This window comes from Lissotriton helveticus, chromosome 5_1 (genome assembly GCF_964261635.1).
Source record: "Lissotriton helveticus chromosome 5_1, aLisHel1.1, whole genome shotgun sequence".
Taxonomy (NCBI): domain Eukaryota; kingdom Metazoa; phylum Chordata; class Amphibia; order Caudata; family Salamandridae; genus Lissotriton; species Lissotriton helveticus.
In genome coordinates, this window is record NC_136065.1 from 10,856,358 (window position 1) to 11,144,715 (window position 288,358).

At 46.2% G+C, this 288,358-nt stretch overlaps 1 protein-coding gene across 1 annotated transcript; it reads right to left on the reverse strand.

Annotated features, from left to right (window-relative positions):
- Positions 1-25,557: 25,557 nt before the first annotated feature.
- LOC144752894 (RLA class I histocompatibility antigen, alpha chain 11/11-like) lies at positions 25,558-187,264 on the reverse strand. The gene is made up of 6 exons (XM_078640719.1): positions 187,186-187,264; positions 149,549-149,818; positions 117,767-117,811; positions 117,397-117,609; positions 80,317-80,586; positions 25,558-25,861 (listed from the first exon to the last, which is right to left on the reverse strand). Exons 2-6 carry the CDS (start codon positions 149,694-149,696, stop codon positions 25,635-25,637), a joined length of 903 nt encoding a protein of 300 aa, XP_078496845.1. The 5' UTR covers positions 149,697-149,818; positions 187,186-187,264; the 3' UTR covers positions 25,558-25,634.
- Between the last annotated feature and the right edge of the window lie 101,094 nt (positions 187,265-288,358).

The following is a 288,358-nucleotide window of genomic DNA, read 5'->3' on the forward strand; positions in this document are numbered from 1 at the left end:
CAATTGACAGATAACATAATAAATAAAAAAAGTTAAATAATGAACAATTTGTACATTTAAAATAACTTAAATAACTTCCTATCCTATACCACCACAAACTCATGAAAACACACCTAAAATATATCTAAAAAATATAATAATTATAATTTTTACATAATTAATTATCAATTAGTCAAGTCAAGTCAAAAAGGCTTTATTTCGATAAAAGTTATCATAAACGCTTCACAGTAAAAATACATAAGTTCATTTGATTTAAGAATAGGAAGAAAAAATACAACAATCTAATTACAGTCAGCTTTAAAAAATATTGATTTTCATATAAAAGAAGCATATCATAGGTGATAAATTAAAAGGGAATTAAAAAGTTGCTTTAAGCCTTTTACTTCTAATACACCAGGCCCATGATAAAAATTTAGAGAGAGTACAAACATACAGCGGGCGAGAGTCTGACATTAATATGCCTAGTGCCTCCACATGGTGCCTGGTCCCCAACAGGCGGCACAGATGCTTAAGCCATTTTTTCCTTGGTAGGGCATACTCCCGGCACTCAAACATAAAGTGCGCCACTGACTCTTGTCTAGATATGCACATTGGGCAGAACTCTGTAGTTTGTGCTGGCGGTTTCCACCGGGATGTGAAAGCATATAGAGGAAGAGTTCCAGTTCTAAATTTAAAATAAAGGGCCCTATCAAATGGCTTCTCAATAATGTCTAAGTAGAGTTCCCGAATTGGTAGGTCCTTGAATTTCAGAAAATCCTCCGTGAGTCTACCCAATGTGCAGTTGGTACTCTGTTGGGTCAATTAAACAATTAATAATAATTAACTAATGATTAAATAATTGTATTTAATTAACTTCCCACCCTGTATACATATAACACATAAACACACATCCAATATATAAATGAAAAAATATCTTATTTATATAATTTACTGATTAAATTGTCAATTAAACAATTAATGACAATTAAATAATAATAAATTAATTATATTTAATTAATTTCTCACCCTTTACCCCAGCAAACATAAAAACCCGCACCTCATATATAACGTAAAAAATATCTTAATTACACAATTTACATATCTAATGATCAAATAAATAATAATTAATAAGTAACATTAATTATTTTATTATAAGTAATTTCCTTCACACACTTCACCCCTACAAAAACAACAACCCACACCAAAAACCTAAATAAAAATGACATAAAGTACTCAATTTTCATAATTAATTAACAGAAAGACCTTCGAGCTGATGGCTATCCGTCCACCTGCCCTGTTTAGATGCATACGCGATACACAGAAGACTGCCACGGCGGCGCTCTTCTGTGCTGGTGAACCGCCAGCTGTAGTCGTCCTGGCAGCGGGGTCCTGCCTAGAAGATCTGGATGTTCCTGTTAGGCTGGCATTGTCATTCCTGAGGAGTAATGACAGGGTGTGACCATGGAAGTGGGGAGACAGTTAAGTGACATTTTATTTTAAACATACAACACATATATGTTGTGTATGTGTGCATATGTGTGTGTGGGTTGTGTGTAGTGAGTCTGCATTGCACCCCACCAAAATACACACCATGCAATATATACCCGCACACACCACAAACACCTACCTTCAGGTCGATCAAAATGGGGTGCCGGTCCGTCGCAGTCAAGGTGCAGCAGTAAGGGGGAACCTCAGTGAAGCAGAAGAGGACAAAAGTGCAGCCTGTACCCCAAAAAAGGTGAGTTTCCCCCTCTTTTTTACCCATTCTGCTGATCCGGAGTAGGGGGGATTCCAGTCAGAATTCCCTTCGAAACAGGCCACATCCAGATCTGGAGGGTGGAAATTCTGGCTGATCTCCTACTGCCACCTCCTGCAGCCCATTCTGCATAGGCACGGGGAGCGAGATCCTGGCAGAGTTGGCAGGATTGTGGCAGTCTTTTCTTCCATTGCCAGCCCAACATCTATAATTGGGCAGGAGGACAGCCAGGTTGATGGGCAGGAAGACCACCAAAACGCGGTGGAGGGACCAGTCCTGCCACAATCTAATTCAGGCCCTAAGTTGCTTTTGTCCAAAGTACTAAAGTAGTCATAGACTCTCCACTAAAACATGTGGAAACCAGGTTGACCACACAGGTAAAGAAGCTTAATAATTTTTAACAGGCGTTGTACACGGGAAACATCACTTACAACGCAACTTTTACCATGCAATGCTTTTACATCGCAACTTTTACAATGCAAACCATTACAACGCATTGCGCTGGGGGGCGCTCTAGGATAGGGAATAGATTTAATTTACTATCCAACACCTTCCCTACTATCCACGGGGACTGGAGTTGGAATAGTAGATTAAATAATTCACTATCCAGCTCCCCAAAGCACTATGCGTTGTAAAGGCATGCGTTGTAAAACTTGCGATGTAAAAGCATGCGTGGTAAAAGCATGTGTTGTAATGTCATACATCCGTTGTACACACACACTCAGGCAAGCACATTTCCCTGGCCTAAGAAGGGAACATTTTATACTAACAAATGAGAGGCAGTGTTAGAACTATGGGCCATTTTCGAGGAGGGCCAGCGCAAACCAATACCGTTAACTAATAAACTGTCAGCACCTCCTCCACCATATATGCAGGTATGGAGGTTCTCACACTAGCCCCCCCTGCATTAGGATATTCAAATCCAACCATAATAGAAGCTGATGATCTCCCGGCCGACCGAAGGGCAGTTAGGCCCTAGCACAAAAGAACAAAAAGGCAGTGAGCCCCCACACGCTTCCATTGCAACCCAAGTTCCTTAAAAAAAGTCCCTAAAAGTTCAACCCCCCATCTATCATGTGAAAACATAAGGGCAGATTTACAAGCCCCTTGTGACACTTTTGCACCGCTGTTGTGTCACTTTTTGTGACGCAGTGGCGGCATAAACAATGCGTCACGTTGCACCACATTATACCGGCGTTAGGTATAATGTATGCAGGATGGGCGCTCCCATGCAAAAGAGCCTCGTAGAAGTGACGCAGTGAAATCTACAAGATTTCACTGCGCCACTTCTAGGGCGCCACTGCGTCAAAGCATTACGTCGGCTTGAAGCAGGCGTAAGGAGAGACGCAGTGTATTGAGTATAGGCCTCCCCCAAGCACTGCTGGAGTTGTGTCATGCTTGCGACACAACTCCAGCAATGCGTGACTTTTGCGCTGACAGATGCGTAAACATTTCTGACGCATCTGTCAATCCTTGCGACATAATGCGCCGTATTTTAAATACGGTGCATCCATGGTGGTGCAAGGGTTTATTTGCCCAGCGCAAGGAAACTGACGCATCTCTGCTATAATGCAGAGATGCGTCAGTTTCTTGTAAATAATCCCCATAGGACCTCAGCAGCAAGAAGAACACATACTCCCACTGGTTCGACCGAACATACACAAGTGACAGGAAGGTTTGTGGCAGTCCTAGATAGTGATACAGCAAGTGGGGAGAGAAAGAGAGCTCAAGTCCCTAGGGAACTAATGATGAGGGTGAGGCTAAGGGATTTGCCCAGGTAACTGAGGAGACAACAGAAAGCGAGTACGAAGGTTAAGCAAGGCCAAAAAGAACAACGCATTGCTCAGAGTGAAGGAGGCATACCAGACAGGCTGAGGAAGAGAGACGTGAGCTGAGGCTAGAAAGAGAGAGCAAGCCTCATTGCTCTCACCAGGCAGCATATGTGCTGGAAAGCAAGTATAGAACCCTTGTTAAACAGGATGCTACCAATCCCTATGCTCAAGGCCACCCCACAAACACACTTTTTTGGGACTAATCTAAGCATCCAGTTAGGGTTAGGGGGGCCCAATGGCTTATAAAAATAATTGATCCAGCTAGACAACTAATAGCCCCCCCTCCCACCCCCCCCCAATTAAGTAAAAAAGACTTGTAAAAAGATGTAATAGGTCCGGGTAACCAAATAGCTTTCCTTACTGCCCAAAACCACTAAAACATGCCCAACAGGGGTCACGCTCCGGTATCTAATTAGATTGTGACTAGTGGAGTATGAAGGTCTCACCCATAGGGTAGGGAAATAGAGGAACACCAAAAATCATTACTCAATAGGCATATGTGTTCTATATTAAAAACCAACAAAGTTTCTTTCAAAACTAGGTAACGATGCAGGGCACCACCGAGACAGGTTGCCAACTTTCACTATGCAAGGAAAAAGAAAAATGACAGTTTTTGCCTTTACATCAATGACAGGAGGAGTGAAACATGGCCTGATCAACACCCAAGTGGGTGCACCGTTCTTCTGTGTAGCCAAGACCTTCCATGACAATAACTACCATGAACTTAATCCTACGAACACTTTTCAATCAGCCAAAGGAACACAACAACAAGAGGGCCACTGACAACTCCGAGGGGGATTCATGCCAAGATCTTCAATGCCAATACCCAAGATATGTTTGATTACTTTGTTATGTAAGATCTGTCTGCTATGGTTAATACACACTTAGGGGCTCATTAGGAAAGTCCGCCCGCCACCCTAACGGAGAACGGGACCGCCTGCCATAAGGGCGGGGGTCCCGTAGCGGGAATTAGGATGTGCCCGCCACAGTGGCGGGCACATCCTACATGTTTTGCATTGTGGCGGGCGTTGCTCTCTGCACCGCCCACCACAGTGCAAAACATAAGAGAACGCATTTGCATATGCAAAGCGGAAGGCACCACGCGGTGCCTGCCGCTTTGCATATGCAAATATGGGGGGTACCATAGGTACCCCCCCTGTCCTCCCCCTAAGCTGGCGTCACCCACAGCAAACACCGCCTGCCTTTCCGTGGCGGTATTGCCGCCGCGGAATGGCCCCTTCATGTGGACATTGTAATATGGCTGGCGGTGTCCATAGGACAACGCCGCCATATTATTCTATTACCGCCACGGTCGCAAGGCGACCGCGGCGGTAATGCGGCGGACGGTCTTTCCATCCGCCGCTGTCCCCACCGCCATCCTAATCTGGCGGGGGGAAATGCAGGCATGGATGTCGGGCGGAGGCAATCCGCCCGACATCCTAATAGGCCCCAAGATTACTTATGAGGAGCTGTCGAGCAAAGGGAGTCTACTCAAAGGTTACCCCATTGCTTGCGTAGGGATCTCTCACCCTTCCTACATCACCTACATTTACACAAACCAGAAAACCAACACCCCACATGCACCACACAGCGCCCGTTTGCACAACGCATGGTATCAGCACATGACCGCAGTGGCCTCCCAAACTTCAGCCAGGTCATGTTTCGTCTGTTCACTGATCCCACATGCAGTAGGTGTGTACTGGCCTTACTTTTCTTCTCATTCATCTCTATCTATGGAGGATAAATTCCAAGATCCAACCTAACCGGATAGAACCACATAGAGTAGTAGTCAACTTAACCAGATATGAAACCACACCAACAACTTTATGTAATCTGATATCCAAACCGAGCTAGGTCGGATGGGCAGAAATGGTCAAATAGCGGAGGATACCACATAGCCCAAGACTGCCTGGAAAAAAGGTTTTTGGAGGAAGCAAGGCCCCCCACACAGTGTACGAATACCTCTGATCCTCCTTCCATCTGCAAACCAGGAGCTACCCTTAATATAACTGGGGTATTTTTCTATAACAACAAGTGGTCTCCTGACCTAGAATTCCAATGTAGGGCCATCCAGATCGAGGGAATGAAGAGGAATGTGTTGCATGAGGGAGGGTCAAATGAAAGCATGACTTTCCCATGCCAGGAAATCTGGGATATCAAGGTGAGTGGGTACACTTGGATAGAAGGGAAGGGACAACCCCTGATAATGTGAAAACTAACCATGTACTCTGAATGTTTTAGAGGAAAAGGAATGCTTCTGATGGGCACAAACACTGACTGCGCATGATTATGCACATCCAGAATATGAAATGGGGCACCTCCACACCATTAGATTTCTACTGGCAGTACAGTGAGTTTGCCTACTCTCAGCTCATTCCCGGATGCGGACTCTGTTCCTTGGTCATCATACACACTCTGACCCTGATCATTCTTGGAGAAGAACTACCAGACTTGTACTGACACCCATCAAGGTAGAAGACTACCTTACTGCACCAAACTTGTGAGACTGTTTTGGCTGGGCTCAGTACCAAGATATTCCAGAAGTGTTCATACTGTTTACCGATGCACAAGTATCAGCAGGAGAGTCAATACCTTTCTTAACCCTGCAGACAAAAGCCAATGCCCGCTGGTTACAAATCACTAGGAGGGAAATGCTCAAAATGATGAACAGTAATGAGCTTGGCCTCAATTCGATCAAGAATGAACTTCAAGCAATCCACCTCATGGTGATGCAACACTGGTATGTGTTGGACTTAATGACCGCAATGGAGGGAGATGTGTGTGCCAAGATCCATGCAGCCTGCTGCAGATTCATCCCAGGGAATGGCATGAACAATAAAACACTGTCACTTGCCATCGAAGCATTGCATAATGTACAAAGAGACATGCATGAGGAGGGAGGTGAGCTTTAGCAGAAGTTGTTTTTGAGTTGGTTCTCCTGGCCCCCCCAATGGATCACCGGGTTGTACATATCATTGTTGCTAGTTATCATTGTGTTCTTTTTGTTATGTGGGATTGTGCAAATGGGGATTACCTGTATTAAAACGCAGAACATGAAGAATACAAGTAAACAGAAGAATAAATGTCGTCAAGAGTGAGATATAAAGAAGCAGTCCCCCAAGAAAGTGACAATCCAAATAAGAATTATGGGGGATAGCTGAAGAATCAACTAGAGGGGGAATGTCAATATGGAATCAAATGTATCTGTTGAAATGACCGCAAATTTAACGGTTGACGAAAATGATATCACGTCTCAAATAACAGATTCGCCCTTGTTGAACTCCACATCAACCCAAACATGCAAATATGTAGTCAGATCGGCCCTGAGACCAAGGTCCGGCATTTTTGGTTGATACGTCACAGGTGGGAGGGTGCATAGCTTAAAGGCAAACACATGGGCAGGAAACATGTGATTGATCCCACATGTAGGTGCAGCAACATTGCAAACATGCCCCTCTGTTTAATTAAATAAACTTTATTTTTTGGCAAACCTCTTGTCTCTTGTTTTTTAAGATAATTTGTGAAATTTGTGTTCAATCAACAGGCTGTAATTAGCAGATAAGGGATGCCTGCCTCAGTCAAGGAAGGGGTGCATCAAGCAGATAATTGACTTTTATCCCACTACAGGGAGGGGTGTAACAAGCATTTAATGCAACTCTGTCCCACTCCAGGAAGGGGTGGAGCAAGTAGATAATGCTGTCTGTCCCACTCTTGGTATGGGGGTGAAAAGCAGATAATGCACCTCTGTCCCACTCCAGGGAGGAGTGTACCAAGCAGATAATTCACTGCTGTCCCACTTCCAGAAGGTGTGTTATAAGCCGATAAATCTCCTCTGCCCCATTCCAGGAGGGATTTAATAAACAGATAATGCACCTCTGTCCCACTTAATGAGGGGTCTATTAAACAGATAATGCTCCTCGGCCCAACTCCAGGAAAGGGTGCAACAAGTAGATAATACACCTCTGTCCCTTTCAGGAGGGGTGTAACAAGCAGATAACGCACCTCTGTCCCACTCTAGGAAGCGGTGTAACAAGCTGATAACACTTCACTGTCATGTTCCAGGAAGGAGTGGAACAACCAAATAATGCTCCTCTGTCCCTTTCCAGAAGGGGTGTAATAAATATCATTCAATCAATCAATCTACTTGTAAAGCGCGCTACTTACCCGTGAGGGTCTCAAGGCGCTGAGGGGGGGGGGGGGGGGAGGGGGGAGGGGGGTTGAGGTGCTGCTACTGCTCAAAGAGCCAGGTCTTGAGGAGTCTTATGAAGGCGAGTAGGTCTTGGGTCTGCCGTATTTGGGTGGGGAGGGTGCTCCAGGTCTTGGCGGCGAGGAAGGAGAAGGATCTGCCGCCGGAGGTCGCTCGTTGGATGCGAGGAACAGCGGCGAGGGCGAGGTTGGCAGAGTGGAGTTGGCGGGCGGGGGTGTAGAAGTTGAGTCTGCTGTTCAGGTAGGCTGGTCCCGTGTTGTGGAGTGTTTGTGTGCGTGGGTGAGAAGTCTGAATGTGATGCTCCTCTGTCCCACCCCATGAGCGGGTGTAAAAAGCAGGTGATGCACCTCTGTCCTACTCCAGGAAAGGATGTAGAAAGCAGATAATGCACCTCTGTACCACTCATGGAAGTGATGTAATAAGTATATAATGCATCTCTTTCCCACTCTATGAATGGGTGTAATAAACAGATAATGCTCCTCTGCTCCACTCCCAGAAGGGGTGTAACAGGCAGATAATGCAGCTCTGTCCCACTCTAGGAAGGGGTGCAACAAGCAGATAATGCACCTCTGTCCCTCTCTAGGAAGGGGTGCAACAAGCAGATAACACACCTGTCCTTCTCCGGGAAGGGGTGCAACAAGCAGATAATCCATCTCTATCCCACTCCAGGGAGGTGTCAACAAGCAGATAACACACCTCTGTCCCACTCCAGGAAGGGGTGTAATGAGTTGATAATGCACCTCTGTCCTGCTCCAGCAAGGGGTGTAAAAACAGAAAATGCTCCTCTTTCCCACTCCAGGGAGGGCTGTAACAAGATCATAATGCATCTCAGTCCCACTACAAGAGAGGGTGTAAGCCGATAATGCAGATCCTGTCCCAATCCAGGATTGAGTGTTATTAGTAGATAATGTACTTCAGTTTCACTCTCGGAGGTGGTGTAACAAGCAGATAAGGCAGATATTCAGCAAACCACAAGCCTTGCTCCTCCCCTCCCGTGCACACAAGGGAGGCTACGCTTGCGAACTTTCAAAGCACCTAGAACCAGAAGTTGTAAGTGGAAAAGTTGGCAGAATATAATGTTTGAAAATCTTAAATAATTGTTCCAAGAAAGTATATATGAGTTCTTTTTGGTTGCATAAAAATGTGAGGTTGAGTGGGCAGAAGGGCAAATGGAAGCATTACGGGCAGGTGTAACATCATTCTGTGTGTTTGTTTTATACCTTGTGTTAGACCTATCAGCCTTAGGGCGGACTTCCCCCAAGCTGTTTGCCTACTTTCCTCCAATTTGTGGCTGAAATTTGATTCTGTTGATCTTAGGACCCTGTGCACTTTACCATTGCTAAAGTGCTGGTGCTCACTCCCCTAAACATGGTTTGGCTGGCATTTAAATGAAATGCTACTATTGGGCCTTAAAACATGTCTCAGGTCTGCCATTGCAGCCTGAATGCAGTTTGAAACTGCCATGTTGACTTGGCATTTAACTCATTTGCCAAGCCTTAACCTTCCTTTTTATAACATATAAGTCACCCCTAAGGTAGGGCCATTGTAGCCCATAGGGCAGAGTGCTGTGTAATTAAAAGGTTGGACATGTACTTTGGAGTTTTTCACAGAGTTTATTTTTTACAAGCTCCACTTTTAAACGTTGACATTTTCCTTCCCACAGCCCTTTGCGCCTGCAGCTTGTCTTGCATCACATGACTGGGGGTAGCTGACATTTGAACTTTGAAATTCCTCCCAGACAGTCACACAATAGAGGGATAGGGTGTACCTGAACGGGACATCTGCTGGCAGGACGTGGAAGGCGGGGCTGAACACAGCGTCACTTACACCTGAATAGCCTGTGTTCTGCCTTCACACAAAGGGCCTAACAATACTGTATTGCCACTGCAACCAGCTTGGAGCCAAGGCAGGAAGTTAGGAAATTCCATGCACTTCAAATAACCTTTCCAGAAGCTTCTCTCACCTTCCAGGAGAATGGCATAAGTATATAAAAATAGGACCTTCACCCAACCTTTTCAGTACAGTTCTGGACCTGTGGATACTCTGCCAGGAAGAAGGAATGCTAGGCTGGTACAATGACTGCCCTGCTGTGCTACCCTGCTGCCCTCTTGCCTGGAGATGAAGAATTAGACTTGCAACTTAATCTTGAACACAGCACACCAGAGTGACTGAAAGGGCTAATATGCTGGCTTCCTGATCTGAGGCTCAGGGACATAAAAGACTCCCCAACAGGTCTTGGACCTGCCTTCAGCAAGTTCCTGGACTCCAAGGGGATCCTCTGAGGTCCTGGATCCTTGATGTGACTCTCAAGCTCTTGAAATCAAGTTTTTATGGTTCTTCGTGACTGCGAGTAGACCTGGTTGCACCGGAACCACACCACTTGCACCGAAAATCAGCACGAGCCTCTGCCAGCCTGCCACTTCATGCAGCAGCATCGACAGCTCGTTGGGGACCGCCAGTGCAAAGCACTAGCCAGCCCGTCTGTGAGCCCTGGCTTGCTCCTCGCACCACACCAACCACTGCCTGCAATGCTCTTCTTTCTCCTCACAACCCTCTCCAACACGAACAGGACTCTTGGCATAAAACCTGAGAAGGTAGAACTTCAGCTGGACTAATATGGTACTGTATCGGACCCGTGTTCCATTGCGGTCAGTCTTAACTTTGACCCGGTGTTGCATGACTCAGTTGTCCTCACTTGGCACTTTGAACTTTTAGGTGCTCTTTAGAATCCTAAATTAAAAAAATCATAACACTGGTTCTACTGATTGGCTTTTTGTTGTTTTGATGTCAAAAAATGTATTAAAATAACTATATAACTAAATTGGTTTGGGATTTTTCATGTGTTGTGTTTTCTCTTTATTGCTATTTCTTTGCTGCATAAATACTTCACACATTGCCTCTATGTTAAGTCTGACTACTTTTTATGCCAAGCTGACCAGGGTTAAGCACAGGTTAATTTAGTGAATTCTTGTGGTCCACCCTGCAAGGGATGTGGCTGTTGCTTGACCAAGGATCAAACCCCAGGCAACCAACAGCCCAACTTCTCACACCTCATATATAAACCAAATAAAAATCTACTGAGATCTAAAAATGCATAATTCAATCCAAAAGGCTGCAGTGTTTAATGACTCCTCACTCAGTAAGGCTTTCATCGTATCCCCGGTAGAATAGCTGTGTGGTTACACACACACAAACAACACACACAAAGAGAAGTATTGCTTAAATTGATTTATTTCATGTGCACAAAGTACACTAAAACACTGTGGAGGAAGATTGAAGATCAGTTCGAAAAAAACACAAATCCACATATATGTTTACATCTTCTGCAGCTTTTGTACATCTGAACAATAATTCTTCAAAATAGCCCTTACAAAAAAGATCACAATATTGACACAAATGTATCTCTAGCTTTCCATGAGTAAGGTGAAGATATCCATGAAGCTGGGGATAAACTTTGGCATTAAATGTGCATCGATTGTCCCTTGAGGACCCATAGGAGAAATCGTTTTCGTAGAAAGAGTATTAACATTTTCAGCAGATACTCAAGAGACTATATAGGCGTGAGATGCAGTTACTATTGTGTGAGTCTATGGGGCTCAGTGGAGGTTGAAGGGGGCAAGCTCTTCCAGACGCCTTGAAGAGCAAGGTGGCTGGCAGGCACCTGTCTGGCAGCAGTATTAACTCCCAAAGGGGTGAACAACATTAGCTTTTGAAGGGTAACTTGAAATCTTTACCACCGGAACCACCAACCGCAACCTTCAAATAGAAAACAATCCAGCAGTGTGTGACAACCATGGTAGCACTGTGTGAGGAGCTGCTTGGGCAGGAAACGGGGACAGTGTGTGAGCATAGGGGGCAGAGTGTGAGCAGAGGGGGAAGTGTAAGAGCACAAGGGGTAGTGTTTGAGTAGAGGGGGCAGTGTGATATCACTTTTTTGATGTTCCGGTGGCACAATGTGCCACTGGCCTAGTTATAAGGCCACGTAGAGCCATGTTACATGGCTTTTCATAGCCTTATAAATATGTGCCCCTTTCAAGCCTGAGCCAAAACACATAGAAAGAGGAAAAAGCCTTTTGTGATTGTTTTTTGTGCAGGAAGGTTTCCCTACGGCAATAACTCCATAAATGATGCCCCATGTGTATGAGCAAAGGGGTCAGTGTGTGAGGAGAAATGGCAGGGGGTAGATCAATCAGTGTATGAGAAAATGTTTTTTAATTGGCTAATATAACTGTTTACAACTTTTTAGGTTGAGCTGAGTCAGCGGGCATGCACTGCTCTGCGAGACTTGCTGTACTAGAGAATGGAAGAGAAGTCCTGCCCATATTTTTCATTAGCTTGTGTCTTTGTCCTTTGTAAATGCTGGTTTCTCATTCTGTAACCAACTTGTGAGTCCCCCCTTAGTACAGCCATGTCTTCATTTGTAACCTCCCATGGCTACTGGCCCCTTTACTTCAGTTCTTACACGGTACATCTTTTGAAGTCTCTAAGCACTATTTTCTTTAAAAAAATGTTACTACTGCAGGCACAACATGGTTTCCTGCAACATTCAGTGCTTTCATTTAACAAGCAGTCGCTTCTTTAATATATGCACAGGTGCTGGGCATGATCACGGCGCCCGCTTAATTTAATATACTAGGCCGCCACTCATGATGTTGTTGCACGGTGCCCATTTTAACATTATTTTATCATTTTAATTTTAATATATGCCCGGGTACCGCGCATAATCACGGCGCTCGATTAATTTAATATGCATGGGTGCTGCGCATGATGTTGTTACACGGCGCCCACAATAACGTGTCCTATTGCAGATATTTGAACTGCATTAAAAAAAACAGAGGTCTTTTTATGAAAAGGCAACACCGTGGCACAAAACAACAAACAGATAAAATGCAGACTACTTGTTCTGATTTCTGGGCACCTCTCCATAGACAGTGTAAACATTAGCCAGTGTGAGTTATGTTATTTGCCGCCTTGAACACTCTGCGGAATGGTGAGGGGGCTGTTTACCCGCCTCAATGCATGATTGGTTGTCATGAATGGTGTTCCCAGGGCTAACTCAATGGGCTATTGGTTGAGGAGTGCACCACTGCTCTTGTGCATATGTGAGCGCGTGTTTCCCAAAACATTGGCTAGCACCCTCCCAAGAGGTAATAAAAGCAGGGAAGGTGTGCATCTTTCCTGTGAGTGCCAGAGGCAGGCAAAAGCCCTCTCAGAGACACTTGGTCCAGGTGTGGCCTTCTTACCTCTTGTTTACCACTGGCTGGTGAAATCCAGTTAACGAGCTTCCACAGCACGGCACGGTGCCCATCAAACATTCCATTCAGCGGCCATTGACTAGTTTAATGTTTTCTAAAGGATCATCTGAACTATTTTCTTCATACTCCTAGTATGCAGCCACACTGCCACACTTTTCTTTTATTTTGATCTGATATTGTTTGAATTTGTGCAGTTAGTGATGTCAGAAAACAGTTCCACCGAGGGTTTCTAAGGGGCATATTACCAACGATTAGCGATATTTATCGCTAACGATGCTTAGCAACACATTTTTTAACGCTAAGCATCGCCGGAAATTATCGCAGAGATAACTTGCTATTAGCAAGGTTTATCTCAAAAGTGATAAAAATACTCGCGCTAACTGCCAAATGAGAGATTATCGCTGGAAAACCAATGATAATCTCTCGAAGTTTGGTGTTAGCTTGATGATAGGGGCTCACAAACTTGGCCATGATATCCACCTTCCATAGGATATCATGGCTAAGTCAGGAAAATACCAGGTGTAAAAAAAGCAGTGCTAACCGCGGTTAGCGCTGCTTTTTTTTATCACTAACAGGGTTAGCGAAATCCTTGATAATAGGAGAAATGTCGCTTAACAACATTTCTCCTATTATTTTTCTCTGGAACGCCCCCTTTGCATCTCATTAGAGATGCAAGGGCAAGCGTAGAGTAAAAGGGTGCTAACATGCAAATTTGCGTGTTAGCACCTTGTTGCTGATAGGGAGATAATTTTATCTCCGCTTTCTTGGCTTTTAAAGCCAAAAAAGCGGAGATAAATCCCTTGATAATATGCCCCTCAGTGCCTTCTCACTGTGCATGTATTTGCATGGAGAGGATGTCTTAAAAGCTCTTAGAAATTAGCCTTATTGTCCAGCTGAGTGTTATGATCCAGCGCTCAAACCTCGACACCGTCCTATCCACTCCGAAATGACAGCGTTCTATTTACAGGCCAAAAACCCTTCATTCCATATGCAGCACACAATGTCCACCTGGGTACAACATTTTGATGGCGCTCTGTTTTACACTTTATACGTCTTGGGGGTGCTGCACATATGTTGTTTAGAAACTGGGTTATGCACGAGCTATTCCCTACACGTGCCACGTGAAAAACAGTGCATTACTATGTGGACCATTTGTGTACGTAGGGGCATATTATCAACAACTAGCGATATTTATCGCCAAAGAAGCCTAGCAATTTTTTTTTTATTGCCAAGCATCGCCGGATTTTATCGCAGAGATAACGTGCTATTAGCAACGTTTATCTCCAATGCGATAAAATATCCGGCGATAGCGGCGAAATGCGTGAATATCACTGGAAAACCAGCGATATTCACGCATCATCGCCAATAGGGTTTTAACCTGAATATCCACCTCCCATTGGATATACAGGTTAGGAACTGGTCTGAGCAGGCATTAGTTTTCAGCGATATTCGCGCATAGCGCAAAATATTTTAGCACTACGCCTGCCTTGCTTATAAGCTATAGCGACGTTAGCGACTGCTTTCAGTCGCTAACTGGTTGGGTACGCCCACTTTGCATGTCATTAGCGATAAATATCGCTGACATGCAAAACAGGCCCCAAATCGCTCTCTATCACCTAAAAGCTGTTGCTAACTGATGTTAGCGACAGCTTGATAATAGGGCGATGAAATTACCGCCGCCTAGCGGCTGGAAACGGCCGCAAAAGCGGAGATAATTTCATTTAGTCTGCCTTGATAATATGCCCCATAGTTTACTCCCGTACTCGTAATCTAGTTCAAAAACCGACTGGGACAGTTTTTTCCAGGGATCCAGTTGTAGGATCCCATCATGAGTTTCCCGTTTCTCTTGGCTGGAATGAACGACCCAAGCAGTCTTTTCCCATGAGACTACAATCTATTTTATCCAGAATGGAGAATAACACACAGAAGCTGGACTACCGGATCCAATTACACGTTTTCTTCCTTTCAGAGGATGTAACGAGCATAACTCTACATACATTTATCACATGCTTGGAGCAGGTAATAGATGTTGCTGTGATGTGACTATTTCTGTTGCCAGGGTCGGATTGGTAGGGCAGGCAATTGGGCAATGCCCGAGGGGCCGGCGTCCAGTTCCAGCTGTGGGCTGCTTTTTTGCACAGACTTGTGGCCGATTTGGGTAGTAACCGCTCTGCCACCCCACAAATACCTCTCTGGACAATTTTTGATGGGACTCTTAGACTGAGCCCATTAGGATTCATTTTTCAACAACTCTTGTTTGCACTTTGATAAATTAGCTGGGCTCTCCTAAGGGTAGCAGTGGGCCCGAAGTGTTTGCAGCCAGGTAAGCAGCTGACTAAGTCATGTTCCCCATGGCAGTATATCATTAATGGAGATCATATTTAGTGCAGTAGAGGCTGCACTTCCCGGTTAAGTGAACTGGTCCACTAACCCTGTGAGGTGCTGTAGGGCTTTGAGTGCTGCTCTTTATGCCACCCCTCTGGCTGCATGTGCCACACCACTGGCTCCATGTGATGCTCTTTTGTCGAAGGTCCCAATTTTATATATTAAAACAAAGCTTTGGACTGTATCATTTCCAGCTGAAAGGCAATATTTCTCTCTATGTGAGGCGTGTTCCTCAGTTTGGTGCTCACTTTCCCTCCATGTTAAAGAACAGTAGATGTTTCAGCACCCAGGCTAATGTGCTGCAGAGCTAAATACATATAAGGTCCCAAAGGCACGACCAATTGCATTGCAAATGCTTGTTTAAGTAATCTGCCAATTTTAATATGGATTATTATACTGATTACTGCCCAACTTGCAATTCCTTCATATTTCTAATAAACATTGCATCATTTAACCCCAGCTCCACCAATAATGTAGGGACTTAGGCTGCCAAGTTCATAGCTACAGAGTCTCTGTCTCAAACCTTGCAAGTGACTCTCCTGCTCACAGCAGTGGAAACTGCAGAAATAAAAAGACAAAATATGCAATAGTGGAGAATGTACGCAATAAACTGGATGCAGCACAGATTACTGTGAGTAAAACACTAACTCTGGGTAAAAACAAACACTTCGAGAGGCATCTTGACACACAGCTATGCACAGTACAAACAGGGTCGAAGGGCCCGATTCACAGAATGAACTTAAGACTAAATCCTAAATTTACTACTATTTGGTTTTCACAGAATGCACTTAATATTTTCGGGATTCACAGAGTGAACTTACTACTTTCGGGATTCACAGAATAAACTTACTACTTTCGGTATTCACAGAATAGATTCAAGACTACTAACTCTAAGTCCGAACTCGGGCCGGAAATTCCGGCCCGGAGGCGGAGCTTCCGGCTTGGGGGAGGAGCTTGCGGACCGGAGGCGGAGCTTGTGGCTTGGAGGCAGAGCTTCCGGCTCAGAGGTGGGGATTTTAGCCATGGCTGAAATCTCCACCTCTGGGCTGCAAGCTCCGCCCCCAAGCCGGAAGCTCCGCCTACGGGCCGGAATTTCCAGCCCGAGTTCGGACTTAGAGTTAGTAGTCTTAAATCTATTCTGTGAATACCGAAAGTAGTAAGTTTATTCTGTGAATCCCGAAAGTAGTAAGTTCACTCTGTGAATCCCGAAAGTAGTAAGTGCATTCTGTGAATACCAAATTGTAGTAAGTTTAGGATTTAGTCTTAAGTTCATTCTGTGAATCGGGCCCGAAGTGTGCACAGAAAATAGGCCAGGCACCCACATAAAAGAGGTTTGTTAATGAAGCTAAAAAAGTGGTCTTTATGAGGCTGGGTTGACTAAATTAAACATTAAGAAAAGGACAATTATGTGCCGTAAATATATTGCGGAACATTTTTTTAACAGTATTACTTCATTATTTTTTCGTTTTTTACATGTTTATTCTGTCTGGGTAAAGTTTTCACCTTCTTAGTACCAGCTTAACAATCAAATAGTGAAATAAGCACCTGAAAGATGACCAGTTAACATTTGTGGAGGTCTTCCACTGCGCACGAACACACCAGCATGTGTTTGGTAACTTTACATCCGTTCGAGGTAGAAACCATTTTTGGGGTTCAAATCTGCAGATTAGGCAGCAGATGACAGATTATGTGGCTAATGCAGCGAATCCATATTTATGCGGAAAAGCCGCTGCAGCAGAATCGAATAATTCCAGTGTCCCTGCATATAGGTCAGGACGACCAACAGCCTCTCGGACAAGAGTGAATAAAGGACAGTGCCTGAGAGGGCACTTGAGGGGGTACAAAGGGTTGGGGCAGAGGGGCACTGTCTGATGAGGGCACTTGAGGGGGTATAAAGGGTGTGGCTCAGTGGCCCATAGACTAAAGAGGGCACTCGAGGGGGTAGAAAGGGTTGAGTCTGACTAACACTGCCTTGAGAGGGCACTCGAGGGGGTTTGAAGGGTCTTGCTCAGAGGTCCACTGAATGAGAGGGCACCGGGGTGAGGGGGGGGGGTGAGAGGGGTAAAATAACAAACCAAAGAACGTAGCAACCTAATATAGTTTCAACAATCCCCAGACGACACCCCTCCCAGCCCAAGAACAGTGGGTGATTATATTTTGCGGGTGACAACTTAATCTTCTGTACTTCTTTAATTCAAATGTGGACTACACACAACACAGATCACTCCAACAAATGCTTTAACATCAAGAGGTATCTCACCATTATTATTCCCTGAGATTTACTGGGCACCTCTGCAGCAGATACCTTACCCCACAAAGCATATTTTAAAATTTAAACTTTACAACCAATTAAGCAGAACAGATCTACTACCATTATTTTCCTTGCTGCTAATTTCTTTATGGCAGGGTTTAAAACAAGCATTTGCAATGCAATAGGTCTCGCAATTGCGGGAGTTTGAGCTATTAGTATCGTAAATGGTAATACATTTTATTTACGTTTTAAAACCCAAAACATAAATAAAAAGCAATGTCATTTACAATGCCAACAGCTCAAATTCGCGTGAATGCGTAAAAGAGGAAACTTCGCCACACGGACGTGGAGTCATTTGTAGAAGATCATACAATGCGAGCAAGCGGGTAACCCATGATTAAACTATAATTCTCACTGCTTAATAGTAATATTTCATAAAGTGCTTGCACTCCGAACCCCTGACATACTTGTAACAGATGTTACTATAATCCTACTTGGTGCTACTCATTGAGTAAGATAGGGTAGTCCCAGCATGGGTTTGAAGTGTGTTTCATCCACAGACGCGTGGGCAGCAAGCGCATAAACCTGCAGAGCAGCATCCCCTTCTAACATTTCGACCGCATCAGAGAGGCACTGAAACCTCCGGTGGCCGAAGTCGTCAGGTCATAACAGTTACAAAACAACTATTGTGTTTGATTTAATAGACTATAATGTTTCCCTATAATATCCTGGGGATTGTACAGGGTTTAAATGACACCTGTCTTGCCTCTTAGGGCCAGATGTATGACCATTCCATTTTGTGAGTCACAATTTGCACATTTTTGCAACTCGCAATGTGCTACTCGCGAAATGAAATGTTGCAAACAACCTGCCTCATTAATATTCATGAGGCAGGTCACAATTTGCAACTCCATTGGGAAGGACCAGAACTCACAGGGATGGTGGCCTACTGAGGTCAGCAGATCATAATGTCTGTGTCTGCTTTGTAAATAAAGCTTTTTTTTGTTTTAAATGCAACCTGTTTTCCTTAATGGAAAATGGAAGCATTTAAAAAAGAAAAATGAAACGTTTCAGTTTCATTTTTTAAGAGTAGGCAGTGTTCCGTGGGACCACAGTCTGCTCTTAAAAAATATTTTCGCTGCCAATCACAAATGAGAAGGAGTCCCCTGGGCACCCCTTCCTGTTTGCGAGTGACTTACTGCCTCCTTGAAGTAGGAGGCAAACTGCAATTGCTTTGCAACCGCAATTGTGGTCACAAAATAACTGTACATAGAGGTGCCACTCGCTATTAGGAAGGGACGCCCTTGGCACACCCTTTCCTAGTAGCGAGTCGAAACCCTAGTTTGCGAGTCGGTAATAGGTTACAGAGTCGCAAAATAAGGTTTGTACATTGCGTAGAGCTAATTTGAGGTCGAAAAGGGCTGATTTCCTGTTTGCGACTTCTAAAAATGGTTGAACATCTGGCCTTTAATTCACTAATGGGTTATGCTTAAAAACTATCTCTTGCAAGTATTTCGCAGTGCTGTGATGTGAAGTATTAATGTCAAGGCTTCCACAAGTCGGAGAAATGCACTTTTTAGAATTTTTGACTTTGTCATATTTTACATGATGTTTGTTATATGATTTATATAGCAAGAATTCTCAGGGCTCACCTCCTGCACAGGTCCTAAAAGCCAAGTCACACTCACGGCTCAACTCTCCCTGTTAATTTGTTTCGCCCCCCCTAAGAAAGCATTAACCTTTAATGGCAGCGGTAGGTGGCCATATACTGGCGGAACTGCACAGCATGGAACTTGAAAATCGGTGGTCATCACTTTGTCCCTAATTCTTGGAGGGGAGAATAGAGTGTGTGTCATGCATTAACATTTCATTGTTGGCAGTTTTACCCACCACAGTGTGGGGCTGTATTGGTTGCACTAGCACAATCCGGTGACTGTCAAAAATAAAAAAGCCGATTGCCTGTCACACAAGCTATATTCTCCCTTTTCAAGAATTAAGGACAAAGCATTAACCTTTGATGTTTGAGATGGTTACCATTCTAGTAGCTCAATTGCACAGAGTGAACACGGAAAATTGGGGATAAATCCTGACTTCTCTGCGCAACCAATGTGTGATCCATCGCTAGTGCATGGAATACAAAGCATGCACCTTTATTAGTGGCCAGCCATCTTCCTGTAAACTTCAATGATTCCTTTGATAAATTCCATCTTCTGCTTAACAGCGTCCAGTGAGGGTGAATCTGTAGCCATTCCACATGCACCCTTCTCCGCGTTGTATCTCTGTGTGAGATTATGAACATTCGCTATAATCTCTATCGCTTCTTTCGATACAGAGATATTCGCAGTCATTCATTGAGTACAAAAGACTTCACTCTGTTTAAACATAGCATTTTTCTATCATTCATTCAATACAGAAAGAATAGCTGACAACAATAGCAGCAAGTTACAATCATTCAATTCTGTAACCCAATAAAGATATGTTGCAGTCATTAGCTCAATGTAGTGAGATTCACTCATAATGATGATAGCATGCAGGTGCAGGTCCGGGGGAGAGACGGGGACAGTGGAAGGATCATGGTATCTCAGGATGCAATTGGTGCAGTTGCACCGGGGCCTAGAAGCTTGGGGGGCCACCAAACTCTGAATGTTGCTGCATTTTACAATTCAGACAGCGACTAGAGGGCCCATAGGAAGGGTTTCCTTCCGTGCACCAAGGCTAATAGGAATTGGAGTCACAAATTATAGGGGTTTCCATGGAAATGCCTTTGTACCACCCCTGGTTTGCCACCTTAAGGCAAAGTAAAGCATAGCACTACTCTTGTGTTACTGTGGGGTTACTTTTCCAGTGCAAAACATGTTGCACTTCAAAGTAAATCCCAAAATCAACACTTGGCGACGGTTTTTATCAGATTTATGAGGCAAAACTGATGCAAAGTGTTGGCAAATTTGGCCCCCTCTACTTTAGCACTTCTCTGGATAGAGCAGCATAATTTTTAATACATTACCCTTATTCTGAAGTAAATGTTGTACATGTAATACAGAGTCAGTTGCTTTCTCTATTAGGAAGTGGGGTTTGAAGTGGAGCCAGACTGATAACACTCAAGATGCTTGTTAAACAAAAGCCCTGCATAGGCAGGGCTTTCCCGCAAGATTATACTGCATATTACTATCCTTTCCCTTTAGATGGATAACCTGGGTAACATATAGAGGTAGTGATTTGATATAGCGGGTAATCTCTTATTGGTATTGATTTCATCCAGGTTGAACTTGTAAGTGGTTGCCCGACTACGGCTAGTGCAAGCCTGCCCCTGCAGTGAGCCACTGCTTTGATACAAGTGAGGCCATCTGCCTCTGTTCAGGTCAGGTTTTTTTTTATTCACTTTATTTTGATTGGATAGTACAGTTTGAGCAGGAGTTCGTAGCAAAGATCGCACACTTCCAAGGGGGGGTGGGCGAGGGGGGGGAAGAAACACGAATATAAATTCAAAGAGACATGGCAAAAAGAATTTATATTCATTTTGAAATCTAGAAATGAGCCAGGCAGTGCATTTTGTGAAATTTGTGCGTCAGCTTTCAGCATTACCGATGGTAAATGATACATCAAAGCATGTCAACACCAAAACACCAAAATAGTGAACCGTCACATCTCAGACTAGAAAAATGACAGATAGGGTTGGAGGCCAGGCAGGGGAGGATATTAATGAAAAGGTGATGAACGCTGAAGTTTTATTTATTGGCTTCCTAATAGAACATAACATACCCCTGCAGTCTCTGATCAGGCCGGTTCACTTTTCAAATTAATGTTACCTTATTCAAAAGTAGCTCCAAAATTCTCTTGTGGAAGGACAAAAGCCAGTCACATAGTTAATGGAGCTACTGCCCCAAACAGTATTGATGAGGTAAAATGGGCTCTAGAGAAGAAAACGTGGTTTGGCCTAGATACTGATGGAAGTAATGATGGAAATTATAAATATCTTCCTATTTTAGTGCACCAAGAAGATCCAAATATGGGGACATAGTTATGTTATTGCTTCATATGCCTTCTATTGTTGCAGATGTCCAGATTTTGTTTGCACATCCAACCAAGATATGAAAGAAAAACATCTTAGTTGGAACAACTGTGCAACATATTCCTCTGATAACACTAATTGCATGAAAGGTAAGCACAACAGTCTACTCAGTAAAATCAAGTGTGATCAAAAGGATGAGAAACAAAAAAGTGTATAATGTTGGTTGTCCTTGTCATTTGAGTGCACAAAAAGCATCCAAAGCACTGCCTGTCAAAGTTTATGATATGATCCTAGACATATATTACCACTTTGAAAAAAGTATGAGGTGCCAAGGTGTGCTCATAGAGTATATGAATTTTACTGAGACAGAAGTCAGGAAAGTGATTAAACATGTCTGTACTAGGTGGCTAAGCTTGGGAAAGTCTGCAGAGAGAACGCTAAAACAATGGGACTCACTACTGTCTTACTTTCTATCAAACTTTGATGAGGATTCTGAAGGCAATAAGAACAAGCATTTACAAGGCAACGGTTTCGCCTTTGCAAAAGTTAGAGCTATTGGCATTGTAAATGACAACATTTTTATTTATGTGTTGGTTTTCAAAACAGATAAATAAATGGCATTGTCATTTACAATGCCAATAGCTTAATCTCTTGCAAATGCCACACACACGCACCCATAGAGTCCCCCCACACAGAGCCCCCCACACGCACACATAGCCTCCCCCCACACACACCCACACAGAGCCCCCACACACACAACCACACAGAGCCCCCCGACACACCCACACAGAGCCCCCCCCACACACCCACACACACCCACACAGAGCCTCCCCCACACACACACCCACACAGAGCCCCCCCCACACACACCCACACAGAGCCCCCCACACACTGCGAGCCCCCCCCACACACCCACACATCCGCTATCCGAAAGTGGCCAGGGTGGGCAGGTTAAGCACAGCGGCCCAGTCATGGAGGTAAAGAGGGTGAACGCCAAACACCCCAGAGGGCTTTACAAGACCTGCGACGACCCCCGGATCACGACGCTGCACCTCTGATGACGTGCTCCCGGGATCCTGTCCAATGGCAGAGCGAGCCAGAAACTTTACGCCACCAGCATTTGGCGTTATGGTTCCCATCGTGTGGGGCCCTATCGCCGCCCCGACTGACTGCGGCTGCCCCCTTGGTTTTGTGATTTGGTCCTGCCATTGTTTGGTTACACTTTCATAAGTACTCCTGTTTGCCATCGCCCTAGTGTCTGTTCCACCCGAGTCCCTATAACTGCCCCGCCAATCAGACCCACGCCACTCCCCCATTTCCACAATCACCTACCATATCCGTTCCACCAAAGCATTCGTAAATGGTCTAGTTTTTTTAAAGTAGGGGAGTAGTTGCCGTGTGGCCCGGGCACCAGAAGTGAGACTCCTGCTTACGCCCTTGACTAATATGGCTTTATCTTGCACAAATTCATGTATTTCACTGAGCTCTGGTTTGGCTTCCATACTAGGGATCAGTCAGAGTGGCTAATTAAAAAGGAAGCATTCTGTAGCGCCTGGAAGCACCTAGCCGAGATTCAGTGTACAACACTGTTTCTTTGCCACGTCTAACTTACGCCACTCACGTCCGTCCCCTGATGTACCCACCATCTCCCCATCATGCCTCTCCTTTTGCCCCTCTTTCTGCCCTTCGACCTCGTCCCTGCTTCCCCCGCACCTGGCCCTTATTCCATGAAAAGCTCACCTGGAGCACGTGAGCATCCGCAGCGCTACTTCCTCCGCCTACTACAGACGCTGCACTCTCTGCGGGTCCCCTCAGCACCCCGGCGCCCTCAAAGAAAGCAATAACAAAGAAAGGACATGCCCATGCCAGCCTTCCGTGCCATTCTCCCAGCCCCTCTGCCTTCGGCTGCTGCTCTCCACCAAGCAACCCTGGAAACGCATTAACGCCAGGCCCCCCTCGGCGGAGAGGGCCCGACCGTCTCCGCAAGGATGAAACTAACTGTAAGCTCCCGCAGGGCTGGAGGTCTCGCTCAGCAGCTGAGGGTAACCCTCGGCCGACCGAGCCTTTCCCGCCCCCGGAGCAGTCTAATCGCCCACCTTCATTCATCCTCACTTTTTCAAGTTCTCACCCTCCTCGGCGAGGGGCCGCTGGAATCCAATCAGAGGCATTTGAAAGTTATTCATGCAAACAGCACGAGCATCCCAAATCTTACCTATACAGTGAGGAGCTAAACAGGCATTTTTGTGGGGCCAGCACATTGGTGGGATGACAAATTGTCTGCAATCCTAGCCAACGCTTTAAAAACAAGCATTAAGCACGGGCACACGGACAGCGGTGGGGGGGGCGGGAACGGGCAAACGGACAGCGGGAAGGGGGCGGGTTAACTGCACACGGACAGCGGGAGGGGGGACGGGAATGGGCAAACGGACAGCGGGAGAGGGGGCGGGAACTGGCACAAGAAGGCTCGAAAAATAAAACAGCACTCACCTGGACATCTTCCGGCGGCAAATGATCAAAACATGGCGTCCAAAAAAATAATAATAAACACGCCCACCGCCGCATGATGTAGGCAAAAGGGAAAAATTCTACAGAACGCCCCCGAATCGCCTCGCAGAATGACGGACGCCTCTCTCTTCCAATGGCTATGGAAGACAGAGGCGGAACTAAGGCCACACTGTTTCTAACATAAGATTTCGCCTGCGCGAAAGGCTGCGCAGTGCGCAGCTTTCGAGGCGAAACCTAAAAAGGGAAAAACTGGTGATCGAGAGCTACGACTTGAAAAGCTTTTCAAAAACCCAATGACATAACTTTATTTCATATTTTTCTCCGGCTGTGCTTCCAACTTTTGATTATTTCATTACATTACTTCAAAGTGAGTCCCCAATGATAAATGTTCTCCACTCTTCAACAATGCATCTTTTCCAAAATTTGATGGCCAACTTGATAAAACCTCAAGTTATGGCTTCAGATTCAGATTTGCTACAAATTGACATTGAAAATCCAGACAATCACTTGCCACTAAATGAAATTTACTTTGGCCTCATGACCAAACAGAAGGCTAGGAAAGACGATCTTCTGGGTACAGTAGCATACAAGAAATATCTGAATGAAGCAAAGTATTTTCACATAATTGCTGTAAAATATATGATTAAGTCAATGCCTGCATTAAAGGATGACATCCTCATGACTCTCACCTTCTTGAACCCTGACACCAGACTGCAAGCTACATTGGAAAAAATTGAAATTCTAGTCTCTCGATTTCCAGATGCGGTTTAAGTGGAAGAGTTAGAAAGTCTTCATCAACAATTTCGTCAATATCAGTGCGTGGCAGACAACAATGTGCTGAAATGTGAAAGAATTGATGAGGTTTGGGAAAGTCTATCCAAATTAAACAATTGTGTTACTAAGCTGCCTTTATTTCCAAGCGTTGCATAACTGGCAAAGTTTCTTTTACTTTTGCCGCATAGCAATGCCTATCGTGAAGGACAATTTAGAAAAATCTGCTCGGATTCAAGGCACAACCTAGGCAAGGACATCAAAGGGGGTCATGCATTGAACTCTATTTGGCAGCCACCAAAACCTCTCTTCCAGGCAGCAAAAAAAGCCACATACACAGGCCTGGCTAGTAGGTCTTAGAACTCTATCAAAATTGTTTCTGTCTGAGGAAGGGTAATTATGTAAGATGTTGTCCAGGGCCATATGATACACAGATGAATATCACTCTGCTCAGTGCTCTAAGAGTTTGTAACACTTAGGGGCAGATGTATCATCACCCTCATTTGCGATTACGATGACTTGTCATGCATTTATGTAATTCATATATATGACTCTCTTCCTGGAAGTGAGAATGCTAGATTCTAATTACAGGTGTATGTATGACCTATTTCCATGAAGGAGAAGTTATTTATTGAAGATGGTAAAAAAACAACTTTCCCAGTTACTCCTGCGACCCGTTTCGTGTTATGTATTAATCGGGTCATTGCTCCCACTCATATTTCTCCCTTTTATAAAAGTTGACATTTTGGCGTGTATGATGTTCGTAGAGCAGCTTCTCTGCTGTGTGTCCTCAGAGGTGAAAAATTTCTTTAAAGATTTCCTGAAGAATACCGCCACCAACAGTAGCACCACCGCCGTCATCGTCAGTAACCCCGCCAGCAGCCCAACCTGCCTGCTCCTTCCAGGTGGATCTGAAACAGAAACACAAAATATATATCATTGTGTGTGATGTAGTAACCAGGGCTCGAGTCGGGGTACCACATCGGTGGATGGCGTCCCCCCACTTATTTTACCGGGAGCTCGATAACTGATGGTCACTTCTGGTTGTGACGTCAGCGTCCCCCCACTTCTTTTTTAAGGACTTGTGCCCTGGTAGTAACGGTCTCACGTCTAAATGATGAAATATGCTGCTTTATTCAGAACAACCTCGAATCACACTAGACTTCTCCCGGGGCAGCGACAAACAGGGCTGGGGGCAGGGATTAAATGAATTAAAGCTGGGGCGTGGCTAGCGCCCGAGGAAGATGGTGGCACTCCTGTGACTCGCCTGAGGTGACGGGGTTCTCAAATGGATTTTCCAGAACCACCTGAGTCCTGAAGGTCAGCAAACTGCATAAATGAAAGTCAGAATGTAAGCACCTCCAGATAGGAGCAATTCCATCTATTCTCCAGCATGATTTTGACCTTTTAACAAGCATTCTGCTCAAAGCTGAGGTATTTGAATCAGCTGCATAATTGCTGCCTGAATGCTGAGGCAGCCGGTTCTTACAGTCAACAATTAATTATATCAGCTGACGGAGTTTAAAGCTATATTCTGCAATGATTTATTGCCTCACTTCGACATGCAATGCCCCCTCTCTGAACCCTATAATTTCCTGACTGAATATAATGTGAACTGTTACTTCAATTCAGACTGAAGGCTGAGGAGATTATTTTCACTGCGCTCTGTTTCTCTTCAAAAGTGAATCTTTCATTTACTGACTTTCAATTACTGATTATTGATGTTTGACACTAGAAGTTATCCAGGAAAGTGAATTTTGACTCTATTTCCATACATTTGTCTCCTTTATTAATGCCCTTTAAATAGGCATTTCAGTAACCTAATTTCTATATTGCCAGTTTGTGTATATGGAACCTTCTGTATTTTTCAGTGGATTTTCTCAGAGCCTTCAATGCCATATGAGTGCACCACTAAGGTATTTATTTAAAATGGTTCTTCTGGCTATGGTATTAATTTAGCATGTTGTATGGCTTGCTCTGATCTGGACACTCTTCTGTAATGAATTGTGGTGACTTCCATTCCATACACTTTCTTCCTTTTAATCATACAGGGCCCGATGTAGGTCGGTCGGTAACGGCCGAAAATCGGTATTTTGGGCTGTTACTGACCGGTATTTGAGCTTTGGTATGTAGGGACACATATTTTACAGATTGGTAAATTTACCGATTCTGTAAAATACCGAATCGATATTTTTACCTATTCGATAAATTTGATATGTAGGTGGGACTCTTCTGAGTCCCACAACCCTTACCGAATCTGTATTTTACCATCAAATATATTTGATGGTAAAATACTGATTCCGGTGTGCATGCACATGTGTGCATGCACACCTGTGCCATATGACAGGCAGACCTGCCCTTAGGGCAGGTATGCCTGCCACATGCCCCCCGAACCTTTTGTGGGGGTGCTAGAGGGTGTCAAAGTGACACCCCCTGCACCCTTGTCAAAATCGGTATTTACCGATTTGGTAAATACCGACCGGTAATGCCCCATTCATTCCTATGGGCTTCACCGAATTATACAGATATTTACCGATTCGGTAAATGGAACATCTGGATGTTCCTACATACCCCCCCTTCTTATTTACCGATTCTTAATTACCGAATTGGTAAAATTCGGTAATTAAAAATCGGTAAATAAGTTCTACCTAGATCTGGCCCACAGTCACCACTTTTATATCTTTCTTCATGCTTATTGGTAAATGTGTGTTTTGAAAAGTTACTTACACTAAATGTATTGGTCGCATTTATTACTCATTACTATATTTTCATAATGTTATGCTATATTTCTACAGGATCTTTTTTGCTATTATATTAATATTGTTACGCTTACAGTGATAAGGCAGTTTACCCCAATGTTTTTGCTCTTAATACAGAATTTCTTCTTCTACGCATTGCTATTCTATGTCTTTGGACTGTTTTTCTCAATTCATCTCAGCTTACGCTATAACTGTTTATCCATGGAGGATTCAGTTGCTTCATCGCACAAAGGTGCATTGCCTTCACAGTCTCTACTGTTTCCAAAGCCTCTACAAAAAGATTGAAAAAAGATCCTCCCTCTCCACCTAAACAGACTGCTTCTGTCACAATGGATCTAATACTAGAGGAGATTAGAGCTCTACGTCCGTTTATGGAAGAGACCAAATCCACGCTTCATATGCTCTCTGACAAATGGTTAGCAATGGATCAACGAGTCAAAACGCTAGAGCAGAACTTTGGCTTTTTATCTTCATCTACTTCTAAAGTAGAATCTCTTAGTTCACAGGTCTCCATACTTCACAAACAAGTTGAGCAGTTGGAAAACAGAAATAGACAGAATAACCTTCGAATTTATGGTCTTCCTGAAGGGACAGAAGGTTCAGATCTGCCCACCTTCTTTAAATCATTTCTTCCAACGCTCCTTAAGCTACCTGAGGGCACCATGTTCTATATACAGAGAGCTCACAGATTAGGTCCACCGATGCATCTAACATCTTCTTAGTCGCCACACAAACCGAGACGAGTGATCTTTTACTTTTTGGAATATGCTGACCTCTTCAAGATTTTATCAGCAGTTAGGGCAATGAATCGTATAACTTGGTCAGGAAATTCTCAGTTCTTTTCCCAGGATTACTCCAAATCGACGGCTGATCGACGCGAAGAATTTTTAGCACTGCGGCCGCAATTACGCTCATTAGGTGCAAGATATGGTCTTTTTTACCCTTGCTTGTTTAAAGTGACATTCAATAATAAAACTACCACCTATGAGGATCCAATTAAGTTGAAGAGCTTCCTGTACTCTCTCCACTCTGATACAATGGAGACTACTTCATCATTTAGTTCCAGCTAGATTACGTTCAGACTCTGTTTCTGGTTACAGTATTCTCATGTTTATCTTCTGGTTTTTGATCCATTTGTTGTTTCTTAAAATGTATGCAGCAGTTAACTTACGTTGTTATTGTTTGCAATATATCTAATCAATTTTTCTTCCCCCACAGGTTTTGGGTGTGTGTCTTCTCCTACCTATGTTCAAGTATGTTTGTTATGCCCTTCCCTCCGCCTCCCCTTGTGGGTCCTGGACACGTCATTGTTCCGTGTGGCCTTCCATCCCTCCACCCTTCGTATGTCTTGGATTGTATGTAAGTTTTCTTTCTTCATTCTTCATTATTCTATTGATGCTCTCTTTCTTCTTTCTCTTTTCTTTCTCTTTTTGCATATTTTCTTCTCTTTTTGGTCTTCCTCATTTCCTTTTTATACCCTGCAATCTTCTTTTCTCTTACAGAGGTTGCATTTTCGCTTTGATTCCTTTCTTTCTTGCTTCTCCTTTCTAGTTCAGTTCTCTTACTTTTTGTGCATTTGGTTTGATATTGCTTGTATTTTTATTGATTTCACATGTCATTCTTATTGGAATTTTTTGTACTTCTACAACCTTAATTTATGCCTTTAAAACTTATTTCTAGGAATGTCAGAGGTTTACATTCACCTATTAAGCGTCAGAAGGGTACTGACACATTTGACTAAACTGGGAGCAGATGTTGCTTGCTTACAAGAATCTCATTTGTCTAACGATGAGTCTGCGAAACTCAAAAGGGCATGGGTAGTTTTTCTCCAGGTGATGGCAAACGTAATGGAGTTATCATTCTTTTCCGCAAGTCCCTTTCCATTAAGATCCTATCTCACTGTACTGATCAGGCGGGCAGGTGGGTTTTTGGTAAATTCCTAATTGATAATGTCCCGGTCTCCTTATTGAATATATATGCACCCACAATTGGTGACCCTTCTTTTTGGACTTCATTAGCTCAGCAAATTACACAATGTTATGATGACAATTTTATCCTTGCTGGTGATTGTAATAAAATCCTGGACCCTTTTTTGGATAGAAATTCTCCAGCTCCTTTCACACCTCATAAATCTCACAAATCATTCATACATACCATTAAACAACACAAACTCATAGATGGTTGGAGACTCTGCAACCCTACCCTACGAGAATACTCCTTTTACTCACCTGTACATCATACTCAATCCCGCTTAGATTACATCTTTGTCTCTCACAATATTTCTCAGTCATTGATAAAGGTGGATATTGGTTCTATATTGATCTCTGATCATGCCCCTGTAATCATACACCTTGATATTTTACACAAGTCCAATCTACCTCGCAAATTGCGTTTCAATAATGCCCTTCTACTGGACCCAATATTCACATCATCTTTTACTTCTTTTTTTCATATGAATATTTCGTCATTAATCAAACAGACGGTATGTCCTTTCAGGTAATGTGGGATGCTTTTCAAAGCTTCAGCTAGGGACTTTATTATTCGTTTTGTCTCGAACAAATGTAAGAAAGCTCAGCAGGTCACAAATGCTTTATTAGCCAAGAATCAAAAAATTGGAATACTCCTATTACTCTTCCAAATCTAAAGATTGCCTATCCGAGCTCCTAAAGATTACATTTCAATTTAATAAAGACACCACTAACAATGCTTCAAATTATCTACTTAAATCTAGTGCAAAATTTTACGGTGGCCAAAATAAAGCTGGAAAATTGTTAGCTAATTATTTAAAAGTTAAACAAAACAAACTTTTGGTACTGACAACTCATTAAAGTTCAAGGATGTTGAGATCTTAAATTAATTCCTTCAATTTTATAAAACACTATACACATCTGAAACCCTTTCGTCTTATCACTCTACATCCCAGTTCTTATCCAAAATTCATTATCCACCTGAAGCACGTCCAGATCTTTCCTGTTTAGAATTGGATATTACACAAAAGGAACTTCACGCTGCCCTAAAAATCCTCAAAATGGATAAAGCTCCTGGTCCAGACGGTCTCACTGTAGAATTCTTTTCTCACTTTGCCTCCTTATTGATCCCCAAATTGCATACCCTTATACTTTCTTTTTTGCAGTCTGGTGCACCTGCTGGTTCTTTTTCTGACGCTAATATTTGCCTTATCCCTAACGATGGTAAAGATCCCCAATATTGTACGAATTATCAACCCATATCCCTAGTTAACATTGATTAAAAAAAAAATTCAAAAGCTCTAGCATTGCGATTAGTATCTCTCATGCCTGATTTGCTGGGCGCTGAGAAATCTGGTTTTGTTTAAGGAAGGCTTCTTACAGACAACAAACACCTATTCTTTGATATTTTATCCAAAGCCTCACACATGTCTCATCCTCTAGTAGCCATCGCTTTGGATGCTGAAAAAGCGTTTGATAGAGTTGAATGGCCATACCTTTTTCCTACACTTCAGTGGTTTGGATTCGGTTAAAAAATGTTGGCTCTCATTTCTATCCTATATTCCAATCCTAAAGCAGCTGTCACAGCGAATGGTGGTGTTTCCTCTTACTTCGATCTTGCTAGAGGTGTTAGACAGGGATGTCCCCTCTCTCCCTTTCTTTTTAATATTTCCCTGGAGCCTTTCCTACTCCGGATTTGTCAAAAAGATAAGATCCATGGTTTTACTTTTAATGATTCCAATATTAAAATGGCGGCTTATGCTGACGATGTGCTTTTATTTTTGTCGCAGCCCCAAACTTCTCTTCCTGCCTTTTTAGAAGAGGTACAATCCTTTGCGTTTGTCTCTGGCTATAAACTGAATAAAGACAAGTGTGAAATTCTGTCCTTGACAAAATATACTTTTAGCGCTGATTTTGCTATTTCAGGCTTTTCATGGAGTCCTCAATTTATCAAATATCTAGGTCTGCATTTTACTTCAACCGTATCGGGGACAGTATCGCGTTGCATGGATAATTGTGTACAACGATTATCTTCTTTAACGTCAAAGTGGCTCACTTTACTTATCCTGGTGGGGTTGTTTGGATACCATAAAAATGATGCTCTCTCCCATAGTCTTATGTACAATTTCAAATATTCCATTGTCTATCCCTCTCAGGCATTTTAGGAAAATTAACTCTATCTTATCCACTTTTTTATGGGGACATAAGAAGTCCCGCATGTCTATTCGTAAATTAATTTGTCCAAAATCGGAAGGTGGGACGAACTTCCCAGATTTCTCTCTTTATCTTAAATCTTTCATGCTAACTCAATTGTCACGATGGCTCTCTGACCCTTCTGCACCTTGCCCTCTCTGGACTGAATTAGAACGGTCTTTCATTTCTCCTTTCAGGAATACCTACCTTTTACAAGCAAACCACAATCCGTTTCTATTCCTATACTTAAACTTACTTCTAAACGTATCCCATCTATACCTTCGTCATCTTTTTTTCATTCTCCTATATGGCAGAATTTACACATCCTAATTAACAATAAACCTTTCTATTGGAAAATCTGGAGGCACCGTGGACTGATTTGGGTCAATCAATTATATAATCGAGATTTAATTCTGTCCTTTGCACAAGCGCGTGTTGTTTTTGATTTCCATTCATCTTTTTGCTCTAAATACTCCATCCTAACACAAGCTATCCAATCTGCTTCCCTGATGTTTGGACCACCTCCTTTAAACAGCTCTATCGATTCTACTCACACTGTTAAACTGCATTCTCTGGTGCTTGCTCATTCTAAAGCTTCTACCATTTACAGTTTTTTACATACCTCATTCACACCAAGAGACAAAACTCAGACAGAATTATTATGGGAAAAGGACTTTGACACCTCCTGGAATGTTGACATCTGGGATAAAATTTGGCTTAAACTTAGGAAATCCTCCAGGGCTGCAAACACGATGCAAACGCTCTCCTTTATCTATAATAGACTTCTATTCTCCCCTCTTACCCTCCACTTATTCCATTCTGATGTTTCACATGAATGTTGGTCCTGCTTGGCCCAACATGCTGATGTACTCCATTTACTCTTTAATTGTAAATTTGTTCGCCCTTTTTTGGAATAGGCGTGGACTCAACTAAACTTGATTTTTCAGTCCACTCATCCCTTTTCTACATTGCATATTTTTTTAGGTAGCTTATCTTCCATCTGCGAACATTCTGATTTTAACGTCAAAATAATAGACCTCCTAATAGCAGTAGCCTTCCTGTAAATAACGAGAAACTGGAAGGATTTCACTAAGCTTTAATATCAAGCATGGTGGTATGCGGTCTGTTATAATCATAGGCTAGACACTACATTTGTATATCCATCACATTTGGCATCCAAGCGTTCTGATTTATGGGCTCCAGTCATTTTATTCATTGACGCTAGTGCTAAATGCTCTACCACCCCTAGACCTCTGCAGCAAGAAGTTACTAAACCTCCATGACTTCCTTTGTGTTAATTTATATTTATATTTATACCTTCATTTGTACAATATAGCTTATGTTATCATTATTTTTTTACTGTATTTGCATTTATTTGTTATGTTCATATTCTGTTTATTTTCTAAATCCACTTGATACATTGTATATGAACCTACTGCCTTCATTGTTTTTTATATTCTGCACATTGTTGTAATTCTTTTGTCTAATAAACTTCTTCTGAACTTAAAATGAATTTAAGCCACAAAAACAACCTATATAGAAACAGATTTCACTCAGACATTACAGTGATGCATGTTCTTTCTCGCCACTAGTTACACGTGAAAGAGCACCCCTGTTAACAGGTGTGCATTTGCACTGCTTGAGACTACAAGTGTCTCGTCATGCACCATACAAGCCATGTGCTTACAGGCCGAAGACACAAGTGTCTTTCAGATAATTCCATCCACACCAAGGGAGTAGTCAGTATTAGAGCTCTGGGATTTGCTAAGGGTTTTCTTTTACGGTTCCCGGATAAAATTGTTACAAATACAATCCACGCAGGAAGTCAGCTGGTACTAGCATGTTCTGGAATGAAATACCAACACAAATGTTCTATAGCTCCTACACTTTGTACTTTCTATTACGTGGTGCTTCAGCAGATATTATTCTATAGGTCTGCGCTCCGGTCAAATTAGGGAACTCACTCGGTCTCTGATTTTCTGCAAGGACTTGTGCCCACACGGGGATTCGTCACTTAAATGTGAGGCTTCGGAATCAGGACCATGAAGTGACAGCTCAGTTAGCTGAAGCGGCAGCTGCTGTGTTTTTCATACAAAGATTACAATTATCCACCCCTGGACCCAGGAGCTGCATCCACACAAGGGCCCTAGAGCCCTGACGTCATTGGTGTATGTCAGGGCCAGTCAGGTTTTATTATTAACTTCTGCAATGACTAGAGCTTTAGTCACCTGCTGTGTGATGGGACATTCAGGCACATGCATCATTGTTGGCTTTTGCAATTCCTTAATTGCGATTTTTAAGGAATCGCAATTAAGGAATCGCAAAACCCTATGCATGTAGAAATCGCTTAAAAATAGCGATTTCTAAACATTCCTTAATTGCGACTTGCAAATTGCGAGTTGTAATTAAGGAATACCTCCCCATTCATTCCTATGGGCCTACAGGCCCAAAGAAATGAATGGGAAGACATTCTCAATTTGCGAATCTCAATTAGAGAATCTCAAATTGAGAATGCAATTTCAAGGGTGCCAGGGTGTCAAAAGAACACCCTGTTGCACCCCTGAAATTGATCCATGCACATATGTTGCACAGACACATGCCCTAAGGGCAAGTGTGTGCGCAACATGAAACTTTGAAAAATGCACAAAATTGCATTTATCAAAGTTTTTGCAAATTACCATGAAGTTTAACTTCACGGTAATTTGCTCCCCCCAAATAGCGAAATCGCTGATTTTTTTAGTTTCATGCATTGCATTTAAGGAATCGCAAAATGCGATTCCTTAAAGGCAATCCCAATTTGGGAACTCGCAATTAATTGCGAATTCTCAAATTGCGAGGGCCTTGTCCCTTGATGCATCGCAAAAGCTAATTTTGAGATCACAAACGGCTGATTTTTGCGAATCTCACCATTTGCGATCGCAAAAGGCTTTGATGCAGGTGCCTGAATGTGCCTATATTAGCATTGAAAATGAAAAACATAGCGTGCACTGCAGTAAATAATCACACAAAAACTGGTTTGTTGGACAACAGTTGGCTGCAGGTTTATATCATACAAGAAGGAAGGGCAGGTAGCGGTGAATGACCTATTCTGCCCTGCCCGCCTGATGAGCCAAACTGCACCTTGGCCAAACCAATAGGTGCTACCATCTACCTGGGATATTATGCCCCATTGATTACTGTGGACCCCCAGTCCATGACCTTACTCAAGCCTGTTTAGGGACTAAGCGTAATAAGGCAAGCCCCCGGTTGCTCAAGCTTACAACCACCTGAAGGACTAGGCTTACAACCGCCTGAAGGACTAGCGGGGCGCCGACGTTTTCATCTAGGGTCCTGCCTAAAAGACTCCTGGGGTTTGGCGTGGGGCACCCCTGTTGTGCTCCTGAAGAGGGTACTCCTATGTACCAATCAGCCTCTGGTACGCCCTGTAACTCTGCCAAAGCCCTGGATGTGGCTGCCGTCATATATGGGGGCCCCCACCATGGCAGGCTCTATAACCTCCTGCAACCTGCAGATACCAGTCCTTCTAACCGGATCAATTCCATATCTACCTCTGGCATGTGTGCCCCGTCACTATCGGAGTACTATGTGACATTTGCACTAATGGGGCCACGCCTAATTTTTTACCAAGCCATTCTTTTATTTGATTGAGTTGAACCAAGCCCTCCTGTTTGGTGGCATGCACATGGCTTAACTTACCCTGTTGTAGGAATGCTCGATGGCCCGCCTGGAAGTTGAGAACTACTGTTTTCGTCTTTAACTACAGTTCCGTGTGATGTCCCTATGGTGCCCTCTGTGCCAATTGAGCCTTCTCATTAGGGGTTGGCTGTGTCCTGTATTTATCCCTCACTGCCCAGTCACCGAATTCAGGGATTGCTGGTCGCCTACAAGGCCATGAGTATATTTGTTAATATGATAGTATTTGTGGCCAACACAGTACACTTATCTTTACCTGCTTTCCTCCATTTGTATGGGAGCACAGCACCAGCAGAAACTGGACTCCTGGAGATGATAATTACTTGCCATGGCTAGGGGAGAGTAGAGTGTTTTGCCAGATGGATTAGTTACTTACCTGTAATCCTAGTTCTCTTCCAGGGGTATCCTCATCAAAGTCATAAGCATTAGAATATTCCCGCCCATGCGCGGGACCCCGGAAACAATATATTATATGTGCCCCACATATATATAGACATATATATATAAATATATATATATATAAAAATAAGCAATTGCAGCCAAATAACAATAGAGCTGGAATATGCCGTGAAGAATTTCCACCATACAGTGTATTTTGCATTAGAAACATGAGAAACAACACCAATGCTTGTTTAGAAACTGTTTTAATGCTTAGAAAACAGTAGAAATTCTCATAACACACTGTAAGCATATACAGCTCCCAGGCTGCATTGCAAATCCCCAGTCTAAAAAGACTGAAAAGCTAACCTGTAGCTGAATGCACTAAAACTGACGCCGTGCCTTTAAGGCACCTCTGCCCCTAGCTTCCCATCATGCCTCAGGGGTTACAGTTAGGTCAGTTGTTCTTTTCGGAGACTGAAAACCAAACCATGGTAATAACAGGTTAAAAAACATCTCCTATGTAATAAACAAAGTCCTTTGCCCGGGGAGGCGGGAGGGTTGCTTATGACTTTGATGAGGATACCCCGGAAGAGAACTAGGATTACAGGTAAGTAACTAATTCTTCTCTTCCAGGGGATCCTCATCAATAGTCATAAGCATTAGAATAGAGTAGCGAGCCTCACCTCATCCCTGCGGGCAAAGGAATCAACAGATAACATTCATATCCGTAGGCCCAAAAATAGGCCTTATTCTACCCAAATAGGTTTCTCAAGGAGGCTTGCCCTACTTGAGAATCCGCTCTGGAATCAGACTCTAGGCAATAATGCCTTGTAAAGGTATGGACTGATTTCCATGTCGCAGCCTTGCATATTTCTGACATAGGAATGTCATGCAAAAAAGCTATTGTGGCTGCTTTCCCTCTAGTGGAATGAGCTTTGGGTGATTGCAACAAAGGTTTGCCAGCCAGCTGGTATGCTAGTTTGATACAAGAGACAATCCATCTGGAGATGGATCTTTTGGCTGCTGCAAACCCGGTCCTCATAGCACCATAATTGACAAAGAGTTGGTCTGTCTTTCTGGTGTCCTTCGTTCTTTCTAGGTAAAACTTTAGCACCCGTTTAAGATCTAACGAGTGCAACGACCTCTCAGCTGGGGTCGATGGGTTAGGAAAGAACGAAGGAAGGGTAATCGTTTGATTTATATGAAAATCCGATACCACCTTTGGAAGAAAAGAAGGGTGAGCCCTCATTACTACTCTGTTGTGGTGAAACACAGTGTAAGGTTCCTTGGTGCAGAGTGCTTGTATCTCGCTAACCCTGCGCGCAGAGGTTATTGCCACCAAGAAAGCCGCCTTCCAAGTGAGATGCTGCAAGGAGGCCTTGTGTATAGGCTCAAACGGTGTAGACATCAGTCTGGAGAGAACCAGGTTCAACTCCCAGGGAGGAGAATGATTTCTCACAGGGGGATAGACCTTCTTTAATCCCTGAAGGAAATCTTTCACCACTGGGACTTGAAAAAACGATGTTTGTGTAGGTGATTTTCTGTACGCTACTATGGCGGATAGATGAACCCTAATAGAAGCGTATTTCAACCCTGATGTCGCTAAGTATAGGAGGTATGGAAGAACTACCTCTTCTTGTCCTTTGGTGGGGTCAAAGCCATGGTCCTTACACCAAATGAAAAATCTTTTCCACTTGAACGCATAAGACGCCCTTGTGGAAGGTCTCTTTGCCTCTCTTAAAATATTCATACATTCCGGAGGCAGATTTAAGTGTCCATATTGCAAGACCTCAGGAGCCATGCAGTCAGGTTCAGCGACGGGAGGTTGGGATGCAGGATCCTCCCGTTCATCTTGCTCAGCAGGTCTGGCCTGCACGGCAGACGTCTGTGTGGACACAGCGATGTAACAGGTCTGGATACCACCATTGTCGCGGCCAATCCGGAGCAATTAGGATCATGTCCATGCTCGATCTGATGAGCTTGGCCACCACCTTCGGAATCAGTGCCAAATAGGGGAAAAGCATAAGCGAACATTCCTGTCCACTCCAGCAGGAGAGCGTTCCCTTGAGTCCCTGGCCGGTGGAACCTGGACGCGAAGGCGTGGCATTTGGCGTTTTCGTCGTCCGCGAATAAGTCTATGTCTGGACGACCCCAGCAATGGAAGAGTACTTCGACTACTTCGTCGTTTAGCACCCAGTCTGGCTGATCTTCGAAGTGCCTGCTGAGTGCGTCCGCTTTTGTGTTTAGCTCGCCTGGAAGGTGTACTGCCACCACCGACAGTCCCCGAGCCAGAAGCCAGTGCCAGATTGTCTGGGCCTCCAGAGACAGAGGGCGAGATCGAGTTCCTCCCTGCTTGTTCAGATAGAACATAGTTGTAGTGTTGTCCGTCTGAACCAGGATTTTGTCCGTTGTTATTGCTGGAAAGAACGCTTTGAGCGCCAGATGAACTGCTCGTAGCTCCAGCATGTTGATGTGGTATGTCTGAAGGTTGGTCGACCAGCGACCTTGAATCTGAAGATGACCCATGTGAGCACCCCAGCCTTCTAGAGATGCGTCCGTTACCACAGACAGCGAAGGAAGAGGTTGCTGAAAAGGGACTCCCTGCAGGACATTCCGAGGGCGAGTCCACCACTGTATTGAGGTCAGTGCTGCTTGAGACAGGATGATTCGATCCTCCCAATCTCCAGTCGCTTGGTCCCACTGATCCTCCACAAACTCTTGAAGAGGCCGCATCCTCAACCTGGCGTTCGGTATTAGGAAGATGCAGGACGCCATGGAGCCCAATAGAGACGCTACTTCTCGCACCTTTGGACGAGGAAACTGAAGTAACTTTTTGCATTTTTGCCCCATGGAAGACAGTCTCTCCTGCGAAGGAAATGCTCTTCCTAACTTTGTGTCTAGAACTGCTCCCAGATAGTGGATAGTTTGCGTGGGCTGCAGGACCGATTTTTCTGTGTTCACATGAAGGCCGAGCCTGTGTAGTTGTTGGAGACACAGGTGACAGTCTTTGGTGGCTTGACGAGGGGACGGACTCTTCAGGAGCCAGTCGTCTAGATATGGGTACACAAAGAGACCTTTTTTGTGTAGACACGCCGCTACCACTGCCATGCACTTGGTGAAGACCCTTGGTGCGGATTTGAGTCCGAAAGGAAGCACTTTGAACTGGTAATGCTTGGTCCCTACCAGGAACCTCAAGTACTTTCGATGACCTGGTGTAATAGGAATGTGGAAGTACGCGTCTTGTAAATCCACCGAACACATCCAATCTCCGATTTGTAGATGAGGACATATTTGGTGGAGTGCCAACATGCGAAACTTCTCTTTGACAACCACTTTGTTGAGGAGTCGAAGATCCAAAATCGGTCTGAATTTGCCTTTTTGATCTTTTTTGGGGACAAGGAAATATCTTGAGTACACTCCATTCCCCCTTTGGGATAGGGGTACCTCTTCGATTGCGTTTTTCTTTAAGAGGACGCTCACTTCCCTTTTGAGGAGCTCTAGATGGTACGAGCGAGACTTTTTTGGAGGAATTGGTTGTGGTTTCTTCCGGAAACGTAGCGCATATCCATTGCGCAGTATATTCAGCACCCACCGATCTTTTGTGATGCTGACCCACTCTGCCAGGTGTTGTGCAGCACTTCCTCCCACTGGAGTGGGTAACGGCGCCAGAGGAAGCCACTGCTCAGGCCTTGCCTCCTCTAGGCGTGGTAGAGGACTGATTATGTCCGCCTCTGCCTCTGCTCGACCTTCCTCCTCTGTATTGCGGCTTTCCTTGTGGCTTGTTTTGAGACCATTGAGGGGTTTGAACCCTCTGTTGGCCTCCCCGGTTCTTGTTGGTCTTGAAGCGTCGTTTGAACGGCCCTTTCTGTTTTTCCAGACCAACTGCCTTCACTGTGTCTAACTCAGTCTTCATACGGGTCATTTCCTGATCGGCATGCTCCCCGAAGAGTGAAGATCCGGAAAAAGGTAGATTGAGGATGCGCTGCTGGGCATCTGGTTTGAGTCCAGTTAAACGTAGCCAAGAGGATCTCCTCGCACATATCCCATGTGAGTAGGCATGTCCTGCTAGAAGGGCGTTATCTGCTGATAAACTAATCAGTTGGTTTGCCACCAAACAGCCCTCCGTCACTGTCTCCTCAAAGTCCTTCTGGTCCTCCTTGGGATATTTCCCTTTGAATCGTTCCATGGAGTCCCATAGGGCTCTATCGTACCTTCCCAGAAGGGCTGATGCACTAGAGACTTTCAGGGATGAAGCTGCTGAGCTGCATACCTTGCGTCCCCAAGAATCTTGCGTCTTGCTGTCTTTGTCAGGAGGAACTGACGAAGAAGGAGCGACTGTGTGATTCTTCTTAGCTGAGGCTACTATAACTGAGTCCGCCGCAGGCTCTCCTTTAACAAAGATAGGATCTGAGTCGGCCGGCCTATATTTCTTCTGGATACGTGCCGGTACTGCTCTGATCGTTGCTGGCGTGAGGAAAACCTCTTTGATTGGGTCCATTATCCATGGAACCAATGGGAGCAAAGGCCATGTATATGATTTGTGATGAAGGGTCTCAAAAATCACAGTAGTGGACACCTCTGGAATAGCCATCTCTATATTCAGTTTGTGAGCACCCCTTTGCAAGACGTCCAGATACGTGTTGACGTCGTCAAGCGGGGAAGCTCTTGAGCGAGGGCTGTCTGCAAGCGTTGGAGAGTAATCCCCTTTAGAAGATCTAGATGAAGCTGGAGAGGAGGATGATGGAGTTCTTCTTCTCCTGTGGTGAGAATGCTCCTTCCTCACTGGTGATCTCCTAGGTCGATCCTTCCTTCGAGGAGAACGTGATTCCCTCTGATGCACTGGAGATCTCGATCTCTCAGTCCGTACCTCCTTTCTCGGTGTTCGAGATCTGGGTTGTTCCCTCCTTGGTGATCGGGAGACCCTGGGGGTATGCGACCTGTCCGCTCTTCTCTCTCGTGAGCGTGATCGGTGAATGGTAGGACTCTGTCCATCTGCCTCTTCTACCAGCTGCTGAAGAGGGGACCTGTGGACTGGACTCAAGTATCTTTGTAGTCTCTCTGTTGCCCCAGAATCCTTCCAATTACTCAACGGACCATACCATCTTGGCGAGAGTCTTGCCTGTGTGATGTACCGCCGCTGGGGACTCTTTTGCACAGGACTCCTACTCCTAGAAGAGGACCTCGATGAACCCGAGGCACTTAAGGAGGAATGGAGCGAAGCAGATTGTGTCACTAGGACTGTCGAAGGCACTGAAGGAGATCTCCGTCTCACCGGTGTTGGAGGACGTCTCAAAAGCCTTTCCCTCGACGTCGAACGCCTCTGCGGCGTCGACGGAGTGATAACCTTCGACGTTGAATGCTTTAACGTTGACCTGTGGTCCCTCGACGTCGATCGGCGATGATGCGCCGACGACTGAGTCTTCTCCCTTGACGTCGAACGGCGTCGTCCTGCCTTCGACGGAGGTCTCGAGGTCGAACGGCGTTGCCCTGCCGTCGACGGAGGTCTCGACGTCGAACGGCGTTGCCCTGCCGTCGACGGAGGTCTCGACGTCGACCGACCTTGGTCTGTCGGCGACGGAGATGCCAATCGACGTTGTCCTGTCATAGACGATGCCCTCGACGTTGACCTGACATGCGACGTCGAGCGCCGACGCGCCGTCGATGACAATCCCTTCCTCGACGGCGAGCGTCCGAGGGGGCTCTTACTCCTCGACGCCGAGAGCCTCCGTGGAGACGTCGGCGGAGGTGTCACACTCTTAGGAGCCTGTCGACGTTGAGACGACGGCGGGTGTGATCTGTGCCTCGACGCCGATCGCCGCCTGGTTGACGACGGCGGAGGTGATTCAAATCTTGACGTCGATCTTCTCGTCGACGGCGATCTCGTGGCTTCTCTCGGCGCCGATCGTCGCCTTGTTGACGACGGCGGAGCTTTCTTCGTCGTCGGTGAACTTCTCGACGACGACTCCCTCATTGACGCCGGTCCCGACGTCGACGGAGCTTTTTCTCTCGCAATGTCCATCAGATGCCGTTTTTTCAGCGCCGAGCCCGGTGCTGAGGTTGATGGACGCTCTGACTTGCCTTTGGAGGGAGTTCTGGGTCTCTTTGAACTCTTCCTCTCTTTAGATCTTCCTCTCATGGATCTCTGGGCCAGACCAAAGAGCCTGTTCCTCTCTCTGTCTCTAAGAGTCCTGTCAGACAGATTTTTACAATGTGAACAGTCTTTAGGATCATGATCCTCTGGCAAACATAAAATACAGACCTCATGAGAGTCTGTTTTTGCCTTCTTGTGGCCACAAGAAGGGCAATCATCAAATAATGAGGGCATCCTGACAGGAAAACCTCACAAAAAATCGACTGCTAAGCAGCTATTTACTTGACCCTGTTGTTAAAAGTCAAAGTAAATCAAAAAATTGTTCTACAGAAGATTTTCTGACTGAAAAAGGCAGAAAAGTGTGGAGCTGTGTATCCAGGGTCCTTCCTGAAGGAGCCGGAAAGAACAACTGACCTAACTGTAACCCCTGAGGCATGATGGGAAGCTAGGGGCAGAGGTGCCTTAAAGGCACGGCGTCAGTTTTAGTACATTCAGCTACAGGTTAGCTTTTCAGTCTTTTTAGACTGGGGATTTGCAATGCAGTCTGGGAGCTGTATATGCTTACAGTGTGTTATGAGAATTTCTACTGTTTTCTAAGCATTAAAACAGTTTCTAAACAAGCATTGGTGTTGTTTCTCATGTTTCTAATGCAAAATACACTGTATGGTGGAAATTCTTCACGGCATATTCCAGCTCTATTGTTATTTGGCTGCAATTGCTTATTTTTATATATATATATATTTATATATATATATGTCTATATATATATGTGGGGCACATATAATATATTGTTTCCGGGGTCCCGCGCATGGGCGGGAATATTCTAATGCTTATGACTTTGATGAGGATCCCCTGGAAGAGAATATACCATTACATCGCTCTTACTGGGGCAAAAGGCCTAGCACTCCCCAAACCCCCCCAGTGTTGGGGCTGTATCCTGCCCTTTCATGGATACCCAGTACGCCTTTGCCGCCTAACCCAAGGCAACGGTGGACGTGAAACAGGGATGTGAGCGGAGGTTCGAATAGATGCACCTCCAGCGCTCTACTTCATTTCATGTTCTCATTTGGTCGGGCAAACAATTGGTCTGGATGAAGTCTTTTAGTTTGTGACATCATTCTTGCTCAAGTGTGTACACAATTTCTTACACTACCCTCTGATGAGCCTGTCTGCTCGCCCACACTACCACAAAACAGAATGAGGTGTATTCCACTTTACCTCTGCTATACCTCTGGGGACTCGCTGAACTCTGCGCCCGCTAATCTCTTTTTGGTATGGCATATACAGAGCCAGCTTCCTACACTGCCCTGAAACAAACCCTAGTCTGACTATGGTCTTTTGATGATGTGTTGCTGTGCTGATGTACCAACAGTTTACAAAAAAATGGGTTAGCCCAATCGTGGTCAGGGACCTGGGTACAATTTAATATAAAAAACAATGGTCCATGACCTATATTTGGAAAGAGATAAATCAACTCCCTTTTAAGTATATTCATAAACTATTTCCAGAGTTATTAGAATTAAATGTGAGAGCTCTTTGGTACTCAATACATCACTTGTAAAGAAAGAAACGATATGTGCAACTCCCTGTAATTGAAATCACCATATATTTTATTTCAAAATGGTGAGACCGTTATTCAAACACGTCATGTCATTTAGGGATAGGTTGCTCCAAGGGGTAGAGAGATTGCAAAAAAGGAGAAAGGTGCTCAAGTGAAACGTGGTAGAAAAGGGAACTCAAAGCAGGTGACATAGGAGAGAGCAATTTATACAATTTATATGCAAAAGGACCGGTTGTAATTCACCGTCCTACAAAAGCCTGGCCAAGATCAATTCATATGCAGTTTTTTCAAAAGTTTCGATATACATAGAATGTATTGTTCATATAGCACATGGGGGTAGAGGGTCCAGGCCCTTAGCTGAGTGGGGTGTTCGTCTGTGGCGGCGAGTAGGGCGGTCTCGGTGCTGTGGTTGCTGGGGAATCAGGACTGTTCCTTATCGTGCACAGCTGGTTCATTAAGGTAGCGTACATTAAAAAGGAATCTGGCGGTATTTTGTATTCATCTACTAATGTGTCAAACGAGATAAGTAATGAGTCAGTAAACATATTCCCCCAGGTTGTATGTCCTGCGTTAACCCACTCTGCAATTTCTGGTCTGTGACCGTGCCCAGTGTAGCCTGGGGCAGCCCATAGTGGTAATGCCGTAGCGTATGGAAGTGGTTGCTGTTTCGTATGCACATAACAGTGCAGGCAATGCTTGGCTATAGTCATTAGTAAGTTACCTGGCCTTTTTTGTATCAGTCTTTGTACCTTGGAGCCATTCTAAAATGGTGTTTGAGGGGGCCATAGCCGTCTAGTGCCCAAATTCGAATGTTTTGGCCTGCAATCCATCGCATTGGCCATTGCAAATGTGCCGCTGCGTTATAGTATTCATAATTTGGAGCTCCAAGACCTCCCTTGGATAGTGGTGCATGTAATTTTGTCAGGGAGACCCTCTTCCTGCCATTACCCCATATTAGCGCTGTCAGTAGTGACTTTAAGTCCCAAAACTATCTTGGGGGTATTTGCACAGGAAGGGCTCCAAAAAAGTATAGCAGTCTGGGTAATAGGACCATCTTGGATATGGCAATGCGGCCCATAGGTGATAGTGGTAGGCCTGTCAAGAACTGTAGAGAAGATCTGGCGCAAGTCAATGCTTTGCCCTGGTTTCGGTCCATTCGGTTTGAGGGTGAGTCGCAGACTTGGACACCGAGATATTTAAACGTGTTCCAAGGCAGCAGGGTGGCTGGAAGTGCATTCCGCTGATCTAGGTTCAAATGTGCAAATGGGATTAGGAGAGACTTGTCCCAGTTAACCTTTAGACCTGAGATTTTTCCAAATCGCTCCAATAAAGGCATCAGTTGTGGTAGATTTGCTGTGTCGTTTAGCAGATATATTAATGCATCGGCTGCATATATTGATACTATGTGCCATATAATATGCACTTTTAGAACCCTTATATGGGCATATTTACAAAGCATACACACCAGGGGTTCCACTGCTAAAGTAAATATAATCAGTGATAAGGGACAACCCTTGCGTGATCCCTGTTCTATATTGATCGGTGCTGAGATTTCTTTACCCGTACGGACTCTTGCGAGTTGTATAGCAGGGATACACATTTCTGGAAGAGTGGTCCGCTTCCATATCATGGCAGTACTGTTTGTAAATATTGAAACCCCAGTGTATCAAATGCTTTCTCTATGTCCAACGATGCCACCCATCCCTGCCTCTCATGCGTCTTTGCCTACCCCATTATCATAAACAAACTACGCAAGTTTAGGAACGTTCTCCTGTTTGAATCCATTTTGGTCTTTATGTATTAGTAGTTGCATTCGGTCAATTAGTCTATTTGATAGTACTTGCCTAGTGTCTTGTAATCGGTGTTCAGTAAGGACAATGATCGTTATGAACCAAGGAGTAATGGGTCCCTACCTGGTTTAGGGAGTACTACCAGTACCGCCTTTCGTAGGGAGGTGGTAGGATGCCTTTGCATATACATCTATATATATATACAATGTAAATGTGGGGCTGTGTTTGATAGGTTGTACAAAATTCTGGAGGCCATCCATCTGCTTCTGGTGTTTCCCTTTTGCCAGCTGTTGTATGGCATTTTCTATTTCATTTAGTGAAATGTGGGATACAAGATCTTTGTATTTTGCTTGCAGTATTTGTGGGAGTTTAATGTCCTCTATGAATGACTGTATGTCTGCAGTGTCCACATTTTCTGGGGTGCTATACAGTGTTGCATAGTAAGAGTGAAAGGCTGCATTTATTTAATTCTGTGTATTAACTATGTTACCTGTTACATCTCGAGTAGCTAGAATTGGTATTCTTGGCTTATCAGATCGTAGCAACCATGCCAAAACCCTGCCTGCTTATTCACCTTCTGCATGTTGTTTAGCCGCATATTCCCTATAATCAATCGCTCCTACACGGTCCAATGGATTTTTATGGGCTTCAGCTAATGGTCCTGTCTGTGAGGCCATGTCAAGAGTCCCTTGTTCTAGGCATCTTCTTTCAGTTTCTAACCTGGTTAGTACCTGCTCTAGGACCATTTTAGTCCCGTAGGCAGTTTTGATTGTGTTTCTCTGTAATTCTACCTTGAATGCCTCCCATTCAATCTTTTGATATGATGGCACAAAATGGCTCGTCTTTGAGTGCCGCCATAAGTAGTCGCAATGTAGGTATCATAGGCACAGTTCTACCCAAGTCAGCCATAAATGCATTAGATTATGGTCACATAGTGTCCGACCAAGATATTCCGCCCTGGAGACCTTGATGAGAGCATCATGGGAGCCATATATTAAGTCTATTCTAGTGTGCAGGTCATGTAGACTTTAGCAGTGAGAATATTCCCTGACCTCTGGGTGCAACCCTCCCCAGGTGTCACGTATCTTTAAGTCCATGGACCAAGCTTGTAGACTATGGGACTAAGCGATAGAAAGTGAGCCAATTGGTGGAGAGCGGGAAAGGTCCATGTCCAAATTCTGAGTGCCATTAAAGTCTCTGCCCCAGAATACAGGGGCTAGTGTATCATGCAATAATGTAGGAGAAAAAGAATGTTAAAAGGAAGTCTGGTTTGGATTTGGTGCATAAATCAACACAAGAGTTAGTGGTTGACTGTCTAATCTCCCTTCCATTACCACATATTCGCCCTCCTAGTTGGTGAGGGTGTGTTTGATCTCTAACGGAGTTCCTGGTGCCACCCATATCAGCATGCCCCTTGCATAACTAGAGTAGGTAGTACCGATCAGTGTCCCCTTCCAGCGTTTAACTATTGGCTCAAGTGTTTGTGTGGTGAGATGCGTTTTATGTAATAATGCTAAATTGACTTGCCGCCTTCTACGGTATTGATATACTCGATACCGTTTAGTGTAACCCGCCAAACCCTGTACATTCCATGTTAATCTTGCTGTTGTTGGGGCCGGAGTATGCATCTGTGAGTGCATATCGGAGTCATAGTGTATATTCTTATCACACATACAGTATCCCCCTCCACCCAGGCTTCAAAACCTATTACATATACTCTATCTACATTCTTATGAATAAAAAATGTGTATCCATCTCAAGGTGAAAAAGTGAAAAAAGGAGAGCAATAATATAGCCGGTACGACAACGGGCGGCTGGCCATTTGCACTGAAATGCATAATAACACAGATCTGTTTATCAAGAAACAATGGTCTATACAGAAATTCTTAGAAGGGAGGTGGGGCTGCTAAGCGGCCAACTCAGGACATTCAATTACAAACTGCCTCTCACTGCTTGTTCTAAAGGAGGAGATGTCCCATTATGTTCATGTTATTAGCATGATGGCTTCACCCTGCCTTCTGTGTTTACTACAAACCTCATATCATGTCGTTAGCTGTTTGCGGTGTGACTGTTGGGCTATCGCCTATCGTTGTAGCTATATTGGTGGCTGAAAGATGTGGTTATTAATCTGGTTGAGTCTCGAGTTCTGAGACAGAAGCTGCAGGGGAGGATAGGTTAAACAGGCAACTGGTAATGTCTGTGTCTTGGGGCCTATTAATATAGCACTGCCCGGTGTGGGCCTTTTAATTTATGGATCACTTGCAGTGAGGATTCCGATGCCTGGGAGATGTATGGGGGAGGGGTAAAGAGGGAGAGGGTCCAGGCAGACAAGGGGGAATCTCCCCCTGCTGCGGTAACTTCCAACCCTCTGTGGTTCACCCATGCTGTTTGCTCACAACTTCCCTGTGTCCAGTCAAAGGTTTGTTCCCCTTATTGGTGTTCACCCATTTCTGGCTGCTCTTATCTTTTTGGCGGTCCGCTGTGCTCTTGGGTCCCATATGCTTTGTGGCTGCATTGTGTGGGCAGCTCTGGTTCTGCAGCATCGTTGCAGTCGCTGTGGGGCATATTATCTACGGCCAGCGATAAACAACGCATAGCGCAATGGCGATAATTAACACAGCGATAGCGATGTTTTCCATAGAACATTGCTGGTTTTCCAGCGATGTTCCATGGAAGATGGCGATAACCTTGCTGATACAACCATGTGGTCGTATCAGCATAATCCACCTCCAATATAAAGTATAGGTAAGTCAGCATTTTTGCAGATGTTAGTTTTTGGCGAAAACCGCGGTTTTCGCCAAAAACTAACATCTGCAAAAATGCCTGGGCCTCCTTGTAAATATCACGATGTGCACATCAGCGTTATTTACAAGGTTGTTCTGTCCAGTGACGCCCCATTTGCATCTCATTAGAGATGCAAAGGGAGGCGTCGGGTAAAAGGGTGCTAACATGCACTAAAGCATGTTATCACCCTCTTGTAAACAGGGCAATAGTTTTATCTCTGCTTTTTTGGATTTAACGCCAAAAAAGCAGAGATAAGGCCCTTGTTAATATGCCCCTGTGTACGTCAGAGGGGAAGATAGGGTGGAGTGCCACGACAGTACGCCCCTACTGCTAGTGGAAATGACGAGAAATCTCACCATATGCTTTCCTAGGCCATGTGCATTGCAGAGCTGAACCTAGTGTAATGACATGGAACTGTCCGGACCTGTGAGCTCTTGAAATTGAAGCTCTTCTGCTTTGCATTAACGTTTTGCAAAAGCTGAAGTGGCAACAAATGGCGAGATCTCGGGCTGAATGGTCAAGCATCCTATCCGGCTCATGGCTTGACATTAGCAAGGCTTCCCCCTCAGCGTCTGGGAGCTGACACTCTGTACTAACCCTAGGCAAAGTACTACGCTATGCTCGCGTAGTTTGCGAAGTTTGCTCTACTTCACACTACATAAATTGCACGTAGCACAGTGCAAACACGCATAGCGTAGCGGTAATTTTTTGCTTGCTTGCGGTCCTCAATGTCAAGTTGGCGACCGCGAGCGAGCAAAATGACATCACGGCAAGACTTTTTCCTTGTTCGCGATCAGCAACACCACGTTGCCGATCGCGAGCGTGGAAATAAACCTCCGGAGAGATACTCAATGCAGGGAGGTCAGGTTTCTCATTGTGAGTGGTCGCGTATGCTCGCGACCGCTAGCGATAAGAAACTACCAGTCCGCGTTGAGAAAGCTGCTGATCAAATAGAAATCTACTCGAGCGGTAGAAAATGACTGCTTGCACTGGCAAGATGCGGTTTGCACTGATTGCACAGTGCGGACAAGCATCCGGCACTGTGCAATCAGTGCGAACAGCATTTTGCACAGTGCACTACACAGTTCGCATAGCTCGCGTAGTGCGAAGTGCACTTTGCGTAGCTACGCTTAGCTCTACTATGCGAACTACGCCCAGGGTTACTCTGTACTTCCCCTGAACACCCGGCCGTGGAATGTCTCGAAAGAGTAACCTTTGGAAGCATTGGAGATTTTTTATTGTTTAGCATATTTTATTTCATTTATTTATTTCGGGGGGATTGTAAGACCTGCCAGAGATCACTGTGCACCATCGACGCCGGGACTCGGCCTTGGTTACCCGGTCTCAGAGCAGGCTGCTGTCCATCCTCTGCCCTGGAAGGAGGTGCTTGGTGCCAAGTCAGACATCGGTAATTATAGAACTCACTGCCTACATATTCCTTGGAATGTACTGTTATGCATTGCATGAATCTGGGTCATGTTAGCACCGGTAGGTGTAAGTATCAATGTAATCATTTTACTTTTGCATAGTGCGGTGAACTGCTTTTAATTGACATCACATCAGAGTGGTCAACAGACCTATCCTACCCTAGCCACATTCAGAGAGAAATCAGCCTAACCACATTGTCTTACTCCATTGCTGTAACTTTGTGGCTGGCACGTGATGTTAATTAACCAAATTTACCTCGCTTGACCACTGCAACATAAACACTTGTTTTGGCCTGAATTTTGATGACAAACCAAAGCTTCTAACTACAGGACCCAATCTCGTCACAGGAACCTTATTATTTAATGTGTCTAGGATAAAAGAGTTACGATCCGTTGCTGGGACTCAAACATGGACAGTCATTCTAAATGTCAGATTGGCCCGTGGGCCACCTATACCTCCTGCGATATCAGGGATCATGGTGCTTTTCTCTCCATTACATTCATCAAGGACATTGACATACATTTTTTGGTTTTGTTAGAACAGGTGATCTGTCCAGCATCACAGGGTGTTTAGTCAAAGCTGAGACTGGAACCTGGCTCCCAGTAAGCAGCTGTGACCTTTAACGGACTGGCATCCAATTAAACCATTCCCCCCCTGGAGTAGCAGTTTTTGCCCATTCAGAATGCGCCCGCACCACATATTCATATACACTAGCTCCCATATGGGTTACCAGGATAGAAAATAGAACAATAAGGAAACTGTTATAACTGTGCGGTAGCAAGCCAATAATGCATCTTGTTTACCAGTTATGTACCCCCATGTTACTCTGTTATTTGCATAGCAGACACTGCGCCCCTCTATTGCGAGAACAGTTTTTGCCGGTTACAACCATTTCCACTAAACCGTTTAGAAAAGTATGGCTGTTGCGTAGTCTTGCATTATCATTGGCTCTGCGGCGCTATTGCCTTAGGAAGACTGCCTTTCCTTGTTAAATGCTCATCGGAACAACCCTGGACCCCTGGACCCTGCTCGACAGGTATAGGGGTACTCACGCAACCTATTTTCAGGTGCAGCCTGTACTCATGTTTTAAAGGGCAGCTTGCACATCTTAGAATATAAATTATTTTGCTTATGTATTATCATATGTAAGTTAACGTTCGCTGCACCATTTTCTATTCAGGTGCCATTTTGAATCATGATCAAGACCAATCTTTTGCTATTTTTGAGAAAAGGCCTTTGCTGAGTTGTGTTTCTTCAAGGTTGAGTGTTGCTTCACTAATGAATGCACTGTTCTTATTAGCGCATACCTTTCTCTCTAGATAGAGGCCTTGAATAGCAGATAATGTGTGCACGATCTCAAAATCGAAATGTACTCTTTGTACTTCATGGTTTTTCTGCATCTGCTTGGAAAATTCCATTGTGGGCATATGTAGTATATGGTAAGATGTTTTAATATGTTTTGTCTTGTATTCATTTAATGTGGTTATCAGTGTTCCTTTAATCTAAGCCTGAACAAACTCTTTTGGTTGTTGAGGATTGTTCTGTGTTTAATGAGTCAAAAACCTCCACTGGGAGAGTTATCAAGAAACCTTCTTGTTTCAAAGACTTTGTATGTGAATAATTTAAAAACATATATATATATTTTTCTTCTCATTTCTTAAGGGGGAGGATGTGTAGTATTTGGCAAGATGTTTAACGTGTTTCCATGACTTTATTATTATTTTTTCTCTCATTTCATAAGGGGGAGAATGTGTAGTACATGGTAAGATGTTTTAATATATTTTCTCTTGTATTCATTTAATGTAGTTATCAGTATTCCTTTAGAATGCAGAAGGTAGAACTCTTCATGTTGAGTTCTATATTCTACCTATAAATGTGCTGGTATAGAATGTTAAAGGTAGATGTTACGTTCTCCTGGAAAGTTATGCTGAAGTCTGAGGGTTGGCAATAAAGATAAGGATGTATCTTAAAGTTTCCAGAGTGATTAATTGCATAGAAATCATGACTGAAATTTGGTGACAAATTGGGATCGTTTTGCTGCCAACCCCTGACCCATGGTATTTTTGGAAGTTTTCTCCTGCTCTTCGTAACGAAGACTGCTATGACAGGATATATCCTGTTTCTACTTCTAGCGTTCAAGTTAGTGCTTTCATCGTCATCATCGGATTCTCTACTAAATCGGGTAAAACATTTTTTTGTTTTTTATCCCTACAATCGCTACATATGCCGTAGCTCAGCTGCAGTTACCATTACTTCTCGCATCTTTTAAAAGCTGCCTCGCATGCACCTTCATTTTTCGCTTCTCCCAGCGTTCCGGCATATTCATTCTCCCTTCTTATGATTAACTAGAATACGCGCCAGGTATCCTGGACCTTTTATGCAGGTCACACTGCTTGACCTTTATGTGCCACCATTCTTGTTTGCATCAAAATCTACTCTTGCCTTTCATGTTACTTAGCAACGCTACGAGTGAAATCGTGTCAGTTTCTTCACAATAAGCGTGTCTTTTGTGCACTACATTTTCGACGGTTTCAAGTATTTCATCGACGGAGTCAAGTATTTCATCTTCCTGTGACTACTAAGTTCTGGTTAGTTATATTTAAATATTTGTTTTAATATTTGTGCACGTGAATTTATTAACATGGAAGGGAGTTCAGCAAGTAATACTTCTATTGCAAATGTTATTAACAATTTAAAGGTTGGCATTCATTTAAACACACCTAAAGAATTTCTAACCAATCCTGTTGCCCCAGTTGTCAAATGGACTGAATGGAAGGAATATTTCCTTAATTATATTGCTGTTGAAAGATAATAGTGGTACATTGTCTTCTGATAGGAAAAAAAAACATTCTTATGCATTGTCTGGGTCCTGAAGGTTTAAGAGTTTATAACCAGATGCAGAAACCAGAAAGAGCTGGTGACAGTGACGTTTTTAAATGTGCAATTTTAGACTTGGATAATTATTTTTCTCCTATCGTTTGCGTAGCCATCTCTAGATGCAAATTTTACAAAAGAAAACAACAACAGAATGAGTCCATTGAAGATTATACTTCTAACTTAAAAACTCTTGCATTCCCTGGTAAATTTGGAATACTTTATGACGACATGATAAGAGATCAATTAGTTATTTGGCCAAAAAAACTAAAGCATACAAGACAAACTATGGATTGAAGGAGACTCATGCCTTAAAGATATTGTTACTTTAATTAAAAAGGCTGAACTATCAGAAAGAAGTGCTAAGGCAATCTCAGTCAGTGCAGAGTCTTTTAGTCTGTCAGTTTAATTTCATCAAAGCCTAAAGGAAAGTCTAATTTTACTACTCCTGAAGAAAAACGTACTACGAACCACAAGTTTACTCCAAGACCTGAAGTAAATACTACTAATTTTGCATGTTATAGATGTGTTAATACTAAGCACAATGCTAGTTCAGACAAATGTTATGCCAGGTCTACAAAATGTTTGAATTCTAGTATTGTTGGCCATTTAGCAAAAGTTTGTAGACGAAAGAAAAATATTAAGAAGTCTAACCAAGTTGCGTCTCTTACAGAGAATTCAGATTTTTCTGAAAGCGATTCAGAGGATTCTGAAAGATCTCAATCCTCATCCATTTCCAATATGAAAAAGGTTCTCCTCAATATAACTGATACTGATAAAAGCAAACCTTTATGTATCATCAATTTTGGAGGTATTCCATTACAGGTTGCAGTCGATTCTGGATCTCCTTTCACTATCATTGCTCGCTCAATTTGGGACGAGAACTTTGTGAGTGTTTTAGGTCCACATTTAGAACCTACGGACATCAATCCTGAAAGTTTTACAGGTGAAAAGATAAATGTTGGATTTTTGGGTCTTAAATTTCCAATTTAAAGGGAGAACTGCATTATGTAAATTTTATGTTGCAATGGATGGTCCTTTAGCTTACGGGTGGAAGGACCAGAGGGCATTAAGTATCATTTTAGATCCAAATAATCCAGAACAGGTGTTAGTATCTTGTGATAGTGAAGAAACAAAAAAATGGGTTCTTGATGAATTTAAAGAAGTGTTTAATGGAAAAATTGGTAAACTAAAAGGTTTTACTCATCTTATTAGAGTCAAGTCTAATGCGACTCCAAAAATCCCAAAAGTTCTCAACATCCCGTTAATTGCAAGAGAGGAAGTCAAACTTGAGTTAAAGAAATTAGAAGATGCAGGTATTATTGAGCCAATCAAAGCTTCTGAGTGGATTTCTCCATTGGTCGTTGCCAGACGAGCCAATGGAAAAATTTGTTTGTGGGTTGATCTCAGAAGTCTTAATGAGAACATCATTGTGGATAAATTTCCTCTTCCGAGGCTTTCAATAACTAGAGGTTTCAAGTGGTTTTCCACTATTGATCTATCCGTGGCTTATCACCAAATTGTTTTACACCCATCATGCAGAAATGTTACCTCTTTTTGTACCCCTTTTGGTTGCTATCAATTTCGCAGAATGCCTTTTGGTTTGGCTTCTGCAGCTGCAGTTTTTCAGAGGCTTATGTCTCAGTTATTTGGTGACATGCCAGGGGTTACTTTTTTTCAGGATGACATTCTTGTTATGGGATATGATAAACCTGAGCATGATAACAGGGTAAGAAAAGTTTTGCATGTTTTAATGTCTAAAGGTTTGACTGGAGAAATTTCAAAATCCAAAATTGCTTATTTACTGTTTACTTATTTAGGTCACGAAGTAAGTCACTGTGGTATCAAACCCAAATTGAAACTCATCAGTGCTATTGTTGATGCTCCTTCCCCTAAGTCCAAGGATGATCTGCGATCATTTTTGGGTTTTGCGGGATTTTACTCTAAGTTTGTTGAAAACTTTTCAGAAAAAAACCCATCCCATGAGGATCCTATTAAAAAATAAAGTCAGTTTTGATTGGTCCGATGAATGTCAACAAGTTTTCAAACTATAAAAATGCTATCAGTAAGGCCCCCAATTTACAAAGTTTTGATCCATCTGCGGTCACGTTTGTTACTACTGACGCAAACTCGAAAGGATTGGGTGCGTTGCTCACCCAGATTGATGGGAACCATACAGATGTTATCATTGCTTTTGCGTCCAGGTCATTATCTCCCTCAGAAGAAAAGTATTCAGTAATTGAAAGAGAGACTTTAGCCTGTGTTTGGGACATGGAGCATTGTAGACATTTTTTGTGGGGCAAACGTTTTGTTTTAAGATCAGACCATAACATTTTAACTAAACTTCGTACCACAGAAGGTTTATACAAAGCCACTTCTAGGATCGCTAGATTTTCTATGCGACTTCAAGATTTTTCGTTCTCTGTCAAATATGTTCCAGGAGTTAAGAACAGCAGATTTTTTAAGCAGAATGGCTTTACCCTTGACTGAGATAGATTGTAATTCATGGAACGAGTTTTCTGTTGCCAGTGTGTCTTATGTTGATGTGTTACAAGGAAGAATTGAACGTTCAGAATGGATTAATGCTGAAACTGAGGGTGCTATCCTCCTTGAAGTCAAGTCTAAGGTTATTATTGGTTGGTCTGGTGCTGAAAAAAAGAATCTTACAGATGAATTCAGAGGATTTTGGGAAGTGAGAAATAAATTAAGTATTGATGGCCAATTTTTGTTGAGAGGGGATAAAGTTGTTCCTCCCACTACATTAAGATAGAAAATAATTTGTTTATGTCATTATGATCATTCTGGTATAACACGCACCAAACTAAGACTTAAAGCCTTGTATTGGTGGCCAGGTGCAGATATTGCCGTAGAGCGATTTGTTAGAGAATGTGTCAGTTGTGAGGTTGCAGATAAATCTCATTAAACTCTTAACCTACCTTCTTTTCCTTTGCATTGTCCAAATGCTCCTTGGCAAGAGGTTTCTTTGGATTTCATGGGACCCATTTCTTGGCAAGATGGTTCTATCAAGTGCATTATTGTTCTTTTTGATATATGTTCTAAATGGTTTGAACTGAATATTGTGGATAGTGTGAGCTCCTTGAATGTTATCAAATTTTTAGATGCTGTGTTCCTTAGAGAAGGTTTTCCCGCATCCATCCTCACAGACAATGGGGTTCAGTTTAAATCTAATGAAATGGTACAGTTTTTACGTTCTTCTGTTATTGAGCAAAAATTCTCTGCACTTTATACAATCTCTGGGAATAGTGTTGTAGAAAGAATTAATAGAACTATTAAAGGGATTATCAACTTTCTAATAAATCTAATTTAGTTTTGGAAAATGAATTGATAAAAATGATTTGGTCTTACAGGGTGACCAATCATTCTTCTATTAATTGCAGTCCTTTTTCTATTATGAGAGGCAGGATTCAATTTTCAAAGGATAATCCCAGTTGGATGAATAGCAACAAATGTGTTCATTGTGATTGGGATATTTTTAAACATCACATTAGATTGTCTCAATGCAAGAATAAGACCTATTTTGATTAAAAAAACATGGTCGCAAACAAACCAATCTTTCCATTGGTCAATGGGTTCGTATTAAACTAGCAAAGAAAACTCCCAAAGGAATTGGCAGGTTTAGTGAACCTCATCAAGTTGTTAAAGTGAACAATAATACTGTTGTGCTTGATAATGGTGAAGTGTGGCATATGAGTCGTGTAGCCCTCACTAATAATGCCTTTCTGAATTCATGTGTCACTCCTCAAAAACATTTTTGGTGGTTGTTGGATTGTGATTTATGTTTTAGTTCCAATGATCCTTCTTCTTCAAGTTCTCAAATTGTAGTTCATGACAATGTTCAACCAAGTTCCGTTGAAGGAACTTCATCTGGTTCTCAAGTTATTGCACATGATAACTCCTTTCAATCTATGCCTGAACAAACTCCTTTGGCTGTTGAGGATTGTTCTGTGTTTAATGAGTCAAAAACCTCCAGTGGGAGAGTTATTAACCCCTTCGATGCTTGTGACGGAACCATTCCGTCATGCCTCACGGTTGAGCTGTGCGGATGACGGAATGGTTCCGTCACGACCACACCCAGTTATGGAATGTCCAGCACCGGGGGGAAATCGGCGCTGCACGCAAGGTGTTAAGAAACCTTCTTGTTTCAATTACTTTGTATGTGAATAATTTAAAAACATATATATTTTTTTTTCTTCCCATTTCTTAAGGGGGAGGATGTGTAGTATTTGGTAAGATGTTAACGTGTTTCCATGACTTTATTATTATTTTTTCTCTCATTTCATAAGGGGGAGAATGTGTAGTATATGGTAAGATGTTTTAATATATTTTCTCTTGTATTCATTTAATGTGGTTATCAGTATTCCTTTAGAATACAGAAGATAGAACTCTTCATGTTGAGTTCTATCTACCTATAAATGTGCTGGTATAGAATGTTAAAGGTAGATGTTACGTTCTCCTGGAGAGTTATGCTGAAGTCTGTGAGTTGGCAATAAAGATAAGGATTTATCTTAAAGCTTCCAGAGTGATTAAATGCATTTAAATCACTACAGCATGCCTTCACTGGTTCTGAAATGTACATAATGTATATTTATGCTTGCTGATGTCAGTCTCTCTGCAGCACTCCTAGCAACTGGGCAGACGGGCTCCGCTCTGAGTGTACTTTGAATACACAGTTATTGGTTTGTATTCACTACTTTCTGGCCAATTATTCATTTAGTATGGAAGGCTGAGTGGTGGTCATTAGTGAACCGGGTGACTCTAAATGGGTAACTCCCTTCAGTTGGTGCCCGAACGAGTCTATCATCTGGTCAGACTGACGGATCAAGGATCCATGCAAAAGAGTTTCTGGTACTTGCAGCGGTCCCTTCTGTCACGCAGGACAGTGCCTCGCCCAGTGGTCCTCCTGACTGGAGTCCTGAATGGCGAAACGCTTGGATCTGTTTGGTCTGAAGAGTCGGCAGTGGAGAATTGGTTCGTTTGTGCTACTCATATCAGGTGAATTTGTTTTGCTTCTTTGTGGATATGGTATCATTGTGGTTTGGGTTTGGTGCAGTCTGAGGACTGTTTTAGATAAAAGCATTGCTTTGCCAGGCAAAAGTAACAAATTTGATTCCTTTAGAAAATGGCTGGGATTAGTAAGGTTTTGCTTTTCTGTTCTTGTTGTTGTTCTGCAGATGCTTGATTGGAAGAAGAACAGCCGGCGTCTCCAGAAGGCACTCCTAATTTTGATATGTATGTGAAGCATGGTCTTGGCCTTATAATGTTTAGTACATTATGGCTGTTGCAAAGTCATCCAGTGCCCTGGGCACCCCCAACTTTTTGCTGACTGATGCTGGTGGTAACTGACTCTGGGTTCTGCCTAACCAGGCCCAGGGCCAGTGCTATGCTGAAAGAAACACATTAGAATAAAGTTAAAACACCTACACACACTAGGATACACAATGGTATGGTGGGATCCCCTGTGATTGGCATGACCTACACTATAAGCCCCTAGCATATCATAGGAACTACATAGAAGTCCCTGGTACCCTGGGTCATGGCAGTTTAATGGCCATGACCCATGGTCAGATATTTATAAGGTACACCCTTATTAAATGAGTTTTTATATGCCTGGGTAAAGTGAAATTTCACATTTCACTCCACACATTGTGATAAAGTGCTGCTCAAATTCTTTGTTGCTAGAAGACATTTCTGCAGATTCAGAACCCCTAAAGTCTCTCCTAGTTGCACATGGAGTGGGGTTCCTGTAGATATAAGGCAAGTACTTATAAAATATGTTTTTGTAAGTCCTGGTGCTGGAAAAATGCCCAAGTCATTTTTTCATTGCAAATCCCCAGTTACATAGGTTAACATGGTAGGAAGTTATTGATTAATAACTCTTGACAGGAGAGGGATAGGAATTTATAAATGCAATTCAAAGACTTCCCAGAATGGTATTAACAAATCCAACAAAATCATATTGTTGAATTTCTCCTAAAGTGTACATAGAAGAAGTTATAAGACCTTCATGTTTGTAAACCCAAATCCAGCCTTCCAGTGGTCTGCCCTGATTGGTCAGAGTTCAGTGCATTAGCCAGGCTGCCTTGAAGAGGTGATAAAGAGCACCTCGGATTAACCAGCTCTGCTGGGAGGGCAGTGTGCTGTTCCATAGGAATGCCAGGCCAGGGGGAGTAGTCGTAAACCATGGTCTTCAAAGGCAGAGGGATGGCCACAGTGTCAGTTTCCACTTTACTCTTCTGATCCCCACCAGACCTAGGATTAGGGAAGGTATGTGCAGATGGTAGGGGGAGAGACTATGGAAATAAGCCATCCTAGGGTGTGTGTTTAGCCAGCTCTTACCTCCTTGCTGGAAAATCAGCCATTATGGATCAGGAATATTTGGTGCACTCTGGGACAAAATAATGGCACACTCTACAGGATGTGGTCATAACTTTGAGGAGGTACCCTGCTCCCATTGGTCAGAAGTGACCTCCTACTTGACCCAGAGACCTTGGAAGAATAAGTATCTGAGAGGGGCAGAGCCCTCCTGATCTGCTGCTTGAAACTTACTGAAGCAAGAACTGCCCTGCTGAGAAGTTTTGCTGTGCAAAGATTTCTAAGGCCTGTCCTACGAAAACTGCACCATCTGAAACTACAGCCCTGTGGGCTATTTTGCTGAAAATGAACTAAAGAGTGGACTCCCTGAAAGCTACAGGTTAAAATATCTCAACTGGAACATCACCAACTAAATCTACACCTTGGAGAACCATCAGTGGATTTGCAAGGGTTTTGTACTAGTGGATTGTGGGAACTGACGTCCTCAACTTTCAAGGACCATCTTGGCGCTTCCAGAACCTTGGAGTATGTTTGACACACTTTGGGCCCCATGAGGAACTTCAGGAAGAAGTTCAAGAAGTTTGGAGAACTTTGGAGCAGTTTTGAAAAAAAGCTCCATAGAGGGACCGAATCAACCTGGTCAGCCAGGCCGCCTGCCTTCAACCGTGAGCCGGCCAAGCCATCCAGGTTCGTCCCGCTAAAAGCTCCATGGGTCCAACTTCCAGAGATTGACCGAGACAAGAGAAAATCTGAAGCCGGCGAACCCTCACCGGATCTGGCTACATGAGGAGCATCGAGCGATCCCGAGAGAAAAAGTGCCAGAAAAGTTTCTAAGTCTGCTCGAAGAAAAGGTGACCAGGTGCAACCGTGAGAGCCAAGCCGCCTGTGTTCCATTGTGTGTCGGCGGCTGTACTGCTGTAGCAATCTTGAAATATTTTCTAAGTCCGCTCCAGGGAAAATGACCGGGACCTAGTCACAAGTCAAGCCGGTGAACCCTCACCGGATCCAGACTGGCTGGGAGCATTGAGGACCCTCGGAAGAAAAGCTCCAGAAAAGTTTTTAAATGTGAAGGTAGAAACTGAGACTGGGACCTGCCGGGAGCTGTAGCCGCTCAGGGCCCCATCGCGCCCTGCTTGAAACTTTGACTTTGCCCCGGTCTATCACGAGCAGGTATCACAATATGGTGCTTTAATCTTCTAAGTGCTATATTTTATAAAATCTTTGAAAATTCATATCTCTGGTTTCCTACATTGGATTTTTGTCGTTTTGGTGTCCTTCTAAAGATAAATATATGTCCTATTGTTATAAATTGGTGTTGGATTTTTATTATGTGTCGTGCCTTAATTATTTACTGAATTGGTGTTTTTAAATGCTCTACATACCTGTCTTTGAAGTTAAGCCTGTCTCCTCACAGCCACGTTACCAAGGGTTGAGCATAGGAATCATTTTCTAAGATCTATGCTGAGTCCTACCATGTATTAGTGGCCTTATTGCCAGTGGCAGACCTACATTTGCCCCTACCAATAACCCACTTTCCAACAATGGCACAACAATACGAGGGGCAATTCAGAGTTACAGTGGCCATTGATAGGCACTTTTGATGAATAAAAGATAGTTTTTTTACAGAAACAGTTGTTTAAAAGACGAAGTAGGCAGTCAATATTTGAATCCCTCAGGACAAAGCAGAAAGCAGCTAAATAGAGATGACTGAAGATGAAAAAGGATGCACGAAGGGGGAGAATGCAGACATTGACTCAGAAAGCTGTAGCATATGATAAAGAAAAATAGGAGACAGGAGTTGAATGTGCAGAAAGGAGATTTGGGTTGCAAATTGACAGGTCTTATTTGGCCAAAAAGAAAATTATACTTTTGTGGAAGAATTGCTAGATACTCGAACTGCGTATGCCCCACAGAGGATATATCCTGCTGTTCCCTCACAGTCCCCACAGCCTGTTACATCTATTCCAACTGCTCCTGTATGTACAGTTGGTGCTTCGATAGCTTAGGCTATGGCACCCCCTGCTTCTTCTTTGTCTTCGCCATCTTTGGCAATTGTAATTATTAGCACACCTGCTGTTTCAACTCCTGTATCCTCCTCTGCTCTCTCCCCTCCGGTAGAAGCGCCAGCGACGATTGTATCTGTTACTTTTGCCACTTCTCCTTCCATGATTTTTCATCCCCTGATATCTTTAAGTAGTGAAACACCAGTTCATGGATTTGAGGATGGAGACTGGGCGAAATTTAGGGAGCGCATGGGCGATTTGAGGTGGGATATTAAGAAAAACAAGTAATAGCTAATCAGGCTGTGCAGTGGGCTCGTAATGTTATTTATAGTGTGGAGGATGTTTATGTTATGAGAGATTTTGAGCCTTTTATACAGCAGCATGCCCTCAAGCATATGTCCTCTACATTGATTGGTCTTTGGCGGAAACACTTTGGAACGGATGCACCTCAAATCGTATTTGATATTAGAGATTGTGTGTATGTTAGTGATTTGTAGCCAGGTCAGGTTTTTGGCACGCTTACGACTCTAGTGGCTTACATGGCAAGGTTGTATGAGAATAGTCCCAAGTCGGTATCTCAGATTCCGATGCAGGAAGTTCATCCTATATGTCACCCAGAAAAACCGGAGGTTACGGATCAGCTTGGTAATGTTACCAGACTAGGTGTAGCGGCCCGTTTTCAGGAACAATGGGTTTATACTCTGTGGAAGAGGAGTGAGGTTTTATCCCTTAAAGCTCATTTGCCTGATCCTAAAAAAAATCCTACTGCCTATTATAAAGAATTGACTGAAGCTGACTCTTCTACTGTAATGACCCTCGCTGGCATTGAACTGTTCTTTGGTCTACTTGTTCCGGTTTATATTTGGAGACACGTTCATACTCAAGACCATGTAGCGGGGCTGGCTGGTAAATGGGATGTGATTAAAGGATGGGATCAGGAAAGAAAGCTAGGTGATAAGCCCCAAGCTGAGATACTTGCTTTGCCAAGCCGCATTATTACATATATGCATTCCTTTATTCCGCCAAAGAAGGTAAGCTGGGATAAGTTGGTGGCTTGTTGACGGAAGAAAGATGAAAGGGTGTCTGATTTCTTTATTCGATTTGAAGATACGTTTTTGGATTATAGTGGACAGGATATGTCTATTGAGGGAGGAGTTTGGTTGTTTGTTGATAGATTTGTTTCTAACTTACTTCCTGAAATTGCAACTCGTTTGAAGGCGTCTAAGAGTACCTGGACCACCTCTTCCCCTTCTGTTATTTTGAATATGGCTCAATACTCTGAACATCGTGATCAGGAGGAGAAAGAAAAGACAGAAAAAAAGTATAAGATTTAAAGACGAAGGTGGCGCTGCAGCAAGCATTTAGGGGAAATGGTAGAGGATGTGGTGGTCCCACCAGACAGCTTCCAAGCACTAGCAGGCAGCCGACCAAGACACCCGTGGGGCTGAATCAGTGTGCATATTGTAAGGAGGAGGGCCATTGGCATAGCGAGTGTCCAGTTCTTTTGCAGAAGGTTGCGATCCCTAGAGAGAGAGGTCCTCCGGGCCGAGGACAAGGGACCAATAGGGCTAAAGCTGATACAGTCTCACAGGGTCGTTCTGATAACAATTACTTTGATGACCCTTGTGATGGACAGTGGTATCATGACGATTATGATACAGATGAGGTCACAGGGATGTCTTACAGCTAGGATAGCCAGGGGAAGAGTGATAGACCACGTCTGATACTTGTTGATCAGTTTGGTCCTTATTTCACCGCAGATTTGCATGGCTCGACAAAGGAACTTTTTTGTGGATACTGGTGCAACAAAGAGTACTGTTTCTCGATCTTTGGTCCCTGGGGCGTCTCTTTCTGGCCATATTAATATTATGGTAGGTTTTTCAAGTGTACCGGTTGTAAGCCTCATTTCACGCCTGTTGCACTGACTGTTGGTCCTTTCACTGTGGATTCCCCATTTTGGTTGATGTTCAATTGTAGTGAAAATGTGATTGGTTTGGATTTATTAAAGAAACTGTATGCTACTATTTATTGTTCCCCGGCAGGTATTTACATGACGATGGGTCCAAGCGTAGGTACTAAACAGTGCCTGTCACTCCTTCCTGCTGAATTTGCTGATATACCATCCACTTTATGGACAACGGGTGATACAGATGTGAGGCTGCTGCATATACCACTGGTTTTAATTCAGGTTAAAGATAATACTATTCTGCATTGTATTCCTCAGTATAAAATACCCCAGGCGCGCGAACGGGCCCTTTGACAAATCATTCAGGATTTGATATGCAAAGGAATAGTTGAAGAGATGTCTGCCATTATTTGTAATTGTCCCATTCTTCCTATTCTTAAACAGACATTCTCAGGTTCCTCTGATGATCATGAGGATGTTTACCGTTTTGTGATTGATTTGCGTGAAGTCAATAGAATTGTGGGTCCCCAGTTTCCAATGGTTCCTGATATCACTACACTTCTGACAATGATTCCTCTACTACTAAATTATTTTCTATTATTAATTGAAAAATGCATTCTTTAGTATTCCTATCCATCCCGATAGTAGATATCTTTTTGGGTTCACCCTAGCTGGTAGGAGCTTTAGGTTCTGTCAAGCTCCTCAGGGCTATACAGAGAGTCCAAGTATTTATAGCCAGGCATTGAAATGTCAGTGGGATTCCTTGTCGCTTCCCACAGGTAATGTATTGGTGCAGTATGTTGATGACTTACTTATCGCTTCTGACACAGAACAAGGTTATAAAGAGTACGGTTCAACTACTGTTACATTTAGCTTAGCATGCACACAAAGCTTCTCTTTCTAAATTTCAATATTGCAGGAGGTCACCTATTTAGGTCAACTACTGTTGAAGGAGGGTAGAAGGTTGACCCCTGAGCGCATCAGCACCATGTGTAAAATGGCCGTATTGGCTAGCGGTATTCACTGACCGCAATGCCAAGCTGGAAGAAGAGAACATCCTCCTATCTGGGGGAACAGAAGGGAATGCACCCTTTGAAGATGAGGCTTGGACCAACAAGCTCTCAGGGGGGGGGGGTTGTTGCGTCAGGAACGCTGAGTAGGGCGGTGGCAGCAGGTGATTGTCCTATCCACAGGAGCCCCTGCTCTGGGCTTGGACCAAGTGCCCAGAACGACATCAGTAAGGGTCTCATTGAACGGCAAAAGGGGTTCAGATGTGGAAGCTGCAGGCTGAAGCACCTTTGTCAGGAGGGTAGTCCTGACCTCCACTGAAGGGTGCTCGAGTCCAGGGACCTGGGCTGGCCTTCTACCCACCCCAGCGTGGGAAGCTCCCTCCTCCTAAACAACAGGAGTGGGAGAAATCAAGCCAGTGACAGGGGAAGTGTCCAGACCACCGGCATCACACAAGTTTATCCACCAGTCCGGTTCTTCAAGCAGGTTGGTTAAGGGGTCCAGCGGCCCCTCCCATCCCTGTTCACAACCTTCTTCCTCAAAATGAATGCCAGGAATGAGCACAGGAACAAAAGTTTCTTCTGGCATTATGCGCACTTCAGAGACAAGGATGAGGTCAGTGCCAAGCGGGGGCACAGTCAGGAGCGTTGTCGTCAGAATCGATGTTGAGGAAGTTTGAGGGAGATTGACCGGCATTGATCCGGTACCTGTAACGGATCCTCAGGGGCCCTCCAGAGTGAGTGCCGAGGTTGCTGGCGTCAAAGGCCTATGACCCCCAACCGACTCCATGGGTCCCTAAGGCGCACCAGCAGAGCTGGGCTGCCTAAAAATGAGTTACAAGGACTCATAAAAATTTTGTACTTGGGCAGTAAATGCTCCAGCTCCCAGAAAAGCAGGGAGGCATTGAGTCATCTCAGAGGGAGGCTATGGAGATGGAGCTTTTGAGTGATGACACTTGGAACTCCGCATCACGTAGGCCCACAGACAGAGTGAAGTCTAAGTACGTATGTGCTTCTTTGACTTCTTATCTTTTCCTGAATTACCCGAGGATCTCTCTGATGACTTTAAGTGTGACGAGGAATGTGGTCTTTGTGACCGTCCTCAAGACCTTCGTCTTGAATGAGAATGGGAGAGACGTGGAGCCGAGCGCCGGGCCTCCAATAGCTTTTAGGACCATTCCAGGAAAGCCTTCAGGTTCATGGTCTTGCACTCTGAGAACAACTTAGGGTCATGGTCACACTTAAGGCGCATGAGGTGCAGATCCGTCACGGACATCGCCCAATGACAGGAGCTGCAGGGCTTGAAGCCGATCCGATGTTGGGACATCCTTGACGCACCAGAAGGACCCAGAAAAATGGGCGACGAAAAGACTAGCGAAAAAAAAGCTAAAGGGTAGCTCTCTCTGTGCTTAGGCTGGCGTGGAAAAAGAAAGAACTGACATCAGCAAACCTGGGCGTCATCTATATAGGTCCCGCAATGTCATCCCAGCACCCACGACGTCCACGATGGGCCCAGAGCTGGCCGACGCCACCTAATGGGGTGCAGGGGTACTGCTGAAAAAAAATCTCCGGATCTAGACTGACGCCTGGGGGAAATTCAAAAGGTAAGGAATCTACAAGTAATAGTCTCTTTCAGATAAACAATGCACCAATGAGTGATATGAGTGATTGTGAGTGTTGAGATGATTCATGTGGTGGCAGACAGTGAGGTTGGATGACGGTGTTCAACTATAATTTGGAAGCCTCATTATGCTTGTGATGGTTTACAATTCTGGTGCTGAATCACGAAAAGTACTCCTTGAACGCGTGGACAAAATCCACGTCTTATCAAAGATAAACCCTAATAAGGTACCAATGGGTAGTCCCTATGTAAAGTAACCCATTAGGGAGTGGGAAAGGAAAAATTCCTTTTGTTTTAGTTACCCTCACACACCCTAGTGGTGTCATGCTTCATCATTGGGTCACCCTGATGCCTAAAAGTACAATTTTGGTGACCAAATGGTGCTAATTTTGTTCCTGAAAGTGTTTTTTCCTTCCCGTTTGACACTTAGTAAGATTTGTTTACCGGGTTCTCACTGTTTTGTTTTCTGGTTCACACTCCTGAAAGACCCGATCAGTCCGTTTAGCAAACAAACACAAATCCACACAAAAAATGACTCAATGTTTCTCTTGTTTTTCATTCACAGCATTGTACTACAGGTCAATCTCTCTCATTTGGATAGGGAGTCGGACCTGAGTTTGACATATTGGTTACTCGGAGTCAAGATGGTCAGGGCGGTACTATCTCAACAAATGCCAGAAGAAGGAAGTTAACAACTTCAGGGAAACAAACATGTTGATGATGACTCTAAGAGGCCTACTCACCTCTGTGGAATGGTGAGAGGTGTGTTTATTTGGAAAATGCAATGCTGCTAAGTGTGTGTGCTGGCTGGCTCAAAGTTGAAACTTTGCGGGTGGGTGGGAGGGCCTGTTGTAGGTAACTGGCTTCAGACATGTGATGATGTCACATCATCACATTATGCATGTGCTAGGCTAAATAACAGTTGCGAGTTTGGTCAGCCCGGTGTATGCCGCTGCTTGTCTGTGATTGTTGATTGTTGTAATTGCTCTCACTTAACTGATCGCACGTGAGCCATCAAAAATATTTCAGCGGATTATGCTTTTGCTCTGAGTCTTTTTGTTAGACTCCTCATGAATCTTACCTTCTGTTCTTCTCCTTGACTCTACAGTATTTTTTCTGTTTTACAATCTTCAGGCATTCTCATGCTCATGCATACCTTACCAGACCACTTCAGCCAGATACCCAAGATTGCCAGACAATCCAAGAAGAATGTAGATGAACTGCCCAATTTGGAAATGCAGTAAAATTTTCCTTTTAAGAATAATTTTTTTAGAAATGTGTGGGTTCACTTCTCTCCTCCATAATTTGTATTTACTATTTTTCAATCCTAGGTGACAGAACATTTAGATATATTTAACAACCTGGGTCTCTGCGGCTGACGGACTGTTTGCAATGCATTTATTTAATTTAACTGTGTAATACTCGGTCCTTCATTTCCTTCCATAACAGATTGATGATGGTGTGCTGCTCATCCCCCAGATGAATATTGTCTTTGTGTAGTGTTTGTCTTTATCACACCTTTCCCTAAATCCCCTTTCCCATCCATTCATCAAACTCATAGCCCGCTTCCCACGAGCTGTGTGATTGTTTATTGAGATGTGACTTAAACGACACCACTGATCACACACTTGGTGGGGAGTATGTGGTGACAACAACACCAACTTAGTACAGGATCTTCCTTTACCCAAGCAATTGCCCACACTGGCCCCATTTACCCATGCACGAATAAAAAGTGATCCATATTTAAGATATAGAAGAACACCATTCATCAGCATCATCATTAAGGCATTGTGTTGCATAAAAGCTCAATCTTGTCCACCCCAGACTTTGAGTCCACTTAATGACTCGAGGATTTTATATCTTTAGTTTTAATTAAAATACTAGCTCACCCTTCCTCAGAAGAAGTTACTATTGCTATTTATTGTTATATTACCACCAGTAGGTATTATTTTTTGTGCAGTAGTATGGTTTTTTGTAACCTTTTGATATAATAACCCACTAACTCTGTTTTTATTTCAATTTATTTGCCTGCGATGAATATTCCTTCTGATTAATCCTACAGTTGGAGTTCACCCATTTGAGAGTGGGACATTGCTTATGATTCCTTCCGTGTTAGTGCTCTTCCCTCCTACTACTACCACTACTACCACCACCATAGGATGGCACCTTGCGAAACCCTGAAATAAGAAAACAGAGAGGTATTCATCTATTCCTGTAAGGGAACTATGGATCATTGTTGTGAGCAATAGAGGCAATGCGACCCCCCGGCCCCCCAAGTGATCAATATAGTTGCAGACTGCAGAGACTGAAGGGTAATAGAACAAGTGTATTGTATAACTCATTGTAATACACTCTTTAAGCAGATTTTGAAAACAGGGTGCACAAAAAGGCAATAGTGCAAAAAAAAGAAAAAACACCCAAAAAGATTTGAGGCATAAATAAATTAAAATAAATATTTATTTCCCTTAACAATATAGTAAATCCCACCCCTTCGACCCACAACTGGCCCACCCCTCTCCCCAGACACATCTCCCGTCCCGAATCAATGTCCAAAATGTCCAGCAAAAAAGTTCTAATGACATTCCTGATTCAAACTCCCATTATTCCCACCCTCTCCACACACAACACGTTCCACCCACAAAATCAAATATTTAAAAAACGAAAATAGTACTATATATTGGCAAGAATGTTTTTTGAGGTACCCTTCTATGTGTGCCTGCTTGTCTTTAATGTGAGCCAGCTTCAGTAGGACGCGGCGCTCAAAAGTGCGGTTTGTAAGCAAGTGGGCAGCAGTGGTGGTGCTGTGAATGGCTGCCTGCGGCCTGTGTGCCAGCATTGTTGCTGGGAAGCATGATGAGCTAGTGGCTGGCTTGGCCCTCGGCAGCTGCCTCCTCCTCCTCCTGGAGCACCGGCCACTGATATTCGGCCAATATGGCCCCTAGCTCCTGCTGCCGCAGACGGGCTGATACATCCTGCCTGGAAGGATGCAGCAGGAGTAGCTATATCAAGAAAGAAAAAAGACAAATTGTAAACAATGCTGTGTGCAAAGTACTTTTTATAGTGGCACAGTAGCAGTACATTGCTGGTCCCCTAGGGCCATTCGATTTTGATATGATTAGAGTCACAGCTATTACCCACGCATGGCAAATGCACTAACTGTCTGAAAGGAGTTATAGCATAATAAACAGCACACCACTTAAAAATAACGCATATACCCTTGCACCCACCCAGGTAGCCATCCTCTTAACCATACACCCTTTTGTGTATCCTTCACCCAGCCATGCATCCTTTCACCCACCCATACATCCTTTCACCGACTCATGCATCCTTTTACCCACACATCCTTTCACTCATATTACATTTCACTCATCCTTTCTCCTTCTATCTTTTTCCGTCTTTTCCATCAACCCATTATTGTTAGCATTCATTATGAACTTTTGTCTGCTGAGTTGCAGATAGAAGATGCCATTACCTACTCAACCCTCATTATACCTGCTAAACCCAGGGTGTTCACGAGTCAACGCCTTTGCAATGAGTATATTGCTAATTGTCAATAAGCAAGCAATATGACTTACCACCACCCATTCCTGCTGCCACTGGGACTACCCCTTTAGACCGCTGCCATGAGGGCTGTGCTGGTGATTTCACTGCCAACCCCAGCCCTGATGATCTGTGTGTCTGGAAAAAACATTACCGGAGTACGAGGACGGTGCAACAGGTACAAGGCAGGCTCTGACCAGAAAAGCTGGTCAACCCCTTACCGCTTCACTCCTGGAAGCATTGGCTGCAAAATCTAAGCGCATATATGAGAAGGGAATCCCCTCTTTCACACTTAGAGAAACACCTTAGTGAGTGTAACACATAGCCTGGATTACACTCCTTTTTAACCTGCACTACACTCTATTTTAAAAAGGTCCTGAGGAAAGCCAGATTTAGTTTAAGGCACTGGCTGAAACATGTCGACCAACTGATGGATGTAGGAGGTAGTAACTCGCCTCCCTTAAACATCCCCAAAGCCTTATTTTAACCGCTGACGGGGGCCCAGGTATTAAAATTTAATTTACCCACGGGTACTGGGACCCTCGCCAAGCCGTTTTAACTCAAACTTCATTTTACACCTCACACTGCACTCTCAGTAAAATACCAGCTCCGCTGTAATCAGGCATCGCAGCACACTCGGGACACATTAGGTGTCACTGGGTGGGCCCGATGATGAAGCATGCCACCAACCAGGTTGGTGGGTGAGGGCTTCATGAACTCACCAACGAGGTGCCCATGACAAATCTAATCAGAGTCCTAACAATATTGGTCATATTTAAGCTAGTCTCTTTTGATAACACATGGAAAAAACATTACACATTTTATATGACAGATACCATTCACCTTAATATTTTTGTTAAATGAAATACAACTACAATACATCACTACAGTGCAGTTGCAGTATCTTCTATCAAAATATCACGATGGGCAATGCTTGAAAAGCCAGGTAGTCAAACCAACCAGAAACGTTTTGCAAGTTAGGGGCACAGCTGTGATGAATCTGGATTATTGAGCGCAATGAAGGGGGGAAAAAATTGGTCAATGAAGGACATATGATCTTGGTTGGCAAATGTAATGGGGCTGTCCTAATATTACCAGCCATGCTGCATGGCATCACCTTCTGGTATACTATCATAATAATACATACACAACATTGGGGGGTCCACCATGATCATGGTCACGCTCTCATTTTACTGTTTCATCATCGGAAAGAAAAAGAAAGCCTTCTTAACAAACATACGTAGAATACCTTACTTGGGCATGCAATATTCACGGGAGAGTACCCGACCTAAAATGGGTTCTCTGAGTCTTACAGTACCACCTGTCCACAAGATATAAAAGGGGAGAGAGAAAACTTACAAAGCAGAAGAAAGGAAGCTACAGACAGACGGGTACAAACAGTTTGAAGTCAAGTACAGAATCTTAAAATATAGAAAATAAAAAGATTATGCATCGATAAGTAGAAATTACCAAACATTAGACAGAACAAAGTGAAGTTGGAAGAAATTAGAAGTCAAACACTGTAAAAAAAAGAAAAAGAAAAATTATTGTAAATGTGGAGTGGTAAAAGTTATATTATCAGGAGGACTTACTGTGACCAGCAGATCCATTGGATGCGGCAATTGTTGAGGCATCCCCTGCTTTCATATTCCTCTCTTGCCCCAGGATTCTGATATAACAAATAAACAAGATAAAATAAAAAAGATTAGTGGTACAGTTAATAATCTCCCCATAAATATTTTGACTAGCAAAGGCAAATGCAGTAACATTGTCCTTTCAGAAAATCAGATCACCTATAGTAGTACTATCAAGTTGATCCATTCCTAATTTCCTAGAGCTATCCCAATTCCAAATTACCTGACCTACATTTCGCAACTACTAATAAATTGCAATGAAGGATCTTTACTTCTCACCTCAATCTCAATCTCAACCCCCTTTGATAGGCCAGCTCAGTCTGCATTTCTTTCAATGAATAGATGCAGGCATACACTCACTGGGAGATTGCTTGGGACTGTATGAGCTACAAAAATAAAGGCAAAGAGCAGTGAGAGAACACTAACTCACTAAAGACTATTAAATACCACTATCTTAGCGACAGGATGGACAAGTCTCTGCATTACTACTTAAATAATCAGCCCAAGCAAGCGCCAAAGAGAATTGTTAGGTAGAGCCATCCACCTGGCTAGATGGTGATCACATATTATTTGCAAAGTAAGCCTAACTTAGCTCTGAGTATTTGCAGCATGCTATTTGGAAAAAAATAGCATAAAAAGAACACAACAAATAAATATTCACCAAGCCCAACAACCTTCATGCCCAGCAGCTCCTATTCCCTGTCAAGGATGTCGACCTACCGATGTGTTAGCTAATGTTGGGTGTGCCATACCCCAGAGCTACAGCGCTCACACTGGCATACATTCACCCACTGCTGCCGGTCCTCTCGGAGGCCATAGCCACTGGTAGGGTGGTGGGTATGTGGTGTTGCACATAAAAAACTACTGCAGCCACCTAAACGTCAGAAATATTTATGTGGGGCTGCATCTCTTTGCTGAGCCACCAACCGCAAAGTAGGCGGTAGGTGCTATGAGAGGTTCAGGGAGACTCAGCCCTGCCACTCACCTGCTCTGCCATGGCGCTGGGTGGGGGGAAGATGAGGAAAAGGGAGGAAAAAAATGAGGAAGTACAACGAAAAATGAAAAAGTACAAAAGTCACAAAACAATAAAAAAACATAAAATACACAAAGACACACACTAATACAATACAAATGAGGGGTAGATAAGTTTGATAGGGGGATGATTAAAGAGATTCAAGAAAGATTGAAAAGCAGGACCAGCACCATAAACAAAGCGAAAACAAGATGGCCGTGCCCATGCAAACCGTGTTGCTTTTTCATGTGTACGATGTAAAACGTCAAGCAAACGGGTGCAGCGACCTGCTCTGCCCACTCACAGTACTCCATATAGCAAAGAGGAGGTTTTATTGCAATTTGCAGAGTTCCGTGTAGCACAACTCTGCAGACTTCACCCAGGTGTAACCAGATGTCGGGCCGGAAGATGGAAAACAGTCTCTTTAGTTCCAAACTGAGTCCTCTCAAATTGAAGAGGTGGTGTAAAAGTGTCACAGCACAAAGCCAAATCCTTTCCTGCCCTGCCTCTTCCTGGTGCTGACAGACGCAGGATGGGCCTGCCTTTGCCCCACCTCCCCTGAAATCCCTCAAAGTAGACGAGTATCCTGATGCCTAGAATGATATGGGTGAAGTCCTCTAAAGCAAGGGAGATCTGTTGATGCCAGGCACCCCTTCCTCCGGCTTTTTATATTTTATTCTTTATTTATAAAAATGTAAAACTCTCACAGCCAACATGTGTTTCTCTGCTTCTGCTGCTACCTCAGGGCCGATAGATTCCAGACTATTTACATTCACCAATTCAGTGTGAATTTCTCTTCTGAATCTTGTCTTTCTCATATGCTTGTTTCTTGTGTCTTTGTAGATTAGATCATTGTGCATATCTATGTGTCAGTCTTAATATGACCACTTCGCTTCCAACATATCTCTCTCATCAGTCCTTCAAACCCATGATACAGGCATTACCAGATCCTACTGTTCCTCTTACTTTCCCATCTCAATATCACCTAGCTTTGCCTATGCTGGTGTGCCTTGCATATCTAGTAGTGCTACTATAGCACTTCTAGTGTAATGTTCTTATTTTCAGCTTATGTTTCTTCGGATTAGTATAGATAAACTGATCATTAAAAAAGATTCTAGTGTGTGCAATGCATTGTGTTGCTTATTTTGCAGTTTGTTTTAAAAGACAATGGTCCCAAACATTAGCAACAAAATAACAATCAAAATAAATATAGAGCAAAATTGAGATCTATATTTTAAACTGTCCAGCCGGACACACTTTAATAGTATAAATATTTGTTTTCAACAAAAGGAGGAGATAACAATACCCAAGCGGGACACAGCCTGTGTCCTACTATCACATATAACATACAAATGAGGCAAACAAAAGAAACAGGGCAGTCTGTAAGTGCTTTTAAAGTTAAACAGACAATGAAAAACTACACTTTGCGTGATCTATTCAATGTAATGTCAAAAGATCATCAAGTGTAAAGTGTCGACGACGTTTCGATCCCTGGTGGTGTGGGATCATCATCAGGACATGTAATTTTATGCCTTAGTGCCCAAAATTTTAAACAAGGACGTCTGTTTGATTAAAATATCCATGTATGGACCGATAAAAATGTAGGATTGATTTTCCCCCATTTTCAAGGAAGATTTGTTATAAAGTACATCATCTATGTTGTATAAGTATAAAGTCTGAAAGGAGTAAAAAGGGAAAATGAAAAGTTGATTTTTATTATAACATTGCATTCGAGCATGGGAAATATATGCAGTGATGTTTTTGCTATTATAAAGTTATGCCTTGGTAAAATGTCTAGGTTTAATTTTTAATTTTATAAATTGTAATAGTAATTAAAATTTTATTTTTTATGCAGATGAATTGCACCACCTATTGCAGTGATGTGGTTTACAAATTAGTTCTTCTGGTGTTGTTGCATTAGATTACATTGTGATGGTGCCCCGGACTACAATTGAAAACAAACATACACACATTTACAGTCCCATACAGCCACTCATACACCCACGCACAGACCTATACACACACTCACTTCTCACATACCCACACAGACATCAATGAAGTTATTTGTAATGTCATGAGAGATGTCACTGACCATGTCATGAGTAACGTAATATCTGAGGTCATAATCAGTGCATCTCAGGGTTGCAAGTTATAGCTAGCATAGGTAACTATAACTGCTGAATTTCTTGGTTTTATGTGTGTAAAATCTGAGCTTGGGTTACACACAACAACACCATAGATATTCAGCAGTTCTAGTTAGCTCAAGTAACTATAACTCATGCCCTCGCCATGCACTGCCAAAGCCCCACATATTACATCACTCATAACATTAATGACATCTTTGTAATAATAAGGGAAATTTATAGAGCGCCTGGTTACGCGCAACGGCGTGTCCCCGCGCTGTAGCGAGTGGAATTAACAGAGTCACAACCGCCGAAGTCGGCCCGGCTTACTGCGTGTAGAGGTAAGTTTTTAACTTCTTCCTGAAGCCCAGTTCAGAGGGCTCCAGGCGAAGTTCCAGTGGTAGGGCATTCCAGCTTTTCGCGGCCAGATATCTAAAGGACCTACCCCCCATGCGTGCCTTTTTTATCCTGGGGACCTTCAATAGCCCTATACAAGAGGAACGCAGAACGTGCACAGGCGCGTACCGGGTGACCAGGCCCTGGAGCGGAGCCGGTGCCTTACCGCACAAAATGCGGTGGCACGTACAGAGAGCCTTAAACTCAACCCTGCTCCTTACTGGGAGCCAGTGAAGGGCCTGGAGGGCTGCCTTTGACGCCGATCTTTTAGGAAGCTTCAAGACCAAGCGGGCCGCTGCATTTTGCAGCACCTAGAGGCGGTTGATGACCCTTCCAGTGGCCCCCAGATAAAGCAAATTGCCATAATCCAGGCGCGATGTGACGAGGGCATGCACCAGCGTCCTTCGTGCTGCCGTTGGAAGTAGATCAAGAACTTTCCGCAGGCTTTTCAGGACGCCGAAGCATACCCCCACCACACGGCCTATCTGAGGTCCAAAAGACAGATCGGCGTCAAACCACACCCCAAGATTTTTCGCTTGCTGACAGGGTGTGGGAGCATCCCCCAGACAGGGTGGCCACCATGCCGATGACCAAACAAACGGGCCCCCTCCCCACCACGAGCACCTCAGTCTTGCTGCCGTTTAACTTTAGGCAATTGGCGGACATCCAGGTAGCCAGCTCCTGCATGCAGGCCCTGAATCTGTCCGCCGCAAGACTGGGCGCGCGCGATAGGGAGATGACCAGCTTCGTGTCATCGGCATAGGACACTATGTGCAGGCCGTGGCTTTCGACAATAGACGCCACCGGGGAGACATACAGATTAAATAAGGTTGAGCTCAGGGACGAGCCCTGAGGCACGCCCTGGCCCAAACCAATCTCCCTTGAGTAGCAGTCTCCCTGACGAACCTGAAAGCCTCTCCCTGTCAAAAAAGACTGGATCCATTCGAGCGCAGCCCCTGATATCCCTCCATCATTCAGACACTGTAGCAAGGTGGTATGAGCTACAGTGTCGAATGCTGCACTTAGGTCCAAAAGGATGAGAGCCATAGTCTGGCCCTCATCCACCCCCTGGCGTATGGTCTCCACCGCCATCAATAGCGCCGATTCAGTAGAGTGGCGGGGACAGAAACCAAACTGGGTCTCGTGCTGGAGGGTGGCCTCTTCCACGAAATCCATCAGTTGGGTATTAACCGTTTTCTCCGCCACCTTAGCCATGTAGGGTAAGAGGGAAATTGGCCGGAGGTTCTCCAGTTTTTCGAAGCTGATGTAAGGCTTCTTTTGGAGAGGAAGCACCACCGCCTGTTTCCAGTCTCTGGGCACAGTCTTGGTCCTGAAGGAGACGTCCAAAAGATGTCTAATGTAAGGCTCCAGAGCCGGCAGGCTGCCGACTAGCCGTTTTGGCGTTGTGAGATCCCGAGGGGAGCCTGACTTTACTGACCCACAGATTTGCATGAGAATCTCCGGGGATGGGGTTACAAAACTGGTCAGCATGTATTGGTCCCCCCTTTCCCTAGGAGATTCTACAAACTCAGACCCTGTTGTAGGATTGCTAGGGAAGGCAGAGTATATTTTTGCTACTTTTTCGGCGAAGAAGTCCGCAATCCGATTGCAAGACTCCACTGAGCATTCATCTGACACAGTGGAAGACTTCCCACCCGAAAGAGTTTTGTATATTAAAAACAATTCTTTCATAGAATTCTCCGCCTCCCTGATCCTGTTGGCATAATATGCCGCCTTGGCCTTCCTAATTAACCCATGATATGCACGCCTCCCTGTTAAATATTCCTCCTTGGCTTGCGTGGCAAATGCCACCCGCCACTGCCTTTCGGCGCGCTTAAGTACGGCTTTAGCCACCCGAAGCTCGTCACTATACCACGGGCCGTTTTTTGAGTTTGGCGACCCAATTTTGCCAGGGAGAGTGGGGCAGTACAGTCTAGCGCCTCGGTAATGCGCTTGCATAGATTAGTATTAGCTGTTTCCACATCATCCCCCCCCTGGACTCCCCCCTTTAATAAGTGCCGCACTGAACTTAGCTTGGGAGAAAGTGGCCCATCTCCGCCTCGGGTGGCTCAAAGGAACTGGCTCCCGGTAATCTAACCCCTGGGATCCGTATAGTAAAAGGTACCAGATGATGGTCCGACCAGGGAATAGGGATAGGAGTCAGAGCATCTATTTCCCCCCAGTTGGCAAATATGGGGTCCAGTAAGTGGCCTCGCTGGTGGGTGGGATCTTTTACTTTCTGATCCAACTGAAGGGCACGTAATTCTTGGCAGAGATCCATGGCGGCTTTATCCGTGGGGTCGTCCAAATGCATGTTAAGATCCCCTAGCACCAGGAACTTATCCCTGCGCAGCGCAGCCTCTATAGTGCCTTCTACCAGGCTGTCCCCAAACCTGGCAAGAGGGCCAGGAGGTCTATAAATCAGGAGGCCCTTCATGGTATAGCCATCATTCACCTTAATGGTAAAAATACCCGCCTCGCTATCCATAATGGCGTTGTACTTTAAGTGGCAGCGTAAGCGTTGCTTGGCTACGATAGCTATCCCCCCCTCCTCTGCTGGTAGGTCTATCCTGCCTGATCATAGTGTAGCCTTCCGGTAACGCCTCCATAACAACCGCGGCCGAACAATCATCAAGCCAAGTTTCCGTGAGAAACACGAGATCCCACTGCTTCTCAATGAGCAAGTCGTACACATCCAGCTTATGTTTCCGCAAGGAGCGTACATTCAGCAAGACGCAGGCCAGGTCGGGGTGCTCGCTCTCGGCCTTCATTTCCAAGTTGTAGGCAAAATGACAGTGCTCACATCCCGCATTCTCCGCCACCCTCATACTGTGCAGGCAGGAGCTTGAGATGGCGTTACGGAGGGACAGCAGCTGCAACCTACTCCAATGTAAGTGCCTTCCCATTGGGGCAGGGGTAATGGCCCTGGCCCGCGCTCGACCGCGGACGGGCGCCGACGGGCTTGACTTAGGCGCGACTTCGGCGCACCTCCGTCGCGCCCGCTGCGCTCGCCCGCTGCGCTGTCGAAACGACATCTGCCTTTTATCCCCCCCAGCGTCCTAACAACTAGAGCGCTGCCCGCCCTCCTATGCACACCGGAAGTGGCTGGCTCGGACCTTCCACGCCCTCTGCTCAAACGATGCTAATCACCGGCGTCAGAACGAGGCGGGAAGGAGGGACGAGCCCAGCCCTTCTGCGTGCCGTGATTGCAACTGCCCTCAGGTAGGAGACCTCGGCCGTGCAAAATGCCCTCAATACAAGTTATTAAAATTAAAGTGCAAAGAATAGCAGCACATGGAGGGAGCCTAATCGCTCTCCTCCCAATGCCCCACACTTATTTAAAATGAGCTCAATCAGCTTAAAATACCATCACCTGTGAATCACAGAATGCGCCCGTGCTCACGCCGTAAAAGCAGTAGGGACACTGCCACTGTCCACTCACCACCAATAAATATATTGATGAGAAAACATTGCCTGGGGTGGGTGCAAGTTATTGTTCTGTTAAGGTCCAAGTTATAGTTACTTAAGATAAGGGTAGTCGTAACTGCGGAATTTCTATGCTTTTGTGTGTGTAAAATATGAAGCTAACTATAATGTCTCTGTAATCTTTGGTTTTATTCATTGCAAAACAATACACAAACAATCGATTTAAGTAAGTCTAAATGGCCGGGGAGAAAACACCAACTCTCCTCTTTGCCGACGACACCCTCCTGCTATCCAAAACCCCCAAAGGCCTGCAAATACTCCTTGACCGTTTCAATGTGTTCTGCAAAGTGCGTGGGCTAACGATAAACACTACAAAAACGAAGTTAATGGTAATGACCATAAAAAGGAATCAAAGGAAGATCCATCTCTCTTTGAATGGGTCACCTTTGGAGGTAGTGGATGAATTTGATTACCTCGGGGTCAGAATTGGTAACAAAATGAATTGGGAATCCCATCAGTGCAAAATGGTTTTAAATCTCAAAAGAGTATCCGGTGCTATTCTAAAGAACCAACGCCTTTCAGTGAGTAGACCAATAGCCCCTGCACTGGCAGTCTATGAGGGAAAGGCGTTAGCATCATCGGTCTATGGATCAGAACTATGGGGTACTGAGAATACTAAAGCACTGGTGGTGGCCGAGAATAAGTTCATGAGAGACTTAGTCTTGCTTCCTGTCTCAACCCCTTTAAAACTCTTATTTGCCGATTTGGGTAAGAGATCCATTTGTGACATTGTCCAGCTCCGACCACTACTATACTGGGTGCGCCTTAGGAGGACCCCGGAACTAGCAAATTATGCCTTAGTGTTAGACGAACTAATCAACCTGAATGTCTCGAACAAAATAAAGTGGTTAAACGATCTAAAGAAGCTTGTGGTAAATTTGGGTTTACGTGACGCCTGGGCTTCTCAATCTCCCCCACCTAAACAAACAGTTAAAAAAACTTTACTGGGATTGGATAGAGGCCAAAGTTCTGCTAAATCCAAATTGGGGTCCACTAACAGAGAATTTCTTTTCTCACAAGCTTACTATAAAGCTAGAACCGTTTCTGGATTTTATTCAGGTTCCCCGTGACAGAACTCTATTCCTGAAACTTAGATATGGCACTCTCCCTCTCAAAAATGTTATGGTAGGGTTGAAAGGGAGGAGGGATGAGGATAGGAAATGCCCGGGTTGTCCCTGCCCGGAAGAATCCCTAGGCCACTTCCTTTTTGCATGTAAAGCCTATAAACAGGCTAGAAATAAATGGTTGAAGCCAGTCTTTAGGAATCTTGGAGTTAGGGATTACAAAACAGCCCTACGAATTATTGTCTCCAATACTACTTGCATGGTTACTGTCTGTGGGGTCGCCAAGTTTTTAGCAAGTGCCTGGATTATTCGGCTAAGGTTGATGTCCCATTTGACTACAGTTCATATTTTCACATGATTTTTAAATGTGTTATTCCTCCATTATTTTTTTAATCTTTTGCCAAGATGTAGTGTTTTTAAAGAGTGCATTTTTTGTAATATATGTGTATGTATTTTATGTTTGTACTTTTATGATACATGTATCGAATAAAGTATAAAGTAAGTAAGTCTACATTTACATAAACGTACTTTGGACATATTTAAGACATAATAAGAATATTCTTAACATTCCCATTGAATACAGGTGAGTTTTACTTGCAGAACTTAAAGACTACCACACTCAGGTCTTTAATCACTTAGGGGCATAGTTGCAAGAGTTTATCACTACAGGAACAGCACTTTTCTATGGTGATAACAGCTTTGCCTTATTTACAAGGCGTTGTTAAGCCACTTAATTTGGCTTAGCGCCGCCTTGTAAATAAGGCTCCCTTTCACGCTACACTTAGTATGAAAGAGACAGGCAATGGGTGTTGCATTGGACGTTCCACCGAAACACCCATTCATTTTTAAAATACCCTCTATTTTGAAGGGTGGTGTAAATATGGGGCAGCGCCAAACTATGACCAAAAATAGCCTGGTCTTGAGGCAAAATGAGGAGAAATTATTAATTTCTCCTCGTTTTTGCTGTTTCTAAGTGTGCTGCAATTTGCAGCTCACATAGGCACAGCACATCGCCATGAATGATTATTTATGTGAACATAAACAATCAAAATTATGATCTGCAACTTCTATTTGTGCTGCACAATGCAGCGGACATATGTGTTACAATCACTATTAGTGATTGTTTATGTGCGGGAAGGGAAACCTTCTTGCACATAAACAATCATTTTCTCAATCCCTGTGTTGGTGCTAGGCAACTGAATTTAGCCCCAGTGCTAGGGAAAACGCAGGGGTGCACCGTGTCATTGTAAATATCGTGCATCCCTGCATTTTCAGAATGGCAGAGTACGGGGTTAGCAATTTTGGCTTAACGCCATGTTCCGCCATTCTATTGTAAATATTTCCCCTACTTCCAAAAATCTATTTTGAATATAGCTCCTTTGCACTTTAAGTAGGCCAGGGGCCAGTATTAGCAGGTGTTTATGAGATACATATGCAGCTAGATTTTTGTTTCACTCACTTACACCTTCTACATCTGGAAAATGTACCCCCCATCATTTTCAAATTTCACCAGCTGCCACTGCGGCCAACTACTTATTTACTCAATCCATGTAATATCACATACTTTTCTTCAAAATTGTATATAGTTGGGGAAAAAATAACTATAACGCACATCCCAATCACTAACCATAAGCCACTATCACTACCCAATGCAAGCTCATGTGACCCTCAACCTCAGATTTACATTTCACCTACGGTTCTGAGAGTGGCCTGTACTTACCATATGTGACAGTCAAAGTCTCCGGCATGCTGCTGTGATTCACGTGGTATTCATAAGTCTTCACATCATCTCCTTCCTGAACTTCCACCTTTGTCCTGACCTGGTAGGTTCCATCTGGGTTTGGCAGGAGCTCATTTGACTCCAATGGTATCTTTACACCACCATGGTCCCACTTCACCTCAATTTCTTTGGGATAGAATCCATATGTGATACCGATCAGGAAGGTGCGATCATTGGCCTTTGTTTGATAAAGCTTTGTTCCAGGGGTAACTGAAAGAAAACACAATAACTACAATTATAAAACAATTCCAAAAACTGTAAAGTGAATTAAAGCCATACCCAGCAATCAACTTAGTATCAACTCCAAAACCCCAGGTATTATATTTACAACAAGTGCTCATCTTTGTACCCCACTCCATTTCTCTCTAGGGGGCATATTAGCAAGAACCTTGGTAAAATTATTGCCATTTTAGCGGCAGGAAACTGCCGCTAACACGGTGATAATGGGCTTGCTAATATGCGTTATAGAATTCCAATAGAAGCCCAGGTTAGATGTGCAGGACATCTAACCTGGGCTTCTATTGGAATTCTATAACGCACATAAGCAAGCCCATTATCGCCGTTTTAGCGGCAGTTTCTTGCCACTAAAACAGCGATAATTTCAACGAGGTTCTTGCTAATATACCCCTATGTGTTTTGTCTCCTCTTCCTGTCTTAGTTGGGCTCGCGCTGGGACACTCTTTGAGCATCTGTGCGCATTATAAAACCTCATAACAAAGCAAAACATAACATCTTACAACTTCATTTATTTTTTTTGCTTAATGCTCTAACTTCATTTTACTTACTCTGAAACCTCATGGAGTTGGATATACATCCAGTTCTAGAACCCACTCTTTGTAATCATTCATCAGGGTAGTATGTTCTGTCCTTAAAGGTTTGAGTGGTGAAGGCAGGAAAGAGAATCTGAGGTGTCATGGGCTCCTTATGTCAACAAATCTTACTGCATTTCTGTAGACTTGACTATTCCTCATAACTCTTGACTGACATTTTATATTCCATGAAGCAAAATCCGGTGAAAAACAGCAACATTTATACCTGGCAAACATGAAGATGACCACTGGTTTATTACTCATGGCAACCAGCAGAAACCAAGGAATATTGAATGAAAAAGATTAAACACAAAGGGCCCCATTAGGATGGCGGGCAGATTGCCCCGCCAGGCCGGCGGTAGTCACAGCCGGTCCGGTGGGGGCAATCCGCCCGCCATCCTCTCAGCAAAGACCCCGCGCCATATTACAATGGCTGGGGGGTCCGCGGCAGACGGAAAGACCGTACGCCGCTTTTCCGCCTGGTCGACAGGGCGGAAAAGGGTTTAATATGTTGGTGGTGTCTGTTAGACACAGCCAGCCATATTAGGATGTGTGCTGGGACATGCCTTTTCGTGGTGGCAGGAAAGGCTTGCGGAGTCTGCCTGCGGGGGCCCTTTGCGGGCCCCCAGGGACTCCGGTGGTGGGGGGTGCACATGGGGGGTACCTATGGTACCCCCATTCAGTTCCATGCACAACATGCCTTCCTGGCATTGTGGCGGGCGGTGCTGAGTGCACGGCCCACCGCAATGTCAGGAATGCAGGATGCGCCCACCAGTGTGGCGAGCGGATCCTAATCTCTGTAGCGGGACCCCCGCACCCATGGCGGGTGGTCCCATTCCACGGGAGGATGGCAGGCAAACATCCTTGTGGACCCCAAAGTGTTCTTTTTCACTGCTTTGATATGGTGCACCATTGCAGTCGAGATGAGCCAGATTCTATCCACAAGCTACTTCCATGACAAGCTGTAAATGAATTTGTTTGAGCAACACATTGTTAGATGGTGACCACCTGGATAGCCACCTATTCCAGAAGAGTTCCTAGTCTGTCAGAACTTCAGGGTCACAGGTTGCCAGAATGGACTTACCCAGAGAGGTGAAGTTTAAGAAATTCTTAAGAGCTGGTACTAATTAGCATTACTGATTAGATCAAAGAAGTGACATTATATCACCTATCAGCCAATGACATCACACAAAGGGAGTAACCTTAAAAGCAGTGGATTTTTTTCTCCAATTTGTTTTCGCCTTACAGATTCTGCTAGTAAATCTTGTCACGAAATAAAGGGGCATCTGAGGAGACTGAATAGCAAATCCCCAAAGACACATTCCTTTTCGAGCATATTAAGTTACCCTGTCTGCCTATGGTCCTCATTCAGGATGTCATATCCTTCACAGAATTCATGAAAGTGTCAATTCATCTAAGCAATGACTTTGCTAACACCTAAGGTGGCACAAGCCCCCACCTCTACTGGCACCCAAAGTAGACCTGCTCTGCAGCCTGCCCAGCCTCTGGGAGCAGCACGTCACCATTCCAGGAACCATACTGGGCAGTCGATATCTCACCGCTGAGCCGAGCTGTGTGCAGGGCGAGCGGCACAGACGATTATGGCTGAGGTGAAAACTGGACTTCAGCAACGCCAACTCTGGCTCGTCGCTCACGTTCAGCTGCTGAGAGAACCCGCGCCACACGTCCTCAGCTACATGGCCAATGCCCACGCTGAGTCCTGGTAATCGGCCATGCAGGTGCTCTCGCGAGTTAAGGTGGAGGTTCATGTAGGTAGGACCTCCACATGGCCAGAGTCTCTCTGTGCAGACTATCAACAGTATCAGTTCCCTGGCAGCAGACTCACTGACCGTGTGCTGAGTGGTGTGTTACAGGTGACATTCTGTCAATCTGTGCAGCTTCTGAAGAGAGTTTTTACTAATGAATGTTCACTCTGATTGGTTGTAAAGCCATCATAGCCACAGAGTAGTGAGCACTTCCACCAGCCAGCATCCAATGAGATTGCAGCTGAAAAAGTGGTTTCAAAGTGTATGAGAATTGACTGCCTGCATGTAAATTGAGTCTCAGGTCAAAGTTTTATGCAAGATGCATGATACTTGGTGTAATGCAGTGAAAGGGGCTGTGCAGTGTAAGAAGAGAGCTGTAGAGCCCAGGCATAGGTTCAGAGCAGGAGAGACTGACTGCTCTGCGTGGTACCCACACCGGAAGTAGGCGCATGTTCAATTACACAGCAGCTTGTGAGAAACCTGCTGAACAGGTAATTGAAGCAAAATCTCCAAAAAATTGTCTTTCTAACTGCCTGAGCAACAGATCCGCACCTTCCTCTCATGCAGGCCCTTCGGGAAGGAACTCTGCCACAGTATAAGAAGCACATGCCCTGCTGAAAACTGCATTCATGTCCTGGCTAAAAAAACATGTGAGATGCCCCAGTCCTCCCTTCACAACTCTGTTTCCCAGCAGTTCATCAAGGGATGTACTTAGCTCCTGTGTCTGACACTCTTTCTTGCTCACCTGCCTTACAGTAATCCTCTCTTCATCTACAGCCAACTAGAACTGTTCGATTGTAATCCTGCCACAGAGGACTAGCCTGCAGTCTTCAATTCCTTCTGGTCTGCAGTGCCTTGAAGCAGCTAATCTGCCTCCTAAGCAATGCACCTCACCTTGAGACTCCTCTTTCCTTCCGTACTCTGGACCTTTAGAGTCAAGTTTTAGGGAAGAAAGAAAACCACAACACAGCTTATCCCCTGAATGACTGCAAGACCATCTGGACTGCACCTTAAAACATTTCTGGCTGGTGCTATTTTATTGTCTTTGGTGGTAAGTAAAGGCAGTGCTTGCTGTAAACACATTTTACTACAGTAATACGAACGCAGATCTGGATACTAATGTTCAAGAAGAATGTTATTGTACATATGTTGTGGTAGAGTGGCTGTTATTGTGTTGGTTTTTTTGTGACTGCTTTCTTGACTTTTGCCCCGCTATGTTTTGTGTTGTTTGTTTGCTTTCACTATGGTTTTGCATTATATCCAGTTGTTTACTCTAGATTTCTCAACCAATCCTGCTACATTTCAAACCAAAACCAGGCCAGCCTTCAAGGTTCCAGCGGCAAGCAACCAGTTACTTCTTACTGAGATGGTAAAATTGTACTACTCCAGCTCTTGAACTATTTAACGCACTATTCAGCCCAAAACAGAAACTGTGTTTTACATTGACACTTGTGATGCGCACCTTATATGATGCTGCTCCAGGTGTGTATGCATCATAAACCTCAAGCCCAAACTAAGCATTGGCAATGCCTGGAGATCTGACTTTAAAGTGATAATACAAGCACAAGTATATACAAACTTGTGCATGCTTGTGTTTACATACATTATAAAGCACGCCCAGGGGAGACTCTGGTGTCGTGTAGTTCCTACCAGTGGGTAGTACCTGCGCATTGTTTGACAACATAAACTAAGGGCTTGGTGTCAAGACTGATCCCAGACTGCCCCACAGGATGTGTTGGCCTATAGACCAGCTAGCTCACAGTGCCACTGTAAGCCCCCCCTTACCTAACAGGGAGCGAATGGTTTCTTGCAAACGCTGAGCATGACAACCCTGATCCCTCATGGATCATTAAAACTGTACCGAACCTTTTTCTTGGTCACTCATGCTCACTTATTCTCAAAGAAATAAACAGAGAATACACAATGGTACATTTCCAATAATATTTATTAAACCAATGTAATTCTTGCATAAAATATTGTGCTGCAATGATTAGGAGACAAAAGCAGATAAACATGATTAGAAGCACCAGAAGCGTAAATAGTAGGTAGAGTTCTGCAATGGTGATAAAACAATGTATAAATGCAGGCATATACACAAGGTGGTAATCTGGCATACTCCTACGATGCAAACCCTATTCTAAGTGTACTTAGAGTGTATGTAGGTGGGAAGCCAAAAATCACTCCGAGGGACGACCCAACCCCATTACCTGATGGGAAGGAGTGAAGGACCCCGTCTTGGTCACGAGCTTGACACCCCTCACAAGATGTCAGGCAGCTGCGTGGTGATCTGTCAGCATGCACGAACCCTGGGTGTCAGCAGAAGTGCTTCCAACTACTATTGGGAAGCTCATCTTTTATAATCAAAAGCAGCCTTGTGATTCACCCATAGATTAGTGATGTTGTGGATATATAGATAGTGCAGTCGCCCTTTGGATGAAGACATTTGTACACAGGGAAGGAACAAGACCTTGTACATGATATTCATGGTGTTGTGATAATGTTGCATGAAACTAGATGTAAAATAAGTTTAGTTTCAGGGAAACTAATCCAACATTGACATGTGTGCAAATGTATGCAAAAGGTCACAGCTTGGAGGATGTTGTTCGTGAGGACAATGTAAGAAATAAGCTGCTTCGCTACATGGGCCTAACTCAGGAATATAACACCTCATCCTAAGGGTTGATAACAAATAGGTATCTTAAAGCCAGCAGACCATTTAAAAAGCATGAATAACTACCCTTTAAAAGCATCTAAAATATATAAAAGCAATAAAATATGTAAACGTGTTATAAGTTATATATATTATTTGAGATCCCAAGCACTCTGAAAGTCAATGTGCCTAGAAAAAATAAGCTGTTTTGGTATGTCTTGTTGAAAAATGAGACAAAATAGTTCCCACACGGAAAAAGGCCGATTGTTTGTGTTCCGAGTTGTAGATGCAACGTTGTTGCACAAATCTGCATACGGTCCCAGAGGTGCACCTCATAGCAGGTTCATGGAGCAAAGGTGATTCCATCCAGTTCCCACAGCAGCCACTGAGGGAGGCATTCTGTCCCACAAGTTGTACGCAGACCCATTGTTGACATCACCAGGCGCCGAAGCATAGAGGGCGTTGCCGTAGTCCAGTCTGTTGCTGACGAGGGACTGTGTGACCTTCCTTTTGGTCTCGGAGGGGATCCATCTGTAGATCTTGCGCAGCATGTGGAGGGTGTTGAAGCAGGAGGAGATGGTGTTGCCTTGCTGGGTCATTGAGTGCGATGATTCCAGGATGAACCCTAGGTTGCGTGCGTGGTCGGTGGGTGTAGGAGAGGAACCCAGGGCCGCTGGCGACCAAGAGTTGTCCCAGGCAGAGGGAGTGGATCCGAGGATGAGGACCTCTGTCTTGTCTGAGTACAGTTTCAGGCAGCTGGCCTGCATCCAGCTGGTGACGGCCTTCATTCCTTCGTGGTGGTTGGTTTTGGCGATGGTGGGGTTTTTGGTGAGTGAGAGGATCAGTTGAGTGTCGTCGGCGTAGGAGACATTGTTGAGGTTGTGCAAGTGGACGATGTTGGCGAGCGGTGCCATGTAGACGTTGAAGAGGGTAGGGCTGAGGGATGATCCTTAGGGCACGCCACAGATGATCTTGGTGGCTTCGGAGAGGATAGGGGGAGGCGGGCCCTCTGGGTTCTGTCGGTGAGGAAGGAGGTGATTCAGTCTAGGGCTTTGTTGCGTATTCCTGCGTCATGTAGGCGTGTGCGTAGGATGTGGTGGCAGACGTGTCGAAGGCAGCCGAGAGGTCCAGGAGGATGAGGGCCGCGGTTTTGTAGTTGTCCAGTAGGGTCTTGATGTCTTCTGTGGCAGCGATGAGGGCGGTTTCGGTGCTGTGATTGCTGCGGAATCCGGATTAAGATAGAATACCGAGTGCAGGTTGAGCTGTGTTCTTAAATCACAGAGATGTAGCGGCAATATCTTCTGAGCTTGTTACTTTGAACTATTTAATTTCCTTCATTTTGCGGCGAACTGCTAATTTGTTTTTAAGCGCAGTGAACACACTGTTTTAAATTACTTACCTGAATAGCGTGACAGCACCTTGGCGCCCTTCATTCTCTCCGGTCCACTGCCAGTCATTAGCGGACTGTTTGTTGTGGAGTGAGACTCCGGGGAACAGCATACATTCAAGGTGAATTTCTTCCGGGTAGGGCCATTTACAGCCGACATCTTGGCTAGGTCAGCGGTCTAGCGTCTCCCCTACCAACCAGGCCGGGCACTATAAGAGCAGGAAATGTCACGAGCGCGCAAATGATTACGATAGAATACTGAGTGCAGGTTGAGCTGTGTTTTTAACTCACAGAGATTTAGCGGTAACATATTCGGAGGTTGTTACTTTGAACTATTTGATTTCCTTCACTTTGCGGCGAACTGCTAATTTGTTTTTAAGTGCAGTGAACACACTGTTTTAAATTACTTACCTGAATAGCGTGACAGCACCTTGGCACCCTGCAGTCTCTCCGGTCCACCGCCAGTCATTAGCGGACTGTTTGTTGTGGAAAGAGACTCCGGGGAACAGCATACATTCAGGGTGACTCACTTTCGGGTAGGGCCATTTACAGCCGCCATCTTAGCTAGGTCAGCGGTCTAGCGTCTCCGCTACCAACCAGGCCGGGAATTATAAGGGCAGGAAATGGCGCGAGCGTGCAGTGGACGCGTGCAACAGGCGCGCCAAAGGCAAGCCCGTCTGCAACAGTCCGCGCCTCGACTGGGTCAAGGGCCTGTCCCCCTGGCCTTCCAAAAGCAACATCAGGCAAAAAGGTAACATGCTACACAAGCTCTCAGCTTATGGATTTGAACAACACCATTAACAATCATCACTGTCCCCTTTTCTGCTTGGATGCATTATTCAACAAAACATTCTCCAGCTGCCCCAATTGTGCGTTCAAGCTAGCTCCAACTACTTCGTCCCTTCTCTCCAGTGCTCATCCTCCTCATTTTAAACCCAAACTCATTTATTTCGCTCTTATAAATGCTCGCTCCCTTCCCAAACATAAATTTGAAATACATGAACTATTAACTAATCACAATTTAGATCTTTTATTCTTAACTGAAACGTGGGGTGATTCTTCTTCTGGTCCTGACTTCTGCGCTGCCACTCCCCGAAGGATGTTGCGAACTTAGACAGGATAGACTTCTAAAGAAGAGGGGTGGCTTGGCGATTATTTATCAAGATAAATATGTAATCAAAATTGATACAATTAACTCACCGGTCTGTGAAGCACTGACCTTCTCTATCTTGCTCTCAAATGCCCAATCATTTAGAGGAACCCTACTCTACCGTCCACCAGGCTCTCGAGCGGACTTTCTCACAGCGTTAGATAGCCTAATAGAACCAAGGGCAGGAGTTCCGGACTATACCATCTTGGGAGATTTTAATTTTCATCTAGAATCCTTAAATGATAAGGAATCTTCTTCCCTTATAAAGGACCTACTATCAGTAGGCTTACATCAGTTAGTCACAACACCCACTCATATGGCTGGTCACACACTGGATGGAATTTTTACCAACAATAGTAACATATCTATCCTCTGTTACACCCCTGATCTGTACAGACCACTCTGTAATAATCTGCACTATTCAGATCAGAAAACCCAACTGTAGGTACACCTGCTCTCGCACCCCTTAACAGCTCCGGGCATGGAGGAACATCGATGTCCATCTTTTGCAAACAACTCTCTCCTCCACCCAATACAATTCTACAGCAGATCCCGAAATAGCGTCCAATAATTATTCCGCCTGGTTACATAATGCCTTCAGCACTTTAATACCATCTAAGAATTTCTCCACTAATCAAAGTGTCCCTTCCGCCACCTAGTTCTGAGAGGGACTAAGACTCGAGAAACAACGTTGCAGAAACATAATGAGACATTGGCGCAAACACTATGATAACAATGCCAAAGCATTATATAAGGACGCAATGACTAAAAACATCTCACCGTTGCAGAAAAAAAGTAAATATTATCTTACACAAATAGAGTCGGCCCAAAACTCCACCAAGCAGCTATTCCAGGTGGTAACCAAACTTTCTAGTCCACCGACGAGCACAACGACAGATGTCTCGCCGGTCCTTTGTAATTCTCTTGCTAATTTATTTGAAGACAAGGTCAGTCAAATTTACTCAAATGTTTCAATCCAGGTTAATTCAGACCAGCCCATTAAAAATACTTTAATTAATGCCCCTGTCACGGTGTTCGCAGAATTCAGGCAGGTTTCATTCGAGCAGGTAAGAGAGCTTATCCTCTCCATCAAATCAGGATCCCCCCTCGACCCTTGTCCTCCTTCTATTCTGAAACTTATTCCGGATCCCATAGCCCCTATCCTCACCAATATTTGTAACTCAATGTTTTACACTGGCTCTTACCCTTCAGTCTGGAAAAGAGCCATCATCAAACCCTTACTAAAAAAATCTAACCTTGATCCCGCAGAACCGAAAAACTACAGACCCATAGCATGCCTCCCTTTCCATCAAAGATCTTCGAAAAAATAATGAATACCCAATTAGCTCAATTCATCGAACATAACAATCTTCTCGATGACACTCACTTTGGGTTTAGGAAGGGTCATGGGACTGAGATGGCCCTCATGAAGGCATCTGACGAGATCAGGATGATCCTAGATCAAGGTGGTGCAGCAGACCTGATTCTATTGGATCTGTCTGCGGCTTTTGACACGGTCGATCACTTCATTCTGATCGACTGTGTCTCTGCCATTAGCATTGAGCAAAAGGCCAGAGCTCTATTAACTTCATTTCTCGCCAATCGTACTCAGTCAGTTAAACTTGGCGAATTTTACTCTCCGGTATTTTTCCTTCCCTGTGGGGTGCCCCAAGGATCCTCCCTAAGTCCGACCTTATTTAATATCTACGTGTCGGACTTCGCTAGAATCATCAAAGCTCGCGGAATGAGGCTAACCTCATACGCCGATGACACCCAACTGGTGCTGGCAGTCCATAATGACGGAGTGGAAGTGGCGGCCAGTTTTCAGGAGGGAATGTTAGCCATTAGCTCCTGGATGGCACTTAACTGCCTGAAGTTGAACTCCGATAAAACGGAGGTAATGACTTTTGGTAGTTTATCCCCTGGTTGGTCCCCTACTTGGTGGGCAACCGATTTGGGACCCCCGCCTCAACCTGTCACTAAGGTCAGGAATCTTGGAGTAATGTTCGATGACAAGCTCTCGTTTATCCACCATGCGCACTCGGTTGTTTCCTTATCCTTCTTCACCCTCAAAATGATTAGGAAACTCCTTCCTTTCCTCCCTCCTAGTGCAGGAAAACCCTCATGTGCACATTGGTTATGTCGAAGATCGATTATTGTAACACCCTCCTCCTAAATGCCCAGGAGTAAGTCTTAAATAAACTGCAACTTGTTCAGAACTCAGCTGCCAGAATACTGTCTGGCAAGCCTAAGTTTAAATCTATTTACCCAGTCATACGCCAACTTCACTGGCTGCCAATCAGAAGTCGTACTAAATTCAAAGCACCTTGTATCGCATATAAAGTGATTAACAACTCCGGACCTGAGTTCCTAAAAAAAGCACTATGCCCGTTTACTCCCAACAAGCCCTTGCGTTCCTCTTCTGCTTGCTTCCTAACTATTCCTCATTCAAAGAAATCATCATGGGGAGATAGGCGCTTTACAGTTGCTACGAAAAGACTATGGAACACCCTCCCTTTTCACATCAAGGTCAGTCCCTCCCTCCTGACATTTAGGAAGCCAGTAAAAACTTGGCTCTTCAACCAGTAATCACTCATTCCAACTGTCTGTTCTATCATTTCTCAGCACCAAGACACCTCTGGGTATTTGTGTGCTATACAAATTGCATAAATAAATAAATTGGGATGGGTCCAAGATGTTGTTTCCTCGAGGAAGTGGGTCAGTTGCCTGTTGACGATCTTTTCGATGACTTTCGCAGGGAACGGCAGAAGGGAGATGGGCCGGACGTGATTGAGGTATTTTGTGTCCGTTGTGAGTCTCTTGAGTAAGGCATTGATCTCGGCGTGCTTCCAACTCTCCGGGAAGGTGGCGGTCTCGAAGGAGCTGTTGATGATCTTCCAAAGTTGGGGTGCGATGATGCAGTTTGCTTTGTTGAAGATGTGGTGAGGGCAGGGGTCGGATGGTGACCCGAAGAGGATGGTGTTTATGGTCTTGATGGTGTCATCATCATTGATGTGGGTCCATGAGAGCAGGTTGTTGGTGAGGCTGGGGGTCGGTGAGTCTGCAGTGTAGGCGGCTGAATCTAGGGTCTGGGTGTTGAAGCTGTCATTGAGGTTACGTAGTTTTAGCCTCGCTTTGCTACAGTCGCCATTTTGCGTTTAGTCGCCATTTTATGTTGCCTCACCCAGGCAGCATGGCTAACGCAGGAAAATGGTCTTTTTGCCACTTTCAGCTGCTCGGTGTTTTTCTTGTCGAAGAGCAACCTTTGTCCTTGTATGCAATGCTGATGTCAGGGTCCAGCCGAGTTCGCAAAGCTATGTCTAGACTGATTAATCCATGACTTACTCCACTGTTTGGGTCCCACCATTCTTCTCTACCTTATCTTATTTAACTGGCCTTCACTATTCTCTCCGTGTGTTCTCTTGTTACATAGTTCTTCTTTTGAAGCATTCTACCCATGTTTTACCACCTGCAAACTGGATTATGGGCACCAGTGTTGATTAACCTGATGGGAGGGGAGCACATGGGGTCTGAAAGGAGGGTGTGTTTTAGACATCAGATACTTGTTTTCGAACTATTCCTATTTGTCAGTTTTGTGTACATTGGGGGTTGTCATTGTAAACTTGTGTTGTATAATAGCCTGTGCGCCACAGATTGAAGTGGCAGTCTCTTGAGAACCTACCTGTGTGGTACTTCTTAGATAACTGTGCTTAGCTGCAGCTAATAAAACTACTTTTCTACGCCTAACAGAGTGTCCAGTGTCTCTGTTGGTCGAGGCAGGTGAACCCGGGGATCTTAGGCATGCCCTGCGCCGCTCGACCCATAAGGTCAGGTTCTCCAATTGGCGGCCCAACGTGTGAGCGACTTCAGTGGTAGTAGTTTTGCCCGAGAGTCGTGAGGAGCTTCGCAGGAAAATTCCGGAGGATTTCGCGAACCACGTGAGCGACCCCTGCATGTCGAAGTGGACCGAAGGTCTTTTGAAGCGTGGCTACTCCTTCCCGACGGCTGCTGACGACTGCTGCCCTGACTGTCGCCCTGCCTTGGCCCTTTGGTGATGATTGGTATCGCGAGACGATAGGCGGACATCTGTTGGCGTGAGAAAAGCATTTAGTTAAGTATTTGTGGGTAGCGCCCACTCTCTTTGTTTTGTATTTTTGTTATTCGATTAGCGCGCTAACCGAAGCCAAGGGGTAAGTTTGTGCTGTGACTTTATTGTCTAAAAGATCCCTTGACATTTTGCAAGGACAAAATGCCCGGATTTAGTAAGTTTAAGAAATTCTGTTGTTGTGCTTGTTTTACGGACTCCCGGCTGGAGGATTCTTGTCCAATTCCTCCAGTTGGAACTCCTAATTACGAGCTTTACTCAAAGCACGGTGTGGGTCCCATAGTTTTTAATGAAATATGGACCCGTTACACTAAAAAAGACGGTGTTTTGCAATGGCCACAAAATGGGTCTTTTGAGACAGCTATTTTAGATAATTTGGAAGCGATTTTATTCAAGAGAAAAGCCCGGCCGGCAATGTTTGACTCTTTTCGCCTGTGGCACAAGGAAGCCAAACAGAAAGAAATTAAGCAAATGAAGAAAGATAAGAAAGAGCAGAGTATGTCGATTCTACAGGCTGCCCAACAATTTAAAAATGACGAAGCTGATCAGGTGATTGAGGTGTCAGAAAGACAACATCGTATGGCAGTAGACAGATGCTATCCTGTATTACCTACCGTAAATAAGAGTAAAAATCCTGATGACGATTCTTTCATGTCCCATTTGTTGACATTACCTCCGCCTTATGTGGTAGGAGCTAATGCACCACCATTACAGCCCGCTGCCAATCTGGCCGCTGTAATTCCTGCACAATTGCCTGCCCCCGTTATTCCGCCTCAACGCCCTTTGCCAACAATACCTGTACCACAATCTCCTGTGCCTCAGCCTTCTCCATCTGTTGTTTCTTTTGCTACAGATTCTTCTTCTGTTTTGCAGAATACATTGTCTCCTGTCCTAGTCTCAGATTCCCCTACAGCTCGACGGCGTTTAGTTGATACTGTCTCAGGTCTTTTGTCGCCTTTGCTTGGACCTCTTTTCTTCTCTCCTGCCTCGTCTAGGAGGCAATCTCGTAGTCAGTTTACAGATTTTGAAGAACAAACTAAATTAGATTCCCTTGCTTATAATTGGATCACGAGTCGTGTACAGTATGGTATACGTGATATATTAGATTCTTTTCTTCAATGGAACGCGCCCACACAGAGATACGTATTTGATGTTATGTGTAATACTTTGATTAAAGCATGGGGAGACGTAGATTTAGATTCGCCTCCTCAGGATTTATTTGAAATACAGGATCAATTTGATAAGGGACTCATTGTGGGTCCTGCTGTAGAGTGTGCTGTTCAGAAACTTGTTGCTTTCCGATCTACCCTTTTCTCTCAAAATTCTCTTAAGCCTGATCCCGCGGTTCGTCGTAAGACGGCGCAATATCCTATGCGAGAAGTTCCTCCGATATGGAGAGATGAGGTTCCTCAAGCAGGTAATGTTCCCGGTGTTCCTGCTCGTTTTCAGCGTATATGGGTACATGACCCGTGGAAAAGGTCAGAAGTATTGGCACTTAAACAGTCTTTACCGGACCCTCGTAAGAATCCTGCTGGATATTATAAGGAGCTGTCTCAGACTGTTGATGCATGTATTATGAATTTGGCCGATATTGACTTGCTTATGGGGAATGTAGTCCCACAAGCAATATGGGCTAAGATTCGCAGGCAGGATCATGCGGTAGCTTTAGGTGGTGATTGGGCTGCCATTACAGCTGCGGACGCAGGTCAAGTAGGTGGGGCCAAACCAGATGCTCTGATTACAGAATTACCTGGAAAAATAATAGATTTGATGAAAACTTTAATGCCTGCGATGCGCGTTAACTGGGATAAGTTAGCGGCGTGTAAGCAAAAGACGGATGAAAGTATCTCCGACTTCTTTACTCGTTTCGAGGAGACTTTCATCGACCACAGTGGGCAAGATATGAGTACTGAAGGTGGACAGTGATTATTCGTAGACAAGTTTGTTTTTAATTTACTTCCAGAATTATCGAATAAACTAAAACAATCGGAGAGTTCGCGGGCTGTCTCTTCCACTGCCCAGATATTGGCTACTGCTCAATATTATGAGAATAGGGATAAGGAAGATAAGGAGAAAGTGGAGAAAAAGACAAAAGACTTAAAAACAAAGGTTCTTTTGCAACAGGCTTATCCCCCTCGTTCTGCTCAACCCTCATTTTCACAGCCCCCACAGTTTCAGAGGTTGTTGCAGAAGCCAGTTCCCTCAGTTCCACGAGCTCCATTGGGCCCCAACCAGTGTGCTTATTGTAAGGAAGATGGTCATTTTAAGAATACTTGTCCGATTTTATTACAACGGTATGGTGGATCATTGGCACCACGGGGTCGTGGTGACTCTCGATCCATATCCAGAGGTAGAGGTCGTGGTGCGCTCGCTCAGGAACGACGTCCCTCCCCTTCTCAAGCTTCTACGAATTATTTCGATCAGCAGAATTCTCAATCTGCACAATACTACAATGATGACTATTGTTACGATAATGAGGACGTTGCTTTCCATACTAGCTAGGACAGCCATAGGCAAAGTAAGGGAGTCATATCAGTTCCAGTAGATCAGGAAGGACCTTATGTTAATGTTATGGCATTAGGTGTTACAGAACCATTTCTCTTGGATACTGGTGCTATGAGAAGTTCTATAATGCATTCTAAACTCCCTGGGGCACCTTTGTCTGGCTTAACAAATGTTTCTGTAGGATTCTCTGGCGCCCCAGTTTCAAATCCTGTTTCTTGTCCTTTGCCCATTTCTATTGGTCCCTATGATTTGGAAGCTCCACTCCTTTTAAAGACAGGCTGCGGAGAGAATTTATTGGGTTTAGACCTTTTGAAACGTTTATATGCTACGCTGTATTGTTCACCCTCTGGTGTACACCTTACTTTGGGTGATAAGCGGACTTCTCCAATGTATGTATCTAAGGAACAGCTACCACCCGAGTTGCGTTCCCTTCCTGCTACACTTTGGGCTGCGGGTCCAAATGATGTTGGTTTGTTACAAATTCCATCATATGTCATTACTGTTAAAGACAACGTTAAGATGCCACGTGTTCCACAATATAAAATATCCAGTGATGGTGAGAGAGCCTTGTTGGCCATTGTTCATGATTTGGTTCAAAAGGGTGTGGTTGAAGAGACTAGAGGAAACGTCTGCAATAGTCCTGTTTTGCCTATTCTTAAACGTACCGATCCCTCTCGGCCACCTGTTTACCGTTTTGTAATTGATCTTCGAGAGGTCAACAAAATTGTTGTTCCTCAATTCCCTGTTGTGCCAGATATTACGACTTTGCTTACTATGATTCCTGCTTCAGCAGTCTGGTTCTCATTGATCGATCTTAAGAATGCTTTCTTTAGCATTCCTATTGCTGAAGAAAGTATGGATCTTTTCGGCTTCTCTCTCGGGGGTCGAAGCTTCTGGTTTAAGCGCGCACCTCAAGGCTATTGTGAGAGTCCTTCAATATACAGTCAAGCTTTGAAGTCACAACTTGATACATTTTCTTTGCCCTTAGTTGCCACTCTTATCCAATATGTGGATGATTTGTTGATTGCTGCTGACTCTGAGAATGTTTGTAAAGCAGCGACTGTATCGCTCTTACAGCATCTGTCTGATTTACATCATAAAGTATTGTCTTCCAAGTTACAATATTGCCGACAAGAAGTTACCTATTTAGGTCATCTCTTGTCGAAGGAGGGAAGGTGATTGACTCCAGAACTTATTCATGCAATTGCACGAATGCCTGTACCGTCGACACAAAGAGAAGTGCGTGCTTTCTTAGGCATTACTTCCTACTGTAGACAGTGGATTCCAAATTTTTCCCTTCTTGCCAAACCTCTGGTGGCACTTACACTTAAAGATACGCCTCAGCCTTTGCCTTGGACCGATGAATGCCAAAAGAGTTTTATAGACTTACGTACTGCCTTGTGTTCCGCTCCTGTGTTGGGTACTCCAGATTACAGTAAACCTTTCACACTGTATGTGCATGAAAGGGAAGGTTGCGCATTATCAGTCTTGACGCAACGATTTGGCGACAAACAAAGGCCCTGTGCCTATTTTTCTGCAACATTAGATCCAGTAGCGAAGGCATTACCTAGTTGCCTTAGAGCAACAGCAGCAGCGGCAATTTCTATTCGTCAATCCGTTGGACTAGTGTTAGATCATACTCTTAATGTTATGGTGCCACATGCAGTAGACACTCTTCTTAACAGGACGAAAACTCAGCATTTAACGAGTGCTCGCTTGTCTGGATATGAGTTGACACTTCTAGCTAGTCACATACACATAAGAAGATGTAATGTTCTGAATCCAGCAACATTGTTGCCTGCTTTGGATGTTAACAATGTACAAGATCAGCATGATTGTTTTCTTCGCACTGAGGAAGAAACGAAGGGTCGAATAGACCTCAAGGATACACCACTTGTGGATCCGGATGGGATCCTATGGGTAGATGGGTCATGTTTCAAGCTCCCTAATGGCGAAACAACAGCTGCTTATGCAGTCACGACATTGTATACAGTGGTAGAAACTGCACGCATTCTACATAACTCAGCGCAAGCTGCAGAATTGATTGCGTTGACAAGAGCATGTGTGTTGGCGAAAGGGAAAAGAGTGACTGTCTATACTGACAGTCAATATGCATTTGGCGTTGCCCATAGTTTTGGTCGTTTGTGGAGGGAAAGAGGATTCTTTACCTCCCACGGCACTAAGATACAGCATGGTCAGTTGGTATCTGACCTTCTTGAATCACTTGCCCTGCCTACTCAAATAGCGATTGTGAAGTGCAGTGCGCACAAGAAGATTACTGATGACGTGGGTCGAGGAAATGCATTTGCAGATGAGATAGCGAAGGAAACAGCGAGGAATGTTGAAAGTCGCATGTATGTTGCAGGGCCTGCTAGATGGGTTGCAGAAGCTGGTATGTGTGAAGACACAGTGGAAAGTGTGAAAGCAATTCAGAAGGAGGCCACTAAGAAAGAATTGAGTACGTGGAGAGAAAGTACGGGAATGTTGGATAGTACGGGATGTTGGACGGAATTGTCAGAGCATCAATGATGGTTGTTACCTGATGCGTATGTACTGCCTGTAGTTACTATGGCTCATGGACCAGCCCATATTAATGCACGCGGTATATGTAAACTTTTAGCTCCAGTATGGCAAAATTATGGTATTCCAAAATGTGCAGAAAATGTGGTGAAACATTGCATTGTTTGTTTGATGCACAACCCAGGAAAAGGAACTCCAACTCCAGCAGGTCACTTTGCACCCCCTACGTACCCATTTGAGGTACTGCAGATAGATTACATCCATATGGAACGTTTCAATAACCTCAAGTATGTCCTGGTGGTGGTTTGTGCCTTTTCCAGATGGATAGAGGCCTACCCCCTAAAGGACAACACTGCTTTGTCCACTGCTAAAATACTTTTGAAAGAATTCTTCCTGAGGTTTGGTTTGCTGCGCATTGTCTGGAGTGACAATGGAAGTGAATTTGTAGGTCACATTATGCAAAAGGTGTGTGTAGGTCTAGGTATTAGACAAAAATTCCATGCGGCAAACCATTCTCAGTCAGCGGGTCTGGTAGAGTGTTACAATGGCACCCTCAAACTTAAGCTAGCAAAGATACAGGCCAGCACGGGCCTTTCTTGGCCTGATGCTTTGCCTTTAGCACTCCTTTCCACTAGAACAACTGTTCATTCTCGTTTGGGGCTTAGCCCATACGAGATTGTGTTCGGACGCCCAGCTAATGTCTGGGGAGTCCCCAGACCCAAGAAGTACTCAGATATTCCCTACCCACTGTTGATTGACTATTTGCATGATCTCACCACTAAATTGCATGTTATTCGTCAACAGGTTCAAAACGCTTTACCAGAGGCCTCTTCCGATCCCGGACACACCATCCAGCCTGGGGACTGGGTGTGTCTGAAAAAGTTCCAGAGAAAAAAGAATTTGGAACCTCGCTGGGGGCCTCCAAGACAAGTCCTGCTTACAACTCGCACAGCTGTCAAGGTCCTGGGGAAGAGACATTGGATCCACGGTGTGCACTGCAAAAGGGTACCATTGCCTTTGCCGTATGACCAGTGGGTCCGAGAAGGTATTGGTGATAGCGAGTGTGAGAAGGTACCCAAGTTTGTTCCGTTCAGCAGTGCACACCTGGATTGGACTAGTTCAGAGAAAGAGGACGATGATGTTCTACAGGAAGCTGTACCCGTTCATCTAAGACTCAATACAACAGATCCCGAACACTTGTTCCAGGACCAGACAACACTCGGAAAGAGACAATATAATTTGAGGAAAAGATCCCCTAAAGACAATTAATTTTGACTTCCTTTTTAAATTCCGTTAATAAAGAAAAGTTTTTCCTTCCCTTATCCATCAAGTTGCAGGGTCGCGGTAGGAGTCTTGAGCTGTGACCTGAATAGTGACTAGGTCAACAGGACTTGCAGTGTCATAGGACGGCTAACAATCACAGCCAAGTGATTCAGGAAGATTATCGTGAGCAACGCCTTTAGAGTAATGGATAGTACAGGGAAAGAAAGTGATATTAAAATGTTGAAGAGAGCTCATTACAAGAAATTATTATTTGGTCGTTGTGGCGTAGCACTATGTGTTTTAGTAGGTTTGAGTAGTTTATTAGCATGCATAGGATGGCTTATTCATGTCCTGCAGTTAGTACCTGTTCCTGTTTCTGCCCCTCTAATTCCATCCACTACTGTTTCACCACACAAATTTTACTCACTCCCAGATCATGAGCAAATGAGAAGAATGGAATATCTTAACAATTCGTTTATTTAACTGTTACACCAGCATCAGTTGATAGTAAATGTTACTGATTGTTGGGTATGTGGTCTCATACCACATAATACGCAAAGAGGAATGCCGTATCTAGTCCTCCCCTTTTTCATATGAAGGTTCTGCTTGGGCCTATCTGGCTATGTTTTCTAATGCATACCAGAATTTACTTAGATATCCTTCTGGTGGATCCTGTAATGGTGGAGTGGATTTCAGTCACAGTTCTTTGATAAAGGGCATTGTAACTATGGCAAAGATTACTGACATCATCAAGATTCCTAAAGACGAAAAGAGAGCATATGATGGGTGGAATATAACTCGCTATACTCTTAGCCTCACTGACAAGCTTAAGCAACGAAGTTCTGCACCGATTTGGGTCCTACCCCAAAGAGGTTGTTTGTGCTTGCAAATAAATGGTCAGAACGCCAAAACTAAGCAAGAGAGGAGCAACTGTTCCCACACTTATGTCTATACTCCTTCTACACCCGCACCACTAGTGGCATCACAAGGTACATATTTCATCTGTCACGATAAAGCTTATACATGGCTTCCCACACACTTTTCGGGAACATGTTATATAGCTTTTCTCCTCCCTCCTACATACACTGCTCCTGCTGATTATCATAAGAAGAGAGTTACTAGAGGAGTAATAGATTCGGAAGATACAGCAGGGCAAGAAGGAGGGCATTTTCTGAAAGGATTCCTTCCCTTTTGGGGTCCGATGGCCAATAGTAAAAATATCAGACAGTTGGTTCGTGTGGTTGATGCCACAATTAATGTAACTTCTGGAGCATTGAAAAATTTGACTGCTGAGCTTCAGGCGGATCGACTTATGACTTTACAGAACAGAATGGTTTTAGACATAGTGCTTGCAGATAAAGGAGGAGTTTGCAAATTGATTGGGTCTAGTTGTTACATTTACATTCCTGACAACGCCCCTACAGTATACCAAGCTATCTCTAAGCTACATGTCATCTCTGAATCTATTCACCAAGATACTGGAGATTGGTCTGTGATGGGATGGTTTTGGGGACTACTGTCCACTTGGGGATGGAAAGTGCTAACTTTCCTTGGAATGATTCTAGCACTCGTCTTTTCTTGTTGTCTTTGTCTACAGTGTGGTCCAGCTATTTGTGGACTTTGTGCCACGATCTGTGTCTCCAAACCAGTAGCACAACAGACAGAACACAGTAAGATGATGGTGCAACAACATCTTAGTGACCTCATGACAATTGATATCGACTCAGATTGACATGGGTTCCTTCGTGCTTTGCCTGAGTATGGCAAAAGGAGGGTCTGAGGTTATGTAGTTTTAGCCTCGCTTTGCTACAGTCGCCATTTTGCGTTTAGTCGCCATTTTATGTTGCCTCACCCAGGCAGCACGGCTAACGCAGGAAAATGGTCTTTCTGCCACTTTCAGCTGCTCAGTGTTTTTCTTGTCGAAGAGCAACCTTTGTCCTTGTATGCAATACTGATGTCAGGGTCCGGCCGAGTTCGCAAAGCCATGTCTAGACTGATTAATCCATGACTTACTCCACTGTTTGGGTCCCACCATTCTTCTCTACCGTATCTTATTTAACTGGCCTTCACTATTCTCTCTGTGTGTTCTCTTGTTACATAGTTCTTCTTTTGAAGCATTCTACCCATGTTTTACCACCTGCAAACTGGATTACGGGCACCAGTGTTGATTAACCTGATGGGAGGGGAGCACATGGGGTCTGAAAGGAGGGTGTGTTTTAGACATCTGATACTTGTTTTCGAACTATTCCTATTTGTCAGTTTTTTGTACATTGGGAGTTGTCATTGTAAACTTGTGTTGTATAATAGACTATGCGCCACAGATTGAAGTGGCAGTCTCTTGAGAACCTACCTGTGTGGTACTTCTTAGATAACTGTGCTTAGCTGCAGCTAATAAAACTACTTTTCTACGCCTAACAGAGTGTCCAGTGTCTCTGTCGGTCGAGGCAGGTGAACCCGGGGATCTTAGGCATGCCCTGCGCCGCTCGACCCATAAGGTCGGGTTCTCCAATAGGCGGCTGAATCTAGGGTCTGGGTGTTGAAGCTGTCGTGGATGTCTGCGATCTTGCAGTGAAAGAAGGTGGCTAGGGAGTCTTATAGGTCTTATGACAGCGGGATGTCGTCAGAGCTTGAGCTGGGGTTGGAGTGCTCCTTCACGATGTTGAAGAGCTCTTTGCTGTTGTGTGCATTGTTTTCGATGCGTTCCTTGAAAAAGGTTTGTTTGGTGGCTCGGATGAGTTGGTGGTGCTTGCGGCTGGCGTTCTTTAGGGCTGCGTGGTTGTCCGGTGTCTTTTCGTGGCCTACTTTTACTCAAGGCTTTGGCAAGCCGCTTGGATTCCTGGAGGTCGGTGGTGAACCAGCTGGCCTTTCTGTTGGTGCGTCTGTTTGAGGGTTTTTTGATCAGAGCGATAGTGTTGGCGCAGTCGTCGATCCATTGCCTGAAGTTGCTGATGGCTGTGTCGGTGTCAGTGGTGTTGTTGGTTGTTCTCGGATGAGGGTGGTGATGAGCTGGTCTTCCGTGACCTTGTTCCAGCTGCAGTAGGGGATCCGAAGCGAGTGGTGGTGCGCGGTGCCTTTCTTAAAGATGAAGTGGACGCAGCAGTGATCAGTCCAGTGGAGTTCTGTGGTGTGGCTGAAGGTGACATGGTTGCTGGCTGAGAGGATGGGGTCAAGCGTGTGTCCGGTGGTGTGGGTGGGGGTCGTGACGAGCTGTTTGAGTCTGAGGTTGGCGAGGTTATCGAGCAGAGCGAAGGAGTTGCTGTCGTCGGCGATCTCGAGGTGGAATTTCAGGTCTCCGAGGAGGATGTAGTATGTGGACGCAAGAGCGTGCGTTCTGATATCGGAGATGGCGTCAATGAACTGTGGCCGGGGCCCGGGGGGTTTGTAAATGAGTGTTCCTCTGAGGGTGGTATTGGGGTCGGTGTGGATCTGGAAGTGCAGGTGTTCGGTGGTGCTGGAGGTGTCTGTCGTGCAGGTCGAGACTCGGAGGGTATTCCTGAAGCTGATGGTTATTCCTCCTCCTGGTCTGTTGGTGCAGTCCCTTCTGGTGATCTTGTATCTATCTGGGATGCTATGGCAATGTCGGGGGCCAAGGAGAGTTTCATCCAGGTCTCTGTTAGGAAGGTGATGTCTGAGGAGGCTGAGTCGAGTAGGTCCCAGAGTTCGACGACGTGCTTGTGGACGGAGCGGGTGTGGAGTAGTATGCATCTGAGGTGGTTGCATTCTGCTCTGATGGGTGGGGTAGGGCATGCGGGTGCTCAGCGGCTGGTGAAGCTGCAGCTACGGGAGGTGAATGGTCCGTGGGTGAGTATCGGGTTGGCCTGGAAACAGTTTGGTGATTGGCCGGTGTTGAGTCAGGGGAGGAAGCTGGTGTTGTAGTGTCGTCAGGTGTTGTGGCTCTCATGAGGGCCAGGGGGTCTGATGCTGGGCGCGGTCCAGGTGCGGACAGGCGCAGATGGGATTGCCTTAGGCATGCCTTCGGCGCACCAGTGGCGCAACCGCACAGCGGTCACCATTTAAGGATGGGAGGGGCGTGCGCTGGGAGGTGGGATCGGGGAGGGTTGCGGGGGTAAAATGAGATTACGCGGTGGCAGGGTTATGGGCAAAACAAGTCAGGAGACAGGAATGTCTAAAATTAAGAGAGCTAAAATGCAGGACCCAGCAGGGAGAGGTCTCGAACCCTGCCTGTGTGGGACCGCAGGGCAGAGCGCAGACGAGCAGAGCTGCGGGGGAACAGCTGATTACTGACCGGGGTCAGGGGTCTAGCTCCTCACACAATCTCTTAGCAGCTTCTTGTTGAGAAATCTTCCATACCTCAATATATATTCCATACAAAAAAGTGCTTTTGACGTGTGTTCCGGGTACCTAATAAGAATCCCTGTGATCCTTGTCATCAGAAAGTAGGGACAATGTTGTTCCACCAGGGAGAGCATTGAGGTCTTTAGCCATTCAAAATATACTTCCCAACACTGTATGACGTTACCACCCTGAGTGTTCTGGTTGTATATAGCGATAATCTGGCATATTAATTCTTAAACCCATCGTTTTTGCCCAGGAATCTAGACTGACATCCGTTTGTGTCCGCGGGCCAAACCAACCACCCTTTTCAATTGAGCTCTGATGAATAGAAAGAACCATTACGTATCATGGCATCTAATATATCCTCACTAAACTGTGTAAATTGCTGCCAGTTCTCGAAAAATGAGAATGTGGGAATAGGCAGTGTGTTCAAATTATTTGTTTTTGCTATACCCAGACATAAAGTTTGTTACACTGTCTTGTTCAGCAAACTCATATGATGTGGTATGAGGCATGCTTTAAATAACACCTCAGTTCAGTAAACCGGCCAATCTTTTGTCCCCCAGATAGATTTTGTGTCTATTGTGTCTTTCCAAAAGTCCAAACCCTGTACAGATAGTTTGGAATTAAAAGAAGCATATCAGCTTGGTGTTCCTTAGCTTATTTTTCTTTGCAGGTGTTGGTGCAAACCTATAATAATACGAGGCTGGGTCAGATGTTTCAAAACCTGAAAGGTAGGCAAACTTCTGTGCAAATGTTTTTGAACTACCTTTCAGCGGTATTGGGTAGTGTTCCCATTATGTGTAATTATGAACAGCATGTGGGATACTGGCTTTATGTAAAAAATGGTGACCTTAATGTTGGTAACAGAACTTGTCTCAAAAATTACTAGTGGCATCATACAATTTATCATTAGAAAAAGCAGCTGATTGCTCTAAATCTGAAAGCAAATTATGCACAATTTCAATGTCCCAATCACCCGAGAAAGTACTAGAGGTGATGATGTCATTTAAAGACATTTTAAACAAATATGGAATTTTCAAAACTGCAGTAGGACCATAAACATCATATAATACCCTGTCCTGACAATTCCTTCAGGAACTGGAACTGCTGACATGTTCACCAGGGATAAGTCTCTTAGTTCACAATATGATGATGCATGTGGCTTCAGGACCAAGTTCACAAGTGGTACTGAAGAGTGCTCTAGGAGAAAGTGTCTATTCAGAAGTAGGAAAAAGACAGTTACCATATCAATCCAAAGTATCAGGAAAAGTAATCCAATTGTAATCCATAGATATATCCCGGGAACAAAAAAGGAAGTTTTTTCAGCTAAAGATAAAAAGCAAAAGCTTGAAAGGGAGGGGCGGTGTCGGCAGCTCAGGTTCACTTGGCTCTGGTGAGAAGTCATCGTAATGCACGAAGTAGCCAGATGCCTTCCGGCTTATTCTTGGCAGCTCAGCACGTTATGTGGAACTGGTGGATGGCTCAATTTGTGGCATGTTGACATAGATGTCATCAATTTTTCTAATCGAAATTTCTGTACTTGTGGACTGTACAGTTGTGGATGTGTCAACTGCAAGAAGCATCATTTCATTGCTGTTCGTGGATTCTCTTTGGAGAGTCGAGTCTTCAGTTGTTATTAAAGCTTCCATATGAACCTACTGTACAGTAGCCAGAGGAGTGCGGCAGCTACAGAGGAGCCCACATGGTCTACTGTTGAGAATCGGCCGTATAGTGTGGTTTAATCAGATCAATGGAGACAAACCTTTTGCCTCGACAGCTGGCAAGGGGCGGGAGAAGGACAGTTCTCATTCCTTCGACTGCTAGGCCAGGTAGAGGCACTCTGTAAGATTATTCCTTGTCCACAAGCTTCTCTCAGACCAGATGCCCACCCTTTGGGACCCAGGCAGGTCTTGCCGTTACCATTTTCACTTCCCCAGTGGTGGCGCGTTTCACGTGGACGTTACCTTATAAAGCTTTACATTCTTTAAGGTCCTGTAAAAAATCTAAACGATCATTGACATCAAATGGAGTTTCAGCTGCCACTGTGCTGACACTATCGAGGTTTGATACCCACATTCGCCCCCAAACAGGAACTCATAAGGTGTCTGACCCCCCCAGGGATTTTCTTGCCATGTTGTTGAGTGCCTTCTGGACCCCATAAAGGTGATTGACCCAACTGCCACCCTAGCCTAATACCCTTGCTGTTAAGGATTGCTTTAAGTCATGTTTTTTTCTCTCAACTACCATTTCCCTCAGGATGATGGGGGAGGAGTACCCAAAGGCCACACCCAAACTTACCATGGCTTCTCTGTAAGCCTGAGTGCTAAACACGAGGCCCTGGTTGGAATTTAGTGTGCCAATTGCATATGTCACAATGAAGACTTGCAAATCCTTTTTAATAGTTTGTGTGTCAGCTGAATGCTGGGGCCAAACTCATAGGAATCTAGTGAATGATTCTACTGCCAACAAGATGTACTTGTAAGCCCCGTCTGATTGTAAGTGCCCGCAGTGACCCAGATAGACACACGCAAGACACACGCAAGTGGTTTGTCTGAGATCAGTAAAGGTGTTTGAGGTGGACGTGTCACTGTGGAGCCCTTCATCTGCTGGCAGGTGTCACATTTAAGGACAAAGTCCTTGGTCTGTTTAGTAAGACCTGGTGACCAATGGGGCAGCTTTAATAATGAAACTGTAGTAATGATCCCTGCATGTGCTGAACCCAGACCCTTGTGTGCAGCTAGTATTAATCCAAATCTGCAATCAATGTTTTGTATTACTCTATACCCCACTTCTGGAATTTGAGCATACGCAATGTTTTGTGCATCTAACGTGGAGTACTTGAGTAGAAAGCCTTTTGGCAAGACTGAGCTGTTGCATTGACAGCTATGATGGTTGCTCCGTCTAATCTTACGCTAGAGCAAGTGATTGCAGCAATGGCAGCAGTGCATACTGTTTCCTTGGCGGCTTCATCCTCCATTGAATTCCCTTCAATGTGAACACCAACACGCTGATGACTCAATGTATGAATACCATGAGCCCTTGGCAGGCTTTTTTTCAGCTTTGCCACTTGTTCACAAAGCAGCTTTTACTTTACTGTGCAACCTTTGGGATTCCTAAATTCATTCTGGTCCCAATAATGATCATTTTTGTTGTAGAACTGGACACAATAGAATTATTCACACTCTGTAAGTGTGGGGAATTCACAATCCCTATTCTGTAGTGCCAGTATCAGAGCTTTTAGCACCACCAGCTGTGCCATATAGTCTCTTAGGGACTGAGTCAGTGTTTTATCATTAAGGAACTTTCCATCCCGCTTGCGCCCATACACAATTTGCATGCCGTAGAATATTGCTTTTTTGTTCCTACGGCCTACTGAGTAGATCCATCTGTATAAATGATACATTCATGTTGATCTTCAGGCATTATTTCATTCTGTAGAGTATTCTTGTTTGTACTTCAAAAATTCATGTGTTTTATAATGTAGGATCAAATTTGCAATCAACATCTGTTGCAGTAAGATAGTTAGCCCATTGAATCCACTGTGGATGCAATGCTTTGGCATTTGGGATGCTTGCTTTTGTAAAACCCTTTAAGGTCTCTACTGAGGTCACAACATTTGTGTTTCCACTGAGCCAGTGTTCTCTCCCTTACTACAGAAGTTTGTACTGTCGTAAGTATTTTCTCAGTTGGTGCAAAACCCATTTACGCATTTGTGTACAAATGTGATTTGTAATCAATAGGTACTGTATCATCTTCATTGAAAGTAATGTAGTTGTACCCGGTTGGTCCAGTGACAACACGGATCACCAGGTTAGTTGTGTTGACACGTGTGTGTAAAGGTTTGGAAGCTATAATGTCAGCTTGAAATGAACATAGGATATCAGTGCCCATTGATGTACTGAAAAATCATGTCTGATTAAATCGTAGAAAGGTTTTATCCTTTTAGCTCTTGTCCTCACTTGACAACTCATATCCTAAAAATAGGTCACTGAAGTGGGAGATTTTTGATTTTTAAAATGAAACTCGTATCCTTGCTGGGCGAAACCAAGGATTATATAGAACAATGCCTCTTCATAAAGATTTTGAAGTAACTCTGTTTCTCTGGCTGCAAACAACCCCTGGCTGTTCTTATACCCCTGGGGTAGTCAACAAAATTGACATTACGAGGCTAGCGCTGAGAATAGTGTCAGAAATCTGCTTCCAAGTGCTATATTTTGGCAAAAAAAATCCATTCAAGGTATCTAGTGTTGTTTTGTATTTTTCTGCACCATGTTATTCATTAGTGCGGCACTGAGTGCATTCTGTACAGCAAATGTGTGTGTTGATGCATTTAAACGTGTATAATCTAATAGTAGACAATATGAATTATTGGGTTTCGTTATAGGAAACAGGGGATTATTCATGGGTGAGATGCAATTCTTTATCACTCCTTGGTATTCAAGTTGATCTAAGATCTCCCTGACTTGTTTCATTGACTCATGTTTAATCGGGTATTGTCTCTGGGGTTGAGGGATTGATTTTAATGGGATTTTGTGACGGGGTGACTCATCATCCCACCCAACATGATTGTGGTAGAGTACGGGAGCAAGTGCCAATGCCAACTCTTGCACGTATGTATTTTTAACTGATTCTGGTACAAGATCGGAGAAAGCAGGTAAAATAACTTCTCCTTTTTGGCCAAAGGAATGTTGTAACCATAGGTCAGGTTCTCCCAAAAGAGACCCTTTACTTTCCTGGGTATGTCCCCCTCTATTTGAAGCGTTATTTTGCATAAATGATGTGGAACACTTGATATGCTCAGTCAGCAATACTACCCCCAGAAAGTCAATCAGGTTCTGGCAAGCTATGGTGACTTCTGCCGCGCTGTCCAGCATCGTCACTGCATATTCCCCATTCAAAAGCAGAGTCCTCAGTAACCTGGACATGTCTATTCCCGGCTACCTGCTTTTTAAATTGAGGTTTGGAAGTCTTTTGTTTGTCTTCCTGTTTAATGATGTGTGTTTGATGTTTCTAAGAGAGTTTAACGCTGTCACAATCTGGTCATTAGACAAGGATTTTGTTTGGAAGATGCAACTCTTCTCAGATGCGTCAGGTGCAAATGGCTTTGGTTAATTTTGGGAAGGGAAGTGGTGTGCAGAGAGATGGCAAGCACATTGTATTTCTGGTAAGAAGAGCATTGCATTCTTGGAATTTTTTCCACTGATAGTTGCTTTAGTTGTTTTGGGAACAAAGTTAGTAAATAGAACAGTTTTGTTTCACATAGATAATAAAACAGTAGTAGATTTAGTAAATGGTCAAAGAGCTAAGCATAAACAGTTACTGAAGTTGTTACAAAGATTCATGTTGGGCTGCTTAGTGTTGAACATAGTTTTCAAAGTCAGACATATCTCAGGAGTGGTCAGTAACATCGCAGAAGCCCTATCTCGTTTTCAGTGGCAGAGATTCTGTGGTTTGGTGCCCAGAGCGGATCTGTGGAAGACTCAGGTGCCCAATGAGGTATGGGATCAAGCCAACTAAAAGCTCACCTACTTATTGAGAACTCATTGGCAAAAAGTACCAAATTAGCATATAGAAGAACATGGATAGAATTCTTAGATTCAGGTGCTGCCTCTAGAATTCCCAGCAAAGAAGGGTTAAAGCAACGTAGAAAAGACATAATTAGGTTCATTATGAATAACATAGATAAGAACATTTTGTCTACAACAATAGCATGGAAATTGGCAGGAGTATCTTTCTATGGTAAATTATTTTGGGGCTATGAACCATCAGCCGGGGAAATGGGCAAGAGGATTCTTCAATGATGGGCAAAAATAAAAAAGAGAGGGCAATTCAAGCGAGAGACAATTTCTCTGAAGCTATTATATAACATAATGAAATGTTTGCAAAAGATCTGTTTCTCTAATTTTGAATACCATCTATTTAAACTATGTATGATCTGTATTTTTTTTGTTGCGTTTCGGATCTCTGAATTGTTAGGCACCACACACAATAATGCCTTATAAGTTAGAAATGTTGCAATTGTTAAAAATGCGGTATTTTTTTTGAACATTCAATAAACAGATCAAGTAGGGAAGGATTCAAAAGTAATTTAGCAAGGCTTTGAATGATTATTATGCCCCAAAAAAGCTTGGTTAGATTTTCAGAAAGTGGGAGGTGCTACTTCACAATGTGTTTTCATACATCAAGACGGATCTCACCTCAAAGCTTCACAATTGTTGATTATATTGAGAAAATCACTCAACAGTTTAGGTAAAAATCCTTTCAATTTTGGTGCCTACTCCTTTCACATAGAGGCACCTTCTGAAGCGGCCAGGTTGGGTTTTTTCATGAAGGATATAAAGAAACTTGGACGTCATCGGACTGTTGCTTGCATTATATTAGAGACTAGCAGCCCGTCCCGACGTTGTCCAGGTATGAATTGCTGCCGGCCAGTAGTATATTGTTTTGTAGGATTTCGTTTTGGTAGCATTTCTTATCTGTGACAGGCCTGTGAAACGCTCCGATTCACAGTGCACTGCTGATGCACTTAAGAGTGCGCGTTCAGTAGTATGTGAACTCGAGTTTCCCTACTCTATTTTCCTTGCAATATTATATAGCGCGAACTCGACAACATGGCATGAGCACAATTTACATTACAGAAGAACACATTCATTTGTGGTAGGCACGGGGAGACACAGCGATTTGCCTGGAATCACAGGATATTGAGCTGATGCTGAGATTCGAACGTAGCTCCCCAGCTCTAAAGTTCGCAATTCTAGAACTTGTGGCGGGAGGTGTGTCTAAAAGTGTATGTCGGTGTTGGCCATCAATGGGAGAGACCTGTGCATTTTTCAAATCGGTGGTGAAAAAATATGAGGTATTTTAAGGGTTCAGATATAGTTTTGAGTTATGGCGGTACAGGGGTAGTTTTAGGGTTTAGGGATAGGTATGGGTTTTGGGGTACAGGGGTATTTTTAGGGTTCAGGGCTAGGTTTGGGTTTTGGGGTATAGGACTATTTTTAGGGTTCAGGGCTAGGTTTGGGTTTTGGGGTATAGGACTATTTTTAGGGTTCAGGGCTAGGTTTGGGTTTTGGGGTATAGGACTATATTTAGGGTTCAGGGCTAGGTTTGGGTTTTGGTGTACAGGGGTATTTTTAGGGTTCAGGGCTAGGTTTGGGTTTTGGGGTACAGCGGTATTTTAGGGTTCAGGGGTAGGTTTGGGTTTTGGGGTACAGGGTTATTTTTATGGTTCAGGGCTAGGTTTGGGTTTTGGGGTACAGGGGTATTTTTAGGGTTCAGAGGTAGGTTTGGGTTTTGGGGTACAGGGGTATTTTAAGGGTTCAGGGCTAGGTTTGGGTTTTGGGGTACAGGGGTATTTTAGGGTTCAGGGGTAGGTTTGGGTTTTGGGGTACAGGGGTATTTTTAGGGTTCAGGGCTAGGTTTGGGTTTTGGGGTACAGGGGTATTTTTAGGGTTCAGGGGTAGGTTTGGGTTTTGAGGTACAGGGGTATTTATAGGGTTCAGGGCTATGTTTGGGTTTTGGGGTACAGGGGTATTTTTAGGGTTAAGGGATAGGTTTGAGTTTTGGGGTACAGGGTATAGTTATAGAGTTAAGATGGATTAGTGTTTAAGGGTGTTGGGGTATTTTAAGGAGTAAGGGTGGGTTATGATTAGGGGGTGCAGGGGTACTTAAAGGGAGCAGGGTGGACACCCGGCGCTTGAATTGTCAGAACCTGGGTAGAAAAAACAATGAAATATTGGGCACAACTCTTGCTTTTTTTCCGTAATCCCGCCCACGCTCACGCCCCCAGCACACGCCCACAGCACATGATATGAGACATGGCATGAAGGGCGGAACGTACCACACGCCCCCAGTGTTTGTCACGCCACCAGCACATGCCCACAGCACAACGCGGACACGCCCACAAGGGACTACTTTGCTGGCACGGTTCTTTTACCTTTTAAGTGTATATGGTGGGCATCTGCATAGCCTATGTCCTTCTGCTGCAACTGCCCTTTCCAACGCTGTATTGGGTGTTGTGATTGGCGCTGTGGTTCCTGAGATTGCCCACCTCAAAAGTTTGGGCTCTCTCTTTATTATATTAGTATGGATTTAAGTTCTGAATCGGTGGTGAAAAAAGTATGAGGTATTTTAAGGGTTCAGATATAGTTTTGGGTTATGGCGGTAGAGGGGTAGTTTTAGGGTTTAGGGATAGGTAAGGGTTTTGGGGTACAGGGGTATTTTTAGGGTTCAGGGCTAGGTTTGGGTTTTGGGGTATAGGACTATTTTTAGGGTTCAGGGCTAGGTTTGGGTTTTGGGGTATATGACTATTTTTAGGGTTCAGGGCTAGGTTTGGGTTTTGGTGTACAGGGGTATTTTTAGGGTTCAGGGCTAGGTTTGGGTTTTGGGGTACAGCGGTATTTTAGGGTTCAGGGGTAGGTTTGGGTTTTGGGGTACAGGGTTATTTTTATGGTTCAGGGCTAGGTTTGGGTTTTGAGGTACAGGGGTATTTTTAGGGTTCAGGGGTAGGTTTGGGTTTTGGGGTACAGGGGTATTTTAAGGGTTCAGGGCTAGGTTTGGGTTTTGGGGTACAGGGGTATTTTAGGGTTCGGGGTAGGTTTGGGTTTTGGGGTACAGGGGTATTTTTAGGGTTCAGGGCTAGGTTTGGGTTTTGGGGTACAGGGGTATTTTTAGGGTTCAGGGGTAGGTTTGGGTTTTGAGGTACAGGGGTATTTATAGGGTTCAGGGCTAGGTTTGGGTTTTGGGGTACAGGGGTATTTTTAGGGTTGAGGGATAGATTTGGGTTTTGGGGTACAGGGTATAGTTATAGAGTTAAGATGGGTTAGTGTTTAAGGGTGTTGGGGTATTTTAAGGAGTAAGGGTGGGTTATGATTAGGGGGTGCAGGGGTATTTAAAGGGAGCAGGGTGGACACCCGGCGCTTGAATTGTCAGAACCTGGGAAGAAAAAACAATGAAATATTGGGCACAACTCTCACTTTTTTTCCGTAATCCCGCCCACTCTCACGACCCCAGCACACGCCCACAGCACATGATATGAGACATGGCATGAAGGGCGGAACGTACCACACGCCCCCAGTGTTTGTCACGCCACCAGCACATGCCCACAGCACAACGCAGACACGCCCACAAGGGACTACTTTGCTGGCACGGTTCTTTTACCTTTTAAGTGTATATGGTGGGCATCTGCATAGCCTATGTCCTTCTGCTGCAACTGCCCTTTCCAACGCTGTATTGGATGTTGTGATTGGTGCTGTGGTTCCTGAGATTACCCGCCTCAAAGGTTTGGGCTCTCTCTTTATTATATAAGTATGGATTTAAGTTCTGAAGTGATTGAACAAACATATTAATAGTTTTTTCTTTGCAGGTTTGGTGGCGGGTTTATCATTATCACAAAATCAAGTTTGGATAGTTGGACATTCATTCGTTAAGCAGAGAAAAGACATTTCGGCAAAAATTTGGCATTTAATTCAGATGAGGTTTCAGTCGATTGGTGGGGAAAAAGAGGTATGAAGTGGGGTCAGCTAATGTCGTTGATGAGTGAATTGTCTTGCAAAGCTAAACCAGATGTTCTATTGATTCACCTAGAGGAAAATTACATAGTGCAGCTCTCAGGTTTGGGTTTACTTACAGAAATGAAGGCTGATTTGGAAATATTATAAAAAAAATGTGAACGAAGCCAAAATAGTTTTAACAGCTTTGATGCCGCGTAGAGTCTGGAGGGGTGCAGAGACATTCACCACAGTGGAAAGAGCATGCAGAAAAGTGAACAGAGATTTGCATCGTTTTTGTTCAATCAATGGATTTTATTGGTTGACGCATGGTGAAATCCCAAAAGAGGACTACCAATTCTTTCGGCACGATAGGGTGCATTTGTCATTCATTGGCAGTCAGATTTATATTTTGAATATCAAAGAAATTATGTCAAAAATCCTGAAACTGAAAGCATGGTTTTGATGGATCACTAACATAATATCGCGGGACATAATATCGACTATCAAAAATATCGGCGACAAAATATCGACAGACAGAATATCGACTTTGTATATACCAACAGGTAAGTACAAAAATATCGAATAAAAAATATTGTTTACAAAAATATAGTTTATAAAAATATCGACTTTATTAAAAACAATGTTAAATTAAATTAATATTAAAAATTAATTACTAAAATATACTTAAAAATACTTAAATTACTTTATAATAATTAAATAATTAATGAAAGTTATAAAAAAATTTTTTACAATTATATTTGTTAAAACATATATATATAGTAACAGAATATAATTAAATAATATCCAATACTATTACCGTAGGATAGCGGAAGTGTACAAATTACTATTCCTACTCCAGAGAGTGCAACAGTAGGGAAAGTGTTGGATAGCGTAGGGGTAAAAATTACTATTCCCACTCCAGTGGGTGCAACAGTAGGGAAAGCGTTGGATAGCGTAGGGGTAAAAATTACTATTCCCACTCCAAAGAGTGCAACAGTAGGGAAAGCATTGGATAGCGTAACGGTAAAAATTACTATTCCCACTCCAGAGAGTGCAACAGTACGGAAAGCATTGGATAGCCTAGGGGTAAAAATTACTATTCCCACTCCAGTGAGTGCAACAGTAGAGAAAGCGTTGGATAGCGTAGGGGTAAAAATTACTATTCCCACTTCAGTGGGTGCAACAGTAGGGAAAGCGTTGGATAGCGTAGGGGTAAAAATTACTATTCCAACTCCAAAGAGTGCAATAGTAGGGAAAGAATTGGATAGCGTAAGGGTAAAAATCACTATTCCCACTCCAAAGAGTGCAACAGTAGGGAAAGCGTTGGATAGCGTAGGGGTTAAAATTACTATTCCCACTCCAGTGAGTGCAACAGTAGGGAAAGCGTTGGATAGCGTAGGGGTAAAAATTACTATTCCCACTCCAGTGGGTGCAACAGTAGGGAAAGCGTTGGATAGCGTAGGGGTAAACATTACTATTCCCACTCCAGTGAGTGCAACAGTAGGGAAAGCGTTGGATAGCGTAGGGGTAAAAATTACTATTCCCACTCCAGTGGGTGCAACAGTAGGGAAAGCGTTGGATAGCGTAGGGGTAAAAATTATTATTCCCACTCCAAAGAGTGTAACAGTAGGGAAAGCGTTGGATAGCGTAGAGGTAAAAATTACTATTCCCACTCCAGTGGGTGCAACAGTAGGGAAAGCGTTGGATAGCGTAGGGGTAAAAATTACTATTCCCACTCCGGAGAGTGCAACAGTAGGGAAAGTAAATACTTCTTATATTATTTAAAAACAGTATAAATTAATATCTATAAAAAATTAATTAAAAGAAATTACCAATTTAATATAAAATAATAATTAATCAATTAAAATTACAAATTACAATGCATTTTTACTATTAGTTACCTATTCAAATTAATTACAAATTAAAAATTATTTAAGTTACAATTAAACATTAATTAACAATTAATTCAAATTAAAAACAATTAAATAAATTGAATTATTTAATTAATTATGAATAAATTAGTTCCCACCCTATTCCCCTATAAACTCACAACCCGCTACAGAAAATAAATTAGTAAAATTAACATAATTAGCAATTAATCAATTAAAATAAATTAATTGGCAATTAAAATTTTATTAATTACCAATAAAAAATTAATTAACAATTAATTCTGAAAAATACCAATAAATATTTTTACATATTTAATTAATTATAAATAACTTACTTCCCTCCCAATTCCCCTATAAACCCACAACCCGCTACAGAAAATAAATTAGTAAAATTAACATAATTAGCAATTAATCAATTAATTAAAATAATTGCCAATTAAAATGTAATTAATTACCAAATATAAATTAACAATTAATTAAAAAGGAATACCAATAAATAAATTTACATATTTAATTAATTATAATTAAATTACTTCCCACCCTATTCCTCTAAAAACCCACAACCCGCTACTGAATTAAATTACGCAAAAATTAAAAAAACAAAATTCATTATTTAAAATTAATTATAACATAAATACACACTTTTCACACATATAATAACATAACAAATACTATAAAAAATTCGATATTATTAAAAATTCGATAATTTTAATAACCTATATTATATACTACGATATTTTAACTTTATATATTTTTAACATTCGATATTACATTACATACCTTCAAAACGATATTTTTGATGTCTATATTCTGTCCATTCGATATTTTGTCCAGCCTATATATTGTACTCGATATTATGTCCATTCGATATTTTGTAGTCAATATTATGTCTGTTTACCGGTTTTGATAATGAACTGTTTAAGCGACAGCTGTAGGCATAGGTATAGTCAAACAGTTTAGCGTTATCCATTCTCCTTTATGTATTCTTTTTTCACCCCCCCTTTTTTCCATACCCCCTTTTTTCCACCCCTTCTCTGCCATTTTCTCCTCACTCTTCCACACCCCTCCCCCTCTTTTTTGCTCGCTTAGATATAGCCAAGTCATTTAACAAGAGTTTTTCATTATGCAAGTTTTGGGGTTTGGGGGTTTTGATACCTACATGGTTTAATACATGTTGCTAAATAGATAGATATACATTAAAAAATTATGTTTGCCTGTTTGGCGACAGTGTGGGTGTTTTTGCCGTTGGAAGTATAAAGTCATGAAAGAATTAAAGAAAATTTCACCTGTTTGACGACAGTGGTTATATCGATTTAATGATGGGTGACAATGCAATAAAAACATGGGGGGACAGGAAAAACTCCTGAGTCAAGATTTTTCCTGGTGGCAGAGTTGGATGAGATCAAGACAGGCGAGAAGGGTTAGGGGCATTAGGAATAGCTGCGGACAGAGGGAAACAGGGAAGTGAGGTTGGAGGCAAGAGGTAGGAAGAGATGTAGATAGAGGTTTGGGAGGAGGATTAGGCAGAACAAAGATTGGGGAAGTTGGTTGTTGGAAATTGTTACGGGTGGTGGGGTGATAGTTTGGATTATGTATTAGTGAGGCCAGAATTTTGTACATGAAAATGTTTTGATGAAACTGCTTACCTGTCCAATAAAGTGGCCTTTTACCCCACTTTTGGCCGAGGATGTGCTTATTGCCCGATGAGGGCTCCTGGGGGTGCCATTCGCAGATTGACCACCCCCCGGGTAGCTTCGGGCAAGTAGTGCAGTCCAGGACAGAGGGCAGTCCTGATTGGCTGGTAGGTAGTGCGAGCAGTTACTGTGCAAAATAACCGTCGCGCACAATTCAGCGGAGTGTGGTGAGGTAGGGCTTTATTTTTATTCCGCCAGCCCACACTTTGAAATAGTATTTAGTTATTCAGGTTATTTTAAATAGACACTCACAAGTTTGGTGGTTGTTGCTTGGACAGGTGGCAGAGTTGGATGAGACAAAAACAGGCAGGAAGGGTTGGGGGCATTAGGAATAGCTGCAGACAGAGGGAAACATGGGAGTGAGGTTGGAGGCAAGTGGTGGGCAGGATATGTAGATAGGGGTTTGGGAGGAGGGTTAGGTAGAAAAAGATTGGGGAAGTTGGTTGTGAGAAATTGTTACAGGTGAGGGGTGATAGTTTGGATTATGTATTAGTGAGGCCTGAATTTTTTACATGAAAATGTTTTGATGAAACTGCTTACCTGCCCATTAAAGCAGTCCTTTACTCCACTTTTGGCCGAGGATGTGCTTATTGCCTGATTGGCTACCGGGCACCTCTCCTTTCATGCTGGGCTCTCTAGGGTCTTACCAGCGCCTTTAATGGGTCAGCGCTCTGCTCCATTAGCTTGTGAGCACCTCACTTGCTTCTCATTCACAGCTGGCACTTCAGATGCGGGGTGGGCTCCCGATCTTCTCCCGCACTTGGGATCCATGCACCCGACTTGCCACTCCCTTGATCCACGGAGAACTGCCACAACTCCGCTGCACCTCCTTCACCCTGCGGATTCACCTCGCACATGCCGGGTCCTCAAGCACATCGCCTGATCTACGAAAGCCTCATGGGGGTCGCGACAGGGAGAACCTTGGTGAGCACGTCCCTCCTTATCTCCTGGGACACCACGCTTGGTGCTGGCACAGGCTTGCAGCGGTACATCGCTGCAAGGTTGTGCTCAGGTGGGCCCTAACTTCCTCGCCTACTTCTTACAGCTTGTTGGTGGGGAAGCCATGACATAGGGTACACTTCCACCCTATGACATCGTTCAAGTCTGCTGCACGTGCGGGTACAACCCTCTCATCACCAATGTTACGGGTTGGGCCCTTGTCCCCGATGCAGTAATAAGTAAAATGCAGACAGTGTCAGGGTATCAAGAACTGGCCAAGGGCACGTGCATCCGTCCCCTTTTATTAGCAGGGTCACATGTCCTGTGACACCTGTGATGGATGGGTGTTTGGATGTGATAATGTAAGCCAGCCCATGGGGAGTGGGTGGTATAAACCAACAATTAGGAACACTAGAACACTGACCAGCCGGTCACTACTCTTTCCATGCACAGCTCCTGCCTCCGTTGCTCTGTCTGTACACAGCTCCTGCCTCCGCTGCTGTGTCTATGGACAGCTCCTGCCTTTGCTGCCCTATCCGTGCACAGCTCTTACCTCTCCTCTGCAGACTTTCCTCTCCATACTTCAGAAGGTTTTTCAGATGCTCGGAGCAGTCGATCTCCTCGAAGTCCCCTGGTTCCTGGGTGCCATTGGCTCGGACGGTGTTTGCAGGGTAGTTGGACCCATCATAGGCATATCGTTCAAGCGAGCTGGCAGGTCCGTCCTCATGCAGCTCACAGCCCAGGATCGCCTGAAACACGTGCACACCTGAGGAGGGGGCGGAGCAAAGTGAAAGTAAAAGAGGGGCCTTTGTGCATGTTCATCTGACAGGTTCGTCATCCCTATGTGTGGTCTTCACTCCCATCATTTCTCCTCCCAGGCATTTCGCACGAGCACTCACCACCCCAAGCAACCTGTCAATCACCTCCTGTACTGTCTGCAATCAAAGGTTTTTCTTCATCTCTTTCACCTGAAAGGGAAGGGACACACTGCTTAGCGTCAAGGGTCAAGGGTTTACCACCTAGACAGATACCCTGCCCTGAATGTAGTAGCACATATCACATGATTCTCCGAATGCCTTAGTAATGTTGTGCTTAATGTAGGTATGATTGGTCATTATGTATGTTGTTTGTATACGAAAAACAATAAACAGAGTTTAAAAAAAAGGGGGTTATCATCTAGCTTTTGTCTTCATCTGATATCATGTTTTGTCCTAATACTGGAGAAGTGTGGCTCAATGGTTAGAGCGGCAGACCCTGATGCAGAGGTCTAGCCCAGGACCAGGGTTCAATTCCCCGCCTCGGCGGGTCTTGAGCTCAACAAAAAAAAAAAAATTCCACGGACCTGATAATTCTCGCCTCGGTGCCTATTCCAATCATGGAGTCCCACTCTGCAACTCTGGGCAATAGCTTGCTTAATCTCCACAACGGCCCCCACAACGCTAAGGATGCCTGGCCTCCACCTTGGGGGTGCCCAGGAGTGGACACCTCACAGGGAAAGCCAGGATGGGTTCCTGAGCGGTATTCGTACAAGCGCCTTGAGACCCTTGCGGGTGAGTAGTGCGCTATACAAGTATCAATTTACATTTACATTACATTTACATACTCGCTTCATAAACACACCCCACAAGGTGGCTCCAGGTATAAGGGGGGTGGGGGCTATGAATCGATATGAACTAAACCCCTTTTGGCACCTTCTTGAATCATCCTTGTAAGCACCAGTGCTGGAGAAATGAAAGCACCCACCTGGTCCCTGGATGAGCCTCTGGGGACTCAGAGGCTTCTGATGGTGGGGTCTCCGATGCCCCCCCAACCTCCCATTCTTGCTCTGGTGGACACAGACGGGTACTGCAGGCATGGGATTGAGGCGCACATAGAGTACAAACACAGGCACACATCACTTTGGTCTGCCAGTACTCCAGGATGTGCCCATAACATACCAACTGGTAGAGCTGCATGGTGGGACACTGTACCTGTGTGGACTGGGCCTGGGGTCCGCGGGTGAGCAGCAGCATAGGCCTCCGGTGCCAGGGTGTGTGGCATGGATGCTGGGCATTACCTAATGGGGCAAATAACCTGGCAGGTCCCTGGGTAGAGCTGCCCCTAACCCAAGCGAGTGACAAGGGTGACCAATTGGTGGTGTGCAAATTCAGGATAGTGAGAGTAAAGGATAAAAATTCCAGACAAAATTCAGAAAAAAGGTCCAAATTCAGGAGAAAAATTTGTGAGAAATTGTATATTTTACAGACGCATCAAAGGAGGTAGCTTGTGGATCCATTGTTCATGATTAGTTTCTACAGTCAGTAGAGTTTAAATTGGGATGTTAACCCCATTCCTCTGTATGGAGGGAAATGAGAAGAAACCCTGTAGTTTTCATATGAAATGAACAACTCGGTGAAGAGACTTGTCAGCTTTTTCTAATAGAGTCAATTGTCAGCTTTTTCTAATAGAGTAAAAAAACCTGGGGGACAAACAGCCCCCCCATTTTTCCCCATGTACGACTCAGACCGATCTCCCTTCATCAGAAAGGTGATTACATCTGGCCGGTATGAGAAAGTTTGCCTTGCTGGATTTTGACTTGCAGGTGGGTGTACTGTGCTAATGCGTTTAGGGCTGCTTTTCTTAGTAGATGCTGCAGACTACTAATTTTATTCTCTGGCCTACCAGAAGCCAGTCGAGTTATTTCACGGCCTAAGAGACGAGAGACCATTTCTTTTTGGTAAGACGGTCTGGCAACTTGCTTCTGTAATCTCCGTTTGGCAGTACCACATCTTGAAACTAAAATGTTGCTTGCAATAGTAGATAGAGTCTTAACACCAAGATGCTAACCAATTCAAGGTGATAAGGCAGTTGGACCAAAAGGAGTAGCGTTCATAGCAGCGGACCACTGCAATGATTTGATGGCCAAAACAATGCACCAAGATTCTTTACTGAATTAATGCTCTAACATCCCCCCTCCCTCCCTCCCCCCTCCCGCCCAGACAACACTAGAATCCTTCAGAGCCCCTGTAACATTAACAGCTTACCGTGAAGCGCGTCCATGCCTTAGGCAAGCTGAACAACGGAGGTGCGCACTCCCTGCCTCTGGTGCAGATGGCGGCAAAACCAGAAGTCAGGCAGCCTTTGTTGGGACGCGGGTGGGGCCTGCCAAAGAAACAGGAATGAACCGTTGGAGAGGACGTCCAGAACCCCTCAGGCTCCATGCTGAACTCCCGGCCCCATCAGAGGGACCGGGCGAGGAGCGAGGCAGACTGCATAGCACCAGAGGCAAGACGGGGCTCCCGAGTGTTGAGGAGAGCCACGCGGCGTGCCGAGGAGATGGCCAGGGAACCTGCATACAGAGGAGAGATGCCGGAGTCCTGAACCAGCTGGTGAGTGAGGGTTTGGTTGAGTGCATTGCCGGTGCACATTCTCTTAGCGGACCCGCAAGAGAGCGGCCGCTCCATCATGGGGGCAATTTCGTCTACTTGCTGAGCCATGTCTGTAATGCGCACGCTGAAGGACATGCCATGAGCGTGCACATCGGCTGTCTGCAAGAGACGCTGTGAGCATGCACATGGCCTGTCCGGGCGCCATGAGATGTGCATGCGTATGGTGCGAGCAGGCATTGTGATAACGCTGTGAGCCAAACCGTATGCGTGCACATCTCCTGTCTTGCCATGCGCGTGCACATGTCCTGTCCCCCTTCCAAACTAAAATCGACAACAATAGATCTTGCTAGCGACGGCGATTCACGCTGCGTCACTAGGCGAGACCTAAAAAAACTAGTTAAAAGTCAATACAAACTAGTTGATGTTTGCAATACATTGATAAAATAAGCAGTTATTTAGCAGCGTCCGACCTTTCCTTGTCAGCTATATTTCTTCTCCACTTGTTAAACATTTTTTACAAAGCGGCAGTTAAGCTGCGTGTCCTCGGTGCAAAACAAACCAGCAAAGCCTGCCTCCGTGTGCGGATACTTCTCTGATTAAAAAGTGGTTTAAAAGCTGTTTCCTTTCCTGTGTTAGTTCTTTGCATGTACAGAGAAACTGCAGCATATCTTCTTGCGATATTCAGCATAGGCGACAGGTGACATCAGATTGGTTTTTCAGCCAGGGTGGAAAGTACTTTATGCATGGCAGTAGGTCTAATCTGTATTTTAAAAACTGAATTTTTGTATATTTGGCAAAGCCCAAAGCTAGATAGTTTTGTGTAGCCAAGGAGGAATAGGAGCTCAAGATCATCCAGCCCTGTGACCTTCTTGTTAGGGCTGCCTTGTCTTCAATCCAGGATTGATTCTTTACTATTTTCTTTGTTCCTTTTTTAAGGAGGCACTGACTTGCAGAAGTTAACCAAAGTTCGGTGAGACCTAAAGTGGGCAGACTAGTTGCCAAGCATTTTGCCGCTGGTGATGCTTCTTTCTGTTGTAACTCTGACCACAAATGCCAATTTAGGGTGCCTGGTTTGGATTTCCTTACTTTGTCCCAGAAGACTATCACACCTTTTCTTGCGATGGTCTGTTTTTGAACACCAAGCCTGAGCCTGATTTGTGCTGGGGAGACTCGTGTTAGTAAACCAAAAATTATTCTATACACCTTTGCAAGCACAACATCCAAGAGCTTCGAGTCCCTTACCCTCTGTGCCTCGCTCCCATACGTTATTGTAGGTAAAAGTTGAGCCCGTATAACTTTAACAAGTGAGGGGCTGGTAAGTTTGGAGTTGCGGTTTCTCATTAAGACAGCTAGGCCTATACCCTTCCTTTTGATTGTGTCCCGTTGGGGTACAAAATGCCCACCTTTGTCGATAATCACCCCCAGGTATTTATACTCTGTAGCTGAGTCTATGCGAGACTTGTCCCAGAACCATACAGGTGTTTTCTTAAGGTTATTTTTAATTGTCATGGTTTTGATTTTTTCCAAGTTAATACTTAAATTGTTTGCCTCGGAGTACACAAACGTAATAGCAAGAAGACGCTGTAGGCCCACCTTCATTTGGCTGATCAAAACTAATTAGTCAGCGTAAAGTAAGCATGGTAGTGCTAGGTTCCCAATCTTTGGAGAGTGTGAATTACTGGCATTTAATATCGGAATCAGATCTGCAAGAAACAGGTTCAATAACGTCAGGGACAATACGCAGCCTTGCTTGAGGCCTTTTGTTGTTGGGATTTTTCTCGATAAAGTTGACCCGTCACCCAACTTTACTTGAACCCAGGTCTGAGTGTGCAGATTAATGACCAGATTCAACAAAGCCTTGGGTATGCCCCAGCCTGGCAGTTTCGACCAGAGTCCATGGTGGTTTACATGATCGAAAGCCACCCGGTACTCGATAAAGCACAGGTATAATGGCATTTTTGTAATCTCGGCCTTATTGAATAACAGAGCCATAGTTGTTATGTTTGTTATGGTCCCAACCGATTTGGAGAAGCCAGTTTGATTTAGGGGGATGATCAAGTTGTGTTCCTGCCAAAGTTGGAGTTCGTCCAACTAGGTGGCGGCAAATTATTTTGCCTTATTGTCCAAGAGGGCAACTAACCGATGGCTCTTAGGCTGAGTCTTGTCACCTGATTTAAAAATTGGCAAGATTATCGAAGTCTGCCAGGACTAAGGGAGTAGGCCTGTCAGTCTAATTTCCATAAACAGAGGGCTAAGTGCTTTCGCCCAATATTTTGTATCTTGTTTGTAAAGCACAGGAGGAATTCCATTGGGTCCCGGTGCTCCTTCTTGCCTTCCCTTCTTCAAGTAACTATTGACTGTTTTAATATAATCATTTGAGGGTGTGACTCCCGGTAAATCTCCTTCATACCATCCCTCTGATATTTCACTTCCCTCACTGGTTAGGTGTTTCAAAGTGGTAGGCCTCAGAGTTGTGTCCATGCTAGTTTCTGTGTGCATTAAGGTTTTTCTTGATGAAAGTGATTTCCAAAGTAAGTAGCCCAATCTTTCTCGGATATATTTGAAGACAGGCCCTCATGCATTGGATGGGTGAATCTTTTTATTGTCTCCCAGAATCTCGCACTGTTTTTCCTCTTGGAATCCGCATGTAATCTTGCCCATAGGGTATCCTCATTGTCACACTTGGCCTCCCAAATTGCTTGCTTCAGCTGTGTTTTCTGCTGTCGCAATACAGCTAGTTTTGAGATGTTGGTTGGAGACCGGCGCACCTGCCGCAAGGAGTGATTAATAATATTTTTGAGGGATTTTATCTTGCTCTTTTGCTGTATGGTAAGGTTAGTGTGGCCTCTATAGCCCTGCTGCGATTTAGATTTAATTGGGGTAGAAAAAGATGTTGCCAAGGCATTTGTATAATTTATCCATTTTTCTATTTCATTGTCTCCATCCCATGATTCAAATAGAAGTTTTGTGGCTTTCTGGATGTTGTCTTGCATCACGTGCATACATTTTATTTTCCTATAATTGATTGTGGTAATTATGCCTGGTTGGCCCTTCCATTTCATTAGTCTTGGCATATTTGTGGGAAGTATAAACTCCTAGGGCCAATGATCACTATCAGCTTTGTCGCCATACAAAATGAGAAAATTTAATTGAAGGGGGTTAGAGGCACAAAGGTAAAGTCCAGCGTTGAGTTTTTGGTTGATGAGTGATAGGTGAATACAGGGGGCATGTCACCCATACTTCTGCTGTTCGCTGCTGGCTCTGAGGGTGAGTGTTAGAAATGGGGTAGCCAATTCTTCGGGGGTAGCATGGTGCGGAGCGCGCAGGCCAAACTCCTGAGGACATGTGTGAATCATCCACGCAGTACACACAGACGACACCCAAGGCACACCACAAAAAGAGACACAACACCAGTTTTGGTGAGAAAAAATAACTTTTGTATTGTCTCAAATCTGCAACAGAAATCACAGTAGTCACAATGCTGCACCAACTGGCGCCAGGGCAATATATACAAGGTGGATTATGTACAGGGCAAAGGAAAAGGAAGAAAGGGGTAAGTCCCTTAGTTCCAGGGCTGTAATGAAAACATAAGGCATTATCATTTGGCATAGAACATCAGTAGACATAAATACTAAGACCTGAGGCATAAAAGGTATTGAGGCCCAGGAACATTAGGCCTAACCTAGAACATCGTAGTAGGTCACGCACTAACACGAGCCACCTCCTGCATTTGCATGAAATAAACACAACAGCGTAAACCCCGGGGGCATCGCACGGGAAGCCTAACGGCTTAGAACTCACTTGGCATGGGGCATCAACCTCCGTGTAGAAGCATTAAGCACTATCATCAGGCCTAACATGTGAGCATAACTTCAGGTCACTATCGGCAGCCCTACTTAGGCACCGGTTCTCTAAAGGTAACAGTGCTTATATCCCTGGACAATGTCAGCAACATTTCGTAGCACACAGACATCCAAAGGGGTTTGATCAGGTAAGTGCAACACTGCATCTATTCAGTGGGGAGGTGGCAAAAACACATCAACGTTCCCGGGGCAAGGATTTGACATTCCCCCCATCAGCAAGGCATCATTACCAGTACACAGGCACAATACCGCAATAACCAGGGCGGTTCGGGAGCCTAGTACATAAGGCCCCTAATTAGTCCTACCACCACTCTAGGCCTCCGAGGCCCACCGGGCCACCACAGGACTAAATGGGGCCCACGGGGCCCAACTGCAGTCACCTGGAGGGGAGGGGCGGTCGTGGGGCTGCCTCTCTGATTCTTCGAGGCTCCTGGGCAGCCCCCGCTGTCCAGGTAGCCTCTCGCCCTTCCCGAGGGGGTTACCTTCTCTGGTGGTCTCGTGAGGCCTTCACCCTGCAGGCCTGATCTAGGCAGTGTCGGGGGGCCCTCCCTCTCCTAGGAGCCCCCTCACTGATATTCGTCGACGGACCCGGGCCCCTCGATGTCCTTCCCGGCCCATGGACCAATCCGAGTACAGCGGGGCAGAGGCGCGCCCATAGCCGCCAATCGCAGCGCGGCACGCGGGGGCATGGCAACCTCCACCAATGGCTGCACGGCAGCAAGGGGGGCGCGGACGATGACGCGTCTGGCGCCCCCGTCACATGACGGTGACCGCTCTAGCGTCACAGGCCCAGCCCGGGCCTTCCTAATACCGCAGCAGGTCCGACGTCCACACAGTCCTCTTCTCTAGTGTTTGGGGCAGCAGCGGTGATTGAATCCTTCCTAGCGGACTATCCTCACGTGGCACCAGGGCCGCAGCGGTGATTTCAAAGCCCCAAGGCGCAAGTCCCCTCAGCGCCCGACACCAGCCGAGGCAGGAGGCGCAGGCAGCGCCATAGGCTCCACGGCGCCCGGGCTGCGGCGGTGATGAGCAGGTAATTTTCTTTTCACGGGGCAATAAGGGGTAGGCTCCCGTTTCCTTTCTGCTTCTTCTGGCGACCCCTAGGCGGCGGCTGTGATCTTGGGCAGCAGTGATGTGCGGGGTGGGCTCCCGTTCACTTCAGTAGGCACCACGTTGCGGCACACACATGGGGTAGACTCCCCCTTCTTCTGGGTACAGCATTTCCGCAGGGCAGCAGCGTCTTCACGGCACAGCGCTTCCAGCACACATTGCCTCCAGTAGCAGCGGTACTGGGCAAAAGCGCTTTACCAGCACAGTGCATGGAAGGCACAGTTCTGAGTGCAGGTGGGCACAGTTCTTTTAACACAGCGCTGTAGAATCATGCAGTATAGCACTTAGCAGGCAGCCATTCTTCCCAGTCCTGGCGGGCAGCACTTACAGGCTACACAGTGCTCTAGTAGCACAGTGCCGGGGGGGGGGCAGTTCCCTCAATACAGCGCCGTAGGCCTCAGCTCCTCACCTCTGGCACTTGACATACAGCGCCGCACTCCCCAAGCGTTAGACAGCCGTCAAGCTTGGGATAGGAGATAGCCCTATTCTCTCCAGGCGCTTTTAATTGTAATGTTCACATGGCGCAAGGTCCCACCAGCCTCAGGGACCTAGGATGGCGTTCCTTCCTCAGGGGCCAAGTAGCAGAGAAGCAGGCACTACTGGGCAAGGTCAGCAGTCTGTGGGTACTCATCAAGACAAGGCGGTAGGCCTTAACCATCCTCCACTGTAGCATGGCACTCCTCCTGTACAGCAGCCTCTACTCCTGCAGTGGGGCTTCCACTAGCCCTGTGGACAGCAGAGGGGTTTTAGTTGGGTGCAGGGTCCAGCGCACAGGCCCAAGTGGTGGTTTCCCCTGGCAGCAGGTCCCCTCACGTTCATGTCCCTGCTCTGACTGAGCACATGGTGGCACAGCCCCCTTATTTATATGCCCCTCACCCCACCTACCAGTCAGTGCCAGAAGCTTCTAGAATCCTCCGGGGAACTGGTTCAAACTGGCTCAGGGGGAGGAGTAGAGCACCCTGGGTGCCAGGCTTTCCCTCCAAATGCTGGGATGGTTGTGTACCAAACAACTAGACCGCTAACCCACTGCAGTCAGGTGGCACAACACACAGCCATGGCATTCATTTTAAATGCAGCATGCTACCAGGGTACATTTCTACTATGGGGGTTAATAAGTGCACACACCATTGCATTATATTACACTTGACATCACACTCCACACATGGCCTGCACATTTCTTCACCATGGGGGAGACGTTCTAAAACAGGGGGGTGAAAAGCAAAAGATTTTGGGAAAAGGGCCAAGACCAACAGTGAGATGTTCAGGATCCTCGATAAGGCGCTGGCTGATTATTGAGGGTGCTGCTGATGAATTAGTGCCCTGTGGCGGGATATTCCGAAGCTGGTTATGCATAGAATCTTCCTCCGCTTTCGATGGGCCAAGTAGATGTAAATTAAAGTCCCCTGTCAGTATCATATCTGGTGTGTTGACCTCAATCAATCAATCAATCAATCAATCAATCAATCAATCAAATCATTTGTAAAGTGCACTACTCACCCCTGAGGGTCTCAAGGCACAGGGGTGGGAGATGCTGCTACTGCCTGAAAAGCCAATCATGCATAACTCTACGAAGATGGTCAGTTGTTTTGCATTGTTAGATTTCCTGTTAGGATGTATGTACATATTCATTATTACTGTATCCTTGTGCCCATTCCCTGGTGGCCCCTTTGTGGTGGAGATTTTTATGGCAATGGATTCTGATGTTGTTAAGCCAACTGTATGAACTGAGTTTGCACAGGTGTTGTTTACATAGATCACCGGGCCTCCCGGCAGATGACCAAATCCTGCCCTTTTGAGGGCCGGTGCATAGAAACCTAGATATCATTGTAGATGTGGAGGATCTGTCATTCGTGTCTCCTGAAAAGCAATGATGTGAAATGACTTTTGATAGTTCATGAAGGCATGATCTGACAGCTTGCTGTTTAGCCCATTGATGTTCCATGAGCATATCCGTAGTAAGTTTATTTCACCTCCTGACAAATTTTACCTGCTGTTCTGTCAGTTGTTTCTTACTTGATTGGTAACTGCCCTCGTGGTCCATTCTGAACCTTCATGACAGAAACCTTGATGTGAATATTTTGGGCGATAAATACCTATATCCTCTCGCTAGGGGTGGGCGGGATTTGCGTAGTCACGCTACGCAAAACTCCAGAAAACAGTAAAAAATATCCACGAGCACGCAAAAGTTCCGCCTCTTTGCAATGTTTTTTTCCTGTTCGCGAAAGCTGTTTGCGTGCTCGGGGGGAAATATCTTGCGAACACGCATTTGAAAGAGTGAACAAGCTTAAAATTCTACAAAGCAGCGGATCGTGGAATTTTTGGTAATTCCGCGTTCTCCGTGGAATGCAAAATTACCCAAATTTAGCAAATTCCGCTAGATGAACGGAATTTACTGCCCAGGCCTAATCCAGACCACACCTAATGGTGAACTTTGCTGCATCCCTCCCATCTTTCACTACTTGGGAGAGGATGGCTCAGGCAACCATCAGGACCAGTGGCAGCACGTGCACAGCCATTACCCATAGGGTAAGGAAGTAATGGCTCAAACCGCATGGGGCATTCATAGACCGCAATGCTAGGCTGGCAGAAGAATACGTCTTCTCCCTAAGTGTGTCCAGCTTCTTGGAATCCCTGTCCGGGACAGAGGTAGAGAATACACCATGAGAAAACGAGGCTTGGACTTCCAAGCTCTCAGGAGTGGGGTGTTGGCTGAGGAAACTAGATTCACCAGGGGCAGGCTGATGGTTGAGGGCAATTGTCCTGTTCTCACAGGCCCCTGTGCTACACTTGTACCAAGTTCCTGGAAGGACATCAGTCAGTACTTCATTAAAGGGCAATAGGCGATCTGATGAAAAAGCCCCAGGCTGCAGCATTTCGGTCAAGAGGGTAGTTTTACCTGCCACCGAGGGAAGTTCAAGATCAATGGCCTTCGTTGCCCTCTTCACCACCATTGCTTAAGATGCTCCCTCCTCCATAGCCACAGTAGGTGGAGGGAGTAAACTAGTATCTGAATCTGGTCCACTGGCCCCTGCTAGTTCCTTATACCAGTCCAAATTCTCAGCAGGGGTGTACAACTGGTGTTCTAATGAGTCCAGTAACCCCTCCCGATTTCCCCCATACCTGTCTGCTCCTCAACAGTCTCAGACACTGACCTAGGGCCACAGGGCCCGGTCAGCACTGGTATCAACATCGACTGATGTTGTTCCAACTTTGAGTCGGCGGGGATGAGAATAGGGCTGGTGCTGCTGATGGACTTTGATGGCGCCAGGACCATCAACGTCAGGACTGGCACTGGAGAAGGTCACATTGCCACGGCACCAATCTCGATCTGAGATCAGATCAATGTGACCCCACCGGAACTGAGGCTGGAGCCGCAGGCGCAGAACCTGATGAGGCATTCTCTGACCCTGCGGGGGCCAAAGGTGCTCAAGAGGGGCAGGCTCATTCATATACTCAGCGTATACTCTTGTAAAACTCCATTTTCTGAATGGTGTCACTCCGGCTCCCTTAACCTGGGGAGGCCTGGAGTCAAACCTTGCAACAGCTCCGCAGAACCATGTCTGGAAGGTTGATGTTTCCAACAGGTCCTGTCAGCCGACACACAAGGTGAAGTCAAAGTCTGTATAGACTTCTTCTTCTTCTCCTGCCTCTTCCACGAGTGTCCCGAGGACCTCTAGTGCAATGAAGAGGACTTGGGGCTCCTGGAGCGGTCTCGCAACTTTCTTTTCCTCAATGGGGACGAGACCTCCAATGAGTCGCATCAGATGGTATTGACTGCCAGGCCGCAATCAGCTTTAGGGACCGCTCCATCAAGCTTTCAGCACTATCACCCGGCAGTCATAATCACTACTTTGAGTCGTAGTAATGTTTGAGACACCATAAGTACACAAGATGCGGGTCGGTAACCGACATGGCATGGCCACAGCCTGGATCCTCCCTTCATGGAGGACATTCCCCCAACACACAAGAAAAAGTATTCAACAAAATGCCCAAAAAAGTCTGTGACAAATAGACAGGAGGGTAGCTCTTCTCTAGATCAGTGCTAACTGGCGCAGAAAAGAAGACTTGACATCCACACACCTGGGTGGCGCCTATAGAGGTGACTGGGACGTTACATCCGGTGCCAACGCCACTGCGCGGAACCCTATGGAGCCACCCGAAGGCACACAGGAGTACTGCTCATGAAAACGTTTCCTGGGAAATTCAAAGGTAAGGAATCTGCAGCTCGAAGTCTGTATCAGATACCTTTTATGTGTGTCACCATGAAAAACACCAACAAATTGAGGATCGTTGGATAGTAATGGAAAATAAAATGGTTGAAATGGAACAACACATCAGCTCTCTCCAGGATATGACTAGTAAGATTCCATTCCTTGAACAAGACATTCTAAAACTTAAACTTAATACAAAAGATCTTGAAAACAGGAATTATCGCAACAAAAGGCATCTCCATGGTCTACCGGAGGCTCTTGAAGGTCCTGATCTGCTAGAATTCCTGAAGAAGTTTCTCCCTGTGCTTTTTGGAATCCCTACTGCTCCTCCTATCAACATTGAGAGAGCACATTGTCTAGGTCATCTTCAACCTCATTCTTCTAAACTTAGAATATAAAATTTCTTGAATTTTCAGGCGTCCTGAAATCAGCCAAGGAAAAATATCATCTTGTTTGGTCTGGCTACAATCTTTTTATTTCTCAATACATTTCCACTGTGACAAATGCAAGATGAAAGGAAGTCCTTGCTTTAAGACCTCAAATGCGACAGCGGAATGTGGGATATGGTATCCTACACCACTACATTTATAAAATCCCCCGTGAAGGCACCACAAGATCTTTTGTTGATCCAGTTAAGTTTAAGACGTTTCCTGAAACTATTTCACCTCATACAAATGACACTTTTGTTTGGAAGCCTTTGAAAGCTTTTTGCTTGTGCTTAATCTCATTCTATTCTCAAATTTCTTGAATACATGGCTTTTTCTTTATATCTACATTCTTTTTTTTCTCTCTGCTGTTACCCATGATATGGTGTGAACACATTCCATTTCACTATTACATTTGTTTCCTTTCAAGATAGGAAGTCAATAGGGTGGGTGGTGAATTCCACTCCGCTTGCGGAATTTGCTAAATTTTGGCAATCCCGCGATCCGTGCGGAACGCATAATTGCCGAAAATTCCGCGATCCGCAGCGTTGCGGAATTCGTGAGCATGGTGAGTAGAGGTATTGCACAAAACGGTGGAATCTAAGTCATGAATGAACAGTAAAATCATCACGAATGCCATTGAACTTGACCAGGTAGAAATACTAGCTTGAAATAAAACAGTGAGAGGTTTAAGTCAATATATGTGTATAACAATGTGCAGGGCACATAGACTGTCATGCAGTACCTTGTCACCTGTCTGTGTAACTGCAGCCTGTGCAGTCCACAAAGGCATTGAGCAACCCTTATTGAGACATCACTGTAGGAACCTGTGGCCATTAAGCAGGTGGAGCTGAACAGCCGCAGAACAGAGTCAATTACAGGTGTGCTGTGAGAGCACATATTTCAGGCTTCGCAGGCTGTCGCCGTCGGCCCAGCCCTTCATCGTCCTGACAACCGGATAGCCAATTGAACCTGCACGCAGGCAGTACACATACTAAGCATGGCAGCTGCGGCACGCTGAGGTAACGTGGGACACGTCCTTACTCCCCACACGCAGGGTAACATAAGACAGATCAAAGGTAAGTCTGTTTGCTGAAACATATTTCTAGAAAGTATCAGAAAACAAGCTGCAAAGCGGTTATCGGAGCTTTCCTGTGCAGTAATGCTGTACGGTAAGAGAGTTTTCACAAAGTTGCAGCTCGTTTCCCTTCCTTTACCCACTATTATGGACAGCTCACACAAGGGACCCCGACGCCTTTTGGGCATGTGGCAAAGTTATAGATACACATGGTCACTCGAGACAACTCTTCTGCCCTTTACACAGCTGTAGTGTAGGAAAGGCACTATACATTTACCCAACGAGGTAGCACTTACTGATTAGCCAGTAGTACTCCAGTTGAGTAGAGGTATTGCACAAAACAGTGGCATCTTCTGGGATAAATATGCTGGGCAGGATTCATTCTGGCACAATGCTCCTGTCACAAAAATTAAACCTCAACAGTCAGGAAGCACTTACAGATATAAATAAAGCAGGTACACGAGTTAAAGCTCAAATTCGGTAACGCATTAATCAGCCCCAAAAAATCGTGCGCTCGGTCGAGGCTGAGCAGGTGTGCTTTCTTTCCATATCTACCATCAAATATTAGCCGTGATGCTTGATGGAGGTCTTTGCATCCATGACTTTCTCAAGCGCAATCCCCATGTCGTACCTGTGACCAGGAGGTTCTTTCTCCGCATCTACTGATCAGATTGTGCTTCCTCTGACCCTTTATAAACAAGAGGCATGTGAACTTGCAAATAAGACTCGCCCCACACACACTGGCGGTATGCAACGTCTTCCCGCCCTTTCCCCATTATGATGGATAGCTTACTCAAAGGACCCCTGTGCCTTTCTGGCGCGGTGGCAAAGTTACAGCTGTAGTCTAATGGGTGGAACAAGCAATTCCGCAAGCCTGCGAAATTCTGCGTGCTCGCGGTGATTTTTAGCCGTTTCACTGAGCTTTGAGTAGTCGCACTACGCAAATTCCGTCCACTCCTAGTTTTGACATGATTTTGTTGTTTCAGATTACAGTACATACAGATGTATGAATTTCATCACAAATGTTATTTCTTTTTTGGTATTGATATTTGACTCTTTAAGGAAAACCATTTGTAACAAAAGAACTGTATAATACAACTATGCAATAACTAACAAATAGATAAAGACATTTTGCATTAAAGTGAAGTTTAATCCGTGCAATAAAAACACTTCAAGCAGAGTCATGATCTGTATCAGACAAATGGTTCAACCGCCTCTTATAGAATGTTGACTCAACACCAGCTCTCCATTCGCCGTGTCACGAGCTGCTGTGGAATCAGAATATTAAAAACTACACGTGTGAACCGCCATCAATGGAGAAGAAGAGTATGTGCTTAGAAAGGAACTTAAAATGACGAAGTAGTAAAGAGTTCATCCATATACGTGGAAACCTTAATTCAATTTCCATATGTACATCTGCGTCATATGCATACATTCATCTAACATGACACACCAGAGATACTGACCCCCCCCCTTAGTCATTCTAAAGGTGTGTGTACCTGGGTTTGGAAATAAGTACATGTGCCAGAGTATACAAAATAAAACCACCTATGGCACCAGTTACTATTTACAACACCCAAGACACGAATCTTCGGGAAAGAGAAAGAACCAATGTCCTAATTTGCTACAAAACATGAGAGTGAGAGAGTTTATGAGTTAATAAATACCACACACATACAATTGATCACAATAGCATGCCCATAAACAAATAAAAACAAAGACAAGCTCAGACTTAATAAAACCCATATAAAAACAAATTAATCATAGCATCAGATTGGAAGCCAATATTTAAGCCTCGCTAAATTCAGGGCATCATTTGATGAACTGTGCACAGCACTTACGTTTTTATGACCCTCCTATTCTGCTACCTCCATACACTGTACCTACATATTGAAAAACCTAAAACATAGCAATGTAAGTGCCATACTATGAAGTGCAGAGTGCAAAAAGGTGCAAGCGAGGACGTGAACAGAATAAAATCAGTATCACTTTAGCTGCAATATGCTGCACAATTAACCAAGCAGTGTAAAAAACTACTTTTAAGACTCAGCAAGTTTGAGATGTCACATGATGATAAATATACTTTTAATATTTTGATGGATCTCCTATGGAATGGATGTCCCCTGCCCCCGCAACTGGTTTTAAAATCTGAAACATGGCCATAAGTATATCATAGTATAAAGAGGGGTGTGCCTCTTAACCCATTGCAGTGACGCGAACACTTACATCATAGAAACGTGTTCTCGCTTTTCATAATGATTGCTCTTCTACGTGATATGACCGCATTTGCAGAGGTGGTATAACTACTATATTGCTGACTTTCAACTCTCAGTGACACGCCAACACGCACACTGATGTTAATTAAGAACGCTAATCTTTGTCAGCATCAAGAGAGCAGCCCCACAACGAAGTTCTGTGGATGAAAAGGAGTATTTGGACCTTGGGACGCTAATAAGCCGAAAACATGCAGAATAACAGAAAATAGTGTGGGACAGCCAATAGAAACAAGGGAAAAGTAAGTGGCAAGCACAAGAACCAATTCAAAGTAAGGGAGGATGTAGGAGGGATGTAAGCCGCTTTTAAGATTTAAATAAAACACCATAGATTTTACAAGCACACTGCTGTACAAGCGAAACCTAAAAAAGAAATTTAAAAAAAGGGGGCCACTGTTCCTGAGAGATAAAGATACAAGAAAGACGTCTAGGTTCTGGATACAACATTAGGGGCAGTCAACAAGACTGTTTCATGTTACCCTCACACAACCCTAGTTGCTCCACGTCGAGCCGGAGCTGCAATGCTCTACAGATCCCCTGAAGGGTCACTTTAGCTGAGATCCTTTGATTTTATCGCCGTTTGATGAGTGGGAGGGTGTCCGAGTGGGGTAGTGTATGATGCGTGCGACAGAGAGTTAAAACTGACTAGGGAATGTCAGATCAACCTTTAATATATAGATTCCCCTGCCAGGTTGAAAAACCAAGGAAATGTTGGTGCTACTTAAAGGGTTATAATGTGCCCAGGTAGCACACTGTAACTTTAGTGAAGCAAAACACTTTAAGTCGCTACCAGTCAAACAGCAAAGGTACCAGTGTCGGCCATCAGTGCTTTGGCCAGCTGATCCTAGGGACCTAAAAGTACACAAGCCCGTTGATGGTGTCCTCATACAGTAAACGGCTAAAGTAAGCAAGCAGGAAGGGTGTGTGGCCAACCGTCATGGCCAAGAGGATGTGATCTTGCTCGGCTCCTGCATCGGAGTCCTGCACAAGCATTTCTGCCGGCGTCCAGATCCGTGTGGATGATGAGAACGAAGAGAATCTGGATGCCCAACAGCCGGTGATCACTTTTAGGGGCCTGAGGCGATTGGGGGACACACCTAATACAGCACAACTAGCCTGGGCCCAGGGCACAGCCGCGCAATCATCATGGCGGCCGGGCACCTCTGTGGCTAGTGCCTCCCCTGTCTGAGAACTTGTGCTGGGCTGCTGATGGGTGGTACCTGTGTCGGCCTCTCCCCTGGCCCCGCGACCTCAACCGTGCACTGGAGCGCAGTAGAGAGATGAAGGGGTCGGCATAGAGACGGCATCCCGACTCGGAGATAATGGCAGACTCGTCAAAGGCATGCGCCCAATGCTGAGGGCCCCCTGAGGTGTAGAGTGCTCCAGGTGCCTAGAAATTGCAGCAGAGGGTGAGGCTGGGCTCCGGTGACGGTGTCGACGGCAGGAGTACCCTGAGAGCAGTGCATCCTTCTTCTGAACTGGTGAGAGTGGCCACCCCCCCAATCACACTAGTGCCTGGGAACAGATTCATGGTGGCTGTCTCTCCCCAGCGAGCACCAGCTACCCTCTGCCTGGAGATTCAATGAGCAATCAGGAAGGATCGGGAAAGAAAGAACCAACACCCAAGAGACATCTTGGCCAAGTTTGCCTCCTTCAAAACCAAGGAACTGGTACTCCATAAAGCCAGAGAACAAGACACGATCAACTACTAAGGAGCTTCCTGTGTGCTCTTTCAGGATTTCGCACAGGCCACCATGATGAGACGCCAACAGTTTCGCCTTGTTACCTCCGCCCTCCGAGAACGTCAAGTCAAATACAGGTGGACTTATCCCTTTGGTATTGCCTTCTCACTACCCAACAAACAGCACAACTTCTCTGAGGTGGAGGGGGCGGTAGCCTTACTGGGGTTGGGCCGCACATCGCTGCACAAAAATCCCACTGTGCGAGGAAGCTGGGGGGCGGCAGACAGACCGAGGTGCCCCCGGAACTTGGCAGAAAGCCACAGGATCTAACAAGAAGACGTCATGATTAGACTGTGCAAACGCTGATCTCACTCCTCTATCTGCCCTGGAGGGCAGCTCTGCTTTCAACAAACTATAATCTTCTGAGCTCCTCTTTGAATGCCCCGACGCCCTCTGGGCTAGGATCTGATAGGCGCTGGGGGATCAACCCCCCACTCTGTGACTTTCGGGGCCTACTAGGATGCGAACACCTGGTTACACAGTCGAGGATGGGCGACACTAAAGACTTGTTCTAATTCGAGCACCCCTGGAGAAACGATCAGCCATGGAACTCTTGCGGGAATCTGGGTGCGGGATTGGTCCTGCCCTGATACCGATCCAACAATTCAGTCCTTAGGGACTGCGTTGAGCACCATGCTTTTCATGTTTTTTGTTGTTGTTCTTTTGTTCATATTTGTTATACCCAGGGATGGTGGAGTGGCGGGGTGGGGGTGTTGGGGATGTGAGTGGATAGGGGTCTCTGACTACCACTTGGCTGGCTCTGGGGGTGGCTACGGGGGTTAAACTATTTTCATGGAATGTCAGGGGCTTGAACTCCCCTAACAAATGGCAGTGTCTCTGGAAGTACTTGGGGGACCCGGCACCGCAGGTAGTGACGATTCAAGAATCCCATCTCAAGAAGGAAAAAGAACTCAGGCTATAACATAAACATTTCCCACTGATATTCCAGGCCAGTAGTCCTAAACAACAAAATGGCGTGTCCCTTCTGTTTTATTCCTCTGCACATTTCATCCACGAGGCCACGCAGAAAGATAGGGAGGGCAGATTTCTCATGGTCAAGGGGTCATTAATGGGTAGGACCTGCACACGAGTGTGGTTCCTTGAATTCTGAACCTGTGTTTTAAATATCATGATTCTGTTATGAATTTGGTAACAGCAGACCATAAACAGTGAGTTCAGCAAGTGCAAGTGTTTTCGTCATGTTACACCAATGGATTCACTGTGTATTTGAAGGTTTTGTTCTGAACCCTCGGGTTCCATCTTGTGCATAGCAGCCATTTTGTGGATTGCCCTTACAGTAGGCCCTCACTGGGGCAGAACAAGTATTTAAGGACATAACCTTAGCATGGGTTTGTGCTGACTCCTGCATGACCTGGCGAAAGCTGACCCTGTTGCTTGAGGCTAACCTTGCCAAGCCAGTTCCTGCCCTTTAGCTGATCAAGATTATAGATCAGGGCACAGGACATTGTAAAGATTTACTACACACAAACGTGCCTATCTTACTTCCATCTGTTCCTGTTTCTGCCTCCACGAACTATTTATGACATGGGCTGTGATCTTACTGTTTTGTGTATATCCGGCCTTGTCAGCTATAGAATGTACGCATTATGTGGACATTGTTTATGGCCTGGACTTATCTTGAAAGTGGGTTTGTCATCATACAGTGCTTTGTTTGCACGTCCTGGGAGTGACCAACAATAATGTACTTCAAAGGTAAAATGTGTGCCTAGGGCATAATAAATGGCATAAAAGGTCTGTGCTGAGACCATTCAGCAGGCTGCCTCATTCAGTTGCTTTAGGGGTGACTGGGCGACGTAGCCTCACAATTAATTATAATAAAGATGTCTTTTCATATTTCAAATTCTCTGTTGATTTCTTTGCTGCTTTTGAATGGACTACTTATTGGTAAGACCCCTGAGAAGGAGTTTGAGGATTTCTAGTACATCAGATGGCGCGACCAACGATGGGCCTCATCAAGAAGTGACTATCTGGAGGAGTAATCTTGTCAGAAATCTACTGGGGCAGGCAATACAGAAATCTACTAAAAGAGGTACTCTGTGCACAGAGGTTCTGGGGGATTCTTTGTCTCTGCGGCCCAGTATATTTTTGATTTTTCTGACTTAAACTCTCACTCCTGACTGAGGAACCTTTTTGGCGTAAGTGTTTTTTTTTTAAAAAAAGAGACTGTTAGTGCAGTTAGAACTTGGCAGTTAGAATTTGGACAACTATTTGTTTGGTATAGCTTTGATTAGTTTGTATAGGTTTGTATATGCGAATTGCAATTTGTGTAGGCAGGTAATGAAGAGACTTTTCTCCATCTGCTTTAGTTGACGTATAAGTGGGTCGCTCCCAGTCCTTAGTTCTTAGTTCTTTGGTCCTTAGTTTATTTGAACATTGCAATATTCAAAAACCGAGGGTCTCGTACATTTGCGAGTGTATTGATAGAGGTAGCCCCTTGAAGTTTGAAGCTTGGTTAGTGAGCGCAGATGCCTAATCATAGCAAATTTGGTATTTGGTTTTGTTTAAGTTGCAACAGGGATTCCCGATTGGAGGGTTCATGTCCGATACCTCTGGTTGGAACTCCAACTTATGAGCTCTATTTAGCTAAAGCGCGCTGTATTGTGTGTCCTGAGTGTTTGACCTCCTTTCTGTTTGTGTATGGAGTGGGCCCAATGTGTGTTTGTTGGTTTTCTTGATGTTTTCAGTTTGTTAAGTAAAATGCTGGTTGGTTAATGTTGAGTAGAAACTTGAGTAAAAGATACAGAAATTAAACATGTAATGTGCTAAGATGGGTATGTGTTGCTCTTTAGTTTGTAGAATGAGCAATTGTGCACATATACAAAACTGCCGTTACACACTTAAAGGGTAAAATTAGGAAAAACATTCAATAGATATAAATAAGGCCCCCAAAAAAAATACGAAATTGTCTATTTTTACAAAAATAAATACATTTACAGCATTTTCCTTAGATGCACTGTATTAGATGTTCATAGGCAAACATTTCAGCTGCAGTATATTTGATAGGAATGTTCATTCAGCCAGCACTTTTCCAGTTAAACACGGGTGGAATTTTGCATAACCGTCCTTTTAAATAAATGTGGCGCAAAAATGTGACGCAGGAATGTGACGCGTTTAGGTTTGTGAGTTAATGCATCTAAATGACAGACAAGGGATGCAGCGGGCTCTTATATGTAGAACAATCACAAAAAGGAATTATTGGTTTTATTAGAAGAAAAAATTATTAATTATGAAAAATAATTATTAAAAATAAGTGCTACAAAAATCGTTTTTTAATATTTATAAAGCTTAACACTCATACTATGACCTCCTAGCATTAAACTTTGATTTAAGTTATGTTGCATCACTAAAATGACAAGCATTCGTGTGTATAATTTCCCCTTGGCATAGGTGCAAGCAAGCTCATTTTTATAAAGTATAAGTTATTATTTTCAAATGCCTGACTCAAGGGTTATGTAATAGACATTCTAGTAATACATATTATGCAAGAAAATTGTAGGATATTCATTTTTTAATGCCCAAAATATGAAAGTCGATTTTGAGCAAAAGCACTGTTTAAACTGCATTTTGCTTTCATTTAGAGTACTTTTTAAAGTGTCTCAGCTTCAGTAAATGCATACATTTAGGTTTTGATATATATTTGCAGGTTGTGCCTTCTTATGATTCAGTGGGTTAATGTGCCAGTACAAAGGCTTGTTTTTATATCAGGGTTGAAGGTTCTAGCTTCAGCTAGGCCTACGGAAAAGTTTGTTCATTTAAGGACTGATGAAGTGTGTACCATAGGATTGCAACAAGCATTTACTCTAAAAAAAACTGGTATGTGTGTTATTAGGTTTCGTGAATTATTCACAGTAAATGTAGTTTAATAATCTGGGAATAGAGATAATTTTAGCGTCTAAAAAAGAGAAATTATTTTTCAAAATAGAGATAATTATTACAGGTTAGGAGAAATTAGTTAGGCCTTCTGGCTTTGACAGCTTCAGTGTGGCAGAAGCTGAGGGCAGAGAGAATTGCAGAGGCTGGCTCGAGCAACGCTGCTGAGATGTTATATTTTAGTTTCCCTGTAAACAATGGAGAAGACTGTCATGTTGACATTTGTGACATTTTAATTAGGACTTTGCCTCCGAGAAATGCAGAATGACCTTTCTGAACGAGCCTCTAAAGGTGGGGTTTCTGGTTTCTCCGTGAGAACATCAATAAAATGAAAGAACTTAATTTAATAGGGAAAATAAAAAGGGGTTTCTTTGAAAGTCCCAAACATCATGTTAAATGCTCTGCAGAACTGATACATTTGTGTCTCCACGCTAAGAAAAATAATGTTTGCTAGTTGCGTTTATTTGACAGAAAACGAAGTGTTGCATTAAGTCTTAGATAGAAAATAAGATGCAGCCCTTTTCCAAAATTTTGAAGGCTACAGGCTACAGGCCTAAGTGAAAATGATTTGCTAATTAGGAATTATTTTTCACAGTGGAAATTATAGGTGCCAAATTAATATGGAGTGTCAGTGTAACCATTTCTTTTAGAACGGTAAAAATAAGGTGGCTTGATGTTGCGAGGTGTGGTGTGTATTTTTCTGCTTCTGCCTACAGATCATTCATGGATTGTTCTAAGGCTGACAAGACACGTGAGTTTGGTTAGTTGAAAGGAGATGTGTTTTTGTGTAATTTCTTTGGAAAGAAATGTTCATGTTTTCGTTTGTGTATTAAGCCCTATCGTGAAATATTTTAGCTGGTCCTGTATGTTAGAAGAGAGACAGCAAAGTTATATTTGACAGCAGACTCCCACTGCCTGATGCTCTACTGTCAAAAGGAGGTAAGGCTTTTAGACCTGACAAATTTAGACAGGCCCAAATATTGGGTTTTGGGCTGCAGGTTTACAGTGCATAAAGTACATGTGCCATGGTGCTGTGTGTCACCGCTTATTCACATATGCTATTGTTTTGTCTGTGCTTTTTTTGTGCTTGATATACAGCAAGTATATCTGATGGCTTGACATGTGCATTTTTTTTGTGTGTATGTTTTGTTTTATGTTGTTACTATTACACGTTCCCCTGTGTTGTGAAAGGACCCGTATGACGATACGTATCATTGCACAACAGTTGGATGGATTTGGTATAATGATAAATTTCACAGATATGGTTTTCATACTGTGAGGAAGACAGGCAGCACTTTTACCAGTGCATGCCTAAATTTGGCTATAATGATATTGAAGAAAACTAAAAAGATATACAGGATCAAAGTGTGTCACCTGCTGTTAGTCACTTACTGCCCCTTCCCTTAAAGGAACAGGCAGCCCTACATTTATGTATCCTTGATTGGACCTAAGGATGGAATTATAGATCTGTGACTCAAGGTGGCCTAATTTCTATATTGCATTGCTTAATCATGTTCTGTTTCCCAAATAACATATGGCTTTGTCCCTTGAAAGGAAACCAGGTTTCATTTTTTTTTTCTCCCTGAAGAGAGAACAGGAACATTAGTTAAGATTACCGTATATGGTGTAGTTGCCAGCGGTAGAGTTAAAATTTGTGTAACTTTGGTCTTTTGTGTATCCCCTGTACTCTTGGTGCTGTGTCACATGCCTGAGGCACCCAAGCAAACTCTTGTTCTTCCTATAGATTTTTCTTTTGTTGCTTCTCCCCTGACCGATGTCGCATCATGCTTAGTTATTGGGGATTTTAGTTGTGTCCTAGTTCCATTTCCCTTTTCCATATTCCTTTCACCAGTCAGCCCATTTATTATTATGGGCGTATTGTTTATGTTCACACTTCTAGACTGCAGTGATGTATCAGGGACCCCCCCATGTTATGTATAATTCCCTTTTGTATGACCAGACTGGTTTTCAAGAATTTTCCTCAGGCCTACTTCAATGTTTTTTTCAGACTGACTGTCGGGGTAGTGATAGACTGGTTAACTGACCCAATATTATAGTAAGACAAGTTTTCCATCTCGATAGGAGATATCTTAAGTTTACCTTTTGAACATGACGAATTTTCAATGTCTATTTTAATTTTTCAGTTCTCTTCTGTTCCTGCTGCTTTAATTTTTGGTGGGATCAGATGTGTTCTAATCATGCAAATACCAGGACTCTCTAGTTCTTGTCTTTTTGTCTGCACATTTGATCATTAGCCTTTGTATTGCATAGTGCACTTGATGCACATTTTTTAAAGGGACTTTTCTTCAGTTCCTTGATAATCTGTATTATGTCATTTCTCTATTTGAGATGTTCTAGATAAGGAATTTAGGAACACCTAGGCTTAATCATTAAGGAAAATATGTATTTACCCCATTAGACAATGCCACTGTGTGAGGACATCCATTTAGATTCCCATGGCGTATTGCCACTCCCTTGCAGATTGCAGGCCACCTGCTTGCAGTCCCCTTGTTAAAACCCATGAACTGTTTTTTGTGCTTGATTTGAAGGAAACTAACATTTCCTATATCACTAGGTTACATTTCCTATGTCACTAGGTTACATTTCCTATATCACTAGGTTCTGCCGGATCTTCCAGAGTCAAAGGAAGAGTGATACCCTGCAGACCTGTGATCGAGACTAAGCCCACTCCCCATCAGTGACCGCTACAGATGAATGACAGACTTCTTGGCTCTACAATTCCTGCAACCAGAAAGTCACGAGGCTGGACAGCGATCATCAGCGTGCCGTCAATGGTACCTCCCAAGCAAGGCATTTGCTTCATCGGAAGGCATTGCAGAAAAAAAAAAGGAGTTGGTTCCTTGTTTGCCACAGAATGAGAGCTTCTGTTTGTTTGAGCTTTCTACCTGTTATGTGCTGGAAACCTCTGACAGTGTACAGTCCCTTGAGCCCTTGGCCCGAGTTTTGGCCACACACACACCTCTTTTCCCTTTGCTCCGACGGAAAGGCACTATATTCTGGTGCCCATGAGAGAGCAGCTTGAGCGTCCTCTGACACTAAATAGTGAGTGTTGGAGTCTGAAAGTGCTGCTGATCTTGAGAGGTTGTTTCTCAGTAGTGCTTGGATCAGCACGAGATGTTTTGTGCCCATGATCGATGAAGAGCACATCATTTGTAGTGTCTGCCACAAAGAAGAGACACTGGTGCATTGTTTTGAGACATTGAGACTTTCGAGTGAGCTGTGGGTGTTTGCCAGGAGGGCACTCCAACTAAGCAGTACTTTTTCTCATGAAAAGGCCTGAATCGAGAGGCCCAACTCGGAAGAAGACAATGGAAGCGGATTTGATGGACAATAGAAGCCTTCCAAAGAGGCTTATAACGAACTTTGGGCACAGTTGCAGATATAGACTGAGTGATTGCCTATGTAAGGGCAAAAGGATGGTCTGTGGTTCCTTGAATTCTGAACCTGTGTTTTAAATATCATGATTCTGTTATGAATTTGGTAACAGCAGACCGTAAACAGTGAGTTCAGCAAGTGCAAGTGTTTTCGTCATATTACACCAATGGATTCACTGTGTATTTGAAGGTTTTGTTCTGAACCCTCGGGTTCCATCTTGTGCATAGCAGCCATTTTGTGGATTGCCCTTACAGTAGGCCCTCACTGGGGCAGAACAAGTATTTAAGGACATAACCTTAGCATGGGTTTGTGCTGACTCCTGCATGACCTGGTGAAAGCTGACCCTGTTGCATGAGGCTAACCTTGCCAAGCCAGTTCCTGCCCTTTAGCTGATCAAGATTATAGATCAGAGCACAGGACATTGTAAAGATTTACTACACACAAACGTGCCTATCTTACTTCCATCTGTTCCTGTTCCTGACTCCACGAGCTATTTATGACATGGGCTGTGATCTTACTGTTTTGGGTTTATCCGGACTTGTCAGCTAGAGAATGTACGCATTATGTGGACATTGTTTATGGCCTGGACTTATCTTGAAAGTGGGTTTGTCATCATACAGTGCTTTGTGTGCACGTCCTGGGAGTGACCAACAATAATGTACTTCAAAGAGAAAATGTGTGCCTAGGGCATAATAAATGGTATAAAAGGTCTGTGCTGAGACCATTCAGCAGGCTGCCTCATTCAGTTGCTTTAGGGGTGACTGGGCGACGTAGCCTCACAATTAATTGTAATAAAGATGTATTTTCATATTTCAGATTCTCTGTTGATTTCTTTGCTGCTTTTGAATGGACTACTTATTGGTAAGACCCCTGAGAAGGAGTTTGAGGATTTCTAGTACATCACGAGCCTCAATATACGCCCCCAATGCAGGACAGGTGGACTTTGTTTCCCACTTTTTAGATTCCCTAGCAGGGTTTGTGGCTGGGGACATAATCGTCATGAGGTGTCTACCTGCGGGTCCCTATTCTGGGACCCGCAGGTAGACACCACACACTCACATAGGGCAGGAGGAGGGGTGTTCCCTAACTCACTCAAGCAATCAATCCACCAATTGGGTCTAATTGACATATAGAAGTCCCTCAATCCTACCATGAGGGATTTCTCTTTCTTTTCCCACACTCACAGATCATTTTAAAGAATCAACCATATTTTTCTCAGCCAGTTGCTTGTGCACTCGGTCACAACTTCCATTTTCCTCCCTATGGCTATTTCAGATCATGCATCTCTGACCTGTCCGCTAAACAGGCCGGCCCCTAGATCCAAACTATCCAGATGATACTTCCCGGAGGCACTATGTAGGGATAGATTCCACCAAGATGATCTCCGCAAAGCAATAAGGGACTTCTTCCTTCTCAATGGTCCTGGGGATATGTCCCTGATGAACAATTGGGATGCCTTTAAGGAGCATATCAGGGGTCACTGCATCTCCCTAGCCCCCTCCCTCAGATGGCTTCAGACTAAGGAGAGGATAGATTTAGAGCAGGAGTTGTTGGAGGCGGAAAGGACTAACAAGGACACCCTTTCTGCTGCTTCTCTCTGAAAGGTCACGGCCCTTAGGGAGAAACTCAACGTTATCTACAATAACAGAGCAGAGAAGACTATCCTGAGGCTTCAAGCCGGAGGGTACGAGGGGAAGGTCAAGGTGGTCACACACCTGGCAAAGCAGCTGTGGGTCAAACAAGAAAAGGCATTTGTGAAACAGATCATTGACGATAATGGCACAATCCATGATAGTGAGGAAGGGAAAGCTGGGGCCTTTTGTGAATTTTATCACACACTATATCAGGCGGCATCACTCAGGGAGCCTGATCAAATACAGTACCTAGACACGCTTGACCTCCCCCAGGCCCCAGCATCCACCAACGATACTTTGGGAGGGGCAATCACTATGGATGAGGTGCAGGCTGCTATAGACTCCCTAAACGCCATAAAGCACTAGGCTTCGACGGCTTCACGATGCACTTTTATCGCACTTTTGCAGCCGATTTGACCCCTCACCTCACTGAGTTGTTCAATGCTATCGCATCTCATCAGGCGGTGTCACCGACCATGGGGGATGCCCTGATCTCCAGCATCCCTAAACTAGGAAAAGATCCACAAAAATGATCATCATAACATCCTACAGTCCTCCTTAATTCAGTTACAAAACTCTACTCCAAAATACTGGTCACTAGGCTCGAGAACATCTTCCCTGATCTCATAGTTCCGGATCAGTCGGGGTTCATTAAAGGGCGCCAGACACATGACAACCTCCGAATAATATTTCACCTTACAGACAAAGCCCAAAAGAAATACCTCCTGGCAGCTTTATTATCACTCAATGCAGAGAAGGACTTTGACTGGGTTGATTGGGCTTACCTGAGTCTCTGCGTCAATTCGGGTTCTGTGAGGCTTTCATAGGGATAATCCATGCTAATTTTAGTGCCCCTAGTACTAGGGTCCTGGTCAATGGGGTGGCCTCTGATTTTTTTTAACTTAGCTAGAGGGACGAGACAAGGCTGTCCTCTGTCCCCAATGCTTTTTGCCCTTAGCATAGAACCTTTTGCGGTGAGGGTGCAGACAAATCAGATCAGTCAGATCAGATTCGGGACCGATGATCACAAAAGAGCCCTATTTGCGGAAGATATCCTGCTGCGGCTCACCAACCCAGCTACCTTCCTCTCTGAAATTGGCCAGGAACTGGAGCACTTCGAAATTGTGTCCGAGTTCAAGGTCAATCCCTCTAAATCTTTCATTCTAAATCTTACCCTGCTGCCAGAGACTCAGAGGCTACTAACAGAAGTGTCTCCCTTCCAGTGGGCATGCAGACATCAAATACTTAGGCGTCCAAAACAACCCCAAGCTCAGTGACCTATGTAAGGCCAACTTTCCTCCCCTGCTTAGGCAACTTGCAACGGCCTTTAAAAAATGGAGTGCGGCCTATATCACCTGGATTGGCAGGATAAATACGACCAAGATTAATGTATCAGCCAGTCTCCTTTATCACTTCCAGGGGCTCCCCATCCCACCTGATAAAGGTCTTTTTACTGAATTAAAAACCATCCTTCTCAAGTTCACCTGGCAGGGTCAACGTACTCGGCTCTCCTACCACCTTTTGACGAGGCCGCGCACTAAAGGGGGTCTTGCCCTTCCGGACTTTTTAACTTTCTACAGGGCTGCACAACTACGAGTACTGAGTGAGTGGTCCCGTAGAGAATCAGAGAAGTTATGGACAGGTGACGTGGAGAACGATATGGGATTTCCCCTGGAGACAGAAATCAGACAGGTCCGCCTACGCCTACCTCAGTGTTCCTACTTCCCCAACACTCCAAGGGTGTGATATGGTGACCAAAACGCTACCCCTGATCACGTTCCCGCCCCCTTATAACTCCATCCACTTTAGTGCGGTCTTTCCTCCGGCTCTCCACCAAGGGCCTTTCGACCTCTGGAAAGAAGGCGGCTGCATCAAGATATCGGACCTTTTCAATGGGGACAAAATATGCACATTCACTGACTGCATGTCCCAATACCACCTACTGCGCACTGAGCACCATCATTATACGCAGCTGGTGCACTGGGTACAACAACCCCAGTACCGCCAAGCGGCCACAAGGATACTACTCCCTCCAGAAAAATTTCTTAGGTCTGGCACAATGGGGAGGAGGTGTATCTCCTTTCTTTCCACCCTTCTACTTACCCTATCTCCACACCGCACACAACATCACAGAATGTTCTGGGAGGGCATGTTGCAAGAGCCACCCTCGGACGAACAAAGGAACTCCCTGTACAAAGATATAGCGAAGTTTAACAAGTCTATGTATGTAAGGGAAGCCCACCATAAAACATTATACGATTGGTATCTCCACCCACACAAATTGCACTCCATCTTCCCTGACATTTCTGACCGGTGCTGGCAAGGGTGTGGCCTCCTGGGGGATTTCAAACACATCTGATTGGACTGCCCGGTCATATAGACCTATTGGAATGAGGGTGCATATTATCAAGGGTGGCGATAATTCTATCGCCCTATTAGCAAGCTGTCGCTAACAGCAGTTAGTGACAGCTTGTAGGCGATAGCGAGTGGTTTGGGGCCCGCTTTGCATGTCAGCGATATTTATCGCTAATGACATGCAAAGTGGGCGTACCCAACCTGTTAGCGACTGAAAGAAGTCGCTAACCTCGCTATCGCCTATTACCAACACAGGCGTAGCGTTGGAAATATTTGCGCTAAGCGCGAATATCTCCAAAAACTAACGCCTGCTCAGACCAGTGATAATGCATGAATATTGCTGTATTCTCAGCGATATTCACAGATTTTGCCGCTATCGCCTGGAATTTTATCGCTTTTGAGATAAAAGCTGCTAATAGCACGTTATCTCAGCGATAAAATCCGGTGATGCGCGGTGATAAAAAAATTGCAGCTACGTCTACATAGCGATTAATATCGCTATTTGTTGATAATATGCCCCGAGATTCTCTCCCAAATTAAGCTCATACTAGGGTATCCATTGGCGATTCTATAGAGCATGTCCTACTAGGAGTCCGCAATCCCCTACTTAAGTACCAGACCCACGGAGATAGATCTATGATGTGTTTATGCCTGAGTGCAGCGAAGATGGCCTTAGCCGCAGCCTGGAAGAAGCCTGAGGCTCTCTCGCTCACTCAGTGGCATGCCCGCCTGTGGCACGCACTGGCGCTAGAACGCCTTTCCGAGATAGCTGACGATTCTCGCAAGGGCTTCGAATATATATTTGGAGCCCCCTAGTCAGTTACCTCTCCGAAGGTCTCCCAATGTTTGCCTGCAGACCGAGATTAAGAGCCTTACATGTCTTTTTGATTAGGTCACGACCCATCTTCTCTCTAGGTTGAGATCGCAGGTGTGTTGCCCTGTTAATGGTTTCCCCTGAGGGGGCCACGGGGGGTTCCTGCTAGGGTCTGGCTCCCCCTTTATTTGCTTCTCCTCCCCCCTATCAGATCCTGCCATTGCCTCATGAACCTCCCTGGGTAAAGTTGTTGGTAGTTCTTTTTTCGTTCTTGGTTTCTTTTCTTTGTTATTTTGCGGAATACAGACATTACTTACCCATTTGGGTTTCAATTGTTCATCTACCAATGCGCTCAACATGCTTGAAGCGCCACAGAGGGTTTGCGCTTATACTGTATGGTAGATGGTGGGGTCACCCACCACACTAGTGCAGGCCCTCACCTTTGAGTTCAGATTCAGGAGCTGTTCACTGTGTAATGTGAAACCGTGTGTGTACTCTAGCTAACTAAGGGGCATATCATCAAGGTGCCACAATAAGTTTATCGCCGCTTTTGCATCTGTTTTCGGCCGAAAAGCAGTGATAATTTTATCGCATGATCAGCAAGGTCACGCTATCGCGTGAATCCTTGCCTCAGCACCTGTTTTCCCAACGTCCAGCATCTCACCACTAATGAGATGCATAGTGGGCTTTCCGCAGTGAAATAACCGTTGAAATGTCACTAACACGAGCGACTCCTATCAGCAAGTATGGTGCAAACCTGTGTAGCGCCAATAATAATATCACTAAGCCCGCTTATCGCAGCTTTGTTTACGCCTGCTTCAGAAGTGACTTACCCATGTCTTCCAATGGGAGGTGGATTGTAGGGATGAGTCTGCCCTTCACTATCAACAAGGTTCTCATTTTCACCTTCATGTTATTGCTGGGTTTCCAGCTGTAAGCGCACACTTACACCGCTGTATTACCTATCGCATTGGAGATAGGCATTGCTGATAGCACGCTATCTCCGCGATAGGATCCAGCGATAGCTGGCGTTAAGTTGTAACGCTCTAAGAGCGGTCAGCGATGTTTATCGCTTCTTGTTGATGATATGCCCCTATGGACTTGGAATAGCACCTGTAAAGTAAGTAGGCTTGAACGCACTAAGGTCTTTAGTTTTCATGCAATGTTTGTGATCTGTAAAATTCCATTCAATAAACAGATTTTGACATAAAGTAAACAAGCAGGGGAGAAAAAAAATCACTGATCTAATAATCTCTACACAAAAAAATATACTTCACAAAATAAATTCCTGTATTCATGATTCGGATGTGGCATACTCCTCCATCCATAATGAATTAATTAACTCTTCATTTAAAGGGACTAATATCTAGCAAGTAACCTAAAGAGGACTATGTCATGTGTATATTATCAGTCACCCAAACGTTGCCTCTGGTACCACGATCAAAAGTCTGAACACTGTAAGTATTAGCATTTCTGTCCCCTGTGATGTACAATCTAATTACAAATACTCAGCACAAGAGGAGAGAACAAACAGGACGCCTCATTAGTTGCTGCTCAAAAATGCAGTATCTGCCTAGAGTCTAAAGGCAGAGCCTAAAGTGTGTTAAATTATCCAGTAAACATTCAATGTAGGTCTACTAAATTACACTGTGTCAAGATTATATTGTTTCAATCACAATATGCTCAGGGCCACTGGAATTATGCATCAAGGGAGCACAAAATGTATGCGGCAGGGTTTACTAAATTATGCAGCAAGAGAAGCCAAATTATGTGGCATATTGCATCACCTTTATTGATGGTAGTACTGCATTATTTTGTAATTATTTCACCTGGTAATACTGTCTGAGCAAATATATCACCTCAGTAGTACCAGTTTTACAACAAATCACAGAAATAAGCAACTGAAAGGAGACCGTTTCACTTTTCCGAAGGGCCTTCCACTGCGCGCAACCACATGGCACATGTTTAGTAACTTTAGATCCGTTTGAGCTTCCATCAGTTTGATGTTAAAATCTGCAGATAATGCAGCAGATGGTGCCCTCTGGAATCAATGGACACTTTCTCCAGTCAGGGAAATTGAACGCTCCGATGCATACCCTGTGCATATGTGCACCGCATTTGAACATTTAAGAACTCTTGGAACCTTCTATATGTCATGCCAGGGGCAGCCCATGTGAACACCTAAACGTCTGAGGCCCTTGGGAGTCCTGGCCCGCAGAGGAGAGTCACATTGGAGGAGATGGAACCTGGGGACCAGACAGCTGCCGAAAATCACACAGCTGGCTGTGGGTGCTGCTGCAAGCTGTGCATTTTGCTTGAATGATGAACAGACCATGAGTATATTTATTGGAGGTGTAATGAAATATTAAAAATGTGAAGGAAATTATTTAAAAAAAATGCATTCCTATTTCTCTTCGGCTGGTTCTGCCTCCTTTTGCAGCATTCACTGCCCTTGTGGCGCTTGTCTCCCCCTCAACCCTCTCACACCCCGCAGTCGCTGACATCCATCTCCTCTCATTGCTCACCCCCTTCCTCAGTGACTCACCCGAGGTCTGATTATTCTGCTCCATCAGCTCCCTCAGCTTGTCACTCAGCGTGTCCTTCACTACTTGAAAGATGTATGTATTGTCTTTCCAGAACTGAGGATCCTTGTCTGTGATGTTCTCCATCCAGGGGGCCCGGGGCCCCGCCATGCCGCTCTCGCTGGTGTAAGCAATGATGGGGACGTCATCCACAAACCCCACTACGGAAAACTGGGGGGCTCCAGGGAGGGGCTTCGACAGGAGGGAGAACAGATACCGGAGAGAGTGCAAGCCTGGGGGAGGGGAGGGAAAGAGAATTAGAATTAGAAAGTGGATATTGCCTTCCATGAAGGCCCCCACACATCCCTCTTAAGTGTTTCACAAATTCCCTCACACCACACTCGTTGCACTGATCTTGCACACACCCTTCTGTGTGTAACACTACTCCTAGCACATACCTCTCTAACCATGTGTAACACTAACCCTCGCACAAACCCCTCTAACCACATGTAATACTAATTCCCACACACAACCCTCTAACCACATGTAACATCAATTCCCACACACAACTCTCTAACCACATGTAACACCAATTCCCACACACAACCCTCTAACCACATGTAACACTACTCCCTGCACAAACCCCTCTAACCACATGTAACACTAATTCCCACACACAACCCTCTAACCACAAGTAACACCAATTCCCACACACAACCCTCTAACCACATGTAACACCAATTCCCACACACAACAATCTAACCACATGTAACACTACTCCCTGCACAAACCCCTCTAACCACATGTAACACTAATTCCCACACACAACTCTCTAACCACATGTAACACCAATTCCCACACATAACTCTCTAACCACATGTAACACCAATTCCCACACACAACCCTCTAACCACATGTAACATCAATTCCCACACACAACTCTCTAACCACATGTAACACCAATTCCCACACACAACCCTCTAACCACATGTAACACTACTCCCTGCACAAACCCCTCTAACCACATGTAACACTAATTCCCACAAACAAACCTCTAACCACAAGTAACACAAATTCCCACACACAACCCTCTAACCACATGTAACACCAATTCCCACACACAACAATCTAACCACATGTAACACTACTCCCTGCACAAACCCCTCTAACCACATGTAACACTAATTCCCACACACAACTCTCTAACCACATGTAACATCAATTCCCACACACAACTCTCTAACCACATGTAACACCAATTCCCACACATAACTCTCTAACCACATGTAACACCAATTCCCACACACAACCCTCTAACCACATGTAACACTAATTCCCACACACAACCCTCTAACCACAAGTAACACTAATTCCCACACACACCCCTCTAACCACATGTAACACTAATTCCCACACACACCCCTCTAACCACATGTAGCACTACTCCCTGCACAAACCCCTCTAACCACATGTAACACCAATTCCCCACGCACCCCTCGAACCACATGTAATACTAATTCCCGCACACCCCTCTAACCACATGTAACACTAATTCCCACACACAACCCTCTAACCACATGTAACACTAATCCCCACACACACTCCTCTAACCACATGTAACACTAATTCCCACACACAACCCTCTAACCTCATGTAACACTAAGCCCTGCACACACTACTCTAACCATGTGTAACAATAATCCCCACATAAACCCCTCTAATCGGGTGTAACTCTAATCCCCTCACCAAACCCCCTATAACCACATGTAACACTAATTCCCGCACACGCCCCTCTAACCACATGTAACACTAATTTCCACACACAAATCTCTAACCACATGTAACACTAATCCCCACACACACCCCTCTAACTGTGTGTAAAACTAATCCCCACACACACTCCTCTAACCATATGTAACACTAATTCCAGCATACTCCACTCTAACCATGTGTAACACTAATCCCTGCACACACTAATCTAACCATATATAACACTAATCCCTGCACACACCCCTCTAACCACATGTAACACTAATCCCCGTACACACCACTCTAGCTGTGTGCAACAGTAATCCCTGCACACACCCCTCTGTGTGTAACAATAATCCCCACACAAACCCCTAACCGTGTGCAACACTAATCCCCACACACACCTCTCTAATTGTGTGTAACACTAATCCACGCGCACTCCCATCTAGCTACTTGTAACTAATCCCCACACACACCCCTCTAACCGCGTGTAACTAATCGCCCCACACACCCCTCTAACCATGTGTAACACTAATCGCCCTACACACACCCCTCTAACCGCGTGTAACTAATTCCCACACACACCCCTCTAACCGTGTGTAACACTAACCCACGCACAAACCCCTCTAACCACATGTAACACTAATTCCCAAACACACCCCTCTAATCACATATAACACTAATTCCCACACACAAGCCTCTAACCCTAATCACATGTAACACCAATTCCCACACACTACCCTCAAACCGCGTGTAACTAATCCCCACAAGCACCCCTCTAAAGTGTGAAATACTAATCCCCGCACACACCCCTCTAACCATGTGTAACACTAATCCCCCCACACACACTTCTCTAACCGTGTGTAACTAATTCCCGCACACAACCCTCTAACCGTGTGTAACACTAATCCCCCCACACACCCCTCTAACAGCGTGTAACTAATTCCCACACACAACCCTCTAACCACATGTAAAACTAATCCCCACACACAACCCTCTAATTGTGTGTAACACTAATCCCTGCTCAAACCCCTCTAACCGTGTGTAACATGAATCCCCACACACAACGCTCGAACTATGTGTAGCACTGATCCCCACACATGCTCATCTAACCATGTGTAACTCTAATCCCTGCAAACTCCCCTCTAACTGCTTGTAACTAATCCCCACAAACACCCCTCTAACCGCGTGTAACTAATCCCCACACACACCCCTCTAACTGGGTGTAACACTAATCCCCGCACAAACCCCTCTAACCACATGTAACACTAATTCCCGCACACACCCCTCTAACCACATGTAACACTAATTCCCACACATAACCCTCTAATAATAATAATAATAATAAAACCATTTCTAAAGCGCCTGGTTACACTCAGCACAGTGTGTCCCCGCGCTATGATTGCTGTCAACCCCCTAAATAGCTGTTAACACAAGGCTAAGAGACATTGCAAATTCTAGCTGAATATAATTAAGTATGTGGAAAAAGGTAGGTTTTAAGTTTAAGGCGGAATCTCACTTCTGATGGTTCCATACGGAGTTCAATGGGAAGCTCATTCCAGTATTTACCCGCCAGGTACCTGAATGAGCGGCCACCCATTCTAGCCTTACGGATGCGAGGTACCCTGAACAGTATAGTTCCCAATGATCTCAAATTACGTCTGGGACAATGACTGGTCAGAAGCTTTTGCAAATACGCTGGGCCTTTCCATTGGGCAATGCGATGCGTGATGCACAACACTTTGAACCTAATGCGTTCCCTGATGGGGAGCCAATGGAGCATTAACAGGGCCTGTTTCCCTGATGCTCTGCGAGGCAGGTTCAGCACCAGCACCAGCATCATTTTAAACACACTGCAGCCGATGAAGCCCTTTCTTACTTAGGCCTATGAGCAGGGAATTGCCATAGTCAAGATGGGGCGTGACTAAAGCGTGAATTAGAGTTTTCCTGGCACTGATAGGCAGGAGATCTAACACTTTGCGTAATGTTTTAAGGATACCATAGCATCTTCCTGTCACCTTGCCAACATGTTGTTTAAAGGATAGACTAGAGTCCAATAGGACACCTAAGTTCTTCACAGTCTCCGAAGGAGAGGGTGTCGGACCTAGTTCAGACGGCCACCACACAGGCGAACAAATGGATGGGGTTTTTCCGATTACCAACAGCTCAGTCTTGTCACCATTTAGGCGCAGACATTTCTCGTTCATCCAGCTTGCTACCGCCGTGAGGCAGGTGGAAAAATTGATTGCAGCTTCATTCTGTCCCTGGGTAAGTGTGATCATTAGTTGAGTATCATCGGCATATGTGACGATGTCTACTCCAAATGATTCCACAATATGAGCTAGGGGTTCCATATAGAGGTTAAATAATGTCAGGCTCAAGCTGGAGCGCTGTGGGACCCCATGCCTCAACCCCCGGGGGGAGGATTTGAATGGGGGACAATGCACTTGAAAGCTTCTATTCTCGAGAAAAGATCTTATCCATTCGAGGGCCGATCCTTCCACTCCCATTTCTGAGAGGCGAGACAGCAGCGTGGTGTGCGATACGGTGTCAAATGCCGCACTTAGATCTAATAATACTAATGCTGCTGTCTGCCCCTCATCCGCTATTTGTCTCAAAAGTTCCGTGGAGAAAAGGACAGCTAATTCAGTGGAATGACTAGCTCTAAACCACGACTGAGTGGGGTGTAAGAGGTGCCCCTCTTCAAGATATTCCATAAGCTGCGCATTAACTATTTTCTCCACCACTTTCATACAAAGTGGGAGAAGAGACCACATGTAACACTAATCCCCACACACCCCTCTAACCGTGTGTAACACTAATCCCCACACACACTACTCTAACCGTATGTAACACTAATTTCCACACACACCACTCTAACCATGTGTAACACTAATCGCTGCAGACACTACGCTAACCATGTGTAACACTAATCCCTGCACACACCCCTCTAACCACATGTAACACTAATCCCCGCACACTCCCCTCTAACAGCTTGTAACTAATCCCCACACCCACCCCTATAACCGCGTGTAACTAATCCCCACACACACCCCTCTAATGTGTGTAACACTAAACCCCGCACACACCCCTCTAACCACATGTAACACTAATTCCCACACATAACCCTCTAATAATAATAATAATAATAAAACCATTTCTAAAGCGCCTGGTTACACTCAGCACAGTGTGTCCCCGCGCTATGATTGCTGTCAACCCCCTAAATAGCTGTTAACACAAGGCTAAGAGACATTGCAAATTCTAGCTGAATATAATTAAGTATGTGGAAAAAGGTAGGTTTTAAGTTTAAGGCGGAATCTCACTTCTGATGGTTCCATACGGAGTTCAATGGGAAGCTCATTCCAGTATTTACCCGCCAGGTACCTGAATGAGCGGCCACCCATTCTAGCCTTACAGATGCGAGGTACCCTGAACAGTATAGTTCCCAATGATCTCAAATTACGTCTGGGACAATGACTGGTCAGAAGCTTTTGCAAATACGCTGGGCCTTTCCATTGGGCAATGCGATGCGTGATGCACAACACTTTGAACCTAATGCGTTCCCTGATGGGGAGCCAATGGAGCATTAACAGGGCCTGTTTCCCTGATGCTCTGCGAGGCAGGTTCAGCACCAGCACCAGCAGCATTTTGAACACACTGCAGCCGATGAAGCCCTTTCTTACTTAGGCCTATGAGCAGGGAATTGCCATAGTCAAGATGGGGCGTGACTAAAGCGTGAATTAGAGTTTTCCTGGCACTGATAGGCAGGAGATCTAACACTTTGCGTAATGTTTTAAGGATACCATAGCATCTTCCTGTCACCTTGCCAACATGTTGTTTAAAGGATAGACTAGAGTCCAATAGGACACCTAAGTTCTTCACAGTCTCCGAAGGAGAGGGTGTCGGACCTAGTTCAGACGGCCACCACACAAGCGAACAAATGGATGGGGTTTTTCTGATTACCAACAGCTCAGTCTTGTCACCATTTAGGCGCAGACATTTCTCGTTCATCCAGCTTGCTACCGCCGTGAGGCAGGTGGAAAAATTGATTGCAGCTTCATTCTGTCCCTGGGTAAGTGTGATCATTAGTTGAGTATCATCGGCATATGTGACAATGTCTACTCCAAATGATTCCACAATATGAGCTAGGGGTTCCATATAGAGGTTAAATAATGTCAGGCTCAAGCTGGAGCGCTGTGGGACCCCATGCCTCAACCCCCGGGGGGAGGATTTGAATGGGGGACAATGCACTTGAAAGCTTCTATTCTCGAGAAAAGATCTTATCCATTCGAGGGCCGATCCTTCCACTCCCATTTCTGAGAGGCGAGACAGCAGCGTGGTGTGCGATACGGTGTCAAATGCCGCACTTAATAATACTAATGCTGCTGTCTGCCCCTCATCCGCTATTTGTCTCAAAAGTTCCGTGGAGAAAAGGACAGCTAATTCAGTGGAATGACTAGCTCTAAACCACGACTGAGTGGGGTGTAAGAGGTGCCCCTCTTCAAGATATTCCATAAACTGCGCATTAACTATTTTCTCCACCACTTTCATACAAAGTGGGAGAAGAGACCACATGTAACACTAATCCCCACACACCCCTCTAACCGTGTGTAACACTAATCCCCACACACACTACTCTAACCGTATGTAACACTAATTTCCACACACACCACTCTAACCATGTGTAACACTAATCCCTGCAGACACTACGCTAACCATGTGTAACACTAATCCCTGCACACACCCCTCTAACCACATGTAACACTAATCCCCGCACACTCCCCTCTAACAGCTTGTAACTAATCCCCACACCCACCCCTCTAACCGCGTGTAACTAATCCCCACACACACCCCTCTAATGTGTGTAACACTAAACCCCGCACACACCCCTCTAACCATGTGTAACACTAATCCCCCCATGCATACCCCTCTAACCACGTGTAACTAATCCCCACACACACCCCTCTAACCGTGTGTAACACTAATCCCTGCACACACCCCTCTAACCGTGTGTAACACTAATCCCTTCACACACCCCTCTAACCCTGTGTAACTAATCCCTGCACACACCCCTCTAACTGTGTGAAAAACTAATCCCAGCACACACCCCTCTAACCATGTGTAACACTAATTCCTGCACACACCCCTCTACCCGTGTGTAACTAATCCCCACACACACCCCTCTAACCATGTGTAACACTAATCCCCGCACACACCCTTCTAACCATGTGTAACACTAATCCCCCCACGCACACCCCTCTAACCACGTGTAACTTATCCCTGCACACACCCCTCTAACGCTGTGTAACAATAATCCCTGAACACACCCCTCTTACCATGTGTAACACTAATCCCCACACACACCCCTCTAACCGTGTGTAACACTAATCCCTGCACACACCCCTCTAACCATGTGTAACACTAATCCCCCCACGCACACCCCTCAAACCGTGTGCAACTAATACCTGCACACACCCCTCTAACCGTGTGTAATTCTAATCCACACACACCCCTCTAATCGTGTGTAACCCTAATCCACACCCACACCCCTCAAATCATGTGTAACACTAATCCCCCTGGAGTTCTGGACTTTTTGGTTCCGTCCAGAGGTGTCAGGGATAACACCCGAAGACCCCGGAGTTCCACCTGTCTCGGTGCACAAACAAACAGAAACACGGGCTTCTCGATGGTGGCGTCAAAGACCAAAGGTTTATTACTGCAGGGACACAGAAGTCACAGAAACTACACATGGGCAGTATCTAGGAGCCTGTTCGATTTGTACAAAGAGGGTTGCTCCTTATATACTAAATATTGGGCTTCAGGCAAATTCTTTACATGTTACCACAGTTCTAAACATTCGTGTCTTAAACAATAAATATTTGGCGTTGCACAGGAATCGTCAACAGTATCTGATGTCAAAACATTACGAATGAGGGGTTCCCACTATTCCATCATAATCCCATGTCAATTTCTCATACAAGACCCGGACCGCCTCATCGTAAATTTCGTTACCTCCCCCTAACAAAGGCCCAGAAGGAAAGGAGCAGAGCCAGGTGCAGAAGATAGAAAGACAGGATAAGAAATGTTTGTGGGTCGTAAATGGGCACGGTTACCAGCTTCGGCCGCCTAATCATGATCAGGCCAACGAACACAAGAACCAGTATAGCAGGACTGGCCTCAGGCTGGGGAGGCAGCTCTTGCCGAGTCATGCTGCCACAGCGTTGCTGGCCTAAGGTGCACGTGTCACTAGCAAGGTGAATCGCCGGTTAAGGCCTACGTGTCCTTAAATAAAAAGAGGTCATTGCGTGTCCATTGACTATGTGAGGGCAAGGAATACAAAATGGCTTCCGTGTTCTAAGATGGATGCCATGGGTAAATCACAAATGTGTTGGTAACAGGAGTGCTCTTGCTCGTAGCATAGCGAAAACACCAGGATATACTAAATGGATCATTTGCGGTTCACTGATACCAAAATTATGTATTTACGACAATGATTAAAACACGGGTAAAATCGTCACGGAACCTCAGACCCTCCTTTTGCCCTTACATAGGCAATTACTCAGTCTATGTCTGAGTCTAATTCTATGCTCATTAGGTCAGCAACATGTTGTTGCGTCATCATCCTGTCTCGTGCCTTTTCTCCTAATGTAGGTGGTTTTCTGAAACAGGTTGCAGCACAGAGACTACACAGAGCGGGACCACATTGGATAATGAGGCAGCACGAGAACAGAAATACTAGGATGACACCAATGACCATCAGAACCTTCCATCCCCACGCTGATATCAGAGTCCAAAACCACTCCATGAAGGACCGTTTCCCTTGTCTACGTGTATAGAGTCGGAAATCTTGTGTAGCTTAGAGATTGCTTCATAGACAGTTGGAGCATTATTTGGAATAAATACACAGCAGCTTGATTGGATCATTCTACATACCCCACCTCGATCTGCAAGTATCACGTCTAGAACCATTCGGTTCTGTAACGTCATGAGACGATCCGCCTGAAGCTCAGCTGTTAAGTTACTAAGGGCACCTGCAGTTTCTGTAATAGTAGATTCAACTACCCGTGTTAGTTGACGAAGATTTCTACTATTGGCCATAGGCCCCCAAAACGGAAGGAAACCTTTGAAAAAGTCTCCAGCTTCCTGACCAGCTGTGTCTTCCTTGCTAAAAACACCTCTTGCTAATCTGGTCTTGTGATAGTCTGGAGAGGCAGTGTATGTCGGAGGCAACAATCGGGCAATATAACATGAACCTGAAAAGTCAGCAGGCAGCCATGTATATGCTCTGTCCTGACAAATGAAGTAGGTACCCCTAGCAGTCAGAAAGGCAGGGGAGGAGTTAGACGGAAATACGTAAGTCTCAACGCACTCACTCCTCCCTAGCTGAGCTCTCGGATTTCTCCCATTTCCTTGCAAACAGACTTGACCTCGGTGAGGCACGACCCAGACTGGAGTGGAGCTTTTGCGTTTACTTTCTCCCAAACTAAGACGATACTCTGTAGAATTCCAACTCAAATACACCCGTAATTCGTCTTTAGGGTAAGATGGGGAATTATTGACGTCTTTAATCATGTCAATGATTCCCTGAACTAAAGCTTTATTGGCAGAATTGTATTTAGTGGATCGTGGTGGACGCGGAGGATAGGTTTCAAGGGCATATGAAAAAATGGTCTGAAAGGCCTGAAATGATCCATTATAGCTGAAAGGCAAGACTAGATAGGGAATGCCTTTATCCATAGTGTGGGGTATCAGGCCACACACCCAGCAGTCTGTTGTGTTAACTACCAGTTGGTGTTGATGCAAGAGCTGTACGAATGTATTGTTAATAAATTCTGAGCGTCGAGCTTGTTCGTGTTCAGGGAATGAGTGAAAAGAATGCATAGAAGAAACAGTTGAAGTAGTAGGATCAAGGGGAGGTACTGTAGTTACTGGCATGAAGATCAAATGTACGCCAAAGATGATTCCACCCACCAACGTTATCAAAACAATTAAAAATGTAACTGCACATTGCATTAGAAAGCATTTGCTGTGAAGTTTTCTGTACAGTCTATTTCTGCGAACATAAATTACATTCTCTCGTTGCAGCTCAGGAAGCTCCATCTTCTACGACCGTTCGCGACCACTGATGATGTGTACGTAGATGAAAATGCCTCTATCAGCCCTGGGAGTTCCCAGAACTAACAGAAAGATCGACCTTGTGTCTGACCCCCGCAGATTCAACTAGGTACACAGCCACGACCCTACGGCTACCCAGACGGCAAGGCAATTTTAAAACAAAAAGAAACAATACAAAGTATTAGCAAACTTCCTGGCCGGAGGCAATGTATCAAAAATTAAACATATAAAATGGGCAGTTTCCTGCTTTATTTGTCCATATTGCGAGAACGTAAGTTGTATCTCAGTTTTGCAGGAGCTGTCTGATCTGAAAACAGTGTATTTTCAGCCGACGTTGCAATGTTCACGTTTTCAGATGGCAAATGTTCTTTTGGTGCAGATGACAAATGTTCAGGGTTCAAAAGAGCAGTTTCAGGAGGAGAGTCAGAATTTGGTGAATCAGTGATTAGTTTTGCATCGCTGAAAGGTATGAACCTGGGGACTTGTTCCGTTTCAGAGGTACCGATTCCTTTCTTTACCCAGTTATCGTAAGGAAGTGGCAGAGGCACACGTTTGACATGTGTCGTATGGATCCAGTTTTTCCTTCCGGCCACACGAATAGCAGTTCTCGTTGCTAGCAGGACTTGGAAAGGGCCAATGAATCTGGGCTGAAGATTTTTTGTTCTTGCAAAATTTCTGATGACCACCTGATCACCCGGTTTCAGCTGATGGCCTGGACTCTCCGGTGGCTTTGGCAATGCATCGAAAACCTGTTGGTGAATAAGACACAATTTAGCAGTCAAGTCGAAAAGGTAATCAATTAACATTGGGTATTCCAGCTGCTTAAATTCTTTCGGTCTAGGTACCCCCCAAACATTTGCAGGACGGCCAAAAACTATTTCATAAGGACTAAGCCCTACTCTAGAATGTACAGTTGCTCTTGTTGATAGCAAAGCCAAAGGCAATGCGTCTGGCCAGGACAAACCCGTGGACGCTTGTATCTTAGCAAGTTTCAGCTTAAGGGTGCCATTGTAACCCTCGACTAAACCCGCGGACTGGGGATGATTCGCACTATGAAACTTCTGTCTAATCCCTAGGCCGACACACACACTCTGCATAACTTTCCCTACGAACTCACTTCCGTTGTCTGACCATACAATCCGTGGCATTCCGTATCTGGGGAAGTATTCTTTAAGAAGAATTTTGGCAGTGGATAAGGCAGTATTGTCCTTCAGTGGGTATGCTTCGATCCATCTGGAGAAAGCACAAACTACCACTAGGACGTATTTCAGATTATTGCAACGATCCATGTGAATGAAGTCTAGCTGGATCACTTCAAAGGGGCAGGAAGGAGGAGCGAAGTGACCTGCAGGTGTGGGGATTCCCTTGCCAGGATTATGCATCAAGCATACCATACAATTTCTCACCACTCTCTCTGCACACTTACTAATCCCATCATTCTTCCAGACTGGAGCCAACATCTTACAAATCCCTTTTGAACTGATGTGCGCTGTTCCATGTGCCATCGTTACTACTGCAAGCACATACGCATCAGGCAACATCCAACGCTGTTGTTCCGACAAATCAATCCAACACCCACTCGAGTCCAATTTACCCGTGCTCTCTTTCCATGCAAGCTTTTCCTCCTCAGTCGCCTCTTTCTGAATTTCTTTCACGCTTTTCACTGTGTCTTCACACATTCCAGACTCAGAAATCCATCTTGCAGACGTTGCAACATACATTCTACTCACCATATTTCTAGCTGTCTGTTTTGCAGTTTCATCGGCAAAAGCATTCCCACGACCAACATCATCCGTGATTGCTTTATGAGCACTGCATTTCACAATCGCAACTTCAGTCGGTAAGGTTAGAGATTCCAACAAGTCATTAACTAGCTGACCATGTTGAATCTTAGTCCCATGGGACGTAATGAAACCTCTTTCTTTCCACAAGCGGCCAAAACTATGGGCCACGCCGAACGCGTACTGACTATCTGTGAACACATTCACTCTCTTTCCCTTAGCTAAAACGCACGCTCTTGTTAGCGCGATCAATTCTGCAGCCTGGGCAGAATTCTGACTCACTCTTGCAGTCTCCACAATCGTACTCAAAGTTGTTACTGCATAAGCAGCAGTCACATCACCATTCTCCAATTTGAAGCAAGACCCGTCAACATACAACGTGCCATCTGGATCTGATAACGGAGTGTCTTTTAGATCGATTCGTCCTTTTGTTTCTTCCTCAGTTTTGAAATAACAGTCGTGTGGTTCGGAATCACTCGACTCTTGGCTAGTCGGCAACAATGTTGCTGGATTCAATACATTGCATCTCTTGATCTGAATATGACTAGCTAATAGTGTCAGTTCATAACCTGATAATCTAGCACTGGTAAGGTGCTGCGTCTTGGTTCGGTTCATGAGTGTATCCACAGCATGAGGAACCATAACCACTAGCATGTTGTTCATTACTAAACCAGCAGATTGTCGAATGGAAGCTGCAGCTGCGGCTGTAGCTCTCAAGCAACTAGGCAACGCTCTGGCTACCGGATCTAACGTTGATGAGAAATACGCACAAGGGCGTTGTTTATCACCAAATTTCTGCGTCAAAACACTCAATGCACAACCTTCTCTCTCGTGGACATAGAGCGTGAATGGCTTACTGTAGTCGGGTGTACCCAATACAGGTGCTGAACATAGTGCATTTCGCAATTCAGAAAAACTCTGCTGACATTCAGCAGACCATGGCACCGGACTCGGAACACCTTTCCCAGTCAAGGCTACCAATGGTTTTGCTAGAAGAGAAAAATTCGGGATCCATTGCCTACAATATGAGGTAATACCTAAAAAGGCACGTACTTCTCTCTGCGTGCTAGGAACATTCATCTGTGTAATTGCTTTTATTCTCTCTGGGGTCAACTTCCTTCCCTCCTTTGACAAGAGATGACCTAGGTAGGTCACTTCTTGGTAGCAGTATTGCATTTTTGAAGGTGACACCTTGTGATTCAAATTTGACAAGTGATGCAATAAAGAAATCGTAGCTGTTTTGCAAGTTTCCTTGTCATCGGCAGCCACTAGAAGATCATCGACATACTGTACTAAAGCAGAGCCACGAGGAAGTACAAAGGAATCTAACTGGCTTTTTAATGCTTGACTGTAAATGGATGGGCTTTCACAATAACCTTGTGGAGCGCGTTTAAATCTGAAGCTTCGTCCTCCTAGAGAGAAACCGAAGATATCTCTGCTTTCCTCGGCTATCGGAATGCTGAAAAAGGCATTTTTCAAGTCGACAACTGAAAACCATGCTGCTGTAGCAGGAATCAACGTTAACAATGCAGTAATGTCTGGAACCACAGGAAACTGTGGGATCACAATTTTATTAACCTCTCTAAGATCAATTACGAACCTATATACTGGAGGCTTTGTTGGGTCAGTTCGTTTCAAAATAGGCAGTACAGGACTATTACAGACATTTCCTCTAGTCTCTTCTACAACATCTTTCTTGATCAGGTCTTGTACTATCAGTAGGAGCGCACGCTCACCTTCACTAGAGATTCTATATTGCGGAATTCGTGGAAGTTTGACATTTGCTTTCAAAGTTACTACATAGGGTGGAATTTCCAAGAGACCTACATCATTAGGACCAGTCGCCCAAAGAGTATCAGGGAGTGAACGCAGCTCTGGTGGGAGCGCATCCATCGACAAGTACATCGGGGAGATTATTCTTTTACCCAACGTAAGCTGTACTCCTGCTGGAGAACAGTACAATGTCGCGTACAGGCGTTTTAACAAGTCTAAACCAAGCAGATTCTCGTTACAACCTGTCGTCAAAATCAAGGGTGCTTTCAATTGACGGGGTCCAACAGAAATAGACAAAGGACCAGAAACAGGGTTATGAACAGGGGCGCCCGAAAAACCTACTGAAACGTTTGTTGAGCCAGACAAAGGTGCGCCAGGGAGTTTCGCATGTATGATAGAACTTTTTGCTGCACCAGTATCCAACAGAAACGGTTCGACTATACCTGATGTTGCTACCGCGACATAAGGCCCACTCTGATCTACTGGTACTGATACTACTCCCTCTCTTTGTCCATGGCTGTCCTAGTATTCACTTTGCTGAACTTCCTCACTAGTTTCATAATAGTCTTCAACATGATACTGTGGAGACCTATTCTGTTGGGCAGATTGACCATTTCGCTGGTCGAAATAATTAGAGGGGCGATCACTTGTCTGTGGAGGCATAGCACCTCGTCCTCGACCTCTAGAGTTTTGCATAGAACTACCACGACCTCTCTGAGCTGCCGCAGTATTATTTTGCGTTCGAACTGGACACTCACTTTTGTAATGACCTTCCATTTTGCAATAAGCACATTGATTCCATTGGTATTGTGGCCTTTGAAAATTATAATCCGTTCTTTGATAAGATCCTTGCTGCATGTTAGTCTGATTCGTGCGAGGCGGATATGCTTGCTGTAAAAGGACTTTAGTTTTTAAATCTTTCGTCTTTTTATCTGATTTTTCCTTCTCTTCTTTATCCCTATTTTCATAGTACTGAGCAGTCGCAAGTATTTGCGCAGTCGTAGAGACAGCCCACGCACTTTCAGAATTCTTTAATTTACTACTAAGTTCTGGCAACAGATTGTGCACGAATTTATCAACGAATAATCTCTGGCCTCCTTCTGTGCTCATATCCTGACCACTATGATCCACAAAAGTCTCTTCGAATCTTGTGAAAAAGTCGGAGACGCTTTCGTCTTTCTTTTGTTTGCACGCGGACAATTTGTCCCAGTTAACGCGCAATGCTGGCATCAAGGTTTTCATTAAATCGATTATTCTACCAGGCAAATTAGCAATTAAAGGTTCAGGTTTGGAACCACCTATTTGTTGACCATCCGCTGCAATTATAGCTGCCCAATCACCACCTAGGGCAACTGGATGATTTTCTTTACGAATTTTAGCCCAAATTGGTTGCGGTACTACATTACCAAATAGCAGATCTATGTCAGCAAGATTCAATACACAAGCGTCAACTGTTTGAGCCAACTCTTTGTAGTATCCTGCAGGATTTTTACGCGGATCTGGCAAGGCCTGTTTTACTGCTAATACTTCAGCTCGCTTCCATGGAATATGTATCCATACTCTCTGGAATTGGGCCGGAGCGGCTGCAATACCAAGGTTTGCATTAGCTTGCACAGCTTCACGCCAAATTGGTGGAACCTCTCTCATTGGATATTGACGATTTTGTTTCGTACTACGTTTCCCTAACTCTCTTGGTGAACGAAGGGATGGGTCATTCCTATAACTTAAAATCAGTTCTATCGCTTCTTTTATATTTTGATCAACTATCATACCTGTAGCAAACTCTTTCTGAACATTAATTAATTCTCCTAGATTTGATTCAGGGTCATCCTCTTCCAATTCCTCACGTAGAAGGAAACACATTTCATCGAACACATATCGTTGTGTCGGTTCGTTCCATTGCATAAATGTATCTAATACATCTTGTACATTATATCTTCCAACTTTCGAAACCCATCTAAGAGCAGTGGAATCTAATATTCCTCTTTCTTCAGTACTGGGAAGCTGACTACGTCTCTGCACAGAGTCAGAGGTAGGAGTCTTAATCAGAGTTTTATAGAAGGGAGATAGAATATTAGAGACAGAATCAGTGATTCTTCGACGAACAGAAAGCGGAGTCATAATATTAGCAGAAGCAGTAAATAGAGTAGCAGTTGGAACAGATAGATCAGGAACAGTAGGAGTAGCAGGCAAAATAGCTTGTGAATTAGCAGGTGTGAGCGACACAGGCATAGGTAAAGAAGCCGGCAACCCTGGAAGAGGGGCTGGCAAAGGAACATTAATATTGACCACAGGAGGTACAGGAACTTGATTCGGGGGAGCGGGAACAGGGACACCAGGTTGTCCAGCAACCGGTAATTGAACATTCGGTATAGGTGGAGCCGTAGCACCCTGTGCATACGGTGGGGGTGATCGTAACAAGTAAGACAACAGGGGATCCTTTTCAGGGTCCTCTACTATCTTAGCCGTACTCGATGGCAAAGCAGGATAGCACTTGTCTATCGCTAAATTACGCTCTCTATTGGCCACCTCCATCGCCTTCTCAGACTCGTTGAGTTGCAGCTGCTTAGCAGACTGTTCTAAAGTCAACTCTTGCTCTTTCTGTTCTTTCTTCAACTTTTTAATTTCTCTCTGTTTAGATTCTTTTCGCCAATAACGAAAAGAATCAAACATTGCCGGCCGGGCTTTCTTCTTAAACAACCTTCTTTCTAGATTATCGAGAACTTCAGGTTCAAAACTACCATGTAATGGCCAACTAAGGACACCATCTTTCTCTGTGTAGTGGATCCATATCTCGTTATAAGAGATAGGGCCCACACCAAACTTGCAATAAAGATCATAAAGAGGAGTTCCAATCGGAGGAACCAAACACGAGTCCTCCAACTGGGAATCACTGTTGCAACTAAAACAAGACAATATACCATTTTTCCGACTTACCATTTTATAATCCGGAACACAACACAAACAAAACACAAAATAGAAAAGATGCGCACTCGAACCAAGAATTTTAGGCCTACCAGAACTGACAATTGTATCGATACCTGAACTGAACAGAATGATTATCGTAACCAGAATAACCAGTGATAACCTTACAGAACTGAACTGAACTGAGAACTAAAAGGATTATCCAAACAGGAGCAACCCTTACAAAATAACCAACTAGCAACCACTGAATACTTAACTGAGGCACTGAAGACGTCACCAAGGAGAAACCCGTCACGTTTCGCCGTACTGAGGACTGCACCTCGGGTCCAAGACAGGGCGACGGTCAAGGCAACGGACCACTGCAGCCGTCTGAACGGGAACCCTCGTGGAAGAGGACGTCGGGCCACTTTTGCGATATGCCGGGATCGATGAAGTGGGGCGCCTCCCTCTGAAATCTTCACACGAAGCTCCTCGAACTCTTCAGGCTTTTGGACCGGTACCGAATGACGTCGCCCAACGTTGGGCGCCAATTGGAGTTCTGGACTTTTTGGTTCCGTCCAGAGGTGTCAGGGATAACACCCGAAGACCCCGGAGTTCCACCTGTCTCGGTGCACAAACAAACAGAAACACGGGCTTCTCGATGGTGGCGTCAAAGACCAAAGGTTTATTACTGCAGGGACACAGAAGTCACAGAAACTACACATGGGCAGTATCTAGGAGCCTGTTCGATTTGTACAAAGAGGGTTGCTCCTTATATACTAAATATTGGGCTTCAGGCAAATTCTTTACATGTTACCACAGTTCTAAACATTCGTGTCTTAAACAATAAATATTTGGCGTTGCACAGGAATCGTCAACAGTATCTGATGTCAAAACATTACGAATGAGGGGTTCCCACTATTCCATCATAATCCCATGTCAATTTCTCATACAAGACCCGGACCGCCTCATCGTAAATTTCGTTACCTCCCCCTAACAAAGGCCCAGAAGGAAAGGAGCAGAGCCAGGTGCAGAAGATAGAAAGACAGGATAAGAAATGTTTGTGGGTCGTAAATGGGCACGGTTACCAGCTTCGGCCGCCTAATCATGATCAGGCCAACGAACACAAGAACCAGTATAGCAGGACTGGCCTCAGGCTGGGGAGGCAGCTCTTGCCGAGTCATGCTGCCACAGCGTTGCTGGCCTAAGGTGCACGTGTCACTAGCAAGGTGAATCGCCGGTTAAGGCCTACGTGTCCTTAAATAAAAAGAGGTCATTGCGTGTCCATTGACTATGTGAGGGCAAGGAATACAAAATGGCTTCCGTGTTCTAAGATGGATGCCATGGGTAAATCACAAATGTGTTGGTAACAGGAGTGCTCTTGCTCGTAGCATAGCGAAAACACCAGGATATACTAAATGGATCATTTGCGGTTCACTGATACCAAAATTATGTATTTACGACAATGATTAAAACACGGGTAAAATCGTCACGGAACCTCACCCCCACGCACACCCCTCTAACCACATGTAACACTAATCCACACACACCCCTCTAATCGTGTGTAACCCTAATCCACACCCACACCCCTCAAATCGTGTGTAACACTAATCCCTGCACACACCCCTCTAACCACATGTAACACTAATCCACACACACCCCTCTAATCGTGTGTAACACTAATCCCTGAACACCACCCCTCTAACCATATGTAACACTAACTCCCGCACACACCACTCTAACCATGTGTAACACTAATCCCTGCACACACTACTCTAACCATGTGTAACACTAATCCACACACACCCCTCTAATTGTGTGTAACACTTATACCTTCACACACCCCTCTAACCATGTGTAACACTAATCCACACACACTCCTCTAATCATGTGTGACACTAATCCCCCACGCACACCCCTCTAGCCACATGTAACACTAATTCCCTGCACACACCCCTCTAACCATATGTAACACTAATTCCCGCATACACCACTCTAACCATGTGTTACACTAATCCCTGCACACACTACTCTAACCATGTGTAACACTAATTCACAAACACCCCCCTAATTGTGTGTAACACTAATCCCTGCACACACCCCTCTAACCGTCTGTAACACTAATCCACACACCCCCTCTAATTGTGTGTAACACTAATCCCCGCACACCCCTCTAACTATGTGTAACACTAATCCCCCCATGCACACCCCTCTAACCACGTTTAACTAATCCCTGCACACACCCCTCTAACGGTGTGTAACACTAATCCCTCCACACACCCCTCTAACTGTGTGTAACACTAATCCCCACACACACCTCTCTAACCGTGTGTAACACTAATCCCTACACACACCCCTCTAACCATTTGTAACACTAATCCCCCCAGGCACGCCCCTCAAACCACGTGTAACTAATCCCTGCACACACCCCTCTAACCGTGTGTAACTCTAATCCACACACACTTCTCTAATTGTGTGTAACACTAATCCACACACACACCCCTCTAACCACATGTAACACTAAGCCACACACACTCCTCTAATCGTGTGTAACACTAATCCCTGCACACACCCCTCTAACCATATGTAACTCTAATTCCCGCACAAACCACTCTAACCATATGTAACACTAATCCCTGCACACACTAGGCTAACCATGTGTAACACTAATCCCTGCACACACCCCTCTAACCACATGTAACACTAATCCCCGTGCACACCACTCTAACCGTTTGCAATACTAATCCCCGCACACTCCCCTCTAACCGTTTGTAACTAATCCCCACACCCACCCCTCTAACCGCGTGTAACTAATCCCCACACACACCCCTCTAATGTGTGTAACACTAAACCCCACACACACCCCTCTAACCATGTGTAACACTAATCCCCCATGCATACCCCTCTAACCACGTGTAACTAATCCCCACACACACCCCTCTAACCGTGTGTAACACTAATCCCTGCACACATCCCTCTAACCGTGTGTAACACTAATCCCTTCACTCACCCCTCTAACCCTGTGTAACTAATCCCTGCACACACCCCTCTAACTGTGTGTTAGACTAATCCCAGCACACACCCCTCTAACCATGTGTAACACTAATCCCTGCACACACCCCTCTACCTGTGTGTAACTAATCCCCACACACACCCCTCTAACCATGTGTAACACTAATCCCCGCACACACCCCTCTAACCATGTGTAACACTAATCCCCCCACGCACACCCCTCTAACCGCGTGTAACCAATCCCTGCACACACCCCTCTAACGGTGTGTAACACTAATCCCTGCACACACCCCTCTTACCGTATGTAACACTAATCCCCACACACACCCCTCTAACCGTGTGTAACACTAATCTCCGCACACACCCCTCTAACCATGTGTAACACTAATCCCCCCAAGCACACCCCTCAAACCGCGTGTAACTAATACCTGCACACACCCCTCTAACCGTGTGTAATTCTAATCCACACACACCCCTCTAATCGTGTGTAACCCTAATCCACACCCACAAATCATGTGTAACACTAATCCCCCCACGCACACCCCTCTAACCACATGTAACGCTAATCCACACACACCCCTCTAATCGTGTGTAACACTAATCCCTTCACACACCCCTCTAACCATATGTATCACTAATTCCCACACACACCACTCTAACCATGTGTAACACTAATCCCTTCACAGACTATTCTAACCATGTGTAACACTAATCCACACACACCCCTCTAATTGTGTGTAACACTTAAACCTGCACACACCCCTCTAACCATGTGTAACACTAATCCATACACACCCCTCTAATCACGTGTGACACTAATTCCCCCACGCACACCCCTCTAACCACATGTAACACTAATTCCCTGCACACACCCCTCTAACCATATGTAACACTAATTCCCGCATACACCACTCTAACCATGTGTTACACTAATCCCTGCACACACTACTCTAACCATGTGTAACACTAATTCACAAACACCCCCCTAATCGTGTATAACACTAATCCCTGCACACACCCCTCTAACCGTGTGTAACACTAATCCACACCCCCCCTCTAATTGTGTGTAACACTAATCCCCGCACAACCCTCTAACTGTGTAACACTAATCCCCCCATGCACACCCCTCTAACCACGTTTAACTAATCCCTGTACACACCCCTCTAATGGTGTGTAACACTAATCCCTGCACACACCCCTCTAACTGTGTGTAACACTAATCCCTACACACACCCCTCTAACCATGTGTAACACTAATCCCCCATGCACGCCCCTCAAACCACGTGTAACTAATCCCTGCACACACCCCTCTAACCGTGTGTAACTCTAATCCACACACACTTCTCTAATCGTGTGTAACACTAATCCACACACACACCCCTCTAACCACATGTAACACTAAGCCACACACACCCCTCTAATCGTGTGTAAAACTAATCCCTGCACACACCCCTCTAACCATATGTAACCCTAATTCCCGCACACACCACTCTAACCATATGTAACACTAATCCCTGCACACACTACTCTAACCATGTGTAACACTAATCCACACACACACCCCTCTAATCGTATGTAACACTAATCCCTGCATTACAACTGCTTGTCTCACATGCAAACATTTGAAACTTCAAAGCTCCTACATATCTCTTCCTAAACTATCGGAGTATGAAAACTCTCACATCATACTATGCAAAGGCAATTCATTTCTTTTCCTTCCATGAAAAAAAAACATGCTTCACAGGCTTCAGAACCAAGAAACGGAAATGTGCACAAACATAGAAATAGGACTAAATGTTGGCACGGACCATGGTCACTTAACAGTGAAGGGCAGCAGTGAAACTATTCTATATCTCTTTTTAAAATATGTATACATATTTTGCAGTGGTCACCACAGTGTAGTTGTAGTTAAGACTTAGTTGCCCCTGGAAGAGCGTTTTTTGTTTCGCTAATAATTTTGGCAATGTTCAGGAGACTTTTCAAAAATGAAAGAGTATCCCCCTAAGCTCCTTCCTTAAAAGTTCCAGGGTGATCTGTCAGAAAAAAGGGGGCAAAAAACGAAATTTTCCCATGCAATTTCCATAGTGATTTGTGAACAACTCTACAGCACAAACTGCTGAATGGAATTACAGCAAATTTGCCAGACAGCTAGATCTTTACCCAGAAAGTGTGCTGTTGGGATGTGGTGTAAATCCGTTCAGTAGTTTTTGCGAAATGATTTTTTTTTGTGTGTGTGGCCATTATCTTTATTGGCAACTATAAAATACTGAGAAATAACAGCAAATACAGTGACATGCAAGTCCAGCATGGACCCATATTGGGATACAAATGTTGATTGCGATACATGCACCAATACCAAAAAATACTGTGAGAAACTGGGTTGCTGGTTAAATGGGACATGAGCCCTGGTCAAACAACAGACACAATCCCTTGCAAGTTGAAGCACAAAAAGTCTGTAACTTAACGTGTGCTTAACCCTCTGGTAGCTTGGCACAAAAAGCAATCAGGTTAAAGATGCAGTATGTAAAGTATTTTATGCAGCACACAAACAGTAAAAAAATGAAAACAAAGCATCAGAAAACAGAGTAAATCTCAATAAATCATTTGAGATCAAAACCATTACAATCCAATTAGTAGAACTGGAATTATGAATGTGTAAAGTTTAAGGTTTAAAAGAGAAATTCTCAGTTTTAGAAACCTGCCACCTTTAGCACCACAACCAAGGGTCCAGGAGCGGACGAAGATCTCTTGGGAGTACGAGACTCACTCAGGCTGGGTCTAGGTGTGGGTTCAAGATGGTGAGAAACTGTTATGGACCTGTGGCTATGAACAGGAGGCCAGCAAAACCTGCTCTTGGAGTCACTCCTGGAAGTCCTTGGTGCAGGTGAAGATGCAGGTTTCCAAAGCAGGCTGGCCTCTGAAGGTTCAAAGCATGCTCCATGCAGAAAAGCAGTCCTTTCAGGTACAGCAGCAGTCTGGCAGAGAGCAAAGCAGGTCACAGCAGCTGGTAGTCCTCTCAGAGACCTTCTGCAGTTCCAGTAGTGAACAGAGGAGTAGGTCTGAGAGCCCTATGCAGAAGCACCTTCAACATCTCCCCAGAAATGCCAAAATAGCTTAAAGTTCTCCTCCAAAGGTCAGCAGATTAAAGATTCCACCCGTTGCCCAACAACTCGCTCAAAGAGTAGCCACAGAATATCAACAACCACATCCTTGGTGGCAAACAGGAACCGTAAACACACAGCACCAATAGCTCAAAACTTACCATAATGCTACCTCCCACAAGAACCTGCTGGATAAAGGGGAACAAGTATTATATCAGAAATATTTATTCACGCTTATAATTAAATTAACTTGTGAAACAACTTCCGAGCCCCAAAAAACCATAAAAATTGTCAGAATTAAAAAATATTCTACACAAAAATCGGAGTAATATTAAGAGTGGATGAAACAAGCGTAAGGCTGGAGACATTGTAGGCAGTGTGATAACGCAGACATGACACAGGCAGGAGCAGTGGTCACTATTGGACGTCAAGCTCCATGTGTGCGAAGTGCATTAAAAAATGTACCTGGTGCCACGCATTTCACACAGACGGCAAGAGTGAGACTGCGATCGGAAGCAATAAAGCTAGCACATGATTTGGGCCTCCCCACGTGATTGGGGAAGGTCCCGTAAAGTAGAGCTGCGGGGTGAGATCGCTACCTACACGGAGCGAGGAGAGCGATTCCAGGCAGGTGGTTTCAACTTAATGAAGTAAGGAGACAAGGTCATAAGCCGATTCCAAAGCATTGAACTGGGTGAATAATGTTGTCCCCTGGGGGAATACTGGTAAGTGGTGGAACTCGCACAGCTGATTGGTAAATCAAGAAAGGTTGTGCAGGTGATATCCTGTAGTGTGCTCTGAGAAGATCGCTGCCTGGCCTGACAGCGACAATTCAACAAGAACTAATGCAATGCCGCCCCCTGGCTAGGGGGAAGCGTCTCAAAGCACAACGTGGGGTGACCCGAAGGTCTTATTCCATAAGCAAAGTTAGTCCAAACACCGTAGTGAAGTTCAAGATTTCACGTTTTATTAAACGTATTCCCAATTCAAAATTAATCTTTAACAAGCATTGGGTGCTTCATGCTTGAATGCAAGGTAGGTTACACAGTTATAATGATTCCCGATGCATTTCGGGCTCCGCCCTTCTTCAGGGGATAACTCTACAAACAAAAGATGAAAGAATCGCCATTTCAGAATATTTTGCGTTACATTGATGACATTTTCTTACTGTGGGATGGTACAGCTCAGTCTCTCGTGGATTTCCTGATGTCATGGAACAATGTCAATGACAGAATCCAATTTACATGGGATTACAATGAAAACAAGGTGCACTACCTTGATGTTGAGGTACATAGAGAAAGCGACCAATGGCACACGAACCTCTACCGCAAACCAACTGATCGTAACTCTACGTTACACTACACCAGCTTTCATCCTTGGCAACTGAAGAACAATTTACCGTTTGCCCAACTATTACGGGTTAAACGTATAGTTTCCAATGATCTGGTCAGTAAACAAGAAATGAGAAAGTTGTTGGAGAAACTCAAAGAACGTGGTTATCCACCACCGATCCTTGACATGGCCTTGAATAGAAGTGACACCGTCACCAGGAATACTCTACTTTCACCCAAACCCAAGGTCCAGTCCAACCGCATGGTTGTGGTGTCCAAGTATTCGATTATTTCCAAAACCTTTCAACACATCATTCGCAAACACTGGCCAATTCTAACTTTGGAACCAGATTTTCAAGGATTGTTCAATCAACCTCCCGTGTTCGCCTTCACTAGAGGCCGCAACTTAAAAGAGATTCTCACCAAAGATAAGGAACCAGCCACACAGACCACATATAGAGGCCTAAGACCCTGCTATAATTGCAGCAATTGCAATAACTGTATTATGGGCAATACTACCAACCACCCACTCAAAGGATACCCCATCAAGCTGCGGGTTAATGCTACCTGCAACACTGACAATGTGATCTACCTACTTAAATGTCCATGTGGCAAATGTTATGTTGGCCACACAGAGAGGAAGATACGTGTTCGTATCCTCGAACATAAGAGCAACATCCGGACCAACAACCTGAGATCCAGCATAGCGACACACTTCCAGGATAATAGACACAATGTTGCACAACTCAAGTTTCTAGTGCTTGAGCAAGTTAAAGTGACTACTGACAACAAGAACACTTTGCTAAAACGAGAGAACTTTTGGATCCGATATTTGTCCACCATGGCACCGTATGGTCTCAATGACCGAATGGAATTTCAATGTTACCTGTGATTGTTTTATGCGCATGTGCATGTTATCACTGACGTTTTTCACCACACCATTTCACAATGAATTTGTTATTCCTTTGTTTATCATGTTATTTTGATCCGTTTTTCACCTTTCCCTTAGCTTTTAACACATTCTAAGATGGCGCCCATTTTCGTTCATTAACTTGCACGACCTGGTAATCACTTGGCCTTCCTCTCTGTCTAATCTCCCTTACACGCGAATATAACATTCACACAGGGCGTTTGACTCCTTGTTAACGTTGGGAACTCCCCGGAGTCTGCGTATCGTTACACTTACGTGAGTACTTTACTAGCGTTTGGAAGCGCGGAGCACCTTGTAGATGAGAGCGGCATGCATGCGGCACTATGGTATACTTGGTATTTTCTCGGGTTCTTACGAACACCTGACGACGGCTAACTGGTTGCACCTTGCCACAAACATCGCAGTAACTTTTTGCACGCGTCGGTAAATGACGGCTTGACACTCTGGCTTTCCTTTTTGTTCACTTATCGCTTTCTTCGCTTAATGACCGGGCTGAGTATATTCTTTTAAAGTTTGGCACTTACGAAACTTTTTTTCTGTACACCATGGATTGATTGCAATTGATAACATGTATAGATAGTACATTCTGAAATGGCGATTCTTTCATCTTTTGTTTGTAGAGTTATCCCTGAAGAAGGGCGGAGCCCGAAATGCATCGGGAATCATTATAACTGTGTAACCTACCTTGCATTCAAGCATGAAGCACCCAATGCTTGTTAAAGATTAATTTTGAATTGGGAATACGTTTAATAAAACGTGAAATCTTGAACTTCACTACGGTGTTTGGACTAACTTTGCTTATGGAATAAGACCTTCGGGTCACCCCACGTTGTGCTTTGAGACGCTTCCCCCTAGCCAGGGGGCGGCATTGCATTAGTCCCCTGGGGGAAGCAAGGTCGCAGACTAGTCCACCCCCGGGGGTCTTCGCGCGGCTGGAAGGACACGGTGGGGTGGGTGTTCGAAGGGGTGGAATTGGGGGCGGACTGGTGGTGATTATAAAGGTTCTAGGGTGAGAGGCTCCAGCCTCTTTCCCAGCACCTTGCACCACCAGGATGGGGGGGTTAGGTAGTTTGTGTTGATAGATTGGAGTGGGTAGGTTTAGGAGAAGAGGCCTTTAAGGACAGCAACGAGATCCAGGATTAATAAGGGTGCCTACTGCGAGGGATGGCAGGCGCAGATTCCGACGTGGTGCGCGAACCACTGCGCGTCCTTGGCCAGGCGGGCTGGGCAGATCTACTCCATCCCAGCGTATTGGCAGAGCCATGGGTGGGCTTGGTCCTGCACACACAGTCCGCATCTGTGGGCGTAGCTGCGGCGATCCCGGCATGTATTGATGAGCTGCTGACGTCGGAGAGACCCCCTGTGCCCAGGGGGCAGGGCACATCCAGAGGGAAGCACAGGGGCTGCAGTACCAGGTGAGGAGGAGGAGGGGTGTCGGGTTGCAGCGTGAGGCAGACGTGGTGTCTGTGAAAGGGGCGGACAATGGTGTAGAGGGAGGGGATGCTGAGGAGGATGCCATCATGCCGTTGGACCTGTCCACAAGGCCCAAAACTGCTACAGTGGTCAAGAAAGCTCCAACAGGACAGGCCCCAGCAAAAAAGAAGGCAAATACATTAGGGCTGCAGGGGGAGGCCCACGTGGTACCTTTGTGCTCCAGGGAACATGGCAAAGTGGTTGCTGATTTAGGGGATGGCGGGACGAATTGCCCCCGAGTTTGCCATGGTGGGCAGGGCTTTCTTCAGAGGTCAAGATAAGGGAGCAGAGGTGTCTAATCCAGGAGACAGAGGACAGGTGGGCTGCCATGTGTGAGGTAAGGGACCGGGTGGGCTGGGGAGGCAAGGAGGTGGAAGTGGTGGGATCAGGAGGAGGGCCCGAGTTTGCTTCAGGGTGCAGAGTCGTTGAGGGTTCAGTGGGTATGGGTCCCTGTCGAACGGCAGGTAAATGGCGGGTCAGGGACAGCCTGCACATCAGTGAGGCCCGGTGGTGCTGAGGACCCCGCAGGTTGGATCAGACTGGGGGATGTTTACCTGATTTCATCAGCTGGGAGAGGGAGGGGTGGGCTGGCAGGACACAGCACGCCTCCGGCACATCGGGCAGAATTAGTCGGGGGTCCGTGGCAGCCAACCTGCCGCCGAGTAAGCGCTCTAAGAAGAAAAGCGCAGCAAGGAACGTGAGCGCGGTGCTTGAGCAAAAGAGAGGAAGGCAGGCGAGAGTGAGTGAGCAAGCGGAGAACGTGATGGAGTTGGTGTTGGACTATGAGGACGAGAGTGATAATTGGGAGGAGGGTGAGTTGCATGAGGAGGATGAAGGGGATCAGGTCTTGCCAGAGGTCTATGGGGGGGGGGCAAACAAGAAAATTGGTGTCTTGCAGGAAAAGGCGGTGACCAAAGGGAAGGCGGAGCACCAGCAGAAGACCGGTGGCCAAGTCAGCGACATGGGAACACAAGGAGCACCCTCAGGTACGGGGGAGTGGTGGTCGGCCTGGGGGAGGCGAGGGTGGGTGCGAAAGGCAAAGCCTGCTGGTCGGTCAGTCTGGGGGACAGGAAGATATGGGACAGGGGCCTCCAGGTAGAGGCTGCACCGGTCCAGAAATCCAACGAGACGGGTGGGGGGCAGGTGCGTTTGGTGGGGACAGGGGTTTAGACTATCAATTTAGCAGGGACCGGGGTCCAGACGGACGCATAGTAGGATAAGTCGGGTGATAAAGACCAGAAGAAGCTCCCGTACATGGGGTTAGCGATGCCACTGGGATCCCATCTCTCAGATAAAACCAGGGCAGGATATGAAAACACGAATATGTTGATGTTTTCAAATGACTACATTGGGAATTACAGTGCAAAGAGGGCTCCACAGAGGAGGAATGGGAACTGACGAGATGGCGGAGGGTCCCCATTAAGATGGAAAATTGGAGCTCAGCGTTTCTGATTTTCGCCAGTATATACTGCAAAAAATATCTAGACAGAGAAATAGCTTTGCTAAATTATATCGACATAATCATGAAAGCTCAGATGCACTTCCGTGGCTCAGCCTGGCTGAGTTACGACAAAGAGTTTTGGGCACAAGTTAGCAGCAACCCCAACAAGCCATGGGGGGAGGTGGATCAGGAGTTGTAGATGCAGTGGATGTCATCACGCAATCAACAGCATCCACTCATAGGGCGAGCGGGCTGCTGGTGATCTACCAGTCCTTTCAGGCCTGTCCCGCCCAGTATGGGGCGGGTGGGAACAGTGTGGGAGCAGGGAGCGTGGATGGGCTGTCCAAACCACCAGGGGCAAATAAGGGGGCCTGCTGGAACTTCAACAAAGGGTCTTGCACAAGGCACCCTTGTACATTTAAGCATGAATGCTCCAAGTGCGGGGGTAGACACTACTTTGTCTAGTGCTTCAACCTGGTCACCCCCAGTGAGCAGTGGCAGGCGACAAAAGGGAGAGGCCAGGTGGGACCAAAGGGCCCCTACTCCAATTAAGCTGGATGCCATTGGCCCATGGCTTTCAAGCTACCCTGACAGAGAGGCGGCCCTGCGGTTGCAATGGGGTTTTTAAGAAGGTTTTCGGGTGGGGTATCAGGGTCCTAGGGTCAGGTGCTGGGCGGACAATCGGAAATCAGCTAATCAACTTCCTGCAATTGTGGCAGCAAAATTGGAGAAGGAGGTGTCAGAAGGGAGGATGGAGGGCCCCTTTAGGGACTGGCCGTTGGAGGACTTGATTGTGTCACCATTGGGGGTGGTGCCCAAAAAAGACCATTGGGAGTTCCGAATGATTCAACACCATTCCTGGCCAGAGGGTAACTCAGTGAAAGATTTTATTACAGAGAGTGACTGTAAGGTGCTGTATGCCTCAGTGAACGATGCGATCCATCTGGTGAGGGAGTGTGGGGGGCGAGCAGAGATGGCCAAGTGTGATGTCAAGTCTGCTTTCCGCCTGTTGCCTATTCATCCAATAGATTTCCTGCTGCTGAGGTTGCAGTTCGATGGGGCCATCTACGTAGACAAGGTCTTGCCCATGGGGTGTGCCATCTCCTGTTCGCTGTTTGAGATGTTCAGTACATTATCACAATGGGTGTTCATCAAGAAGAGTGGGCGTGGAGCGGTGACACACTATCTGGACGATTTCCTGTTTGTGGGAAAAGGGGACTCGGGTGAATGTGGACGAGCGCTCCAACGGTTTGAGGAGATGGCGAGGACGTTTGGAGTACCTTTAGTGCTGGAAAAGAAACCTGGGCCCAGCTGCGGCTGACATCCCTGGGCATTGAGCTAGACTCTGTGCATTGCATGGCGCAGCTCCCACAGGACAAAGTGACTGACATACTGAGATTTCTGTCAACAGTGATGGGGGAAAAGAAGATTGGTGCAGAAGTTGCTGTTTTTTTTTAACTATGCATGCAGGGTGGTGAGAGCAGGGAGGACATTTTGCAGGTGGCTTGGCATGTCAGGCACTGTGCTACCGCATCACAGGGTCCGGATTTCAATGGGTGTCAGGGCTGACCTGGGAATGTGGCAAATATTTTTTGGAGAACTTCAATGGTGTCTTGTTGAACTTTGTGGTGGAGAACACGGTCTGGCAAGTGCAGATCTTGTCAGATGCTTCTGAGCCTTCGGGATTTGGGCTGTTTTGGGATGGGCGGTGGTGTGCGGAAAGATGGCTGGCACATTTGTTGACCCAGGGCCGGAGCATTGTCTTTTTGGAGTTCTTTCAGTTGCTTTCTGGTGGTGTGGGGCAGGGAGCTGCAGAACCGGATGGTGCTTTTCCACATGGATAATACCACGGTAGTGGAACTGGTTAATGGGCAGAAGGCGAGGGCCTTGAGAGTGTTCAGACTGTTGCGTAGGTTTATGTTGAACTGTTTATGGTGTTTATTGGGCAAGCAATGACGTGCGGACGCTTTGTCTAATTTTCAGTGGCAGCGCTATCGGACGTTGGCACCGGGTGCGGAGCAGTACAAGACGCAGTTGCCGGACAACATCTGGGCCTGGGGGGAATGAGGCTGATATGTCTGGTTGGAAGATCCTCGACAGATTCAACGCGGCGGATTAAAAGCTTGCTTGGTCGGAGATCTGAGAGTCGCTGGGGCCCGGGAGGGCGTCCCAAATCATTGCACACCCAGAGGCTGAAGAGGGAGTCCTGACTTTTGTGTTGCATTGTATAGATAGGGGACTGTCACAAACAATCATAGCGGGAAGTTGGCTGGGATATCCTTCTACTGTAAATTGTATATGGGCTTTGACCCAGCGAAGGATGAACTTCTGAGCAGAGCACTGAAGGGTTGGTGGAGGGTGGAGAGAGCGAGGGACAGGGTGGCAGTTAGGGGGGCCATTACTTTTAAATTGTTGAAGGACTTGTTAGAGGGGTTTCCAGTTTGTTGTTATGATGCGGGGGAAGTGCAGTTATTCAGGCTTTGCATGATATGGATGTTTTTTGGAGCCTTCCGGGTGTCGGAATTGCTGGGTACCTCACAGGGGCCTGATTTGTTGTACAGTGAGGTGGATGTGGCTCACGGGAACCTGGGAATTTGGCTGAGGCAATCAAAGACCGATCAGGTGGGGAGGGGAAAGTGGGTTTGGTTGCAATAAAGTGGGTCCACTGAAGTTTGCCTGGTGTGGGAATGGCAAAGGGCTACCTTACGGGGTCAGCAGGGGAGTGGGGAGATATTCTGCCACGTTTCTGGAGGGAGGGTCTAGTCTTTTCAATTGCTGGCAGTGCTGTACAGGACCCTCAGGAGAGTGGGGAGGGAGCGCACAGAGTATGGAATGCACTCCTTCAGGATAGGTGCAGCAACTTCAGCAGCACATTTGGGGTGGTCATGGGGTCAGATTTGTCTGATAGGACGTTGGCATTCACGTTGTTGCAAAAAGTATGTGAGGAAATAACTTGAAAGGGGTGCAGAGGGGGTTTCAGAGTTTCTTGCGTTGACACGGGGGTTTGAGGGGACATGAGGTTGTGTTTCTAGTGTTAATTCTACTTTCTTTTGCCATAGTGTGCGTGAGTGGCCCAGGGACACTTGTTTGTGCACTGGACAGCCAAGTACTCGGACCAGCAACTCTATGAACATAATTTGGGCCTGAGAAGCAGCAGTCACGAAGTGAGCTGGTGGGGTAAGAGGGGAATGCGATGGGGTGTGCTGCTGCCCTGGCTTATCAAGATGGTTGCTCAGAGGGGCTGCCCGGACATGCTAGTCATCCATTTGGTGGAGAATGACTTGGTGCCACCGTCAGGCCTGGCATTGCTGCACAGCATGCAAAGGGATTTGGAGGTTCTGAGAAAAAACCTTGCGGGTACTTGCCTAGTGTGGACGGAACTGGTACCAAGAAGGGTTTGGAGAGGAGCTGTTAACCATGCAGCGATTGATAAAGCACGGAGGAAACTGAATCGGGCAATGAGAGTTTTTTGCCAACTCAGGAACATTAGCTTGATTGCTCAAGGGGGTTTGAGGCTTGAAGAGCCGATCCTATTCAGGGACGATGGGGTGCACCTTTCAAGGATGGGTAATGTTTATTACATGATGGAAATGAGGGATACGATCAGCAGGCTTTGGAATGAATCCATCTGGTGTCGTAGGGTTTAGTGAACGAAAGGTGCACAAAACAGTGTGGGGCAGATAACCACTCTGCAGGGGTTACCTGGGTGGCGGAGCTTTGGAGGGGTGTTGAGTCATGGGCGGGTGGAGCCACCCCTTTGGGGGCTGGAGTTACACAGGATAAGGACAGTGGAGCGTAGGATGCAAGGTGCAGCAGAGGGAATGAAAGAGAGGATGCTCATGAGGGCTGTGAAGGTGAAGAAGGGATGGATGGAAAAGTTTACAGCAGAAATGGGAAGGAGTGAAAGTGGTGAGACGGATGGAGAATGGATGGATGGAGGGATGGGCTTGTCTCTTGGGGTATTCCAATTGCTTTTTTGGATAGATTTCCACTGGCGAGATTTGACCATGGGAGGTCTGTTCTGATGATGTCTGCTAGTGATGGGGATTGTCGTTACATAAAAATGTATAGCATTATGATCGGACCACGGTACAGGCATCATACTGACCAGCTCAATGTGCTGGTTGTTGGTGAATATGCCATCCAAAGTGTGGCCTGCTGTGTGCGTCGGCTCCGATACAGTCTGCCTCCGCCCATAGCCTGCGAGATTGTCCGCCAAGTTGGCGGTCTCAGAATTATTGTTAGTATTAGGGGATTTTAATTTCCACCTTGAAGCTGTGGAGGTGGGGGTATCTAAGCAAGATTCTAGAAAAGTCTGAAGTGAATTGGTGAAAGAGGACCTCACCCTTGGAGGCCTGTAGATGAGTAGCCCCGGGAAGAGCTCAACGTTATTAGCTTTAATGCTGAATGTCAGAGCCTCAGCTTTCAATGATTGTCCAGGCTCGATCCTCACCATATGATGGGACCGATAGATATATTATGGCTACCCCCCTTTTTTCCCCACACTGTCTACACATGCTACTTGGTAGTCTGCTGGTACTGCCACATTCCAGTCAGGTTCTGATGGATTATTTGCCCAGGTTTCTGTTATGAAAATGAGATCTGGGGTTGAAAGTTGAATGTGACATTCTAATTCATGTTTGTGTTTTCTCATCAGTCTCATGTTCAGCAGAATACACCTGATTGTATCAGTACTAGAACCCTGAGAAATGTTAGGACCAATGTGTGTAGCCTCAGGGCATAAACCGTGGCCCGTTACTTGTGCTTGAGACCCCCCTGTCCCTTGGGTGCAATAATTGCTTTCCTTGGTTAGAGGTGGCGGTGCTCTGCCCCAGCTAAAGTTGCCACATCTGTTCTTATTGGGCTGATGCAAGGCCACCATGTCACACAAATTACATCTACTCAGGCTGTTGTTACCAAGATCTATCAACAGTGTGGAAATGTGGCACTCACTGATGTTCAGGTAGAGAAGTTGAGTTTGAGTATAGCTTTGTGGGGTAAAATTGGCAGGGGTTCCGGCACTGGGCGCCGACGGGTGTGTGAGAACTGGGGTCACCAATTCCATGGGGTAGCTTGGAGCGAGCGGGAAGGCACCCGAAAGCTTAGGTGTATAGTAGCAGTGCAGCACACACTCCCACTGAGACAGGAAACACACACAATAACTGACATCACACCAGCTGGACAGTTAAAATCAATACACTTTTTTCTAGATCAAATTCAGGGTTGGCAAATCATTCATGGCAACCAATTAATCAATTCAGCATTAACTCAATAGCACATTTCATTGTAGGCAGATGTAAATCGGTTTCATGAGGACTCAGGCAACATTTCATCATAATAGCATAGGTAAATAATTAATTCCAGAAGAACGCATTTAACATTTCATTAGGCAGGCTTCGGTAATAACTTGGGACCTTAGTGGAATCAATTATGCAGGGTCACCTAGCTCCTGCATAAGGGCAGTCTACAAAGGACAATTCCCTAACGAGGGGTTAACTCAATTATCAAAACAGTCACCAAATGCTCACTGGGAGCTCTTGCCCAGTCCAGGAGTCCCTATCCGTACAACTGGGGGCAACTGGGCCCAACCACAGTTCCTCACGCGGCGAAGGCCGGCCTCGGGGCTCCCTCTCCACTCCTCGGGGGTCCTGCTCTTCTCTCTGGCCTTCCACCCTCCTCCCCGAGGGGGATTACCTGGGTCTTCGGCTCCAACGAGAGCCCTTGCGGTGGTTTCAGGCTGGTGGGGAGGGCTCCGACCCTCCTGCGGGCCGCACGCTGCTGGGTAGACCGGTCCCAGGTCTCTTGTCGGCACCTCCCGCCTCGGGACCAGTCGGGGCGTTGCTCGGAAGGGGGCGCAGCCTCCGCTAGAAGCCGGGCAGCAGAGACAGGCCCCGCCGCAGAGCCAATCAGGGGCCACTTTCCGGGGGCGCAGCCGGGAAGGCCAATGGTTGCGAGGCAGGGGTGGGGGCACGGCCAATGACGCGGCCGGGCGCCCCGTCACCTGAGGGGAGTGTTCGTGCCTCACTAGGGCTAGCGCAGCTTACTGACGCAATGCGGCGGCCCTCTCCTGGCTCCAAGGGCCGCCGGGATGATGCAGTCAGCAGTGGGGGCCTCTACAGTCCCGCGCTGGGCCGCGGCGGTGATGGCGAGCCAAAGAATGCTTCCGGGCGGCGCGATGCAGCGCCGGCAATCCCCGGGCCGCAGCGGTGAGGATGGCAGCACTCTCTGGGGTATTAGTGCAACAGCTGGAGCCCGAAGGAGACTGGGGCTGCAGCTGTGAGTCGGGCCGGCAGCGCTTCGAAAGGGGCAGAGCGCTTGGGTTCAACACGATGTGGGGTGAGGCCACAAGCACCCCTGGCAATAGCACTGCAGCGATGGCAGTTCCCTGACACCCAGGCAGCTTCCGACAAGCACAGTTCTGAGCAGGTCTGTGCAAGGAGGCGTCAGCGCTAAGCAGTGGGAGCGCTTAGAAGGCATTTCAGGCAGGTTAGCAACACAAATGGGACAGGACAGCACAGGGGGGTACAGGCTGGGCAGGGGTGCGTGTGGATGGTACAGCGCTAATACCTGGTTGATCCCCCAGCAGTCCTTCTTGTAAATAGGTGTTCTCTTGGTGCTTGACTTCTGTGCCCTTCTCAGGTAGTTCCTTGGGGGGATAGGTAATAAGGGGGGGGGTGAGGTGGTGGCTTAAGGTCAGGCTGGTTCCTGTAGATCACTGCAGGTGGTTCCCTGGAATCTCCCCACGCTGGGCCAGATCAGTGGGTTTGGTAGAGTCCCTTACTCAACTTAGAAGGCAGTGCCCAGGCCCAGTCACTTCCAGTGGTATAGGTTCCTCCCCTAGGCCCTACCGCCTAAGACTCCTGCGTAGGTTCCCAAGGGTCCAGTGATACCCCAACTGACAAAAACGTTTCCCTCCTTTCCTTAAATATCCCTAGGTCAGGTGACCACTCTCTAAGGCGGCAAAGTGAGACCCCTCCCCTATTCCGGAAGGTTCCAGGAGCTTCCACAGTCTAGCTATGGGCAGAAAAGGCGGGCTGGTGTTGCTACAGTATATTAAGGTCCCAGCCAGCTCCTGGCTACTAGGGTGCTACTAAAAAGACCACTCCGCAGTAGCAGGGGCCTGTGGCATCCATGTTGGTAGGAGAGAGCACCTGCACCTTAGCACTGATTAGCAGTGGTAAGGCGCCCAGCGACCTAGGTCCAACAAAAAAGGTGGTGGACAAAACAAGGCAAGGGTGAAAAAAATGGGGAAAGACCACCCTAGGGCTGACAGGTCTAACAGGGTGCAAACGGGCTTGCCTTTAGTGCGCCTTCAGAACACTGGCGGCGCACCTGCTGTGCGGTCGCAGCATTGTGTGTTATAAGGAGTATTGGGCAAAACAACTAGATAGCTGAGTTGTCCTGGCGAGCCCGCTATTACATACGGGGACCTCAGTCTCGCATTAAAAGTTATAATGATTAGAGCACACAGTAAAAGAGGTAAAAACAGTATTTAAACAGGTTTCAAAGTGCAAGCAGTAATTAAAAAAATATATAATTCCAAGGTGCATGTGCAAGTTACAATTCACATCTCCATAGCGTTTCAGCAGAGCACGGCTAAGGTATCAGCACATCACTGGCTGCGCAGTCGCAGCATCGCGAGTTATAAGGAGTATTGGCGGAAACAACTAGAGCGCTGCCCTGTCCTGGCAGGCCCGCTCTTACATATGGGCACTGCGGTCACGCGTTAAAAGTTATAATGATTAGAGCACACAGTAAAAGAGGTAAAAACAGGTTGCAAAGTCAATCAATCAGAGTTTTTTAAGGCGTGCTACTCACTTGTGAGCGTCTTCGGCGCTGGAGGGTGCAGCTTCGGTGTCAGTGGCATAGCCAGGCCTTAAGGTTCTTCCTGAAGGATTGCAGGGTCGGGGAGCATCTGATGTTCACTGGGAGCTCGTTCCATGTCTTGACTGCGATGTAGGAGAAGGCTCTTCTGCCTGCTCTGGTTCTGTGGATGGAGGGGACCTCTGCCAGGGCAAGGACGGCGGAGGGGAAGTTCCTCTTGAGAACGTGGAAGGAGACTCTATCTTTGAGGTATTTGGGTCCGATGTTGTGGAGGGTTTTGTAGACTTGGGCGAGCAGTTTGAAGGTGACTCTCTTCTCGACAGGGAGCCAGTGGCGGTCTTGTAGGTGTTGGGTCATATGTTTGTGTTGTGGTGTCCCGAGGACGAGTCTGGCTGCTGTGTTCTGGATGGTTTGGAGTTTGTGTAGAAACGTTCTGTTGATTCCGGCTTATAGGGCATTGCCGTAGTCCAGCCTGCAGGTGATGGGCGTTTGGGTGACAGTCCTCCTGCTTTCGTGGGTAATACATTTGAAGGTATTGCGAAGGCTGCAAAGGCAGTTGAAAGTGGGATGATGCTGAGGTTCCGTGCGTGGTCTGTAGGGGTGGGTGGGCTACCGACAGTGGAGGGCTACCAGGTGTTGTCCGAGGCGGAGGTGGAAGGTCAGAGGATGAGGACCTCCGTCTTCTCCGAGTTGAGCTTCAGTCATCTATCCTTCATCCAGGCTGCGACGTCCTACATTTTTTCCTGGAAGCAGAGTCAGGTGTCTTTGGGGTTCTTCGTGAGGGTGAGGATGAGCTGGGTGTCATCGGCATACGATACTATGCTGAGCCCATGCCCTCTGACAATGGTGGGCATGAAGATGTTGAAAAGCGTGGGGCTGAGTGATGACCCTTGGGGTACTCCGCAGTTGATCTTTGTGGGTTCGGAGAGGAAGGGGGTAGTCTGATCCTCTGGGTTCTGCCGGAGAGAAAGGATTGGATCAAGTTGAGGGCGGTTCCTCGTATCCCAGCATCGTGAAGTCTGGCTGCGAGTGCGCGATGTGAGATGGTGTCGAAGGCTGCAGTGAGGTCTAGTAAGATGAGGGCCGCAGTGTGTCCCTGGTCGAGTAGTATGCAGATGTCATCAGTGGCGCCGAGGAGGGCGGTCTCAGTGCTGTGGTTGCTGGGGAATCCTGACTGAAAGGTGTCTAGGATGGAGTTCTCTTCGATGAAAGCGGTCAGCTGGGTGTTCACGAGTCTCTCAGTGACTGTGGCAGCGAAGGGGAGGAGAGAGATAGACCAGTAGTTTTTCAGGTTGGAAGGGTCTTTTCGAGGAGGGGTGCAAGCAATAATTTTTCAAATATATAATTCCAAGGTGCATGTGCAAGTTACAATTTACAGCTCCTTAGCGTTTCAGAAGAGCATGGCTACGGTATCAGGATATCACCTAGAAGGGGCTCGGGTCAAAGGTCATGTTCCATCTTAAACCAAAACTCCATGCGATATGTATGCAAGCGTTTCAGCAAGACAACCATTTCTTCATAAGTCATTTTGCCTTCTGTGTAATACAAGTTCATTTTATGCTCCAGCCCTGCCTGGAACACAAGTGGTAGTTAGTAGCTATAATAAAGCGCTGGTATGTTATGTAATGTTAAAATTTCTAAGGCGCATGTTCACCTGCAGGTCTCTTGACACTGAAATTGGTTTCGGAGTAAACCGGTGTCAGAAAAGTTCTGTTTAATTGTACGCTTGAATGAATAACTGGTTTCCCAGGTTCATTGAGAAAAGCGGTAGGTGTATTGAAGTTGGTTTCACTGGTCATACTTTCGTATTCACAGTCTGGACTTTGCTGCTTAATAAAGTACTCAATTGTGAATAGAATGCAGGATAACCACTAAATATAAAATTACTAATCCTATCTAGAATGAAAATTTGCAACAAAAGTATATATTAATACGATGTACATATACAAGTAAATTCTTGAAAAAGGTGTACTTTTGACAACTGAATTTAAGTGATACTTGGACCTTTTGGCTTAAACTTATGTCCAAATGAGGAAGCAGTTGAAAAGTTTGACCTTTCCGGTGAAAGGATGTCCAAACGCGGTAAAAAGAATGTATTTTAAAATTATTAGTTCGAAATTCCCCTTTAAAAGCTAACACTGTTGGACACAGTCCAGGACTATCGCTTCCTCAAATCTTCTGATAAAATCTCCCTTCACCACGAAATCTTATTTGAAATAAAATACCTGTGCCTTTTGTCGCAGAAACAGTACGGTGGAAACCGCCCTTAATACTTGAAGCTGAGGAGACTCTAAAATGCCATCGCTTCACTTACGTAGAAGACGCATTGACGTAGGCGCGTCAACTCGCCGACAGCTGCACAGCCGAGCAATGAAGTATGACAGTTGGGCTTGACGTATCTGCAAACAGAAACTGACGAACTGCCACGGTACTCCCTCATAAAATTTCTGTCACGGACTGCAAAAACAGACCTGTAGGAAACATATTACGACCATGAAAACGTCTGTCAAGAAAAAACGAGTATACGCCACTTGCCTGAAAATGCTCCTGGCTAATCTTGACAAACTAAGATCGTTCTTCTTAGAAGATTATTGCACAGATAACGAAATGTTGTGAGAAGAAATGTATCCAACGAAAATCAATCTCTCAAAAATAATGAAGAAAGAAATTATTGAGGAGCAAACCTTTCGTTTTTAAATCTGAAAAATAAGCACTTACCTTGAAGTAACAGATAAGTCGCTCGAAAATGATATGTCTTCCACAAGCCCGTCACAAGAATCAGCATCCCATCCTCGTCGCCAAATTGTTGGGATGTTTCATAATAAGAATTAGAGAACCGTAATCACTTTTATATTAAGTATTTATTATAGCTAATGAGCTTGAGGAAAGAGTGTCGGGAATCGACTGCGCAGAGTCGAAGGGAACCAAAGCCACACATATGGTTGTGACGTAAGTTAAATACCAATGCAACATTCCAATTGACGTAAGTGTAGGGAACCAATGAAACACGAGCGCGTGAGGAGCGCAGCAGATAAACTAGACTTACAACACCGGTGTCAGAAAAGTTCTGTTTAATTGTACACTTGAGTGAAAAGCCAGGTCTTCAGCATCTTTCAAAATCGCAGATAGTCTGTTTTGAGTCTTGATGTAAGGAGTTCCAAAATTGGGAGCCCAGTATTGAAAACTTTGACACTCCTGTCCGTTTGCATCTGAATCTGGGGACTACCAATAAATTCATGTGCATGGTGCATGGATCTTAACTCCTTCGGCGCTTATGACAAGCTCAGATCGTCATGAGGCGCAGTGGAGCTGTGCTCAAGACGAGCTGAGCTCGTCATAACTGCAGTGGAATGCCCACGTGGGGATAATTCCCCTCCTGTGCAGGGCATTCCATTGAGTGGGCGGAGTCATGATGATCTCAAGGAGAGATCAGAGTCTATCTGCATGCCCAGACTTTTAATTGTGGTCTTCGGGATGGGTGCAGAGACTAACCCTAATGAAGGGAAGAGGTGTGGCGCAGCGGCCATGGCGACTGACACTGGACGCTGGGGATCACGGTTCGATCCCTGGGTCCAGCGGCACTGCCCTGCCGCTGGACCCAGGGATCGAACTGTGATCCCCAGCACCATGTGACTCTGGGCAATAGCTTGCCTAATCTTCCCGAGGACCCCCAGCACCAGGATGCCTCCGGGTAGCTGTGTGCTATACAAATACTGGATTTATAGTTACATATAAGGATACAGCAACGTAATGCTGTACAGCTCCTCGAGGTGGTGTGGCAGGCCTTAGTGAGCACTGTTTTCAACAAGCAATGACTACTTTAATTATCAACATCAAGCTTTCCTCATCTGCATAAGGACAAGGGTGATTATGAGTAATAATTTATTACCTACTCTTTGCATTGAGTTATCACTCCACCTTGTGTTCTCCCACTTCAACTTCCAACTCCAGCTTCAACTTCAAGCTTCCAACTTCCTGGCCAGCAAACCTTGTCTGAGGTCGCTGGGACCTTATATGGTCTGCATGTGGGTGGCACATGTGTACACTGATTGGTGGTTGTATCTGGTGTTTCTATTGGGTTAGGGTTAATGTCCTCATTGGTTGGGTATTTGAGGGTTCTGATTGGTTTCTGGGTCTGTGATTCAATCCTTGTAGGGCTGGGACTAGGGCTAGGGTTAGGATTTCTATTGGAAGTAGGGACTAGGGCTTCCTATGTTATTGGTTGTTGGGCGTAGGGTGGGACTAGGGCTAGGGTTATACCTTTAATTGGAAGTAGCTATTTAGGGCTTCTGGTGTGATTGGTTGTTGGACTAGTTGTGGGACTAAGAGTGGGGTTAGGCTTTCTAGTGGAAGTAGGGACTAGGGCTACCTGTACCATTGACTGCTTGGACTTGGGTTGGGACTACTAGAAGGGCTAGGGCCTTTATTGGACGTAGAGATCAGGGATTTTGAACTGATTGGGTACTTGGACAAGGGCTAAGATTGGCTGTAAGGTCCTGGTCTCCTATTGGTTCTAGATTTTCGGGCTAGTGTTGTGATTGGATAATGTTAGGGCTAGGGTTCCCATTGGCTGAAGGGGTCACCTGATTTCTAGGGCTATTAAAAAGGCCAGGCTTAGGGCGTCTCAGCCCAGGCGTCGAGGCTAAGGGTGGAGAGGACAAGGGTAGTTGCCTGTTTAAGCATCTTAAGGGCGGAGAGGACAAGGGTCGTTGCCTGTTTGAGCCTGTTAAGGGCGGAGAGGACAAGGGTAGTTGCCTGTTTGAGCCTGTTCGAGACTGGTCGGGACTAGGGCCAGAAATGCTTCCCTTTTTCTCATTTAGCAATACCCAGCCCACACCATTCACATCCACAAACAGAGCAACACACTCACACCAATTGTACACCACGCACAACAGTATGCACAGATTAATGTACCAGCATGCACCACCAACCCAACCAAACCACATCTACACACCCTACTATCCCAACTACCACACATATCCACCATCACCCACAAACAGTACACAACTCTATCCTATACCACTAACAAATACACTCATCACTAACACAACGCCAATCAACACCATACATAACTACATCCCATTCAGACACACTCTCCCTGCTGTAATTACACCTAACAGACCACCTTTTATCACTAACAAACATATAATGATCCTTCCATCAGTTGTCCATCAAACACCCTCCTCTCCCTTCTACCATAATAAAACTAACACACAACACACACACTGCACACCACCACACTTTGTAACTCTTGAAACAAACCAGTCTAAGGTAAACACTCTCACCTCTACTTCATTCCCTCCTACACACAACATACACTCTACTCATTAACACATCCCCACCCCCTCTACGTCACAACCTCCTCTCACTAACAATACTACACAACCAAATCGGGTGCATGAAACATATACATCAGCACCCCTTTTCACTGCACCTCAAAAGCAAAACATATCACACACACCAGCACAACAAGATCTTCAGAGCACAACACCTCATAATACTTACCATCACAAAATACATACATATACCTACCTTTCAAACCACACAAAGGAACAAACTCCAATGCCAATCGTTCACTCTTCCACCACACCTAACACAGATACAGCAAAACAGCACCTCTCTTCTAACCGCCTCTCATCCATTGGACAATTTAGAACATTACGACATGACCCACATGCTGCACCACCTCCCCTGACTCATACAACTTCCACCTTAAACACACGCAAAAAATATAAGCAACATGCCACACCTCACAACTTTGCTTCCCCAGGTCTATATCTCACAACAATGTTACACCACAAAAGCAACACAGCCCTCCAAATCTCACTCTCAAACACCATCTTCAACACATACACATGCAGACCCATCAAAATGTCTTCTTAGCATGCTGGATTAGGAAGACAATACAGAACAGCTACACAATTGCTATCCTAATACAGCTAATACCAGCACTAAAAACACACCTGCTACACTCCCACACAATACTGATCACTCTTCTACAAAACAAAGTCCCACTATCACCAAAGGCCACTCTCTACACAGTCTACTAATAAATGCTCGATCCCTCTCTAAAGATAAGCATCACATCTACGACCTTCTCACAGATGCAAAACCAGACATACTATTCATAACCGAATGATGGTTGGGAGAGGATATGGCTCCAGTCCTGCATGAAGCCATTCCTCTAGGCTATCAAATATTCACCCGAAATCATATAGCCAAAAAAGGAGGTGGTCTACCTGTTGTATTCAGGCAAACAACACATATCACTAAAGCTGACAACATCTCCATAAAGAATTGTGAGGCTCTTCTAACAAGATGCAATCCTACACCGTCTTCCACCTGTAACTTCCTGCTCCTCTACAGACCTCCACCTAGCAAGGCAACATTCCCAGACGCACTTCTAGACACAGTTTCAAACCTGATAACAATACACTCCAATCTATGTGTTCTGGGTGACCTTAACATTTGGTTTGATAAAACCAATACGACCCATCCAAAAACAAAAATCACCAGCCTAGACGCATTAAACCTGCATCAGATTGTCCACAATCCGGCACACATTGCTGGACATATCCTAGATGTCATTTTTGCTAATACTGAACTATTTATCTTTCAAACTATAACTCCAGTCACATGGTCAGACCACCACTTGCTTGCTTTCCAACATAAAACAATACTAAGCGACTCACCTAAAACTACCTTGCATCCATCCACCTATCGGCCGTGGAACAAACTCAATTTGGAACAGTTGGAAACACAACTAACATCCAGTATAAATCTGAAAACCATAAATTCTGTTCAGAATCTATATGAGTGGCTACAGGAAGCTTTTGACATCCTGATACCACTCAAAACCACACAACAGAACAAAAGTGTTAGAAGGGGCGATCTCAGGGGGGACAGAGGACGTTCTCCGGACCCCCCGGGACCCACCTCTCCCAGGAGCGTTGCCGAGCACAGGCGTAAGACCCTCACAGGAGGGGACTTCTCATTTAAGATTGTACACGCAGAGGTTCCGCTGCGCTATAAATGGACACCACACAGTTGTGTACTGAGTAACAAGTTCTTTATCAAGCAGTCGTTATTACGTTCTTGCAGGTTAAAAGGTCATATATTTACATTCAGTTCAAGGGTTCGTAAGTTCTTGGGGAACCGCGACCACGTCAGCAGGGCTCAAGCAAAGATGGTTCAGGGAGCCGCGACCACGTCAGCAGGGCTCAAGCAAAGATAGTTCAGGGAGCCGCGACCAAGTCAGCAGGGCTCGCAAGGATGGTTCAAGGAGCCGCGACCAAGTCAGCAGGGCTCCAGCAAAGATGGTTCAGTGAGCCGCGACCAAGTCAGCAGGGCTCCAGCAAAGATGGTTCAGGGAGCCGCGACCAAGTCAGCAGGGCTCACAAAGGTTCCAAAGTTCGGGTAGCGTTCTTCTTCGAGTTGGTTGAGCCGCGACCAGGTCAGCAGGGCTCTCTTCGTCCAGGATTCAACTGCCCGCAAGTTTCAGAGCGGGCCCTGTTATAGTCCTTTTCCCCTTTGAAGTCTGGGCCCTCGCAGGTGGTTATCTGATGCCCGGGGCTGATTGTCGGGGTTTCCTGCTAGCCGGCCCTTTGATCCCTTGAAGATGGGTCCGGGGGTTTCTAGACACCCAGCAGGGAGTGGAGCCAGCTCTCGGGGAGGCCGGAGGTGCAATCGAAACCAGTCCTCAAGGGGAGGCCAGAGGTGTGACGGAAACCAGTCTCCTGGGGGAGGCCGGAGATGTGATCGAAACTACTCGGCCCTATCTCAGTCAGAGGAAACCCTCTACCCCCCAGCCGGGCATGGCGCGTCTGGAGCCTAGGTTTCGCTGGGGCCGGGGTCATGCATGGGGCTATGGAGTCAGGGATCTCAGGGAAGGGTGATGGTTACCGGAGGCCCTCTGGGGTGATGCGGGTTCTGGGTATCCGGTACCGGGAGGATAGATGGCTGGATGCGAGGGTGGTCGTCCGTTTGGTAGGGTCATGTAGGGAGCGGGAGGACAGGGGGACGGGACGACCGGGGTTTCTGATGAGCAGGGATAACTGTCGGGGCGCTGAGGGTTGGGGAGAACCACGCCACGAGGCCAGGTCCAACAAAAAGAAAAAAGCGCCTTGGAGAAACATAGAAATAAAAGACATAAAACAACAAATTAGAAAGCTGCAACGTACCTGGCTCAAAACAAACGCCAAACAAGACAGACTTCACCTACAGAAAATTAACAGATTATATAAGTCGGCTATCAAAAAAGCTAAGAAAAGGTACTATTCAGACAGAATTCAAAACGCTATAAAGAATTCTGTAAAATACTCAATGAATTTCAAAAACCGAATTGCCTAGAAGGAACTCATCCTGTTACTCAAGATTTCACAGACAAACTGGCAAATCATTACACGGACAAAGCAGACACGCTGCACTCGGACCTCTCAGCTGCCTTTGACATGGTTGACCACGACACTCTGAAACAAAGACTTTATGAAGCCGGCATAGAGGGAACTGCTCTAGACTGGATCACGTCTTACCTTTGAAACAGAACTAATGTAATCCATACCCCACCTTTCTCATCCAAACCGTACTCCACAAAAGCAGGGGTCCCTCAAGGTTCTATCATCTCGCCCATGCTTTTCAACATCTACATGAAGTCTTTACCAGTACTGATCAATAAATTTCACCTCACGTGTTACAACTATGCAGTTGACACGCAATTACTCCTTCAACTGGAATGCCCCAAAGACATTGGAAAATCACCAATTTTCAGCTGTCTCAGAGCTGTGGATCAGTGGATGACTTGGAGCCATCTCAAATTGAATGCTTCAAAAACTGAAATACTCATGTGTGGCGATTGGAAAAATTACAACCCGCTTGCCGCATGGCCTAATGTACTGGGATCACTGCCTAAAGTATCGAAGGAAGTAAGAAACCTCGGAATGACCATGGAATTCAAGCTGTTGATGAATGCCCAAGTGGATAAACTATCAAGATCAAGCATTGCTACTATAAAAAAGCTGCGACGAATTTTCCCTCATTTGGGATTTCCACACAAGGTCCAAGCTACCAACAACTCCCTTGTTCTAGCCAATTCTACACTAATTTTCAACACTAATCCTTTATGGGTTCCGGAGTGGTTTGCTACTCACCAGAAAAGCGCTTCAACACCCATCAGGGGTAACAGGTGCTATATGAATGCAAATCTTTCTTCTCCTTTTATCCCTCCGCTATCCTTCTGAATCCAAGTAACTGACTAGTATCCACCACTGAAATTACCTCATATTTCACCATATTAATTCACCACTAATCCTTTATAGGCTTCCTGAATAGCATGCGTCAACAAGCGATAAATAAATACAAACCTTTGTCCTCCTCTATCCTTCTGCTATCATTCCATATCCAAATAACTCAACACTAATCCTCTATGGGTCCCGGAGTAGGTTGCTACTCGCCGAAAAAGCGCTTCGACGCCTCGTATGGGGTAGTAAGCGCTATATAAATGCAATTACAATACAATACAATGTTCATTAAGCATATGTCTTCTGTAGACTATTCATGGAATTTACTTTGCAGTATATACACATGGCAGTATACAGGCGCGATACACAAAGTGCAACTACAATAAACTTGGGATTATACTTGTGACACAGATTATGGAAAACAGGAACCTTTAGACCAATATTTTTGTTTGTCGCACATAAAACAACGGTTTAGCTGCACCTATGGCCGCTTCCCACACGATCGAGTGATATTTCGATTGGACGTTAAGGAACACAACAATACCTATGTGTGGAAGTGGATGGAGGATCTTTGTTCATACCTCAATTTTATACTTATTTACAATGCGGCGCACCATGGGGCAAAAATGGACAGATGTGTGACGCATCTGTGCCGTAAAGGTGGCGCATTGCTGGAGTTGCGTTGCAAGCGCGATGCAGCTCCAGCTAAGGCGTGGGGGTGCCCTATCTTTACAATGCTGCGTCAATCCTTACGCCTGCTTCAAGCAGGCGCAGGGTTTTGAGCCAGCATTGGCTCAAAAGTAACTGAGTGAAATCTTTTAGATTTCACTCAGCCACTTTTAGGAGGCGTTCCTGCGCCGGAATGCCCCCCCCCTCCCTGCAACATGGCACATGGTTTACACCACCGCTGTCACAAAAGTGACGCAACGGCGGCGTAAAAGAGGCGCAAGGGGCTTGTTAATCTGCCCCAGGGTATCCCAGAAGGGGCTCAAGTCAAAGGTCATATTCCATCATCATCAAAAACTCCTTTAGATAAGTATGCAAATCTTGCAACAAAAGAACCGTTCCTTTCGCCGTCTTCAATTGATTGCAACTCAATTTCGTTTAACGTTGCAGCCCTGCCTTGAATACAGATGTGTAATGATGAACCGCTAATACGAGAACTACAAGAAGGAACACTGCGTAATTCCTCCAGGTGGCGCTCCAACACTGCTTTTAACATAAATGGCAGGTAAACGAGCCACTGATACATAAACTACCTAATACTGTGCATATGCTCTAGTAGGCGCTGCAGGCCCTAGTTAGGACTATATTCAGCACGCAACACATACTTTGATTATATATTATACTACTTTGAACAAGAAGTAAGAAAATTATGATGTTCTATGACAATAGTTCATGATAGTGGCAATTACTTTAGCATTATATAGTACAATGTGTAGAACAAAGGGGTAATAACGAAACTGGTGCTAATGTAAAGCGCTGTGATACCCGATATCTTCTAGCTCGCACAATATAATTTTTTTTTTTAAACTTAAAAAAACCAGTGGGGCATATTATCAAGGCAGGCAAAATGAAATATGTTCATCGCCCTATTAGTTAGTGGTTTGGGGCCCGCTTTGCATGTCAGAGATATTTATCGCTTATGACATGCAAAGTGGCCGTACCCAACTTGTTAGCGACTGAAAGCAGTCACTAACATAGCTATCGCCTATTATCAATGCAGGTGTAGCGATAAAAATATTTGCGCTAAACGCGAATATCACAGAAAAAGAACGCTTGCTCAGACCAGTTCTTAGCCATTATATCCAATGGAAGGTGGATATTCTGGCTAAGTCCCCATTGGCGATAATGCGCGAATATCGCTGGATTACCAGCCATCTTCACGCATTTCGCCGCTAACGCCTGAAATTTTATCGCATTTGACATAAACGTTGCTAAGAGCACGTTATCTCTGTGATCAAATCTGGCGATGCACGGCGATCGAAAAATATGTCGCTAAGCTTAGTTAGCAATAAATATCGCTACTTGTTGATAACATGCCCCAGTGTCCCCAGTATAATTTAAGTGTTGCAAAATATTACATTTCCATTTTTCAAATGTGATGTTTATGGTCAAACATAAAACAGTGCTGAATAAACTGGGGAGGTTTCCAGAAAATGACATTTTGTGACAACGTCCCTCTCGTATAGACTGTGTTGTCCTCCAGGATCCTTAACCCAGGAGGAGGAGGCCCTGGGCGGGGACGGTTCGCCCTCTGTGCAGCACATAGAGCACCTCGGCGCACCTAGGGCACCCTCGGAGCGCTTCATGATGCGTGCGGTGCTAGAAGGCGCTATACGAGGATCTCACCTCACTCCGAGCGCACAAGAGGTGCCGAGGGTGGAGCCCTCCCAACCAGGGGCCAATCTGGGTCCCTCACACACATCCAGGGTTCTCCTCGCTCAGACTCACCCCAGGAGTCCACTCACCCAGGGGGCACCTCTCACACGGGGCACCGCTCGCATTCACCCAGGGGGCACCGCTCACACTCACACAGGGGGGACACCGCTCACACTCAAACAGGATGCACCGCTGACACTCACACAGGGGGGACACTGCTCACACTCACAGGGGGGGCACATCTCACAATCACAGGGTGCACCGCTCACACTCACAGGGGGGACACCGCTCAGACTCACCTGGGAGTCCACTCCCCCAGGGGGCACCTCTCACACTCACAGGGGGCACCGCTCACATTCACCCAGGGGGCACCACTCACACTCACATAAGGGACATCGCTCACACTCACCCAGGGACACCTCTCACACTCACCCAGGAGGCACCGCTCACACTCAGAGGGGGGACACCGCTCAGACTCAAACAGGAGGCACTGCTGACACTCACACAGGGGGGACACTGCCACACTGACCCAGGAGGCACCACTCCCAGGGGAGACACCACTCAGACTCAAACAAGAGGCACCGCTGACACTCACAGAGGGGGGACATCGCTCACACTCGCGGGGGGGCACATCTCACAATCACTGGGGGCACCGCTCACACTCACCCAGGAGGCACCGCTCACACTCATAGGGGGAACACCGCTCAGACTCAAACAGGAGGCACCGCTGACACTCACACAGGGGGGACACCGCTCACATTCACAGGGGGCACATCTCACAATCACAGGGGGCACCGATCATACTCACCCAGGAGGCACCGCTCACACTCACAGGGGGGACACGGCTCACACTCACCCAGGAGGCAACGCTCACACTCACAGGGTGGGACACGGCTCACACTCACCCAGGAGGCACCGCTCACACTCAGAGGGGGGACACCGCTCACACTCACCCAGGAGGCACCGCTCACACTCACAGGGGGGACACCATTCACAGTCACCCAGGAGGCACAGGGGGGGCATCACTCATACTCACCCTGGGGCACCTCGCACACTCACCCAGGAGGCACCGCTCACACTCACAGGGGGGACACCGCTCACACTCACAGGGGGGCACCACTCACACTCACTCAGGGGCACCTCTCACACTCACCCAGGAGGCACCGCTCACATTCACATGGGGGGACACTGCTGACACTCACACAGGAGGCACCACTCACACTCACCCAGGAGGTACTGCTAACACTCACCCAGGAGGCACTGCTCACACTCATTCAGGAGGCATTGCTTAGACTCACCCGGGAGTCCACTCACCCAGGGGGCACCTCTCACACTCACAGGGGCACCGCTCATACTCACCCAGGGGGCACCGCTCACATTCACCCAGGAGGCACTGCTCACACTCACCCAGGGGGCACTGCTCACACTCACCCAGGAGGCACTGCTCACACTCACACAGGGGGGACACCGCTCTCACTCACCCAGGGGGCACTGCTCACACTCACCCAGGAGGCCCCGCTCACACTCATCCAGGATGCATTGCTCACACTCACCCAAGGGGCACTGCTCACACTCACAGGGGGACACCGCTCACACTCCCCCAGGGGGCACCGCTCACACTCATCCAGGATGCATTGCTCACACTCACCCAAGGGGCACTGCTCACACTCACAGGGGGACACCGCTCACACTCCCCCAGGGGGCACCGCTCACACTCATCCAGGATGCATTGCTCACACTCACCCAAGGGGCACTGCTCACACTCACAGGGGGACACCGCTCACACTCCCCCAGGGGGCACCGCTCACACTCATCCAGGATGCATTGCTCACACTCACCCAAGGGGCACTGCTCACACTCACAGGGGGGACACCATTCACAGTCACCCAGGAGGCACCACTCACACTCACACACTCACAAAGGGGACACCGCTCACACTCCCCCAGGGGGCACCTCTCACACTCACAAGGGGGCACCGCTCACACTCCCCCAGGGGGCACCGCTCACACTCCCCCAGGGGGCACTGCTCACACTCATCCAGGATGCATTGCTCACACTCACCCAGGAGGCACCGCTCACACTCACACTCACCCAGGGACACCTCTAACACTCACCCAGGAGGCACCACTCACACTCACACACTCACAAGGGGGACACCGCTCACACTCCCCCAGGGGGCACCTCTCACACTCACAAGGGGGACACCGCTCACACTCCCCCAGGGGGCACCGCTCACACTCCCCCAGGAGGCACTGCTCACACTCACACAGGGGGGACACCGCTCACACTCCCCCAGGGGGCACTGCTCACACTCATCCAGGATGCATTGCTCACACTCACCCAGGAGGCACTGCTCACACTCACAGGGGGGACACCGCTCACACTCCCCCAGGGGGCACCGCTCACACTCATCCAGGATGCATTGCTCACACTCACCCAAGGGGCACTGCTCACACTCACAGGGGGGACACCATTCACAGTTACCCAGGAGGCACCACTCACACTCACACACTCACAAAGGGGACACCGCTCACACTCCCCCAGGGGGCACCTCTCACACTCACAAGGGGGCACCGCTCACACTCCCCCAGGGGGCACAGCTCACACTCACGCAGGGGGCACCTCTCCCACTCGTGTATGTGGGTGGAGGGTGAGGGGGGTGCGCCGCTCACACTCACCTTGAGTCCACTGGGGCTCCCCTCGCAAGAGGCCGAGACAGCAGAGCACCGGGAGGCAGCGCAGAAGGGTCATGTCGGCGGGCCTGGGGCAGCGTCACTGCAGCTCCATCGTCGGGGTCTCTGCTCGGACCCCGCTCAGGCAAAGCCTTTAGACAGGGCGGACAGACTGACGGAGGCTGCCCACACAGGACTGACAGTGCCCTGCAGTGACACAGCACACAAAACCTGCGCGAGAACTAGAAAAGGGAAAGTGCCCGCTCCTCTGCTCTTAAAATGGTGCGGCGGGGGAAGAAAGTGAAAGAAGTAACATTCCTTTTCATAGCAGGGCGATGCTTCGCACCGAGCTGCGGGTGCACGACTGGTTTATCTGGAAATGGACGGGTACCGGGGGCTTTAACAGATGCCACAGATTAATTCTTCTTTCGCCAGAGAGTTACCCCCCGCAGAGCTGTGAAGTGACGCGTTGAAGGACAGTTTAAAAAATGCACAGCGTGCACCCTGAATATTACTCAAATCTATATTTTGGGACCGCTTTTTGTTCCTGAAACTCTTTCGCAGTTTGTAGCAGCCTATTTTACACTGTGGGTGATCCACGTTTAAGACAATGGCTTACATATTCACAGCGCTTCCTTTCACCTCGTAGCACTAAACATACACAAGCCACTGTTCTGCGCTGCACCGACCAGGATTCCGTTCTGGTCTCTCTGGTTACACACAGACCTCTGCGGTGCATTCAATAATAGATGTTTCATTGAGCATTTCCCACTCATTAACATAACTTCCATTTATGTTTCATCTAAGCTGAGATTTATTTTATAAGTAAGTTCCTGAACTTGAAAGAACAAATAAAGTTTCAAAACTTTAAGGCCATATTATCAAGAACGGGCGATAAAATTATCGCCGCTTTATCGTCAGGAAACTGCCGCTAAAGCGGTGATATTGGGCTTGATAATAGGCCCTTGTGAATTCCCATAGAAGCCCAGATTCTGGTGTTAACCTGGGGTTTTATGGGAATTCACAAGGACCTATTATCAAGCCCATTATAACCGCTTTAGCAGCAGTTTCCTGCCGCTATAGCAGCGATAGTTTTAACGCCATTTCTTAATAATAGGCTCCTTAGCGCCATAAAGTTAAATCAGTTCTACAGCTGATCCTTTCAAGGCTGATCAGCTTTTACAATCCCAACCCTTACTCCTTCCCACGCTCTGCGAATTAATAAACTTGTCCCTTACTTCTGGAACTCTTCTTCCTTCCTTTCTAGACTGGACTATTGCAACTCTCTGTATCTAGGTGCCAATAAGGCAGGCATCAATAGATTACAGAGGGTGCAAAATGCCGCTGCCCATTCCATCTTTGCCTTTCCGCGGTCTTGCTCCATGTCCAAATACATAAACTACACTGGCTCTCGGTACAAAAAAAAAATTTAATTCAAATCTCTGTGTATCGCTCGCCGAATCTTCCATGCCCAGGCCACTTTCATTTTAAGCAATCTTCTCCTCCCCTATATACCAGAACGTGCCCTCTGATCATCACACCAACTACTGGTATGCATCCCTGTGTCAGAAGAGCACGGGAGGGCGGTCGCTTGTTCCCGGTTCTGGATGCATCTCTTTGGAATGCTCTCCCGAGCACCATCAGGTACCCACACGACCATAAGGTGTTCCGGAAGGCCGTCATGACTTGGCTCTTCCCTTGATTGCTTCCTCTGTCAGTGTTTCCTCTGCAGATCCAGAGCTGGGACGCCCCGTCGCTGGGGCAGCCATGCGCTTTACAAATCCGAAAACATAACATAACGTACCATTGTGCTGCAGGTGAGTCACTTTTGTGGACGCACCGACAGCGCAGCGTGCCAGCCCACATTTACAAAGCCACCCTGCGTGACTTTACATGGCCTTGTAGATATGGGCCCCTTTCACACATTATTCTGTCTGAAAGGGGCATTCCTCGGGTGGGGCAGTGGGTGTTCCCATGCAACATCTATGCAACCGGGCATATTCTTAGATTTAAAATGATTTTTAAAGCTGGGAATGCGGTCAGAATCCTACATCTACCAAGGGGAGGTGTAGGAATAGTGCAACGAGGAGAAATACTTTTATTTCTCCTCCTTATTTCCTTTATCTATGCATGCTGCATTCTGCAGCACACATAGAAAGAGTCACCTGCCATCAATGATTGTTTTTGTGCAGTAAGATGTCCCTTCCTGTGAAAAAACAATAATCCCCACATCGCAGGCACCCTTGCGGCACAAGGGTGCCTGCGCTGGCACATGGGAGCCAATTGTGCGCCAGCACAGGGGAAAGCATGCAGATGCGTTGTATTGTTGTTGATTCAATGCCTCCCTATGCTTTTAAAGTGATGTAGCTTAGTGCAGCAACATAGCTTGCAGTGCAGCACCATTTTGTGGTAAATGAAGCCCTAAGTATGTGTGCCTCTCCACCATGGTTACTATGGATTAACAAGTTCCACGCATGTCTCACACACAGAACAGAAAGCACTGAAAGGTCTCTCACTGCAAATAGTCTTTTCTCTGAAACTAAAACAAGATGCATAATGTACAAGAAGATGTGTGGGAAGAACGAATCTCAGAATGAGTTCAAGAAAGTGCTTCCACAAACACTGAAAAGTCAACTTATATGAACCCCCATTTAGATGTGAACAATAAACAGAGATAAAGAAAACCGTCAAAAGCTTCTATCTGGCTATCAGAAACCAGGGGGCTTAGCATCAGGTCAAAAGTAAGGGGGTATGACCAAGCAGGATATCAATCCAGCAGGATTTTTAAAGCACAACTTTATCAATCCTGGCTCTGAGGGTCTTGCGCTTCAGGTCGGATCAGTTGAACAGCCAGGTCTTGATGCCTTCCAGAATCCAGCAGAGAGGATGAGGTCTGGTAGTGTAGGGGAAGGTTGTTTCAGGATTTAGCCACAAGGTAGGAGAGGGAGCGCCCTCCACTGTTGCTTTGGGGGATGCGGGGTCTGTGTGCGAGGGAATGGGAGGCAGAGTGCTGGTGTCTGGAGGGTTGGTGGAAGTTCCGCTGGTGGTTGATGCAGGCTGCGTCTTGGTTGTGAAGGGCTTTGTAGGTGGGGATCAGCATCTTGAATTGACTTCTCTTCTGCATGTGGAGTCAGTAGAGTTTCTTGAGGTGAAGGGTGTTGTGGGTCCGTTTGGGAAGGTCAGGGATGAGTCTGGCCACTGAGTTCTGGATGCTTTGCAGTCTCTTCAAGGAGGTGAGTGGTAATTCCTGCATGAAGTGCTTTCCCAAAGTCCAGGTGGCCGGTGAGTCCGGCTTGACAGTAGAGCTTGAGCGATGGGTTGTCAGGTGTTGGTGGTGATCCCTGTGAAGATTTTCCAGAGAATGCAAAGAGTGAGGAAGCAGGCGGATGATACAGTGTTGATCTGGGTTTTTATGGTGAGTTTGCTGTCTAGGATAATGCCAAGGTTGCAGGCGTGGTCTGTCGGTGTGGGTGAGGGTCCTAGTTCTGAGGGCCACCAGCAGTCATTCCAGAGTGAGGTGTTTCCGCAGATCGGTACTTCTGTTTTGTCTGTGTTGAGTTTCAAGCAGTTGTTTTTCATCTGTCCAGTTTTGTTTGTCATGCCGCTGCGGAAATTGGCTCTCATGGTGGTGGGGTCTTCTGAGTGCAAGAGGTTGGGTTGATTGTTGTCTACATAGGATAGGATATTTAATCCATGAGCTCTGACGATGTTAACCAAGGGGGTCATGTAGGCATTGAATAGCGTGGGACTGAGGGATGAGCCTTGTGGAATGCCGCAGATGGTGTTCTTGGGTTCCAAGGTGAACGGTGTTAGGCGGAATCTCTGGTTTCTTCCAGTGAGGAAGGAGGCAATCCATTGGAAGTTGTCTCCTTGAATTCTGATGCAATGAAGTCTTTTGATCAGGGTGGTGGGATACGGTGTTGAACGCTGCAGGGAGGGTGAGTAGCATTGAGGCCAACATTTCTCCCCGGTTAAGGAGGGTTCTGATGTCGTCGGTGGAGGAGATCAGGCTGGCCTTGGTGCTGTAGATGGTGCGGAATCTGGATTGGGAGGTGTCAAGAAGATGGTAGTTCTCCAGGTGTTCCGTGAGTTGTTGATTGATGGCTTTTTCAGGGACTTGGGCGGGGAAGAGGAGCTAAGAGATTCGACTGTAGTTAATGAGTTTGCTGGAGTAATGGACCATTTCTTGAAAAAGAGTTTGACGTCTGCATGTTTCCATTCTTCAGGGAAGGTGACCGTAGTGATAAATGAAATGAAGTGAAATACCAGCATTTGTAAAGTGCACAGCTACCTCCGAAGAGGTGTCCTCGCGCTGGAAGCAGTTGGGAAGATTAAGCGAGCTATTTCCCAGAGTCCCATGGTGCTGGGCTAACATGCTGATGGCGCTGGGGATCAATCCGTGAACCCCGTGGTCCAGAGTCAGGCACCCTGGACGCTGCACCACACCTCTTCCACATATAGAGGCGTTTGAACAGGGAAGTGAGCTCACTGCTGATCTTCTTGCTCCAAAGGTTTAACATGTGGTGAGGACAGGGGTCTGTGGGGGTTCCTGAATGAACAGAGCTCATGATGTCTGTTGTGTTTTGAGTGATGAGCTGGTCCCATGTGGTGAGTAGGTGCTCAGGGATTGGTTCTTTGGGAGAGATGTGACCAAAGAGGTTGAAGTGTGTGTGATGGGAGTCTAAGTTCCTGTAGATGGTGTAGATCTTGTTGTGGAAGAAGTCTGCCAGGGTGTTGCAGAGTTCCTGGGATGTGGTGATTCTGTTTTTGGTGGCTGAGTGGTTGGAGAACACTCTGACGATGTTGAAGAATTATTGCTGTGGTTGGAGCTGGCTTTGATGCCATCCACCAGGGCGTTCTTTTTCATATCCTTCAGGAGCTGTTGGTAGTGGTTGAGGGCTGTTTAAAGGTGGCTGTGTCTGTGGAATCTTTGCTGGTGCATCATTTACTTTCTAGTCACTTGCAGTTGCATTTCGTGGGTCTCAGCTCCATGGTGTACCACCTGGCCTGTTAGGTGGATCTGTGCAGTCAGTGATCCAGGTGGGTAAGTTCTTGACAGCCTGTACCAGGTCAGATGTGGTGTCATCAGGGTGGGAAGTGTTGAGGGCATCAGTGCCCTAGCTCTTTGACACTGCTCCATCTGCGATGGGGGTAGTGAGTGGCTTGGGGGTCTGGTCACTGGTGATGACAAAGTAGATGATGCAGTAATCTGTCCAAGTGATTGCGGTAACCTGACTGTACTTGACTCACTGCCATGAAGATGGGGTCAAGCGTGTGTGCTGCGTTGTGAATGGGGCTGAGGACTAGTTGGGTGAGGCTGATTTTTGTTTATGCTTTCGAGGAGGTTGGCTGTGTTGGTGTTGTTGAGGTCAAAATTGAGATCTTCAAGGAAGATGTAGTCCTTGGAGTCCATGCCGAACAGGGCAATGAAGTCAGGCATTTTGTTGAAGATGATGAGGTGTTGTCCTGGAGGTCTATATGTGAGGGTGCCCCTGATGGTTGATTTGACGTCTTTGGAGTTTATAGTTGTGGGGTTCCATGATCGGGGTGGTTTTCTCTGCGGTGTTGATGCAGTGGATATTTTCTTTATGGATGCTGGTAAGACCTCCTCTGTGTTTGTTGTTGCAGTCCCGGTGTGCTATCTTGTAACCATTAGGTGTCTCTGAGGAGATGTTGGGAGAGAATGCAGGGGTGAGCCAGGTCTTGGTGAGGCAGTTAACGTCAGGGGTGAGGGTGGTGATGATGTCCCAGATCTTGGTGGCATGTCCACAGAGTGATCGTGGGTTGAGGAGGAGGCAGTTGCGTTGTTCCGAAGCAGACTTGGTTGGCGTGGTGCTGGTTGTCGTGCATGTGGGTGCTCCGGTGTTGCAGGAGAAGAGACAGTGCCAGCAGGTGAAAGGTCCTAGTGTTGATCATGGAGAAGTGCAGCAGCAGTTGTTATTGTGGAGTCTCGGGATCAGGGCTCAGAGTTCGGCAGCGGTGTATCTGCATGAGGCAGGAGAGGCAGGGTTCCTAGCTCAGTTTAGGAGCAGACGGGTGCAGATGGGCTTGCCTTTGGCATACCTATGGCAAGCCTGTGGGCACACGTCCACTGCACTCATCTGCTGCGTCCTGGGAGGAGGGAGGTGCGCTGGGTAGCGGTGGAACGGCTGGCAGGAGACAAGAAGTAGGGAGAGAACACCGGCAAAATGGACAGGAAGTGGCAAACAAAAGAGGAGGCAAAATGACCCAAATACAAAGAAGTACAATGCAACTAAGCAAGTACGAAGTACAAAACTGCAGAATACGGGGAAAAAAGCAGGCAGAATGAAATACCACGATGACAACTAAGCAACCACGAAGTACGGAAATGCAGAATGAATAAAAAGCACACAGCAATGGTTCACAGCAGAATGGAAGACCTGCTACTTGAAGCAGCAAGTGGGAGCGGGAAGAGGGTTGTGCAGCTGTATCCACAGAGGATAATAAGCCAGATATGTGCTCATATTGTAACAGCACAACACCTGCACTCCAACCCCTGTGGAGCTCATGTTCCTTCATCTGAAGAGATGCCTGTTGGTGTCTGACAAGAGATGGAAGGTACAGGCAGCGGTACAGGGGAGAGCACAGAGCCTTTGTCCACTGTGGGCACCACGGCTTGTGATGCCACCAACCCATACACTAACGATCATCACACATGCACCAACCGAGGCTTCTGCAGAGAATCCCTCCTAGTGTGACCTGAAATTGACCTCCTGTCCCAGACTGTATCCTTTACTCCTCAATCTCTCACACTGGGGCTCACCTGCTCCAACCAAACTCAAGGAGCTGAATATATAAACCAGCAGACCCTCTTTGAACATGGGCCAGTCACTACACCAGCTGGTACAATTCTAAAATAGATACCAGGTGACGCTGTCACATGTGCAGCTCCTTCACTCCCACCCAGTGCTTAACTTCTTAAAAAAATATTCATGCTGGTGACCAAAATGTTTCTTTGGAGATTGAGGCCTGAAATATCTATCGCGTGCCCTGGCATCAGCCACGGACACGGCATCTTTTAAATGTATGGTCTGAGGAGGAAAAGGAATGTGTGAACTGTACTGTAAATGAAATGAAATGAAATGAAATACCAGTATTTGTAAAGCGCACAGCTATCTCCGAAGTGGTGTCCCGACGCTGGGGGCCCTCCGGAAGATTAAGCGAGCTATGGCCCAGAGTCACATGGTGCTGGGATAACCTGCCGCCGGGGCCAGGGATCGAACCGTGAACCCATAGTCCGGAGTCAGGCACCCTGGCCGCTGCGCCACACCTCTTTAAAGGGTGCACCACTATTGTGCTGCTTGTTCGTGTGTCTTTACGCGACCTCCCGGTTCATTCTTTCTTTTACATCTCATTCGCTCACACATCTCATTATGCTCACCTGTCTCACCCTTCTATCCATATTCTATCACACACCCTCATTTTTCTTTTACTACTACCTACTTTGTCTTTCTCGCTCTTAATCTCTTCCTTTAATACCTACTCTCTCACTGTCATCCTCCCTCACACCTTCTCCTCCTCACTCCCTTTGAGAGACAGGGAGACAGGCCATGTGCAAGACTAACTTGAATGAGAGGCGTCTGACTCTACAATAGAATATTAGCTGCTTCCGGTTTCTCAGTCCTCACATAGCGATGAATGCTGATTGGCCTTAACTGTGCCCAGGGGCGGCTGGTGACATTTGAAAGTGGTGAGACGTAAAAGTTCAGGATGAGCGGAATGTAGCGAGTGAGCGGAGCATACCTTCTAATTACACTTCCACCACATCCATCCATCCTGAATCCATGACATTCATCCATCCATCCTGCATCTATGACATTCATCCATCCATCCTGAATCAATGATTCATCCATCCATCCTGCATCAATGACATTCATCCATCCATCCTGAATCCATGATTCATCCATCCATCTATCCATCCTGCATCAATGACATTCATCCATCCATCCTGCATCCATCCATCCATCCATCCTGAATCAATGACATTCATCCATCCATCCTGAATCCATGATTCATCCATCCATCCATCCATCCATCCATCCTGCATCAATGACATTCATCCATCCATCCTGAATCCATGATTCATTCATCCATCTATCCATCCTGCATCAATGACATTCATCCATCCATCCTGCATCAATGACATTCATCCATCCATCCTGAATCCATGATTCATTCATCCATCCACCCTGCATCAATGCATCAATGACATTCATTCATCCATCCTGCATCCATGATTCATCCATCCATCTATCCATCCTGCATCAATGACATTCATTCATCCATCCTGCATCCATGATTCATCCATCCATCCATCCATCCTGCATCAATGACATTCATCCATCCATCCTGCATCGATGATTCATCCATCTATCCATCCTGCATCAATGACATTCATCCATCCATCCTGCATCAATGACATTCATCCATCCATCCTGAATCCATGATTCATTCATCCATCCACCCTGCATCAATGCATCAATGACATTCATTCATCCATCCTGCATCCATGATTCATCCATCCATCTATCCATCCTGCATCAATGACATTCATTCATCCATCCTGCATCCATGATTCATCCATCCATCTATCCATCCTGCATCAATGACATTCATCCATCCATCCTGCATCCATGATTCATCCATCTATCCATCCTGAATCAATGACATTCATCCATCCATCCATCCATCCTGCATCAATGACATTCATCCAGCCATCCTGAATCCATGATTCATCCATCCATCCATCCTGCATCAATGACATTCATTCATCCATCCATCCTGCATCCATGATTCATCCATCCATCTATCCATCCTGAATCAATGACATTCATCCATCCATCCTGAATCCATGATTCATTCATCCATCTATCCATCCTGCATCAATGACATTCATCCATCCATCCATCCATCCTGTATCAATGACATTCATCCATCCATCCTGAATCCATGATTCATCCATCCATCCATCCTGCATCAATGACATTCATCCATCCATCCATCCATCCTGCATCAATGACATTCATCCATCCGTCCTGAATCCATGATTCATTCATCCATCCATCCATCCTGCATCAATGACATTCATTCATCCATCCTGCATCCATGATTCATCCATCCAGCTATCCATCCTGCATCAATGACATTCATCCATCCATCCATCCTGCATCAATGACGTTCATCCATCCATCCATCCATCCTGCATCAATGACATTCATTCATCCATCCTGCATCCATGATTCATCCATCCAGCTATCCATCCTGCATCAATGACATTCATTCATCCATCCTGCATCCATGATTCATCCATCCATCTATCCATCCTGCATCAATGACATTCATCCATCCATCCATCCTGCATCCATGACATTCATCCATCCACCTGCAGCCATGAATTCAAACTCTCCCACATGGCATTCATCCATCTACCCTTCATCAATAGAATTCAATTCATCCATTCTCGCAGCCACCAGGACCACCCCCCCCCTCCCTTCCCCCATTCACCAGTATCCCCGGCAGGTTGCTGTGCCTGATATCCACCAGCGGGTGCCGCAGTGTATTTGTATTTTTCATGTCATAAAAATAAGCTATGGTCACTTTAAAACCAAACAGTGGCCCTAACATTCCGTGCCCCCACCTTCCTACTTGCCCCAATGTATCATTATATTTGAGACTACTCGCTTTGCATATCTCTGCTTTCATTATGTAAAGCGATTCGCCGGCCCTCAGGCCAGGTTTATGTCCTGCAAATGCCTAAAAGATACTTATTGTATAGGTGGACACTTCAGTTTGTGGATTTATTACTGAAACGATAGCCCTGGTACCAGCCAATCAAACCGCAGAGAGAACAGCTCGCCAGCTGTGAAACCCCAGGTGCAGATAATTCTTGTCAGTACTGATGAAACTATAGAAACACCGCCTTCCGCGCTCTGATGTTAAGGCAATAAATGCCACGTTACATCACACAGGAGGGTCTGTGGTTTTTTAAACAATTATGGTTATACATGAACCTTCTTTACCCTTGACCCTCCTCCTCGCAGTGGGACATTTTGTGTGATGAGGGAGCGCTGCGCAGCGCCTCCACACACAGACGGGAGGCAGGATCACCACCAAAGGTACAGCCCCTCTAAGCCAATCCTGGCAGCGCCAGGGCATGGCTATTCCTCGCCCGTAGCACGCCCATTAGGAGCCCAAAGGGCTCCTAATGGGCATGCGCAAACAGGTCAAAACAGGTCAAAACACAAGTGTGCATGAGTGGGCACGGTGCCCTCCGTCTCCACTCATGCGCACTTGTGTTGTGCTGATTCCTGTTGCCCCCCACTGGCCTGACAATCATGTTAGTCAACATGACGCGGACCGGGCGGTCGGCGTCATGTTGACTGACATGATTGTCAGTTCAACCTCGGCGTCTTTAAACTTAAGTAAACTGAGAGTTTACTTAAGTTTAAAGACGCCGAGGGAGCTGCAGGTGGGGGGGCTACGCCCCCACGCCCAAATGGACGCACCGCGCCAGACTGTGCCTGTGGACTGACTACCCTCGATCTATGTCTGTTCATGACTCAGCTCTGTTTGTCCAGGGCTGCAGCTCTGTGCATTCAGGAACTTAGAATATGTGAAAGAAAGGCGGCTGCCCGAGGACACCGCAGGAGGCCACTCAAGAGGGCAGCCCTGTAGTGCCATCGGGCAGCCCACACCCCCCTTTTCCTCCCAACGGGGCAGGGACTCTAGGGGAGTCCCCTCCTGGGCGCGGGCAGTGCCGCGTCATGTCCGGTGCGGGAGGCGGTGTGAGGGGTATATATGTCCCCCTCACCACGCTGACAACCTCTTTGTCGTCGCACCGGACACGGGCGGACGCCGCCTCGCTGGACACGCCGTCTTGTCCCTTCTTCTTAGCGCCATTGGAGTCGCGCAAGAACCACACTCCACGCTGTCACTTGAAGTGTAAAAGGCCATTTTATTAGGACAAGGTTGCAATCCTTTCAACTTTATTACATGGTACATAAATGCAATAAATATACTCTCCCCATCTCCTTCCGACTCACTCTCCATTCCTCCTTCTCAAAGCATCTCACTTGTTTGACTCTTCCCCATTTACTCGGTGACCTCCTTCCTCTACCCATTCTCACCTTCACTTGCCCTCCGTGCATCCTCTGTTGAATTTCCTTCATTGCCTCCCGCGCCCTGCTATCAGTCACCCGTGTACCGTTCTCCCCCGCCCCCGAAGAGTGGATCCGCCCGTATGTGACTCACCACCCCTCCAAAGAACCGCCAACCAGGGAACCCCCGGAGGGCGGTTCCCTGCCCTACCACCCGTGTGCATCGAATGCATCTGCCACCCTGTGGCGTCCGGTGGCTGACCAGCCACCACCTTACCGCGCGTCTCGGGCACACAAATAACCTATGCGAGGCAATCCCCGACCAGGAAAGATGCCCCCCTTTCGCGGTAAAGGACCAAGCCCACTTTTGTTTGCAAGCCGCAAGCCGTGTAATCCGACCTTCGGGGGGCCAACCCATGTCAGTGACATGAGTCCCCCTTTGTCGGTGAACGATTATCCACCACCTGTATCCATGCCCCAGATTCACCAATCACATTCCCAATCAGTTGTCGGGAAGCTGCCTGCCTTTTTAAGGTGAATGACCATCCACCAACCATTACTGCGTCCTGCGTAACAAAGCACTTTTTTTTTTTGGGACATTCGTTGCTAAAGGTGCCCCCCCCCCATGGTGACTGACCATCCACCACCATTCCTGCACCTCAAGTAAGTAAATAGGAATTCTGGCCAACATTGAGCGCGACGAAAGTCCCCCTCCAGGTGAAAAGACCATCCACCCTCTGCTTGCCGCCAGTGCAACAGAGAAAAAATCACAGGCCAAACACAGTCTCCAAAAAGGCGCCCCCGCCTCAGTGAACGACCATCCACCTTTTTGCTTGCCCCCCAATCGAAACCGCCATGATTCTCGGGCCAGAAACCTTGCTCATGTCAAGCTCCCCCTTCTCGGTGAACAACCAACGCCGTATTGCTTGCCTCCATTTGAAAACAAATTTGAATGAACCGAAACTTTGTGCGTTACAAGTGCACCCCCCGCGGTGAGTGACCACCCACCCATTTGTTCATTCGAATTAAACAGATAGGATCCTTGGACCAAAACCCCGCTCATAGAAAAAAGAGCCCCGTTTGCGGTGAACGACCATTCACCCTTTGCTTGCCTCCAATCGAAACTGCCAGGACTCTCGCGGCCGAAACTTGCTCCTGTCAAGCGCCCCATTAACTGTGAACTACCATCCACCCAATCGCTTGTCTTCCACTAAAACCAAATATGACTGGGACCGAACCTTTATGCGTTACCAGTGCACCCCCCGGGGCGAATGACCATCCCCATGTACTCATCCCAATTGAAACAGATAGGATTCTCAGGCCAAACCTAGTTAGTGCCAAGTCCCCCCTTTTTTGGTGAACGGCCATCCACCTTTTCGTCCACCTCCGCTGTAAACCTATATGATTCAATGTGACCGACACTTTATTTGTGACATGTGCCCCTTTCGTGGTGGACGACCATCCACCCTATGCTTGTATTCAGCGTATCAAAAGATTCTTGAGGGACCAAATCCGCATGCAACAAGCACCCCCTCCAAGTTGAACAACCATCCACCTCACATGGCCGCCTCCCGTGTACACAGACAGCTTTCTTGTTCTCCATTTCAGCCTGTGCCAAGCGCCCCCTTTGCGGTGAACGATCATCCACTTTCTTGCCTGCAACCAGTATAACGGAAAATTCTGTGCCCAAACTGTGCTGTTGATGAGATCCCCTTCATCGGTGAGTACCCATCCACCCTTTAGCTTGTTTTCAATGTAGATAGATATGATGCTGGGACCCCAAAACCTTATTAATGCCAAGTGTCCCCTTCAGGATGGACGACCATCCACCCTCATGCTCGCCACCATTGTAGACAGATAAGATTAGATCAGGCTGAAACTTGGTTCGTGTCACTTGCCCCCCCTGCTTAGAACGACCAGTCCACCTTCTGCCTCCATCCCGTGTAGACCGTTGAGAACTCTTTAGGTCAAAATTTGATTATGACCAGAGCCCCCTTTCGGTGAACGACTATCCACCACCAGGGCCCGCTCCCAATTACTCCAGTAACACGTATGGACGGGCCGACTCTGCCCCTGCAGGTGACCCCCCCCCCGGCGCAATTCACTACCCCAACCTGTACCTTCGTCATTCAATAGCTCCCCTTGTCGACTTATTCCGCTGCGAGGCCCAACGTCAGCACAGCGATCTGATTGCCACCATCATCTTCTTCCTCGCACCATGTCCCACTCTGTGTATCATCACGTAAAGCCATAACCAAACTCTCCCTGCATACATCCGTCTCCCACCCAAAACGTTGGAATGGGGTGACTCCTCATTTCACATACACACTGCCAGCATCCAAACCCAAACCCTCAAATACGTCCCCCATATTCCTACATCATCGTACAGCCCTTGGGCAACTGGCTAAATCGCCGCTTCCGACGGTCCATGCCCAGGAGAAAAAAGGGGGACCACTCCCGCCAGGTGACCGCCTGGGGTCCTGCTCCACTCCCAACTCCTGTAGTAGAAAAGAACAATTAGTCCTGCATGAAGTGTGGCCTCCGTCCCTTAGCCCCCCGTCCGACAAATGTCCAGTCGCCACGTCAACACAGAAACACCGTGACGAACACCCGCAACCCTGAATCCTGCAGCCGCCACCCCCTCCGCCTGTCAACTCTGAAACGGCCCCCAGAAACACCCATAAAACGTGGTCCACCGTAGGCAGCCCCCTTGCGTATGAAGCCCAAAAAACGATCCACAGCAATGAACTCCCACCACCTTCCTTCGAAAAACAAACACCCCCAGTCCTAAGCCTCCGATCACAAGAAAATAATCTCAGTGCCCGCAGAGATCGCCCCCCCCCCAACCGTAACCCCTAAAAACCACCCAGATTCCAGGCACCCAGACAAACCATCCTTACAAAGCGCCTAAAGCACCAAAATCGCCCTTCTTGAGAATCAGGTGCTCCCAGCATGCACCTCAAAGCACACCAGCCACAATGCCAGGCACCCATCCATCAGCTGCCCAACGCTGACCACTGCAAAAAACCACCTCCAGGGTGAAACTAATACACTTCCAAGTCTCCTGTAACTCATGGGAAGAGCACAGTGCCAGCATCTTCCCTCCACTGCCCTGCGCGCAGGTTCCATATAAAACTGTACTTCAACAAACAGGGGCAGCATATCAGGCAAAAACCCATCTCCTTATAGCGCAAACCTCACGCCCTACCACTCCTACGCCGGACTGCAGTATCTGCAGCATCTGTGTCAGTCATCCACGTCCACGCAGCCATCTACTCCCGCCCCCAGCGTCCCCGGATCCAATCCTGCCTCTGCGCCGGACTCCCAGCCTCCTCCCTATGACAGTGAAACGCCATGGACCCCATGGCCTCGACCCAACCGCCGGACTTGCTAGCCCCCTCAATCCCCCACCTGTCAGGCCGCTTATTCCACCTATTACTGTGTTGCAGCAGTCGGCCCCTCCGGCCTCCAAGCGCTTCCCCCACTCCGAGAAATGCACCGTGACCCTTGGCAATGAATTTCAACCACGCCGAACCAACAAAAAAACCCTTTTCTCAACAATCCAACTAGCATCCGGCGTGCCCTGTCAGTCCCCAGTCCAGTCCTATGCCTACCAGTCCCCCGACCGTGAACTGTGCACCAGCCTCCCTCGTCCCCCCACCACCCCTCCAATGCACCCCGGCCAACCAGCCGTAGAACCTTGTCCGTGCAGCTCCCCCTTTTGCCCCCATCCATAGATCCGTACCTGAGAGTCCAACCAGGACCTCCTTCTCCTGTCCAGTCGCTGGTGTTCCCGCATTTGCCGTCCCGCACTCGCCTGTAACCGTACTTGCCTCCTGTAGCAACACAAAACAAACAAATCACCTGGAACCCCCCCCCCCCCACCCCTTGGGCAACCCTTCTGTACTGCATTCTGCACTCCACTAACCCACTCCCAATTCACACAGCATACCCCCCCACAGTCATGTCCGCACCCTTCACTCCTCAGCAGACTACCATGCCGCACGTCAACTGTCACACACTGGCCATTGTTTCAATAAATTCAGAATGCTGCAATGCTTGAGCTGCGCCATCCCACAATGGAGAATAGGCCGCCGCGGACCCCCCTACTGCTTCAGGCCAGCGTTTGGAGGCCGTTGTGCGCCCCGCTGGCATCCTCTTCTGCCAGAACAATACCGGTCCTGGTTTCCCCTCCCCCACCAGGTCGTTCCAACCAGGTGGGGCCCGAGCACCATCGGGCCTCACGCCGTGCTGGCAGTCCCTCAACACTATGCCCAGTGCCCCAAACCTCACCTGCGCACCCCGACCGCCCCCCCTAGGCCCTCCCACGCAGCACCCCAACATAGCCCCTGCAATAACCGACATCGCCACACTCCGAAGGTGTCACACGCATTAACTGGCCTAAAGCAACCACTCTGGCTATGTATCCACTGTATGCAGAGGGGGCTGCATTAACAAACCCCCTAGGCCCCCCCCGTGCAGGTCCGTGATAGGGGGGGCCAAGCAATTCAAAGCGAGCTGCAGCAGCGCACTGCCCCTCCCCCCCGCCCATGTGCGTTCTAGCCGGGCCTCGCGAATTGGGAAGAAATATTTACGGGCGGGGCCCTGCTCCGAGATCCCCCACCCAAAGGCAGCCAACTCGCATCAATACCGGGCAGGCGGGGGGGCTGGGCGCACCCGCTGGCGACGCCACCCCCCTCCCCACGGCCATCCTGCTCAAAACGCGGCACATCACGGGCCCCCCACCGGGCCACCTGCCGCCCAGCGCCAGGCCACCTCCCGCCCAGCGCCAGGCCACCTCCCGCCCAGTGCCGGCCCACTTGTGCCTTAAAGTCGCCCACGCAAAGGAATTGAGCAACACGCAGGCAGCCAAGGATAAAACCGGGCCTGCCGCCCCAGCCCAAACTCCCGCCGGACGCCAGAACAGGGTGCCCACGCAGCTTTCACAGCCCTTATCGCAGCGTGCGCCCAGCCCCAGCAGGCCCTACGCTGACCCCCCGCCGGTGCCGCCGCCTGATCAGCTCGCTGGCAACAGCCTCCCTACCGCCCGCACCGCAGACCGCAAACCCTAACAGGGTGCCAGAGCCCATAACCCCTAAAAACTTCACAGCATATATCCTACAAACCGCAGCCAGAAACGAACTCCACTCCCCGCCGACTGACCAGTCGGCCCCTGCCCCAAAACCCCGCCTACCGACCACAAAGTTTGACATGACCCTCCCGGTGGTGCTCAGGAGTTAGGAAGAGGCTGTTTCCACCTCTTCCGACTCCTTATGGCCTCCTAATCCCACCCCTTCCCCTTGACCCTTCTAATCCCACCCTCCACCTTGTCCTTCCGGTCCCCGCGAATTCCCCAGGGGAAGACTGGTCTGTGACCTTTACTTCCCCTGGGGGCCGCAGTCGGCGATCCTCCGGGAGCTGTTTCCGCGGTGAGTTGATCCCCCCCCTAACTCCCCCCTCCCATTACGGGGCAGCCCCTCGGGGCGGTTATCCCGGCCATTGCCGATGTGTTAGTCCGGCTTCAGTGTGTGGGGGGGGGTTACAGCTCCCGGGGGGGCATAGGCTGAGGCGCCTATAATTGGCTCCGTCTCTTCAGAGACCCTGGTGCCGAGTGTGGGTGGAGGCAGGTTCCTTCCCCTGTGTCCTTGTCTCCGGTCACCCGCTGCTCCTTGCTGGGGGCCGGCCAGCGCCTGGCGGCAAACAAAGCAATCCTGTCACGTCCGTGCGAGGGGGGGGCATTGAGGAGTGACACCCTCCCTGGCGTGGGGCACGAAGTGCCAGAAGGAGGCGACCGGGCCATGCTACGGCTATTGCCCCGCATGTGTCCCCAGGGGCACGCTGGCTTTTGGCATTCCGTCCGGGTGCTAGGCCCTTGACATGCCTGTCAGACATCGGAGATGCTGCGGTGGGAAGTGCAGCCTCCGTGACCCCAGGGCCCTGGGGGTCGGATTGCCGTGGCGGAAATTGCACCATCCTCCCTGGTGCTGCCTCTTCCTGCGAGACAGCTAGGGCCTAAACGCTGTGAGTCATCTCCCTGGTTTCAAAGGTACAGTGAGATGCGGTGCCAGACAGAGCGCTCCATTGCCCAGGGATTCATGGTTCCGAGTGCAGGGGAGAGGCGGGCCAAGCTATTGTGGTGCATCGCATACTTGTGGGACCGGGGTTCAATTCCCTGCCGGGGAGGTCCGTTTCATCTGCCGCCTTCGTTCCGTACTTGAGCGCTCCCATGCCCTGTTTGGAGTCGCGCAATAACCACTATTGTGCCATCCTGTCCTAAACTGGCATGTTGCCCAACTTGGCAACTCAACAAAACGGGGTGGGTGGGCGGCAAAACTAACTTCTTCTCTGAGGCACGGGGGACAGGAAAAGGAAGTCCATCCCCTCCTGTCTCCCTAAATAGCCTCCTAACCCCTCCCACCCCTGACCTAACCCCCTACCTGACTTCCTGCCTGTCCTAGTCTCGCGCGAACACCCCGGGGAAAAGACTGGTCTGCCGACCTGCTTTCCCCGGGGGCCGCATCGCGCAATAACCACTCCACGCATCAGTTAGCGTAAAAGGCCATTTATTAGGACAGGCATGACATTCACAAATAACATAACATCATTAACTTAAACAATCCCCCCAACATCCTCCCTTTCACCCATCATCCACTCACGTGCTCCACCAGCCACTCCCAATTCACACCACGACCTCTTTGCATCTCATTCACTTCCCCCTTTCACTTTACAACTCCTCCGTCATCTCCATCCATCGCACTCCCGTCTACCACTCCCCCCATCCTGCACCTGTAACCCCCTCCCTGGAAGGGTGATTCTGCCCGTCATGGACTCCCCACCCCTCCCAGTTCCCGCCACCCAGGGAACCCCCGGAGGGCGGTTACCTGCCCCACCAAGCGTGCACCTTTCGAGCTCAGTCTCTCTTACATCACATCGGCTCGTTCCACAGACAACTAATCAGATCCCGCAGCTCCATCAGGTACAATGCATTTCCCATGTGAGAAAGGTGCACGCCTTCATCTCGGAAAAGAAGTGGCTGCTCCAGCTGAAGCCCGACATGAGCCAGCACTTTGATACCCTGATCCGCACAAAAGAGTCTCATCGCCCTGTTCAATTTCCTGCGGGCCCTTTCAACAGCCGCAGGCTTGAGTGCACCCCTCCAAATCCTTTGTGGGATAAACTCAGTCCACACAATGCAGGCGCCAGCCAGATTGCGTCTCATCGCCTCCAAATCCCTCTGCATCAAATGCAACAGTGACACCCCCGATTGTTTCACCAAGTCATTCCCCCCCAAGTGGATGATAAGCAAGTCCGGGCAGCCCAGCTGCGACACTTTCCTTGTTAGCCATGGTAGCAGTTCTCCCCAGCGCATTCCGCTCTTACCCCACCATTGTACTTCGTGATGGCTGCTCCTCAGGCCCAGGCTACGGCCGTACACCTGCCTGGCAGCGTATTTTGAAGCCCAGTGCACAAAAGAGTGCCCAACGACCCAGGTGACCGTCTTGGCCCCCGGTCCACGAACCCAACCTACGAAGAGAAAGAAATTAGTACCCCAGCATAACAAGAAAAACAACAGCAATCAGTGCAGCCGGCCAAGCAGCACGCCCCACTCCCTCATTTGCTCACGTAACGCACACAGCACCGCGACCCCCATCGACCAATCCTCCGGATCTCCTCCCACGACCAACCCAAACTCGCCGCCGCAGTGGCTGCCCCAATCCGAAACGAGTGTGTGCCAAAACGAGGCGGATCCCTGTCCAGCCTCCGCAAAGCCAACCGCAGAACCGCCAGCAACTGAAATGACATCAAGCGCTTTCACGACGCGTGCACAAAAATCTCCCCTTCCAACCTCCGCACTTGACCACAAAACCCCAGCCACTCTCGCACCGGGCACACACCCGCACACCCACTCTCCGACAGCCATACCCATTTGCCTCGACCCATCTGGTCCGTCTTAGAACGCACCAACCATATGCCCAACCGAACCCCATCCACACGCACATCTGTAAACATCCGACCCGGCGCCCCTCGGGTCCCCAGCAACTCAAACACCCGAAAGGCACCAAAAAACATCCAGATCATGCACAGGCGAAACAACGCCACATCTTCCCCATCATAACAACAGAAATGCAACTCCCTCAAAACCTTCTCCAACAAGTCAAACGTGACCGCCTCACGGGGCAACTCCCCCCAACCCATTTCCGCCCTCACCCGCCCCCAACCCTTCAACATTCGACTCAGCAGATCCGCCCTAGCCGGATCAAAACCCAGATACACCCTGCTGTAGAAAGAAACTCCCGCCAATTTGCCAGCAATAGTCGTCTGCGACAGCCCCTTATCCATGCAGTCCAACACAAATTGTACCACCCCTCGCTCACACACATCTCTGGGCAATCTCCACACTCCCGTCTCCCCCCCCACAAAGGACCCAAACTCAGCCCATGCCAACCCGTACGCCCGCCTAGTGGACTCCGCTATCGACCTCTCAACCAACCCAACCACTCTCACTCCCCCCAGGCCCAGATACCCTCCGGCACCTTGGTCTTGCAAGCTTCCGCTCCCGGCGCCAGCTTCCTGAAGCGCTGCCACTGTGAACGAGATAACGCATCCGCAATTTCGTTACTCGCGCCAGGCACATGTTGCGCACAAAACAGCACATTGAAACACAGACACAGCAGCATGAAACTTCGCAGCAGGCGCAGCACTCACAGGTCCCTCGCCTTTTGGTTGTTCACCAAGTCCACTACTGTCATGTTGTCCACATGGAACAACACCGACGTGTTCCTGAACTCTGGGCCCCACACCAGCAGTGCAACCAACAAGGGGAAAAAATTCCAGAAACGCAATGCTCCTGCCCTGACGCAGCCAATGAGCCGGCCACTGCTCCGCACACCAGCGACCGTCCCAGAAGATCCCGAAACCTGCCGCTCCTGCCGCGTCCGAAAAGAGTTGAACCTGCCACACCATCCTGTCCCGCGCAAACTCCAAGGACACATCATTGAAATCCTCCAGGAACACCAGCCACACTCGCAAGTCCGACTGGACCCCCAGCATGACCCTAATCCTGTGGTGCGGGAGGGCCGCCCCCGACATGGCCATGCAGAGCCGTCTACAAAACGTCCTCCCAGCCCTCACAACCCTGCAAGCAAAGTTCAACAATCCCAACAAACGCTGCACAGACCTCAACTCAAGCTTCCGGACCTCGATCGCGCCTCTCAAAGCCTCCTGCATCTCCGCCACCTTTCGTACCGGTAAACGCGCCTGCCAAGCCACCGAATCCAACTCAATCCCAAGGAATGTCAGGCAACAACTAGGCCCCTCCGTCTTCTCCGGCGCCAATGGCACCCCAAAATCCTGCCCCAACAACTGGAACTGCTGCAAAGCCTCCCCACATGCGCCAGAGCGACCCGCACCCACAAACAGAAAGTCATCCAAATAGTGGGACACCAGCCGGTGCCCACTGCGGTCCAAAAAGGCCCACTGCAGAAAGGAGCTGAAAGTCTCAAAGAGCGCGCAGGAAATCGCACAACCCATCGGCAAAACCATGTCCACGAAAATGGCCCGTCAAACAGCATGCCCAACAGGGGGAAATCTGCCGGATGAATGGGGAAAAGGCGAAAGGCCGACTTGATGTCACACTTGGCCAACTCAGCCCCACTCCCACAGGACCTCACCAAACCAATGGCATCATCCACCGACGCATACAGCACTCTGGAGTCCTCCTCCGCAATAAAATCATTCACAGACCTTCCTTCCGGCCAGGACAAGTGATGAATCAATCTGAACTCCCCAGGTTCTTTCTTGGGCACCACCCCCAGAGGTGAAACAATGAGATCCGACATCGGCCAATCTGAAAAAGGACCCGCAATTCTGCCCTCCGAAACCTCCTTCTCCAATTTGCGCGCCACAACCTCCGGCAACTCCTTGGCGGACCGCAAGTTCTCAGCCCAACGTCTCTCCCTCGGCCCCTGATATCCAATTCGAAAACCTTCCATGAACCCCCAATACAAACGCAACGCCGCTTCCTTATCAGGGTATCGGGAGAGCCATGGACCCATGGCCTCCACCTTAACCGGAGAATGGACCCTTCGGCCCAGGCTGCCCCCTACCCGTGGCAAGTTTCCACTGCTCTGACGGCGTAGCCAGCATGAGGCACTGTGTGACTGCGTGCCGCCCCCGCACTTGGAACATTCATGCTTGAACTTACAAGAGGGACGGTTGCAGAAACCTTTATTGAACCCCCAACAGGCCCCAGAAGACACTGGTTTGTACTGCTGCCCCGCTGCCCCTGACCACACAGCATGGTTCCCCAGTCCACCTGAACTTCCTTGACTACCCATCCCAGACTGGGCGGGGCGCGACTGAAAAGACCGATAAGTGACCGAGAGACCGCTAGCCGTATGCGTGGAAGCCGCCGCCTGCGTCGAAGACATCCATTGAATCCAGAGTTCCTGGTCCACCTCCCCCCACGGCTTGTCCGGATTAACGCTGACCCTGGCCCTGAACTCCTCGTCGTAGCTCAACCAAGCAAAATCCCTGAAGTGTAGCTGCGCCTTCCTGATCACATCCATATACTTGAACAGAGCAATAGCCCAATCCCCGTGCTTCTCGCAATAGATACTCGCGTAAATCAAAAAGGCCGACGTCCAATTCTCCATCGTTACCGGCACCCTCGGCCACCTGGTCAACTCCCACTCCTCCTCCTTCGACCCCTCCTTCGCCTGAATCTCCCTATACAGCAGCTTAAACACATCCACATATTCATGCCTCCAAATCTTCCCCTTCGTCTTTTCCGACAAATGAGATCCTAGAGGCATCGCCAACCCCATGTACGGCAATTTCTTCCGGAGCTTCTCAACTCCCTCCTCCTTACCCCCCATGTCCTCCGCCTTGTCAGTCTGCGCGCTGGCCGTCGTGACCTGCTTCCCCCCATCAGCTGTCACCGGCTCCACCCCAACTGGGGACCCCGTCCGCACAGACCCATCCCCCACCCCCACCGACCGGCAGGGCTTCTTCCTTCCCACTTTCACCCCCTCCGTCCAGGCGTCCCACCAAGCGCCCTCACCTGACAAGGTTGCAGGAGCGTCCCTCTCCTGTCGCCGTGCGTCCGCCGGCCTCGTGCTCCCTTTGTTGGCCCGACTGGCGCTGTCCCGTGCCTCATGAAAAACACCAACCTTGGCAGCTTCCGCCCTAGCCTTGCCCACGCTCCCAGTCACACGCAACTCACCCTCTTCCAATTCATCCTCCTCATCCTCATAGTCCAACCACTCATCCTGAACATCCAGCGGCACCACTTCCATCACAACTCTCTTAGCACCCTTCCCTTTCACTCCAGGCATAAACTCGCACTCCAACATCGCCGGTGCCCGCTCCCTCGATGGAGGGCAGGCCGCCGCGGACCCCCCTGCTTCTTCGTCCCGGCATTTGGAGGCCGTTTTGTGGCCCACCCCGTCTGCTGCCAGCTGTCCCTGCTGGCTTGCTCCCACCCCCAACCCCCCGAGCCGTATGCGCTCGGGGAGGCCCGGGTGCCAGGTCTCTGATCCGTCAAGGCAGTCCCTGAACCATCCACCCATACCCACTGCCCTTGGGCCCCTGAGGCCCCCCTGCCTCGACCCCCAGATGACCCCCTGCCACGCGCAGGTGCCTGGGCCCCATCGCCCCAGGGCACCCCACCCGCCTTCGCCTCCCTGGCCTCGCATAAGCGCTGCCACTCCCTCTCATATTCAGCAATGATGCGACGCTGGTCGCCGGCCCTCTCCTCCTCGGTCATGTGCTCCCACCTGTCGTACATGGAAGACTGCCCGGACTCCCCCAGGCCTCCCCGCCCGGGCAAGGGTGCCGCAGCACTTCCCGCCGCCTGCCCTGCCCCAACCTGCTGCTGCGCCTTCAGAGGGCCCTTGCCCTTGGAACCCTGTGGCCTGACAACTCCTTTCCGGCCCCCAGAAAGGTCGACCGGCTGCTCAAGGATGGTGAACCCCTCCTCCCCCCCCCAACAGCGTGAGAGCAAAATCCTCTCCAGCCGCCACCTCCCACTCAACCAGGTCCTCCCCCCCACTGCTCTCACTACTCTCGTCATACCCTACCAACTGGCCCATGCTCCCCGACCCCCGGCCTGTAACGCCAGCGAAACCTGACTCTGCCCGGGCTCCCAACGGCCCGCTGGGGGCCCTTGCGCCCTATCCCCTCGGCCCCTCCCTCCGCTCCCGGCACCACTTCCCCGACCTCAATCCTGGCAGGGAGGCTCAGCCGCCTCCCCCCTTTCTTGGGCGCCTCCTGTTGTTTTTTACCCCTCCGCCTCTTGGGCACGCCGTCACGAGCCCCAGAGGGCTCATCCATGCATGCTGCGACAACAGCAGCAACCCCTGCCGATGCTGACCTAGGCGTGCGGGTCATCCCGACCCACGCCTGGTCCGGGACACCGGACTGGAGGAGGTCAGACCTCCCAGCCCGGCCAAGCACTAGGAGCGCAGCCCGCACCGCCTCCGCATCAGGCGTTGCCATCACTATTCCTGAGCTCTCGTTCCGTCCGCGAGATGCGTGAGGTTTGGCACCCTCGCGCTCGTCCCGTCCGCGAGATCCGTGGGCTTCGGCACCTTCGCTCGCCGCACCGGGGCACCAGGGCGACACACTGGTATTCCGTCTAAATAGCACCTTGCCTACCTATACACCAAGTAAACTATGCTAATCGTCGCTCCGGGGCACCAGTAGCGACGTCCACACCCCTAATTTACACTCCGCCTACCTAAAAGACACTCCGCCTGCTCTCCAAAACTAACTTCTTCCCTGAGGCAACGGGGACAGGAAAAGGAAGTCCTTCCCCTCCTGTCCCCCTAAATAGCCTCCTAACCCCTCCCACCCCTGACCTAAACCCCTACCTAACTTCCTGCCTGCCCTAGTCTCGCGCGAACACCCCGGGGAAAAGACTGGTCTGCCGACCTGCTTTCCCCGGGGGCCGCATCGCGCGGTGGAGGTTTGGAATCTCCAACTTCACCTCACAGCAGGGAGCACGTAGCCCCCTCCTGCCTTACCCTGCATTTTACCGAGTGTTGGCCGAGGCCTCCTATGCTACCCAAGGGGTAAGATGGCGACCAGGAGGTGGCACTGTTGCGTGTCACCGCGGGCGGGGCGCCCTGGCCATCGGGGTCCTCGCCTGCGCACAGGGGTTGTTTCGCACGGATTCTGGGGCTGCAGGAGGGCGGGGGGTACCCCACATTGCAGCTTCCAGCAGGGTGGTGTGCCAAAGGATAACAGTGGGTGCCCGTGTGTTGCGGTGTACCGAGCTCCATCCAGCGCCTAAACGCTAGGCGATATTGCCGCGAACCGCACCTGGGGGCGAGGTGCCCTCACCCCCTCCCCCCATCCTCATTGTTCAAGAGGTCGCCACCGGCTACGATGTGCCAGTTAACTACGCATATTAGGGAGGCATTTCAGGAGGTCTTCAGGTCCACGTTAGTGGAACTTAGGGCTGGCACGGTGTGTGGAGGACCAGTCAGTCGCCTCTGTCTGGAGCTCCTGGGAATTGCTCAGAGGGGGGCCGCGGTCGTGACCCGACTTTACTCCCAGGCCTGGTAAAGAATGAAAAGGGATCCTAACCATGGAGCCGCGGTAGAGCAGTGTTTGACCCGTTTCCCTGTATGATTTACACCACGGTTCAAGCCGCGAAGAAGCACTGCGATTAGGTTCTAACGTTCCCTTGCGGCGGGATGAGCATGCAGCCCCCGCGGCCCACAGGTCGAGCTGGCGGGGCCACGGTGTGCCATTTTAGGTTTGTGGCTCCTTTGATCCTGGGCAGATTGTGCGGTTTCTTGCCTAGGGAGGCTTTGTTCTCGGCAGACGCAGCTGGCTTTAGTTAGCCGCCTACTCGGAGGGAGGCTCCAGTGCGAAGATAGGCTTCCCTTGTGAATCTTCTGGCAGGGGAGAGTGGGCTTTCCTGTTTCTTTATTTATCTCCCCCCCCTTTCTGGCCCAGGTTAGCGGCATGCTGGAATTCGGTGCGCGTCTCGCAAGGGGGTAGGGGCAATATGTTGAGGGCGTCCAGGTGCGCACAGCGGTATCCACTAGCAATGCTGTGCACTCCTGCCCGTGGAACCCTCTGCTGCCATTGAAAGGTATTTTTGGCGCCGGGAGCGGATACAGGGTCCGACGGCCTATTTGGGTCTTTTAAGGAACGCTCGGACGACTACAGCCGATATCCATGGCAGCGTTTAGGAGGGGGAGGTTCCGTGGCTCACCGGCTGTGCTCTGCATTTGCAGCCCTGCTGACCAGGGTTCGGGTCCCGAAGGTGTCAGACCGCCTCACAATAGGAACAGTAATAATACATGAGTTAATTTACAAATGCACAAATTACAAAAGCAAACGACACATGACATGAGGCTATAGTGACTACGGACTCTGAATCTGCCGACCTGTTGGGACGCCGAACCCTGGTCCCTTGTTGCAGCTTGTGTGCCCTTTTCCAGCGCTGCATCTCGCGGAACCCGCTTCGCGGGTCCCGCTTCGCTGTGTGCGCTGCCCGTGGACTCTGCATCAAAGGAGGTTTTGGGACCTTGGAGACTGCTGCTGTGGGGTGCGTAGTGCTGCAGCAGGGCTGCGAGCGGTAGAACCAGGGACTCCATCTCCCAGGAGTCCCTGTGAGCATAACCCGAGACACCTGGGCCACTCTCCCTGCTTGCCCCGCCCCCACCAACGACGATAAAAATCTTTGCTTCCCAAACCCCTACGGGACTCTGAATCTGCCGACCTGTTGGGACGCCGAACCCTGGGCCCTTGTTGCAGCTTGTGTGCCCTTTTCCAGCGCTGCATCTCGCGGAACCTGCTTCGCGGGTCCCGCTTCGCTGTGTGCGCTTCCCGTGGACTCTGCATCAAAGGAGGTTTTGGGACCTCGGAGACTGCTGCTGTGGGGTGCCTAGTGCTGCAGCAGGGCTGCGAGCGGTAGAACCAGGGACTCCATCTCCCAGGAGTCCCTGTGAGCTTAACCCGAGACACCTGGGCCGCTCTCCCTGCTTGCCCCGCCCCCACCAACGACGATAAAAATCTTTGCTTCACAAACCCCTACGGGACTCTGAATCTGCCGACCTGTTGGGACGCCGAACCCTGGTCCCTTGTTGCAGCTTGTGTGCCCTTTTCCAGCGCTGCATCTCGCGGAACCCGCTTCGCGAGTCCCGCTTCGCTGTGTGCGCTGTCCGTGGACTCTGCATCGAAGGAGGTTTTGGGACCATGGAGACTGCTGCTGTGGGGTGCGTAGTGCTGCAGCAGGGCTGCGAGCGGTAGAACCAGGGACTCCATCTCCCAGGAGTCCCTGTGAGCATAACCCGAGACACCTGGGCCGCTCTCCCTGCTTGCCCCGCCCCCACCAATGACGATAAAAATCTTTGCTTCCCAAACCCCTACGGGACTCTGAATCTGCCGACCTGTTGGGACGTCGAACCCTGGTCCCTTGTTGCAGCTTGTGTGCCCTTTTCCAGTGCTGCATCTCGCGGAACCCGCTTCGCTGGTCCCGCTTCGCTGTGTGCGCTGCCCGTGGACTCTGCATCAAAGGAGGTTTTGGGACCTTGGAGACTGCTGCTGTGGGGTGCGTAGTGCTGCAGCAGGGCTGCGAGTGGTAGAACCAGGGACTCCATCTCCCAGGAGTCCCTCTGAGCATAACCCGAGACACCTGGGCCGCTCTCCCTGCTTGCCCCGCCCCCACCAACCAACTCTCTAATATCAATAGGACATTCTCCCCGCTGCGCGGGAGCGCTCGGGAGCGTCCTGGGAGAAGCCCGGGACAAGGGCGGGACCGTCTGTGGCCGTCAGAGGCCGGAAGAGACTGGACTGGGCGAAAGATCTTGGTTCTATACCTGAGACTGTGGAGCATTGAATTGCTTTGTAAGTGTACTTTGGCTGCCTTTGCTTTTAAGTTAGTTGTTGTGTCCCATTCAGCTGATCACCTGCCACTCATCTGTACATCCTACGTGAGTCTAGTGTTCGCGGTTCACTCCGTTTCCTCTCTTTTGTTCTTGGTGAGGGTGATGGAGTGCCGCGAAACCAGAAGTATGGCGGCGGCGGGTGGTAAAAAGCTGACCGGCACGCTAGATGATTTTATTGTGCGTACCAATTCCCTGATCGACCATGGTATCGTACTAATGGAAAGAAGGGTTTCTCAGAAACTCGCATTAGCCAAAAGATCGTCTTTGGGTCTCATTGGTTCTGCACGCACCCCTGACACCTCGTTATGTATATCTAATCCTGTGCAGACTCTTGTTGAAGTTCATAATGTTAACTGTGTTCAGCCTGGCTTACGAGACTCCTTACTCCTAAATCCCCAGGCCCAGGCTTATAACCTCACAGGGACTAGTCTGAAGTCTAACTTGGTAGATCCCCAGGTAGACTCTCAGGTAGCGACCCCAAATGACCAGAAGAGGGGGAAGCGGGAGGGGGCCATTCCCAAACGTTAGCATCCCAATACCAACATCTCTGGAGCTAAGAAAGTTAGTGCAATAACAGCCGGGAACCCCAGTATTGATTCTAATGAGAGGGGCAGAATAGAAGAGTTGAGGGAATCCAGTAGGGAATCTGTTGGGCAGAAAACTGGGGCGGAAGTAGCTCAATCTGAGACCGCTAGATTACCTTTGAACATCCTTGACGATACCATGCTGGATAACCCCCTGGCCGATATCCTTGAAGACAGTACCATAGTCGACAGGTCGGGAGTCGACAGAATAGGACTTACTACTGGGGAGGACGAGCCTATAGGCTGTACTATAACAAACATTATTAAAACACTACTCGCTTCCCTAGAAGCTAGGCTTCATGGTATTGAAAAACTGCTTCATGATATACACAAGGATATAAGGTTTCAGGATAGCCATTATGCCAACAGGGCAACTCATGCAACCGCTCTAGCTAGCAAACCCCGGCCTATGAGTAAAAGCTCAGTAGTGGTTAAAAATAAGACACCCAAGAACCCGCTGCCGAATCTCCCGAACCCTGCGAGTAATAAAGAGAGTACTCAAACCCCTATATTAAATAAACCCACTGAACTAGGTAATCAAAAAGGACCTGTTACCTTTACTCCAAAGCCTGACTCAGCCCCCCTTGAAAAAACCATGACACGGCGAAACATTCACTTACCACCGGATGCCTGTCCCTATGTGATCATTTTGACAGGGGTTACGGAACTAGCCCCTTCAAATTTAGAAACTTTCCCGGCGCTTAAAAATAAGGTATGCCACTGGCTAGCTAATAACTATCCCATACCCTCAAATCTTTGTGGCAATATCTTAATGGTTGAGAGAACGCCTTGGGTGGGACAAAATAGGAAAAGAATACAGGGGGACTGCATAGTGGTGACTTTTGAAGATTCCCGTAGTGTAGAATATATTTGCCGGGGGAATCCTCGAAATAATGGCACCTTAGTCACAGCCAGGCCTTGGTCCTACTTTTATATGCCTATTGAGCAACGGGACAATAGATGGAGTTGGCAAAAGGACCCCAATTATCACAGGGGAGGGAGGAGGCAAGAGGTGCTTAGGGACATGAATCCCTATAGTTGGGGTGGGGGCAGGGAGGAGGGGTGGAATCTAGTTCAGAGAAGAGGAGGAAGGCATAACTATGGCAATAGACATCATGCAGATAGTTTTAGGGGTAACGGTATGATTGTTGGTCACCCAAATAATTATACCCAAGCTCCCCATGCACTAGATAACCTCTGCAATATTCCAATGGCAAACCAGTACGACTGCCTGTCCGACTTAGGTTGGGTGGATTGACAACTGGTGAGCATAGTGTCAGGAAGTGTTAAAGGAAACAGGATCACACCCGTTTCACCTGCAAAAGTGGCCCCGGAGATTGGGGCCCCAAATGTGGATACCAGGGTATTAGCTCCAGTTGCTCAGGAGCTTGGTGAGGTCAGGGATTTAGTAATTAATAGTCAACTGGCCGGCAGGGAAGCCACCAGAGGCAACAGAGATATAAAGGTGGTAACTTGGAATATTGCTGGGCTAAGGAACAAAGTTGATGATCTTATTCGGAGGGAATTTATAGGTACCGCAGACATCATTGGCCTGCAGGAAACCTGGGACACAATGAATATATTTACTTTGGATGGCTATATTACCTACTCTCTCCCAGCAGTTACTACCACCAGAGGAAGAGCCAGGGGGGGTTGGTTACCCTAGTGGCAGCTAATATTCTTGGAACACATACGGTGATTGCCACAGGCACCCCCTACTGCATGGCAGTTCAAATTACCTGCAAAGGGGCATATAATGTTTTAATTGTAAATTTTTATAATTCTTTTGATAGAGCCACCTCAACCAGCAACTTGACAGCGTTAAATTCCTTCTTAGCAGAATATAAGGAGTTGACTGAGTCTCAATGCTTTATAATATTACTGGGGGATTTTAATATTCATGGATGCCCAGATAAATGTTTGTCCACTGATCTATTTGCCCCCATTGAACAAGGTGACATCCATTTTGAGCATACGGATCAGGGGATCCTATTAGAAAACATTTTGGCTGAAAATGGTCTAATGTTACCCACGGGGGATGAGGTGGATATACCCACCTTTAAGGGAAATGGCAGCGGGTCAACTATAGATTTTATCTTTATAAGTTTAACCCTGGGGAGTAACATAGCAGGCTATTTTCCTGTCTGGTCTCATTTTAGCGATCATAACCCTGTCTTTCTATGCGTTAGAGGTGTTCTTAGTACATCTGAGAGCTCATTGAACAGGGTTGATAAACAAGATATCCGGGCAACTGACCAGGCACGTAGGATTAAATGGTGTAAAATCGTCCCAGAGGACTTCTTAAGTAACCTCTCCAACATTAGAGGGGAGGAGTTGCGTATATGCATGGATGAAGATGCTGGGGACAAAGAGGTAGTGGAGGCATATCAAAAGGTCTGTCACCAGGTTATGTCTGATTTGATGTGTTCTGGTAAAGTTAAAGATTCGAGGACAGTCGGCTGGTTTGACCATAATTGTTCAGTAGCCAATCGCAAACTGAAGGAGGCTCTGAAATGCAAGCCAGTCGACAGACAACGTGTGGCCCTCTTAAGGAAAGCATATAAAGTAGCAGTAGAACAGAGGAGACGGGAGATCAAGGAAGATGCCTGGGTAGAATTGACCTCTATAGACGTGATAAAAAATAGTGCCAAATTCTGGGCAGTGGTCAATCAACCTTACTTTGTTGACTCAATCAACAATGTCCTAGATTGTGGCATTCAGGAAGACAAGTGGCTCACCCATTTTAAGTCAGTTTACGAACAGGTGACTACAGGGGTTGATGCTTCAACCTCGTCGAACAGTCAACCATATACCTTAGTGGTGAAGGAGGGCGAGGTGGCTGAAGCCATCAGTAAAATGACAAGCAATAAGGCCCCTGGCCCTGATGGCGTACCAGCCGATCTTTTTAAATCTAATATAGCAATATGGTCTAAAGTGTTATCTAATGTATTTAATAGAATTTGCAAATTTGGTATCCCAACGACATGGTCACAATCGGTCATTGTACCTATTTTTAAAAAAGGTAACAGAGGTGACCCGGGTAACTACCGCCCAATTTCCCTTATGGATTCTGCAGTGAAGGTCCTAGGCAGAGTGGTTCTGTGTAAATTAACTGATTGGCTTGAGGAAACGAACTCTCTGTCAGCATTACAGTATGGGTTCAGAAAGGGGCGCAGTACGATAGATCAAAGCCTCAACCTTCAGATGCTGATTGGGAAGTATACCATAGCGAAGCAAGGTTGCTTGTATATAGCATTTATGGACCTGTCCTCAGCCTTTGACCGAGTGAACAGGTCCAAGCTATGGGGTTTGCTCCTAAAGATGGGTATCGATGAAAATATAGTATATTTTTTAGCCGATCTCCATAGGGACCTCACAGCCACAGTGAGATATGATCGTAAGGGGAATTGTACGGGCAAGATAGGTATAACCAACGGGGTCAGGCAAGGCTGTATTTTAGCCCCCCTATTATTTACCCTATATATTAACAAGTTGGCCAGTGTGTTAGGAGTAGTTTGCAAGGATATCCCGAGGGCAGGCAAGTCTTCCATCCTCGCATTATTATATGCGGATGATGCCGCTCTCTTAGCGCGTACGTCAGTAGGGCTACAAAGTCTTTTAAATTCATTTTATGAGTTTATGTCCTCTTTGGATCTTAGCGTTAATTACACTAAATCTCATGTCATGGCTGTGGGTACAAAGGGCAGGCACAGGAAGCTGATGACACTCCACTGTAATGGAAACAAGTTATCGAGGGTAACTAGATTCCCATATTTGGGGGTGGTTTTTGATGAAAGTTCCACCTGGCTTCCCCAATTGTCTGAGAAAAGAAATGCTTTTGTCCGGTCCATTTTTGCAGTTTTGGGTTTTTCCCGTAAACTGGGGGTAAAACCGTTACAGGCAGTGTTAAAGGTTTATGCCACCAAATGTGTTTCCATAGCCATGTATGGCGCAGATCTATGGGGTTTTAAGAACGCTAAGTTGTTACAGGTGGCAGAGGATAAGTTCTTGAAGTCCATTTTATCAGTACCACAATCGACCCCAGGTTTCATAGTGCATCAAGAATGTGGGGTGGAATATCTAGAAGACCGGATTGCCATCGCACCCCTATTAAAGTGGATTCCGGTTTGGATGAATCCGGAACTGGAGGTGAACCACGAGATCCTGAGGGACTGTCTCACTTTAGAACATTGGGAATCCATTCCGTGGCTAAAATATGTCAAAAAACTTGCAGCCTCACTAGGCCGCCCAGAATTATTTGATGAACCGTCCAAACTGGTTAAGGGAGATATGAAATGGGTCAAGACTGCATTCAGGCTGCATAAAGGGATGGACAGAGAAGGTCATGAGTTGACCAAGTCAACCGTGAGAGCCCATCAGTTAGTTGTAACAACAGACCATGACCTAGAACCATACCTGAAGGTTGTTAAAAATGCTAATCACAGATACCTACTAACCAAGTTTAGGCTGAATAAATTCCATCTTCTTCTTTCTGGGCGCCCATGTTGGACCAAGGTCTCTGAACTAGAATTGTGTACTTGTGATGTTTTTTAGACAATGGACACTTCTCACTTTATGTTCTTTTGTGGCTACTTTACGGACATCCGGAAAAAATTCATTGTACCCCTACTAAAGGATAAAGGGTTTAGACAAGTGAAACCGGCCCTATTGTATCTTCAACTACTATCCAATACGTGGGAAATCTTTAATGTTGCCACATTTTTAACCATAGCCATGAGACTAAGGAAAAAACTAGTTAGTCTTAGATAATAGTCTTGCATGGTCATACATTTTTTAGTAAGGTGGATGATTTGTGTATGCTTTTTAAATCTGCACATGAATTTGGTATATATATTCTGTACAGTTTTTATCTTCTTTATATATTTTTGCTGTTTGTTAACCATATTGTAATTTGGTACCTCGGCCCTTCTTTTGTTTGGGTCTTTTGTATACTTTTGTGGTTTTTGTTATGAACCGAATAAAGTATTTCTGACTGACTGACTGACTGACTACGGTGGGCAAACAGAATACAAGAAGTAGCAAACGGTGCATTACAAAAAAAAGAAATAAAGAAATAAGTGACATGTGCGCAAGTTACAAAAGCGGATGTAGCGTTGTCGTGGGGGTAACAACTGCATTAACACCATTGTGCCTTTACTGGTGGGGGGCGAGGCATCGGGACAGCGCCTAAGGCCCAGATGGGTATCGCTTATTGCGGCTATAAGGGAACGCAGATCAGGGTGTTGAATGGACGGCCTCCACACCGTGGCACAACCTCAATGGGTCTAGGTCTCCTCCCCGCCCCCACACCGCGAGGTAGTCCCGGTTTCCGGCAGGCCCCATGCCCCAAGGGGGGAGCCTCGGACACGTGGGAGCTAGGTGATCGCCCTCACCCACTAACATCCAGCTCTTGCTTGACCCGGCTGATGCATGTTTTGGGGGCCGTATCTTGGCACTCCCGGTGCAGGGGGGGATCAAGATTTTTTTAAACGGGGAGACATTTATTTTAACCTGCTAAAGCTGGGACCAATGAGGATTGGTATCTAGAGATAGCTAAGACCAATCCGTTACCAGAAGTGGTAGACGGGTGGGGTGTTAGAGACTGAATAGGCATTCACTAACCTGTGGGCAGCACCTTTCACCACAATATTAGTCTGCTTGCACTTCCAAACTACCAATTTTCTTGCTGGTGCCTGTTCTCTGCCCCCACTTACTACCTTGCCACCATGCACAGGTCACAAGCATAGCAAACACCTTCGGATTTCATCGCGAGTGCAAAGTAACATAATAAGTAGCAGTGAATATACAGGGAACAATTTGTGTTTTGGGCTCTTTGTCCTTGTACTGTGTCTGGTCCTGATTGCGTCCTTGCACCGTAACGCTGCAGGAGGGCACACGGAGGAGTTGCCATAGCCTGTATTCTAGAATTGACAGCTAGAACACTCTTCTGCTTGTAACACAATGTTGGCACCCTTTGGTTCCCTGTGTTTGGATAGGCTAATTAGGGGGTTTGCCACTCTCCCTGGGGAGTATACAGTCGGGGGCCACCGGTCACGTACTTGGGCAGGCTGTAAGCACTTATGCCTCGGGTTTTAGAGGAGGCAGTCTTGGAGTGCGGCCACTGCAGTCCAGCTTGTGGCGTTCTAGCGATGCTTGACAATTTAAGGGTCTTATCGAAAATGTCCAGATTGACATGCGACTTGGGCTTGCTTTCTGAGCGGGCCATGGGGGCACCTTACCTTGGCTCTGGGCTCACCCTGGGCAGTTAGGCTGGTCGCCGCGGTGGAATGGATTGAAGCATTGCAGCAGCGTGGGACGTCTTGAGGCAGCTTTTTGCCTGCCCATGATGTCTGTGCTGCAGGCTGCCACTCATGGGGGGAGAGGATGTGGTCAATGACCCGAACGACGGACCAAGGGCGTAGACTACTGGCAAAGAGTGGCCCAAGTGTCTGGTTTTCTGTAGAACGGCCTTGCTGCCGGGTAGCGTGGGCGAATGCTGATTCTAGTATTGCGCAATATTGGGCTTCATTCATGGTCTTGAATGTCACTCACAGTTGCACCGAAATGAGTAAAATGTCACACATAGCAATTGGAAACTTGGACAGCTATGAATGGGGGCAGCCAGCTTGTTTGGCTATGTAACTGAGCTACAATTGTGGCTTCATTAATCTTATGTAAAAGCAAGGATTAGCCAGTCCAGTCGCTTTCGTTAGGAAATATTCACCCGCGCTTTAACTAGGGCAGCAGGCGGGTCGTTGTAGTTGCCAGCTAACAAGTGTGCGGTGGCGCAGAAACGTTTGGTAAACACTGCGTTAGTGCCAATTATGACAGGGTATATAGACCTTTGTCATCCCAATATTCAGGAAAGGGCAGGTTTTGCACAGTATGTTCCCCCCTGGTTCCCACAGATTGGTCCGCTCCCGAGTTATCCTCCTAGGTGCTAGATCATGAGACGGGAAGGGGCATCTTCTGCGACCGGTATCCCAAACATGGGGATAGGAATTGCTGTGGTAGAGGTACCTTGAAGGGTATGATTACTTTTTGGCCTGTCCCATAATTTGGGGTTTAACTGGGCTGGCGTGTTAAGCCACAGTCCTTAGGAATCAATCAGCTTTTCCTCGATCCAAATAAGGGCAGTTAGCGATACATCAGCGAGTGGGTAACATACACCGGTTATCAGCGACACGATGCCCCGGGGGCACTAGCGCTTCACATAAGCTCAGAGCTACAACCAGTAGGGCACCAAGTGGCAGAAACCAACAAATTGGGAACATACGTGTCTCTCTGGTCTTACAGCTGTGGGGAGCTGGTCCCATTGAGGGGTACGCCCGGGTGAAAATTGTGCGCTACGTAAGGTGCTCATGGCCAATTCGGTTGTGGTAGCACACCAAGCTGATGGTTTAAAGTCATCCCGGACCGCAATTGCGCAGCCCAGTAGGAGCGTCTCAGCTGGGTGGAGCCAGTCCCATTTAGAGATACGCTGGGGAAATGGGTGTGCTTTTAAGGTTCCCATGACCTACGCCATGTGTAGACAGTGCGCCCTGTATCAAATCTAACAGATCCTTTAAGCAGGTATGCCGAGAGGGCTTCACTAGAGGGAGCTGAGCGGGCGAAATTCCCATAAGGAACAAGGGAGGCAGGGCAAGTGCTGGAGGGCAGCCTTGTTCATTGTCTCATATGCCTAGTATGGACATTCCTGTGAGTCTTTTTTTAGCAAGTGGCCTTACAGCTGTGTGCAGTCATCGTCAAGCTTGAGGTACGCCCAGGTGGGAATTTGGTCCTTTTTTAGGTCCTCGTGACAATTGTGGTTTATCGTGGCACACCTAGCTGACTGCCCAAGCTCATCCTGTGCTGCGTCCCGAGAATTGGGGATTACAAGGTGCCTAGCAGGAGAGACTGTGTAATGGAGCATGTGGCACGTTCAGTGTGCTACAAGAATCTATAATAGCAAGGCAGGCTATATTCCACCCCTGGGGCTGCTCAGGGTGGAGAGGTGAAGCCCCCCCGAGCCCCTCGTCGTGAATATGCTAAAGAGGGTGTGAGCAGTACTTAGTCAGTCCTTAAAGGTAGGCTCCAGTTGACCGGCAGTGGGCACGGTATAATTCATAGTTCAGACATTCTGCGAATCGGGCCCAGGGTGATCCACCACGGAGGGAGGTGAATTGGCGATCCCTTGCGCGTATCAAATACTTATAGTTGTGGGCAACAAGGTGCGGCATGGTTTAGAAAGTAGAATGTCGGTGCTAGGATACTCCTTTTCACCCTAGCAGCCAAAGGGGCAGGCGGGTGTGGGAGCGGTCAGCTTACAAGTGGGCTGCTGCCCCTTAAGATGTGGGGCACAGGTGTGCATGACACACGGTGCGGCCTGGTGCGACCAGCAAATTCAGGGGGTCATGTGAAACAGAGTGCCTGAATCCGCCCCTCCCGAATGGCACGGGGCAGAGTCATGTAAAACGATGGAACTTTCCCACAGGAGAATTAGTTCTTGGCACAAGTGCGCTTGCCAGTAAGTCCTTCGTCACGAGACTCGGGCGGTCTAACTTCAAGGGGCACTGGGATATAGATGGGGTCTCCCGCCCATGTTGGCAGGGGGCCTGTATATGAGAAGTTGCAGGTGATAACGGAACTGTTTTGGTGGGGGGATCTGTCGGCGACGGTGGCCGCCGCCAGAGCTGTGGTGGAGTTACTGGGCGATCTGGAAGCAGCCAGGTACAGAAGGGTACCTCTGCACGGCACATAGGGGTGCCAGAGCCCAGGAGCCTCATGGGAGGTTTCTGGAAACCGCGTCGGCGCCCCGTTAGTCCTTCGGGCGGTTGTGGGCCTGAACAACCGGGGGCTTGCCTTGCTACGCTCTGCCCTGAAAGGGGCGTGAGTAATAAATCCAGAAGGGGCAGCACAGATGGGTTCGCCCCAGTGCTGCTTGGCTAATCAGGCAGGCAGGTGGCGAGAATGCTGCCTGCCCTTGGATCGCTCGTAAAATAACCCACCATATTACATAACTTTGTATGTAATAAACCTGCAGCAGCTTTTCCCCAACAACAAATGTATGTGGTGTGTATTTTGGGAAGTGTCGCCATGATGGTACTATGACCTGTGTATGCACGGGCTCTGCTCTATCTATGCAGGGGTTCAGCACCACGTATGTAGGGACTTGACTATATCTGTGCTGGGCTCAGCTGTATGTGTAACGAGCCCAGCTCTACAGAATAAGGTCTATCTGTGGCTGTGTTTGCACAGGAAATCTTTTCCATCTGGGCATTAACTTCTTTATGTCTTCTAAGTCCATAGGAACAACCAATTTCAGTATTGGCTTCCTCTTAATAAAATACATACTTCACCCCTTGTTACTGGAGACTGGTAATTGTAGCTCCACTCTTACGCGTCACAAATACGCAAAACCTCTGTGCACTCAGTACCATATATTTGGGGTGCCTTAACTTTACTATTGAAAAAATAAGTATTTGGATGGAATATTAAAATGCATTCACTGTAGAACATTAGAGATTGATAAACATGTGCATTTTAATGTTTGGTTTAACAATGAAGAAATGTGGTTCTCATACAGAGTTACACTTATGGTTCAAGTTATGCTACATTTATTCGAAATTGCATTACCTATGTAAACATGATTAATTTCTTAAGTTATATTTATATTACTGCATTTGTTTTGTAATTGAATGTGCACACATATCCAAATATCAGGTCACATTAATTGTTTTACCAGTTAGCATGGCCAAAGGCCTTCAATGTCTAACCTTCAACGTGAACGTTTTGCTGGCTGTTCATGTTCTCTCCTCTGCAGGTGCAGTTTAAAGGCTTCATTAGGTAGGGAAAAGGATATTGTGGATTAGAGATAGAGAGGTCCAGGGGGAGAACTTTTAGCAAGAATGAGAGGTGCTAACGAGCTAGGAGACAGACAATTGCTGGCGTAACAAGACTAAAAGGTTGTCCTGATCTTCCAACCGAAAGGTGAGGGAATCAAATGTTGTTGCCAATTTCTATTGTGAGAAAATGGAAATATACTGGAGTCAATGAAGTGGATTTCTCAATTGTTCTGTGGGTTAATTGCTTGTCACATTGTAATTGAGCAGATATCCTTTGGACTCCGAGAGGTACAGACCTCTTTGCCTATATTCTTATTGTGTGGCTTTATGCTATACATTGCTTTGGAGAACTATTACTGCAGTCTCACTGCGCCGACACGTTCCTGCTTTTCCTGACATAATTACGGTTTCTAAGTTTCCTAACTTTAGTTTAGGATGTTTTTTGGTGACTTTTGGTTCATCCATGCATAAACAAGAGGATCGAAATCTGTACACTAACCATCAAATCGTACTTCCGATCTTTTGTATTGCGACAACTGGATTTATTGTATGCGTTATACTGTTGAAATTGAATTTCAAATAATTATCTGGCTTTCCATTGGTGCTTCTGTGCCTCAACAATGTGTTTTTGAGATTAATTTATATTAGACTGGCTTTAAATCTGCAATAAACCCATTTACCCTTACCCATCGGTTTCTGGTCCTCATTGTGTGGCTCTATGGGCTAGTCAGGCAACTCCCAAGGTCTATCAATGGGAGAGTGATAGTAAGAACGGCACAGTGCTCTCTCAGTACTTTGCACCACAATATTTTGGACATGTGGAGGCAGATTTACAAGCCCCTTGCACCACCACTGCTTCACTTTTTGTGACGCACCAGCAGCACATTTTACTGACCCATATTTACAAGGGCAGGAAAAACCATCCTGCATGGCTTTTCATGTCCTTGTAAATACTGCCCCTTTGCACGCAGCACTTTGCTTGAAAAGGGGCATTCCATGGGTGTTGCTGTGGTGTTCCCAAGCGAACAATGCTGGCTGAAGACAGTTGATAGCCAGAAACCGTTCCTAGGATGCTTGATTCCGGTCCAGGGAGGACATGGCTTGGCATTGCGGGCTGGACTGTTCCCATGAGGCACAAGGTCAAGACTGATTTGCATATGACAATGTTTGAACTGGGGTGGCTTGGTGAGCAAAATAACGATGGATTAAACCCAGATCTGTGACTGGGGGTGAATGTTTTGCCATTGTGCAACATTCCATCCATCATCTTGTGTGTTTTGCTGTTCACCCTATGTGGGAAGGGTATGCCCAGACGTGGGTCCCGTGATCACTATGCCGCTAGAGTCAAGCTATCCTGGCTGAAGACGGCTGATAGCCAGAAACCGGTCCTAGGATGCTTGATTCCGGTCCAGGGAAGACATGGCTTGGCAGTTCGGGCTGGACAGTTTCCATGAGGCATAGGGTCAAGACTGATTTGCATATGGCAATGTCTGAACTGGGGTGGCTTGGTGAGCAAAATAACGATGGATTAAACCCAGATCTGTGACTGGGGGTGAATGTTTTGCCATTGTGCAACATTCCATCCATCATCTTGTGTGTTTTGTGGTATTCCCAAGCAACACACATGGAACCTGACACATTTCCAGTTTTACATGAAATTGTTAACCTGGAAATACGTCTGAAGGCTACGACTCCTCAGTGGAGGCGTAGGGAGGCGCAAGGAGACCTGTATTTATTTCTCCTTGTTTTTTCCTCTTTCTATGCATGCTGCATTTTGCAGCACCCATAGAACGAGGAAATAACCTCCAATGAGTGTTTATGTACAGGAAGGTGTCCCTTGCTGTATGTAAGCAATCCTTTAAATAAATGACGTTTTAAAAGTTCTATGTGTGCAAATGCAGCACACATAGAAGTTGGAAAATGAAATTTCTAGTTGTTCATGTGCAAGTAGGGACACCTTCCCCACAACTCAGGCATCCTGGCACCATGGTGCAAGCGTGCATGTGCCGTCGCATGGCAGCAGTTTGTGCACCAGCGCAGGGGGAAGCACAGAGATGCAACATATTGTTGTAAATATGTCTCATCCCTGTGTTTTGAAAGTGACTCAGTGTGGCGCAGCCAAATGGCTTGCAGCACGCACTGAGTCACTTTCATTGTAAATCTGCCCCGTGGTGCTTTGCTCCACAGTTGCGCCTCTGATGTCTATTTATCTTTCAGTCTTATCCTCTCACAACAGCACAGGCTTTTTCACACCCCCGAATAAGCATTCTTGTGAACATCTTTTTGATGCTCATTGCTTTTGTGTCACGTTGGTACGTACTTTTGGTTTACCTTTGCAGTGATGAAATTAAGAAAGAGTAGGGAAGATCAGGCAGAAACAAGGAGGCAATGTTAAATATAAAAGGATCATAGGTGAAATATAACGGGTGGGACGCAGCAACGGTGCTGAGAGCCCAGTTACAACCTATGGGAAATACAATAATATTAGAGTGCACTGTAACACAAAGGAGGGAAATAGCAGGTCTGAGCAAAAAAGCAAAGACAAGGACATAAACATAATACTTAAACTTTTGTCTCTCCACCAGTCTGGGGAGCACCATGCTGCTGTGACAGAAAACGTGGGTGTTGTCCATCCACAGTGTAATTCTGATCTCCCTCTTCAGTCTATTGCAAGTCTGGCTCCAAACGCAAAAGACAAGTGACACAAAAGGTCCTCCTGAGAGGCGGACTGTGGGAGGGCAGCAACTGGTAGCCCTCGGATATGGTTAGTAGAAAATTACCCCTCACGTTTGCCCCTGCTGTGGTGAGTTTGTCCAGCCCTATCAAATTGAGCAAAACAAGAGCAAGTGTGAGGCAGATAGGCACTGTGAGGTGCCGCACTCTGCCACAGAGTGTGTACGGCCAGTTAGAGTAATTGTGTGACATGACATAATTGTGATACCACCACCCTGATGCCAATATTGCCTGACAGACTCACAGACAACATCAATGCTTAGAGCTTATCTGACCTTCCTGTGGGTGAAAGGTCATGCAAATAATTCACAGGTAGGATTGGGCCCACTACTAATTAGACCAGGGGTTCCCAAACTTTTTTGACCTGTGGCTCCCTTGACCTAATTGGCAGTTGGCCATGGCTCCCCACCATTTTTTTACCGGTGGACACTCCCTGTTTTTTTTCCTGATCTCTCTGTTTTTCTGTGTTGTTGTCTCTCTCTCTGTCACTCTTACCTATATCTTGGTGCCTTTGTCTTTTTATTTAAATAATACTCATGTTCTATTGAGAGAGGAAGATTTTGTCAAACTGTATTCCAGAGCAAAACTTATCAAAAAGTAAATTGGAAAAGGTTACATTCCTATAATACACTGCATTCCAAGACTCTTTAAAAACACAAAGACAGGCACAGAATACTTGAAACAAACTGTTTCCAAAACCTCTTAAATAGCACACACGGATTGCCAAAGTGTTCATTAAACTGCGTCCAAGCCGTGCATGCCGAATGACGGACGGCTGAGGGCTGTTGGTAGCAATTTCCCACAGTGGGCACGCGGCGTCCCTGGCACCTCATTACGGTGCACCGGGGTGCCGCGGTGCACAGTTTGGGAACCACTGAATTAGACCATCTTTTACGAGTACGTGTCCATACACATAGGTGATAGTGCTGTCCACAAAAGAGAGAGCACACCGGTGTAAAGGGGGCTTACATACTGCCCATTGCTTACCATTGGTTAACTTCGACATCACTCTAATTTTCTTGCTTTTCTTTGGTCAGCGAGTGCCAGCTTCTCTTCCTCTTCACAAGTTTGTCCCTCCCCTGGGGCATATCTCAAGTACATTTTCCTTGGCTATGCCCTTCTACAGCTCATGCTTTCGAAGCTACTTTTTTCTTTTAATTGCAGCACTTCATAAGAGTGCCTGTGCATGTAGGCCATCCTGCCTCCTTCTTCCACCCTGCTCCATGCTGTTGCATGTCCACTTCCCCTTCCTTTCCCTCATTGTTGCTTAAACCATCCACCCTCATTCCCCCATTGTTGCTTGCCCTCCCCCCCCCTTTAATCCCTAGTTGTTGCTTGTCCCTTCCAACCCTCCCATGCCCCGTTGTTGCTTGCCCCCAGTTTTTCTTGCCTCATCACACCCAGCATGATTGCTTGCCCACATTGCTGCTTGCCCCTCCCACACGCTCGTCCCACGTTACTTGCCTCTCCCACCCATCATTGTTGCTTCCTCCTGTCATCCCGCCTTGTTTTGCAGTCACTTTTTGCTTGCCCCTCTCTGTGTTATTGCTTCCCATGCCCTCCCACCCTGTGTAGTTGTTTCCACACCCCACCCTCTAGTCTCGCCAGAAAAGAAAGCATTGGTAAAGCCAATGGATCTCAACTACACAACCTATTGGATTTGTCATTGTTTAGCTCTGTCAAACCGGCAGCTAGTGAGCTTGGCTGAAATAAAAAAAAACTATGATGTGGCCAGCGATGGTTGTCTCTAAGCTAGTATTATTGATGGTAGAAGTATGGGGCACAAGGCATCTATTCCCTCCTTGTTGCACGCCCTCCCTCTCTAAGATGTCTTCTGCCCTCTATTAAAAAAAGAGGTATGATATGACATGGCCAGCACTGGCCGCGCTGTATTGTTTTTTATGTTTCAGCTGTCAGCTGCTGTTTTATATTAAGTCCTTTTGGCCCCTTCCTCAGACACAGACTTCATTTCGGTCCTCTTGCTGATTCACACTCCTTTGACTTCAATACTAAGCAAGTTTATGCTAGTTGTTAACCATATATTTTGGTTTATTCTAATTAATATCCTTATGTTTTGACCTCTTGCAATTTGCTTAATGTTTATGCAATTTTGGTGCTGATTTGAATCTGACTAGCTAATTTTTACCTTCTATAATGATCCTTAAATTTCAACAAACCGTTGTGGTTTTAGGTTGGAATTTTGTCTTGCAAATATTTCAATTCCTATTCCAAAGGCCCCTCCTACTGTGAGACTCACATGCCCATGATCCTGCAAATTGGCTCCTTAAATGTATTGGTAAAAAGTTCAGGAAATCTTCTTTCAGCAGAGGAATGTAGGCAATTGATAGAATCAAACTAAAATAATAATTTGTTATGCAAATTAGTATGTGCAAGTTTTGATGCTAAATTTAATAGACATTTTTCCTTAAAAGTTGTAAGAATTGCTGGAATCCTGGAATCGTGAGGATTGACTATGGTGTAATTGTCGATTGTGTCTGCAGTTGTATTACGTGAATTATATAGGGTTTTGTAAAATGAGTTGTTTTGAGCGGGAGTTGTCTAATGTGGATCGTAAGTGTGTTGTCTTGCAACATGATTTGGAGTGAAGTCATTTGTATTTTTTGTGCCGCTTAGCGTGTTATACAAATGTTTTGTTTTATGCATTCAGCAAACATTGTATTGTATTGTAATGTGATGTACAAATTGCTAAGGCTGGTTAAATTGTGCTCTTGATGAAACGATTTTGTGATTTTCAGTAATCGATGTACAAAGGTTATTGGATTTATGAGTACAGTTTACAGATTTGTGAAAGTCTAAGATATCAAGATATTATAATAAATCTTGTTAAAGTCCTATAACCTGACATAACAATTCACACTTTTTCATCAGACAATCTCATAATATCTTGAGATCTTAGACATTATAAGATTGTCTGCTGAGAAGTATTGTCATTTCATATAAGGTTATAGGTTAAAGTCCTATAGATGAAATCCTATGAAATCCTTAATAGTCTAGCTCTGTATGATAATCAATCCTGGGTAGTGGTGTTTATTCTTTACAAAGGATATGTATGCGGACTCTTAAGAGTAGGTTATCACTAGGGAACAGACTATCTTGGTGTGATTGAAAGCACTTATGGTTCTACTCCCGGTCTGTGTTGAACTTGATTTTCGGTCACAGATCCGGGAGGACAGGCAAAAGTTTTATTTATTTTTGTTTTAAGCATTGTGTTTAAGGTCTCGTTTTTAGATAGTATTGTGATTGGTTGTGTTAGCATTAAGTATATTGTATATTGTGATTGGTTTGTTTTTTCGCATTGAGTGTATTGTATATTGTGATTGGTTTTGTTAGTATTGATTGTATTGTTAATTGTGATTGGTTATGTTTGTACCGAGTATATTGTATATTGGGTATTGATTGTGTTGGTATTGAGTGTATTATATATTGTGATTGGTTGTGTTAGTACTGAGTGTAGTTTATATTGATGTTGGTTGTGTTAGTATTGTGTGTATTGTATATTGTGATTGGTTTTGTTAGTATTGATTGTATTGTTAATTGTGATTAGTTATGTTTGTACCGAGTATATTGTATATTGGGTATTGATTGTGTTGGTATTGAGTGTATTATATATTGTGATTGGTTGTGTTAGTACTGAGTGTAGTTTATATTGATGTTGGTTGTGTTAGTATTGTGTGTATTGTATATTGTGATTGGTTTTGTTAGTATTGATTGTATTGTTAATTGTGATTAGTTATGTTTGTACCGAGTATATTGTATATTGGGTATTGATTGTGTTGGTATTGAGTGTATTATATATTGTGATTGGTTGTGTTAGTACTGAGTGTAGTTTATATTGATGTTGGTTGTGTTAGTATTGTGTGTATTGTATATTGTGATTGGTTTTGTTAGTATTGATTGTATTGTTAATTGTGATTAGTTATGTTTGTACCGAGTATATTGTATATTGGGTATTGATTGTGTTGGTATTGAGTGTATTATATATTGTGATTGGTTGTGTTAGTACTGAGTGTAGTTTATATTGATGTTGGTTGTGTTAGTATTGTGTGTATTGTATAATGTGATTGGTTGAACCAGTATTGAGTATATTGTACATTATGATTGGTTGCATTAGTATTGAGTGTATTGTACATTGTGATTGGTTATGTTAGTATTTAGTGTATTGTATATTGAGATTTGTTGTATTTGAATCGAGGGGCATATTGACAAGCCCTGTAGCATCACTTTTGCACCACGCAATTCAGAAATGAGATTTGTGAAGCCATACAAGGCCACTTTGAGTGGCCCTGAGTGGCTTCATAAATCATGATTAAAGCAACCAAGTGCAAATTGCGGTTTTGCCTTACAATGCGCTGGGGGAGGCATTCCATGTTCATTGCCTGGTGTTCCCACACAACTCCCATGACTTTTGCAGCATTCCCAGGTTTACCAGAAGTAGTTATGCCTTCCCAGGAGAGACGTAACAAGGAGAAATATCATTCTGCAGCATACATAGATAGAGGAATATGCCTTTAGAGATTATTTTTGTTCAGGAAGGTGTTCCTTCCTCCACAAAACAGTCTTGCATACAACACAGGCACCCTTGCACCATGGTGCAAGGATGCCTGCATTGACGCGAGGCTGCCAAAATGGCACTAGAGCAGGAGGGGTTGGCTTGAATGCAATGCATTCTTTTAAATATGGCACATTCCTGCCTTTTCCCTGTCACGCAGTACAGTGCAGCAAGGCAACTTGTTGTGCTGCACTGCATTAGTTCTCCCAAAAATAGGCCAATTCAATTCAATTCAAATAATTTATATAGCGCGCTACATACCCAGAGGGTCTCAAGGCGCTTGGAGAAGGGTGGGGAATTATTTGTCGAATATCCAGGTTTTAAGTTGCTTTCTGAAAGCTAGGTGGTTCTGAGTGAGGCGAAGGTGAGTGGGGAGTGAGTTCCAGGTTTTAGCCGCCAGGTAGGAGAAGGATCTTCCACCCATGGTGGTTTTGTTGATGCGAGGTACAGCAGCAAGGGCTTGGTTGGAGGAGCGTAGCTGGCGGGAGGGGGTGTAGAAGGAAAGTCGTGTATTTAGGCATTCGGGTCCAAGTTCGTAAAGTGCTTTGTGTGTGTGGGTTAGGAGGCGGAATGTTATCCTCTTATTGACGGGGAGCCAGTGGAGGTTTTTCAGGTGGTCAGAAATGTGTTCATTACGCGGGATGTCTAGTATGAGTCTGGCTGAAGTGTTCTGGATGCGTTGGAGTTTTTTCTGAATTTTTGCGGTGGTGCCGGCATATAGGGTATTTCCGTAGTCCAGTCGGCTTGTAACCAGTGCGTGGGTGACCGTTTTTCTAGTTTCGGTGGGGATCCAGCGAAATGTTTTTTTGAGCATGCGAAGAATGTTGAAGCAAGAAGATGAAACGGCGTTGACTTGTTTGGTCATCGAGAGTGAGGAGTCCAGAATGACGCCCAGGTTCCGTGCGTGGTCTGTCGGGATGGGTGCTTTTCCAAGGGATACTATTTAGGAGGGACAAGGGCACCCAAGGCGCAATAAGCTAAAGACCATGGGTAGGTACTATATTATAAAGAACAAGGGTCCTTAGAGCAACAAAACAATGAAGAGAAAATAAATATAGACCAAATGGAAATATATTGTTAGGGGAAATGTCCAGCCGGACGATTTATTTCCCTGATACAAAAGTAATTCTAAAACCAATAGAACACTGAGTGTGATAGAAGCGGGACACCGTCCGGTGTCCGACTAACACACTGAGAAGACATACAACATACACAATAACAGGCAATAGCAGGACATCTGATTAGAATAAAACATAAACCAGACAATCTAAAGTATACACATATGCAAGAAAAAAGTATAAACAATTTATGCATTTAGTGTAATGTGTCGACGACGTTTCGAACCATACTTAATAAAGGTTCATCCTCAGGACAGAGGGTAATTGCCTTAAAGTTACACATTTGCGAATATAACACAATTGTGTGGCACTCAGTTAAGGAAAATTCCTTGTACTTGTTAATTTGCTTAAGAGCAAAAAAACTACAAAATGGATCGTTTTAGGAGTGCCCTCGATAATGGGGTCCGAAAAACGTTGGTCACGGTACCCTGGTCTGGTAATACAGATGGCAAGGCCTCAATGGGGATTCTTGCTGGCACCGGGAATCTGCGCGGCGCCCCCATACAATGCGGGACGCGATGAAGTGAGCCGGGCAAATGTGTAACTTTAAGGCAATTACCCTCTGTCCTGAGGATGAACCTTTATTAAGTATGGTTCGAAACGTCGTCGACACATTACACTAAATGCATAAATTGTTTATACTTTTTTCTTGCATATGTGTATACTTTAGATTGTCTGGTTTATGTTTTATTCTAATCAGATGTCCTGCTATTGCCTGTTATTGTGTATGTTGTATGTCTTCTCAGTGTGTTAGTCGGACACCGGACGGTGTCCCGCTTCTATCACACTCAGTGTTCTATTGGTTTTAGAATTACTTTTGTATCAGGGAAATAAATCGTCCGGCTGGACATTTCCCCTAACAATATATTTCCATTTGGTCTATATTTATTTTCTCTTCATTGTTTTGTTGCTCTAAGGACCCTATTTCCAAGGGATACTGGCCACCAAGAGTCGTCCCAGGCAGAGAGGGAGGTGCCTAAGATAAGGACTTCTGTTTTGTCGGAATTCAGTTTCAGACGGCTGTGCTTCATCCACTCGGATACTTCATTCATTCCTTCATGCAGGTTGGTTTTGGCGGTGTTAGGGTCTTTGGTGAGTGATAGGATCAGTTGAGTGTCATCAGCGTAGGAGATGATGTTGAGGTTGTGTTGGCGTGCGATGGCCGCGAGGGGGCTCATGTATACGTTGAAGAGAGTGGGACTGAGTGAGGTTCCTTGTGGCACGCCGCAGATGACTTCATTGGCCTTTGACTTGAATGGTGGGAGGCGGACTCTCTGGGTTCTTCCGGCAAGGAACGAGGTGATCCAATCCAGCGCTTTTCCTTGGATTCCGATGTTTCTGAGGCGTTGTAACAGGGTGCTATGACAGACTGTGTCGAAGGCTGCGGAGAGGTCGAGGAGGATGAGGGCGACTGTGTCTCCATTGTCCAGTAGAGTTCGGATGTCGTCCGTTGCTGCGATGAGTGCGGTCTCAGTGCTGTGTTTGGCTCGGAAGCCGGACTGTGAGAAGTCGAGGGATTTGTTGGTTTCGAGGAAGGCGGAGAGCTGGTTGTTGACAGCTTTCTCGATGACTTTGGCCGGGAATGGAAGGAGCGAGATGGGGTGGTAGTTTTTGAGTTCGGTGGGGTCTGCTGTGGGTTTTTTTAGAAGGGCGCTGAGTTCGGCGTGTTTCCAGCTTTCCGGGAAGGTGGCGGAGTTGAGGGAGCAGTTAATGACGTCTCGGAGGTGTGGTGCTATGATGGAATCTGCTTTGTTGAAGATGTGGTGAGGGCATGGGTCTGTGGGGGATCCTGAGTGGATGGAATTCATCAGGCGGATGGTGTCCTCAGTGGAGATTGGGTTCCAGTCATTAAGGATGTTCAAGGGGGGTGAAGGTACGGCAGAAGGTTGGGTGGGTTGGTCTTCGGGTTGGTTGTCGAAACTGTTGTGGATGTCTGCGATTTTGTCGTGGAAGAACAAAGCTAGGGAGTCACAGAGGACTTGAGAGGGAGTGATGTCGTTGGAGTTGGCAGTGGGGTTGGTAAACTCTTTGACGATGTTGAATAATTCCTTGCTATTGTGGGCGTTGTTGTCAAGTCGGTCTTTGAAAGCGGCTTTCTTGGCAGTCCGGATCAGTTGGTGGTGTATGCGGGTGGCGTTTTTGAAGGCGTCCCTGGTGTTGGTGTTTGGGTCTTTTTTCCAGGCCTTCTCAAGTGAGCGACAGAGTTTCTTGGATTTCTTAAGCTCATCGTTGAACCAGGGGGCGTTTTTGTTGCTTAGTTTAATTTGACGTTTTTTCAGGGGTGCCAGGTTGTCGGCGCATTTGGTTAGCCAATGAGTGAGGTTAAGGGCTGCTTTGTTGGGGTTCGAAGAGTGGGCAGGGGGGTTTTGAAGAAGCGATGAGGAGATCTGGTCGATGGTGATTTTGTTCCAGTTTCTTCGCAGGGTAGGTTGAGGGTGGTTGTTGGTTGTGTTTTTTTTGTAGATAAAGTGAACGCAGCTGTGGTCCGTCCAATGGAGGGCTGTGGTGTGACTGAAGGAAATATGTTTGCTGGAGGTGAAGATAGGGTCGAGTGTGTGACCTGCATTGTGGGTGGGGGTATTAACAAGTTGTTTGAGTCCGAGGTTGGCGAGATTGTCCAGAAGGGTGGTGGTGTTGCTGTTGTTGCTCTTTTCCAGGTGAAAATGGAGGTCTCCCAATAGAATGTAGTCCTCGGAGGGGAGGGCGTGAGGGGTGATAAAGTCAGTGATGTCTTCACAGAATTGTGCACGGGGTCCTGGTGGCCTGTAGAGGAGGGTGCCTCTGAGTGTGGTCTTAGTGTCGGTGTGGATCTGGAAGTGAAGGTGCTCGGCGGTAGCGAGGTTGACGTCTGGGCTGGTTGAGATGCGGATGGAGTTCTTGTGGACGATAGCGATGCCTCCTCCTGTTTGCTTGTAGCGGTCTTTTCGGATGATCTTGTAGCCTTCCGGGATGGCAATGGTGATGTCTGGGGCTGAGGAGGCGTTCATCCATGTTTCAGTTAGGAAGGCGACGTCCGGAGAGATGGTGTCTAGTAGATTCCAGAGGTCGATGGTGTGTCTGTGGATCGAGCGGGTGTTGAGCAGGATGCATTTTAGGTGGTTGGTGACAGGTCTCTGTTTGGTGTTAGTGGGTGAGAAGTTGGTCTTGGTGACGTCAAATTTGCAGGAGATGCATGTGAAAGGTCCATGGGTGTGTCCAGGAGCGGCTTGTGCGCAGTTGGGGAGTCGGCCGGGGTTAAGGGCTAAGAGGGTGGATGATTTGTATGTAATGCGGGAGGGGTGGGGGCTGCGGGGACCAGGGGGTCTGGCGCTGGGCGCGGTCCAGGCGCGGACGGGCGTAGACGGGCTTACCTTTGGCGCACCTTCGGCACGGCCGTAGCGCGTGGACGCTGCACGTAGGACCATCTGACTTAAATGGATAGTGAGGGGGCGGAGCGTGGGAGGGGCGGCTGGGAGGCTGGGAGGAGACACGGGCCACGAGCACAACAAATGGAGGGAGGGAAAGTGAAACTGAGGCACGGACACACAGAAGGGGACAGCTAAAACCCAGTAAATGCAGCGCAATATAAATAAAATATGATTTAAACTAAAAACGAAATTACACAGGACAGGCAATGCAGCGCTTTTAAAATCAAGTAAAATAAAATGTGATATTCCCTAAAAAACGATACCACACAGGCAATGAGCGCTAGTCCGGCGTCGAGGCGCTAGAACTGCAGGCGATGTCTGGCAGTGATCAGCAGGAGTGTATCCAGGTGGTCGGGGAAGTGAGGCAGGGAGCGAGAGGGAGCGACCGTCGAGGAGCTAGTCCAGCTAGGCCAGAGTGTATTGTGACCTAGGTTGTGATTGCAATGGGCTTTTCAGGCATCCTTTACATTGGGTTTAAATGCAAATTTGACTTTGGACTAAAAGTTGCTTACAAAGTCTCAAACTACCTTCTTTTTACATATAGGTCACCCCTAAGGTCTTGCATAGGTGCAACAGGAGTAGGGTGCCTTGTAACTATAAGCAGAGATATTATAAAATATGTTTTATAAGCACTGGTGAAGGAAAAACTGCTAATTTCATTTTCCCCAGTGTAGAAAACCAGCTCTATAGGCTAATATGGGAATATTTAACTTAAGTAAAAATATCGACAGGAGTGAGCTTGAAATGTCTCTCAAAGACTCTAAATGATAATTATGATAAATCGAACAACTTCATTCTTCACAAAGCACACTACTCGTAAGACCTCTATGGTTTAGACACAGTTTACTTCATTGTGTGGTCCTTAGACAAATACATTATTCATGATAGGCAACCATGTGTACTTCAGAAACGTTTTTTTATGTGAAACTGTTTCTTTTAAGTTCAGATAACCGCAATATATGTATCAATTAATGTTATATTACATCTTCAATGATATACATAATTAAAAATACATGAAAAACAGTTTTCTTCTTCTTTCTCTTTATTCTTCCATGGATTACCAAGGTATTTCGGGTTGCTGAGAAACTTTCCTCAGGGGAACAGTAAAATAACATATATGTGTGTTTACATTTTTATAAAACACATCTAGGTTCAGTATACTGAGTTACAGAATAGCCAAACTTATGCGTTCAACATTCAAACATACCCGTACGCTAAGCATTGTGTGAACCATGGGGGCGCTAGAGGGCGCACGAGCAGCATGGCCGCACTTTAGTGAGGCTCCTGCAGCCTGTGCCGTTATCCTGTACTTATCCTTCCTTCACCACCTCCAACGCTAATGAAACTCGCTGGGAAGGTAGAGACACACTTTTCCAGCACTCGCTGAAAGTTTGGAGGACTTCGGAGCAGGGATCGCAAAGTTATCGCCGTCGGAACACTTGACCGGCAGCTGCTGAGATACCGACGGAGCGCAACGCTGGGCACGACAGCTACGTGATAGCGGGGCACCCACGTGGTCAGAAGGCCCTGCTAACAGTGCGGCTGTGCTGAATTGCTTGCTCACAGGGAAGGGCCCAGTGGGATGGCGCCAGACACGCCACGGCCTGCCCTAGAGGAGCTGCCTGAATTGTAGGAAGGATTACCTTACTTGGGAATAATTCGGAACTTAAGTGGGCAGTCCGAAGGATTGAGGAGACACCGAACTGGCGCTATCTATAGGAGGTGAGGTGCGTCGGGGGACCCGAACTTTGTGACCGTCAACATCTGACTCCCCCCTGTAACCCAGCGGTGGCCGACGCGGGAGACTGCTGCTGCGGGAGCTGGTAGTGGCGGGGAAGACGCGGATTAATCGGCGCCGGGGTGAGGGTGCCCGCACACTGTGCCGGACGGGCCGTTGGAGTAATCGGCGACGCTGCAGTGCGAATGCCCATATGAGCAGGGAGTGACTATCGCCCCTCGGTGGTGAGGAAGACGATACGTGGTACTGGCGTCTGCCCGTTTGATGGCCCGTTTGTGCTGAGCTGATAGTAGGGAGCGCCATACAACCCTGTGTACAGTGGTAGGATTCATGAACACGTGGTGACAACAATCACTGCTGCAGTCTTGGAAAAAACCCACTTTCCGCCACTGACCCCTCATATGTTGAGTAGTGTAAACGGTGACTATTGATGACTGAATGGCAGCAGATATGATCGCCTGCAGAGCTCGTGTTGGTGCATGATAGTGGATTATTTACAACCCTACTCCGCTGGTGCGCCCGAAGGGAAGGTTGGTGATTCTGTGTAGAGTGGCACTGGACCCTGTGCGTTGACGCCTTCTTCGTAAGGACCGACCCTGCCGATGCTCGCTGACTACTTCCTGGCGGGGTGAGGGCTACTGAAGTGCACGGAGACCTGGGGTGCGTAAGTGTTGGAGGAAGAGAGGCACCTGTGGACGCCCGCAGGTACATCTGCAGAACTCTGAACTGAACTAGTGGATAGCATTGAGGCGCACCTGTTGCTACGCTAATTTATGACGGAGGCTTCGGGATCGCCCGGTGGAAGCGGAGGCAGAGAAAACAATCTCGTGAGGGCGAGATCGAAAAAGGGCGTGGTCATGGGTCGACAGGGCACTAGACAGCCGAAACTGTCCTTTGACTCTACCCAACCGGCGAAGAAAAATGCTAGACTGGAACCGGACTCAGGAGGCCCACACACCATGACAGCAGCGGGTGCCAGCCGCGACGCAGCGACGCCGGATATGCAACTCATACTGCAGGAGATGAAGCAAGGTTTCGCGACGGTGGTGGATAAGGTGGACCGTCTATCCTCCAGGATGGACGCTATTGCACAAAAGATGGACGTTCACGAGGAACGCATCACAGCGGCGGAGAGGAGGATATCAGACAACGACGATACTGTAGCGTCTCACGATGCCAGGCTGTCCAGAATGGACAACATCCTCAGGGTGATAGCTGCGAAGAATGAAGAATTGGAAGCACGCAGCCGCCGCAATAATGTACGAGTGGTAGGCGTGCCAGAATCGACAAACACGGGGCGGATGGAGGAATATGTGGAGCGGATTCTGAAGGCGGCGGTGGGAGAAGAGGCCTTTTCGCAGCAGTTCATTGTCGAGAGGGCGCATCGGTCTCTAGGCCCTGAACCTCAACCAGGAGTACCACCCAGACCGATCATAGCACGGCTACTCAATTATAGAGACAGGGATACGGCTTTACGTGCTGCAAGAACCAAGAAACAACTGACCTGTGATGGAGTTAATTTCACCCTGTACCCTGACTTCACTCCCATGGTGCAAGATCAACGTCGGAAGTTCTTGGATGTGAAAAAAAAGCTTTGAAACCTGCAAATTGATTACGCTCTGCTATACCCTGCAAAGCTCAGAGTAACACACCAGGCGAAACAACATTTTTTTGTGAATCCACAACAGGTCGAGGACTTCCTGAAATCTCTACGAAGAGAGCAGGGGCATCATCGAGCAGAGGGAGGCCCGGAAGAAGATGCAGACTGAATCCTCACTGAATATTACTGGCATAGATTGCAGACTGGCCTGGGACATGTGGAGGTCATAGCGGATAATTCCTACTGCTTTGGCGACCTTGAGATTGTTGCATACACACTGCTGTTGTGTGTACAGGATACGGATGCAGTCGGCGTTGGACTTGAAGGTGGTAACGTATGCCAGGCGACACCCCCTTCTCTCGGGGTGGGGGGGGAAAGCATGTGGTATGGATGAGTATAGCAACACTGAAAAGGGTGAAGATATGGCATGTTGGTATGCTGGCTGGTTGGGAGTGGGGGGGGTTGTTGGGTGTTTGCAAGTTGTGGGGGGAGGAATGGGAGGCGGAGGGACACTGGTATGGTTGGTTACTACAGTCAATGGTTGCACAGGTCTTTGCATGCCCGATGGCACTATTATTACGAGATGGCTGGAGGGTTGAAGAGGCGGGTGGATATGTGTTACTCTATAATTGATGCATACGCTTATGGCTGATAAATGTAAAAATTCATTGTCGATTCTGTCGTGGAATGTGAGGGGCATTAATGATGCTAGGAAGGGCAGAAATGTACTTGCCTATCTGGATAGGCATAGTGTGAATATAGCACTGTTGCAGGAGACGCACTTTAGGCCATGGTTATATCCCACTTTTGCTAGTAGGTGGGCTGTGGTTGGAAATTTTCTTCCTACTCCTCGTACTCGAGGGGCACTGCTGTGCTGATCAAGAATTCCGTAGCTTTCCACTTGCTGGGGGAGATACTAGACCCCAATGGTCGTTTTGTAATAGTGTGGGGGAGATTGGGCACGGATACCGTAGCGATTGTGAGTTGTTATGCTCCTAATGTGGACACTCCAGACTTCTTCACGAAGTTATGGGGACATGTATTGGGGGTGGGAGCCACTCACGTTATCTGGGGAGGGGATTTTAATGTAACACTATACCCTGGAATGGATAGGTCAGATGGCTGCGTACAATATAACAAACAAGCATGAGATATGTTGGTAGGCATCATAGAAGAGGCTGGATTAATAGATAGCTGGAGGCACACGCACCCCACACGTAGGGAAGGCACACACTTTACTTCGCACACCAATACCTGGGCTAGGTTGGATTACTGTTTTGTGACGCGGGGACTATCTGAAGGGTTGGGAACGGTAACACACTTGTCGAGGACTTACTCTGACCACTGCCCGGTACTGCTTTCCCTTGCGGTGCCAGGTCATAATAGGTTGAGACCACCTTGGAGGATGCTCCCTTCAATGCTACTGGACACAGTTTTTAGGACGGAATTGGGAGTTGAAATTGAGGAATTTTTTCCTAGGAATAAGGACTCGGTGGCTAGTGTGGAAATGGTGTGGGAGGCGTTCAAAGTCACGATCAGGGGGATTTGCATATCTAAGGGTGGAGGGGTGCTGAGGGATATACAAAGGACACTGGGCAGATTAGAACGGGAACTGAAAGCACTGGAACTAGGAATGGCAACAAGCTCGAACGTAGATATACATAAGACATTTCGAGATAAATTGACTGAGTATGAGGCAGAAGCGCTGAGAGAGGTCAACTTTAAGGGGAAGTATTGGACAGCGCGACGGTATTGCGAGGGGGAACGACCGGGCAAAGTGCTAGCAGAGGTGACAAGGAAGCCGCGATTCAGCTCCAATGTGTTAGAAATTATGGCGCAGGACGGTACACGGTGTATTACCACTGGGGACATTCAGCAGGAGTTTTTGTCACATTATAGCCACCTTTACACTTCACAGCAAACTGAGGCAGTTGACATGGGCGGCTTCTTGGATGACATTGCACTCTGTTGGATCAGTGATGTCCATAGGGCGTTCCTTAGTGCGCCGCTAGAAATAGATGAGATACGCGACGCAATATTGTCACTGTCTAATAGTAAGGCGACGGGATCAGACGGACTCCCTGCGGAGTTCTATAAATGTTACATAGATATCATGGCACCAGTCCTCCGTGAAGTATATGTGGAATCTTTGGACGTAGGTATGCTGCCGGGGTCGATGCGAGAAGTGGTTATTACCTCTCTGTTAAAGCCCGGAAAAAACCCGACGGATACGGACTCCTATCGTCCGCTGTCCCTCATAAATTGTGACGCTAAAATTCTCGCTAAAGTCCTCGCGACGTGCCTTTCTCTTATAATGACTCAACTGGTTTTACCTGATCAAGCTGGGTTCGTGCCAGGTCGTGCAACGTCGCATAATCTTAGGACGCTATTCTCGTTGATTCAGACGATCGCCCCTGATATCCCTGTCGCCGCCATGTTCCTTGATGCCACGAAAGCATTCGACTCGGTTGAATGGAAGTACCTCATTAATATTTTACACAGGATGGGGTTCCCGAAGATGTTTGTTAATTGGGTAGAACTGCTATATACCGCCCCGACGGCCAAGGTGGTTACTAACGGGCTACTATCTTCCCCGATACCTATAACTAGAGGCACTAGACAGGGGTGCCCTCTCTCCCCACTGCTTTTCGCCATAGCGATAGAGCCGCTAGCATGTCGCATCCGACAACTGCATAGAGACGGCGCGTTTCGTTGCTACCAACGCCAAATTGGCCTATCCTTGTATGCGGACGACATCACGATTTACGTGAAAGACCCGCAAACTACTCTTAATCCTATATTAAGAGAGTTCCTGGTTTTCGGACGAATATCGGGAGTCCAGATCAACTGGAAAAAATCTCAATTTTTCCCTCTCACTGGTGCGGTTCACAAATTTCAGTTGGACTATCCATTGGAGTGGTGCGATACGGATCTTAAATATCTGGGAATACAGATATCGTTGAGCAGGGAGGAGACACTGAGGATGAACTACGGGGTTGCTGTATCGAAATTGGCGGATAACGTCACACGTTGGAAGGCACTGCCATTATCAATGGCAGGGAGGGCGTCATTAATAAAGATGGTGATACTCCCGCAGTTCTTATACCTATTTCAGAACATTCCTTATTTCCCTGGTGTTTTTTTTTCAAACAACTGAGGTCGGAACTTCTTTGTCTTTTCTGGGGGGGCAAACAGCCGCGGGTGCGTTGGGACATTATCACCCAGCCCTATGAGAAGGGAGGTTTTGATGTCCCTGACTTCGAAATCTATTATGTAGCTGCACAGGCACAGTATGCCTATCACTGGATTAACCCCACGCCCTTTATGCCACAAGTCGCTGCGGAAGACTGGATCGCACGTCCTTTGCCGCTCAGTGGCTTAATACACGGTTCGGTGCGGGACATAGACACGCCATTCACTACGGTGACGTGCACCATAGATGCGTGGACTCGCAGTGCGAAGACTCTCAATACCACGCAGCTATATTCACCTGCTATGCCCCTCACGTATCACCCTGGTATGCCGCTTCTGCAGGAGGCGGGATTTCAGCTGATGTGTAAGCGCCTCAAGATTGCCAAGTGGGGAGACATGTTCATCGGAGGGCAGTTTCGTACAAGGGAACAGTTGTTTCAGGGTGTTGAGCCCACTCCTCTAGAGGTTTTCTATTATGTTAGGCTTCGGCAGGGGCTTAGAGCGCTCCGGTCTGACTTCCCGAAGGAACCCGAAGTGGTGTTGCCACTACACGCAATGCTGGTGTCCGACGGCCGCCATCTTGTATCCAGATTGTACAACAGTATTAGGTTACAACGTCAGGGACCTGAGAGTTCCGCGCGTAGACAGTGGAGCGAGGACTTGGGTAGGCCTATCACTGACGATCAATGGCAATATTGTAGTGCCATCACAGCTAGGATCTCGGCTAGTAGCAGGCTGAAGATTATTCACTTCAAATTTTTACAGCGCTTTTATTATACACCTGTTAAAAAGCTGCGGTTTCGATTGGCGGACAACGATAAGTGTGAACGCTGCATGGCGGAGGGGGCGGGATATATCCACTTAGCATGGGAATGTCCTTGTGTATATGAATATTGGATGGAAATACAAGATGCGTTGCAGACCATGACTGGAGGGATGATCGTTAGTGATCCGTTAATAATGCTATTAGGATACACACGGGATATACCTAAGACAGTTCGCAGGTTTGTAGAGATTGCGCTACTCTTAGCCAAAAGACGTGTGGCGTGCAGATGGGGCAGAGGGAGGGCCCCAAAGTTTAAGGAGTGGATGGCAGATATGGTTTATTGCCAGGACCAGAACAATGTGTATGCAGAATTGCTGCCAGTGCGCAGTAGGCCATGTGACATCTGGGGTCCATTACAGAGCTACCTGCTGAAAGAGGCGGAGGCATCAGTTGACTCAGACAATGACAGTCAAGAGTGAAGGCAGCAGCGGGTACCCTGCCCTACTACTAATGATGCCCCTTAGACTCCTGTATGGGATATGGTGTACAGCTGCCCCTGTACACAAGATCACCCCATCCTAACTGATGACTGCTATAGGTGATGATTGTGACACCACACGAAATAGGGAGGGTGGTTTAGAATGACGAATATGCAGAATTGTAGATAGACACTGTCTCCCTGATATTTGCTGATACGCACATATATCGTTTGATGCCCCTCAATGGAGGACCACACTGATGTCATGTATCACTATTGTATACCCGATGGGACGTGTGATGAAGAACAACTTTCGACTTGTTATATGCATGTATCTGACCTGCTCTGGCCCTCTGGCCGCCATATTTTGCTTTTATGTATGTGTTAATTTGGGACTGCGATGTGGCCATGTGTAACCTAATTGACTGTCGTTTTATCTTGCTGATTGTCAAGAAAACTTTATAAATAAAGATTTTAAAAAAAAGTATTGTGTGAACCATTAAACATGCCTCCTTCAGAATTAGTCATGTATGCAATCAAATGTCTGTGTGCTTTGACATATGTTGGAAGCACAACACGTAAAATAAAAGTGAGAGTAACAGAACACAAGAGACATAGATAAACACAAACTATTAGCACGTAGAGAAACAATCTGGATCAAATCTTTAGAAACATTAATGCCAAATGGATTAAAATATAAAATTGAGATGGTATGCTTTTTATAAATGCCTTCTATAAATGTTTGATATAATGTTTCCGACTGTGACATTGAATCCTGTTGTTTCTGCTAATTGCTGAGAAATTTAGTTTCCACATAGTTACGCATTCATCTGTAATTTTGAGCAAAGGCCACCTTATTTGGATGGTAAATCTATTGTTCACTTGAAAACATAGGGGCATATTATCAAGAATGGCGTTAAAATGATCGCCGCTTTAGTGGCAGGAAACTGCCAATAAAGCGGCGATGATGGGCTTGATAATACGCCCTTGTGAATTCCAATAGAAGCCCAGGTTCTTGTGTGAACATCGGCTTCTATACGAATTCACAAGGGCATATTATCAAGTCCCTTATCGCCACTTTAGCTGCAGTTTCCTACCGCTAAAGTGACGATAATTGTATCGCCGTTCTTGATAGTATGCCCCTTACACCGTTGCACAAAGCACGTCATTGTTATGCCCATGTAGCTGTTTTCTGGAACAAATCACGAATGCGGGTCGCAATTAAACATCACACCAAGCTTTTCGGTATGGAACATTTTGTTACAACGTAATATTTCAGGTTACTGTAGATTTTATACAGCAAGTACAGGGTTCGAACAATTGCATTGTTGTTCCTTTGGAGTACGAATAATGATTGCACATTCAGCATTAGTTCACTGATCGGCACTTATACAAGTCAGTTTTCTCTTTTGTTTTACGAATGCAGACATCACAATCTAACTTTACTGGAAGATGGCGGCAGGAGAAAACTTTGCATGTTGCTACACTAACAAACGCAGACGTCAGGAAGCACAGTCCTCATGTGAACAAGTAGGTCTTGATAGCATTCTTGTGGCTTTATAAGGTCTCTGTAAGACTGGTTCACTGTAGCAGTTACATTAGATTATTTTATCATGTAGCGGACTGTCGGACGTTTTGTCGTTCCAACAAGAGGATGTGCAGCTGCGGTTGGACGCTTAGGAACGAACTTGAGTGAGTAGACCATTGACTCAATATTGAGTATCATTCAAAGACTCCCTGACACAGATCCTAGTTCATATCTTATTTTCATTTTTCAGCGATATCCTCTTTTGCTTCTCATCATTCTTCCATTGGACAGAAGTCCAGGACGGTTCAGGTAGGGTTGGTACCTTGAATTGTAGCACCATTTTGTAACCGATCACAGGCAGTATGCATGCTTTTTGAACACATGTGGAGATCAGAATAGTTAAGCCATAAACACCTATGGTTTCTGGCATGTGGGTGATATTGATGACTTTTGCGGCATGTTTTGAGGTTCACACAATGCTTACGGTGATGTTTTAACGTGGAATGGATACGTTTGGCTATCTTGTAACTCAATATACTGTTCCTGGATGTGTTTTATGAAAATCTAATCACATGCATATGTTATTTTACAGTTCCCCTGACTAAGGGTTCACAGCAACCCAATATGCATTGAGAAACCATAGAAGCATACAGAGAAAGAAAACGAAAATAGTTTTTCAGATATTCTTGGATGGAACCACCTGATGAGACTGGAGTGTGTGAAAAGAGTAGAACAAACACAAATCTGAGTAATTCCAAATGTGAAGAGCGATCTTTACATATTTACAAAGAATTTCCAGAGGCTCACAAAGGAACCTGTGACGTGCTAGATGGAGGTGGGAATAGCTGAAACTATTTCAAATGTACCGTGAACACATTTAGATGCTTTATTTAAAAATGTTGTGCCTCAGGATTTGTGGATAAAGTTGAAGACGATAGTACAATGTCAAGAATAAGAACTACAGATGGAAGCCCCTCACAATAAGATTTGCGCCGTCATCATTTAGAAATGTAAACAGGTCACTGAGCATTTGAAAACAAAGGTTTCACAGAAACAAGAACATTGATTTAAAAAATCATGAGCGCGACACACAATCCAAGTGCATATTATGAGAGATTGATGCAGATTTACATACAGAATAGTGGAGTTGAAGACCCTTCGATTTTTCTCGAATTGTCTGTTGTGTTTGCACCCGAAAATTAGGGGCATATTTATCATGGGTTTACAACACTCTTGCACCACGTAACGGAGATCAAGGGTGATGCAAAACCTAGAATGACATTCACCGAGCCTCACAGGGCCACCGTGCTTGGCTCTGCGTGGCTTGGTAAATATGGAGTAACGCAAGATAGCGTAAGTCGGTGCCCTACCTTACTCTGTCCCAGGGAACTGTTCAATGGGTGGAGTGTGGGTGTTCCCACACATCCACCCATGGACTTTGGCACATTCCCAGATTTACTATTTGTGGTAGACCTGGGAATGCGTCAAAATGCGGCTCTTCCCCAGAAGAGGCCTAGCGAGGAGAAATATGCTTAGTTCTCCTTATCTCACTCTTTCTAAGAGTGCTGCATTCTAAAATACACCGGATACCTGTTACTTGGAACATCAGCACCGTTTTATTTTTCTTGCGGAGGTGTCTGGTTCCATATAACTTTCAGCGCCATATGGGTGGTGTAATCTCTACATTTATTTTGTATTTGTGCATTTTTTAGTCGCTCCACCGTTGGGCATTCATAAAATGCATTTAAATGAACTTTAAAATGTATTTGTGCTGTAAATATTCTAGTTTTAGTATTGTAGTAACACATCTCTCACCTCCAAAGAAACTTTAGAAGTGTCTATATAAGTGTTTAAATACTAAAAAAATAACACTGGAATCTCATACAGAGTGGAGATGCAGAAATATGTGCTGACACAGTGAGTGGAGGCGTTGCAACTTCCTAAAAATTATTAAAAATACCTTTAAAATGTTTTTCCTTTAAAATTATACTGCTTCGATTACTTTATTAGTATTCCACTTACCTTAAACAAAACCTTGAAAGTGTCTACATATGTGTTGCAGATCTGTAAAAACCAGGCTGTAGTCTTGCTCAATTCGTGTTGGGTCAAAACGGGTGGGCAACTTCCACATTTTTGGAAAAATAATTATAGTAGTAAAATCAATATATTACATAAAAAGCCTCACATTCAATAGTCTTTACACCTTATGGAAAGATAATAGCCAGCAAACATTGTACATTCACCCACTGAGCTGCCACTATCTAACAAACTGGTAGAAAGTACACAAATTGGGTAAACATTTTGTGAAAACGTGTGGACTCTTAAAAAAAATCTTTTTTATTGCCATTTATATAATGATCAAGAATACACTCAGTGCGGTTACAAATCCATAGTATGAGCATCTTATTACACACTGATCTTGTTGGTTTCGTTTCATAGTACATTATTCATGTCTTTCTGAGATAAAACTAGGGGTGGGCGGAATTTGCGAAATTGACTTTCACAAACTATCGTGAAAATGTCGAAAATCTCCGCATACGCCTGTTCGCGATATTTTGTGCGTGATCGCTTTGGAAATGTCTCGCCAACTTGCCCATGTGGTCGCCTATGGGCGCGGCCATCATGTTTTCACTTGTCCCGCCCGCTCGCGATGCTTATTTCCAGTTCTCGGTCGCGCAATGCATGCTCGCGCCCGTTCGCGATACGTATCTCCTGTTTGGGAACGCTTTTACGTGTTCACAACGCTTTTTGCGTGCTCGAGGGGAAAATATCACGCAAACTTGTTCACAAGGTCACAATGGGCACGGCCATCTTGTTTTTCACTCTATCTTTTCAATCCTTTGTTTCTAGACACTTTTTAAAAATCTTTTTTATTAATTATCTCTCTGACTATTTTCCGGCTTCTATATTTTTGATTTTTGTCTACTTTGTGTGTGTTTTTAACTACTTCTTCCCTCTTTTTATATTGCCTGCTCTTTTCATTTCTTGTACTTAATTATTAATTTTTTTTTACCTTTTCTTTCCCGCCTTTTCTACCACAGAACCATGTCGAAGGGGCAAAGGGCTCGATGCAGGAGCCAGAGCCGCGACCACCTTCCTTGCGGAAGGCGGCGCCCACAAGGGGTGCAGGCACGGGCCTTATTTGGGGAGGTGGAGTTGGCTGCACTGGTTTTCTTTGTGCAGCACCACCTCCCCCTAACCCTGGCAGTAGGTGGCAGGCATGGGTCCGGGTACGGGCTCCGGGAGCGTCGGCAGCGGTGGGAGAAGGTGCGATGGGCAGTGTTCCGCTGCTCTGGGGTTCCGGCACACCCAGAATCAGCTAACGCACCGGTGGTCCGATATCCTGGACCGGGAGCAGGACCTGCTGGACCTGCTAGGAGTGGAGGTCCCAGGTCTTGGTGAGCAACTATTTAATTATTACTACTTTATGTCTGTTCTTCTATTCTGTGTTATATATAGCGAATATCTTTTTTTCCAACAAGCTAGAATGCTGCTGTTTACATTACAGGTAAATTACGTTTAAAAGTCTTCTGCGATTGTTATGACACAGGTGCTTCTTCTGCGCTACTAATCTTACTTGTTTGCAACTTTGCATTTGCATTATATAAGAGTTATTTTAGAGAAATTAAGTTTCATAATGCTATAGTGACTCTAGTCCTTACTCTGTCCTGTCACTAAGAGATAGGGCGGATTGATACTTAGGTTTAGTTACTTTGTATGAGTTTGTAATTTTTTATTGCACTGCGTGATGCCCCCTCTGTTATGTCACGTGCTGCTAGTACCACAGTCTTTAGTAGAACCTTTTCTAGTTTGTTAAATGAGTGGTAATAGGCTGGCGAGGATGCAGCAGTTGCAGATGGAGCTGCAGGGGGCAAGCCAGCACCAGTGGCGGGCGGTGGTAAGTAAGATTCATAATCCTTAACTATTGACATTACACTCACTGCAAGGGTGTACTGTATGTATACTGTACTGTTGAGACTTAGGGCCCCATTAGGATGGCAGGAGGATTGCCCCCACCGGGCCGGTGGTAGTCACCGCCGGCCCAGCGGGGGCAAACGGCCCGCCATCCCTGTAGAAATATTACAATGACCGTACAAAGACCGTATGCCGCTTTTCTCCCTGGTCAACATGTCAACCGGGCAGAAAAGGGTTCAATATGGTGGCGGTGTCTGAAGGACTCCACCAGCCATATCGGAATGTGCATTTTGAAATGCCTTTCCGTGGCGGCATTGCCTTATTGCGGGCGGTCCATTTTAGCGTGAGGATGGTGGGTGGACAAAGTCCGCCCGCCATCCTAATGATGCCCTAAGTAAGTAAGAAGTTGTTGTGAACTTTTAAAGAGTGAAGAAACCCTTTACTTGGCATTAGAAAAGGCATTAGGGGCGGGAGTATTGAGTAACCAATGGCCTCTTCTATCTGATTTCAACTCCGCCTTGAAAGTTTTATGGAGAAGACTAAAAGTCAGATCAGATCACCTGGTGTTGAACTAAAAAGGGAAAGACGGGTGGAAGGAAGAAGGACGGGCGAGATTTAATATTTATGACTGACAGAGAGAAGGATATGTGTGATGCAAGCATGCAAATTGCAAAGGTGGCTGATAGGAATCAGATGCATGGTTGGTTGAATGCCTGAAAAAATCCCGCAAATGTTGAAGCCCAAGCAAGTGGGAGGATAGATATATACCACACATTTTATGTACTGTGCTTTATAGTGCTTCCATGCCACTATGTGTATAATTAACTTGTCTTACTGTTTTTCTAAGAGTATATTTTACAATAGTCTTGTTTTTTCTTTTTGATATACAGCTACTCCTTCCAAACCGGATCAGAAGAAGTTGGCCGCCAAGGCACAGCGCCGGAAGCTGGAGGCCATAGAATTGGAATATGGTCGGCTGGTGGACCTGGCAGAGGAGGAGGCGGCAGCAGCTGAAGCCTCCTCCAATGCCCCAGGCCCCATCCACTGCCCTCCAGCGGTACGGCACCACCGTCTGGCTGCTGCCAGCCGCAGCCTTTCCATAGCTGGTGCCCCCCCCCCACTATGGCTGCAACTGCCGCGCTCTGAAGCGCTGCGTCGCCCTACTTGAGAAGGCAGTGCGTGTCCTCCAAAGACATACCGCCGAACATAGGAGACCCTGTTTATTGCCCCTTTTTATTTATTGTTTTGGTGGGTGGGAATTGGGCGTTGGGGTTTTGGACAATTGGACATTTGGTTGGACTTTTTCTTTACTGGCATTGGTTGGGGTTAAGGGGAGGGATGGGTCAGGTTTTGTGTTTTATTTACATAATTTATTTTTGTTAGGGTTATTAAATCAATATTTCTACTTTACATACAATGTTGTTAATGTTTTGCCAGTGGGGTTACTGTTTTACATCACACTGTTTCCTTGCTGGTGCAGGTCCGCCCATAGCCAGTGTTTGATTTAAATAATTGGCTGACTGTGTAAGACACAAACAGATAGATGCGACACCCCTCACTGATTGAGTTGTCCTACTAGTACTGTCAGTCTGTCTCTTCTAGTCTATGCATTCTTTATCTGGACTCAAAGGGGTGTGTGAATTGATTGAAAACATGTCAATTATTAATTATGCCTCCCCCAAACTTCTCTTACCTTTGCTTGATGTTTACCTTAGGCACAGCGATGGCTGCATGGTGAAGATGGTTTCCTTTCCTAACATGCCATGATTGTGGTGGTGGTAGTAGTATTAGTAGACACTGGCAGGGCAGCAACATTTACATAAAAAGAAAGTGAGACAGTCAGTCGCCTGAAACAGACTGTTCGAGGAGTAGTAGAACAAAGTACAGTACAGAACTTACAGAGTAACAATAATATGCAAAAATATTTTACAACAAAACACAATGGTGGTGGGGATAGCCTACTAAACAGAGTTACAAACTATAGTTGTGTAGAGTCACTTGACTAGGCCTACAGTACACTCGACACAAGCGTAACAGTTTGTGCTGTGTATGAGGATGACAACAAATCTAATCAATGCCGGCGATTAAGGTGGATGTATATGTTCCTTTGGTAAATAAAAATCACCTCTGAAATATACTGCTCATGGGTGGGAAAGCAGAAGAAGATCCTCGCTCTGCCTTGAAATTAAAGTACTGTTGCTTTTGCCACATCCGCCCCAGCAAGCGTGTGACAAATTATTGGTGTACATTTAATTTAGTCACACCTCAATAAGTCACACAGCCCGGGGGAAGAGGGTTAGGGTTTGTTGAAAGGATGGGAAAGGGGGTTTGGTGAAAGGTTTGAAAATGAAAAACAGTACTCATGGACAAACAACAGACAACAATCTCTGTAGACTACCATATCCATATCAATATGTTAAGGGAGAAAAAGGAAATGCATGCATGATGATGATTGATAAGGAGACCCGGATTACATACAGGTTTTGTTCAGTTGTTCCGGGCTTACTTTTACAGATAGCAAATAAAAACCTTAAATATTGGTAGAGATGAATCATGAACAGAGAGCAAACCTAATGATAATAATAACAACAAGAAGAAGAACACACTGTTGTAAAGGTTGTAGAAATAAAAATGTTATGTTATGTTATGTTAATTTCAATTTATATAGCGCCAAATCACCGACAGGTCTCTTAGCGCTTGCTTTGGGAACCCGTCCTGGCTTTCCCTGCGAGATTACCCCTAATGGGCATCCCCAAGGTGAAGACCAGGCATCCCGCCGCGGGGGGGCCGTAGTGGAGATTAAGCAAGCTATTGCCCAGAGCTGCAGAGTGTGAACCCATGATTCGAGTAGGCACCGAGGCGAGAATTATCGAGTCCGTGGACAAAATGAAACAAATTATTTAAAAGATGATGAAAGTTGATACTGTTACTGTGTTATCCTGGTCAAAAATGTGCATTTGCATCTCGGCATTCCTCTTGTCTTGGTCATCTCGTCCATCAATCCTGGGTGTCGCCACTGCCTGCCTGCAAATGTAGATTTATTGGTAAGGTAAGTGTGCATTGTTTTTCCAAGTATAGCACAGGGTGAGGCCCGGCCTGTAATTGTAGATGTAAAAACAAAAGGGATATTATTGAGAAACAAAGTTGAAAAAAATGCACAAGTTATGGTGTAGTGCAACAAAAACACTTTCCGACGCGGCATGTATGCATCATCTCGACTCTAGTCCATTTCCAGCATTGACCTACAACAGCAACAGGACAGAGCAGGCCCACAGTGACGGCATGTCGCTTAGCACATCCTCTGTTGAAACAGAGTACATTTTTTTAAAGAGTTGGACAAAGCACATATCCAGCAACAGAGCATTTTACAATTTAAGTGACTAAATCAATGCACCGCAGTCATACCACCGCTACACTGGACTACACTTCTACACAGACGTTTAGGTCTGCTGTGGTTGTTGTTGACTTGTTTACCTTTTATGCCACTCATGAAACGTCCTGACTTGTTATTATTCCATCAATTATCTCCGATACTTGTTCTGACTGACTGTGAAGATCGGCCTGCAGTAGAAGTACAATTTTGTTATTGAACAACAAGAGTAGAAATATTATTGACTTGAGTCACTCTTTAGTGTGTACACTAAGACTAGTACACTTTGACTTCACTTCATGCACAACAAACAAAAAAACACAAACACCAATCACTCAGAGTCAGGTGTCCAATGCATGCCATTCATTTTCATTACCTGTTCCTTCTCATCTTAAGTTAAGCTTCCGTCTCTCTCACCATTATCATCATGGACAGTGCTGTTGTCATACTCAGTGTGCAGTGTACAGATTGAGTTCCCTTCCTGTATTCAATCAAAAGCAATAGAAGTGCAAATGTCTTATTAAAAATAGTTGCAAGAAGGGGAAAATTACCTTGAGTTACTTTTAGTGTATAGAATGAGGAATATTACAAATAGTGCACAATGAAATAACTTCATGCACAACAAACAACAACAAAATCACTCAGTCCGCGTCCAATGCATGGCATCATTCATTACCTGTTCCATCACATTTTCAGTTAATGAGCAGTCTCTCTCGGCTCAGAAAGAAGGATAGCTTAGTCATCATGTTCCACTTCTTGTGGAGGGACTAGGAACATTTTTATTTTTTCTCCTATTTTGCATCATCCAATCATCATCTGTCGTGAGGGCAATGGATTTAGGGAGATTCAGGAGGATGGAGCGGAGGAGCTGGATTCGGAGGACTGTACTGTGAAATGCAGGCAGCTGAAACTCATATATTGAAATAAAAAGAGTAGAATACGGTGGCGATGGATTTTTTGGGATTCAAAGTTTGTAACCAGAAAAACAGACACGCAAATAAAGGAAAATAAGGGAGGAAGACAGTAAGTGCAAGCCTAATTGTCAGGGAAGTATAGCTCGTCCTCAAACTCTGGGGGTTCTACCAGAAGTAGGTAATCATCATGTAACACACTACTTCTATCAGCTGAGCCACTGTCCTCATCTTCCTCCCTTGATTCACTTATTGTGTAATTCAGTGGTATGAAGTGCTGATTCATTTTGATCATTGTTAACCTCTCCACGTTTTAGGGCGAGAGACTGGTCTTTCTCGCTGTTACAATGGAACCAGCAGCACTAAAAGCAGTTTAAGAAGAGACACTTGTGACAGGGCAAGCCAGATAGCTTATCGCCAGCCTGCTGGGCAGTGGCCATTGGGCCCTTTTCTCATACCAATACCGCAATGGGTTTTGATCAATGCACACCTCTGTTGGGTCGTCCAGATAGGCCGGGACCATCCGCTCAATATTCAGGGGTGCTAAACTTTTTTCCGGGTCTTTTCTCTGTGCATCAGCACTGCGTTTACCAATGCCTAAATGTAAATACCAATCCTGCAAAGATTCTACTTGGCCCGAATGATCCAGTTATTGCTGTTGTTGATAGTGATGGTGAGTGTTCTGAGCCAAACGCACTGCTCTCAGCCTCCAAAGTTGCACTTGATGCTGGATGCACTGCTGCAGTACTTGTTGTGTGTTAATCTAGCGGGCTTTTAAATCTAATTAGCAGCCGTTCATTTTCCATCGTACTCACTGCCTCAGCTATCCAAGTTTTGTAGCGGGCAACATCCATCTCTGAAAAAAGAATTAATGTCTTCGGTGCCAATTTTGTTTGTGGATCCAGAATTGTGGCAGAACTGTAATGAATTTGTGACAAAATCTTATTTTGCACCCTTGTATTGTCAGCTAAGCGACGGGCTAAGCTCTCCACCAACTTATAGGCTTCTTTTTTTCCTCTACACCTTTTATGATTCAGACACCGCCTTCAGCTGATGCTCTAGCACACGAGTACTCATAATGTGGTCAGCGGGTCGCCAGCGGCCCGGCAAGCCTTCCGTGGCGGCCGGCAGACCTTGAGAAATCATACCCGTGTTTTAAAAAAACATTTTTAAAGAGTGTCTGCAAACACTGCCGGTTGCAGCAGAGACACTCTGAGAGACTCTGTTACTCTGTGGGGATCGGACGATTCATTCCAGCGATAGTCAGAACTCAGAATGAAGCTGCAGGGGCGCTAAGAGGAGGTGAAATACAGCAAAGCACCATTAACATGCAAATGGTCTTTTAAAGACCTGTGAAGTGCTCGGGTGCGGCTGTGTGAGCGCGCCGGGGCAGCTGTCTCAGCCTGGGCTGACACACAGGCAGGGTGAGATGACAGAGGGTGACAGAGGGAGGTAGAGGGAGGGAGACAGAGGGAGGGAAAGGGAGGGAGACAGAGGAAGAGGGAGGGAGGGAATAGGAGGGAGACAGAGGAAGAAGGAGAAGGAGGGAAGGGACACAGAGAAATGGAGACAAAGAAAGGGAGATAGACTGACAGAGGGAGGGAGTCAGACAGAAGGAGGAGGGCAACAGAGGGAGGAGGGTGACAGAGGAAGGAGGGCGACAGTAGGAGGAGGGCGACAGAAGGAGGAGGGCAACAGAGGGAGACAGAGGGAGGGAGATGGAGTGAGGGAGACAGAATGAGGGAGATGGAGTGAGGGAAGGGAGTGAGGGAAGGGAAGGGAGTGAGGTAGGGGGTGAGGGGAGGGGAGTGAGGGAGTGAGGGAAGGGGATGGAGGGAGTGAGGGGAGGGAAGCGAATGAGGGAAGGGAGTGAGGGAAGGGCGTGAGGGAGGGGGTGAGGGAAGAAGTGAGGGAAAGGGAGGGAGGGAGTGAGGGAAGGGGAGTGAAGGAGGGAGTGAGAGAAGAGGATGGAGGGAGGGAGTGAGGGAAGGGAGTGAGGGAAGTAAGTGAGAGAGGGGGTGAGGGAGGAAGTGAGGGAAGGGGAGGGAGGGAGGGAGAGAGTGAGGGAAGGGAGCAAAGGAGGGGTGAGGGAAGAAGTGAGGGAAGGGGAGTGAGGGGGGAGTGAAGGAAGGGGAGTGAGGGAGGGAGTGAGGGAAGGGGATGAGGGAGTGAGGGAGGGAGTGAGGAAAGGGTGTGAGGGAAGGGAGTGAGGGAGGGGGTGAGGGAAGAAGTAAGGGAAGGGGAGTGAGGGTGGGAGTGAGGGAAGGGGATAGAGGGGAGTGAGGGAGGGAGTGAGGGAAGGGGAGTGAGGGAAGGGTAGTGAGGGAGGGAGTGAGAGAGGGAGTTAGAGGAGCGGGGTGAGGTATGGGGAGGGAGGGAAGGGGAGAGAAGAGGAGTGAGGGAGGGAGTGAAGGAAGGGGAGTGAGGGAAGGGGAATGAGCGAGGGAAGAGGAGTGAGGGAGGGAGTGAGGGAACAGGATGGAGGGAAGGGGATGGATGGAGGGAGGGAGTGAGGGAAGGAGTGAGGGAAGGGGAGAGAGGGAGGGAGTGAGGGAAGGGAGCGAGGGAGGGGATGAAGGAGGGAGTGAGGGAAGGGGAGTGAGGGAAAGGGAGCGAGGGAAGTGAGTGGGGGAGTGAGGGAGGGGTGCGGGAGGGAGTGAGGGAAGGGGAGTGAGGGAAGGGGAGTGAGGGAGGGAAAGAGGGAAGGGGAGTGGGAGTGGGAGAGTGAGGGAAGGGGAGTGAGGGAGGGAGAGAGGGAAGGAGAGGGAGGGAGGGAGGGAGGGAGAGAGGGCAGGGGAGTGAGGGAGGAGAAGGAGGAGAGGGGGAAGGGGAATGAGGGTGAGGGTGAGGGAAGTAGACTGAGGGTGAGGGAGGGAAGGAGAGGAAAGGAGAGGAAAGGAGAGGAAGGGAGAGGGAAGGAGAGGGATGGAGAAGGAGGGAGAGGGAGGGAGAGGGAAGGAAAAGGAAGGAGATGGAAGGAGCGGGAAGGAGAGAAGGAGAGGGAAGGAGAGAGAGGGAGACAGAGAGAGGGGAGTGATACTGTCAGAATGAGGGAGAGATAGGGAGAGAGAGTAAGAGAGAGGGAGTGAGAGGGAAGGAGGCAGGGAGAGAGAAATAGAGGGAGGGAGACAGAGAGAGAGATAGAGAGAGAGGGGATGGAGGGAGGGAGAGAGAGAGAGAGAGATGTGTGTATGCCGGGTCAGGTAGCTCAGTGGACGAAGGCGTCCGCTGCAGGGACCTGTGCTCAACCTTATGGTCACAGTTTTTTTGTTGCTCTAGCCCCACCCCCACTGAGCCCGCCCCCGCCGGTGCGGCCCTCGGACACAAACCACACTGTAAAGTTGGCCCCCGAGAGAAAGTTCCACGAATCCTGTAAAGACAGAAAACAGAAGATTAGCTAAGTACATTTTTTGATTCTTTTGTACCAAAGGCGCCCAACGCAATAAAATAAAAGCAAAAGCGCTGAAAGAAACAAAAGACAATTTTTGGAAACCTCTTTTGTACAATAGAAAAGAGACTCAAGGAAAAGATACAATTTGTATTTTGGACATTCACTGCAGAATTCTTGTTTAGAATTTATGATTTAGCAATTGTAAATGAATAGTAGGATGTTAGGTATCTTGGTCTCTTTTTATATTTTAAAACTCAGTTTCGTGTGATGGACTCAGCGACTTTTTACCTTAAGTAAGTAATTTTAGAAAGAAAGAACCTAATGTGCAACTGTAACTTGAGAAAGGTTTTTATGTAAAAGAATTGGAAAAATCATACTTTCTTTTTCTCATATACATATAGAAAAGAACACCATCATCATCCTCAAAAGACGGACACCATCTTCTTTCTTAAAAGACGGACAAATCCATACAAGACTACGTCAATGAGAACAAACCCATCACAAGACCATTCCTGTAGATTCGCATGTAGGACTATGGCATTGATTAGATTGGCAGACTTATTTTGATAGGACGTATAGAGTTAGATAACTTGTGAAGTCATAATTTTCACATCTTAAAAGATACTTCTTGTTGCCTCGCAGGTCGACAACAGGAACATACAGCGCCCGAGTCCGGCCCTCCTCCCTGATTTCTATAGTGTAGCCATAGTATTAAAAATCTGAATACTGGTTATATTTTAGGGGTTCATAGCGTCTCTGCGAAACTAAAGTCAAGCACCTTACAGGCTAAGAAAACAAGATCTTACAGGTAAGAGTGCCTTGGCACCCTGACAAGCTGGTCCAACCAATTCCAGCACATCATGATGTAGTGCCGGAACAGCAATTCATGCGAAATAGGACCGGTTGGGAACCTTCCATTTAGGGCAGATGGCTGACACAAATTCAAGGAAACCCACCCCTTCCACAAATGAACAAGCATTTACAATGCAACGGTCTCGCCTTTGCAAAAGTTAGAGCTATTGGCATTATATATGACAAAATTGTTATTTATGTGTTGGGTTTGAAAACAGATACATAAATGGTATTGCCATTTACAATGCCAATAGCTTAATTTCTCACAAATGCGAGACCTCTTGCATTTGTACCCACACACACACACAGAGCCACACACACACAGAGCCACACACACACACAGCCACACACACACAGAGCCACACACACACACACAGCCACACAGACACACACACAGAGCCACAAACACACAGAGCCACACACACAGATACAGAGCCATACACACACAGAGCCATACAGACACAGAGCCACACCCACACACACAGAGCCACACCCACACACACAGAGCCACACACACAGAGCCTCACACACACAGGGCCACACACACACGGCCACACACACACAGAGCTCCACACACACACACACACACACACACACAGTGCCACACACACACAGAGCACCACACACACAGAGCGCCACACACACAGTGCGCCACACACACAGAGCGCCACACACATGGAGCGCCCCACACACACACACACAGAGCCACACACACAGAGCCACACATACATACACAGAGCCACACACACATACACAGAGCCAAACACACATACACAGAGCCCCAGACCATAATTCCAAGAGCCAGCAAAGGCTCGAAGCATAGTAATCAGGTTATACAGTATTCCCTTTTCATGGCAGCCTGCCCCCTCCTTCCTCCTGCCCCCTCCCTCCTCTCTGCAGCATGTTCTGCACTCTGAATCAATGATCAGTGAGATCTGCATTTTATCTTTTTTTTTATTGCATTTTTCTTTCATGTAAAATAGTAAAGATTTAATTAGTCAAGCAAAATCTATCACTTCATGTGGCCATGTTCTGGGACACATCTTTAGTTGTATCTGCTATGAATGGCATCGCTTTACAAAAAGGCAGTAGTGACTGGATAGCAGCCGGAAAAGGACCCCTGGGAAAAAACACTTTAGAATAAAAGACTAATTTGTAAAATTCTCTAAAAATACGCTTGGTTATCAATCCACTAATCCAAATCACATGAACAAAATGAACCATGTTCTACTATCTTCATAAAGCTCTTGGATAAAATAAACTTCAGCATGGATACCGGAGCCATGTAGCGAGTCTATATAAACAATGTAAATATTTCAAGTCATTTACACATATAAACTTTTTTAAGGTGATTGTTTGCAGAGATCTGCTCCAGCGATGGACTCAAATCTGCTAAACCATAATCCACACGTGTCACAGTTCCATACCTCAGTAGATAGGACATCTCCAAGAAACATAAGATCCCACAGTGCCAAGCGAATACAGAACCGCTCACACTGACTACTAGGAAGGAGGTACATCTCACTCGGAAATTACCAGTTGCATTGCATTCTACAAGTCTGGAAATCAAACATGTCCCCGCGGTACCATAAGGCATGTCTGTAGAGAAAAGAAAGAAGACACTCCCGGCTCCGAGCAGCAGTCTCACTGGTAGAATCGGAATGCGGATTCCTTGGCACATTTGTTGCAGCCCTCCTCCCCCGGCAGCAGGCAATCACCAAAGCTGACCTGGTAGAAGGGTAAACAAGCTTCCGGGAAAGACCTCGTGGGCTGGTCCCAGTCCAATAGCAGAGCCTGGAAATGAAAGAAGGACGAAAGTTGTGCACCTCATAGAGAGTGGTTTCTAAAAGAAATGCTATTTTAAAATTCAGTGCTAATGTAACGTGAGGTCTACAAAATAATACATCATTTTCTTTCAAAATGAGCAAACAGCATTAATGTTTGTAAACATCCCATCAGGTACATTGACGTAATATTTTTACTCGGATACAGTCTTCATATCAACTTTAGAATTCATTTATGCAATACTAAATACGGTTCTTAATAACGGCGTTAGAGACATAAAGGGAGGTATGTATTACCTTCATTACACGAAAGACCATCCACTCTCTCTAATGATGGGCAACAGCAAATCCAGAATGTCTGGTAGGCGTAGTCCTTTTTTAGTGTTTAGGATCAAGGTTGATCTCCCAGGAGTTGTGGTGGTTTCCAGTCCTGACAAGCGCCACCGCCCTAGGGACTGGTTCAAGATGCTGAAGTCCCAAGGGACTGGGCACGAAGCATCACATTAAGGATTAGAAGAAGACGGAGTGCCCTGAGTGTCCGGGTAAGATCATTTGTCCTAAGGGAGCCAGGGGAACTATGATTCCTTAACTTCCCATAGAAGGACGGCAAGTCAGAAAGCACAGATCACCTTAAAGGACCATAGCAAGAGGCAGCAGTTTGATAGGTTCAAGAAAAATATTGTGCAGTTAGAGATCAAACAAAGCATGGGGATTCAAGGAAAAGGGTGCCTTGGAAGGTCAAAGCAACATCGCTCTAAGGGGTATGGAATAAAGTACTACTAGTGACCTTGAAAAAAAAGACTCTTAAAGAAAATAACAGAGAGCAACCAAAAGGACACTGAAACAAGCGCTCGCCATTTGTCGCTAAGCCGCGTCCTTTTGCGATTGGGGCGTGTTTTTCTTTCTCTCCTCTTCCCCATTGACTGGAATGTAAACAACGGGCGTGTTTTTGACTTGTTGTTTACATTCCAGCCAATGGAGAAGAGGAGAGAAAGAAACGAAAAAAACACACCCCCAATCCGAAAAAGACGGGGCTTAGAGCAAGAGAATGACATCACTGAGACCTCTTCTCCAATGGCTGTTCTCCGTTTCGGAGGCCAGCCAATGGAGAAGAGAGGCGGGGTTTACCCTCGCTACTCAGAGTCATTAAATCTCGCCAGTGAGACTGCGCATGTGCGCAGCCTACGCTAGCCGGGACCTAAAAAGGGAGAAGGTCCAGCGCTAACATTTTAGCCAGCTTCGCATTGTACAACCGTGCCGTTGGGTGGTTGCGTTGGAACTGCCCCTCCAACCTAAGCATGCTCTCAATGGTAGGCTGGATTACTTTCCTTTGTGGTGCTGCTGTTTTCATTAACCTACTTAGGCTCAACGACGCACTTTGTTTCATTGCAGTACTCAGTCGCCTTGGTTTCTCAGCCTGACTCTGAGTATGGCTCTTACTGCGGTGCCACTGAGATGTTGCTGAGGAGGATGTGGGTGTGGGCGGTAACACTACACTACTGGGGACTTGTTCACCTTCCACCGTAATAATATCGTTCCCTGCTTCTTCATGCCCAACATCAATGGGTTGATTTTTTTTTACTTTGTTGTAAGTGAAGTAGGTGATTTTCCCACACAATAGTGAGGTGTAGTTTGAGATGACTTGTTTGGCCTCCGGTACCATAGTTTGTACCAAGCTTACCCCGCCGAACACCTCGTCGACAAATTGAGCATATAGCAACGTTCTCCTCCTTAGTGCTAACCGAAAAGAAGTCCCAAACTGGGGAGGAGATCTTTCTGGTGCTGCTGGATGTGCCACGTTGAATACCAGATGAACTGGAGGGTGTGCTTGGAATGTGACTCTGTGCAGCTAAACTGTGACTTCTACTACCATTACCTACTGAGATGGTTGAGCTGGATGTAGGTCCCTGACGGGCCTTTGAAAATATGGCAGCTGGAGATCGTGGTGGTGTAACCTGTGTTGGTGGTATCCGTGGTACATCCTGCTCAGTAGCTGCCTTTCTGGATAGGGTGAGAATGTTGGTCTCCATCCCCTTTTGGGGCAGGAGTGATGTGCGTGATAACTGGCTCGTCTTCATCAACATCATCCCCCTCTTGTACATCTTCCTCCATAACACTACGTTTTTCTGGAACCTTCCTTTCCAGAAGCATTGTCTTGTGGCGTGCATCACTCTCAGACTGAGCTGGTGGCTGCCAAGTGGCATCACGATCATCAGAAGCTGGGCTTGAAGAAGATGATGGACTAAGCCTCCTATTCCTTGCTGGTGGTCTGGAAGACAATAGATCTTCCGAAACAGTGGTTTGCTCCACTTTGTCTACAGGATCGATTTCCTAAAATGCCCCTACTTCAGCAGCAACAACTACTATTGTGGGCTGTTCTTGCGGCTGCTGCTGTTTTTGAGGCTGCTGCTGTTCTTGCGGCTGCTGCTGTTCTTGCGGCTGCTGCTGTTCTTGCGGCTGCTGCTGTTCTTGCAGCTGCAGCTGTTGTTGTTGTGGCTGCTGCTGCACACTTATCTGCTGAGTTTCCGCCTGCGTTGCTTGTGTACTACTTTGCGATAATGACATTTCAACATCGCTGCTCGTTAGTAGACTGGCTACCTCTGCGTCACTCAAGGGCTTGGGCCTAGGTTGGTGGGGTTGGAGCGCTGGTGCGGAGGTGCTGCTCCCAGCTTGGTTCCCGGACAATACTCCTGCATGCGTAATTTTTTTGGTCCCAAAAAAAACATTGGACGGCACACCAGTCGTGGTTAGTGGTACTTCCTTTTTCTGTTCCTTCTTCTCACCGGCAAATTTCTTGGTACTGGACCTGGTACCTTTCTTTGGGGCCATCTTCTTCAGATGTCAGGCAGGACGCAGGTGCACAAGTTGTGGTCACACGTGGACGTGATGCGCAGCAGGACTTCTGTCTGGCTGGCAGTACAACGGGTAATGATGATGACACCTCCTCCTCTGGCTTTTTGTGCACCTAAAAGCAAATAAGCAAATAAGCCAGGAGAAGAACATCAGTGAAATGTTTCATTTGTTGTTGCGGTTCAGTAACTACTGTACTAGTACAAACAAACAAAAGATATAGTCTAGCCATTTCTGAGACGTTGTCAACAAGGGCTATGTTATACTACTGAGTTCACACTACACTCTCAGGAAGGATAGGAAAGAGAATAAGAACCACCAAAATAAAAATGTAATGGAAGTGGGGTGGACCCTATTTGCGATTACATTATTGGAGCATCACATCATTCATTGACCTTCTGCTGGCAAAGGGAATGGGTGGATGGAAGCAGTAAGCCAATAGGAAAACCATGCAGGCCTATATGGCAAAAGCAGGACACTAATAACTCCCACCCCAAAAAAAGGCCACCAGCCACATGGACACTCACAAATCACAAGCAACAAGCAGGAGGCCTGTGAAACACCATGAGCTGACAAAAGGCCTATAAAAGCCAGGCAAAGGATGCATGCTAAAGCATACTGCTCTGCCTTTTTAATGCAATAAAATGCAAAAACGAAAATGCACAGGCCCAAAAAAGGTCTGCGGGTTCAATCATGCATTGCACACCAACACACACCAGACACACACAACAAAGGCATGTCTTTAAGACACCCAAAATCAGAAACCCCATCCCAAAAAACAAATTTCCCAACTCAATCCAATGCCATCCATGCCATAAAGGATGTCTAAATTCAACAGATCACACAGAAACACTTATTTAATGCAGCTGTGGCTACCTGCTCCGAGCCTACTGGATGAAAGCAGACCTGTTGGCAGACAAGGCCAGACAAGCTTGCATGCCTAGGCTTCAAAATGGCCACCAGCCACATGGCCAGGCCTACCCAACTACAAGAAACAGAAGACAGACAATGCACTGCAGGCCTATTGCAAAAAGCACACTGCCAGCCTTCAAAATGGATGCCAGCCTCAGGGCCAGGCCTACCCACAACAAGAAGCCTAGGCCACAAAGGAATAGCATGCTGGCCTATATGGCAAAAGCAGGACACTAATAACTCCCACCACAAAAAAGGCCACCAGCCACATGGACACACACAAATTACAAGCAACAAGCAGGAGGCCTGGGAAACACCATAAACTGACAAAAGGCCTATACAAGCCAGGCAAAGGATGCATGCTAAAGCACACTGCTCTGCCTTTTTAATGCAATAAAATGCAAAAACGAAAATATACAGGCCCAAAAAAGGTCTGCAGGGTGCATGCATTGCACACCAACTCACACAACAACGGCATGTTTTAACCGCATGCGTGCAGCCGTTTTTGCCGCAGTATGCGTTTTTATTTTATTTACCACGTTACATGACGAGCTCAGCTCGTCATCAGCACACGGTAGGTAACACTGATGGGGTTAAAGACACCCAACATCAGAAACCCCACCCCATAAAAACACATTTCCCAACTCAATCCAATGCCATCCATGCCCTAAATGATGTCTAAAATGAACAGACCACACAGAAACACTTTTTTAATGCACCTGTGGCTACCTGCTCTAAGCCTAATGGATGAAAACAGGCCTGTTGGCAGACAAGGTCAGACAAGCTTGCAGGCCTAGGCTTCAAAATGGCCACCAGCCACACGTCCTCCCGCTCTCACTCGCGGTGGAGAATGATGTGTTCGAGATCTCATACTCTCGCGGTGCATGATCGCGAGACGAATGACATGATCGCTGGCGCGAACTCTTGCGAGATAGCGCAAACGGCTACCAATATCTCGTGGAGCACGCGACCGGATTGGGAAAACGCATCGGCAAACGCGGGGATGCCAGTAAGGCAATTGTGCGCGCGAGAACGTATTTTCAAAGCGCAAGCATGAAAAAAATCTCCAGTACGCTGCGGATTGCGGAAATTTTAACATTTTCGCACTCTTCGCGGTATGCGAAAATGTCAAATTATCGCAATTTCCGCAAGCGGAATGGAATTTGATGCCCACCCCTAGATAAAAAGGTAATATTATCACAGTCTCTGTCTTAGAACTATTTATCTCCAGAGTGACCATCCCTTCCGATGTTAACACAATAATAAAATATCCTCTTACTATGGCAAAATACTCAATAGGGAGCTGCAAGGGTCTCCGTCATTACTGTTCATCTTGGATGTGTAAGCATGGAAAAAGCATAAATCTGCTACACAAACAAGTTGTGCCACGATTGCATAGGAGAAAATAAATTCCATATAAACAAAAAGTGAAAAGAAAAGATGCAAGTTCCATGACAAAAACACACAACTATGACTAATGTTAAACTATCAGGGGTCTGGAATTAGCTCAAACATCTGCCATCAGTTAACCATCGCTACTTTGAGGTTGGGGGTACCCTAGGGGTTTGGGGGGGAAAGGGAACAAAGGGGGAGACAAGGCCAGCAAATCTTCAAACTAGCAAGGGGTGTACTTGGTCCATGGTCGAATTGATTGTACGTCTTAATCGTGGCCTGATACATGAGGGCCAGACCCCTCCCGCTCACTGAGAATTCTGTCACCCAAAATGTGTGGACTCTTGTTCAATAAACAACCAGGTGAGCTTTCATTACCGCATAAAAATTTAAACAGTGCAGGCGCTCAGTTGAAGATCTACATCTGTCAAAGACAATTTATTGTAAATGTGGGCCTGCAGAAAGCAAAGCAAAGAAAGTATGTTTTGTAGGAACTTCCAGAGTGAAAAACATCTGTAATCTTTCATGAAGAAAAATGTATAGTAGATCAATTAGAATGCGACCTGTAGTAACTGTAGCGAGTGAGTTCTTTTTTGTCTTCGTCTGGTCAATCCAGAGTGCATGATTCTCCTATTAAATTGGTAGGAGTATGCAAATCTGTAAAACACCTGCAAGCTCCTCCCATTTGATTGTGGCCTTCTCACCATAGTAATATGTTATGTTATGTTAATATAACTTTTTGAGCACACGAATACCCGGAGGTGTCTTATCGCTGACTCTTAATGTAAGCCCAGAGATATGAGGGGAACTAGTTCTGAAATAGCCATGTTTAAAGGCCTTTTCTAAATGAGACAAGAGTGATCCCGCTCTGATGCCAACAAGAAGCAAATTCCATAGTTTTGCTGTGCCGTGGTGAATGCTTCGGCCTCCCCAACTTGAAGTGTGGATCCTCAGAACCCTCAGGAGCCTAGCGCCCGTGGAGCGTAACTGTCTGCCAGGATGATGCCAAGAGAATATGCTTTCCAGAAATACCAGCCTGAGTTATACAAGGCCCTGTAGGCTAGACATAGTGTCTTAAACTTGATGCATTGTGCCACAGGAAGCCAGTGAAGTTTCTGGCGTTCTTTAGAATCTGATTCATGCTTTGGCAGGATTAATAGGAGCCTTTTTTATTTTGCTTCTGCATATTCAAATAGTGACTGTTACAATAATCTATCTTTGATAATATAATTGCAGTTACATAGGTCCTCCTGGAATTGAAGGCGATATAGGGAAGAACCTTCTTCAATTTCCTAATCAAATAGAAGACGAAACAGTAGTGTTTCTTTGCTGAGGGAAAGAAAGTTTATTGTCAATCAGGACCCAAATAGTTTTTGCCATTTCTATGGGATTTGGTAACTCTCCGTTCTCGACAGGCAACCATAAGTCCATCCCATCTTGGCTGGAGATTACCAAAGACCACTCCGGTTTTATTTGAATTAAGTTTAAGACAATGCTTAACCATCCAGCTGCTAACTTCCCTCATGCAGTTTTAAAACTGCATTGCAGGGGATGCTTGGTCTTTAAGTACAGCTACTATGATCTGTAAGTCGTTTGCATATGATGTTAAAATGAATCCAAAATGTTCAATTAGGGGGGCCATTTCTGACACATAGATGTTAAAGAGGGATGGGCTAAGTGACGAACCCTGTGGGACAACACAAGGAAGCACATAGGGGGTCCAGGGTCACTGTCTGTCTTCTTTCCTTCAAAAAAGAAAGATGATAGTATGGATAGAGCCAATCCCTTAACCCCTAGTTTTTCCAAACGCAATAGCAGAGTGTCATGTTCGACGGTATCAAAAGCTGCTGACAGATCGAGGAGGATCAGGGCAGCAGCACCTCCTTTATCCATCACTGTCCTGATCTCCTCAGTGGCCTTGATCAAGGCAGTCTCCGTATTATGCTCTGGCTGCAAGCCAAATTGGGAGGAATTCAGTAGTTCATTTTCTTGGATGAATTGCGTTAACTGATTATTCATGATTTTCTCTACTAAGTTCGCTGGAAGAGGCAGCCTGACAATAGGACGATTACTGCTTGTATTTAATGCGTCCAGATCTGTTTTTTTATTAAAGGATGGATAGCTGCATCTTTCGAAAGAGCAGGGAAATACCAGACATGAACATATTATTAAATATTTCAGTAAGGATGGGACTCACCTCCTTTGGAATATCTCTCAAACCTGCAGGGGGGCAAGGGTCCAGAGGGGCACTAGGTTTAATTTCCACAATGAGTTTTTCCCCTAGCTCTCCAGGTACGTGTTAGAAATTCTGAAAGATATTCTTATTAGGCTCAGTGCTTAAAGACCCCTTAGCTGACTCATGTGTGAGGGCAGCTTCAAATGATTCATAGATGCCATTAACTTTATTCCTAAAAGCACTCGCAATGTCATTCGAAAGAAATGTTGACTAGTCTTTATGGATTTTTTATCAGGCAAGGTAGCAAGGTTCTCTACTACCCCAAAGAGTTCTTTGGGGACATTTTTAGCTTTCTCAATCTGCCTGGTGAAAAAGATCAGTTTTTCAGTAGTCAGCAAAGTTTTATATCTGGTCAATGTAAACTTGTAATTCATTTTATCTAGTGTCTCGTATTTAGTTCTCCAACGTATTTCTAGTCTGCGACATTTTTGTTTTTCTTGTCACAGGGCCTCTGTAAACCAAGGGGCTGAGGGTAAATTGGGGTTGCCTTCATTTTTGCAGATGGGCACCGTACCCCTAATGGCATCCTTTAGCCAGTCTGTGTATTCATTGGCTGCCTGATCTGCATGTGCCCTTAATGTAGGCTGAGTCATATCTAATTGGAATTGCAGCATGTCCTTGTCCATCTTATTCCAGGCTTTATACGCACTTTACTGTATTTTAACAGTCCCTATTACTGTTACTTTTGGGACCGTGTACTCAAAAAAAATTATAGAAGGATCTGACCAGGTGAGGGGGTAGATATTTTTAACTGTCAGACCTGACACAGAAGAAAATATACAGTTGAGTGTATGTCCAGCCTCATGAGTAGGTTTGTGTACCATCTGTGCTAATCCAAGCGTACCAAAAGTATCCATGACTGCATCTTTATCCGACATATCTTTAAGGTACACATTAAAATCTCTCGGGATTGTGAACACATTCGTTGAAAAAAAGGGTTCCAGAAGAGAGTGTAAGTTACTAAAAAAGCTGCCTCTGGAGCCGGGGGGTCGATATGAAAGGATACCCCTAAAGGATTTTTTCAAATGTAATTCTAGTACAAAGTGAAGCCCTTCACATTGGAGGGTGGGAACTGGCGAAAAAGTGGCTCCAAAATGCTAACAATATATTATAGCCAGCCCACCTCCCCTCTTACTGGGTCTATCCAACCTAGACTATAAAACTCCATGGGGGACTGCAGTCATGAAATTGGGATCAGATACTGCTTCCACCCATGTCTCCGTAAGAAATAGCACATCCAAGTTGTATTGCGGTATGATGGCCTCTATTTCATACTTATGTTTAGCAAGTGATCTGACATTAATAAGACCACAGTGTACCTCTGCTTGAGGTTGGGTGCCTAGGTACTTTCCTTTAGATGTTGTGTCTAATGTAAGACCTGCTCTGACCATCTGTTGTGCCGGGAGAGAAAAACCACACGCACATTTCTGACTTTCTTGTGCTGAAGCATTGTCCAGAGTAGGTCTTCTGTAGCCCGGGATTAAATTTATGTGAGCAATATCTAGAAGTTCCTCGCCAGTGTATTTTACTGGTTCTGATATCAATGGACCAGAGTTCCGGCCCTCAACCTGGTCCAGGCGCAGACGGGCGCAGACAGGCTTGCCTTTGGCGTGCCCTGCATCTACATTGTCTGGCTTCAGCAGTGTGATGACAAGACTGCTCACCACTAAGCATGGGCGGATCTAGCGGATCTCGCGTACGCGAATTTGCGGATTAACGGATTCGCAATCCGCGACAATACGCGAACTCTCGCGGATTTGCGGATTTTCCCGTTTTTTGTGTTGGCGAGCGTTCGCGCGGATTTTGGGACAATTTCGCAATTGCGAACTTACTTTTCGGCTCGCAACGGCCGCGACTATGTTGTTTCTACGTCTGGTTTATCATCACAGGTTCACAGCACCCTCTGTTTCACCACTGCCACCCTCTGGGACACCCATGCCACCCTCTGGTACACCCATTAGGTTTGTTTATCACTGTAGTTTATGGGGGTTGAAAAAAGCAAGCACACCTCCCCTACTTCAACTGCCATGAATTAATTTGGGGTTGATTAATGTATCAGTTATTTTGAAAGTTCCAGTCTGGCTGGCACCTGCTTCCTTCCTTATCTGTAATTTGCTTTCTGTTGCAGTGCAATTTTTTTTCACAGGACCTTTATGGTCTACTTGTAGATATTCTATGAGCCTTCTGTTTGGGTCATAGCAGGGTCATAGAATAGTTGCAAACTCTGGAGGTGCCCCTCAGGAAGCACTAGAGTGAATGTTACTAATGTTAAGTTTGAACTTTTGCACCTGCTCATTGCTTTCAGTTTAGCAAAAATCGTTTTTTCTGCAATTTCGCGCGTTTTTTGGGGCGCGAATCCATGCGAGATCGATTTCGGAAGCCGCGAATGCTTGCGAATACACTAAAAAAAATTTTGCGACGTGTATGTTCGCGTGATTTTGTGCGTGTTCGCGAGGCGCTTGTAGCTATACGTTTGCCAAGTTACCCTAGCGGTCGTACACGGGCGCGGCCATCTTGTTTGCGTGACGTAATTCCGTTTCCGGCCGCTATGTGTAATCTCGCAAACTGTGCTGCTCGCTAGTACAATTTTGCGCGTGCTCGCGAGGAAAATCTCGCACGAACTTACCCACGCGGTCGTGAACGGGCGCGGCCATCTTGTTTCTCATTCATTGCTATGGTTCTGGGCATGCTTTCTGTATCCTCTCTGAATCTCTGCCATCCTTTGCTTGTTTGAAGTTTATTTGATCTATTTTACTTATTATCTATCCCTCTATTTTTCTAGCTCTATATTTTTGTGTTTTCTGCTGCTTTTAGTTACTTTTAAACTACTTTTTTAAACTCTTTTCTTTTCTTCTTCACTATTCTATTTCTTCTTTATCATTTAACTTTATTTCTGCCCAGACCATGGTAAAGGGAGCCGGGAAGCACCCTGAGAAGGGGAAGGGTCCCGCACCCCGTGCCCGGCTCCCGTGCGGGCGTTTGAGGGGGGAGCAAGTGGTGCCACGGGAGATCTTTAGCGCGGAGGAGGTGGCCGCACTCATCTTCCACGTCCAGCGCCGCCTCCCCAAGACGATCCTGGGAGGCGGCAAGATCGCAACCGGCTATGGCATCCGGGAGCGCCGGAAGCGGTGGGAGAAGGTGTGCCGGGCCATGTTTAAGCTCTCTGGGGTCCGGCGCACATATAACCAGGCCACCCACCGCTGGACAGATGTCATGGACCGGGAACGGGACTTGCTGGATGCGCTCGGCGTAGAGGTCCCCGGGCTTGGTGAGTAGTAGTAGCTATTCATCACTACTCTGTTTTATCCGGCTCTGTTATTTGCAAATCTTTGTTCTTTACCAAGAGCAATAATGCTGCCGATTACATTGTAGGTAAATTATATTTCAAAATCTTCTATGCATTTCAGGTGCACTGCTCTCCTTCTCAGTAGCCTTGCTTGCTAATATGCTTATTTGTTTTGTATTTTGTGTTCATTTCATTGGCCTGAGAAATTATGTATGAGTGTAGTGTAAAGATAAGAACTGCGTAATGCTAGACACTAAGGGTCATATTTTCAATTACCGGCGCATCCCTGCAAAGTAGCAGGGATGCGGCAGTAATTGTGTGCCATGCCACCACCACCCATTGGCCCAAAACGTCACAGAAGCCTTACGCATCTGTGCCGTAAAGGCGGCGCATTGCTGGAGTTGCGTGCCAACGATGGCGCAGCTCCAGCAATGCTCTGGGGTACCCTATCTCCCCAATGCTGCATCAAGCCGTACGTCGGCTTCAAGCGCGCAGGGTGACTGATTGACATCTTGTAGATTTCCCTCAGCCACTTTTAGGATTCGTTCCTGCGCAGGTACGCCCTCCCTTGCGCCGGAACGCCCCCTGATGGCGCAGGGCTTTACAACGTGATGCATCGCCCATATGTGTTTTTTTTAAATATATACGCCGCACCAACACCATGGCGAGTCTTTTGTTCTGCCGCTGCGTCACAAAAAGTCACGCAACAATGGAGGAAAATGAGCCGCAAGGGACTTCTAAATCAGCCCCAACAGACTGAAGTCCAGTCCTTCCTTTAGACACATGGCTATAAGAAGAAATAGTGGTGGTGGTGGGTGGATTGATAGTTTGAGTATTCACTGATCTGCAAGCAGGATGGACTTTGTCTGTCACTTCGCGTGCTGCGGACTGCTGCCTGCCAGGCCTAGGCAAACCTCTTTAGTAGTCTGTTTATTGAGTTACATAGGAACTTTCTAAGTCAACGGTCCGCAAATCAGGCAATACGAATAACGTAGTATACCACATGAGATAGATCCCGTGGAATAGTTGTCTATCTATTTGCTATTTCTCCAAAATATTTTGTTATTGTTCTTTTGAAATGTTTGATTTGGTTGACAAATCTCATCCATGTTTTCTGGTCTTTCTTTCTTTCATGTTGTACATCAGCTCCCCCCAAGGGCAAGAGGAGTCGGACACAGGAGGAGGAGGAGGAGGGTGCTGTTCAGGAGGATGCAGGCCAGGATCGGGCAGGCGAGGGCTCCTTTGCTGGCCCCAGTAAGTTTTAATTTTAATAAAGAGTACCTATTTTTTCCTAGCGTTCCTCATTCGATTTTTTCTAAATCGTCTTTGATCTTCTTGTAGACTGGATATAAATTCTTATCCTGCCTCGAATATGACTCCCTGTGGTATTACTAGATTATTCTTATTAGTCTGTCTGTGTAGCTAACTAAGATTGGACATTTGGCAATTCCATTGGACTCCCATTCTATTCAGCAATAGCTCTATGCACTGTCTCCTTACTGACTAGATAGTGTGGCAGAGTCATTTAGCTCCCGAAGTCACCGATGATTGATCCCCAATGATCTTTAGATTATCCTACGCAGGACAAGAGTACGGACGGAGTCACAGTCAAGAAGTGTCAGAGGCACTCATGCTTGCAAAAATTCCAAAACCTTTAGCTCATCCACTCTAGTCTGGAGGACCAAAAACCACAGAGTCTATTTAAGTTTCAAAGCTTTATTAAAAGTAAACACATTTATTAAAATCAACTTTGTCATAAAACTATTTAACTGAAAACGGAAAAGTGCTTAGTGCTGACGATTAATTGGACACATTTCTTGTGGTCGAGCCGAGCTCTCACCTGGTTTGAACTTGATCCTGGTCGTGTTCTTAGATGTCAAGCTTCTGTCTGTTAGGAGAAAAAGTGGTGCGTGTTAAAAATAAAAAGCAAGCATTCATCAGTTGTGCATAAAAGTGCAGCAAGACAACAGCCTTCCCTGGAAAAAGGGACATTTTTACTATGGAGTAGACAGTCACAAATTATTACATTGTATTCTGTTTTTTTAACATTTCTTTATTACTCCTAGACCAAATATTATATAGTAGTGAGTGGTGTATTCTAACATTCTTAAATGTACTTTGTAGGTGGAACATCTGGTGGCGGGGCCAGCGCGGAGGTGGCGGTGTTGGGCGAGGACTCGGAGGACTCTGGGGAGGATGCGGTGCAAGAGCCGGCGGACGGTCCTGTGGGGGTTCGCACGGTGGTGGCGGGAACAGGTAAGCTATATATTCCTTACTTATTGAGATTGAAGACTGCATAGGGTGCTTTCTGCACGTGTGTATTACAAATCAACCAGGTAGTAGCCTCCTCGAAATGTACTCCGACTTAGCTGTGAAGTTTTTGGTGAGAAGAATCCCAATAAGATCTTAGATGAACGTGATGGATGGGATGAACGAAAAGCGAAAGAAGGGTGTAAGTAAGTGGGACGCGAAATTTTATGATGGCTGGCAAAGAAGAACGATATGTGTTTGCTTGGCCCCCGAGGTGGCTGGGAAGGAAAGAATATGGTATGGTGCATGGCTGGGTCAATGATGAAGCAAGGATGGGTGGAAGGACAGCAGCCTGGGTGGGTGAAACAGAAACTGTATGTGTGCGTATACTTTGAATGAATGGATGCCTGGAGCATGGTATTCTCTGACTCTTAGATAGCACATGTGTATCTAGAGAGAGTAGATGGTCGCTGGATGAACTAAGTGTTACCTTGAAGAGCATGTACCACCGCACCCGCACGTCCGTTCCAGTGTAGGGAAGGCAAGGAAAAGAAATTGTAAATGTGTCCAATACTACCATGAATAGTAGCAGTACTTTGTATTGCAACTGCAAGCACAGCATATATCCGGTTATTACGGTGGACACTCCGTACCTCTCTTAATAACTTTAGTTTAGTTGTAGTACGTCATTCATGTGTGGGTGTATCACTGTTCACTCAATATTAAGCAAAGCACCTAAAGTCATCCCATATGTCATCAAATACGTCCCATGTGAAGTGATAGATAATCAAATTATTTAGCTTCTTCATTTTCCTTTTCTAGTACTCATTTGCACTGTAGGGTGAAAGGTAAATTAATTAAGCAGTAGCCCTTGTAACAGAGTATTCTCAGTGCCACCCGTAATAGAAAAGTAATAGCTTCACCACCTGCATGTACTGGACCGGTACAGTAACGCAAGTCTGTCTCACTCATCATGGTGTGCAACTGTTTTTCTCGGGTGCAAGTTCACTGTGCTGCCATTCTGCCGGCTTGCATAAGATAACGTACCAATTTTCCTAAACAAGAGAGAAGATGAAGAATAAGACTGGTGTACTGTCATAGTCGACTGTAATGAAAGTCCATAGTGGTCGTAGAATTTGTTCATTAAACTACCACTAATGTTAGAGCAAGGATGCAGAAGTGGGAGGTTACATAGATACTGTCCTCAATAGTTATGTACTGTGCTTTCAATTTGCTACTTGTACTGTGACCCAACTTTCGGCTCAATCACTTTGTATTATTAATGCTAAGGAGCATTGGTTACAGACTATGTCTTTCTTTCTTCATATAGTTGCTCCTTCCAAATCGACATCACGGAGGGAGCAGGCTCGAATGGCCCGGCAACGGAGGCTGGATGCCACTGTCGCCGAATATCGGCGGCTGGTGGCCCTGGAGGAGGAGGAGGACACACAGTCGACCGGTGCAACCACAACATCCTCGACTGGGACAGCTGCATCCTCCTCCGTGACCCCACGGGCCGCCAGCATGCGCAGTGCTCCAGCGGTACGGAGCCGGGCTAACAAAGCCAACCGCCACCGCCAAGCAGCAGAAAGACCAGCTGCCCCCCACAGGAGCTGCAAGGCACGCCAACGCCGCCTAGGAGTCCGAATGTCCTACCTGGAGCAGGAGGTCCATAACTATAAGAACTTGGTGGAGGGCCTCCGCTTCGAGCTTGCCACCCTCCGCAAGGAGTATGATGCCCATGCCGCAAAATGCACCAGCACCCTCCAGTAGTGGAGTGTCCCTTGCCCTTTTTTTAGAGACTTTTGGGGGGTGGGATTTGGGAGTTGGGTTCTTTTTGGGACTTTTCAAAGACAATCGTTGGGGTTAGGGAGGGTCTTGAGGGAGATTATTTTGTTAGGGCTACATAAATATACATTTTTAAACTTTATCTGACCATACCTGTTTTTTACTGCTTTTCAGTCTTGTGGGTGGGGGACGGGGGTGTAACAGTAAGTTTGTTTTCCTGAACAGTCGTAGGACTTTAGTAGTACTACCGTCAATCTCTCATCTAGTCCTAATACTCCATTATACTACCTCCCACCAAACGCTTATCTTACCTGTAATTTGTGTTAGAAATTAGGGCTAGGCCCAGGGCTGGCTCCACGTGAAATGGGGATTAACGTTGGCAATCCTGGGCGGGTGAAATTTCCTCATTGCGGTGGTACTAGTGGTGTGACACAGTGGCAGTTGCATGCCTATGGAAAAAAAGAAAACGAAACCTGGTTTGTCCTTACTGTAGCATTACAACGGTTACGGTACGATCGAGAATATAGCAGGTGACAGTACACTAGAACAGTGCCATAATGTAGCCTAACAAATGGTAAAGTATTTGCTTGCAAGTATAACTAGTACTTGCGTTGAATTTATTTGACATTGGCTCCTACTACTAGAAGAAATAGTACTGAAGCTGAGTAAGTCTAGAAGATATCCTCGTATTCCTTCACCAGCCTGTTGCTATGACCTTGTCCTCCCCAGCAAGTGTGTGGAATTATTGATGTCATTTTAGTCAGACATCAAGCAAAACAACACAGCCCGGGGGAAGAGGGTTAGGGTTTGGAAAATGGATGGGAATGGGGGTTTCTTTTTGGGTAGGTTTTGTTGAGAGAAGAAAAAAAAAGCACAGCCTGGACAAACAATAATTGAAGATAAAGAAATCTTTGGGTACAAACTAAAGCTAAGCACATGCAGTCACACTCATAGAAGAAAACAATGGATACTGTATCTGTATTCTGTATGTTGTTGGAGTTGTCCTGTTGAATTTGGTAAGTAAGTTGCATGCAGCAAACAATTCCTCTTATTAGCGGCACTCCTCCATTCTAGCTGACGCTTCGTCCATCAATGTTGGTGACCACTGACAGAAGACACCCTGTCCACTGCCTGCCTGGCGGATGTTGACTGAAACCCGGCCTGTAATTATTGAACGGAAAACAGGAAGTGCTATTACAATACCACTGATAAATAAATAAAAGGTATGTACGCTGTGTGGAGCAAAAAGTCACACTTTGATTTCCCTAATAGACAGTACAATATTTTTGAAATTGCGTGCTCTGTCTGAGTCACCTTTTTAAGGATAAATAAGTATGGCCAAAATATTATAGCGGATCTTTCCCCTCAAGGTAGGTGTACTGTAAACTGTGTTTTAGAACACAATTTGACCTTCCCAGCAATGCTCCCACCAAGACCCTTACTAAAGCCAGTCGCAAAAATGTAGAAGACCCCCAATCAGATCTCCAAAAACGATGCCTAGCAGAAAAAATGGTGACAAAACGTACTTTGAAAGTAACAGTAGGCCCAAATACACCCTTACCGACCGTGGATTGTATTCAAACCACTTGCAAGCAAGCAAAAGTATGCATA

Bases quoted from the DNA above. Each gene is read 5' to 3' on its own strand.
- LOC144752894 (XM_078640719.1), bottom strand. From the start codon at position 149,696: ATGGCGGGGCCCCGGGCCCCCTGGATGGAGAACATCACAGACAAGGAT. The intron at 117,812-149,548 runs GTGAGTCACTGA...CTTCCCTTTCAG, and splicing joins GCAGAATAATCAGACCTCGG to GTGAAAGAGATGAAGAAAAA. The intron at 117,610-117,766 runs GTGATTGACAGG...CCCCCTCCTCAG, and splicing joins GATTGCAGACAGTACAGGAG to GTGTGCACGTGTTTCAGGCG.